The sequence below is a fragment of the Cervus elaphus genome, chromosome 10 (genome assembly GCF_910594005.1).
Source record: "Cervus elaphus chromosome 10, mCerEla1.1, whole genome shotgun sequence".
Taxonomy (NCBI): Eukaryota; Metazoa; Chordata; class Mammalia; order Artiodactyla; family Cervidae; genus Cervus; species Cervus elaphus.
In genome coordinates this window covers 52,122,226-52,405,370 of record NC_057824.1, presented here as the reverse complement: position 1 = coordinate 52,405,370, position 283,145 = coordinate 52,122,226, and the positions used below count along the sequence as shown (strand labels likewise).

The window sequence follows — 283,145 nt, the reverse complement described above, 5'->3', positions numbered from 1 at the left end:
CTGAAGGCCGAGTCCCCAGTGTTGGGGGTCTCTGTTCTCTTGCCCACCCACACCCCACACACACCAAGCGCCCGGACTAGCTGGAGACCCCACAGGAGAGACCAGAAGCTAAGGCCCAACCCCGGACGCACGGCGCCTGAAAGGACATTTGCCAAGAAAAGCATTGCAGCTCTGGTGCAGACGTCTCCAAAGGGTGTGGAGCGGGGTTTGTTCTTTTCTCGCCCAGATTTTGAAAACTCCAGTCCAGGCTCCAACTGCAGGAGCCCCGGGTTTGGAATCGCCCCTGGGGGCTCCGATTTCGGCCAATTCGACTGCCTCGGGAGAGCCGGACGCGCTGGGGAAGGCTACAGAGTCCAGCGCCCCTGTGCGTCAGGGCCTCCAGACTGACCTCTGCCCCGGGCGAAGAGACCCCCCTGGGCCTGCCCATACCCCGTGGGCAACCTGTGTACCAGTCGGGGGAGAAGGAGGGGCCGAATCCCCAGTGCGAGCGCGGGGATGGGGGAACAGACCTGGTAGCTTCCCCGGGGCCGGCCTCCCCCGCAGGATCCCGAGGGGACAAGAGGGGGCGGGCACTGCATAGGGCACTTACCCGGGTGCGGGTGCAGGTTGAGGCCGGCCATGTACTTTCCGGGCGGCAGCGGGCCGGGCAGGCCTGAAGCGGGCAGGCGTCCGGCCGTGGCCGCGCCCACGCGGTGGCTGTCCATGGCCAGGCCGGACAGCAGCGGCGGCGGGGGGCCGTGCACGGACCGCGGGGGCCCGAAGTCTCGGCCATCCATCCTCCGCGGGAGTGCCGCGGCCAGCCCCCCACCCGGCCCGCGGGCCTCGTTCAGTGGGACCTAAAAGTTCGGCGTCGGCGTAGTCCCAGAGTCCTCGGGCGGCGGGGGCTCCGCGGCGTGCATGGCGGCGGCGGCGGCCAGCGGGGCTTGCGCTCGGCTGCGGGCCGGCGGCCCGAGGCGCACGGCCGGCCGGCGATGGGGCCCCTCCGGGCGGCCAGGCGGAGCGGCGCGAGGCGGCGCACAAGGCGTCTTGGCGGGGAGAGGAGACGGGCCGCGGAAAAAACAAGAAGCGGGGGAGAAAAGAAAAAGGATGGGGGGGAAAAAAAACAAGTTCAGAAAGTCGTCTTGCCGTTCGGGACTGGGGGCTACCGAAGAGGCCAGAAATGAAACCGGGAGGAGCCCCTTTTCCATAAAAAGTTCAATTCCATGCTCCTCCCTTCCGCGGCTTCAGGCTCCTGCGCACCCGGCTCAAAAAGTGCCCAGCCCGGACTCTGCTTCGGCCGCTCACGGGTGCTCCTGAAACTGGGGAAGGCCCTTCGGCCGCGCCCGGAGCGCCTCAGTACAAACCTCCGAAGTGTGTTGGATTCCTGGGCGTCACATGCTCCAGGGTTTCACACCGTGAAACCTTCCCGTGAGCGGTGCGAAATGTCTCCCTAAACACTATGTCACTATCTGATCCGAAAAGTTTAATATTTAACCTTTGGGGACCCTTGTCTTCCTTTTCTGAGTTTGGCTTCCCTGAGCTCGCCCCAAGCCGCGGGATTAGTTTTTTTCACGACAGAGGGTACTAAGTGGGTTTCTTATTTTTAAAAGAGATTCATCGCCCCCTCTCGCCACCCCCCTCGGGCCACTGAGTCGTACAGTCTAAGTCCGAGGACCGGAGACGTGGCATTCTCGCCTGAGGACTGGAAAGAATCCTTCAAAACAAGCTTTGGTTTCATTTTCCAACGCCCTGGCCTGGGAATCTTGCGGCCGTAGGACGTGGCCTAGCGCGGGGGATTTGGGGGGCATCAGAGAGGAAGGGAGGCATTCAGGGGTCTCGCTCCTACCCTAGAGCTTGCCCCCCGACCCCAAAAATAACCTACAAAGAAAACCTTGGCGGCGCGGGCCGATGGAGGGGCGCCTCCCCCAGCGTTGGGCAAATCCCCGCGTAGTTCCAGTTTAAAGCTGTTTGTTTAAAAGATTTGCCGATTCCCGTGGGGGCGGGAGGGGGTCTAGGAGCCAACCCTACCCTCGCCCTCCGTCTGCCCGCGGCAGCTCGGATTCCTGATTCCAAGAGGCTGGGACGCTCCTAGAGCCGCCGATCTCGCCAAAGCCACCGGGCTCACGGCTGCCCGCCCTGCGCCCCACGACCGGCTGGCTCCCAGGCCCCGGACCTGCAGACCCTCTCAGACACAAACCCTCCGGGGTCCTCCAGACTCCCTCCCCAAGTTTGCTAAGGGTGCTTATTTTAACCCGGTTTTGGTTACAAACACCCGCTCCCTCCCATCAGGCTCTGGTTACCAGATCCGCGTTTACTTTGGAAAAAATCTAAGATCGCCACATCCGAAGATACATGTCTTAAGGAGGCGATGAGCTTTCCGTGATTTTTTTTTTTAATGTTCTTTGTGTACCTTTCCTTTAAAAGCCAGCGCTTCGGGGCATACCCCAGCGCCCCACTTTGGGGAAGTCGGGGTGAAGCCCCCCGCAACACCCTTGCTCTGGCAGAGAAGCTGGTTCGGCCATCTGCGGGCTCTGCTGCGTTCTCCCTACTTTTCTCCCCCTCTTAAATGCAGTTAAAATGGCTGAATTCCGGCTTTTAATTAAAAACAGCCTATAATCGAAAACGTCTAGGCGTCCCTGGCTCCCCCGCCGCCTGCCGGGAACCGAGAAGGGAACCGACGCCCCTCGGCCGGGCTGGGCGGGCTAGAGCCGGGCTGGGGGCTCAGGTGGGTGCCCGGGGTTCAGGGACTCGCCCCCACCCCTCCCGGGGCGCCCCACCATGCCGGCCCTGGTCCCCCCGATTCTGTTCTCCGGAGCTGGAGAGCTGCGGGAATCCCCGGCGCACCCCGAGGGAGAGGTGGGGTGGGGGCCATCTGGAGAAGTTTGGAGACCATCGTGCCCGGCCAGGGGCAGGCGGGCGGCCCGGCGGCGTACCTGGCGCGGCGGGGCTCCCAGATCCGGGCTCCGGCGACGCTGACTCTGGTGGCGGCCCCGGCTCCCGGCGCGGCTAGGCGCCCGTGCTGCCCGCCATCCCGCGGCCGCAGCTCCCCTTCGCCACCCGCAGCCGCCTCACACTTTTTGCCCGCCTTTCCTTTTTTTGGTAGAAAACCGCTCCCCGGGCCGAGCGCTCGGCGCGCCAACTCCTCCGCCCTCCCGCGGCCGGGCTCCCGCAGCCCCCGGAAAAGCCAGCTTTCCTCCCGCCGAGCTCCCCGCTTTTTAATAAAATCCAGGTAGCGCTGGTTTAAAGAATCCCAAATCTCCATATACAGCCCGGGATTGGAAAAGGTACATTACACAACCCCCCTTTCAAGTTCCTCTCGCTGGATCTAAAAAAAAAAAAAAAACAGCGGGGGGGGAGGGGACGACTGGGGGAGGGGAACACTCTCGGGCGAAGAAACACGCATTGTTCCCGGGTGCCCGCCTCCCCGCAGGCCGGCCCCCGACCGCCACCCATTGGCCGCGCGCGCCGCCCATCACGCGCATGTAAACACCTTGGCCCTCGGCCATTCCTATAAAACCAATTACGGACCCAGGGGCTCCAGCAGTTTCCAGGCTCCCCTCGGCGGGGCTGAATGATCAAAACTGGTGGTGAGAATTTTTCCGGGCCGTTTCTAGGCAGCCCTCCCCCTCCACCAGCTCGGACCCCCCCCCCTCCTTTCCTCCTCCTCCCTTTTCCTCCCCCCTCCCCCAGCGTCTGGGCTGAGTGATCAGAATAGAGGAAGATGGTTGTCGCAGCAATCCTGGGCTTTGCAAGGCGCAGTTTAATGGGCCGCCTGTCAGCTTCCTGCTCGCGGGAGGAGGTGACAAGCCGAGCGAGCCGGCAAGGGCCGGGGTCCGGCGGGCTGTGCCCCGCGCCCGGGGCCCCGCGACTCCCCACCTCCCCCGAGGCGCGCCTTCTAGAACGCGCGGTGGAAGACGCCAAAACGGACAAGGGCGGCTTTTTCCCGCCTCCCCCCACCTCGCTTTAAAACAAAGCAGCGATTCATTCCCTCTCCCCGAACTGCGCGGTTGGGTGGGATGGGCAGGCGAGAAGGCCGTTTTCCTAGCCCTGGTCTGCGGGTTCTTCCCTGAAACGCGGTGTCAGATGGTTACTGATTAATATTTTGGAGAGGCCGCGGCGGCGGGCAGCGGGTGAGTTTCTAATCTTCTAAAAGGGGTTCCTATAGAAACGCGGGCCAGGGCGCGCCCCCCGCTCGCCCCGGCCGGGGCTGCGGCGCTTTCCCTCGCGCCCCTCCCCAAAGAGGCTCTTTGCGTGGGCGCTCCCCTCCCTCTCTCTCTCCCCCCGACCAAAAAAAAAAACTCAGAGCAGAAAAAAGGATTAGATCGGCTGAGCGCGAACTGACTCCCTCTCGATTCTGACATTTCAGCCTATTAGCATTTCTCCACGGGGCCTTCTGAAACCTATTAAAGTGTAATATTAAAAACCTCTTGGCTGGGGGCCTCTCTCGCCTTCCATCCGCCGCGCCCCCTCCAGGGAGGGCGAGACCGGGAAAAAAAAAAAAAAAATCTGTTGAGCTCAGAGGAAGCAGCAGCCAAGCCCAAAAAGTGCTTGGCTGGCCGCAGCGGCCGGAGGGGGAGGGGAGCCCCAATCCCCCAGACTTTGTACTTTTATTTTGCGCTTTCAGCAAAATCCTTTCTGGGTTGAGTAGCCGGGAGCTGCCCGCGGCAACCTACTTGGCTGCAGGCGCGAGGAGTGCGGACGCGGTCGTAGGGGCCGTCCCGGGCGCCCGCACCCTGCGCGGCCCCGCAGGAACCCGTGCCCGGCTAGGCATTACGTACCCTCGAAAGGAAGCTTGGAGGGGCAGAAATCCTTTCCGATCCTGCCTCAGAGACCGACCGCGGTGATTAGATTTTAATTAAAACAAGAGAAGCCCGCTCTTTCGCCCCTCGCTGCGGACTCAGCGTTTTTGCATCGTTCGTTCTTTTTTTTTTTTTCCAATCCATTTTTAAGGCAACTTTTCTGGAGGAGGGGGATAATGAGCTAGTTCGCGCCCATTCGTTCTATTTTCTTTACTCCACTTTTAGAAAAAGAAGGGGGTAGGCTTGGAGAGCGAACTGGGGGTGTCTTAATTTAATTCCAGTATAAATTTTAGGAAAAAAAAGTTCAGCCTCTTGAGGGCAGTTTCAAGTTGCCCTTCCTGGAGCCTCCTGCGCTGGTTTCTAGGCTGCCCTCTTTTGGAAGCTGGCGCTCTGCTGGGGTGGGGGGGGGGGGGGAGGAGGGGAGAGAAGGAAAGAAAGCCTCGAAAATAGCCGGAGCCGAGGGGAAGGAGTGGCGGAGCAGGGCACGCAGGTCTCAGGGGCGGCCGGGGCGGCCGGAGGCTCCCGGTGCAGCCCCGGGACGGCCGGGAGCACTGGCCGAGAGGAGAGGGGGGTTAGAGAAAGGAGGTATTGTGCTGTGTGCCTTGGGGGAGGGGGGTGATGCAGAAGTAAAGTAAATGCAGCTGAACTGCGCGAGGCTGCTGGAAGCCAAAGCCGGGGAAGGGGCCCTGCGTGGGGGCGCAGCCCGGGTGGGCGCCGAGTGTCTCCAGTCTTATCCAGAGGCCTTTGTGGGTTCCTAGTAAACCCTCCCACTCCTGAAACCCCCATCGCTCAGTATTCAGACCCCAAACACTGATCCCCCATCTCAGTACCCCCGCCCGGGATCTGGAATGTTTTTCTTTGTTTTAATATAGCTCAAGGAAAAAAAAAAAAAAAAATGTCGAGAGAGTAGGGGTGGGGAATACAAAGGGCTTACGGGGGTGGAAAAAAACAAAAGCCTATTTTTATAAATGTTTAATGTTTTCACCCCTGGATGCTCCAAGACGCCGTAATTGTGCCGGCGCGGTATATGTGCCATAAATCATTTAGTTGCTAATAAAAATTGTGCATTTGCCCTGGATTTGCCAATGGCGTCTGCATTTTCCAAGTGTGCGCCTGGTCGGCGTGGCGAACCAAGCCTGCATTTCATTAGGGCCGAGGTTCGGGGGGCAAGCGTAGGCCCCCTCCCTCCCCATACCCCGGACCTTTGTGGGCTGCAGCCCCCTTGTGAGGCCGTCCCCGCGCATACCGGCAGCCCGCAGAGCCCCTGGCCAGCGCTGCCCGGGTGCAGGGCCTGGGAACCCAGAGGTGGTGGCGGCGGCGGCGGCTCCTCCTGGCTCGCCGGACAGACCGTGCCGGGCAGTGCCCGGTCTCCGAGCTACAGCGTGGTGGGGGTGCGGGCCGGCCGGGCCGACCTGCGTGCGCCCCGGTCTTTGCCCCTCTCCGCCGGCGCCCAGCCGCCCGCAGTCGCCGAGTAAACAGGCGGCCGGGAGCCATCTTAAGGGCGGGGGACGGATCCCAAATGGAGAGGTGGGCGCAGTCTAGGCTGCTTTCAAGACCCCCCACCATTCGTAGGGGGCCTCGGGGGCACCCCCGGCCGGCCCTCGCGGTCTGGGAAAATACGCTCCCCCCTCTGGTGACCACACTCAACATAAACCCGGGCCTGGGCGCTCCGCGTGGATCGGGTCGCAGCGCGCGGACTCCGCAGTGCTCCCGGGTCCAGCCGCCATCTTCCACCCCTCCCCCCGCATACTTGTGTTTATTCGGCAGGATCCGTGGCCAAAAAAAGAGTGTGTTGACGCAGTGTGTGTGTGTGTGTCTATGTGTGTTGTACTGGCTGGGCGGAAAATCGGCTGAAGCGGGGAACCTCCTCGCAAACCCAAACCTCAGTCCCCGGAGAACCCGCCCAGGCCCTGGGCGCTGTTGTCCGCGGTCATCCCCGGGGCCTCCAGAGCCGAGGCCTTTTGTACGTTCCCGGATCTCCAGTTCCGTGGACGCAGCCCGACTGACAAAATTCTTTCGCTTTGTTTTAAAAACCAAAGGACAAGCCAACCTTGGACTCAGCGCTCCCTGGCCGTGCCTTTGTCGAGGCGCGGGCTCAGCGTCCCGCGCTTTTGGGCAATCCTGCCCAGTTCAGGGTCAAACCCTGCGCTCCCCGGAATCCTCGTGTGGCTGGCCGCAGGGACGACATTCTCCCCCGACCCCTCTCCCCACCCTACCCCCGAGAAGAAACCATCGTTTCCTAGGCGAGGACACCCAAGCCACCTCCACCACTTGCCCCAAGCCGCCTTGTGCAGCGGGGACCGAAACCCCCGCGCTCCACCAGCCTCTCCGTGAAGGGGGCCCCGGGAATTCGCCGGCCTCCGCTGCCCGCTTGGGAAGCCGTGACGCGGTCTTTTAAGCGCCCGTTTTCAGGTTCCAGGTCCGACAACCAGGGAGCTCCTGGCCCGGGTGCTGCTAAAACCCGGAGAGGGCCCGCCCGGGAAAGCCAGGCTCGCCATCCCCTTGCAGGGACTGGCCCAGTCACGACTCGGCGCCGAGCCGAGGTTCGACCAGCCCCGCCGAGATCAGTCCCGACTCGCCAGGAAGCCCAAGGGCGCGACGCCGGAGTCCGGAAAGCCGCAGGAGCCGGGCCGCACCGCACACAGAGCCGGGACCCCGGAGCATCTGGCGGGCCGGGTCCGGCGGATCCCTGCGGCGCTCGGCTCCGCCTCCAGCCCTAGCCTCTTCCCCAGGCCAGGCCGGGTCGGGTCTTCCACTCGACTGTTCGACTCTAAGGGGACGGAGACAGTCTCCGGCGCTGGGGGCCGGCTGGGGCCATAAATCTGGGCGCAGGGGAGGGCCTCCTTCCTACTGCCTGGGCCGGTATTCCCGGTGGGGCCGGCATCTGGACTGCCCTGGACACCCTGTCCTCCAGGTCAGGACGCGGGGGCCCCCGAGACTAAGCAGGGAGTCAAGTCAGAAACTTCCCTGTTGGCCAGAGAGAGGGAACGAACAGCCTTGTCCACTGGGCACCACCAGCTTCCATCCCTGTGGCCGCAGGACCCTGAGGGGGCCTGGGCATCCCCTGACGGCTCCCTGGGTTGGGGCGCCCAGCCACGCGCTTACTACTCAGAAGGCGAGGTGAGGCTCTGGTGGGCACGCGCCGCCACCTGCCTGAACCCAGTTCAGGCTCTGCGCGTGCCATCCAGGGGCGACGGCTAGGTCAGAGTGACTTCTCAGAACTCAGCCTCCCAGCACGGACTCTGCGGCCATTCTGGGCCACCCTTCGGCCCTTGGAGCGCGCCGTGGGTGCACCATGTGGGGAGGGGGCCTTTTGTGTGCATCGAGGACCAAACCGGGTCTCCAGGCGCCTCGCCTGTAGGCGAGGGGCTCCTCTGGTCTCCCCTCCCCCCCCCCCCCCCCCCCCCCCCCCCCCCCCCCCCCCCCCCCCGCCAGCCCCATCTCCTCCTTGCCAGGACCTGGGCTTTTCCCCTGTCTGGACCCAGTTCGGCCCTCTCGTCGGCCACCCTCTTTGTCGCAAACAGGCGAACCAGCGGGAAAGCAGGTCCAGCACTGGAGGCAGCCTGGTAGGGGCAGCAGTCTTTCCACCCCAGGCAGGAGCGGGGTGGGTAGAGGGGGACTGATCCAGATGGGGTGGATTTGCAATAATAACGCTTAATGTCTCTTTGCCAGAGGGGCGGGGAACAGGCCTTCACTCCAATGCCCTGCATCCGCCGACAAGCAGGCAGTGCGCGCTCTTCATCAGGACAGCCACCTCCGGACAGCCTCCTGGACTTTGGTGGGGACAGCCGCCGAAGGGGGAGGCATTCACAGACACACACTCACACACACACTCATACACACACACTCACACACTCACCGTGCCTCCTGGGATCCACCCTGAGCCAGTGACACGACAGCAGACTGGCACGTGGAAGATGCCGGAGGCGGAGGGTTTGGAAACCTCGCTGCGAAATACTCACCCGGGGAGCTTCAGCTCCTTCCTAGAATTTCTAAAATCACAAGTGAAGGGACCAAGGCCTCCGGGCAGAGCCCAGAAGAATTTCAGCGCTCCCCTCGGCGGCGGGAACGCAGCCTGGGAGTGGAGAGGCAGCCGAGCTGCATTCCGGCCGCGCCTCCCCCGGCCCCAGCCCCAGCCCCGCGGCGCCCCAGGAAGCGCCTCCGAAAACAAAGCGCTGCGGTTTCAGCCCAAGGTTAAAGTCCACCGCGAGCGTGTTTTTTTTCCTTCCCCCCCCCCCCCCCCAGAATCTAAGAGCGATAGTGTTTCTCCAAATAAACCGCCAATAAATCAGCCCGGGGCCGCCTGCTAAGGAGCTCTGCTGACCTTGGGGACTGGATCTCCTGCTAGACCCGTCGGAGGACAGGCACGGGGAGGGGCCCCGCGTGCCAGCCGAGCCCCCCTCCCACTCCGCAGAGGAGCAGAAGAGGGACTGGCCAAGGGCATTCAGGGGCGCTTATTGGGGTGCTAGTGTGCCCAGGGGATGGGGCAGCTGTGGTTATTTGCGGGGGGTGGGGGGAGCTGGCAGTATTTGGAGGGTGAAGCTGACCACGTGTCCATTGAGCGCCTAGGGTCCCTGCACTGTTCTAGGCACCCAGGGAAGGGACACGGGGCACAGACAAGGCCTCTGTGGGGGCCTTCTTTGTCTGGGTGTGCCTGGGTGTGTTCCACAAGCCTGTGTGTGCGCCTATGACTAATGGGATTTATGTATGTCAGCGGCCAGGGTGACTAATGGAGGCCTTGGCAGCCTGTGTGCTTGTGGGGGGGGGGTGCCAGGGGAGGGGAGCTGCACTTCTCGGTGGGGAGTCGGTGCCCCCCGAGGGGCCGCCCTCCCGTCTCCTCCAGGTCCTCTTCTGCTGCCGGCTGGCAGCTCCATTTGGGCCTCTGAACCCCCGCCCGGCAGGCCTGTGCATGCTGAGAGCTCCGGAGTAAATTCCATGGGCAGCCTGGCCCCCCAGAGGCGTCTCCGCCCCTGCCCACCGCCCTGACCCACGTGGCCCCTGCACACCCAGCCCAGCCCACCTGCATCCACAGCAGAACGCTCGGGCTTCCTCTCTTTCCGTCTGAAAATTCCTCCTGATGCGAGCCTCTGCTCCGTGCAGGCTTGGACCGCCCTCTGACATGGGTGCTGTCGGGCCCGTATAACAGACCAGAAACCCGAGGTGCAGAAAGCAGGGCAGGCCCACAGGAGCGCGGGGCGATGCGGGAGACCGACGGGGAGTCCCAGCACCCAGGGAGCCCCCAGCCTGACCACGGCTAGCTGAGAGAAGGTGCACAGCTGACGGAGCTGACCCAGCCCGCCACCCCCCTCCTGCCTTGCCTCGTCCACCCTTTCCACCTTCTCCTGGGGCCTCTCTCCTGCCCTTGCCTGGGACGGGGAGGCAACAGGGGTCAGAGGTTAATGGGAGCCCATTTGGCCGGGCCTGGTAGGGGAGGGTAAGGTCAGGCTGGCTGAAGGAGCCTGGCCCTCATTCCCGGCTGGGAGGGCTCTGGTCAGGAGTTCAGGGGGCCTGGGGCTCCGTTTACCTGGCGGAGCTCGGGCGCAGCACGTCCTTGGAGAATCCCACCTCCCATCTCCCTTGGGGTCTCCTGGTTTCTGGCACACCACCCCCGTCTGGGTGTTCCTCCAGGTATTCGTTCTGCTCCTTAACACACACCTTCTGTTGCACACGTCTGTGCCCCTGTTAGAGACACACTCATCCAAAGGGTCCCTGGGAGCCACAGAAGTGAGACGCCTTCCTAAGGTCACCCAGTCTGAGTGACAACAAGCGAGCCAGACAGGTTTCAACCCAGCTCTGCGTCTTTGTGCTCCTCACCCGTCCTCCGCGGCCCGTGGTGGCCTCTCTAGGGAGGGGACGGCAGGACCAAACCCTGCTTCCCAGGCCTCCCAGGAGCCTCCTACCCCCACAGGCCTCCAGGATGTGTATGTGTGCGTGTGTGTGTGTGTGTGTGAGTGTGTGTATGAGTCATACACGAGCCTCTCTTACTCTCTTCACCCCCTCCCGCCTTTTTTTTTTTAATCCTTCTTTGGCATTTTTCTTTCAAGCAGAAAATAAAAACATTTCCCATGGCTACAGCTTTGAAAGCTTCCCTCGCTTTCCTGCCTCTTTCTCACCCCCACCCCTGTCAGTCCATTTCCAGAGTCAGCAGAAAGTCAAAAACAAACCCACAAAGATCAAGCCTGACAGGCCCCCCCTTCCCGCGCCCCTCCACTCTCTGCCTGTCTTGGTCTGTCTCCACCCGGAGACGAGTGCGAGGCAGCCCCACCCCCATACACATGCACGCATGCACTCACATACTTTCTGCAGCCGCAGGGAGTCTCTTAAGAACCTTCTAGAGCCACCCTGCCAGAAAGGCCTGCTTACGTGATTTCTTCTGCTGGAAATATGTGGCTGCTTCCCCAGCCTCCTCTGTCCAGCCCAGCTCACCTGGCCCAGCCCCCCTGGACCTTCCTCATGGAGCCCTTCTGCTGTGTGTTGAATACCTCCCCACCAAAATTCATGTGTTCAAGTCCTGACCCCCAATATCTCCAAGTGTAACATTACTTGGAAATAGGGCCATTGTACCTAGTGACGAGATCATACTGGAGTAGCTGCTGCTAAGTCGCTTCAGTCGTGTCCGACTCTGTGTGACCCCATAGACCGCAGCCCACCAGGCTCCCCCGTCCCTGGGATGCTCCAGGCAAGAACACGAATGGGTTGCCATTTCCTTCTCCAATGCATGACAGTGAAAAGTGAAAGTGAAGTCACTCAGTCATGTCTGACTCTTAGTGACCCCATGGACTGCAGCCTACCAGGCTCCTCCGTCCATGGGATTTTCCAGGCAAGAATACTGGAGTGGGGTGCCATTGCCTTCTCCAATACTAGAGTAGGGGGGGTCCCTGATCCAGTAGGACTGGCGTCCTCATACGAACGGGACCCAGGCAGAGGCAGAGGCCGGGAAGCCATCCTGCCCCTTAGTCCAGAAGGAACTGACACGGCCCGCACCTTGACCTTGGGCTTCCTGCCCTCAGAACTGAGACAGAATCCATTTCTGTGGCTTCAGTCAATGACCTTTTGTTATATCAGCCTTAGCAAACTAATACACCAGCCCAGTTTTCCTTTTTCTTATTTTGACCAAGCCACACAGTTTGCAGGATCTTGGTTCCCCAACCAGGGATCGAACACACAGCCTCGGCAGTGGAGGCACAGAGTCCTAACCACTGGACTTCCAGGGAATTCCCATACCATCCCAGATTTAAGGGTCCACAAGAGTCAGGCGGGAAACACAAATGAACAGAAGTGGGATGGCATCTAGAGCGGGGAGCGGGTTGCAGCCTAGCCAGTAGCCCCCAGGGGGTCAGATCGCCTGTTGTTCATGGTGCATCGTCAGAATGGGCTAGGTTATGTTGCAGTGACAAAAGTCCCCAATATCTCAGTAGTTCAGCACAGCTCATACAAATGTGTTCTCCGCAACACGTGGTCTGCTCGGAGCCTGGGCAACCCTCCAGGGCAGCTGAACTCCATGTGGTGACTCAGCATCCCAGGGCACTTAGATTTCCTGAGTTGTCCACCTCCATGTAAGGTCATCCCGGGGAAGAGAGGATCATCACAGAGGACTCTCGCTGCCAGAGCATTTATCATTCCTTGTATTTATTCCCTTGTGTTTGTTTAACAAATACGTACACGTCAGGCTCTGTGCTAGGGCCTGATGATAAAGTGGTGAGCACAATGAACCAGAATACGCCTCCCTGTGGGGCTTCCAGTCCAGAGAAGGAGACAGCTGGGTAACAGAGAACCATGAGCATGGTGAGCGCTGCCAAGGAGAAGGCCCACGAGCAGCAGGAGGAGCCACGTCACACGGGGCCTCCGCCTAAAACAAGAAAAGAGAGGTTTTAAGTGGGCCCCAGGGACTTCCCTGGTGGGTCAGCTGATAAAAAATCCGCCTGCAATGCGGGAGACCTGGGTTTGATCCCTGGGTTGGGAAGATCCCCTGGAGCAGGGAATGGAAACCCACTCCAGTATTCTAGCCTGGAAAATCCCCACGGACAGAGGAGCCTGGCGGACTACTGTCCATGGGGTCACAGACGACTGAGCGACTAAGCGCTGGGACTTCCCTGGTGACCCAGAGATGAATCCACCTTCCAATGCCCGGGATGTGGGTTCAATCCCTGGTCAGGGAACTAAGATCCCACGTGCTTCGAGGCAACTAAGGCCACACACCTTAACTACTAAGCCCACATGCTACAACGAAGATCCCTCCCGCTTTCAACTAAGAACCGACGCGGCCAAAAATAAATAAATTGGTTTTTTTTTTTTTTTTTTTTTAGTAAAAAGGGGGCTTCCCTGGTGGCTCAGTGGTAAAGAATCCATGCCAAAGCAGGAGACGCAGGTTCCCTCCCTGATCTGGGAAGATCCCACATGCCACGGAGCAACAAAGCCCGTGCAGCCCAACTATTGAGCCTGTGCTCTGGCTCTAGAAGCCTGGAAGCCGCAAGTACCGAGTCCACAGGCCTCAACTACTGAAGCCCAAATGCCCTAGGTGAATCAAGGACCCCCTCCCTCCCTCTCAATTTTTAATTATCTTTCCATTGGCCCCATCCTCTCCTATGAACCTCCGTTTTCTCTATGTGGTAGGCTATGGCCATGTGCAGCAAGAAAGAGGCAATTCCCCAGCAGCTTATCCGGAAAGATGGAAACGCTGGACAGAACACAGACCGCCAATGACCTGTCTTCCCATCACACTCTTCTCTAAGGGCAAGATCTAATCAGACCTGAGGAATGGCTGATGGATGAGATTTTTTCCACAAAGCCTTGCCCCAGAGGCAGAGCTTCACCACGGGCGGGGCTTGTACCAGCCGCAAACCTGGAGGCTTTCTCCTGTACCTCCCCGGCCGCCTTCGCCTCCCCCTCCTCCCGGTTTTCTGTCTGCCAGTCCCTCGCCACACCCCGCCCACACCAGATCACCAGGTCACAGTTCCAGCTCCAGATGATAAAATGCCAGGGCTGCAGGGGCCTGGGGCCAGGCTCCTCGAGTGGCTGTCACGACACATTGTATCCTCCGAGGATGTGTCCCCTTTCTACACTGTGACCTTGACATTTCTCCCAGTGGAGGTGGAATCTTGCGTCTCTCACCAGACACGTGAAGTGACACCTCAACTTCCAGAGCGAGGTCAGAAAGAGAAGACGCGGTGTCGCCCCTTCCGTGGTGGGGTCTGAACTCAGCGCTGCCTGTCCCTAGCCAGGCCGCCCGTGCCGGGGGGCCGCTGATGGAATGACCCCGGAGGGAAGCAGGAGAGATCTGAGGAGCCAGCCGACCTTGACCTGGGTTCAAGCCCGATTCTGCCATTCACTTGGTATGTGACGTTTACAAGCCGTTTCCCCTCTCCGAGCCTCAGTTTACCTGGCTGTAAAGTGGAGCTCCTTGCCTGAGATCAAGCAGGAGGGCTGTGCTTACAGTCACCGTGCAGATGGTCCTGAGACGCACACGGTTCTGAACGCTCGCAGGCACTCAGGTAGCCAAGGGGCCACAGAAGCCCTGTGCTCCGGGTGACCTCCGCCTCACTCCCTCTAGGAGCAGCTGGGTTCTGGGCAGGTGCCCAGGAGAGGATGGGTTCCCAGCTGGCACTGCCTGGACTGTGGTCAGCCCTGTCCCCAGGTCGCTGCCCCGGCACTTGCCCAGGACACGACTGAAGCCAACCCTGTTGCTGGCCGGGGCCACAAGCTGGGTGGCTGCTGCTGCTGTTACTCAGTCGTGTCCGACTCCTCGCGACCCCGCGGGCTGCAGCACGCCAGGCTTCCCGGTCCTACACCGTCTCCCGGAGGAGACTCACGTCCCTTGAGTCAATGATGCTGTCCAGTCGTCACCCTCTGTCACCCAGACAGCAGAAATGGACTCGCTCACGGCTCAGGCCAGAAGTTCAAAATCAAGGTGTCAGCAGAGCTGGTTCTGTCTCTGGGGCCGCGACGGAGAATCTGCTCTGGGCCTCACTTCCAGCTTCTGGTGGCGGCCGACATTCTTGGCATTTCTTGGCTTAAAGCTGCTTTACTCTGATCTCTGCCCCCGTCATCACCAGGCCGTCCACCCTCTGTCTGTGTGGCCTCCCCTGGCGTCCCCTCTCTGCGTGGTTCTGTCCCAGGCTTTCTCCTGCTTGTTTGTTTATTTTGGCCGCGCTGGGTCCTCCTTGCTGTGCACGGGCTTTCTCTAGTTGCAGCGAGTGGGGGCGCCTCTCTGGCTGCTGCTCGGACTTCTCATTGAGGAGGCTTCTCTTATTCCGGACCACAGGCTCTGGGTGCACGGGCTTCAGGAGCTGCAGCTCGTGGGGCTCTGGAGCACAGCCTCAGGAGCTGGGGCGCACGGCCTTCGTTGCCCCAAGACATGTGGAATCTTCCCGAACCAGTGATCGACCCCATGTCCCCGGCACTGACAGACGCATGCTTAACCACTGAACTGCCAGGGAATCCTTGCCTCCTCTTTTTTTTATCATTTTATTTTATTTATATATTTTTGGCTGGGTCTCTGCTGCCGCACACAGGCTTTCTCCAGCTGTGGTGGGTGGGGACCGCTCTTCGCTGCCATCACAGGCTTCTCATCACGGAGCTGGCTTCTCTCGGCTCGGCTCACAGGTGCGGTAGTTGTGGAGCACGGGCTTAGTCGCTCTGCGGCATGTGGGATCTTCCCAGAGCAGGGGTCGAAGCCGTGTCCCCTGCAGGAGGCTTCTTAATCACTGGGCCACCAGGGAAGTCCTCGTCTCCTCTTCTCACAAGGCCATCAGTCGTGCTGGATTAAAGGCCCATCCTACTCCAGTGTGACCCCCCTCTTAACTGATGACATCAGCAATGACCCTCTGTCTAAATAAGACCGCATACTGAGGTTCCAGGGCACAGGACTTGAACGCATCTTTGTGGGACACAGAATCCCACCCACAACGCCGACCTTGGGCCCTTGACCCCCGCCTTATCCCAGAGCCAGGACACAATTGGAAGTCCCTCCTGCAGAAGGACTGGGGTCCTCCAGCTGGCCACGAGGCAGGAGAGGAGACTGAGGTCTCGAAGTGTAGGGGCAGCGCACACATTCCCCTCCTAAAGGGAGGGTCTGCAATCAGAAGCTGCCGTGACTTGGGGGGCTTCCCTTGGTCAGGGCAGGCAGAAGGGACAGGAAGTTGCCCACCCAGCAACCCTCGACTAGAGGGCATCCACGCCCCCTGCTGGGTTCTACACCGTCTCCAGAGTCCCCAGCAAGCTGAGCCCGGGTGGGGGGAGGGAGAGGGAAGGACTGGGAGTTTGGGGCTGGTTGGTGGATGCAAACAGTCTCATTTAGAATGGATAAACAAGGTCCTCCTGGACAGCACAGGGAACTACATCCAATCTCCAGAGAGAAACCATAATGGAAGAGACTATTAGAAAAAAGAATGAGGACGTCCTTGGTGGTCTTGCTTCTTATGTGGCCACAGATAACAGTGGCTAAGATGCTGCCAATGCAGGGGGCCCAGGTTCGATCGATCCCTGATCAGGCAGTTGGAATCCCGCATGCTGCAACTAAGATCCGGCACCACCAAATAAGTAAAAATAAATATTAAAGACTCAAGAAATAAATTACCACTCTTGAAAAAAGAATGTATATATGTGTGTAACTGAGTCACGTAACTGTACAACAACATTGTAAATCAACTATACTCCAATTTTTTAAAAATGATAAAGGACTTCCTGGTGGTGCAGTGGTTAAAAATTCGCCTGCTGATGTGGAGGACCCGGGTTCAATCCCTGGTCCAGGAAGATTCCACGAGCCTTGGAGCAGCTAAGCCCATGTGCCACAACTACTGAGCCTGCGTTCCGCAACCGGAAACACCCCTGCAGTGAGAAGCCTTCAAGTCGCCACTAAAGACTGTGTGCGGCAGCAAAGACGCAGCGCAACCAAAAAAATAAAAATAATAAATAAGTAATTTTTAATTATTAAAAACCCAATTGCACACCTTGTTCTGGCTGTGTTTCCTTGCCTGTATCACTCCCCTATCTTTCTTGGGCAGCCCCCCAAATAAACTGCCGGCACCCACATCCTAATTGCAGGGATCCGCCTCTGGGGGCCCTTCCTATGGCCGCCTGCTGCTGACCCTGCTTCAGTCACATCGTCCCCACCTCCGAGAGGCCAACAGGGGCTCAGAAAGGGCCACCTCTGCCCGGGTCACCCAGGCCACAGCTGGCAGGCAGAGGTCCTCCTGCACGGCCTTTGCTGGTCTGCCCGGATGTGGTGTGGGCGACCACACTGCTAAGCCTTGGAATCTTGTTACGACACAGAGACGGAGGCCCAGGTTGGGGAAGGGACGCGTCCAAGGTCCCAGGGCAGAATGGTGATAGACAATGGAGGAGGGACTTGAACTCGGATCTCTCGGGAGCTCCAGTCAAGATGAGAGAGTAGGGGCTTCCCTCGTGGTCCAGTGGCTAAGACTTCACCTGCCAACACAGAGGGTGCAGGTTCGATCCCCGGTCCAGGAGCGAAGACCCCACGTGCCTTGTGACCGAAAAAACCAAAACATAAAACAGAAACAATATCAAGACTTAAAATGGTCCACATCAAAAAAAAAAAAAAATCTTAAAAAAAAGATGGTGGAGTAGGAGGAAGTGAGTTCCACATGGACTCACCTTCTCCCACAAATCCATCAAGAATACATTTATGAATGAAACAGTTCTCACAGAACACATACTGAACATGCAAAGATGACCTCAAACACCTAAAGGAATATCTCTACATAACCAGGTAGGACGAAAGGCAGGGCAGGGATAAAGAGGAAGCAGGATGCAATCCATGCCCCTGAGAGGGAGCTGAAAAACAGGTCTCTGACCAGCTTGTTCCCTCCCAATGGTCCCCATCACCCTTCCTGCAATTGTCTACAAGCCTTAGAGGCTGTTTCAGTCCCCTTGGGCCGCCACAACAAAGATATTCGTGCTAAATCGCTTCAGTTGAGTCCTACTCTTTGCGACCCTGTGGACCCTATGGAGCCCACCAGGCTCCTCTGTCCATGGGATTCTCCAGGCATGAATACTGGAGTGGGGTTGCCATACCCTCCTCCAAGGGACCTTCCCGACCCAGGGATCAAACCCGAGTCTCTTATGTCTCCTGCATTGGCAGGTGTGTTCTTTACTACCTGGGAAGCTCCACAACAAAGACAGGACAACTTAAACCACAGAAGCATATTTCTCACACTTCTGGGGACCCAACGTCCGAGGTGTCAGCAGGATTGGTTTCCTCTGCGGTCTCTCTCCTTGGTTTGCAGGCGGCCGTCTTCTCCCCGCGTCTTCACACGGTCTTTCCTCTGTGCAGGTTTGCGTCCTGATCTTTTCTCGCAATGACACCAATCCTGTTGGATTAGGGCTCACCCCGATGACCTCATTTTAATTGGCTCTTTAAAGTTCCCTTCTCTTGGGACTTCCCTGGGGGTGCAGTGATTAAGACTCTGCCCTTCCACTGTGGGGGCGAGGGACACAGGTTGAATCCCTGGTTGGGGAACTGAGATCCTACATGCTGTGTGGTGTGGCCAAGATAATAAATAAATAAAATAAAGGTCCCGTCTCCAAATACAGGGCTTCTCTGGTGGACCAGACAGTAAAGAATCTGCCTGTAATGCAGGAGATCTGGGTTCAATCCCTGGGTCAGGAAGAGCCCCTGGAGAAGGGAATGGCTACCCACTCCAGTATTCTTGCCTGAGAAATCCCAAGGACAGAGGAGCCTGGCAGACTACAGTCCATGGGGTCACAAAGAGTCAGACACAACTGAGTGACTAACACACACACACACACACACACACACACACACACATTCCAAAGACATTCTGAGGCACCAGGGCTAGAATTCCAACTTATGAATTACGTGGTGGAGGGGAGAGGAAATCAGCCTGTCTTAGTTCATTTGGGCTGCTGTAAAAAAATACCATAGATTGGGTGACTTAAACAATAGAAATTTATTTCTTCCTAGAAATAGTTCTCGGAGAAGGCAGTGGCACCCCACTCCAGTACTCTTGCCTGGAAAATCCCATGGATGGAGGAGCCTGGTGGGCTGCAGTCCATGAGGTCGTGAAGAGCCAGACATGACTGAGCGACTTCACTTTCACTTTTCACTTTTATGCATTGGAGAAGGAAATGGCAACCCACTCCAGTGTTCTTGCCTGGAGAATCCCAGGAATGGGGTTGCACAGAGTCGGACACGACTGAAGTGACTTAGCGGCAGTAGTAGAAATAGTTCTAGAGCCTAAAAGTCCGAGATCGAGGCATCAGCAGATTTGGTGTCTGGGGAGGGCCTGCATCCTGGTTCACAGATGGCTCTTTTCCTCTGTGTCTGCTTGTGGGTAAAGGGACAAGGGGGCTCTCTAGGGTCTCTCTTACAAGACCACTAACCCCATTCATTTGGGGTCTACCATCATAACGTCATCCACTCCCTAAGACCCCCACCTCCTTATCACCTTTCAAGGTTAGGAGCTCAACATATGAATTTGGGGGGGGACCACAGACATTCAATCCATAATGCAGCCCAGAGACTTCCCTGATGGTTCAGTGAGTTCAATCCCTGGTCAGGGAACTAGATCCCACGTGCCACAAGTAAAAGTTCACATGCCGCAACCGGAGACCCCATAGGCTGCAGCAAAGACTCGGCATAGGCAAACAAATACAATGCATAAAAATGATACATACAGACATACATCCTATAGCCCATCCCAGAGGCCCTATGCTTTATTATTACTCTCGCCCCCAAGCCCAGCCCAGTAGACTGCAGTGAAATATCCACTCGATGAATGAGTGGAATGACATCATTCTGGCAGGTTTTCAAGGATGAAGAGAAGTTTGCCAGGCGGAAAAAGCAGAGACAGGCATTCCAGGCTGGAAGGTCAGCCTCTGCTTAGGTCAAAAGGGTCCCAGCAGGGCCTGGGGGAAGGGAGGGAGTTGAGCAGGCCTCCTGTCCCAGGCAACTGGCTTTCCTGGGCCAGCACAGGTAATAGTGGCCCTGGCCTGCCCACCGTGGCCCTGCTGACCGCCTGCCCACGAGCCGGGTCTTGTCCCCAGGGAGCAGGACCCTACCACCTCATCCACAGGAGCCCAGCTCCGATGATTCCAGGCATCTCTCTTCCCCTTCACGCCTGGGTGGGCTGAGTGTTATTTATTCAAACGCTCCTTTTATTGGTGTTCTGTTGAAAACACAGGAATTATTCATGGTGGGTTTCGGGTCTCTCCCGGTGACAACCGCATCTTCGTAGATTCAAGGTGCAAATTACGGCGTCAGCTCAGTTCACCATCAGTCGTGGATGTCCCCCAAGCATCAGGCAACAGAGGCTCAGAATGTTCTGAAAGCCCAGTCTGGCTGGAGGCAGCAGGGGCCTAAGTGAACAGGGACGGGGCTGTGGATGGGTGCAGAGGAGGGTGATGGGGGAACAAGCCCCACCTCCATCCATTTGTCCTCTGTGAGCCTGGTCAGCCTCAGTATTCTCATCCGTCAAGTGGACACTGATGTGAGTGTTTCACACCGGGAGGCATCCACACAGCCAGCCACTGCCCGGCCGAGCCTGGCACCCGGGAGCCCTCCTTCAGGGAAGCGGGTAGGGAGCCAACTCGCTGCTCAGTCGCTAAGTCATGGTCGACCCTTGGGAGCCCATGGGCTGAGCACGCCAGGCTCCTCTGGTCGCCAGCCTTCATCCCCAGGGGTCACCATGGAGGTGGGCGCCCAGCCCCAGGACATGTCCCGGCAGACCCCACGTGGGGCAGGGGTGAGCTGACCCCGCCGAGAGCTGCCCAAGCTGCAGATTCACAAGCGAGATAAACGCCTGTCCTGGTGAGCCACTAGCATTGGGATGGCTTCTTACGCGGCAACAGGTAACTAAAATGTGGGGTTCAGCTGAAAAGGGCTTCTGAGGATATGCTTCATAGACCCCCCACCGGAGGCCTGCACCCCAGGCCACCCACCTCCCAGACTTCGTCCCGTGGGTACCACGGCAGTGGGTGCTAAGGGCTGGAGAGCCTTCAGCACAGGTTGGACTGGTTCAGAGCATCCGCTGATGTCTGTGCCTTAAACACTCCCGGCTTTGAGCTGCCACTGAACGCGGACTTGGACAAAGATGGGCAGTGACCTACCTTTATGTGGTGTATTTACAGACACAGTAAATGGAAACGGCCTCAAAAGCATAACAAAAAGGAAATGGTGGGGATTTTCCTGGTGGCCTGCCAAGGCAGGAGACACGGGTTCAATCCCTGAGCCAGGAAGATCCCACTTGCAGCTAAGCCTCTGCCCCATCGCTCTTAAGCCGGTGCTCTAGAGCCCACGGGCCGCCACAAGGGAAGCCGCTGCAATGAGAAGCCCGATCGCTGCAACTAGAGAAAGCCCACACACAGCAACAAAGACCCAGCACGGCCAAAAAAATAAACAAATAAAATTATAGAAAAAAGAAAAAGAGTAAATTGTCCTAGACATCTCTGGCGGTGAAGTGGTTAAGACTCTGTGATTCCACTGCAGGGGGCACAGGTTCGATCCTTGTCAGGGAAGTTCTGCATGTCTCACTCTGTGGCCAAAGTGGGGGAAAAAAAATGTAAACTGTGGGAAAAGAATTAGAAAGCAATGAGTTTTGAGTCCTCACCATCTTTACTTTCCATGTAATTTGTTTAATTGGAAGTTTTTATTTTCTAACTTTCTGGGGGGCATACGGGCCACGAGAGACCCTAGCTCCCCGAGCAGGGATCGCACCTTTGTCCCCTGCATTTTGAGGTAGATTCTTAACCACAGGATCGCCAGAGATGTCTCCCTAATCTCTTCTGAAAGGATACCGGTCATACTGGATTAAGGTCCACCCTAAGGACCTCCTTCCGCCTTGTGAGTAGGCTTTATCACTTAGGCGTGTCCGACTCTTTGCGACCCCGTGGACTGTAGCCCGCCAGGCTCCTCTGTCCATGGGATTCTCCAGAATAGAATACTGGAGCCGGTTGCCGTTTCCTCCCCCAGGGGATCTTCCTGACCCAGGTCTTCACCCAGGCCCTCCTCCAGCAAGCCATCCTCCTGGAGGAGCCTGGCGTGTGCCCGGGAAGGTAGGCAGGGGCCCAGCCAGCCTGAGTGGGGACCAGTGCAGACAGCTGTCCACATCTGGGGAGGTTCTTTGTGACCACTGTCAGTTTTAAAACATGCCCCCACCAAAAGGTGGAATGTGCGTCCCTGCTCTGAACCAGGGCAGGCCCGAGACTTCTTTGACCAAAAGAACAGGGTGGAAGCGTGGCCTCTGGGATCCGAGGCTGGGTTGGGAGAGACCACATGCTTCTGTGTGGCTGTCCACGCATTGGGGACAGGCAAGAGAGGGGTCCGAGGCACTTGGGGCCACCAGGTTGGTTGCAAGGAAGCCCCGGCCACATGGAGAGGCCATAAAGCGATGCCCCAGCCCAGAGCCTCTGCTGGGCCCCCACCTCCGCCAGCATCACCTGCCTGCCCCACCAGCCTTCCTGGTCCAGCCCGCCGAGCTCTTAGATGACTGCCAGGAACTGCCCAGCATCTTCCTGACTTCCTGACCCACAAAATCCTGAGCCTAGTAAAGACGGGGCTGCGTGCCACGCTTTGTACCGACTGGTGGAACAGCCATCGCAACCAGAGAGACCGCTGTGCCCAGTGTGGGATAAGGCTGGAAATGGGGTGAGGGCGGGGCTTCCCTGGTGGTCCACTGGTTGAGACCCTGTGCTTCCAATGCAGGGGGCACAAACAGGTTCAGTCCCTAGTTGGGGAACTAAGATCCCACATACCACTCAGCCAAGAAAACTGGGTGAGGGTGGCCCAGGGGCCACTAGTAGTAAAGAACCTGCCTGCCAATGCAGGAGACATAAGAGATGTGGGTTTGATCCCTGGGTCGGGAAGATCTCCTGGAGGAGGGCATGGCAACCCACTCCAGTATTCTTGTCTGGAGAATCCCTTGGACAGAGGAGCCCGGTGGGCTACAGTCCATGGGGTCTCAAAAGAGTCAGACACAACAGCATGAAGGCAGCCAGGCCAAGTCAATTGCCTTGCTGCCACTCCCTGGCTGGGTGAATCCACACCAATCTGATTTGCTAGCATCCTGGAGAGAAACCTGGCCAGAAGGCTGACACCTGCAGGGTGTGGGATCTCTCTTGGGTCTCAGCGGGTGCTGCTCCTGGGAGAACGACCCCACCCTCACCCCAGACAGGGCCTCCTGGGAGCCAAGGAGCCTGTTGGGCAAGCGACCACCCCGGGTTCTCTCCACGTCCACGCCCACCGCCGCCACACCAACACCCGCCCGGCCCACAGCGTCTCAGACGCAGGGCGGTGGGGCCAAGGCAGCCTGGCCGGGGGCCCTGGCTAAAAATAGCCGTCACCAGGCCTTTATTGTGTCTGCAGCGCGGCTCTGCCTGCCTGGCTCCTCTCGGGCTGCTTTGATGTTGGTATTTAAACATCACGCGCAGAACCTGAGCCTTCCCAGAGCACGGCTGAGACCCACATGCACACATGTGCGTGCACACACCCCCACACACACCTGCTCCTCCAAGAAGCCAGTAGGGGTCACTCCAGAGCAGCCCCCACCTCTGCCCAGCCACCCTGCACATCTGGGCGGGTGTGCGGGGACGTCGTAACTCAGCCCCACACTAGGCAGCTTCGAAGGACAGAAACAAGCTCCCTCCCAGTCTGGAGGCCAGGAGTCCACGATCAACGTGCCAGCAGGGCCTGCTCCCTCTGAAACCTGCAGGGGTCCGTCCCGGCCTCTCCCCTGGCTCCTGGGGGTGCCCGGCACCCCTTCTGTGGTGTGGTCACTCCAATCTCGGCCCCGGCCATCACACGGTCTTCCCGTGTTTCTGCCTCCTCCTCTTCATTTAAGGATACCGGTCACACTGAATTAGGGCCCACCCTAACCACCTCATCTTATCCGGATGGTCTCTTCGAAGACCTGACTCCCCAGTAAGGTCATGCTCCCCGATAATGGGCTGCAGGTGGGGCATTAGGACTTGACTAGATCTTTTCTGTGGGGACACAGTTCAACTCACAAAAGCATTCTTCAGGGACTCCCCTGGTGGTCCAGTAGTTACGACTTTGCCTTCCAATGAAGGGAATGAGGGTTCAAACCCTGGTCGGGGTGCTAAGATTTCACATGCCTCTCGGCCAAAAAAAAACAAAACATAAAACAGAAGCAATATTATAACAAATTCAAAAAAGACTTTAAAAACTGTCCGCATCAAAAAAATCATAAAATAATAAAAATAATAATAAAACAAGAGACATTCCTCGGATGGTTCTGAGTCCAGGCTCCCCCTCTTGGTGGGTGCCTCTTCCTGACTCCTAAGGCCCCTCAACGCCCAATCCCAGCCCGGACTCAGGTGTCCCCTGCCCAACTGTAGGAGTCTTGGGGCAGGAAAGGCCCTGTTCCTCTCTGCCTCCAGCTGCTACATGGTACCCAGAAGTGCTCCTGGTTGGGGAGTGGGGCTGGGGAGGCAGGTTAGCTCAGTAGCTTATTCACCTCAGACTTTAATGCTATTCTCTTCGCAACTGCCTCACAATCGCAATATGGTTGCTGATGTTCCAGACATTCTATCCCACATCCTCTTATCTTTACCATTTTGGTGTATATCGCTCCAATTGAACTTTCAACTTCCAGCATCAGTACATCTGAGGGATTTCTCAGCACCCACAGCTTGACTGGGAGAGGATTAAGACCCTGTCGGATGGGAGTTAGTGGAGATCAGTGTTTTGTTCCCTAGCCCTTAGGTGGCAGAGCTCGGAGGTACGTGACCTTTGCTGTCTCCCAGGGGGCTTGAAAGCTGGTTGCCCATGGTGGTCACCTGCTCACTTACACTCCTTCCCATTCCTATGTCACGTCCCACTTTCCCACAGGGGTTCCCTCAATCCTTGGCCACAGTCTGCATGCTGTCCCTGCAAAGGCCAGCCAGGCTGTGGAGGAAGGGATCTGGGCCTCTGTTCCCCTGGGGCCTGGTTTCCTCATCTGTAAAATGGGGCTGAAGGTACCACCTCTCGGAGGCGATGTCCAGGAACCGGCTTGCAGGAAAGGTTGCCGAGACACAGGGCTTCTGGGGAGCGGGGCATGCGGACCCTCCCTTCCCTCTCAGGCCCCTGGTCTCAGCTGAGGCTGTAGCAACGTGAACGAATGAATGAAATGCATGATTTTAACAGCGTTGCCGGTTCTGGTTCTGTCTTCCTTCCCTCCCACCTGCCCAACCTCCTGCCTGAGAGCTAACTGGAGACAGTGGGGCGGGGGGAGCAATGAGGACCTAAGAGGGTGGCAAGGGCTTCCCAGGGGGCTCAGTGGGAAAGACTCCACCTACCAACGCAGGAGACATGGGTTCAATCCCTGGTCCAGGAAGATCCCACATCCCGAGGAGCAACTAAGCCCGTACAGCTACTGAGGCAGTGCTCTAGAGCCTGGGGGCCACAACCGCTGAGCCTGCGTGCCCAGAGCCCACGCTCTGCACGAAGGGAAGCCACCGCAGTGAGAAGCCTGCACACCTCAACTAGAGAAAAGCCCCAGCAGCACTCCTCCTCCTCCCCCCTCCCCTCCCCTCCTCCCCTCCTCCCTCCTCCTCCCCCCTCCTGTCTCTCCTCCCCTCACCCCCCTCCTCCCCTTCCCATCTCTAAAAATGCCTTCCAGCTGCCTCCTCCTGCCTGAAATTCCATCTTGGCTCTACCCCAGGACCTAAAGCTCTGGCGCCAGGGCTGCAGGGCTCTGGGCTCACTGATTTGCCTGCAAGTCACCCCACATCTCTGGGCCTCAGTATCCCTGTCTATAAAGTGGGAGCACCCCGGAGTAAAGGAATTCTCGAGTCAGTCCGCCCGCAGCAAATGTGTCTCCAGCTCTGGTCCCCACGGGGAGGGGGTGTGCTGCGGTGAGCAGGACCCCACGGCTCTCGCCCAAGGGGCCGTGGTAGGCAGGGAAGAACCATGGGAAGCGAACAGTCACAGGGCAGGTGTGTTTTCAGAGGCCTGACCCCCACACCCCACCCCCAGGCCTCACGGAGGCCACTCCCTGCCCAGGAAGGGAGCAAGCCGGCTCCCTGAGAGGGAGAGGCTGGTTAAAGCCCTGAGACCTAGAATGTCCAGACCGACCGACCTTTCCCCAGATGAGGCCCGCACCAAGCCTCCCTGCTCCCTGACTTGTGTACACTCAGACGCCCTCAGCTCCCCGGCCAGCCACTGGACGAGACAGCCCAGGGTGGGGCTGCATGCCAAAGCCTGCTTTGTCTGCAACCCGGGGAGGGCAGCCCCCATACCTGGCTCAGGAGACCCCCGAGGTGGGGGCACCTTTCCAGCGGCCTGGCTCCGCCCCAGGGCCGAGCAGCTGCTGTAACCTAGGGGCAGGCCTCCGAGAAAACCGCAGGCGTCACACGGATCGCAGCTCAAACTCATGAAATGGGCTGGAGGTGACCTGGGGCTCGGGGGAGGGCGTGGGGAGCTGTGGTTCCATGGGGACAGAGCTCCACTTTGAGAAGGTGAAATTCCTGGAGATGATGGTGGTGGTGGCTGCCCCCGGACTGCACACTTGATGATGGCTCAGATGGTGAGTTTTACGTTACATATATCTTAGCACCACTTTTTAAAATGTAAAAAAGATGGCGGGATCTCAGAGAGTCTGGGTGGGCACGGACACCATCCACGACAGGGACTCTGCCTCTGTGACACCGCTCCACCCCACACCCCACCAGCATCCCTTAATACCCTACGCAAAATCTCATCGGTGCCCCCGGCCAGCGTCCTGGACACCCCCCACCCTGTCCAGGCCTGCAGCCAGCAGCCTCCAGGACCTGGAGAGGACGCTGGCTGTGCTAGTCCCACCTGTCTCTGCCCCAGGAGTCCCCGGGGCACACACTGACTGACCTCAGCCCTGGTCTGGCCCCCCACGGGGCTAACATGTGGGGGCAGGGTTAGCACCTGCAGAATCCGGCTGCCTGGAAAGGGCAGCGTGGGGACTTTAATTTGGTTCTTTTCCTCCTGGAATCAGTTGTCCCTGGATACCTAATCACCCCTGGGGCTCTAAAAGCATCCGGCTTGCCAAGGAAGAGGCCAGCTCCTGGCCCGAGGAGATGCCAGCTTCCTACTTTAATTGGGGCCGTTTTTAGCCCCGAGGGGAGGCTCCCGAAACTCCCGGGCGTCTCCCACCGTGCCCACAGGAATGATGGACGTGTGCCTGCCTAAGCCTGGGGCTCCCATTCCCCCAGCTCTGACCTCCGATGTCCCCACCGGCTGCCTGCTCTACAGGTGGGGAACCCTGGACCCCAGTGGGTAAGCATCCACAGTTCATGTCCCTCCTTGAGGGGCTGTTGGGAAGGCAGGGGGCCCCTCCTCCCACCTGGAGCCCAGCCCTTTACACTTGAAGCCCACCACTGATCAGATCGAATCTCAAACCCGGCCAACGGGATCTACCCAGCTAGTCAGCCAAGACCGTACCTCTTATCTCTGAGCATCTCACACCCAGGCCACCTCTCAACCTGGGCCAACTTGGTCCCCCTGCCACCCTCAGCCAAGCCGGCAACAAGTCAAGTGGTGTCCCCTCAAAGGACATGTCCACCTGGAACCTCAGAATGTGACTTTATTTGGAAATAAGGTCTTTGCAGATATAATTAAGATAAGGATCTCAAGATGAGATTGTCCTCGATGAGGATTGGCCTTGAATTCAATGATCGTGGGTGCGTGCTGAGTCGTGTCTAACTCTTTGTGACCCTATGGACTGCAGCCCTCCAGGTCCCTCTGTCCATGGGATTTTCCAGGCAAGAACACTGGAGTGGGTTGCCATTTCCTTGTCCAGAGGATCTTCCTAGCCCAGGGATCGAACCTCCCTCTCTTGAGTCTCCTGCTTCAGCAGGCGGATTCTTTACCACTGTGCTACCTGGGAAGCCTGAATTCAATGATGAGTGTCCTTAAAAAAGACTCAAGAGACAGAACACACACACATACATACATGGATGTGTGCAGACAGGGGCTGAGATTAGTCATACCGCCACAGGCCAAGGGTGCTGGGCATCACTGAAGCTGAGAAAAGGCCTGGACCAGATCCTTCCTAGAGCATCTAAGAGGACCCAACCCCGCTGCCACCTGGGTCTCGGACTTCGGGCCTGCACAGTGCGAGAAAACAGACGTCTGTGGTTTTAAGCCACCTGGTTTGTGGTCATGTGTTACCGCAGCCCCAGGAAACCCCAAGGGGCCCCCCCTCCGTGAACCATGCACCCAGGCTGACCCCACGGGGGCGGGGAATGGGGGACAAGGGTCCCGGCACCTCCTCCCGCCCCAGCCCCAGGGTTCCCCTGGCTGAGCTCCCCACTGCTCAGCCAGTGCTGGGCACAGAATCTGTTTTCCATAAACAGTCTTTTGAACCGAATTTCATTTTTCTCACCCAAGAAAAGAGTCTGGAAGAGAATACGCAGACGCTGGGGCTGCAGCGCGTCGGGGTGGAGGGGTGTTTTGTGGCCAGCTGAGGGTTTTTCTTACTTTTTTACTGGCATTATCTGTCCTTTCTGATTTTCCTCTAATAAATACGGGGGTGGCAGCCTCTGAAAGTGGGTTCCTGCCCCCTCAGGGGGTTCTGAGATCAGGGGGATGGGGCAGGGGGCAGAGGAGAGAGGTGGTAAGTTCCCCCAGGGCCTCCCCTTCCCGGGCCTGACTGGGAGGGGCATGCAGGGGCCGCCCCAGGAGCTGCCCTGGGCACCCCCAACTTCCTTCCCCCCGCCCCCAAAGGTGCTCTGGGAATGAGTCATGGGAGACCCGTTTCGCTGGCAGTTTCCAAAAATAAAACACCTTTCAAGAGCATGAGCCTGAGACTTCCCTGGTGGTCCAGCAGTTAAGGATCCGCCTTTCAACATAGGGGACGTGGGTTCAATCCCTGGTCAAGGAACTAGGATGCCACGTGCCACCGGGCAATTAAGCCCGTGGGCCGTGACAGAGACCCAGTGCAGCCAAAAAAAAAAAAAAAAATGAGCACCAGTCCTGTGCTGCCCTGGCCAGCAAGGAGTCTCTGTCCGTCCCTAGGTCTGTCCCTCTGGACATCCCAGAGGCTGACGGCCACGCTCTGGCCCCTCCACCAGGGAGGGAAGGACTGGGGCCTGCCTGGTGCCCACTCTGGAGAGGCGCCCCCAGACCACCCAGTCCTACCCAGGTAACCCACCCCCCAGCATCACACAGCACAGGCCCTGTCTCTTCGTCTCCTGCATCGGAAGGTGGGTTCTTTACCACTAGCGCCACCTGGAAAGCCCTTAGTTGGTAAAGAATCTGCCTGCAATGCTGAAGAACACAGGGTTTGATTCCTGCGTTGGGAAGATCCCCTGGAGAAGGGAATGGCTACCCACTCCAGTATTCTGGCCTGGAGAATCCCATGGACAGAGGAGCCTGGCGGGCTTCAGTCCATGCAGTCGCAAAAAGTCAGATATGACTGAAGTGACTAAACCACCACCGCCACCACACAGAAGCTGGGAGGGGCCGGAAGGATTCTCCCCGGAAGGCTACGAAGGGGCGCGTTCCTGCCAACACCTGGATTTCAGACTTGTAGCTCCAGAGCTGTGAGATCCATTTCTGTTGTTCCAAGTCGCCTGCTTTGTGGTCTTTTGTCATTGCGACCCCAGGAAACCCTTACAGCCAACCATGGACTAATAGGAGGTTTCAAAGGCTGCCCAGCCTCTGAGCACGAGGCCACTCACGATCCAGAGCTCCCCGGTGAAGACAGAAGTCTCCAGCCCAGGTCACACGCTTGCTGGGCATTTCCCCTGCCTGGTCCTGCCTTCCTGAGAGCCCTCCCGCACTGGAGCTCTTGCAGAAAGTTGACCTAAGGCAGTAGATGTCCGTCAGCCTTGGATGGGTGAGTGCATGGAAGCAGGGAAGGAAGGAAGGGCGATGGATGGATGGTGAATGGGTGGATGGGTGCGGGGTGTTTGGACCAGTCCTTTTTGCCCAGGACCCGCCCTGCAAGCACTACCAGGACTGGGTGGAGCTGTAGGCGACCCCCCGCCCCCAGAGCCCCCTCCCTGGCAGGAGACAGAGGAGAGCCCTCTGAGTCTTTTTCACTCCCCCGCAACCTCCCACACCCGCCATGATCTGGAGCTTCAGGGAGGGGCCTCCCTCCAAACGCTACAATGTTTCTACCCGCTGAGGTCAGGGAGAAGGGAATGCTGCTGCTCCCACCCGGTTCTGCAGGGGCTTCAGGCAGCTAAAGGGTCAGGAAAGGGGGGAGGGTTCCCTCCAGAAGCCCCTGGGCCCCCTCCCACCTCACCCAGGCACAAGCTGTACGCCGCAGGGGAGGACACAGCGGTGTCCACTTTCCTGTGCGGACGTGTCTCTGCTGGTTTAGTCGCTAAGTCATGTGTGAACTCTTGCAACCCCATGGACTCTAGCCCACCAGGCTCCTCTGTCCATGTGATTTCCCAGGCGAGGATACTGGAGCAGGTTGCCATTTGCTTCTCCAGGGGATCTTCCTGACCCAGGGATCAAACCCGGGTCTCCTGCAGGCAGTCTCTTGCATTGCAGGCAGATTCTTTACCAACTGACCTTTCTGTGTTTTCCAACATTTCTACAATGGAAGTGGTCGCCTTTATAACCAAAAAATTAGAGTCTTGGAGACAAGGTCTGTACCCCGGAGAGATTGATACTGCGCTGGGAAGGAAGCGGGACCTGGAGGGGCGTGGGGTGGGGGAGAGGGGAGGGGGCACTCCAGGCCGGTGACAGCAGGAAGCCTGAGGCCCCCAGGCACTCAGACCCCTGCCTGGCCGGGGAGGGGAGGACGTGGTCCTCTGAGCCCTGGGACTCTGGCCGGGGATCCAGAGGTTGGTCCACATGGCCAAACTGGGCCAAGCTGGGCCTCCCCACCCCAGACGGGTCCCAGGTGGGTCCCAGGGAACACAGAGGCCCTCAGGCCCGCCGTGCCACCCCCCACAGGGGCAGGGACTCGGGGGAGCCACTCCCACCCATCCACCTCCCTCCGCAGCCTCTTTGATTTGTTACTGTATAAAATCAGCGAATGGAGGCAGGCGGTGGTTTAGGGAAAAGAGCAAGAGCGGGCCTCAGCACTTCGCTGCCTTGGCAGCATTGGGGGGGGGCTGGGGGCGGGGCGAGAGGGGAGCAGAGTGGGGAGACCCCAGGATTCACCCAGTTCCAGCGGGAAGTGCGGCAGGGTGGCTCCCCCACCCCCCACCAGAGGCCCTGCCCCAGTTTCCCCATCATCGGTCACGCAGCCTTGGTCCTGTTGCCGGGCTGGCAGGAAGGGGTGGGTTTCCGGGGCCCCTCCCATGGAGCCCCTGGGCCGGAGACCCTCCTGAGGCTCAGCGAGGGCACAGCAGGGGCAGCAAAGCCAGGCGGCCCCCAGGCCTCAGTGACTGGCGCTGCTGTACAGTAGGGAGCCTTGGAAGTGAACGGCCGACCATGCCCATGTGGCCGCCCGTGGGTGTGCACAGGGCGTGTGCCCTGTGTGTGCACCCCCTGCACCTTGCTTCCTGGGGCAGAGTGGCTTCTGACCCAGAGGGACCTCCAGGCCCCTCGAGAGGCAGTGAGGGCAGACCCTTTCCAGGCCCTGCTCTGGGCAAATCCTTGACCACCCTCCTTGGCACCGCTTTCCAGGTGGGCAAACCGGAGCGGGGCGCTCTGCCCAGGAGCCCTGGTGGAGCCTGGGTTCTCACCGCCCTGCTGCAGGGAGACACTTCTCCCAGCCCCATCTCCCAGGGGTGCCGGGACCCCACCCCCAGCAGAGCACCCTCCCCACCCCACGGCGATGGCAGGACAGCTGTGCCAGGCTCCCGCAGAGGTGACTCTGAGGGCCCCCCCGGGGCCTGGCAGGGTTGAAGGGGTCCCTCCTGGCACAGTTGGAGGAGGCCCCTGGGAGAGGCCGTGGGTGCCCCCACCCAGCCACACCTGCTCCTCCCAGTTCTACAGGCTCTGCTGACCCCTGCTGGCCATTTATCCCATCACCATAGCAACCCCAACCATGCTTCCCAGGCCCCTGGCAAGGGGCCAACAGGGCAGTGTTGCCCAGGCCAGATGGGGGGGCACAGAGGCCCAAGAGGAGGGGCTACCAGCAGGACCTGCCTCTTCCAGGGAGCCCCCACTTGTCCCATTAAATGCCGGCTGCCTCCCCAACCAACCCCCATGCCCGGCTCCCCGCCCCCACCTCCCCTTCCCACAGCTCAGGGGGACTGCACCCCGACTCCTAACCGGGACCCCCAGCTGAGTCACCACCTCTCCCTGCTTCCGGGGCTGCCTCTCAGGCACAGTGACCCCTCCCACCCCGCTTGGACCCCCTCAGAAGGCGGGCTCCCCCCTCCCCGGGGTCCCATCTCCTCTCCCACACCCTCACGGGGCGGCAGTCACTGCCCGGCGCTGGCCCCCAGCTCCTCTGTGGCCCTGCAGCTACACGTGCCCCAGGCTGGGCCACGCCCGCCACACTCCAGACGGCTTTCCCAGCTCCCGCTGGCTTATCAGCTAAGCCTTCCAGAGCATCCCACCGGCTGTGACCTCCCGGGGTCGTGCACTGTCTGGGGACTGTCCCAGCGCCTGCCAGGTGCCCCCTGGCACTGTCGTGACTGTGGGGCCCCTGCCATGTCCGAGCTGCGCCCTGGATGGCACGCACCCTCTCAGCCCCTTCCTTCTCCCAGGCCTGCTCCCACCTTCCCTGGCCCCTCCCTCTGCTCCGGGGGTCTCCCTGGGCCTGCTGACCCGGCTCTGTGGGATTACAGGGAGACACAGCCCGCCCTGGCGTCAACCTGACCTTGCGCGCCCTGGACGGCCACCACATTGACCAGAGCCCGCTGTCCCCAGTCCTTGCGCTGGACCTCAATACCCAGAGAGAAGGAGCCTACGGGGCCGCTCTGGAGACCCCCGGGGGGCTGCTCAGAGAGGCAGGGTCTGCTGATGGACGGTGGGCCGCCTTCTCCCTCGAGGTGGAGCTGGGGCCAGAGGGGTAGAGAGGCAGGGGCAACGCCATGAAGCCGGAGCCCCGGTCCCACCCCAAGGCCCCCGGGGTCTCGGGCTGGTCCGCCATCTGCACTTGTCCAGTGGGGCCCATCTGCAAGTGATGAGTCAGTGATCCCTGGAGAGACCCTGGAGGTGGAGGGAGGACCACCCTTCCTCTGACGGCCAGCAAGCCCCGGGACCCCTCAGTAGTGGGGAAGCCCAGCCGTCCTGGGGGTCTGGCCTGCGCCTGACCCGGCCGCCTGGTGGTGGCCCCCGCGCCGGTGCTCAGAAAGGCCCTGGAAGCCTCCAACTTCAGTGGGCCCCAAAGAGGAGGCTGGTCCCCCGACGGAGCGGGAGCAGGGGCTGGGAACAGACCCACCCCGGTCATCGTTCAAATGGGTGTCCCTGAGCATAGCCAGGCCCCCCTCCCTGTCGTCTCCTCCCAGAGAAGTAGCCGAATGTCAGGTGAACCCAGCCAAGTCTGGCCACAGCCACGGCCATATAGACAGCGCCCACACGTCAGGCCCGGAGCCACCCCGGTTAGCAGCACAACCCGGCCGACCAGGCTCTTCTCACCTTCTGTCTCCCTGTGGGCCTCTGTCCTCCTCGCTCAGCCCCTGTCGACCTGTTAATCTGACGACCTGTTCTCTCTGCCTCCTGCTGTGTCTCTCTCTGCCTCTGGCTCTCCAGGCAGAGGGAGCAGCCTGTGCAAAGGCCCTGTGGTGGGTCAGGTATTGGAAGACCTGAAAGCAGACAGGCATGGTGGAGGGGGGCATACAGGGTGGGGTGTGCGATGAGGCGTGAGGCTCAGAGCAGGGCCCTCCCCTCTGAGAACACAGAAGACTTGCAGATTGACGGTCAGAGAGCAGCTCATATCAGCTCCACTCCAGTCAGACCCACAATCGTCATGACGCTTGTGTATCAGACAAGGATTCAGGGAACGCTGTGTGATCCAGAAATGCAACCTGTCCCACCCCCATTCTGTGGGAGCCCCATGGTTCGGGTGGGCCCTGACTGGTCCGAGCAAACCAGGGCGTTCTCATCCACCTGCCCGCAGGCTTGGTTCAGGAGTGGGAATAACTAGGGAAACCCACGGCCCCGTTTGCCAGTAGCTATCCCAAACTGGGTCCTTCAGAGATACCATCTGAGCAGCTGGATCAATCCTGACCTGAAGTCTACAATGCCATTTCTTTATTACATAAATTCCTTTTATTGTGAAGCCATCTTGAGCTCGGTTTTTCTATTGTTTGCTCTCAAATGCATCCTGACACAGAGGGTGGGAATGAGCTCCCCCAGAGACTCAGCATAGCAATGAGACCACCTCAGAAGCCAGACAGCAAAACAGTTTCCATATGGCAAGAAAGGCAATAAAAGACTTTCCAGTGTCAGGGAGGCTCAAGCTCTATTGTAAAAAGCAACATGAAGGTCTGGAAAAATTAACCCTTGGATAGCAAAGGTCTGCGATGCCCCACAAAGGCCCCAGGTGGCCCGGAGAGGGTGGAGGGGAGGAGCAGGTGGCCGGCCAGGGGAAGGGGTCCGGCCCCTTGCTCACCAGACCTCCAGGCCCCGGCCCCGTGGAATGCCACCCCGGCCACCGCGCCTGGCTGGCCCGCGCCCACCGCCCGCCGGCCAATTCGCAGCGACGGTGCCGCCAGCTTCTGCACCACCCGAGCCGCGCTGGAAACCTGCCCACGAGTTAAAAGAGATTTCTTTCCAGCAGACACCGCGCTGGCGGATCCGAGCCTTATCTTCCCCTTCCAGAACGAGTGTTGTTCATTTCACTTCCTAAAATAAAATTTAAAAAAACCCTTAACCACAAACTGAAAAACAGGTGGGACCGTTTCAGGATTTGGCTGGAGTGCGTCTGGGGGCTGATAAGGCGCAGCCACGGTTGCTGGGCGACACAGCAGCGAGCCCGAGCCGACGGGGACAAGTGCTTGGCGTTTCCGGGGTGTCTGAGTGGCCCCCCGAGAACACAGCTGGGCGTGAACAGGCCCATGGGCTCCTCCAGGCCTTTCTCATTCTAGAGAGGTTGCACCCCTAAGTAGCTGAAGCTCAAGAGGGGCAGGAAGCCAAAGAGGGGAACACACCTGCGCAAAAATAATTTCGTTGCATACTTGCTAAGCCGTGTCCAACTCTTTGCGAACCCATGGACTGTAGCCCACCAGGCTCCCGTGTCCATGGGATTTTCCAGGCCAGAACACTGGAGTAGGTTGCCATTTCCTCCTCCAGAGGATCTTTCCGACCCGGGGATTGAACCTGTGTCTCCTGCGTGGCAGGTGGATTCTCTACCACTGAGCCATCTGGGAAGATATTTAAGTCCTTTTTAAAAAAAAAACACATTTATTTCTTTATTTTTATTTATTTGGCTCTGCTGGGTCTTAGCTGTGGCATGTGGGATCTTTGGTTGCCACATGTGGGCTCTAGTTCCCTGGCCAGGGATGGAACCCAGGCCCCCTGCATTCAGCACACAGAGTCTTAGCCATCAGGCCACCAGGGAAGTGCCTGGACTCTAAACAGAGCAGAAATGCCAACACTGACTGGTCCCGGAGAGGGGGAGGGTGCTTAGAAAGAGTTCACAAGCAAATGCCTGCCTGACTTGGCATCTCAGACCGGGGGCAGGGTTCTACTAGGGGCTACTGATGAGCATTCTGGAGACAGGTCTGCAGAGATGGGCCACTGGGCTCTACCTTGGCCCAGGTCTGGTCCACTGAATAACTGGCACCAGGGCGTAGAAGTCGCCCAATCAAATGTACAGCTGATCCCAAAAGCCGGGAGACAAAATACAAAAGCCAACCTGCAGGGCACTCAGTATCACGTGGGGGCCTACAGTTGCCGCCCGCATGGACTATGTTACTGTGAAAGCTGGGTTAGCTGGTGAAATATGGGGAAGACCATGTCATCCGCTTCATAGGCTGTGAGAGCTAAATGAATGAATAGAGAAGGCCTAAAAGGACACCTGATACGTACTGAGTAACTCATAAATATAAGCTACTATTATCGTATGCATATGCTATTTAAATTTAACATATTCATAAGAACAGGGCTTCCCTGGTGCCTCAGTGGCAAAGAATTTGCCTTCCAATGCAGGAGACACAAGAGATGGAGGTTGGAGCCCTGGGTCAGGAAGATCCCTTGGAGAAGGAAATGGCAACCCACTCCAGTATTCTTGCCTGGGAAATCCCATGGACAGAGGGGCCTGGTGGGCTACAGTCCAGTGGGTTGCAAAACGTTGGACATGACTGAGCATGAACACAGAGACGCAATCGTAAGAACACTCCTAAAACAAAAGGCCAAGAGCTGAGGACACACGGGGTGACATCTGTCAGTGGGGTACCTGTCTCCTCCCTTCTCTCTCCTTTCACCCTGCCCTCTCCTCCAAGTGACGCTTCAGTTCACAGCGTTGAGTAGTAGTTGTCATTCTCACCTCCTCCATGAAGCCTCTCCTGATTCCTGCACGTGGAACATGCTTCTCCCACCACTCAAATCCTATAAGGGTTTATCTGTCCCTCCCTGGTGAACTTTATCACTCCCTACCTTGGCATAGTTATCTATATAGACATCTGCAGGCATTATGTGTTTTGTTTTTAATTTTCATTTACTTATTTTTAAAGGTTGCGCTGGGTCTTTCTTGATGCACAGGGGCTTTTCTGTAGCTGGGGCGAGCAGGGGCCGCTCTTCGTTGCGGTGTGCAGGCTCTGGGGCATGCAGGCTTCAGTGGTTGTGGTGCACAGGCTTAGCTGCTCCACGGCATGTGGCATCTTCCTGGACCAGGGATTGAACCCGTGTCCCCTGCATTGGCAGCTGGATTTCTATCCACTGTACCACCAGGGAAGACCTGCAGGCATTATTTGTAGCTGGACAATAAATTACTCCAAAACTTAACAGCTTAAAATAATTAGCAGGGACTTCCCTTATGGCTCAGTGGCTAAGACTGCTCACTCCCAATGCAGGGAACACGGGTTCAATCCCTGGTCAGGGAACTAGATCCCACTTGCTGCTACTGAAGATCCTGCATCCTGCAACTAAGACCTGGTGCAGCCAAATAAATAAGTAGATAAATATTTTTTAAAAAACAGAAACAAAGAAAAATAAACAATAAGCGTTGGTTACCTCACAGGGGTTCCGGCGCAGGAGGCATCCAGGAACATTTCAGTTGTGTGGTTCTTGACCCCGGTTCTCCCTCCAGGCTGCAGTCACGTTGCGGCTGGAACTTCAGTCATCAGAAGGCTTGACGGGGCTGGGGGCTCCTCGTCCCCGATGGGTAACTCTCGGGGCTGCAGGTGGGAGGCCTCAGTTCTTTACAGTGTGGACTGCTCTACAAGGCTACTTGAGCATCCTGCCCACAGAGCACTTGGCTTCCCCCAGGGCAAGTGCGCCAAGGGAGGGAGGTGAGCTGTAATGTCTTTTCTGACTTCAGTTTAGTTCAGTCGCTCAGTCGTCTCCGACTCTTTGCGACCCCACGAGCTGCAGCACGCCAGGCCTCCCTGTCCTTCTGACTTAGCCTCCATCATTTCTGCAATATCCTGTTACTTAGGTCAAGCCTGCCCAGTAGAGGAGAGGACCCCATGGGAGGAAATACCAGGAGGCTGGGATCATTGGGCGCCATCTTGGAGGCCAGCCAACACAGCCTCTTTTTGTTCCTTCTGGAACATAAACTCTAGTACACAACTGAAATCCCGGCTCGACATCTAACACCTGGCTGTTGTTCGGTCACTAAGTCATGTCCGACTCTGCGACCCCATGGACTGTAGCATGCCAGGCTTCCTTGTCCTTCACCATCTCCCAGAGTTTGCTCAAACTCATGTCCATTGAGTCAGTGATGCCATCCAACCATCTCATCCTCTGTCGTCCCCTTCTCCTCCTGCCTTCAATCTTTCCCAGCACCAGGGTCTTTTCCAATGAGTCAGCTCTTCGCATCAGGTGGCCAAAGTATTGGAGTTTCAGCTTCAGCACCAGTCCTTTCAATGAATATGCAGGACTGATTTTCTTTAGGATGGACTGGTTGGATCTTGCAGTCCAAGGGACTCTCAAGAGTCTTCTCCAACACCACAGTTCAAAAGCATCAATTCTTTGGTGCTCAGCTGTCTTTATAGTCCAACTCTTACATCCATACATGATTCCTGGAAAAACCATAAACTTGGCTAGACAGACCTTTGTTGGCAAAGTAAGGTCTCTGCTTTTTAATATTCTGTCTAGGTTGGTCATAACTTTCCTTCCAAGGAGTAAGTGTCTTTTATTTATTTGTTTATTTTTGAGTAAGTGTCTTTTAATTTCATGGTTGCAGTCACCATCTGTACTGATTTTCACTTAATAAATTAAAAAAAAAAAAAGACCGCAAACAGATACCACTTCACACCCACTAGGATAGCCACTAGCACAAACAAAAACAGAAAACAAGTGTTGGCAAGGACGTGGAGAAATCGGAATTCTCGTGCGCTGTTGGTGGGAACCTAAAATGGAGAGTGCAGCCACTGTGGAAAACAGTATGGAGGTTCCTCAAAAATTAAATATAGAATTACCACCACACAGTCCAGCGATTCTGCTGGAGCTCCACTCAAAAGCATTGAAAACAGGTCCCTGAAGAGATATTTGTTTATCGCAACATTATTCACAGGAGCCAAAAGGTGGAAGCAATCCAGGTGTCCATCGATGGTTTGACAAAATGTGGTCCACCCATACGATAGAATGTTTTTTTCAGCCTTTTAAAAAGGAAGGAAATTCTGAGGCCCACTACAGCATGGATGAATCTTGAGGACATTATTAGGCTGAGTGAATTAAACCCACCACAAAAGAACACTGCATGATTCTACTTAAGTCAGGCCCTTAGAGTATCACTTTCATTGAGACAGAAGGTAGAACAGTGGTTGTCAGGAGCTGGGGGAGGGAACATGGGGGAGATAGTCTTTAATGGGGACAGAGATCAGTTTGCAAGGACGAAAATGTTCTGGAGATGAGGATGGTCATGGTTGCACAACAATGTGAATGTATTTAATAAAAAGAATGGATCACAGGACTAAAAGTAAGCACTAAAGCTACACAACTTCTTGAAGAAAACATAAGAGAAAAATCTTAGCGGCCTTGGGTTTGGCAAAAAGTTCTGAAAAAACAACACAAAAAGTCGTTATAAAAGAAAGAAATCCGTACATTGGGCTTCATCAAAAGAAATTTTTAACATTTGCTCTTCGAAAACACATTATGTTAAAAAGCCAAAAAGGCAAGTTACAGCCCAGGAGAAAAGATACATCTGACAAATGATTTGTTCAGCTATTAGGAAACAACAACTTTTACACAATAGTAAGACAAATAACCCAACTGGAAAAAAACGGGCAAAATATTTGAACAGACGCTTCACCAAAGATACACTGATGTCAGATAAGCACATGAAAAGATGTTGAACATCATGAGTCACGAGGGAAATGCAGATGGAAACCACGTGGAGAGGCACACGCAGCAGGATGGCCAAAATGAAAGAGTCACGGCAGCCGGTGTTGGCAGGGCCACGAGCCCGCGGGCGTCTCACCGTCGGCTGCTGCTGTTTTTGCTCAGCCGCTCAGTCGTGTCCGACTCTTTGCGACCCCGTGGACGCCAGCACGCCGGGCTCCCCTGTCCTTCACCATCTCCCAGAGTTTGCTCCATGGAGTGGGAGATGCCAGCCGGAGGATGAGATGGTTGGATGGCATCGCAGCCAGCTGGGACGAGTGCAAATATCGCCATCCCTTTGGACAACAGTTCGCCAGTTTCCTTACGATTTAACCAGGCACCTACCACAATACAATCATTCTCCTCCAAGGAATTTATTTACCTGGAAGCACTGAGGGCTGACAGCCACGTGAGATCCTGCACGTGACTGCTCAGAGTAGCTTTATTTGTAACGACCAAATCCTGGAAGCTAGGTGGACATGCCTCAGCAGGTGAACAGAGGGTCAAATGTGGGCAGGTGACAAGGCGCCTGGCCTGGGGGCGCTCAGGGGGACACAGAGGCCGCGGCCAGAGGGACCCCAGGCTCTGCAGGTGCCTCGAGGCAGGCGGGACCTGTGTGTGAGTAGGGGGCGGGGGGCAGGGCTGCACATGGCCTTCTGTGGCTTTGGTGGGTCAGGAGAATTGGAAGCTGTGCCCCGTGGGCCAGGCAGGCCTGGGCTGGGAGCCGGGAGAGACCTGAGAGCTCTCGGGGAAGGAGGGGCAGCTGCTCCGGGGCCGGGGAGGGGCTGTGGCACCCCCGGGATCTGCCTCCAGGACACCCCAGCCTCAGCAACCCCAGAGCCCAGGCCGAGGACAGAGGCTGAGGTCCCCCTCAACCCCAAGGGCTCTGCCCTGTGGGCGGTCAGGCCTGGAGCATCTCAAATCTGTACGCAAAGCCTCTCATGGGCAGGCCTGTGGCTGGGGGGCCCCTGCCCTGGTGGGGGACCCAGCTGTGATCAGTCAGGGGGGACCCTCTAGGACCCATGACAGCCCCCCTTCAACCAGAGCATCCCCAGGCCCCTAACCCCTCTACAACGGGGTGGGGGTGAGCTTGCTCAGGACTCCACTTCCAGGAAGGAGGTCTTGAAGACCCCACCGGCCCCTGCCTGGGCCCAACTCAAGGAGGGACAGAAGCCAGAAGAAAGGGGGGGTGGGAGGACAGCGGCGGAGGAGGGCGATTTACGGCGTAAACACAGCACTTGTGTGTGGAAGAAAAATATTTTCTTTGAACAAACAAGACTCTCAGCCTCGTTTCCCAGAAGCACTATTATCTCTGCACAGTTCTGCTTCCAAAAAGAAAGAAAAAACATCACGGGCGAGGGACAGAGGGGAAAGGAAAACAGCTTTGCAACCGGAGAACAAACGCTTCAGGGCCTCAGGGGCCTTTGCAGGGGGTGGCAGGCTGGGGGCAGTGGGCAAGGCTGGGGTGCCCGGCTGCCTCCCCCCACCCTGGGCCCAGGGGTCTGGTCTGAGCCGGCTTCCCTTATCTCCAGCGGGGATGGCAGCACCTGGCTCAGTGCCATCCCAGGGCCGACAGCTCAGGCCCCCAAAGCCCACACTGGACCTACTGTGTGCTGGGTCTGGGGAGATGTGACACCCAAGAGCTCAGACTACAAGCCACACAGAGGGCCCTGTAGCAGCCTTGACCTTGCAGGGGGCGGGGGTGGAGCTTGACCTCCCGGCCCAGCACGACACACCCCTACGTAAAAGACAGGCGGATGTGCGTGAGGGTGACGGCATTGCTGTACCCAGTGGTGGGTTGGTTGGTTTTAACGTTTAGAAGTTTAAACTCATGGTAGGAACAAAGATCCCTAGCCTCAGATTTTGTTTTTACAGACACGAGGGTTCCCAGAGCCTGACTCACGGCAAACAGCCCCCGCCCCTCCCCGTGTGCCCAGCCTGAGTGCTCAGACCGGGGGGGGGGGGGGGGGCAAGCAGGGTCCTCCCGTGGCAGGGGGATGGGGTCTCACCATCCAGGGAGGGCCCAGAGGAGCCAAGGGGGCCACGTGACAGGAAGCCCTACGACCGGGGAGATGGTGTGTGTTCTTTCTGGGGATGAACAAAGCAGTGTGTGCTGACACCTCAAATTCTAAACACCCTGGGGCCCTGCAATTTCATTTCTAAGATTGCCTTCTACCCTGAAGATAAAGTTGTGCGCAATACTAAGTTTATAAGGATGCTCACTGCGGTACTGTTTACAAAAGCACGAAGCTGGAAATAACCTAGATGTCCTACCACTGGGGATTGGTCAACAGCCCGAGTCAGTCATTACAGCTGTCACAGATCACAGCGTAGAAGCTTACGTGAGGCAGAAACCTGTGCACCACATAAGCAATCAAAGAGAACGCTGGTCAGGGGCTTCCCCGGTGGCCCAGTGGTTAACACTCCACACTTCCACTGCAGGGGCCGTGGGTTCGATCCTTGGTCGAGGAACTAAGATCCTGAACACTTTCTGGCCAAAAAAAAGAACGTTGGGTAAAGTTGTTTGTAGGGTATAACCCCATCTTTATTTTCTCAGTATATACATACACCTAATACTCCAAAGTATAGACTTCCCTAGTGGCTCAGACGGTAAAGCGTCTGTCTACATGTGGGAGACCCGGGTTCAATCCCTGGGTCGGGAAGATCCCCTGGAGAAGGAAATGGCAGTCCACTCCAGTACTATCGCCTGGAAAATCCCACGGACAGAGGAGCCTGGTAGGCTACAGTCCATGGGGTCGCAAAGAGTCGGACACGACTGAGCAACTTCACTAATACGCCAAAGAGAAAGGATAGAAAGTTATACTCCAAAATATTAATATTGGGACTTGAATTATTTTTCTTTTTCTTTACCTACACTAATTAGGTTTTCCAAGGGAACATTATTTATTGTTTATTTATTTGGCCATGCTGAACAGCTTGCAGGGGCTCACTTCCCTGACCAGGGATTGAACCCGTGCCCTTGGCAGTGAAAGTGCAGTCATAACCACTGGATTGCCAGGGAATTCCCATCTTTTCAGGTATTTTAAAGGCCGCTGGGGTTTTCATTGTTCTTATTTTTTTCATGCTGATTCATAGGTGCTGTCTGTATTAGGGAAATAAGGGCTATATATATATATATATATATATATATATATATATATATTTTTTTTTTGGTCACACCATGCAGCTCGTAGAATCTTAGTTCCAGGACAAGGGATTGAACACAGGCCATGGCAGAGAAAGTGCCAAGCCCTAACCTCTGGACCATAGGCAATTCCCAAGGGCCTTAATTTTTACAGAAATAAATGTGTGCTTCCCAGCCCTTCTTACTGCTGGCACGTCTTGCTCTCAGCGGACCAGAGACAGTTCAAGCCCAGATGCTTTTAAGCTCCCACACGGGCTGCTTCTGCCCTCTGGGGGCAAGGTCAGGACCCTGAGCCCTCCTTGGGGACTCGGCTGTCTGATGAGCCAGGCTTGGGCATACACATGGGTACCAGTTGTCTCCTGTTGGTTGGTTTTGCTTTTAACTCTGCTGGGGGTTTGACTTTGGCAAACTTTGATGCGTCTCTCAAAATCCAGAGAACATTGACTTCAGTCTAGGAGAGCTTTCTCCCTGGCCCTTCCAGACAGAATGAACTCCTTCTTCTGCACTACTTCTGTACCTTGTTCAGACTTTCCCTGTTAACTGCTATTATCATTCTGAATTCAGCTTTTAAATCATTCTCTTTTTTTTCCCCCCTAATAAAATAATGTTCATTTGGGACTTCCCTGGCAGTCCACTTTTGCTGCTAAGGGCCTGGGTTCAATCCCTAGTCAAGGAACTGAGACTCCCACAGGCCACTCCGTGTGGCAAAAAAAAAGTAAATAAATAAAACCTGAAAAGATGCTCAACTTTGCTCATAAAAGAAATGCTCAGTTAAATTACACAGAGATACTATTTTTCACCCACCAAGCTTGCAAAATCTGAAAGTTAAAGAACACCCTCTACTGGCAAGACCGTGGGAAATAGACTCTTGTACATTGCTACTGGGAATGTAAACTGGTTCAACCAATCCCCATGGAAGACAATTTGGGCAGTATATCTATCAAAATGACAAATGTATATATATTTTTTGACCCAGCTATTCCCTCTTTTAGAAATGTATTTTATAGATACATGCACATGTGTAAAATGACAAATACTCAAGTGATTAATTTGTAGCATTGCAGGTAATCACAAAAGACTGAAAACCATCTGAATGTCCAACCACAGGGGATGAGTTAAATAAATGACAATCCATCCATCCAGTGGAATACCACACAGCTGTCAAAACTGAATGAGGAGGTGATAGGAGCAAAAATGACTGAGCAAGAACCTTCAAAAACTCATCCTTGATAAAATCAATGAAGAAAACTGGCAGAAAGTATCAGAATCAACTTCTTCAGAACTCTGGAAATTAACCAGAGGCTTGCAGAAACCAGGGGAGTGTTTATTCAAGAAAACCACTGATTTCCAGTAGGAATCAAGCTTTGTGGATTTGTAATTTGTCCTATCCCACCTTCCTTTGTCTAGCTCAGCAACAGCTTTGAAAACTAACAGCCCATATTCCCAGCCCCTTAAGGAGTAGAACGGAGCTGAGGCTCTTCCAAAGCTTTATTTTTAAAAACCTGGCATTTTTGGACATGTCTGGTGGTTCCATGGAAGACCTCATGGGAAAAAATTACCTTTAATTTAACCTAAGTCAGAGCTCACTCAGTGCTAAAAAGTATTTCACAGAGGGGTGTTTATCTAAAACAATTACAAGCAAGTGTTTTAACGTTGCAGCTGCCTGAGGCAATGAATAACAGTTGGAACAAGTAACAGACTAACCAGAATAAGAGGAAAATAAATAATAAATAGATAAGAGACCAACCAAATGGCTGAAAAATGCGTTATCTAGAGGGGCTTTGAAAAGCTCTGACGTATTTGGATCTTATGTCTTTGGTAGGCAAAAGATCTCTCTGAGGTCTTGCCTACAAGGCACTTATCCCATTTGTGAGGGCTCTGTCCTCATGACCTAATCACTTCCCAAATGCCCCACCTCATAATACCATCTCTGTGGGAGTTAGGATTTCAATATATAAATTTTCCTCAGTCAGGTCCAACTGTTTGCAAACCCATAGACTGTCGCCCACCAGGCTTCTCTGTCCATGGAATTCTCCAGACAAGAATACTGGAATGGGTAACTATTTCCTTCTCCAGGAATCTTTCCAACCCAGGGATCGAACCCAGGTCTCTCGGATTGCAGGCAGAATCTTTACCATCTGAGCCGCCAGGGAAGCTCATAAATTATGGGTAGGACACAAATATTTGTGTGTGTGTGAAGTCGCTCAGTCGGGTCCAACTCTTTGCGACCCCATGGACTGTCGCCCATCAGGCTCCCATGTCCATGGGATTCTCCAGGCAAGAATACTGGAGTGGGTTGCCAGACCACAGCATTATATGATTCCACTTACATGAATTACCTAGCATAGTCAAACTACAGAGAAGGAAACCAGAAGGGTGGGGGCCAGGACCGGCGGGGGAGGGATGGGGGCAGTGAGTGTTTCCTGGGGACGGAGTTTCAGTTAGGGAAGATGCAGAGCCCCGAGGATGGGTGGTGGGGATGGCTGCAACAGCGTGAGAGTCCTCAGTGCCAGGGAACTGTGCAATTAAAGATGGCCACGGTGGTTAAAAGAGGGGCAGGGATGGGGTCAATACTCACACTAGCTTTATAAAGAAACTCTTAGGCCGATATGAAAAATCACAGCAGTGGTTCCCTGGGAAGGGAGGGATGGTGGTGACCTGGGGACTGGGGGACAGCAGTAAGAAGGGGTGTCTCACCACGAGTCTTCTCATGCCTATTCACCGCTTTTGGTTTGTTTGTGTTGTGGCCTCACCGCACGGCCTGCCTGCAGGGCCCAAGTTCCCCAACCAGGGATTAAACTGGGCCCCGGCAGCCAAAGGGCCAAGTCTCAACCCCTGGACCTCAGGGGAATTTCCTGTTTGTTTGTTTGTTTGCCAGGCTGCCTGGCTCACAGAAGCTCAGATTCCTGACCAGGGATTGAACCCAGGCCCCGGCAATGAAACCTCAGGCCCCTAACCACTAGGCCATCAGGGCCACTCCTTTGGTTCATGGTTGAATCACATGAATATATCTTCCTGTTCCAAATATTACATTTAAGAAAAAATCAAAATCAGCGAAAAAAAAAAACCTGTTAAAAATGAAGAATTGAACCTAAGTCTGATCAAACCTCTGGATCCAGCTGCCCATCGGCAAGAAACACAGACGGTATAGATCGGCACCGAGGGATACAGTTGGGAAAATCCAGACGGTGGGAAATTCTCCAGGTGGGCTGGCCCGGGCTCTACAAAACATCAGTTGTTCAGGAAAGAGAGGGACGGACGGGCCCCTCTGGACAGGACTTGAAGATACAGTAACGAAAACTGCAAGGCTGAGCTGCAGCATCGTTGGGAGTGGTCAACGCAGGGCCCGCCTGGACGGGCAGGCAAGGGAGGCGGGCACGGCTGGCGCTGAAGAGCGCTGCTCCTCTGTGTGTGTGCTGAGTTGTTTCAGTCGTGTCTGAGTCTGGGCGACCCCGTCGGGTGCAGCCTGCCAGGCTCCTCTGTCCATGCGATTCTCCAGGCAAGAATACTGGAGTGGGGTTGTCATGCCCTCCTCCAGGGAATCTTCCCCACCCAGGGATCGAACCCATGTCTCCTGCATTGCAGGCAGATTCTTTACCATCTGAGCCACTGGGGAAGCCCTGCCTCTCAGTACATTACGCTAACTCATCAAGCTGTTTGTTTTCTGTGATTTTCTGTACTGATTTTTTTTAAGAAAAGTTTAAAAGAAACTCAGGCCTTCCACACCCTCCCTTCGGAACAGGGGACCACTGCTCTGTGGCTTCAAACTGCGTGTCCCAGGCATGGGGCCCAGAGCAGCTGGCCGGCGGGCGGGCCATGGCCACTGGGGAGGGAGCCGAGCCTCCTTGTTTTTTTCTGGAGGACAAGGTAACCGTACACAAAGCTCACGGCTTCTCTGCTGAAAACCCAGCTATGTCTTGGAAGAACTTTCTCAGACCACCAAGGCTTCATGAAACGGCTCACTGTCCCCACACTCAGGGAGGAGGGTCTGGACCACCCGCCCCCAAGGGCTGGCTCTGGGCTCTCCCCCATCACCTTAATTTGAAGAGGGTCCATTGCCACCCCAGCGATGGTCTGAACTGCCCAAACGTTGCTTCTCACGGAATCCAGTCTTTTTGTCTTTTTTTTCAAGAAACATGTGTGTTTTTTGTTTTTCTTTTGGCCAAGCCATACGACGTGTGGGATTTTACTTCCCTAGCATGTATTAATTGCTTAGTCGTGTCTGATTCTTTGCAGCCCCAGGGACTGGAGCCCGCCAGGCTCCTCTGTCCATGGGATTCTCCAAGCAAGAATACTGGAGTGGGCTGCCATCCCCTTCTCCAGAGGGTCTTTCTGACCCAGGTATTGAACCCAGGTCTCCCGCTTTGTAGGCAGACTCTTTACCGTCTGAGCCACCCCTTACTTCCCCAACCAGGGATCAAATCCATGCCCCCTGCAGTCGAAGCTCAGAGCCGTAACCACCGGCCCACCAGGGAAGCCCTCGGCCTCATTCTGGTAGCCCACTCCCCTAAAGACTTCTCCACCAGAGTCTGGTGTGTAGTTGTGTTGGTCCAGATCTTGCTCTGCACAAACTTACCCTCGGAAGGACTTTCTCTAACCAAAATAGGTCATCATATCCTGTATAGAATCTTGCAACTTGCCTCTGGGATTAATAGACAGTGAACAATTTTTTAATAGATCTAGAAATGATCTGTTCTCGTTGAGAGCATCATCCTAGAATATGTTTTTATTTTCTCTCTTTTCTATTTTCCAGAATATGTTTTTAATGACATTATTTTATTCACTTTCTTTTTATGTGTGTTTTTTGTTTCCATCTCAGCATTAATTTCCTCTGTGCCCATTGTAGAAAATCTGGAAAAAGAAGAGAATGAAAACGCACTCACTGAGAAGTCCTTCCTCCCACGGGGAACATGCCTGCGCTTCCCTCCAGTCACTCTTCCTCTCCCCTGTTCCCCTCCGTCGCTCCCCTGGTGGGCTCTGAGTGCAGAGAGGGAGTAGGGGATGCCCCCCCCAGGTCGTATATTCCTTTTCTGTCATCACTGATATCGTGTCAGTGACCACCGTTCGGGAAGTCAGGAGTCTGACACGGGGCTCAGTGGGATAAAAATCAAAGTGTCAAAAAAAAAAAAAAAAATCAAGGTGTCACCAGGGCTGTGTCCCCTCTGGTGGCACTAAGAGAGAATCCGCCTCCTGGCTTTTTCCAGCTTCCAAAGCCCACCTGCTTCCTCGGCTTCAGACCCCTTCCTCCGGCAGCATCAGGCCGAGGCCTCATTCAAGCCCCCCTCCTGGACTTTCAGGAACCTCTGCGATTCCACTGGGCCCATCAGAAGAACCACTCATCTCAAAGCCTCATGAGCTGCAAACGTAATTCCCCTTTGCCGGTAACCAAGCATAGTCACGGGGTCTGGGGATGAGGGTGGAGGTGACTTCGGGGGCCATATTCTGTCTCTGCAGATGGCCAGGCCTGATGCTGCCAGGACCCAGGCCCAGGGTCCGTTTAGGAGGTAAGTGGGCGGGAAGGTCTGGGGCTGTGGATGAGACCAGGAGCCTCAATCCGGGAATACGCAGCCGGAAGTCGCCACCCTCCCTGGACACAAATGCATGTGGTGGGGAATCACCGTTTAGTAGGATTTACATCATTTTAAAAAATATTTATTTTTATTTATTTGGCTTCAGTGGATCTTCATTGAGCCACACAGAATCTTAATTGCAGCATTCAAACTCTTAGTTGTGGTATGAAGGATCTAGCTCCCCAACTAGGAATCAGACCTGGGTCCCCTGCATTGGGAGTGCCGAGTCTTAGCCACAGGACCACCAGGGAAGTCCCCCTACGTCATCTGAGATCTATTACTTTTAGTTGATCTGCATTGCTCGCTTGTTCGCCCTAACAATTATTTATGTCCTGGGGACTTAGTGCATTTGAAATCAGGGAACATAGCAAATAAAAATTCCCGTGTGGGACGCAGTTGAGAGGTGACCTCCGCATCCTGAAGCCCAAGGGCTGAGATGGGGACTGTCATCCTGTGCAAAGATGCTAAACCCACCCCCCAAATACAGCTCTGCCTTTCCAGTTTCCTAGAAGATCCTCCCTGCCTCTAAAAACTCTCCCTTAGACCCAGAAATCTCACTAACAGGAGTCTCTCCTAAGGAAATGTTTCTAAATATAGAAAAACGCTCCAGCACAAGGGTATTCGGGCCGTTTTCCTTGGAAGAGTGACTAATTAGAGACAACCTAATTGTCCGACGGTGGGGGGCCAGCGGGCCGGAGGCAGCAAAGCTGCATCATTAAAATGATGAGCCCAGGAGGAAAAAAAAAAAAATGATGAGCCCAGGAGAAGAAAAAAAAAAATGATGAGCCCAGGAGAACGCAAGCAGCCGGTTTCATCGCCGTGCGCGTACACAGGACGGAGATCGGTGATCACAGCTACAGACGGTTTCTAAAAGCCCGGAACAAAGGCTTGAAGGACATTAACAAAAACAGCAGCGGAGGTTCTCTCTGGCTGGGGAGGACTGGGCTGATTTCTCTTCCCCTTTGTTCCACCTCTCGGAAATTTTCAAGTTCCCTGGGATGAGCATAATAGAAACGTCTGCCTTTCAGTGAATTGGTTGTGTTCACCGACTGATGTGTGAAATTAATGCCGTCCCTTTGTGTGGGTGAGTGAACGTGTGTGCGTGTTACATGTGAGTGTGTGTGCATGTGTGACAGTGCGTGGGATGTGGAAGCGGAGTGTCTGAACGTTGGGTGTGGGTGATCTGAGTGTGACTGGGTGTGAACGTGCATATGGGTGGATGTGAGGATGAATGCTACATACATCAGTGTGTGTGCAAATGTATGTACGTGAGTGGACACGTGTGTATGTGTGGATGTGAACGTGGGGGCGTCAGTGGGTGTGTGAGCAAGTGTGCGACCCTGTGAAAGTGTGAATCTGTGTGTTCGTGTGAATGTGTGAGAAAGGGTAGGGCTAAATGTGTGATACGGATACGAACGTGGGGGTGTTTGTGGACCTGCCTGTGAGAGTGGGGGGGTGTGAATGTCAGGTGTGTGCAAGTGTACGGACGTGAGCACGTGTGCTGGAGTGTTGGTGAATGTGTGCACGTGCAGCTGTGAGTGGATGTGGGCCCCCTCTGCCCACCCGATGGCCCCTGCCCTTGTCCCTCTGTCCTGCCCCCCTCTGGACACGGCCCAAGTCCAGGTCCCCACTTCTCCCCAGACACCTGCCCACCTGCCCTGAGCTCCTGCCTCAACAGTGCCTTTCCATCCTCCCCCTGGCTGCGGGCAGGCCCTGGAGCCCAATGTAGGCCAGGAAGTTTCCGCGTAAAACCGACGCTGCCAACACGCCAGTCCCAGCTGGACACAGACTGTGTGATTTCACCAGATGAGCTCCCCAGAGAGTCAGCTTCATGAGACAGAAGGGAGGCGGGTGGGTACCAGGGGCTGCGGGAGCGGGGTGAGGAGTTAGTTGTTAGTGGGGCAGAGTCTCAGCTTGGGAGGATGAGAGAGCTCTGGAGATGATGGGGGAGCCGGTTACACGACAACGTCAAAGTGCTTAACGCCACTGGACTGTCCAGATAAAAATGGTTTAGACAGTAAGTTTTTTTTTTTTTTAAATAAAAAGTTTTATTGGAGAAAAATAGAACCACCACGTGCACAGGGAAAAGAGCACAAAAATTCAACTGACACAGAACTGAAAGTCACAACTACCCAACATTGTTTGCGATTACTTTTCAATTTCTTAAATGGTTTCCCTCAATTTTTTAAATAGCCTTGCCAATTTTTTTCAGCTGAAATAACATGAAGTTTTCAAAAAAATTAAGAGCCTCAGCGAAGGGACCAGCTTTTAAGTTAACAAAGGTGACACCAAGAGTCTCCTAATAGGACCAATTCTACCGAAAAATTCCTGAAGCACCTAACTACTGAGCTCAGAGACCATCAGGGATTAGTTAGAACGCTGACTCAGACGGTCCAGTTGCAGAGAGGGCAAACAAAAAGGCTGCATTTCCCTGTCAGATGAGTTCACGTAAGAAAACCAAGGAGATGCTAAGAAAATACAGGCAATGGCTGCTCAAAATAATTAAGAAGGCATTCTAAATACCACATGTTATTAGACAACAGTGTGTAAAGTGATGCAATTAGAAAACAGGCAACTTAAAAAAAATATGGTCACAGGTCTTTGAGAACTCAAGAAAACAATCAATAGCAAACACAAGAGCTGAAAGTCTTCGCAGCTGAGGGTTGAAACTGAAAGTGAAAGTGAAGTCGCTCAGTCGTATCTGACTCTTTGCGACCCCGTGAACCATAAGCCCACCAGGCTCCTCTGTCCATGGGATTCTCCAGGCAAGAATACTGGAGTGGATTGCCATTTCCTTCTCCATAGACAGTAAGTTTTATGTTATATACATTTTACACCTGGAAAACACAAATATGTGTATTAAATGAAAATGAAACTGACTCGGTTTCATCACTGCCCACAGCCTCCATATAACACCTGGGCCGGCCCAGCCTCTGCCAGCCACACAGAGCCTCCATGCGGAGGGCCTCTCAGGTCCCACCGGTGTCCTGCACCCCTGCCGGCCAGCCCCGCCCTGGCTGTGCCCCTCCTCGTGGCCTCTGCCCACCCCCACCCTTCAGCCTGCAAAGGCTGAGTCAGCGGCTGCCCCCTGATAGCCCCAGGCAGCGACTGGGCCCCGTGTGGGGTCTCATGTCTCCCTCCAGGGACCCCCAAGCAACCTGGCAGAGATTCTGTCCTCAACACCCGAACAGCAGCGGGTGACTGGAGCGCCCCCACCTCGGCCCACCCTCCGGGGTCGCAGGGAAAAGGTCAGGGGGCGTCCCAGCTGGAAGGACCACACAGCTGCCCGGTTTTGCTAAATCAAGTAAGTCCACTTTATTTGAAACTTCTGACATGCCACAAATTTACATGAAAATACCCATTTGAAATGTAAGTTGGAACACAAAATTCAGGAGCAGCTTCGCCAAAGGACAAGGAGGTCTGTCATCGAAAGGCAGGTGACGCGAATTCGGTCACTTAGCACCTGGTCACACACACACACGGTCGAGAGACAGCCTGGCACCCCCCGCCCCACCCCTCACGACTGAGCCCGTGCTGAGCGGGACTCTCTGGTCGGAGGGGCAGGGGCAGGTGGGCGGGCGGGCAGTAGTCAGAGTGGCTGGAGGCAACCGGCGGCCGTGGGGTGTCACGTGCCACGGCACACGGGCAAAAGCACACGCCGGCACACACCCCTCTGCCCACCCCCGCCGCCCACCCCCTCGCTCAGCCAGTGGACACCGCGGGGCAGCCTCTGGGTGCCGCTGGCCTGGATTGCTACTGCCAGTGTCCCAACCCTGTGCTATCAATGCAAGACCTCATACTTAAGGGTTTTTTGAAAAAAACTTCAGAAAGTAATTCAGATGATGCTGGTCAGCCTGTGTGGGACCTGGGGTTTGTGCGAGTTTCTGTGGGTGTTTGCTCATCACACCCCGCGGACCAGAGACACTGGTCGTCAGAATCCTGTGCCCTGAGCCCCTCCGCACGGGGAGGGGCTTCCCCGTCCCTCTCCTGTCAGCGGGGAGGGGGCCCAAGGCCAAGGCCACGAGGACCACAGGAGTCTGTGTCCACGTCTCCCTCAGCAGGGGCCACACTCTGGTATCCTCACCCGCCCATCTCCCTTTTTCCAAGGTCTCAGGGCTTTTCAGATCTTAACGCGACAGGGAGGCCCAGAGGAAGCAGACGGTTGAGTGGTGCTGCTCAGAGGAGGGCGGGAGGGAGGACCCATCCCGGCAGGTCCCCCGCTGCCAGGCTGGGCGGGTTGGAGGGGTACGCGCTGCGACCCGCCACCATCCTGGCCGTGCACCGGGAGACCACCGGGGCAATGAAGTTGTGACCGCTGGGTGGCCCTCCGGGCAGCAGAGACCCGGGCACCCTGGCCCCTCCTCCCCAGGCCAGGTCTCTGCCAAGCTTCCGCCCCTGGGTCTCCGGACCCCGCCTCAGGGTGGGGCGCGGCGGGGGTCAAAGGAGCATCACCTCGAGCGCCCAGCCTTGCAGAGCCGCCAGAGGAGGGCGCCTCGGCCCCAGACTCGAGCGGACACGCCCTTGGAGACCTGGAGAAGGGACCCTCGGACCTGTCTTCCCGGGTCCTCGAAAGGCAGCCAACAAGCCTCCGGGATCGCAAGCACCTTCGGCCCGTGGCCGTGCTGCCTGGGGGAACGAACTTAGCAGAGCCCAGTCCCAGGAGCAGGCGGGGCCTCGGGGCTGAGGGCGGGGCCTCGGGCCCCGGGGCTGAGGGCGGGGCACCGGCGGAGGGGCGGCTCTGGGAGGCCAGTTGGGGTCTCTCGTTAACAATGGGAGAAACGTCAGGGTCTCCTCCTCCCTCATTCCCAGCTCCCCGGTGTCTGTCTCACGCACACACCATGCAGACGTGTGTACCCACACTCGTGTGCACACCACGAACAGAACCCTTACACGGCAGATTACACTCACACATGCAGGCACACAGATGGACACACACACTCCATGCACACGCACTCACGCGTACATACACACACACACGCATGCACGCGCAGGCCCCAGTGCTGACCAGGCCCCTCTCCGCAGGCAGCATATGGTCCACCTCTTAACAGCCCAGATCCGCCAATTGGGGACCATCAGGGTGGGTTCTTTTCCCAGCATAAAAATGCTGCAGAATATAAATTGCAATTAACAACGGTGCCAAAATAGCACTTAGTGAGAATAAGCACATTATTGACATCTGGCAAGTCCTGTCTCGGTTGCAGGAGTAGGGGAAATTCTTGCTCTAAGTAAAGGGTGGTCAGGGGGACAGTAAAAACACAAGCCCCCTCTTAGGGGGCTGCTTTCCAAGGCAGCTCACGCCCCAGCCTCCCGTGAACAGCCCCACCCAGCCCTGTTGGCTGACATAGACAAGGCGGCTGGTTGAAAGCGCTTGCTCGTGAGAACCACGGCCACCTGCGGGGAAGGTCCCAGTGGGAAGGTCACTCTCTGGCCTGAGCCCAGCTGCTCTGTATGAAAAGACACGTGTACCAGGGCCCCGGGGCCTCCTGCCCCCATCCTGGGTTGAGTTCCCCGGCTGGTCAGGCCGAAACTGGCCACAGCCCTGCCGTGAGGGAAGCGGTCAGTCCCCACACCACCTTCCTGATGGCCCTCCGGGTGGTCTCTAGGTGCATCCGACAGAAATGCCCAGAAACACATGGGGGGAGGATCCCACCGCCTCTCAGACCCTTGTCCACAGTGTGTGGCCCTGTCTCTCTGGGGCCCAGGGCAGCCTGGCTGGCAGCCTGCGGGGAACCAGAGGAGCCGGCCAGGCCCGTGGGGTGAGGGCCCCACCACAGGGCATTCCCCTGGAGCAGCTGGCACGCCGGTCCCTCCCGGCAGCTGGGGAGGGAGGGGGGCACCGCACGCTCCAGAGGAGACAATGGCACCCACGGCAGGAAAGCCACGGGGTGGGGGAGGAGCCCAGCTCCACGTGCAAACACACCGTCCGCCCGATGCAGTAAGGCGAGAGCAGGGCCAGGGCTGCGGGGGGGGAGGAGGCCGCCAGACAGATGGCGCTTAGGAAGCACTGACTGGAGGGCTGGGGGCCTGGGTGCGCCCGGGACCCTGACCCTAGGCACGCTCCTGCCATCCGAAGGCCTCCTGACCCCCTGGGCCTGGCGGGGGGAGGGCTGCTGAACTGTCTGCCCCCGGGAGGACCCCAGGAGGGCAGGCGAATGTGGGCTCAGGGTCCAGGTTCCTTCAACAGGCAAACGACAGGACAGGCAACACGCAACGGGGTGGCAACCAGCATGTGCAACAGAGCAGGAAGCCAGCGAGGCTGGGGGCCACGGAGCAGACAGCAGGCACGGGGGGCAGCAGCGGTGAGGCGGGCCTGGCAGCCTGCACGCCCAGCCCGGAGGGGCAGAGGCCAGCCCTGGGCCCTGGGGAGGCAGCCTCTCGGAGACCCAGGGGCCCCCGGCTGGAAGGCCCCCTGACGCCGCCCAGCCTTCCCGGGACATCTCCAGGAACGTCACCAGGGGTGTCGGGGCCAGACTCTGGGTGCAGGGACCCAACCGGCGCCCCCGGAAGCCCACCAGCCGTGGGGGTGATGGCTCTGGGGAGAGTCTCGCAGTGACAAGGCAGAGGCACCCGGTGACCCCAGGGTGTGAGGCTGGGACTCGGGGAGGCTGCCCCTCGTTTTGGGAATAGCTGCGGTGCCATTTTTTAAAGTGCTAAATACAGCTCTCTGAAACGGGGTAATGGGATCGCTCCTCTGGCCTCACACATCCTTTCTGGGTTTTAATCTTTCAAGTTTTTCTAACGAAGCAGGTCTGCCTACATTTCCCCAGAAACAGGGACCTGCAGCTTCCAGAGCCGGCGGCTATGACCGCGTGCAGCGAGGGACACCTGGCCACCTGCCGCTGGCCTGAACCTGCCTGATGCCGTCTGGCTGGAAAGGAAGCGGATTCTGGGTTAAGAGGAAGAAGGGAGGCCCAAACTGCAGTCTCCCACCCCCCGAGCTCCCCTCGCCCCTCCCCAGAGCCTGGAGGCCACCGACCAGCAGCGCAGAGTCAAGGACACTCCCGGGCGGGGGCACTGGGGCCATGTGGGGCTCTGGGGACCTGGCTCCCAGCGGGTCCGCAGCCGGGAGGCACCCCAGCCGGGTCCCCAGGTCACCGGCCAGCCGCCCTCGCCTCCCTCCTCCCCATCTCAGCCGAGGGGCGCTGAACCCAGAGTCCTCACGAGAGGAAACGCCCAGGGGCCGGGTGGGTGCACGAGACAGCCCCGGAGGTGGCTTCCTTCCCCCGGGACCCCTGGGGATGCGGGCCTGGGCAGGCGGGCAGGGGCAGCAGCCGTGGCTGAGGGGGAGGCCACGCGCCCGTCCAGGTTGTGTGTCCGTGGCGGCAGGCGGCGGCAGGCGGGCGGGCGCCCACCCCATCACCACCACAGGTTGGGGGGCTCCTCGGCCACTCTGCTTTTAAATAAAGTGACCTCGTCCAGGTGCACCATGGGCACGTCCCGGATCACGTCGGTCAGGCCCTCGTGGAGCAGGGGGAAGATGACGACGTTCAGCGCGGGCCGCTCCGCCTGGAAACTGAAGCAGAGGCAAGCCGTTAGCGGGCGGCGCAGGCTGTGTCCCCACGGGACGGCTGACGCGGGAGTATGCGCGGGGACCTTCCCATCATCCGGGCAGGCCGTCTCCCCGGGGCAGCAGGGGGGGTCCCCGAAGGTGACACCAGGGAGCCGCAGCACCGAGGTCCCACAGCCAGGACTCGGCGGGGGCGGGGATGGGGGACAGGCGGCCAACCCCGCACGCACGCAGACCACCCAGAGGCACACCGACTCCCAAGTCAGGCGATGCTGTCACTGCTGGGAGGACACGCCATGGCGCCTGCCACCGGCCCCGAACCTGTGTGTGCAGGGGTCAGACCAGCCTTCTACCTCACGCAGCCTCGGGCGCCAGGCTCCACCCGGTGAGGCGGGGGACAGTTTACACGGAGCCTCTGCCGGGCCGAGCACCACGCTGCAGCCGACAAGACGTCACCTCAGGTCACCTCCCCGCAGCCCCTGGCCAGCGGGGTGAGCACCCCCTTCCCACCCGCAAGCCAAGGTGAGTCGCATCACGGGAGGAACTTCCATCCCATATGATCACGAAGGGAGAGAGGCAAGAAGGTGGCCACATGATTTGCCAAAACTAAAGCCAGGCCGCCCCCCAGCCCACGCCTGCTGCAAGGAACAAGGAAACCGCGGTCCCAGCCTCCCTCAATCCCCCAGCCACCCCACCCCCAGCAGCACTGCACTGGATTTACGACATGTACAAACTGAACACCAGAAAGGCATTCATAAAACGTGATGTTGTGGCAATAAAGACGCTGAGGAAATGCCTCCTGGTTCTGTGCACCGCGTTCTGCTCCCGGCAGGAGCGTCTGTGACCATGAACCTCGTGGGCAAGTCCTCACCTGCAAGCCTGCTGTGCGATTAACTTGACTTGAAACAAAATAGTCTCGGGTGTGGGACGTGCGAGCAAGATGCCCGCCAGCCTGCCCACCTGCCTCCCTGAGGCTCTTATGGATGCCGAAGGGGATTAACTTCTCACCAAAGCCCGGAGTGCAGCTGCCTCTTCCGAGCAGCCCTGACCTGCGACTCGTGCCCCAGGTAAACCGACATCCTTCCCAAGGCCTTCTCTGGGGTCAGCACCCAGGTCAGCCCCCACCTTGACACAGCGGGAGCTGGGGGGGGCGGTGCTCAGTCGCCCTCATGCCTCTGAAAGGCGCCTCCCAGGCCAAGGAGCCCACGTGCCCTCCCGGCTGGAGTCTCACCGTCCCCAGGCAGAGTGAAGCCTGGACGAAAAGTGGACAAGGGGCAACGGCAGGCAGAGCAATTGCTCCTTCTGAGGGTGGGGCTGAGGTTCCCTCTCCCTTCCCATGGCAGGGAGACAGGCTCTTGGTGGGGTTCGTGTGGGGGGCCATCCATCCACGGGTTTTGTGGGGTCACCTGCACATGGGTTGTAATGTTCCTGTGTACAATTCAAGTGTGGTTTGAGATTGAAGTAAATCGATGCAGAAAACAAATAAAACTCCTTGCTGTCCCCCATGTTCAGAACTAGACGGATGAGCCACAGCAGGGGAGGCCGCCTCTGAGGGCCACTCCCCTGACCAGGGCCCATTGCATCAAGAGGAAAGACCCAAAGCTGCAGCCTAGAGTTGCAAGGACAAAAGCCAAGCCTGCCCGGTTGACGGGTTCACCTCCAGGCACGGGGTGCACGTCCTCCCACGCCCGGCTCCACCCTCAGCAATCCCCACACCATCCTGGGCAGCAGAGACGGGGAAGCCCCCGCCTCCCCTCACCCCGCTAGCCCAGATCCCGTCTGGGGTAGAAAGAAGCAGGATGTCTGGAGCCCACACTCAGGCCACACTCACTCTGAACCTGGCCCCCACGAGGGGCAACAAAAGCTCTAGATGGCGAGAGGAGACGCTGCCCTGGATGCCGCCCCTCCTGGGGGGTCCGAGGGCACCAACAAGATACAGAGCTTCAGAAAGTTCAACCAGACTGACTCTCTGCCACTCGCAAAGGCTGGAAGGGAGGAGACACACTGAAGAAAACTTTCTACCTGCGGCTGTTACACACACACCAGGGGATTTCCAAGGGGCCTCTGGGTACTTGAGAATCTCAGCTGCCCCAAATGCTTTCTCTGAGCCTCCAGGAAGCAGACAAGATTTTGCTTGTCTTAAAACCATTGTTGTGTTCAGAGAGAAAACACGACAGAGAAAGTGTAAGGTGAGCGCGGGGCCCCCAGCCCCCGGCAGCTCTGCCAGCCCCTCCCACGGCGCCAACGCACCCTCTCCTGCTGTGCTGAACGTGTTCCTCCTAGATGTGGCCTGGGTGACGTCTCAGGACGCAGACAACGTGAGTTGGGTTTGGTGAATTTCCTGCAGTCCTCGGGGCTGTGTCCAACCTGCGCCCAAAGCAATAAAGCACCCGGGCCAGGGACCACCTCCTCCGTGGTCCCACCCCGGCCAGCAGGCCACTTCCCCAGGGGACACAGTTTAGGGACCCCTTCCACGCTCGTATTGGTAAGCCTCATTTCACACAGTATAATCATACATGCGCTTGAGTTGTTTCCTCAGGATAAACTTCCGAAACAGGGCCATTGGGTCAGAGGGCATGAACATGTCTACACGGCAAAAGACGGGCCCACGGAGGACTTGGACCCCACAGCCCGGAGCCGAGGGGACGCGGCTGCAGAGCGGCGGGGGTGGGGGGACGGAGGGGGCGGCCCGCGGCGCGTCTGCCTGTGGCTGACACGGTGGGGGCAGTGTGGGGGCAGCCGGCCGGGAGGCTGAGCCCCACGCTCGCCGCCGACACAGGACTCGACGGGGCGGCCACAGCCCCGGGACCTCAGGCCCGGCCGCAGCCCGGAGGACACGGAGGGGGCGTCCCGCGCAGGCGGCTCTGCGCCCGAGGCCCGCAAGCGCATGAGGGGGCCCCAGGGACCTCAGTCTCCGTGCTTGGCCCCGTGGGTGCCTCGGAGCTGGAAGGGCTCCGGGAGGGGCCGGCTGGGGCCCGGCCTGGCAGCAGCGCTGGGTCACTCGTCTCAGTAATACCTGCTGGCTTGCTTCTTGGCCTGAGAAACTAGAAAAAAAATGAAAGTTGACAACCTCAGTCCCCAGTCCCCCAGGTGAAGGTCTTACAGAAAAGCCAGTCGTAAGACCTTTGTAAAAGCCACTCCTGCTGTAACAGGGATTTTCAAGAAGCAGGGAGGTGGGCGGTGGCCAAGAATAAAAGTTACTAAAGATTCTCAGAACTCAAGACGCACTCGGGGCAGATGTGTGGGGTGTGCCCTCCGAGCTCCCTGCCAAACCTGTGAGGACCCCCAGGGCCCCTTGGGGCAGCCTGGATCCACCCTCGTGCAGAGGAGCGGGGAGGGACAGACCCTCCGTGTCGGGGCTCACATGCCCCCCTCCCACGCGGAGGGACAGGATTGTAAACCCGCGGGCTTGGGCCCCTGGAGCCAGTAACTTGGCATGAGGCTCTGTCACCAGAACGGCCTGAAGGGGGCAGGCCAGGGTGATGCAGAACACAGCAGCTAGTTTGGGGCGCCCCTGGGGCGCCTCCCCTTCCCCCCAACAAAGACGCCTCCAGGACCAACACCGCAGACTTCTCACAGCCTTCAAGTAGCACCTCAGAGAGGCACCAGAGGGAAACACAGAACGGCCCTGCCTTTGTTTGACACACACCTTGAAAGACTCCCTGGGGTGACCCCAAGTCTCTTATAGGCTGTATTTCATTATATTGGCTGGACGCATCATGATTTACTTCCCAGCCTCCTACAGATGGGGGGCTTCCCACGTGGCTCAGGGGAAAAGGATCCACCTGCAATGCAGGAGATGTGTGTTCAATCCCTGGGCCAGAAAGATCCCCTGGAGCAGGAAACGGCAACTCACTCCAGTACTCTTGCCTGGAGAATCCCATGGACGGAGGAGCCTGGAGGGCTACAGTCCACGGGGTCGCAAACGAGTCAAGCACGACTGACAGACTAAACAACTCCTACTGATTTGCTCTTGGGTTGTGTTCCATCTTCTGCTGAAACAAACAGCGCCGCCGCCACCAGGGAGAGCTTGGTGTAAACCCTGCCTCAAGCCCATCTGCAGGACGGAGCCTGCAGCTTGGCGGGGTCAAAGGTGTGAGTTCAGCCTCCACAGAGCTGGCCTACCCGCCTCCGGCAACAGGTGGTCCCCTCCCTCCACTAACACGAGTGGGCTTTGCCTGAAGGGGTGGAAAGGGCTACACCAACGTGCCGCAGGCGCCCACATGAGACTCTGCAGCCAGCCCCCTCCAGGAAGTCACCACCACCCTTACCAGAGCGGACCACGGCCTGCCCCTGCACTTTCCAGAAGCAGAGCTCTTCCTGCCTTTCTCACGGGGGGAGCTGGGTCCTCTCTTTGTCCTGCGCCCTCGGACGCCTGCTGGGTGTGAAGGTTGTGTCTGGGCCTGTCCCCTCTGCTGTGCAGGCAGGCGGCCAGGACACTCAGATCTCTGCCTGTAACAGGGCTGGCAGGTCATTTTCTCTACATGATTTTTCATTTTGTTTTGCCTTACTTTGTTGTTTTGGCTGCACTAGGTGGTTTGTGGGATCTTGGTTCCCCGATAAGGTATGGAACCCCAGCCGTGGCAGTGAAGGTCTGGAATTGTAACTGCTGGACCTCAGAGGCACACAGGTGAGCGGGCAGGTGCTTCAGTAACTCTCTGAGCTTGAAGCAGGGAACCGCGTGAGAAAAGGTGATGACAACACCAGCCCCTCCTGGTCGGGATCCCGGCAGAAGGTGTCCTGCCGTGATGCCTGAAGCCGGCGTCATCCCCCTGAGCCACGGCACCACCTGCTGGGCGCCTCGCAGAAGCACAGCCGGGACCCCGGGCCCCGCAGCAGAGGCCTTGTGGGAACACAGACGCGTCCTTCCAGCGCGGGTCCCGCTACACCTCCACCGCCTCTTGGAGCCTTGGTCTCCCCACCTGTCCTGGGGCTCTGGGGCGGCGGGAACCACAGAGGCGGGACCCGGCAGGAGGAGCCCACGGGGGGCCATGCTCCGGCACGCACGGGGCTCCGGGCACCAGGCGCTCGGCGGGTCCCCACCACGGCCCCAGCCTGCGCCCGGGAAGTCCACCCAGCCAACGTTGGCCTCAGGCCTGGTCTCAAATACCGTGCCCCCAGGGCCCTAAACGAGGGTGGAGACACAATGGTGAGTGGGGAGTGTCCCCTCCACAACACCCGGCCTTTCTCCAGGCTCCCAGGGGCAGGAAAAGCCCAGGCCCGAGAGAAGCGGGCGTCACAAGCGCAGAGTCAGCTGTGAAGGCCAGGCCGAGGCACCACAACGTCCTGTGACGGATGCCAAACGGCATTAAAAGGGACCGTGTGCAGCTTTAACGACACAGAAAGGCACCCCTGATGCAGCGGTAACTCAACAAGATCAGCACAAAACAGCATGACAACTCCGTCCTAGAACCGCAGGCCACTCTGGTGGGGGAGCCAAGGGGAGCGTCCACCTGAAAACAGCTTGATCCACAGTCTCAGTTTTTAGAAAGACCCTGAACAGCAGGGAGGAGAGAACCTCTGCTAGGATTTCTCCTGAGAGAGGCGACAGCAAACTGCAAGGGCTGGCGGCCCCACGAGGACCGTGTGGTGGGGCGGCCTGAGCCCTGTGACTCCGGAGATCCCCTGGCCGATGGCACGTCTGTTATTCTGTGACCAGCCTGGCCTCCTCCCTGTCATGTTCCCCCATCCGCGGGACATGGAGATCTGGGAGAGGGTGGCTGGGACCCCCGGGGCCACACTCGATGGCCGCCAGGGGCACGGCTGCAACACCACATTTCCTCCCCAGGGGGTCTAAGCGCTTGACACCCCTGGGGACCCGCTCAGGGCAGACCCCCCCTCCCCAGGAAGGGCTGCTCCAGGCCCACACTCCAGTCCTCAGTGCCGATCTACGTTCCTGCTGGACCAGTTGTCAAACTCTAGGACCCACTGGGGAAGGACATGGCCTGGTGTGTACACCCTGCACACGTTCTGCAAAGGCCCGGATGGGCAAGGAGGACACACAGACCCACAAGGAGGCAGAATCTTGTGAGCTCTCCGCCCTTACCTACAGCCCCCCAAACACCTGCTGCTCCTAGATCTGAACAAAGTGCAGAGACACGGAAAACGGAAGAGTGAAAAGACGTCTGTAACAGCTCACAGAAACAAAAGTAGAACGAGGTCCCTTTGTGAACGTGCTCAGTGCCAGTAACTGCACACCGTGAAACAATTAAAATCATAAACTTTAGTTCAGGTGTATTTAAAGATCTTTTAAAAATACCATTTTCTCTGGGTCGGAAAGATCCCCTCGAGGAGAGCATGAAACCCACTTCAGTATTCTTGCCTGGAGAACCCCATGAACAGAAGAGCCTGGCAGGCTACGGTCCATAGGGTCACATGCAGTCGGACACAACTGAAGAGACTTAGCACACTTATTAAAAAAAACCTAGCATCTGGAAGGGCTTCACCAGGCCTGGCGGGCAGGCGCACAGCCATCAGAAGGAACAGCGATCAACCTCTCTGAGACTTAGGTTCCACCCCCAGCCCTGACTTCTTCAGTGTGCGCTGGAAGGCTTAGAAGCCCCAGAGGGATCTCTGCACTTGACATAATTGGCCTTCAGAGAGGACCCCGGAGACCAGGAGAACTTCCGGAGCGCTAGAGAACTTCCAGAGCACTACAGAGAACTTCCGGAGTGCCACAAAGAGCTTCCGGAGGGCATAGGTGGCAGGTCACAGGATCTGGAGTGTCCTGCCAGACTGGACCCTGCAGACATCTCTTCACTTAACTGCTTCCCTACAAATCGCAGGCGAAGCCAAGTTCACCATCTCCTGCTAGACCGACCACATGCTCACTTGGCCAAAGGTATCTGCCATGTGCTCAGGTAACACCCAGGGGAGCAGCGTTTACAGCAGTCTCGGAACTTTCTGGGCACGCAGGGGTCAGGTTCACGTCTGGCAGTTGCCCCGGAGATTCCCTGCAGCTATCATTCAAAGCCCATGGAGCTGCGTTTTATACACCAACCAAGAGGCTTTGCTGCCTGGGTTCTTGGACCAGGGGCCAGGACAAGTGGCAGATTTAAGAGGACGCTTAGGGCGTAGGAGGGTCAGTAGGGGAGGTTGTTGGACCCACAGCCGTAACCTGAATCCACAGTGAACACAGATGGCAGGGAAAGCCAGCAGCGGAGAGGTGGGCCCACGACAGGTGCTGGCACGGCGACTGCAGTGTGGGCTCACTGGTCCCAAGCACCCGCCACTCCTTGAAGGAACCCCACAGTAGGGTCCCCCAGGAATGAGGCGAATTGAGCTCAGACAAGAAGACGTGACCGGGCAACGGACAAACGAAATGATGCTTCCTGGAAACACGCCACATGGACTCACACGGTGGGAGGACAGGCTCACCCAGGAGCCCCGGGAGAGTCTGGCGGCATCTCGCATGGGCAAGGCTGTGGGCCAAGGGCTCTCCTACCCACAGGGAAGCTTAGGCTTGGGATGGCCATGCGGGAGAGCAAGCAACCAGGCCACTTCCTGGACACGGCCTGACTGTCGCTTCTAGGAACCTGCACACTGGGGGGTGGGGGTGGGAATGAGGACAAGTGAGCGAACAGCACGGGGACAAGAGCCAGGCTTCTGCTGCTCGAGGTGGAGGCTCCCAGGAAAGAAGGGGGCAGAGGTCCTCGTGAGGCAGGGCTGGAAGCAGCCTCCCCCGGGTCCCCCAGGCACTTGGCCGGCCCAGCGCTCTCCAGAAGATGGCCCACCAGGCGTGACAGGGGCTCTGAAGCGAACCCGTGCAGAAGAAGGACGTGCCGGGAGACGGGGAGGAGGGTCCTGCGGCCGCGAGGGGCCGCCCACTCACCTGCGGAGGAGGGCCTGCTGCAGGCTGCGGCAGGTGCCCAGGGACTCGCCGGTGAACAGGTGGCACACCACCACACGCAGGCAGCGCGCCATGAAGGCCAGCACGGCCTCGGGCTGCAGGGTCCCGCTGCGCGACACCAGGCAGAGGCGCTGCAGCGTGGAGCACTGGCTCAGCGCCTGGAAGAACTGGGCGTTGGCGCTGAAGTAGGGCTGCTCCAGCCTGCGGGGAGAGGACACGGTGTGAGACGGTGGGCGATGGGTGTGCGTGGAGCGGGGCTCCTGTCCACACCACAGCCCCCCGGGGGCGCCACGGGAGGACTCAGACCCCCAGGGTCTTCCTCGGTGATCCTGATCTGGGGGAGAGCCCGCAGGCTGGACACAACCAGCTGTCCACAGACCCAGCAGGCTCGCTCTGCTGGCTACACCGCCTTCTCAGAGCCCCTGAGAGCCGGGAGGATGAGGGGAGCAGGAGCCAGCTGAACTAAGCCCCCAGAAGACGTCTGCAGCCCCACCCCTCGGGACCTGCACAGGGCGGTGGTGGGGAGGGCCCTTGTTTGGAAGCAGGGTCTTTCTTTGCAGACACAAAGGACTTAAGATGAGGGCACGCAGGACTGGGGCAGGAGCTGGTCCAATGACCGGTTCCTCAGAAGCCACGTGACAGCACAGGGAGCTGGCCCTGTGCCAGGATGCACTGCAGGGACACATCCACGACCCTAAATGCTCACACTGCCCACAGCCACCAGAGGCCGGACAGGCCTGGCACAGGCTCCCACCCACCTTGACCTGGGACTCCCGGCCTCCTGACCGCGAGAGGACGACCCTGTTGTCCTGGGCCACCCAGCTGGTGGTCGTTTGTCAGGGCAGCCTCAGGATACTGGCACAGAAGCCCGGGGCAGGGAGCTGGGGCACAAGCAGAGCTTGAGATTGTTTCCTGGTAAATCACACAGGAAGACCGAGACAGCCTCATGGACAGAGGTCGGTGTGGATCCAGTCCACCCGAAACCTTCCCACAAGGAAACCTGTTAATAAGGGTTATTGTTGGAGATCAGCACCAGGCCCCAGCGGTACTTCTCAGACATGCTTGGCTGTCATCTGAGCTTTGACAGCTTGCTCTGACTGCTGGGGGAGTCCCCGGTCACCTGGCCCAAGCCACTTCAAAGCTGGCGACACAAGAGGGAGAGGGGGGCCAGAGACATCCGCCCAGAGCGGGCAGAGGGCGCACAGGCGCTGCAGCGGGCGAGAGAGGCTTCACAGAGTAATGGAGATTTGGGCACATCTGGAGGAAGCTACAGTTCAGGGAGCTGCGTCTGACCCCGATGACTGACCAAGAGGGCGGCGAGTGGGCACCAGGCAAGGCTCCCTCTCAACCAGCCACCCAGGCCTCTGATGGCCATCGTGCGGGGCGCCGTGGGCCCTCACGCTCCCTGTGAACACGACAGTCGGGAGGAAGGCACAGGACAGCCCCCCACCAAGCCACACCCACACTGTGGGGACACCGCCACACCTGGGGTGACACAGTCCTGAGCCCCCTGGGTCCAGCCGCCCCCACCTCCAAGGCCCAGACGCTGCACAGACCACCCCCAGCACAACTCCAGTAACAACTCCAGTGTAACTCCTGGACAGACACTGACGCTCTCGGTGGGCCTGGGAGGCCAGCAAGACCTCCATCAACATGTGAGACCCACAGGGAACCCCGAAAGGCCCGTCTCTCCAGAACCCCGAAAGGTAAACTGAGGAGGCTGAGTGAGAGCCTTCCTAGGCCACCCCCAAGAAGCTGGTCTGCAGCTGTGGGCTCTTGTCATCGAAGGAGAAGCTTCCAGGACAAGCAGCAAGAACCCTGAGCCCACTCCCTGCAGAGGCGGTGGGCCTGTGCTGGGGGCAGAAAGCCTCCAGGCGTCAGGAGAGCCTGAGCACTCTGAATGCAGTGACGCCCTGGGTGAGGCAGGCATGGGGAAGGGGCTGTCTTCCCCTTCCCCAGACAAGAGCCTGAGGGCCCACACTCAGCCTCCTGATGCCCAGGGACACGGGCAAGGCACAGCAGGGGAAGGGATTTTAAAATCAGGTCTGAGGTGATGGGATGTCTGTTCAGAGCCGTGGAGAGCCACCAGGCCCTGAAACGAAATGCAGCAGGGATCTGGGGGCTTTAATCACATGTAAGCAGGTCTCCTGGGCTCCTAAAACCGTGGGGAACGGGGGGTCCCTCTGGGCATGATTCTGACAGGCCTCACGTTCCCTCTGGGTCCAGTAGGAAGGAAGCCCCCCCGGGGCAGGGCTGCTGAAAGTGGGAACACTCGAGCTGGGAGACAAGCCCTGACCCAGGACTGCTGGGCTACATTCACCCCCCGCCCCAGCCCCAGCCGCCTGTGGGATGGCCATGCCCGGGGAAGGACATGCTGCAGCGCCTCAGTCACTAGGTGGCGATGCGGGGCCTCGCTTCCCACTGGGGATCTCGCTGCTCAAGCATTAGAGGGGAGAGCACGCGGTACACACAGACTTCTCAACGCTTTTCTCTTTTCCTAACATGCCCACCACCTCCAGGTCCGTCCCCACAGACTCCCATTACAGGTGTTCATGGCAGGCTTGGGGGGCGTGGGGGGGCCCATGCACTCCACCTGCGGGCGGCCAGCACCAGAGCTGAGCTCACCTGGTGCGAGTGACCAGTGTCTGCGGCCAGGGCCCCAGGGCAGAGGAGAAAGAGGCACTTGCCATGACTGGCTGTGTCCTGGGGCGGTGTGTTTGCGTGTGTTCCCCCGTGGTCCCTCGCCCTTCCGCCCTCCACAGCTCGCTCCGTGAGGCTCTGTGGGCACAGACAGGGGCTCAGGCCCCCCCCCCCAGTGCCTGCCCACCTCTCGGGCCCCCCTCTGACCGGCGCCCAAGCCTCTGGAACGCAGGCACTCAAACAGCCAGCGACGAGGGCAATGTCCCAGACTGGGCTCAGGAGCACGGCCCCTGTGCGCTCTGCCGGGATGCCAGCAACCGCTGTCGCTCCAGCCCCCCACCCCCACGCTCCCCACTACACACCGTCAGTCCCTGGTCAAGCCCCCTGCCCTCGAGACTCCAGGCCTGCACCCTCCGTCTTGGCAGGCACACGGCAGGAATGTAAAGGCTTGCCGAACTCAAGGCTGCACTCTGCACTTTGCTCTGTGCCCTGGAGACTGCGGAAGGACCCAAAGGGGCCGTGGAGGGGCGGCCGGGCCCCCTCACCTGAGGTCCTTCAGCCGCTTGCAGTGCTTCAGCATGTCTGAGAGGCCAGACATGTAGACCACGTTGCCCATCAGGCCCAGGTGGGCAAGCGAGAGCGACTGCAGCTGCTGGCACTGCAGGCCGATGCTCACCAGCCCCGAGCCCGTCAGGATGCTGGGCAGCTGGGCCAGCGTCAGGTGCCTCAGGAAGGCCAGCTGGCTGATGGCGGCCACCTCCGCGTCCCCAACGCTCTGCGCCCGGCTGCAGGGCGGCAGGGAGTTGCGGATGGCGGGCTCATTGCGCGGCATGGCAGATGAGAAGTTGGAGCCGATCAGCTCGAGGCGGTCCAGGAAGGGCACGTTCTTCAGCAGCGACCAGAATACCGAGGACGGCTCGGGGCCTGCCGGCCCGGGGAAGGAGACAGACGGCACGCCGATGCGGACCTTCTTGCCGAAGCCCCGGGGCACCGCACGCATGGCGGGCGGGACGGGCGCGCGGTCGGCCCGCGGCGGGGAGTCGGCCACGGCGCAGACGGGCAGCGACAGGGAGCGCAGGCGGGGCAGCCGGGCCAGCAGCTGGCACAGGTGCTGGCCCGGGCCCTCGGGGCTGTGGTGGTGGGCGGCCGACAGGTTGAGGTGCCGCAGGTTGGGGCAGGCCGCCACCAGCGCCTCCAGGATGGCGGGGTCGATGTCGTCCTCCGCCTTGCGGAGCAGGCAGTCAGGTGCCAGGCAGTGCGCGCAGCCGCTGAGGTTCAGGCCGGCCAGGCTCCGGAGGTCCCTGCCGCCGTCGATGACGCGCTGCAGGAGATGCCCGCCGGACAGGGCGCAGCGGCTGAAGCTGAAGTAGAAGGGGCTGCTGAATTTCATGTGCTGCAGCAGGGCCGAGCCGTTAAGCCAGGACTTGGGCAGCTGCAGGGCGTCCAGCGCCACGTTGCGGGCCATGGACTCCAGCAGGTTCCGGGTGGCCCCGCTCTCGGCGAAGCTGCCGGGCACGGAGATGAGGAAGGCGTGCAGGTTCTCGGGAGTGCGGTCGCTGAGCACGGCCAGGTAGAGGCGCACCACCTCCTGGTTGATGTAGCCGGGGGCCAGGCGGGCGTAGAAGACGCGCAGGTGCTGGTAGTGCGGCACGTTGCTCTGGCCCACCATGAGCTGGCCCGAGAGCACGGCGCCCTCCCGCGTGCGGTCCAGGATCTCGAAGTAGAGCAGCAGCTTCTCGAGGCTGGTGCAGCAGGGCACCACGCCGTACGAGGGCGTGTACAGCGTCTGCTTGAGCTCCCGCACGCGGCTCAGCGTGGCCTTGCACTCGCTGCTCAGCTGGCTGGCGTCGAAGCCGGGGCTCACGTCGATGGCCAGGGAGCGCAGGTGCGGCAGGGCCGACAGCACCTTGGAGAGGCGCAGGGAGGTCAGCGGGCAGCCCGACAGGTTGACGCGCACCAGCCCGCGGCAGCGGGCCACGTGCTCCACCGTGGCGCCCGACAGCCAATAGCAGCCGGCCATGCTGAGCTGCTGCATGTCCCGGCCGATCTCCTTCACCAGCTGCTTCACCTTGTCCTCGCTGGCCTGCGGATGGCGGGGAGAGGGGACAGAGAGGGGCTGAAGCCACTAGCGTCGCCTCCGTCCTCACCCCCCCAGACTGCACCCTCCCCCATGACGGTCAGGGAGCCGCCTCATCCCTCCCCACACACTCACCTCCCCCTGGCAGCCAGAGCCCCAGCCAGTGGGAGGGGAAAGTGGGGCAGCCCCTGGGGAAAAGTCTGGTGGATCCCCCAAAAAGCCAGAGTCACCCTGTGACCCACAAGTCCACGGTCAGGTGTGCACAGGAGGACTGAAAGCAGGGGCTTGGACCAACAGCAGACCCTGGCTCACGGCAGCACCATCCACAACAATCGGAAAAATGGCAGCAACCCAGGATCGGGATGGGGAACACATGTAAATCCATGGCTGATTCATGTCAATGTATGGCAAAAACCACTACAATATTGTAAAGTAATTAGCCTCCAACTAATAAAAATAAATGGAAAATAAATACATAAAAAAATCAAGAACAAAATGGCAGCAACCCAAGCTGTCCATTGACCGCTGAACAGATACGGCAGCGGGGCCTGTCCACGCAGCGCGATTCTGCTCAGCATGGGGAGGGATGGTGAAGCTCGGATGCTGCAACACCACGGGCCGAGCCCTGAGGACACAATGCTCCAAGAAGCCCGTCATAAAGATCACATGCTGTCTGGTCCCACTGATGTGAGAGATCCAGAAAAGGCAAGATCAGAAAGAGAAAGTTGAACAGAGGTTACCAGAGGCCTGGGGAAAGGGGAATGGGAGTTATTGCCTAATAGTTCCAATACTTCTGCTTAAGACGATTAAAAAGACTTTCAGGAAGAGTGAAGACGGTTGTGTAATCCTGTGAATGTACTTAGGGCCAACGGAATGGTATGCTTAAAATAGTTAGGAAGGGAAGTTTCATGTTATGTGGGTTTTTTCAAATCACACAGTGGAATCGTGTCCGGAAAGCAGGCTTTGGCTCTTGCTTTCTTTTACATCACGTGTATGTTCACATGGTTACATGCTCCTCAAAATCCTGTACGGTCAGGGAGCCATAGTATATCCAGTTGTGGGCCCAGCGGCCACCAAGGCCTTCCGACAACACAGCATCGAGCGTCTATGTGTGTAAGGCTCGTGCACGTGATCACTTCTCTAGAGCGATGTCCGCACCCAGAACCGCACAGGTGAAGGACACATTCTAAACGCTCCAGACAAGGCCTTCCCTGGTGGTCCAGTAGCTAAGACCCCAGTGCAGGGAGCGATTGCTGGTCAGGGAACTAAGACCCTGCATGCTGCATTGCACAGCCAAAAAATAAATTAAAAAAAATTAAATTTAAAAAACCTCCTCACACCTGTCAGAATGGCCATCATCAAGAAGACCAAAATAACAAGCGTTGACCAGGATGTGGTAAAAAGGGAGCCCTTGGACACTGTTGGTGGGAATGTAAATTGATGCAACCACCATGGAAAACAGCATGGAGGCTTCTCAAAATATTAAAAACAGAACTACCAAATGATTTAGCAATTCCATTTCTGGGTATTTACCCAAAAAAAGCAAGAACACTAACTCAAAAAGATTATCTGCACCCCCATGTTCACAACAGTGTTATTTACAACAGCCAAGGCATGGAAACAAGTTAAGCGTCCATCAGTAGATGAATGGAAAGAGAAGATGTGATTGAAATACATACACACCATGTGGTATTTCTCAGTCATAAAAAAATAAAAGAAGAAAGTCTTGCCATTTGCAACAACATGGATGGACCTTAAGGGCGTTACACTAAGTGAATTAAGTAAGAGAAAGACAAACAGTGTAAGATCTCACATGTGGAACTAAAAGAAAAAACCTCTTACAGTACAGGAATATAGTCAATACTATTATAATAACTTTCTATGGTGTGTAATCTATAAAAATATCAAATCATTATGTTGTACACCTGAAACTGATATAATAGCGTAAGTCAACTAGACTGCCATAAGAAAGAGGAAATTTTAAAACCAAGCTCATAGATACAGGGAACAGACTGGTGATTTGGAGGGAGAGGATAATCAAAAGGCACAAACTTCCAGTTATAAAATAAGTCCTGGGGGTGTGAAGTAGAGCACAGGGACTGTAGTTAATAACCCCACATTATTATCACAGAGATGCAAACACGCTGCCTCTTTGAAAGTTGCAAGAGAAGATCTTAAAAGTTCTCGTCACAAGAAAAAAAATTATACCTCCGTAAGGTGACAACTGTTCAACATGATCATTCCCCACTGCATACAAATAGCAAACCATGGCAGTGTATACCTGAAAGTAATATAACGTTAGATGAAAAGAAGAAAGAAGACAGCAGCAGGAAATCTTCATGACCTCAGCTTTCACAAAGATTTTTTCAACAGAATACAAAAAGCAGGAACTCAAAAATTCAACTGGACATCAGCAAAATGAAAACCTTATACTCTTCAAAAGACTGGCCTCACCGACTCAATGGACATGCATTTAAGCAAACTCCAGGAGATAGTGAAGGACAGGGAAGCCTGGTGTGCTGCAGTCCATGGGACTGCAAAGAGGTGGGACACAACTTACCGACTGAATTAACAACAAAAATGAAAAATTTACACTCCTCAAAAGACACTGCTAATAAAATGAAACGGCAAGCCATAGACTATGAAAAAACATTCACAATATGTCTGACCAAGGACTTGTACCAGAACATACACAGAACTCCCAAAACTCACTAAAAAAAAGACAATAATGAGTGGGCAAGAGCCTTGCACAGACACTTCTGATACACAAATCGCCCTTGCACCTGATGAAAGTATGTGACAGCGTCCTTCACCAGGAAACCAAGCTAAACCCACAATGAGATACCAGCTCCCGTGCATCAGAATGGCTGCCACCAGGAAGACTAACAGCATCAAGCGCTGGCGAGGATGCAGGCAACCTGGACTCGCAGCTGCGGCTGGCGGGCCGAGGTGGTGTCTCTGACTGTGCTCAACTTCACAGGAGAGCCCAGGACCTCTCCTGGATCTGCAGGTCTGCTCCTGGGTACCTCTCGACCTGGAAATTGGTTTCCCCCCTGGCCTGGTGCCAGGACCTAAGACCCTCCCAGAACGACACCCACCTCGCCTACACCCTGGCCCAGGTGGCTAATACTCCAGGCCCGGGGCCTAGAAGTCTTGGAAAAGTCTTTATTGCAGTGTTACAATATTGCCCCGGGGTGTTTATGTTCTGGTTCTTTCACTGTGAGGCAGGTGGGCTCTCAGCTCCCCCACCAGGGACTGAACCCACATCCCCTGCACTGGAAGGCGGGGTCCCAACCACTGGTCCCTGGGCCCCCAGCTTTCGTCATCCCTGCAGGCACCCCAGGCCTCAGCGGGGCACCTCGGCTGTTCCCCAGCTGCCCCCGGGCCCCTCACCTCATAGTCCTTCTGCAGCAGCACCGTGTGGGTGAGGCTCTTGTCCAGGCACAGCGCCGCGAGCTTCCGGCAGGTGCGCCGGACATTCAGCACCAGGTCCGTGCTGGGTACGTGACTCAGGATGTGCAGGAGGATCTCGTCGGAGAAGCCCAGCAGGTGGGCGCTGGCTGCCACCGGGGCCGCCGCGGGGGGCGCGTCGCTGTCATCGCACGTGTCCTGAAAATAAGGGGCACCAAATTTCCACGGGATCCCCAAGGGCGGCCCTCAGCCAAGGGAAGTCCTCACCGTGGTCCGTGGGGAACAGGCGCTGTTACCAAAACTCTTAACAACAGAGCAAGAGCCCCTGACATTCTCCAAAAGCGCCCTTGCCAATCCACACACCAGGATCTCATCTCTCTTGAGACGTAACAGAGTCAAAGTGAAATTTCGAATTTTTTTTTTTTTTTTAATTTAAGAGAGATTTTTCTTCTACCGAAGTTCCTCAGCCAAGTCTGGCAGGTTTCCGACTCAACTCACGACCATCAGTCGAGGCTGTCTTTTGTGAAAGCTGCCGTTTCCCCTCCTTAGCCCCGAATGTCAGTGTTAAAACCCTTGGGCAGGTGAATTCCATCCAGAAACAATGATACCTGGTTTTCACCTCCCAGGATCACTGTGATGGGTTAAGTAGTTACTGTGTATCAGCTCCTCAGAACAGCGCCAGATGGGCACCTCTCAGCACTGTTGTTAAGGACCAGTAAAATGAGAGAAGGAAATGATGAAGCCCTCATAATTAAGAAGCAGCACCGACCAGACCAATGCCATTCTAAAATCTTAAAAGATTCATAAAAAGCAATGGAGGCAACGCAGCTTCTCTCCACTTCTGCTAGAAACCCGTGTTGGAATTTCCAGTAAGATGTCCACACGTCTTACTGTTTCATTTTCTTTTTGCAAACATCAACAGAAGATTTTCTGCCCAAATGTGGGCTTCCCATCTTACTGATCAGTGCCTTGTACAACCAAGAGGGAGAGGGACTAGGCCTCTGTTAGTGTGACAGGAAATCCCTGAAATCAAGGCCACTGAAATCAAGGAACTGGGATTCTCTAGGAAGAGCCCATTGAGGGGCGTGCCGAGGGGTGTGTGGGGGGGTGGTGGGAGGGAGGCGTCCCTGTATCTTTCCAACACTTCCGGAAGGGACCCTCTTGCCTCTTGCCGACCTGAGGGGGGCGCCTCTGACATTCGCAGTAGAGTACCCAGAACTATTTCTACCGGCTTGTCCAGTGATTCTGTCTACCAGCCCCACCTTCTCCAGCCTGCTTCTTCGCTGATAATACTTGCCAAGGATGGAAGCGTCAAGGCTTGGAAAGCCGTGCTGCTGCCATGGCAACCGTTAAGTCCGGGAGGAAGGGCCCCTCTGCGCACCCCACGCAGGCACCAAGGGATTCCTCGGAGCTCTTACTGCGACGCCCCTCTGGCCTCTGCATCAAGTCAAGCCCTCGCCAGGGCTGGAAAGGTTTGAACGTACCCTGCCTACCTACCAGCACCGGCCCCTCCCACTTTCCCGTCCCCCTGAGAGGCGGCAGCCAGGTTTGCCTTCTCTTCCCTCTTTCCTTACTCCCACCTTTACCAGGGCAGCAGGCGGCCATCAGGCCCGAGTCCACAAGCTGCCCTGGGTCGCTATATCCTGGGTCCAGCCTTTCGACCCATACATTACTTTCCTGAGAAATTTCCCAGGTCCAGTTATCTGGGATCGCCCAGGCACATCTGTTAAAAATCAGATTCCCAGACCCCACCCTACATACAGATACAGATACTCGCTCAGTCGTGTCCGACTCTTTGCGACCCCATGGACTGTAGCCTACCAGGTTCCTTCGTCCATGGGATTTTCCCTAGACCGAGGGATTCCATCTCCCGAGAGCGGGTGGAACCAGCGGCGATCATTATCAGGCGAGCTCGGTGTGCCGGGCTCCTGGGGACAAAATGGAAGGGCTGGGCCTTGATTCCCCCGAGCAACCCGAAGCTAACCCCTTCTGACCTCCCCCCGCAATTCGCAGATTTATCAAAGTAAAAATGCCGCTGCAGAGCAAAGAGAACACGGGGGGAAACACTCTCAGGAACACCAGCATCATATAATTTCCGCAGTTAGGCTACCACCCAGAAATTACAATAATTTTTAAAAAAAGAAAACAAAAACACACAACAAAGCAGGACTTGAGCTGCGTCTTCCTCCGCCCAGTCCCAGCACATGCTGCGAGATCGTGTTCTCCACGTGCTGCGCCCCCCAGGGCTGTCCCGAGGCCAGCGTCCCACGCTCCACCCCAGGCAGGCACGGGCTTTCGGGGCGGCGGGCCTGTGTGAGGAGCAGCTGCGCAGGAAGCAGGGCAGATCGGCTCCCCCTGGTCTCCCGAAGGCCCGTGCTGGTAGGAGGCCCAGTCCTGCAGGGTTTGAACCAGTAGTCTACTCCTTGGAACCTAGGCACCCCCCAGCCCCCCAGAAAAGGCTCTGCGGAGGCTCACAGGCGGCCCCCACCAGGAGGAAGACAGGAGGCCTCTCGCCTCTTCATTCGCCAAATAAAAACGTGGGCCGCACAAGGCCCACGTCCACGCACACCCAAATACACCAGTCCGCGCTTCCCTCTCTCTCTCCGGAGAATGTGTTCTCAGCACGGGAAACGGAGGCAGCCCCATCCTCCATCTTTAAAAAAAAAGTCAGAGTAAGTAACCCGAGGTCAGAGGGCAAGGATACGCAAGACAGGGCCTGATTGGCTGAACCCCGACCGCCCCGCCCTCCGCCACCGGAAAAGGGCTGCAGGGGCTTCTGGCAGGGTCCAGCCAGCGGCTTCCTGGGGTGTCCGGAAATCCCTGCTCAGGGCCAGGTGATCCTTATCAGGAACACTTAGGAATCAGCTAGCACCAGACGACACGCAGAAAACAATTTCAAGAGTGGGGGGTTCAAAGAGTTTATTCGATAAACTGTGTTACGTTCTTTTTCAGAATGTGTAATATTAAACAATTTTTTTTTTAAAGTTAAGCCAAATTAAGCTGAAACCTAGGTACTGGCCCCATAAAAAAAATCCCCTTCTAGGATGTTCACTGTCTGACTGTTTATAGTCAGGCACCCAAAGAAATCGCAGGATTCAGAGATCAACTAAGGAGATGTCTGTGATGTGCTCTAAATAACCCAAGGGGCAACGAAGGGGTGGGAGGGTCAGAGACGAACCAAGACCAGTCCTGTGTTAACTATTAAAACTGGGCGATGAAGCACAGGGAACTCTACTCAACACTCTGTAATCACCTATATGGGAAAAGAACCTGAAAAAGAGTGGTATGTGTATACATATAACTGATTCACCTTGCTCTACACTTGAAACTAACACAACAGTTTAAACCAACTACACTCCAATAAGAATTTTTTAAAAACTGGGCGATGAGTACATAGAGGGAAGTTCACCACAACATTCTTCTGCAAGTATGTGGAACTCTATAATTCTGTTTAATAATCAAAGTAGCGACCTGAAGGGATGATTCTCACATCGCCTTTTTTTTCTTAGTTTATTTATTTATTTAGTATTAAATTCTTAGCATGTGGGGGTCTTAGTTCCCTGACCCAGGCCTGAACCTGGGCCCCCTGCCTTGGGAGTGCAGGGTCAGCCACTGGACCACCAGGCAAGCCCCACTGCCCCTCTTTGTAAGTCTTTGCTTCTCTAGTTGGCAATTTCCAGAATGTCCCCCGATACCCAGCAGTCAGACCTCCAAGCCTTGGCACAGCTGCTCCCTCCCCTCGACGATGTCCCCAACACAGAAGGGAAACTGCTACTCTGGAAACCTCAGCTCAAAGGCTCCCTCCCCAGGAAGCCCTTCCAGCACCCCAGACACACTTAACTCACCCCCTCCTGCCCCAGCCACCCTCCTCCCCTCCGGCCTCATCAGGTGGTTGTACTGCTGTTACCTGCCTGTCTCACTTGGCCAGGAACAGCTCATGAACAGGGATCACCTTTTAATGCCCAATGGAAAGAGGCACTGAACTGGGCGTCAGTGAACCACTGCTTCAGAATCTTTCGAAGAGCTATTCAAAGTACAGAGCCCAGCTCCTCAGAAGCACAGGAGGACATCTGCATTTCAAACCCAGCAAGGACTCTCAAAATCAGACCGCCCCATTCTGGAATCAGATAGTGGGGATGGTGGCACAACCTTCTGAGTACATTTTTTTTTTTTAAATCACTGCAATATACACTGGAAAAGTGTATGTTTTAAGGACTTTCCTGGCAGTCCGGTGGTTAGGACTCCGTGTTTGCACTGAGGGGTATGTAGGTTCAAACCCTGGTCGGGGCACTAAGATTTCACATGCTGTACAGAGCAGCCAAAAAATAAAAATAAAGACATATTTTAAAAGTTTATAAATTTTATGGTATGCAAACTATATCTCAACCAATCAATCAATCATTAGATCCACCCAGAGAAAGGGGCCTCCCTGGTAGCTCAGATGGTAAAGAACCCACCTGCAATGTGGGAGACCTGAGTTCAATCCCTGGGTCAGGAAGATCCCCTGGAGGATGGCATGGCAACCCACTCTGCTATTGTTGCCTGGAGAAGGAGCCAGGTGGGCCACAGTCCATGGGGTCACAAAGAGTTGGACATGACTGAGCGACTAAGCACAGCACAGAGAAAGGGACCTTATCTCCACATCCAGGACAGAACAAGACTCCCCTCTCTCTTCTCAAGTCAAGAGATGTTCATGATGTGACAAGAGGCTTCACTGGGCAGCTCCCCAACATGTACTTCAAGGAACAGAGGGGTCTTTGCACCAGGACCACAAAAGACCACAGTAGCAGACACCCTCCACCCCCCACACACACACATTAAGGACATGCAACTAACCAGACTCTGCTAACACAGCCAGTCTACCCCCATGAGCTTCCTCGGGGAGCTAGTACTCTCTGGCCCTTCAATGCTACCACCAGTGTGTGTTTGTGTGTGTGTGTGTGTGTTGGGGGGGTGTGTGGCACACAGCCTCCCTCTCAATCCAGGGGCCACTTCTGACCCAAATTCACTCGAAGAGCTATCAGTAACCCTAGCCACCTTCCACGTACCCATGCCCCATCCACTCCAGTTCCCCAGAGCACAAACAAGCCCATAAGACTCAGGAAGTTCACTCAGTGGTTGCAGGTGCCAGACGAAAGCCATAAATACAGATGCACACAAAGTATACATAAAAGTAGGGAGGAAGCAACGAATGGGAAAGCCCTAGTAAGAGTCCAGATCCCCTATTCCCTGGTCTACAGAGAAAATACCTTCCGCCACATTACAGGAACTCGGCGGGATTCTCTGTCGGACCCAGATTTGTGGAACATTCAGAGTTAAGTCATAAGGCCCCCAGGTGAAATGGCTTTTCCTCCACTACCCCCCGCCCCCCACAAGTCACACAACAAGCAGGCACAGAGAAAAGTGGGCTGGGCTGAAACTGAACATTCAGGGACAGAGAATGGGATGGGAAGCGGGCAGGGAGGAGGAACGTCTCAGAGCTCCAAGGGCTGAGCCAAGGCCCGGGGCAGGGGGGAAAGGCCGGGGAGGCGCAGAGGAGCTGGAAACTCTGGGAAAGCAGGGAGCGGGGAGAGGTCTGCCCATCAGGATGAGGGACTGGGAAAGGGACGTAAAACCGAAGGTTGAGAGAGCTTACACCTTCAGATACAGTGTGAGGTCCTAGGAGGCGGGACGGGTCACGGATGAGGCAACGGGTAAGGCCAGGGACCGGATGGGACGGACCGGCGAGGCCAAGGCCAGGGTCGGGGCAGGAAGGACCAAGCCAGGCCGACGTCAGGGTCGGAGTGTGAAGGACCGCCCGGGGCCGCGGTTGGGGGCCCGGCTGGGAAGCACAGAGCCAACCGAGGTCAGGACGGGCAGGATGGAGCGGGACAGGGAACGAAACGGAAAGGACGCAGGGGAACCGAAGTCGGGGTGGGGAGGACCGAGCGGGGGCCAAAGCCGCCGGACAGGGAGGAGAGCGGAGAGAGGCGCCGGCCGTACCTCTCCAGAGCTGGCCATGTCGAGGGCGGGCCGAGCCGCTGCCTCCGGAGCCAGAGCTCCAGGGCCTCCCGCCTGGCTGGCCAGGGATGCTCAAAGCCGGCGCGTCCGCGGCTCCACAGAGACCCGAGCAGGGGGCGGGTCCATCTGCCACTTCCGGCGCCCGCCGATACGCACTTCCGCTCGCCCACGGGCGGGTTCCATGTGGCCGCCATGTTGGGTGCGGCACGCAGGTAAGGCCCCGCTAGGGCGCGGGTTCAGCCCGCGAGGCCAAGCCGACCCGCGCCTGCTCTCCGGCCTCATCTCCAGCTCTTCTGCGCACTGCACGCCCCTTTGCAGCCGTGCGGGCCCCTCTTGCCGGTCGAGCACTCTCTTGTCTCTAGGCCTTTGCATTCGCTGTTCTTGGTGTCTGTAGTGTTAAGAAACCACCTGTCAGAGAGCCGGTTAACACGCACAGGCGCGCACACACACACACTCTCCCCAGAGAATAGAATTACCTCCTCCCCATCCTCCCGAACACACACGTAAACTTGTCCTTATCCTGCGCAATTTTTCTCCATAACTCTTCTCACCATCTGATCTACTGTATCTTTTTTTTTTCTCCTGTCCTACCCCAGTAAACTAGACGCACTCCCTGACATAAGCACTGAATAAATATTTTCTGGGTAAGTTAATGTATAGATGATATGCTCTCACTCGTAACGTTTTGCATTTAAAAATAATTTGTTGGACTCCCACAGTGGTACAAGTGGGTAAGAATCCGCCTGCAAATGAAGGGGACACAGTTGAAACCTGGCACCTGGCTTGGGAAGATCCCACGTGTCGTGGAGCAGAGCAGCAACGCCTGTGTCCCACAATTAGTGATACTGCTGCGGAGCCCGGGAGCTGAAGCTGCTGAGCTGGCGTGCTGCAGCTCCTGAAGCCCTGTGTCTAGAGCCTGTGCTAAAAATCCTCTGGACAGAAAGAACTGGATTTGAGCGCTCGTTCCGACTTCCTCCTGGGTGACTCTAAGCAAGTGTGTTTCTTGGGAGGAGGATGTCAGACTACAGCCAGCTGAGTGGCTTAAACAACAGAAATTCATCTTCTCACACTTCTAGGGGCTAGACGTCAGAAATGCAAATGTTGACTGGACCATACTCCTTCCAAAGGCCCAAGGGAAGAATCCTTCCTTGATCCTTTTATGTTGTGGGGAGTTGCCAGCAATCCTTGGGCTTCCTGGATGGCTCAGCAGTAAAGAATCTGCCTGTAATTCAGAACCTGCAGAAGATGCAGGTTCAATCCCTGGGTACGGAAGATCCCCCCGGAGGAGGGCAAGGCAACCACTCCAGTATTCTTTTTTTTTTTTTTTTCACTCCAGTATTCTTACCTGGAGAATTCCATGGACTGGAAAGCCTGGTGAGCTAGAGTCCATAAGGTCACAAAGAGTCGGACACGACTGAAGCAGCGTAGCACTCACATACCAGCAATTCTTGGAGTTCCTTGGCCTGTAGCCACATATACCAAGTGCTGCCTCTGGGGCCATCTTCCCTGTTTGCCTCTGTGTATGTGAGTGTGTGTATGTATCTGCTTTTATTTATTTATTATTTATTTTTGGCAGGGGCGTGGGGGCTCGAGGGCCTCACTGAACAGCTTGTGGGATCCTATTTCCCTCATCAGGGATGGAACCTGCATCCTCAGCAGTGAAAGTGTGGAGTCCTAAGCACCCGGACTGGCAGGGAATTCAGGGAATTCCCTCTCCTTTTCTTATAAAGACACCAGTCATGCTGGAGTTAAGATCCACCTTAGGCCAGCATGACTTCATCTTAACTAATGACATCTGCTGAGACCTTGTTTCCAAATAAGGTCACATTCTGCGATTCCAGGTGAACCTGAACCTTCGGGATACACTATTCAACCCAGTACATCAAGTTTCATATCAAGCCCTCTCTGGGCGTCATTTCCCTCCCACCTCACCAGGTTGAGCCAGTTAGTATCCAGTTAGGACGGAGAGCGCTCTGAGGGCAGACCTCCGTGGGGACAGGCACAGTCGGTGCCTCAAAGAGCTCATGGTTTGGTCAGCCTTTAGGTACCACTCCAGACACACATGTTAATGGAGTCCTCATTGTTTAACTATGCAAGCCTCCATAGTGGAGCTCAACTCTGATTCAGGCAGGCATGTGGGGGAGTTTCACAGAGGCCCAGACCCTCCTGACTGCCATGCCCCTTCCTTTTCTTCCCTTAGGAGCAGAATCAGGTTTGTTTCTCGCTGTGTGGTGTGCTTACTGCTTTGCACCCCTGGACAGGGCAGGGCAGCAGCAGGCCCTCCATCAGCATTGTCAAATCAATGATGAATCAAATGCGATTGTACGTGTCCAGCAGAGAGGAGCCATTCAGTACTTATAAGCTGGAACCATCGTAGTTCTTACACAGCCTAGTGAGGAAGGCACTCCATGTGTCCTGGGATCCCCAATTCCAAGGAACACTTGAGCTGGAAATCACTGAGTGTGGGGCTTAAGGAGACGGGAATACGGGCCAGCTCCAACGCCTCACCGCTTCTGCGCTGTCACAGGCCTTTCTGGGTTTGGGTGACACTTCCCTCAATAGCATCTGCCGAGAAGTGTAGGTGAACAGATAAATGAGCACAGTCCATCGAAACCATGGGATATTATTCAACACTAAAAAGAAATGAGCTATTGGGATTTCCCTTGTGGCCCAATGGATAAGAATCTGCCTGCCAACGCAGGGAACATGGATTTGATCCCTGATCCAGGAAGATCGCACGTGCAGCAGAGCAACTCAGCCCAAGCTCCACAGCTACTCGGCCTGTGCTCTAGATCCCTTGAGCCGCAACTACTGAAGCCCATGAGCCTAGAGCTCAGCCACAGGGGAGTCCCCACCGTGAGACGCCTGTGCAACTAGAGAGGAGCCCCCGCTGTCTGTAACCAGAGAAAGCCCCGATGCTGCAATGCAGACCCAGTGCAGCCAAAACTAAACAAAGCAGTGTATACACATCAAAAAAAAATCTGAAAAAAAAAAAAGAACAAAATGAGCTATTAAGCTGTGAAAAGACGTGGAAGAAATTTAAAAGCATATTACTGAGTGAAAGAAGTCAATCTGAAAAGGCTACATACTGTATGATTCCCATGACATGACATTCTGGAAAAGGCAGAAGTTATGGAGACAATGAAAAGATCAAGAATTGCCAGGAGTTAGGGGGACCAGAAGAGGGAGGAATAGGCAGAGCACAGAGGATTTTTAGGGCAGGAAACTACTCTGTATGATACTGTAATGGTGGACGTCTGTCCAAACCCATACCAGGTAAACTGAGAGTGAACCCAAATGTAAAGTATGGGTGATATGATGAATCAGTGTAGGCTCATCAGTGGTAACAAAGGCACAGTCCTGCTGGGGATGTTGATGGTGGAGGCTATGCAAGCAGCGGGTATATGGGGAATGGCTTCCGCTCAGTTTTCCTGCGAACCTAAAACTGCTCTACAAATTAAAGTCTCTTATTTTTGAAATATGTGTATCTGACCTTCTCACTCCTGAAGACCCTCTCTCTGTCTCTGCCCGTGCTACCCCCTCTGTTGGGCAGCTTTCACTCCAGCTCTGGCTCTCTTTCATTATCCTCCCAAAATCCTTTCCGCAGAAAGCAGTCCTGTTCTCCTCCGTCAGTATCCTTCCAAGCATTCCTTGAAGGCATTTATCCCAGTGGATAATTAAAGAGCCATCAGTGTGAGTTTTTGGTCCACATCTCTCCTCCCACCAGGCCAGTGCCATCCACTAGAACTTTCTGTAAGGAGGAGAATGTTCCATACCTGTGCCGTCCAGAGGACACTTGAACTGTCACTTGTGCAACTGATAAACTAAATTCTTGATTGTAATTTTGTTGTTCAGTCGCTAAGTCACGTCCAACTCTTTGCCACCCCATGGACTGTAGCACGCCGGGCTTCCCTGTCCGTGGGATTCTCCAGGTAACAATACTGCAGTGGATTGCCATTTCCTTCTCCAGGGGATCTTCCTGGAGCAGGGATCGAACCCACATCTCCTGCATCGGGCAGGCAGATTCTTTACCACTGAGCCACCAGGAAAGCCCACAATTGTAATTTGTTTAAATGTAAATAGCCACCTGTGGCTCAAGGCCCCCTCGGGGACAGTGGGGCAAGACTGGAAGCCCTCTGAGGGCAGGGACAATGTCAGGGTATCACTGCTGAACACCCCTTCCTCCGGAACTGTGTCAGTGCTCGAAATACAAGTTGAATGATGAATAAGGCGAAGGAGTGAATGAAGGCGTCAACCACTGGCAGGGGCTCTGAATGATCCCAGTCCCTGGGTCCCTTGGGTGACTCGAACTACCTGCCACTGGCCCCGTAGAGCTGCCCACAGCCTCAGTTCCCCCCAAAGAAGATGACTGGTCTCCAACAATGTCACCAGGGGTATGTGAACCTCCCTCACCGCTGGGCTCCAGGAAGGCACATTGGGATGAAGGCAGTGACCTGAGGCTCTGAGCCTCTGCACTTGCCGAGACTCCCCTCCCCTTAGGACACCTGCTGGGGTGCAGTTCCCTCCTGGCAGAGGGTGCTTCTGAGAGGAGGGACGTTCTGGGCAGCGAGAGATGGTTTCGGTTTCTTAAGAAGGTGAAGCTCCGGTGTTCAGAGCGGCCTCACGGGGGAGCCAACCCCCTGGGAAAGCAGGGCGGAGACTCCGGGGTCAGAGAAGAGAAGCCCAAGGTCTGTACAAGAAGACAGCCGTGTGGGGGCTGAACCTTGCCTTGTCCGGCCTGTTGATCTCTCAGGCTTCCCAGATGTCAGGGTCAAGTTCCAGCGTCCTTACTCATAAGGTGGGTGACCTGGAGCCAGTGTACCTGGCCTCGCTGAGACTGTTTTCTAATCTGTAGAATGGGTATAGGAGGAAGGTGGGAGGCAATCAGCACCCTCCGGCTTAACCCGGATGATCAGCACAGCAGTGGGCCCTGGAGGGAAGGGGCAGCCCCTGCAGGGTCAAACGTGTGTCTCCTTTCAAAGGGGAAGACTGAGGGGGCACCTGCTCACAAGCACCCTTCCTGCTGTTACTGACATTCACATTTCTCAGATGGGCATGTAGACAGTAACACAATTCTCCAGGGCCACATAGAAAAGACACATGGCCCCAACCACCCTCCCATTCATCCACGGGCGTCTGGCCTCACTCGATCAGGGCCACTGCCGGAGACGTGCACACCCACACTCCACCTCCCCAGGTGACTCCTGGCCAGCTCACACACCCCTCCCACAAGAAGCCGTCTGAAGAAACCTCCTATTCAAGAGCCATGGCTACTCCCACCCCACCATCAACCAGGTTTATAGTCCTTTATTATTTATTTGTTGTTGGGAAAAGGCAAAATGATGACTGCTGCTTTTGTTACCTGTATTTTTTTTTTAGCTTTGATGAGCTTGGATATATGGACGTGATGAATGGCCCCCATCTTCCCTGACCGACCCTGTGGTCTTCATCACTCTCAACCTCTGCACTTTTTTCTTCTTATTGCCACTGGGCATGATACATTCTTATTTATTCTGTCTTCCCCAGTGAACAGGGCGCCTCATGAGGGTAGGAAACCCAGCTGGTTTCTTCTCCACTGCAGCCCATTCCGGTGCAGATAGTGCTTGGAAGGAGGAAGGAAGGGAGGAAGGAAGACAAGGAGGGAGGGAGGGGAAGAGAGGAATTTCCGGACTGACAGCTCCTCCAGGGCTGGGTCTGTGTCCAAGGCATCAGCATACAGTAGGCGCCCAACTCTTACCTGAGGAATGAATAAGCAGTCCAAGGTGGAAACTTAACTTGTAGCTCCGAGTCCAGGACTCACCACCACCCCAGAATTAGACCAGAACTAACTAGAACTGACCCGACCCGGCAGGGACTTCCCTTCTCAGCCCCTGCTTTCTGAGCCTCTGTCCTTGGCGCCCTGCTCTTCCTCTGGGCCAGGTGAAAGAGGCGGTCTGGGACGCCCTGAACAGGACCCCTTCCGGATGGCACGCTCTGCACCCACCTGCTGTTTCATGTGCTGACCCAGGAAAACCTGCCCGGCGAGCCCAGGACTGTGGGCTCCTGTTTGGTTTTGGAAGCCATCAAGAGGTCAATCAGTCCCCCTCCCAGCGCAAAGATAACCGCCTTGCACTCACATTTCTCCTCTTCCTCCAGACCTGGAGTTGACCACACCCCCTCAAGATGCTGGGCAAAAGGACATTCCTGAGGGTTTGCAGTTTCTCCCCAAGATGGGAGGAGTGGGTCATTCTGCCCCCAGGGGCCACAACTCCTAGTGGAGTGCTGGAGGGACCCCCAGGTTCACGGAGGGAGCCCCCCCCCCAAAGGCCACCTATCTGGACTGACTTGGGGGTCAATCTCCGGTCTCTCTGCCTCTCACTCCCTCTAGAGAGGGGGGGCATCCATCATAGGGGAACCTTACCCCTTTTCCTCCAAAGAGCCCCAGACTGACCTGAGGGACCAGGCAGACCCCGCCCCTCCAGGAGTGGGGAATCAGGAGCTGGGAGGCGGGCTGTGGCCCCCCCCCCACAGGGTCTTGGGAGAACTGGGGCAACCTGCACTTCCAATTGGGAACCCGCCAGTCCCAAGGACTGGATCCAGACCTTGGCCAAGTCCCCCCAGAGCCATCTCTGCCAGCCCCCACAGCCCCTCACCCACCGGTTGGGGCAGGTGCCCTGAAGACCCATAGGAAGAGCCCCTCCTCTGGGGGTCACTCCAGGTGAATGGGCAGGTGTTACTCTGGAGCTCAGCCTCAGAGCCCCTGGCCCGCTGCAGGTTCTGAAGTCTGACTTAGGAGGCCCCGCCCCCATTCCAAGAAGATAGAAAGTCACAAAGGCCCCCACCCAATCGCAGGAGGTAGGTATAAAGAACCCGAACTCCCTGGCTCAAAGAATCTCAATATCAGAACCAGTGAGAAATGGGGATACCAGGGCCAGGCCAGGCAATTTATCTCAAATAAACATGAGAGGCTAGAATTCTTAACTCCTCCTGCGTGACCCTCCAAGAACCCCCAGGGGCAAAGAGGTGTCTCAGAGAGGCCCCAACGCCCCACCCTTGTCCCCAACGCCCAGCAACAACCAAGCATGAGTGTGTTTAAGGTGTGCACTTTATTGAACTGGTCTCAAGTCAGTGTACAGGAGAGCCCTGGCTGCCTCCGCACCTCAACCCGCTCCCAGGGGGACCAAAAGCCTTCATACATCTCAAGTTGGGGGACAAAAAAAGGGGGCCACGATGGCTGACCATTCAAAATAAAACAAACAAAAAGAACAAGTATTAAGGCGAAGATTAAAAACAAAATTTTTTTTGGAGTACATAATTTACACAAAAGCGATGCTATTACCTCCCCTGTGTGGACTGGGTGAGGACTGGCCCCCTCTCCTTAGGGAGAAGTGGGGTGGCTTTTGGGAAGGCAAAGGACTTCCTGTAACAATGCATCTCACGATATTTGGAATGACTATTTAAAAAAAAAAAAAAAAGAAAAACAATGTACAATCAAAGTCCTCGGCCACATTGTAGAACTTTGGGGATGCTCGATCCAACCGACTGCTGTCACCTTCACCGTTCCAGTTTTTAAATCCTGAGTCAAGCGCCAAAAAAAAAAAGAAAAAAAAAATCAAAAAAGACAAAAAAAAAAAAACCAAATAAAGCCATGCCAATCTCATCTCGTTTTCTGCGCAAGTTAGGTTTTGTCAAGAGAAAGGGTGTGACGCAGCCAACAGTCCGCCTAGAAGCACTTGCGGTGGACGATGGAGGGGCCGGACTCATCGTACTCCTGCTTGCTGATCCACATCTGCTGGAAGGTGGACAGCGAGGCCAGGATGGAGCCGCCAATCCACACGGAGTACTTGCGCTCAGGGGGCGCGATGATCTGGGGAGAGAGAAAACGGCAGTGAGGGCCCTGGCATCATCTCCCCGTGCACGAGGAACCCCGGCAGGGCGGCTGCCTTGACAACCACCACGCCCATCTGCACCCCATCCAGTTCTGGCTGGGCGCTCACCTTGATCTTCATCGTGCTGGGTGCCAGGGCAGTGATCTCTTTCTGCATCCTGTCCGCGATGCCAGGGTACATGGTGGTCCCGCCAGACAGCACCGTGTTGGCGTAGAGGTCCTTGCGGATGTCGACATCACACTTCATGATGGAATTGAAGGTAGTTTCGTGAATGCCGCAGGATTCCATGCCTGGGGAAGACAGAGAAGGCAGACTTAGCCTCCAGTGTGGCCACAGGGTGACCTTTGTGTGGGGCGGGCAGGGCGGGCCTTCTCACTCACCCAGGAAGGAAGGCTGGAAGAGAGCCTCGGGGCAGCGGAACCGCTCATTGCCGATGGTGATGACCTGCCCGTCCGGCAGCTCGTAGCTCTTCTCCAGGGAGGAACTGGAGGCCGCAGTGGCCATCTCCTGCTCGAAGTCCAGGGCAACGTAGCACAGCTTCTCCTTGATGTCTCGGACGATCTCCCGCTCGGCCGTGGTGGTGAAGCTGTAGCCACGCTCCGTGAGGATCTTCATGAGGTAGTCCGTCAGGTCCCGGCCAGCCAGGTCCAGACGCAGGATGGCGTGGGGGAGGGCGTACCCCTCGTAGATGGGCACCGTGTGGGTGACCCCGTCACCGGAGTCCATCACGATGCCGGTGGTGCGGCCAGAGGCATACAGGGACAGCACAGCCTGGATGGCCACGTACATGGCGGGGGTGTTGAAGGTCTCGAACATGATCTGTAGGGAGAGACGGGCCACGTCATACTTGGGACGCCACAGCGGGCAGTCAGGCCAGACTGGGGACATGCAGAAGAGTGCAAGGAACACGGCTAAGTGTGCTGGGGATCCCAGGATGGGGATTCACTTCAGAACGTATTGTGCACCTACTGAATACACACTCCAAGGCCGCTTGGCAGCAGCCTCGGTTGGCTTTTGTCACACGAGCCAGGGTTAGTACCTACACCCACAGCATTTTATGCTTTCAACACCTAGTCAGAAAGGCAAACACCAGAAAAAGATCCCATCTGGGGAAAAGCAAATAGAACCTGCAGAGTTCCAAAGGAGACTCAGCTCAGAGAAGAAAGTCCTAGGAAAATGGCAGAAGAGAGAATAAGTGAGAAAAGGCGTGGCAAAGAAGGGCAAGAAAGGAGGGGCGCTGAGGTGAGGCCGGGCGGCCCACTGACCTGGGTCATCTTCTCACGGTTGGCCTTGGGGTTCAGGGGGGCCTCGGTCAGCAGCACGGGGTGCTCCTCGGGGGCCACACGCAGCTCGTTATAGAAGGTGTGGTGCCAGATCTTCTCCATGTCGTCCCAGTTGGTGACGATGCCATGCTCGATAGGGTACTTGAGGGTCAGGATGCCTCTCTTGCTCTGAGCCTCATCACCCACGTAGGAGTCCTTCTGGCCCATGCCCACCATCACGCCCTGCGGAGAGAGGAGCGAGGAGGTGCCTTCAGCTCCGACCAAATCTCACCGACACCCCCCCCCACTCAAAAAGGCCTCCCCCCACCCTCCTCCCTGCCAGCTCCTTAGAGCGCAGGACCGACCCACCAAGCCAGACCCCCAGGCTGGCGCCATACCTGGTGCCGGGGACGCCCCACGATGGAGGGGAAGACGGCCCGGGGAGCATCGTCGCCCGCGAAGCCGGCCTTGCACATGCCGGAGCCGTTGTCGACCACGAGCGCAGCAATATCATCATCCATGGTGAACTGCAGGGGACAACCGGGCGGTGAGCCGGAATGTGAGGTGGGTGTCGGGCGCGGCCGCCCCCGCCCTACCCACTTCCGGCGCAGCGCGCCTTCGAGCCGCTAGAGGGCGCCGGCGCGCGCGCGCCCAGATTAGGGACAAAGGAAGCCGGCCGGCCGCGTTATTACCATAAAAGGCAAACGCGGGTTGGAGGCGGCCCCCGCGGCGCGCGGCAGGAAGCCAGGCCTCCGCCCCCTCCCCACCGGGCGCCAGCCCCGCCCCGCCCCGCCAGCGCTAGCGCCACCCGGCCGGCGCGCGGCGGCGGCGGCCACGCCCGCCAGGCGGCCGGCAGCGCAGGGAGGAAGTGCGCGCAGGCGCTCTCGCGCCACGGCAGCCCCACCCCTTCCGGCCTGCTGCCCCGCCCTCGCTTCCCGAGCCTAGCGCGCACGCGCACGCGCAGAAGCGACCCCAGCCCCCACTCCGCCGGGCCGCGCCGCCGCGCCCACCCTCCCTTCCCCGCCGCCGCCCCGGGATCGCCCTGGAGGAGCAAAGCCGCCCGCTAGCGGACAGAGATCCAGGGCGTCCCCAGCCGCGATGGAGCGCACCCCGAGCGCAGCTCCGGCCCCGAGCGAGAGGAGCGCAGGAGCCCGCTCTCTGCAGCCCGGCGGTCGTCCACGGGGGTCGGGGGGCCCTCCTGCCCGGAGGAGGCGTCGGCCCCCCGGCGCAGCAGTGGCCCGACCGGCGCGGGGGGCCCCTTACCTGGTTGCGGTGTCGGCTGGCGGCGAAGGCGGAGCGGCGAAGGCGAGAGGCCTGAGCTGGCGGAGCGGACGCGGTCTCGGCGGTGGCTGCGCCTCGCGCCGCCGGGTTATATAGGGCGCCGCTGCGGCCGCTCGAGCCATAAAAGGCAACTTTCGAAACGGCGGGCGCTGATTGGCCCCGCGCCGCTCACTCACCGGCCTCGCCGCACAGTGCAGCATTTTTTTTTTTTTTTTTTACCCCCCTCTCCCCTCCTTTTGCAAAAAAAAAGAGAAAGAGATGGACTGGGAGAGAGCGAGAGCGAGATTGAGGAAGACGAGGGAGAGAGTTTTGGCGTTGGCCTCCCTGGGGTGCTGGGCGGCCCACGGGCAAGGGGTGCGAGCCCCGGGCAGCCGCCCCTCCGAGCAGTTGCCCCAGGTCCGGCCCCGTGCGGCCAGGCCCGCACCCAGCCTGCCTCTGTCGCTACGGGACCCCCGCCACCTCAGGCCCCTCCGGGTGTGGATGCCCCAGGGCAGCGAGCGCCCCGGTGGGCAAGGGTCAGCACGGATGCCAGGGTTCCTGGTCGCTGTGGGTGCATGCTTAGGGAACAGATGTGGGGGGAAGGGGTGGGCAGAGAGCCCCCCACCCTTTCCAACGTTAGCTCAACTGTCCAGAAAGCCTGGGTTACAGGAGGGCCTCTGACTGGGGGTGCCCTGCTTGCTAAGTGGGTGTTGTCAGTGTGCTAAGGGGGCCATTATTACTCAGACCTGGGGCTCAGAGCTGTGTTGACACCGGGGACTCAGGGGGCTTGTGGCCATTTAACAGGGACTTCAGGACCACGGTCCCCAGGGACAGGGCAGGCCTCCCCCCACCCCCAACCCACCCAGGGGCCAACGGCTGGCCGAGCCTCCCTTGCTGCAGGACTGGACAGAGGTGGGATCTGTAGAACGGAGGAACCGTTTCCATGGAGCTGGGCTGCCTCTGAGAACTGCCTGGTCACACCCAGCCAAGGCCAAGCCTGGGCCGTTAACCCGGGCAGCTGCCAAGCTCTACTGGGTGCAGGCAGGCCGGGCCATTCAGCGCAGCCCTGGGGCCCGGGCCCCACTGTCCATCGTCTGCCTGTCACGTGCAGCTGAATTGCCCTGGACCATCTGGAGGCCACCAAGCAGAGGGGAAGGACACTCAGCGTGCCAGCGAGGAGTGAGGGTGGGGGGCTGCGGTGACAGTCCCTGAAGACCAGCTGCCCTCAGCCGAGACCCAGCACACCTGCGCCTGCCCTGGGCCTCCCCCCAAACACTGGGCCAGACCTGGGTGCCGCACAGTGTTCTGGCTGCTTCCCTGATCTGAGCCATGCCAGATAGCAGGGAGAGCTTGCCCCCCTCCCCCCAGAGGGTGGGCAGCAGTGGTCAGTGTTTGGCAGAGAGACACCCAAGAGGCCGTGGAATCCCAGCACGGCACCCAGCCCAGCCTGGGGGAACACGCAGCTTCTCAGAGGTGGCCACACGCTGAATTCTCACACAGAGCCAAGGGTGGGCCGCGTGGGGACCCTGCCGGCCCCCAGGGGTCTGTCTGCAGGCACCCCAGGCCTGCCTAGGGCTTTGCTACACATAGTAGGTGCTCACTGAGTGTGTGTTGAAAACAGCGAAAGATTAGTCCATATATGGATGTGGAATCTGGCCAGGGAAGAGGCAGCTTGGTCCAGCCCACTGCAGGAGGCCGGTGGCAGGGCCTTTGAAGGTTGCCGAGGCCACAAACAGGTAGGAAGAGTGACCGGCTCTCAGCACGCAGCAGAGCCCTGAGGCTCAGAGCCGCAGGCTGGCATTCTCAGGGAACCACTCTCAACAGCTCCCCCAGCACCAGCCCGGGGCATGGGTGAATGTTTCCAATCCATCCACTCCCTGCCTCCCAGGGACCAGATTGCCCTGTCCCTGGCCTTGTGTCTCAGTCACGGGCATCTGGCCAGCCACCCTGGGTCCTGCCAGCTCTGTGATTCAGGAGCTGTGGTGGGGATGGGGTGGCGGGGGGGGGGGGGGGGGGGGCGGTGAGAAGCCTCTTTGCTGCCAGTTGATGAGGGCTGTTCACTGAGCCTGGTGGGGTGCCGGACAGACTGGAATCGGGGCCGTGGGGCAATACGTGAGAGACTTGGGTGGCCCCTGGCAGCTCTGTGGGCTGGAGATGGAGGCCGCTCCCTGGGATGCAGGGTCTGGGCCACCATTGCGCCTCTTCTCGAGCGAGGGGCCCCACCCACCCACCGCAGGCTGGAGGACTCCTGGCCGCCTCTGTCTGCAGCAGCCTGGTGGTCTCCTATGCATCCTTCAAGACCCATCCCAGAAGGCCCCTCCCTTGAAGGGAGTCCTTTGGGATCTGCAGCATACACCTCCCTCCCACCAAAGACCACTGCACAGGGCCGGCCTCGCTGACCAGAGGCGAGTCCTTCCAGGTCTCTGTCCGGCGTCCACCTCCTCCCACCGAACCACCCCCCCACCCCAGGGCTCTGGTCTCAGTGCATTAGTGACCCTGCTGGGTGTCCTCGGCCTTGAGAAAGGACCCTGGGAGGATGGAGGGTTGAAGGGGTGGCTGGGTCGCCAGCCTGGGGGGCGGGGAGGAGCTGAAGAGAGAAAGGCAGCAGGAGGGAAAGAGGAAGTGGAGCGGCCGGAGGAAGAGGGAGGAGGCCTGCAGGAGAGGAAGTGAGCAGGTTCTTCGCTCGCTCGCGGGAACTTTGCCCTTGCAGGGAGTTTTCCGAGCTGTCGCTGGGGCAGGCCGGCACCCAGCCCCCGGGGCCCTTAGGCGGCTCAGCCAATGGGGACGGCACTTGTGTTTCTGGTGCTATTTTTTTTTTTTCTTCTTTCCTTCTTGCGGTTCCCCTCCCTGAGAGGCCTCCAGGCCAGCGGACCTTTACAGCCCATACCAGAGGACCACTCCCCGCCTCCCCCCAGAGCCCGCCCCGACACTGCCGCCCTGCCCTAGGGGACCCCAGGCTCCATTTTTCAGAGGAAGAGATGGGGGAGGAGATCTCTCTCAGACTGTTGGCTCCAGGAGGGCAGTGACCCTGTGCACCATGGTTCCCCGCAAGGGGCAACTGGTGAACCAGGGGCGACATTCCGGCAAACACAGCCCTTGTTGCGGATGAGGCGACTGAGGCCCGGAGTCTGGAGTGAAGGGTTCTAGGTGTAGGGCCTGGAGGCTCCTCACTGCCCCTCCCTGGGTAAAAATGTCCCCAGGGATGGGGATCAAAGGCTGCTCCACAGTGTACATTCCTAGGTCCCAACCCCCTTCTCAGCGCTTATCTCCCAAGGCCTGGAGAAAGCAGCCGGAGCCCCTGGTCACGGGACAGTGGGTCCTGGCCCCCAGGCCTGCTCTTCCCCTGCCCCGTCCCCTTTTCCCGGGATGGTCTCGAGAGGCAATTCTGGACCTTGGATTTCTGAGGTCCTGGGAGGGACTGGGCTTGAGGTGCCTCTTGTCTCCTGCCCAGCTTTCCCCCTCTGCCTTCAGGGCCAGCTCTTGGGCTGCCTGCCCCCTCCAGGAAGCCTCCCGTGACTCCCTCCCTCCTCTGCCGTAAGAGCAGCAGCTCTCCTGCTCAAGAGAGGGGAAGCGACCCAGTCAGGATTCCCAGCCTCCTGGATCACACCACTCCTGAATCCCGCACACCAGCACCAACCAGCCAGGCGTGTTTCCAGGGAGGAACAGCCCAGATAACACCCCAAATAAAGCAGGTGTGATCCCTGAGGCAGGTCTCACAAGACAGCAGTGCTGGTGCCCCAGACGGAAGGAGAGAGGCAAGGCCCTATGAGGAGGTGCCCAGCCGGCCGAAGGGGAGCCTGGAGGCGGGAGGGCTGGGCCAGGCCCTGTGCTCTTGGGCCTCAGCCAGGCCTCGGTCCCCACCCTGGCCAGGCCTCTAGCCAGAGTCTCTCCCGGGGCCGGCACCGGGCGGCCTCCAGCGCCTCAGCCCGCCCTGGGCCTCCCCAACTCCCTGACGCTCATCTATTCAAGGGGGATCCCTGCCCCGGAGAAACCGGGAACTTCTGACCCTCCTCGGGAGTGTTTTAAAAAATCCTGCAAAACTACCCTTTCTCTTCCTGTCCCCCAGGGCACCCAGAGAAAAGCCTCCTCCTGGGAAGTTCCCAGCCTGGCTTACTTGGTTGAATTTTTTCAGAAACAGACATGAGGTTCCGTGGACTTCCCCCCTCTACACACACGCAGCTGAGCCCCTGCTGATCCCTCGGCCCTTCTGCTGGGAGGGCTAGTTGCTAGCGTCCTCCAGAAGAGAAGCAGTGACGCAGCGCTGAGACGGGGCGCCCCCGAGAGGGTCTAACGGCTGTCCCAGGCGGACCGGGGGGCATCCCGGTCTCAGGCGCCTGCCCCGGCGGGGGGCAGGGGGGTGTGTGTGTGGAAGCTTTTGAGGGCCTGGGTCCACGTCCACCCACCGGGAGTAGCTGGTGACCTGCCGCGGGTCACCCGAGTCAGTGCTCCGCGGCCAGGCGCCCCTGGTTCTCCAGCCAGCGGCCTGAGACACTGGGCGACCAGGTTGAACCAAGTGGGGTGGAGTCAGCAGCAACTTCAAGTTCAGGGCCAAGCGGGGTCCTTGGGCCTCAGGACCCAAAGTGTGGGCAGACTTGCCCAGGGGAACGGCGCAGACAGGAGGCCACGGGGGCCCCCTGCTCCTGGACACCCGGCCCTGGGCTGCGGAAAGAAACTGGGGGGCGGGGGGCTTCTGGACCCAGGGGACCAGGGACAGTCAGTGACATGACGTGGGGGCTCATGTCCCGGGCACCCAGCGACATGGTCAGCGTTGGGGGCTCAGCCCCTCCCTGGCTGGGTGGCCTGCTCTCCGCTGGGGCAGCGGAGGTAGGAGGGGATGCCCCCCCAGGCTGGAGGGGCCCGAGGAAGTGAAAGGGGAACGGGAAGGGGGACAGGAGCCGTTGGGAAAGTGCAGGCGGGCGGGGCGGGGGTGACTCACGAGCCACAGGCTCACCCACCTCAGGGTGCAGGCTGGCCCCGGCATCCACAGGGGGACAGGGCCGGTCGGCAGGGTCCCCAAGGGCCCGCGGCCAGCAGAGGAGAGCCCCACCTGGATGCACACAGAAAGCTCACCACACCCCTGCCGGCCAAACTGGAATCTCTCCATTTCTCAGAGGAACAAATTGAGGCCAGTGAGAGTGGGGAGTGCATCACTGGGAGGGCCTGGCACCCGGGACTCCGGGGCCCGTCTTGAAGGCGCCCCGTTCACCCGGGAGCCTCTGGACAGTTCTGTTCCCTGTGTTCCAGGCGGGCAAACCGAGGCCCAGGGTGACCAGTGGGCAGCACAGCTCACCGCTGAGGCGTGGGGCACCCTCCTCTGCTGGCATCGGCTCCTCCGGGCTTGGGGCCCATCCAGGTGGAAACCTGATCGGCTGGGCATCGCCACTGGGTAACCGGGCCCTCCTCAGCCAGAAATCTCAGCCGCCGGCTGGGCTGGTCAGGAACCCGAGCTTCCTGTGATACGAGGGGACCACCCCCTCCCTGGCCTGCACTGTCCACCGAGGGGGGACACGGTCAGTCCGGATCCGATGAGACCGATTCTGTGTGAGCCTGCAATGGGCCCGCATCTCAGACCTGGGTTTGATGGGCCAGGCGGGGAAGGGGCTTCCCCTGGCACAGCAGCCTCTGTTGGCCTCTGGGGCGGCAAGCAGGGCTCCCCCACCCGCCGACCCAGAGGCCCTGCTCCCTCCACATCCCAGGCCCCCAGGGAGTAATCTGGGCTGAGTCACCTGAGCTGTGGAGACCCATAGCACTGGGGGCACACAGGTGTGACCAGAACAGGTAGTGGCCAGGCCGGGAGGTCCGTCCAGACCCAGGTAGGACTCAGCAGTAACCCCTCTGTGCCCAGGGCCAGGAGGCTACGCGCCGTGCCCTCTTAGTCAAGCAGAGTGAAGGAGCCCCAGAGCAGGTGGGGTAGCCCAGGAAGGAGTGGGCATCTCCCCCCCCCCGCCCCCACTGTGAGGTCCCAAGAAGCAGACCATGTCTTTTGGAGACCCTGGTCTTTCCTCTTCTGATTCACTTTCAGGCGCTCTGTTGAGTAGGTCTCGGTTCTGTCACTCACCCCAGATGTCCTTGGAAAGGGACTCAGCATCTCTGAGCCCAGCAGGGTCAGCAAGACCCAGTGCGGACAGTGCCATCCGGGTGGGCTTTCTGGACCTTTCAGGGGCTTGTCACAGACAGTCTGGGAGCCAGCTGTCACCTGCCTACTTACCAAAGGGGAAACCAAGGCCCAGAGATGGGCAGAGGCTCACCCAGTGTCACACAGCGCTTGGTGCAAGCCGGAGGAGCCCAGGTCTGGAGGGCTGGGGCTTTGCATTCTATGTGCCTGCAGGATGGCAAGGAGGATGCTCAGCTTTCTGCTGGGAGAGCTGGGCTGGTCAGTCCAGGACAGGTGCAGGGCCCGGCACCCCTCGGCCAAGATGGCTTTGAACAGCCTGAGCAGGCCGACCTGCTGGGACAACCCTGGGCCACGCGGCGCAGGCCTCTTCGGGTGGATGTACCCAGCCCTGCGGGACTGACGGCCTTGTCCCTCATCCGTCCTCGGTCAGCTGCCTCCGGGGCCCTCGTGGGGCCTGGCTCAGGGGCCTCCTGTCGCCCCGCATTGCTCCGTCTCTGCAGGGTCCGGGACCCTGGAGGGCAGGCCCAGGCCGGGCCATCCTGGCTCTTGCACACACAGGCCGGGGGACGGCGGGAGCGGATGGTAAGCTGTGTGTCCAGCCCTGCGACCTCCCGCCCCCGGGACACAGCTGAGCGGCCTGTGCCTTGGTGGCCTTGACCTTGGCCACCTCGCTTCGCTACATCGCGGAGCTGCAGGAGGGGACAGGCGCACGACAGACAGGCCAGAGCTGGGCCTTGCCCAGAGTGGGTACAGGGTGGCCGTGGCTGGCCGCTTGGGCCGGGCACGCTGCGTGACAGGCCACGTACCGCACCGCGTCCCACGCCTGCCGGGGGGCTGCAGGTATGGCGGGCGCTCCAACCGGGGCCTCGTCCGCGCGTGCGCAGTGGCGGGCCTCTCCCTGGTCTGCGGGCCTGTTACGCACGTCGTCGGGTCCGGCCGGGGTGGGAGGTGGAGACCGCCCCGTTCTTCTTCACGTGCCGCTGATTGTTCTTCCACCGGAGAATACTGGCTAGCCTTTGGGCGAGAAAGAGAGGGGAAAGGCAGGGAGGGGAATGAGAAACAGACCTGAAGGGGCATTTTATTTATTTATTTATCATTATTATTATTTTTGGCTGCACCGCACAACTTGCTGGATCCTAAGTTCCCCAACCAGGGATCAAGCCCGTGCGCCCTTTAGCGGAAGCGAGAGTCTTTGTCACTGGATTGCCGAGGAAGGCCCTGAAGGGACTTATTATTATTATTTATTTTTTTGGCTGTACTGGGTCTTCCTACTGTAAACACGTTTTTCTCTAGTTGTGGCGAGCGGGGGCTACTCTGGTCGTGGACTGCGGGCTTCTCCTTGTGGCTTCTCCTGTTGTGGAGCTCGGGCTCCAGGGCACACGGGCTTCAGTAGTTGCGGCTCGAGGGCTCAGTCGTTGCGGCTCCCGGGCCCTAGAGCACAGGCTCAGTAGTTGTGGTTTATGGGCTTAGTTGCTGCAAAGCATGTGGGATCTTCCTGGATCGGGGATCGAACCCACGTGTCCTGCCTTGGCAAGCGGTTTCGTTACCACTCAGCCACCAGGGAAGCCCCTGAAGGGGCATTTTAAACAAAAGTCCACCCAAAACTCCACGTCGCCAGGAAAGATAAGAAAAGACTTGACATCACGGGTCATCCGGGAAATGCTAATGCAAACCACAGTGAACTCCCACTTCACACACAAGAAGGGATTCTCCCTGATCCTGTCTTTGCAGAGTTTAAAGATGGGGAGCCAATCTATGTGCAGAAGACAGGACAACGGTGCCCTATGTGGAGGACCACTAGAAAGGTCATGATGGAAGCTTCTGGAACCTAGGCCTCTCTGTCAATCTGGGTGCTGGGTACCTGTGAGTGTTCAGTTTGTGGCAATTCAAGGAGCTGCACATTGACACTGCACATGGTTGCGGAGACAGTGGCTATTTTGGGAGTGTGGTTAACCCCACCCTCATGGCCCTCCAGCCTGACTGGTTGTTCCTAGAACAATCCTTCTAATCCTTAGAACACCAAACTCCTATCTGCCTCAGGGCCTTTGCACTTGCTGTTCTCTCTGTAATGGACCCTGCTCCCCACACGCATCCTTTCTGCTTCTTTAATTTCTGCTTCTCCTTTAGGGTTTGGTGTAAACATCACCTCTTCCAGGAAGCCCCCCTGGATTCCTAGACAAGGGCAAGGTTCTTGTGGCTCCTGCACATCTTCCTCATGCTCATCATAGCCAATTATTGGATGTAACTGTGTGATCATACTCTCTTCCTCCATGCTCCACTGGCAGGGACCATGAATGTTTTGATCACTGTGGGGTCCCAGGGTGTGAGTTAGTGCGGTTTTGAGCTTCTGTCTTCAGATAGAAGGAAGGAAGGAGGAGAGGAAGGGAGGGGAAGATGAATGGATCCAGTTCTCTACAGCAGGGACAGAGGTTACAGGAGTCAATGTGCTGTCTCTCCAAGGTGTGAGCACCCTGTCCCAGGAGGGTGTGGGCACAGCCCTGGCAGGGATAATGTCCTAAGACTGCCAAAGCTGATGAGGAATAGGCCTGGGGAGGAAAGGGTTGGGCCAGCTCAGGGCTCACACCTTCCAGCGGATGTTGACAGGGAGTATAGGAGGGTAGGTGTCACAGGAAGTCCTCGAGTCCCTGGGCTGCAGCTGACTCACCTGGTGTTTGATAACACTCACGGGTCAGACTTGAACCTTTTTCTCCAGGGGTCCCTGGGGAAAACAACTGTCTGATATCCTGAACACAGGAGGTGCTGAACTGGAGGAGGAGCAACCCAGCCCTAGGATCAAACAAGGCTTTCTATAGGATGGGGCTTTGGGGGCTGAGCTTTGACATGTGAATGGAGTTCACAAAGGAGCCAATTTAGAGAGGGCTTGACAGAAGAGTACGTTGGGAGAACTGCAAACATTTGATGTGGCTGGGCCCTTTGGAGTCCATAGAAACCTCAGCGTGGAGGTCTGGGCTCAACAGCATTTCTGCTCTGGTCAGCTCTCAGCAGAGTACACGGAGGGCCCAACTGGGGAAGACCCCAACTGGGCAAGCAGGGTTGGGGTGGGCGTGGGCTCGGGGGAGCCCTCTTAGCACAGCTCAGAGGGGGCTGTGTGTCCTTACCCCTTAGAAGGAATATGCTGGGCCTTGAATTCAGGTCCATCTGTGCAGGTGGGGAGACTGAGGTGGGCAGGATCTGAGCGAGGCTCGCAGAGCTGAAGCTGGGTTCTAGAGCCCACAAGGGCAAGAGACAGGCCCTCTTGGGAGTCGGACACAAGCTTACCAGGCAGCCTCTGGTGCTCAGCGCTGGGGGTTCCGTGACACCCATCAAAGAACCGGTTGGAGACTAGGAGCAAGAACTCTGCAGCAGGCAGCAGCTGCAGGGCCTCTGGGCTTCCCTCCCCCAACGTGGCCAGGAGCCCCTTCCTCTCCTCCCCAGCCTCCACCTTGGCCCAGAGAAGGAAAGCAAGCTGCAGGGTCACAGAGCAAGAATGTCTCCTTGGAATTCAGCCAGGAGGTGGAAAATGCTTCCTAGGCCTGGAGATTAGCTGGCGCCCAGGATGCCTGGGGCGGGTGTGTTCTCAGAGGACTGGGGCATAAACTCAGGAGCTGGGACTTCGTCAGCAACGGTAATGTGGTAATGCGGAGCCATAGAGGGTGTGGGAGCAGGAGAGGGGCAGGGCCACATCCGATGTTCCAGCAGCTGGCTCTACATTGTGAAAGGGCCCAGGAGGCGCCAAAGCAAACGTCGCCTCACATGTCAGATTTCTCTCTGCTTCTAGCCAAATAGAAGTTCATATTAGAGATAGTTTTGGTTTAGTCACTAAGTCGTGTGTGACTCTTGCGACCCCATGGACTCGTAGCCTGCCAGGCTCCTCTGTCCATGGGATTTTCCAGGCGAGAATACTGGAGTGGGTTGTCATTTCCTTCTCCAGAGGATCTTCCTGACCCAGGGATCGAACCTGGATCTCCTGCATTGCAAGCAGAATCTTTACCTACTGAGCTACGAGGGAAGCTACACAGTCATGAGGATGATAATAACAGTCATGAGGATGATAACTTGTTTTTCTGTGATACGCTCACTTTTCTGATGTTCTCTAATTTGACTCTGTCCCCATGGCAACCCCAAGAGGCAGGAAGGGGCATACCTGTCATCTCTGTGATTCTGCGCAAGTCCCTTTCCCTGGAAAGGGCCTCAGTTTTCTCACCTGTGAAATGGGGGTGAAAACTATGTGGGGCTGCTGGAAGGATGGAAATCAGAGTGTGATTCTGATTTCTGAATCAAGGGGTCGAAAAGCACAGAGTGGTTGGGCCGTGGTCACTACTGCTCTTTTTCCCGGGAAAGAACCGGGGACTAGGGGCCCCTCTGTGGTACCTGCTCACAGTTGGTTTTAGAGTAAGGGGTGGGGGGTGTAAGGAGGAGGAGAAAGGCAGTCATGGATCAACTGATAAGCTTCCTGGCTCTGCCCTAGCCCATTCCCAAGGTCCATGTGAACAGAGGGCAAAGGGCCAAGGGCAGGGGCTGGAATCCGGCCTCCCCTGTCATCAGGGGCACTTTCTAGACTTAATCATGACGGTGACCTTTCCCCAGGGTGGACTGGGTGTGGTGCCAGCCTTCCAGCTCAGGAATCTGCAAGTCTACATGTATTGCCCCCACCTGTCTCCACCCTCCACTGAACTGTCACCTCAGGCCTGGGGGTGGGAGCAGATATCCGTTACGGGCCTAGCGACCTTAGCAGCCCCCACACCTAGGAAGGACGGCCCGGTCTTGCTGACCCAGGAGGAGGGAGGGGGATGTGTGAGCATCATAGGGTGTTTGCAGGCGGACTGGACCAGAGTCCCCGGGCCTTGCCACAGCCCCCGCTTCCGTCGCTCAGCTCCTTAGGCCTGCGAAGTCCCTTCAAGGCCGGGGGATCTCAGAGCAGGGCTCAGGAGAAGGACACGCACTCGTGAGGGCTCTCTTTGGGCATACCCAGGCCAGCACTCCGTGTGCAGACCCTGCGGTCCGGGTTCCGGTGGCCACACAGCACAGGAGCAGAGCCTCGGAACCACCCTGAGCTACGCCCTGCTCTGTCTGGGCCTGTGTGTGCATCTGCAAAATGGAGCCCAATGGCCTGGGACCAGCCTCACAGGGTCCCAGCTGGACCCTGGACCACCGGATCGGGTGGAATACTGGGTTCTCAGAACTCCATAGCCCATCCTGGCCTTCCTCCCGCGAAGCAGCCCAGGCTCGGGGTGGAGGCCGTTGAAGGTGGAGAACTTTCTCTGGTGGGAGTCTGGGTGGGGACACTGCACCGCGGGACAGAGGCCCTGACTCTCCCAAGTCAGGGGGAGGGAGGGTGTCTAAGTCATATCAGAGGGTGGAGGGTCCACCCGGACACCCCAGGTAAGCCTGGGGCCCCAAGGTGAGAGTTCTCAAGCCCATCCCCTGGGAGGCTGGAGCCCGGGGCGGGCCGGCTACCCAGCCGGGGCGCAGGCCCCGCCTCCCCGGGCTCTGCGCTCGCGGCCCGGGTGGGGAGGTCATTATCTGGCGCTCCCAGGCCCGCGCGGCTCACGTGGCCGCGGCTCAGAGCCTCCCGGGTCCCAGGGCCGCTCAGCTCACGAGGAGATAAGCCCTGGCGCCCCCAGTGCGTGTCCGGCGCGGGCCGGCCGGGGCTGCAGGCCCCCACCCCGCCCCTCGGGCGGGCCCGGCCCACTTGGCCCAGCTTCCTCTCCATAAAAGGCGAGGTTTGGGAGCGCCCGGGGAGGGGGTGCTGGCCCCACAGGCCTGGCCGGAGAGGGTGGCCGGAGCTGCCCACCCCCTGGCCCCTCCCCCGCAGGGAGCCGCTGCGGGCCTGGCGGACTCAGGGTGGGGAGGGGGGCGCAGCCCAGCGCCCGAATTTTCTAAATCGCTGCCTCTCTCTTCCCAGACCGCCACCCCGAGCGGGCTCCCCGCTCCAAATCGGACCCCCTGGAGTCCCCCCGCTGTGCATGTGAACACAGTGAGGCCCGCAGCGTGGCAGGGCCGGGGGCGGGGGCGGAAGAACAGCTGGAAACGCCAGCGTGCCCCAGGGTCACGCTGCGACGCAGGTGCCAACAGAGATCTATTCCGTGCCGGCCCTCTGCGTTCCGATACCCCTAGGATTGGGGTACCCGCTCCCAGACGTCCTTCGGTGCCTTGCCACTTAGCTCCCCGGACCCTCAGTTTCCCATCTGTTAAATAGGGAGATGGTTTTCATCTCCTGAGTGTGTGCAGATGTAAAGTACAACAGCCAGCCGGCGCAGGTGAGGGGGGAGGGTGAGGAGAGCTGCTTCGGCCACCTCTTTCCCACCCCCACCCCGCCCCCGAGAGAGCCCTGGGGTTCGCGGACCCAAACCCGCACTCAAAGGACTGGGAGGCCGAGAAATCTGGAGGCCAGGAGACAAACAGTGAGTGCTCAATAAATGCAGATCCGCGCCCTTGGAGGTGTGAGTCATGCTGTCCTGGCCCTGGGCTGGGAAGCGGGGCCTTTGGGTGTCATCGGGCGCCACCCCGCCGCGGTGCGAGGTGACCCCGGCAGGACGCCACGCCTCCCCGGCCTCAGTTTCCCTCTGGGTGAATGGGGAGGCCGGGTCTGGCCAGCTGGGGGTGGGGAGGGGGAAGCGGGCCAGAGGATGGGCGGCCCTCCGGGGAAGTTCCCGAAGCTGAACCCCCACCTCCGCCATCTGCCGCCCCCTCCCAGCCGTGCCCGCAGCCCCCTCGGCCGGGGGGCCCGGGCAGCCACGTCCGCCGCCGGCGAGTCAGCCATAAAAGGCAACCGGCGGCGAGGCGCGCGGCCAAACTTAGTCATCCGGCCCGCGGGCCGCCGGGCGCGCGCCGCGCTGCTTCCTCCCCGAACTTCCCGTGTTCCGCCGGGCCCCGGAGGGGTCCGAGGTGGGGCTGCGCCTTTCGACACGTTCCCGCTTCTCCGAAGGGCCGGCCGCGGCTGGGCCCTGGCGGGGGACACCCTCGGGGAGGCTGCGGGGAGGGGGCTTGGCCTGGGGGGGGCTCCCGCCGCTGACACCCGTGGCCCATACCCCGGCCCCCCAGGCCGGCGTGCGGGCGCTTTAACCCCAGAGCTGCCTGACAGCCTGGCGCCAGGGCGCCCTCCAGAAGACGCCTGCGAGGGAGGCCGAGGTCTGCACCTAGATCAACCCCATCAAGCCCCGGGGAGAAAAGTACAAGGCGGTCAGGTCCAGTTTGCAAAATGTAAAAAATACTTTGTGAAACCACCGAATACCGGCCTGCAGGAGCGGCGGTAGATAAGAAGGGTATGAGATGCGACCTACATGCAGGGTCAGGAACACCCAGACGAGCAGCCTCAGGCAGCAGGGCTCAGGGCCCCCTTACAGCCAAAGCCAGCCAAGGGTGACAGCAGTCAGGATGGTGGTGGTCGTTCAGGGTCAGGGGGTGGGGAGCCTGCCTGGAACCGAAAAGGCCTGTGTGCTAATTAGAGTGGCGGTCCCAGGGCCTTCCAGTCAGGATCCAGCTGTAGAGTCAGGGCTGGGACCTCTACTGTAGATTAAATTGCACCGAAACTGAACTGTAAAAAGGGCACTCCTATTTATTTCTTCGAGAAAACAGAGCTGAATACGGTGAAATAATGAGCAGAGCTCGGGGTGAACTACATTCCTCTCTAGACTTCTCGGTATACTCAGAATATTTCACAGTTTTCAAAAAGGGACAAGTGAGGCACCGAGCCGGGAGTTGGGCGCCGTGGTCAACCTCTCTGACCTGTTTCCAGTTCTGTATGATGGGCCAGCATCATCCCTCTGGGGCAGGTGTGTTAGGACCATACGGAGGGGTGCACGTCAAGTGCCGAGCCTGAGCCCGAGGCAGCCAGTAGGTGCTCCACAAAGAGAGAGGGTGTCAGGCCCCCTTTTTCCTCAGCGCTCCTGGGAGAGAGGAGGACTTGCCGGGGTGGGGAAGGCCTTTAGGCCGTAGGCTAAACGGCCTATGATGGTGGGCCCTGCGGCAGCTAAGGACAGTCCTCCTGCCGGATGCTTTCCCATGGCCACTGCTTGTCCAGCAAGGCCTGGGGGAGGCCAGGCAAAGGGGTGCCATGAACGGGGGGTGCCTATGAAGGTGTCTGAGCTGTACCGGAGTGGCTAATGGCCTGGCCTGGCTTGGCCTGGAAAGGCTTGTGTTTCTGACAAATGGGGCCAGCCAAGCCGGGCCCTGCTGTCTGGTCCTGGCTGCCCTGTCCCTGGGGCGAGGGTCACTCCAGGTGAGTCTCGGGGCTGGCACGTTCAACAGGACACGGGCCTGCAGGTCGCCTGGACTCAGACTCCAGGTGGCCAGGTCCACGGGCAGCTCCCATGGGCAGCGAGGGCACACCAGATGGTGCGTGCCACCCGGCCAGTCCTGGAGCCCGGCCCGGGGAGGTCGGCGCAGGGGGCTCGGAGGGCCGAGGGCCAAGCCAGCAGGGAGGGAACGGGGGAGGGTGTGGGGTCAAGAAAGGGCCTTCAGGAAGGGAGAGGAAGAGAAAGTGAAACGAGAGTCTGCTTTTCCTCCTGAGACTTAGGGGCCCCCACAGGTGGGCGCCGCACCCGGGCCCGCCAATGAAAGCCACCAGGACCCTGATGGGGAAGGAAGACCCCCAGAGGCAGCGAGGTTAAGGGACTAGGTCCAGGCTGACCCAGCTAATGACAAGCATGAGCAAGAGAGAATTGTCAGAAGCGTGGCCAGGGGACTCCCGAGTAGGAAGGGGCCAGGAAGCAGCCCAAGTGAAGGGGAGGCCCTCAGAGTAGGAAGGAGGGGCAGGGGGTCCCGGGCAGAGAGAGGTACATGCCAGCCAGGTGGGGCCAGCCTGGAGGCAGGACCAGTGGAAAGACACTGCTCCTGGGTGCCCTCTAGTGGGGACAGTCTTCCCGGGCGAGGTGACGTCCCCACAGGATGCATTGGAGACCAGCTCTATTCCCCCTGTACCAAGCCCAGAGTTTCATAGGCACCCCCCCCCCCGTTCATGGCACCCCTTTCTCAACCCACCCTCACCCCCACAGGCCCTGCCTCCCCCAGGCCTTGCTGGGTAAGAAGTGGCCGTGGGAAAGTATCCAGCAAGAGGCACGTCCTTAGCTGCCCAGGGGCCCAGGTCATCCACCCACTGAACTCTCCAGCCGGAGCCTCCCAGCCATCCTATGGGGGCGGGATTTCTCCGCCCCTTTTCCGGATGAGGAAACTGAGGTCTAGAGTGCTGGGAACGCCCATCTCTCATGCCCACGAATGCACCATGGAACTGGGCGCCCTGAGTCTGGACACTGGGGTAGATGCAGATGAAGCTGAGAATCTGGGTTTATTAGTCTGCTCGCTGGTGAAAGCAGCCCTTCCTCCAGCATCTGATGAATCCTGCCTTCTCTGGCTGGAAGGTGCTCCAACGCCCTCACCTGAAGGGACCCCTCTTACAGGCTTTTGCTCCATCATCCCTGTGGCCTTCAGCCCCAGAACTAGGGTCTGATTTCAGCATGCCCCAAGGGCTCAGTGGTCAAAGTTGACCCCAGAGGAAACAGCTCATACTCCAAGAGAAAGACAAATGTTGCTAATTTCCATCAACAGGAACGCTGGGCTCCGTGGAGATGGCCTTTACCAGGGTCAGGTCCCTGGGGGCGACACAGGGGCACTGGGCCACTGGACTGGGCTGGATCTACGGATCCAGTGTGCATCCCAGAGTCAGAATGTAATGTGTCAGCTGGTGCAGCTGAAAGGGCCTCCACCAATTTGCTTGGTCTGTTGTCTGAAGTTACATTCCATCCCATCAGTGGTCTACGTTCACTGAGGCAGGCAGGAGAGGACTTCCCAGGCATGGTTGGAGGAAGAATCTGAATGATTTAGCACGTGTGACCTGCATGCCTCTGAGAAATATATCAGCAAGGCAATGCCAGCGTCCTTGGGCACCAGCAACCATCCCCTCTGGGCTGGTGTGAGGGGGCAGTACTCCCCTGCCATGGGCTCCTGATCCCAGGGGGCTGATACCATCCTGAAGGGCAGAAGCCAAGCACCGACCCTTCAGTGCTAGAGACAAGGTGGGCAAATGGCACAGAGATGGGGCTATTTCCAGAAAGTTCTGGCCTGCAGGAATTTTGGATGGCAGCTAATGGATCATGGTGTTCTTAGGAATGAAGTAGATTTGCCACACACTAACTGATCGCTTGAGCTATAAAATCAGAAAACTGGAGATCTGTTGGGAGGAAATCCCACTGGAGTCCACACACCCTTGAGTTTCTAGGGTTGAGGTATGTTATTCAGTGTATAATAAACACTTTTATTGGTCACTGTATCACACATTTGCACTTTCAACTTGTGCTTGCCAATGCTAAGACATTCAGTTGTGTCTGACTCTGTGCGACCCTATGGACCGTAGCCCGCCAGGCTGCTCTGTCCATGGGATTCTCCAAAGAATACTGGAGTGCGTTGCCATGCCCTCCTCAGAGGATCTTCCCAACCTAGGGATCGAACCTGTGTCTCTTACATCTCCTGCGTTGTCAGGGAGGTTCTTTACCACCAGCGCCACCTGGGAAGCCCCTTAACTTGCTGACAACTGCTATTGCTACAGTATCCTTTTGTAATTTCTTTGTAATTCTATGCATTTTATTTTATGCATTGAAAGGCATGATTCTTATTGTCTGTGAATGGATGAATGGATCAACAAAATGGGTGTGTGTGTGTATATTTATATATATATAAAATAGAATATGATTCTGCTTTTTATTTTTTTTAATTTTTAAAAATTTTTTTAATTTTTTTTTATTCTGCTTTTTAAAGGGAAGGAAGTTCTGACAATGCTACAAGGCGGATGAACCTTGAGGACATTATGCCAAGTGATTAAAACAGTCACAAAAAGACAAATACGGTACGATTCCACTGACCTGAAACAGCTTACCATAGTCAAACAGAAACAGAAAGTAGAAGCGTGGTTACCAGGGTCTGGGGCTCTGGGGCCAGGGTGAAAAGGGGAATTTACTGGGTATAGAGTTTCAGGTTTGCAAAACGAAAAACTTCTGGAAAGTTGTTTCGCAAGGGTGAATGTCTTACTGCTAGGAAGCTGCAATTAAAATGGGCTTGGTCAGTTCAGTCACTCAGTCGTGTCCGACTCTTTGCGAGCCCACGGACTGCAGCACGCCAGGTCTCCCTGTCCATCACCAACTCCCGGAGTCTACTCAAACTCATGTTCATTGAGTTGGTGATGCCATCCAACCATCTCATCCTCTGTCGTCCCCTTCTCCTCCTGCTTTCAATCTTTCCCAGCATCAGGGTCTTTTCCAATGAGTCAGCTCTTCACATCAGGTGGCCAAAGTACTGAAGTTTCAACTTCAACATCAGTCTTTCCAATGAATATTCAGGACTGATTTCCTTTAGCATGGACTGGTTAGATCTCCTTGCAGTCCAAGGGAGTCTCAAGAGTCTTCCCCAACACCACAGTTCAAAAGCATCAATTCTTTGGCGCTCAGCTGTCTTTATAGTCCAACTCTCACATCCGTACATGACCACTGGAAAAACCATGGCTTTGACTAGACGGATCTTTGTTGGCAAAGTAATGTCTCTGCTTTTTAATATGCTGCCTAGGTTGGTCGTAACTTTCCTTACAAGGAATAAGCGTCTTTTAGTTTCATGGCTGCAGTCACCATCTGCAGTGATTTTGGAGCCCCCAAAAATAAAGCCTGCCACTGTTTCCACTGTTGGAAATGGGCTAGGAAAAGGCACGTGTTATGTGTATATTACCACAATTTTAAAAACACAGGATGCAAAAAACACAACAGGAACTCTTCAAAAAAAAATTTTTTTTTTTTTAAAGCATGATTCTGAGAAGGGTCGCCTCAGTATCCTCAGATGTTAACGGCATCCGCGTGGGTGAAAGGTTAAGAGCCCTCGCACCTCCAATTGGAGGATCCCGACAGGAATTCCGGAGCAACCAGGGATTCTGGGAATGGTAGTTCACAGCCCCCAGCTGGAGCCTCGCGGAGAAGGGTGGGCTTGGAGCTGGGAGACAAAAGCTCCGAGACCGACATCGGGTGGGCGAGGGGTTCGAAGGATGCACGCTCGGCACGCCCGGCCCCCACGCTGCCCGCCGGTCTCACACGCGCACACACACCTGTCCACTTGTGCCGTGCGGCACGTGGCGCTCCGGGTTGCATTCGCACACGTTTTCCAATACAGGTGTCCATTCGAACGTGTGCGGGTCAAGCTCGCAGACGCTTCCTCGCTCTTTCCGGAGACATCCCCGCTGGAGCAGGGGCCTCGGCAGTGACCGCGAAGGGCCTGGGCGAGGGGGTGATGCGCAGCAAGTGTGCCAGGCAGAGGGCACAGAGTGCAAAGGCCCCGAGGCAGGAGGTTGCGTGGCCAGCGGGATGGCTGGGGGAGAACAGCAGGAGACGAGGGAGGCTCGGCTTCGTTGGCCAAGGAGGGGCGTTAGGACAGGCCAGAGGCCGGGTCTCGCAGGTGAGCGCCGGGCCGCTTGCCTAGTGAATTGAATGACACTTATTGTTCTCCGCGTGGGTGCAGCGGCGGCTTCGGAAGTGACTCAGCGGAATTCCTGGGCGCTGGGGGTGGGCTGGAGGGATGCTCCGAATAGGCTGGGGAGGGGGCGTAGCCCGCACAGAGGCCCCACCTCCGAGTTCTGGCCGCACCCACCCCGGAGTTCTCCACCCGCCCCCCACCTACACCCCAGCTTAGGGCTTCTGGAGGGACCCGCGGGAGCCGAGGAAAGGAGGGTATTGGTGGGCGTAGAGCCCGAGGGTTCAGGGAGAGAGGGAGGGAGCGGGGTGGGCGGGGCCTTCTCCGCATCCTCGGGACCCCCCCATCCTTGAGCCTAGACTTGGGTGGACGTGGGGCGCCCTGGAAGGAACTGGGGTGCGGAGGGGAGACGGCTGTCTTCAGTTCCAGAGGCCCAGGCCTTTGGCGGGAGCTGAGCTGGCCCAGTCCGGACTCCCTGAGTGACTCAGCCGGATCAGGACCTCTCTAGGACTAACTTCTTCCCCTAAATAAAGGGAACTATTCAGTAAGCACGCTCAAGCTGGTTCTCGGTCGCTAAGTCGCATTCAATCATAAAATCGCTCCTGGCCGACTTGGCATTTGGGTGGGTGGGGGGAGGGTGCCAGGGCAGGCTGAGGTAAGACGATCTGAGCACTGAACTGGGGGCCCTGGTGAAAATATTCTAAGAACTGAGCCTCAGTTTTCCAAAGCATAAAACGGGTATATATAAAACCCCCAAGAAAGAGACTTGCTGGAGGAAGCTGCACGCGATCCACCACCCGGGGTGGCCGGACTGAGAAGGTGAATTAGTGTACTTCATGGCCCAGCTCCAGCTTGCCCTCCTTGGAGACAGCTGCCGCCACCACCAAGACAAAATGTCCGGCCTGTTCCCTCCTACGGTCCGCCCCACCCCCAGCCCCCAAGGACCCCACTGCCCTCTCCACCGCCGACCGGGCTGCGGGCCGCCTGGCGGCCCCCAGGTGGCGCTGGAGACGCGCCTGCCATGCCAAGCTGGGAGGGACTGGACGCGTCCTTGGCAAGAGGGGCGCTCGGGAGGCCACCCCAGGCCCACGGAGAAGCCCTTTGGATACCCGCCTCTGCCCCCGCCACCAGAAGTACTGCGTTCAAAAAATGCAAGATAAGAGTAAGTACACATACGTATTTATGTGGTCAAGTTACAACGGAACGGGCCTTATCCCGAATTGGGGTCTGGAGCCAGTGACAGATAACTGATTAGGATGTTTATCGGAGCAGGACGGTTTAAACAGGGCCTGGAAAGGTGAGTAGGATGTGGAGCAGAGGGGAGGGGGGATTCTAGGCTGGAAGGTGGGACTGGTTCCAACAAGTATAGACTTTTTACAGGAGTTCATTTCCCAGCTAAGAGGGTGGAATTTCGCAAGTGGAGTCTGATGGAGGTGGGTGATGGCCTAGCCTCACCCAGCTTAGGACTGGCCACGGTTTGTCTCAGAGTGGCCTCGGGGACATGGCAGGCGGTGATCCATCAGCGTGGTATCCTGGCGCCACTGGCATTGCACTCTGATGAACAGACAGTGAGAAGTCACCCTGGGGACACAGCTGGCCGGCCTGCCTTCTCCCAACCCAACATCATCCGTAGCTCTCCAGGGCCCTTGAGACAAAATCTGGGGCCTCAGCTTGAACCTGCCTGCCAACAGCCACTGGACATTTCCTGGCAGATGGAGACTAGGAACTTTGTCTGTGGGGCGCTGAATAGGGGCAACCTCCCAGCCTCTTGGGTCAGAAAGGCATAGAAAGGGACTTCCCTGGTGGTCCGATGGCTAAGACTCCATGCCCTCTCAATGCAGAGGCCCGAGCTTCGATCCCTGTTGGGGAACTGGATCCCACATGCTGCAACTAAGAGTTCACATGCAAACTAAAATGTCCTGCGTGCTGAAACTAAGAACTAGCGCAGCCAAGAAAGAAAGAAAGGCATAGATGAGAAGGTCTTAGCGCAGGTGCTAGGGTGGGCCGGCAGTGACTCTGGCCTCGGAGTGTGTGTAGGGGGGTGGTGAGCACTGAGGAAGAACCAGGCCGTGACCCCCTACCCTGCACAGACTTGATCAAGGTCGGGCGGCAGAAAGGCCCTGTGCTGGGAGGCAGGTGTCAAAGTATGATTTTCAAAAAGCTAAGGTCATGACTCTCATACACTTAGAAAATGAACATTTGTGAAAGATTTCGTTAACTCAGTAATTAATGAGGGAACAGTAAAATGGTAACATTGACGCAAAGAGCATTTGTGGACCTGGGGTTTATATAGTCACTTAAAAAATACTAGGAGGAGATTCCTAAATTCCAGCTCCCCTAGTGGCTCAGTGGTAAAGAATCGGCCTGCCAGAATTGGCAGGAGACATGGGTTCGGGTTCGATCCCTGGTCTGGGAGGATTCCACATGCCCGGGAGCAACTAACCTCGTAGTTACCACTATTAAGCCTGGGTTGTAGAGCCCTGGAGGGGCAACTCCTGATGGCTGTACACTGCAGAAAGAGACGCCACTCTAATGAGAAGGTCAGGCCCCGCAACTAGAGAGTCGCCCCCACTCTCTGCAACTAGGGGAAAGCCTGTGTAAAAATAAGCAAATAACTTAAATTTTTAAAAACGATTCCTAAATTTGATTTCACAAACCATCAAAACTTGACCAGTGTCCTAGGAGTAACCTTTGGTGTTATCTTTTGTCTCAGACACAAATCTACAAGTTAACCTGTAACTCCACCAAGTTTGGGCCCTTAATTAAAAGTAAATAGCAAGGCAAACAGAAGTTTGCTAGAAAGTTAGTTAACCCTTAGGTGGGCTCCTTAAACACAATGCGGTCCTGCTCTGGGCCTCATTTCTAGGTCTCAGATAATCTTTCTGACACAGGAGATATGGGTACTCAGCTGGGCCCCGGCATATACCAAGATTGGGAACAGTTTTCACTCTTTCTTGCCTCAGTTTCCTTAACCAAAGGGTTGGACCACATCTTCTTGCTCTGACAATCTCCTCCATCCTCCAAGATTGATTTTACCTTCCAAATAGATACACAAGACCCCCACTCCAGTCCACTTCCACCCGTACAACAGCCCCAGTTCAGTTCAGTTCCGTCGCTCAGTCGTGTCCAACTCTTTGCGACCCCATGGACTGCAGGACTTCCCTGTCCATCACCAACTCTCAGAGCTTGCTCAAGCTCATGTCCATCGAGTCAGTGATGCCATCCAACCCTCTCATCCTCTGTCGTCCCCTTCTCCTCCTGCCTTCAATCTTTTCCAGCATCAGGGTCTTTTCAGTCAGATGTTCACATCAGGTGGCCAAAATATTGGAGTTTCAGCTTCAGCATCAGTCCTTCCAATGAATATTCAGTACTGATTTCCTTTAGGATGGACTGGTTGGATCTCCCTGCAGTCCAAGGGACTCTCAAGAGCTAAATAACCCCACTCTGGTCCAAATGTCTTAGGGACCCCAGGAAGCTAGTGACTATTGGGTTCAGAAGGACTCGAAGTAGCCACAGTCTCCAGCTCCTCCAAAGTGCTGTGTGATTTCAGAGAAATTTGGCCCCTCTCTGGGCTACAAGTTTCCAGTGGGGCAGAGGGCAGGGTGGAGGGGGACCTGTGGTTGCCTCCGCCTGCTGTTGGGAATTTGGGAATCCCCCTCCCCAACCCACCTCCCCGTTTCAACTGGATTCCATTCAACTGAAATGGATTCAGCCCCTGGGGAAGAAAGAACTGATAAACAACTAGTGGTCAAGAGCTTGGAAAGGACTTGTGATCTCCTAAGAGAATGAGATTCCCAGGTGGCTCACTGGGAAAGAATCTGCCTTCCAGTGAAGGAAATATGGGTTCATTGGTTTCAGTCCTTGGATAGGAAAGATCCCCTGGAGGAGGAAACGGTAACCCACTCCAGTATCACACACATCTAGCACAAACAGCACTCTAAAAGGATTCAGGAAAGCCCCGATTCTGGTCCCAGTTTTGCCACTGCTCTCCGGAGTGAACTGAGGACATTGCCCACTGTGCCCCTGTCTCCCTACCTGTAAAATGAGAATTAATTATCTCCCCAGGGTTGATGGGCTAACATGTCAGTGAACATCTTCACATTGCAAGAAATGGAAAATCCCAATGCATCTTTTCTAGAACAGCAAATACGGGATGTCAGGGATGGTATGATTGGGACTCTGGCTTAACTTCTGACTCTCTAAGCACTGTCTTCTCCCCCATGGGTCAGCTCTGCCTACAGGATGGCCAAATGCTTGCTGCAGGTCCAAGTGGCACATCCGTAGGGCACGGTGACTTGGGGCAGATGGCAGTGCTCTGGGCCAGGGTGCCAAGCATGCCCTGGGGTCACTCCACATTGGGCAACCGAGGTCAGGCCTATCCCTGAAGCCATGACTGAGGATGGGGAGGTCAGGGGTGGCCCCAGCCTCAGGAGTTGAGAGGAAGAGCACAGAGTGGAAAGAAAACCTGTGTGCGGCGCCTGCATGCTTAGTCCTGTCACGGACTGTAGCCCGCCAGGCTTCACTTTCCATGGGATGTTCCCAGCAAGAATCCTGGAGTGGGTTGCCATTTTCTTTTCTGGGAGATCTTCCTGACTTAGGAATCTAACCGGGTCTCCTGCATTGCAGGCAGATTCTTTACCATCTGAGCCACCAAGATAAACCTCAGCTGTCCTTAAAAAGAAGGGGAGGGTTGGATGTGGGGTAGGAGCCCTGGGAAGCATAGTGGAGGCGGAAAGGAGAGACTGACAAGGAAATTCAGGCGGGTTCAGGATGCGGCCATCACTCAGCCTTGGGGTATGTCTGGCTGGGAGGGGGCTGCAGTAGCTGAGGTGTGGAGGGTGGAGGACGGAAGGGGCTCTGGAAGAGCTGCTGGGGGGGGCACTCCGGAAACCACACCCAGAAGGAAGGCAGTCAGGCCCTGCCAGGTGCCTCCAAGCTCCCCGCACCTCCAGCTGCGCGAACTGCCGCCTCCGCCAGCAGGAAACGAGCGGGGGAGGGGAGGCTGAGCGCGGAAGGGGCCGGGAAGGGCCGTCCCGGGCCGCAGCGGGAAGCGATCTGGAAGCGGGAGTTGCCAAGGGAGGAAGGACCCGGGTGGGGGGTCCCCTGGGGCGGGCAGGGCGTGTCCCCGCAGTGCGTCGCGGACCCGGGGGCGCCCCCTTCCTAGCCGCGCCCAGAGTCGGGGGCTTCCCCCATCGCCGGCGGCGGCGCCTCTGCTCGCCCAGATCCCACCGCTGGATCCCAAGCCCCCTTCTCCCCGGCACTGCCCCCTCCCCAGACCCTCCTTTTCCCCGGGGGCGCCCCGCGGACTCATCAGAACCCCCCAAAGAACCCTCAACTGCGGCCAGAAGCAGGAGCCCCGCCCCGTCTCCCTCTTGGTCACGCCCACGCCCGGCCCCGGCCTCGCCATTGGCTCCGCAGAGCTGTGGCCTCCCTGGATTGGTCCGTCTTCGCTAGGCCACGCCCTCCGCCCCGCACAAAGACGGGGGCCGGCTCAGCCCATCCCCACCGCAAGACCCCAAGGAATTTGAGGGGATGGGTCCTCAGGCTGCGAGCCCAGCCTCACCCTGATCTCGGCGGCCTGCATGAGTCACAACCTGGGGGTTGTAATAATAACTGCGGTCGAGGTTGTTGTGAACCTCAGATGTGCAGACTTGGGGGTTCCGCCTTGGGGAAAACCTGGGGTCTCCTTACCCAGACCTCGCACCCCCTTACCCCCCAAGCCTGGCTCCGTTCCCGCCTAGGAGCTTACCTTCTAGGCCCCGTCCTTCTGCTGTTTCGCCTCCCTGCCCTGTTGTGCTGCGGTGGGAATGGGTGGACTCAGTGATTACGGGTTACTTGATTATGAAGCTGATACTATTGAGGAAACTGAAGTTCAGAGAGGGTAGGTAACCTGCCTCAAGTCACACAGCAGTCAAGAGTAGCCAGGAAATAATAATGAGGTGTGGGAAGAGAGGGAGAAGCCTGTGGATGGTGTGATCATCTGTGCCTCCTCCCCACACACCTAAGACTCAGCAGTTAAGTCACCAGAGGGATCTTCAGGATGAGACAAGGATGACCCCAGTCAGGCAGTCAGCCTGCAGGCTGGAGGAGGCAGTTATATTTTATTTGCTTTTTAGGGTCAGAACACAAGCCATTTTAATGCAGCTCTGAAGAACTCAAGGTTCTTTGTACACAACTTTCTTTTCTTTTTGTTGGCTGAGCCAACGCAGCCTATGGGGTCTTAGTTCCCCTCCCCCCGTGTGTCAAATCTGCCGCTTTCTGCAGTGGAAGCACGGAGTCTGAACCACTGGACTGCCAGGGAAGTCCTAAAATTTTATTTTTTTATCAGTGATTCACTTGCTCCCAAGGAATAGCACCATCCAACTGATACATAATGCAAGCCATAAATACAAATCACATATGTAATTTTAGATTTTCTTGTCTGGAGGAGGGGATTTTAATAAGGAAACTTGGCAGTGGTGTCTAGAGAGCCTGTACAGGCTTTGTTCCCACCTCCACCTCCAAGGCAAGTTTAATCTCCTTGAAACTTGCCTTATCTGTAAAGTGGGATGATAAGCCGTGAGGATGAGGAGACCCTGCCTGGTGCCAGGCACACTCTCGGGGTTGGATGTGCAGTACCCATGTGACTGTGAAGAGTGAGGGGCCGAAGTCCACAGAACGTCAGTGGGAATCCTGGAGGAACAGCTGCCTCGGGCTCCAGGGTTCCAAGGGAGCAGCTGATGGGGCCTGTGGGCCTTGGGTTATGGGACCGCCGGAGCCAGGAGGGCAGGGCGGGGTGAGTGTCCAGGCTGCCCCAGGAAGGATGGGTGTGGGGGGACATTCAGGGCATGCCAGGCAGGGGCAGACGCTGTTGGAGCCTCCCTGGGCCCTGCAGGGCCCAGCAGAGGGTGTGGGTGGGCGTGAGGACCTCAGACTTCCTGAAAGCACCTTAAACTCTCAGAGTGGTTGGTGCTTCTAGTTCTGGGCGAGGGTGGGCGGGTGGTGGGAACACTGGCCAGGACCCCTGGGTTCAGGCTGGAGGCATGTGGCATATCTCCAGGGGAGGGGTCAGGGCTGCCGGTGGGTGGCCTTGTCCTCCTGGAGGGACCCTCCTCCTGTTTTCTCTGCTTCCCTGGCTTGTCTCCGGGGCCCTTCCGTGCTCTCTCCTGAACATGAAAATCCACCCCCCCGGCACCTCCACGGTCAGCGCAGGGCACAGCCACCACCCCTGCCGCCGGCTTCAGGCCCCCACTCCTGGGCACCCAGCGTGGGAGCCGTGGCAGCCCATCGTGCTCCGCCACAGCCAGTGGCTTTAGGACTCACGTGCTCCAGAAGGAAAATGAAAGAAGGGCCAAAGGGGAGAGGAAGGAAGATATCTTCTCTGTTTCTCGCTGTATCTGGAAAACTCCTAAGTGTGCACTTTTTAAAATTTATTATTTATTTATTATTGGCTGCTCTGGGTCTTCATTTCTGCCCAGGCTTTTCTCTAGTTGCGGCGGGCGAGGGCTACTCTCTAGCTGTGGTGTGTGGGCTGCTCCTTGCGGGGGCTTCTCTTGTTGCCGAGCACAGGCCCTAGGGCGCACAGGCTTCAGTAATTGCGGCCCCTGGGCTCAGTAGTTGTGGTTCCCAGGCTCTAGAGCACCGTCTCAGTAGTTGGGGCCCACGGGCTTAGCTGCTCTGTGGCAGGTGGGATCCTTCTGGACCAGGGATTGAACCTGTCTCTCCTGCGTTGGCAGGTGGATTCTTTAGCAGCATGCCATCAGGGAAGCCCCAAGTGTGCGCTTTTTAAGGGACACAATTCCTTTCTGTTTAACGTGAGTCAGAGCCCTCCCCGCTCATCGTCAGCTGGACCCGCTGCCCAGGGAGGGGGTCTGGGGCTTCCAGGAGCAGGTTTGGATCGGAGACTGGTGGGGAAGCTGGACAGGGCGCTGCGGGAGGGCGGTGGGAGGGGGTGGCAGGGGCCTCTGGGCATCTCCTCTCCCTTTTCTTCCAGGACAGTGGCTGCCAGCAGAGGGAGATAAGGGGTTCGATTGGGTCCTGGTAGAATCACAGCCTCCTGCTGCTGCCTGGAGGAGGCGAGCTGCCGAGGATGCCCCGCCCCCAGCCTCCAGGGCCTCTGATCCCCTTCACTCTGTACATTCAGGGAAGGGCCCTGTCCTGACTCCAGGACTCAGTCACTCAAGGACGATGTCTTTCTGTCTTTCCTTCCATCTTCCCCCACCCTCTTTCTCTGTCTTTCTTCAAATGCAGAGTGCACCTACCTTGAGTCCGCATCTGTGGAGAAGTTTGTCTGACCAGGACGGGTGGGGGTTGTCTAGGTGCGGCTCAGCTGAACGGAGGTGGGTCAGATGGCTTAGTCTGGAGGGGACAGAGAACCTAAACTTTCTCAGTAACTCTTACATTGATTGTATATTGAAATGGTCATATTTGGGGCATACTCAGATAGCATATTAAAAAGCAGAGAAATTACTTTGCCAACAAAGGTCTGTCTAGTCAAGGCTATGGTTTTCCCAGTGGCCATGAATGGATGTGAGAGTTGGACTGTGAAGAAGGCTGAGCACCGAAGAGTTGATGCTTTTGAACTGTGGTGTTGGAGAAGACTCTTGAGAGTCCCTTGGACTGCAAGGAGATCCAACCAGTCCATCCTAAAGGAGATCAGTCCGGGGTGTTCATTGGAAGGACTAATGCTGAAGCTGAAATGCCAATACTTTGGCCGCCTCATGTGAAGAGTCGACTCATTGGAAAAGACCCTGATGCTGGGAGGGATTGGGGGCAGGAGGAGAAGGGGATGACAGAGGATGAGATGGTTGGATGGCATCACCGACTCCATGGACATGAGGTTGAGTAAACTCCGGGAGTTGGTGATGGACAGGGAGGCCTGAAGTGCTGCGATTCATGGGGTCGCAAAGAGTCAGACACGACTGAGTGACTGAACTCAATTGAACATGGGTTAAATGGGGCTTCCCTGGTGGCTCAGTTGGTAAAGAATCTGCCTGCAATGCGGGAGACCAGGGTTCAATCCCTGGGTTGGGATGATACCCTGGAAAAGGGAAAGGCTACCCACTCCAGTATTCTGGCTGGGAGAATTTTAAGGAGGCTGATGGAACATTTAAACTTACATCTGCGGCTGATACAGAATATTTCCAGCTCTCAGAAGCCTCCTGGAGCCCCCCCTGGCCAGCACCTCCCCAACTACTTTGACTGTTCTTGAACTTCATAAAAGAGGTCACTCCTTCCTATCTGTGGGGTCCTCTGTAGGCTACCCAGATGGTGCTAGTGGTGAAGAACCTGCCTGCCAATGCAGGAGACATTAAGATGCAGGTTTGCTCCCTGGGTTGGGAAGATCCCCTGGAGGAGGCATCCCACTCCAGTATTCTTGCCTGGAGAATCCCATGGACAGAGGAGCCTGTCGGGCTACAGTCCATGGGGTCGCAGAGAGGCAAAGAGTTGGACACGACTGAAGTGACTAAACACATGCACGCACGGGGAATTTAACAAACCAGACTCTGGGCAGGGCCGCTACAACAGCCGGGTCCTTGCCTTGGGCAGCTCACAAATAGTGGGAATGACGCCAGGGAGTCCGAGGGGCTGAGCGAGGCCCACATCTGGACTGGGCTGAGTCAAACTGTGACCCTCGCCTGCAAATTCATGTCCACCTGGAACCGCAGAATGTGACCTTGTGTGCAAGTAGGGTCTTTGCAGGAGTCATTAGTTAAGGATCTCGGATGAGACGATCCTGGGATGTGGGTGTTTTCATAGGAGAAAGGAAAGGGAGGGGACTTCCCTGGTGGTCCAGTGGCTAAGACTGCATGAACCCAGTGCAGGGGGCCTGGGTTCAGTCCCTGGTTGGGGAGCTGGATCCCACAGGCCGCAACTAAGAGTTCACCGCAACTAAAGATCCTGCCTGCCTCGACTAAGACCCAGTACAGCCAAATAAATACGTATAAAAATAGATATTAAGAGAGAGAAGGGAGAGGGAGATGAGATTGGGGGACCCAGAGAGACACCAGGAAGGAGGTCCTGTGAAGACGGAGGCCAAGGACGCCTGGGGCCACCAGGGGCCGGAGAAAGCAGGGAGGAGGCTCCAGGGGAGGCAGGCACCTCGGTTTCTGCTGTCTGGCCTCCAGAACTGTGAGGGAATAAACTCTGCTGTTTGAAGCCAGCTGCAGCCCCAGGATATCCTGCGCGGAGCCTGCGGGAGCCCTTGCAGCGGCTCTCGGGAAGGGAGGGGAAGCTGAGGCTCGGGGAGGGCAAGCGAGTGAGGCCTCCTCACAGGGCACAGGTTTGGGACCCACCCCGACCAGCTGGGCAGGAAGTCTCTGCCCGTCTCTGAGCCCCAGCATCTTTCTCCTTGAAGGGCACTGCTGAAGGTGGACAGACACCCTCCTGCACAGGGCTGGGGGGCGCCGGGGATGGCAGGGAGGGGTCCCCTGTGAGGTTGACTCCCCAGCGACACGGATGCTGCAAGAATCCACCGTCAGCAGCACCCCGGGGGCCCGGAGGCAGCGGTTTCTAAGATATTCCTTGGTCAGGATTTTTGCCTTGCACAAGTTTTATCAGAAAATCCGTAACGAGGCCAGAGATCAGGCTGGGGACACTGCAGTCCTCCAGCCACTGCAGGGTGCGACCAGAGCTGCCGGAAGGGAAGTGGACCCTGCGGGCATTTCCCCTGCCTCTGCACCCCGCACCCCCCTTCCCCTCGGCTGCCTTCCGGCCTCACGGGGTGGGGGCGGCAGGGGTGGGAGTCCAGGACAGGGGAGGGGGCGGTGGGAGGGACTGTGGGGTCCCTTCCAGTGTGGAGAGGCTGGGGCTGGGGGAGCCTGGGTCTGGGGGGCTCATGACCCGCTCCCAGGGGCCTGTCTGGGCCTGCTGGTACTGTACCCTCCCAGCCCCTCAGATGGTGGCAAAGTTCTTCCCTCCAAAACACAAACTGCTTTCTGAGTGCATCTGCTTGGTCCTCGTGATCCTCGGGATGTGGGGCTCCTAGGCCCCCACCCCCATCATGCTGACTCACCCTCCTGCACGCGGTACCTCCTCCTCCATCTCAGCACCCCCCATTGCTCCTTCCCTCCATCTTCCCCCAGGCGTCAACAGAAGCACCCCCACTCGAACCTCCCATGGCTCCCCAGTGCCCTCAGGATTAGCCCTGAGCACCGACCTGCAGGGGCCAGCCTGTCCCACACCCTATCCCCTCCCCTGCACCCCAGACTGAGCCCCAGCTGGACCCTGAATTCCTCTATCCCTGCTGCCTCCTGTGGACATATATCTTTTTCAGAACATTCCCTGATAACCCTGTGAGGTGGGTGGTATTGTACCCATTTCACAGAGGACAATGCTGAGGCTCCAGCGAGAAAGGAAGTTAGTGGATGAGTGAGGACCTGCACCCCAGTGGCCACAGCTGCGCATGGCGCCACTTGGATGCTGTTGCCCCACCTGTGTGCCGACCTCTAGTTCTTTTTTTTGGCCGTGCTGCATGTGGAATATCAGTTCCCCTCGTTCAGTCGCTAAGTCGTGTCTGACTCTCTGACCCCATGGACTGCAGCATGCCAGGCTTCCCTATCCTTCACTGTCTCCCAGAGTTTGCTCAAACTCATGTGCATTGAGTTGGTGATGCTATCTAACCATCTCAACCTCTGCCGCCTCCTTCTCCTCCTGCCCTCAATCTTTCCCTACCTGAACCCACACTCCCTGCAGTAGAAGCATGGAGTCTTAACCACTGGACTGCCAGGAAAGTCCCAAGTATCCGAATTTCATTCTTTTTTAAGGATGAATCATATTTCATTGTAAGGATGAGCCACACTGCTGTGTTTATCTACTCACCTGTCAGTGAACACTTGGATTCCTTCCACTTTTTGGCTACTGTGAATAAATGCTGCTGTCAACACAGGTGTGCAAATGTCTGTTCAGGGCCCTGCCTTCAGTTCTTCTGGGCTTTTACCCAGAAGTTGAATTGCTGGACTGAGTGGTCTTTCTCTTCCAATGGGCGTGGATTTGGAGAGAAATGCATTGTCAGCTTGGCTAAGAGAGATGAACGAGGGTCTGCGGGAGGGCTTGGGGAAAGGTTTCTTCCGTTTACAAAAGCTCCACCTAGAGCTTCTGGAGTCAGGAAGTCTGGAGTCTGTGAACGTGGATGAGAACAATCACGTCCTGATGGTCAGCGACTGAATTCAGCAATTCCCTCCGTTATGGGTGTGAGCAGCAAACCCTAGGAGGCCCTGTGGGTTTGCCACCTCGGATTTCGGTACATACTGCATCTATTGCAGAAATTCCAGAATGTCATTTGGACTCAGACAATGGTATTCTAAAGTCTACCACTGGTTATTATTTAACGTATTAAAAGGAAGCACATATTAGCACTTCACCATTAAACAACAGGGTTGACAATATAATGTAATTGGTTTCCTTTGTAATCCCATGTATTTTGTCTCTTGCTTAAAAACATGACACTGAAAAGGGGTTTGTCGAAAACCTGCCTTAGATAATGCTGGGGAAATGTGATGTCCGGAGCCCTGGTAGCCATTCTGTGACTCTGAGGGGCTCAACCTCAGGGTAAAGCTGACTCAGTTAGGATGGCAGTGTGAGGACTAGGGGAAGTTCCAGGGTCCTTTCCCAGCTATTATCAGAATTAAGCAACCCAGGAAACTCCCCTCTTCAGGGCTTCTTATTTCTTGCCATAACTACTGGCCTTGTTATTTAGCCAGTTGAGTCCTTTTTTTTTCTTTTTCTTTTTTGACTGGACCATGGTGGCTTGTGGGAGCTAAGTTCCCCAACCAGCAATTCAACCCGGGCCACAGCAGTGAAAGCCCGGAATCCTAACCACTAGACCACTGGGAAATTCCCAGTTTTCATTTCTTCTTCTTTTTTTTTTTTGCCTTGACGATTTCATGACTGAAGAGGGGTGTGTCCTAAACGGTCCTGGAAAGGCCTAGGGAAAACGGGGCCTAAATAGAGCCTTGTGTGAATTAGAAGGAGGTGCTCCTCTAGGGGCATAAAACGTACCCTGACCAGGGACTATGAGCGTTGGCAAGGAGAAAGACCTCTTTTCCTTTTTTCCTGCAGCCTGGATGCAGGGCTTGTCTCGGGGGCTTGAGCTAGCTTTCCCAGCACCTCAGCCTCTGTGCAGCTGTACACGGAGGCCCTGGGAGAAGACCCCAGTTGTGGAGAACTGGTGGGCTTCGTGGGGGGCAGCACATGCAGAAGTCAGACAGCCAGGCACACCCTCAGGCCGCATCCCTGCTGGCATCTCCCCGCCCCTGCCCTGCAGGTGTGCTCCTCGCTCAGGCCCCGAGACTGCCCTTGTCCCCATCCGAGGACCCCCACCAATGCCCTGGACCCTTGTAAAGTGTCCTGAATAGGCACTGGGTTGGGCAGAGAGGGGCTGTTAGGACCCCTGAGCCGGGCAGGTAGTGGAAGATTCCCCCCTGCTCATAGAAGGGTTCAGAATTCCCCAGGCATCCTGAAAGGCCATGTAGACCCCACTCGGGCTCTTTCTGGGAAGCAGTGGGAGGGCCAGGGGCCGGGTGCCCACTTGTGGAACCGTCAGGGTCTGGAGTCTGGGCGGGTCCGCGGGCCAGGGGTCACTGGGCCGAGAAAGGCCCGGGCTGCAGCGGGAGTGAGCGAGGGTGCAGTCTGAGGTCTAGGCCTCCAGCCCCCTGCCTCTGTGTCCCTCTGTGTTGCCTGGGGCTGCCTGGCAGCTGGGCGGGCCTCAGGGGTGCGTTTGTCAGGGGTGTGGGGAGGGCGCGGGGGGCAGATACGGCCCTGCCCGCCGACGGGGGATGAGGGCGGAAGAGCCAAGGCACCCCGACAGCTGGCCGAGGCGCTGGACGCCGCTGCCTCGTCTGCTGACCCCCAGGACATCACTCCAAGCCCCAGACTCTGTTCTGGCCTCCCAGGAGGGCTGCCCCGGAAGTGCCGACCTGCCTTTTTGACATGTAGCCGAACGAAGCACAGTGAAGCAACATGCAAGGTTCCTCGGTGACCGCAGCCTCAGGCTCCCTTATCAGACAAGAGCAGATTCCAGAACACTTCCCTTGCTGCCAAAGATGCCTGCCCTGACCCCTGGGATGCCTGGACCTGTGTGAACAGTGTCAGAGTTCCTCTCCACCCCTGGGCGCTCAGGGAAGGAGCCAGGAGCCTCCCCAGAGGAGGTGGGGGACGTTTGAGGTGGGTCTTCCGCATAAGCAGGGGGCTTGGCAGGGAAGCGGCCCTGCTCCTGGCAAGGATGTCTTGGCAGGAGACAGCTTCTGCCCAGGATGCTAATGTCCTCTTAATTAGCCGGGCCCTTGCCAAGCGCACTCCGCCGCAGCTTCAGTTTGCAAAGCACACTCGGGCCTCAGAGCCAGTCCAGCACCTGCCGTACCGCCGGACGGATGGGCCAGGTGCGGCCCCTGAGCCGCCCGCTGAGGCCAGTCCAGCCCTTCCCCTCGGGGCGTCATCGTCCAGAAACAGAAATGCTTTGCAGGGACACGTGTTCAGAAAGACACGGGGAGGTCAGCCTGTGTACCTTTGCTCCAGCTGACCTGGCTCCACTCTGCTGAATTCCTATTCACCCAGCCTGGCCACTGCTTCCTCCTGGGGCCTCCTGGATTTCACGGTGAACTCTGAGATTCCCCTCTGCCCAGGACAATGCACCGCCTGGGTCAGGCCCTGGGCACCCCACCCCGGGTATGGTTCCTGACTTACACGGGTTACAGTTTAGGACCAGGAAGCGGGTATTACAAACCTCTTGTCACATCCGACAAGATTATGATGTAGGGCAGAAACCAACACTGTATTGTAAAGCAAGTATCCTTCATTTAATAATAAATTTTAAAAAAAATCTGACAAGAGCCATAGCCTGGGCCCCTGAGAACTGCATGTTCCTCCTAAAAGCTGACACTGAGCCTCTCTGTCCTTCCCAGGCCAGGCCTCTGTTTGCCGACTGGTAACGTGAGGGCCCTGAGCCCAGATCGGCAGAGTCTTTCCTGCAGACAGGGTGATGGGGGGACACTCGGTCCTGCCCTCCTTGGCTCTGACCCGGCGGTGCTGGGGGTGTGGCCCGTGGCCCTGGAAGGCACAGCTGTCCAAGTCCTGCCCTGGAATTGCTTCCTCCCACTGAGGGCGCCCAAGAGGGAGGCAGGCCGTACCAGGCTGCCTCGAGGGGCCACAGGGACGGAACAACAAAGACGCCATTCACGGGCTTGGGTCCCGAGGCCGGGTGTCCACGCAGGCTGGGCGGTGGACATCTGTGCATCTGCAACGCGGACAGCACTGCTGGGCCCTGCACATTCCCGGGGCCTGCACACTCACCTTGTTCAGAGAGAAGGGAGGGTGAGGCTTGGAGAGGATGGGGACCCCCCTCCAATGATGCTGGCAGGAAACTCCCAGGACGTCACACCCTGGGCTTTTGCTGACACGGAACTGAAGCTTCAGGGGGCTGGGATCTGCCCAGTGCCGCCCCCAAGACCTCCATCCCTGGTCCTTGGACCACAGTCAGGACCTCGGGTATGGTCCAGGCCTCGAAAGCCAGCAACACCCTGGAGAGGTGTGACGGGAGGTTTCTAGCATTTCGTGGGGATCCCGGGGTGGGGGTGGGCAAAGAGAGGGTGTGAGACTGCAGAGCTGGTGCGAAAGGGGGAGACTCGGGAAGGAAGGAGGGGCAGGGCGGGAGACAGCCTGAGGCCTGATTTGACCCCTCCGAGCTTCACGATGCGCTTGTGTTCTTTCTTCTCCGGTAAGACCGACTGGTTTTTTAAAATGGAGGTAAAGACCACATAACATAAAATTAACTGTTCTAAAGCACGTGATTCTGGGACTTCCCTGGTGCTCCAACGGCTAAGACTCAGTGCTTCTACTCCAGGGGCCGTGGATTTGATCCCTGGTCAGGGAACTAAGATCCCACATGCTGTGAGGCGCAGCCAATAAATAAGTAAAAACTCAAAAATTATAATTAAAAAAAGCATACAGTCTCTGTGGCCTTTTGTTGTTGTTGTTGTTGAGCCGTGTCCGACTCTTTCGCAAACCCTGTGGACTGTAGCCCGCCAGGTTCCTCTGTCCATGGGATTCTCCAGGCAAGAATACTGGAGTGGGTTGCTCACCACTCAGGGATCTTCACCACTCAGGGATCAAACCCACGTCTCCTGCATTGGCGGGTGGATTCTTTACCACTGAGCCATCAGGAAATCCCCTCTGTGGCCTTTGGCGCAAAATCAAAATCTCATCCACCCGCCACCTAGACTTAGTTCCAGAACATGTGGTCCCCCTGAAAGGAACCCCATCCCCATGAAGCAGTCACTCCCCCTCCTACACTGGCAGAGGTGTAGTGCCCGCCCCCTCACCAGATATCACACCTGATCTTAGCCAAAAGGCCAAGAAGCCAGTCAGTCTTAAAGGAAATTAGTCCTGAATATTCATCGGAAGGACTGATGCTGAAGCTGAAGCTCCAATACTTTGGCCACCTGATGCGAAGAGCCTACTCACTGAAAAGACCCTGATGCTGGGAAAGATTGAGGGCAGGAGAAGAAGAGGGCGACAGAGGATGAGACGGTTGGATGGCATCACCGACTCGATGGACATGAGTTTGAGCAAGCTCTGGGAGATAGTGATGGACAGGGGGCCTGGAGTGCTGCAGTCCATGGGGTCACACAGCGCCAGGGCCTGGGTCTCCGGCCGGGTCTCAGGAGAAGTGGGGCTTGGCAAGATTTCCTGGAGAGAAGCCATGGGGAGCCCAAGGTGCTGCAGGCCCCAGGCAGCATGGCGCAACCTGGGCCCAGGGGAGAGGGCCCAGCCGGTCCAGGGAGGCATTCGCCCCGGGCATCAAGCCTGAAGCCTCAGGCCTACACAACAACCTGGTAGGAATCTGAGGCCCTTCCACACGCCAGAGAGGACGGGTGGGAAAGGCCCTGAGGGTGGCGGGGGTGGTGCGCAGACAGAAGAGACGCCTCCTACCTAAGCATCTACCTGCCGGCTCTCCATCGCTCCTACAGAGCACGTTTCTGAACAAACGTAGAGAGAGGGCCGGCAGCGTGAGTTTCAAACACGATGGAACAGCACACGCAGGACAAGGACTAAGGCAGAGGCGAAGATCCAGGATCAGAATGTCCGGGTCCAGCATTGCTGCGGAAACGGTCAGGTGGACGTAAGATTCGTAGTGTGGCATCCCTTCTGCTGCCTCCCTGCCGGCACAATCAATGTATCCTCTCTGTCTCCTGCCCCACCACCACGATTTTTTGGGAGAGAGGGGACTGAGAGATGGGTATTTTATTTTTATTCTTAGTGTGCCTGTCTAAAACTTTAACTTTTCAGTTTCTTTGGCTGCGTGGGGTTTTCATGGCCCTACGTGGGCTTTCTCTAGCTGGCGGCGAGAGGGGCCCACTGCTCGTTGTGGTGTGCGGGCTTCTCCTGGCAGTGGTTTCTCTTGCTGCAGAGCACGGCCTGCAGACACGAGGACTTCAGTAGCTGCGGTTCCCGGGCTCTAGAGCACAGGCTCAGTAGCAGTGGGGCACGGGCTCAGCTGCTTCACGGCATCCGGGATCCTCCCAGACCAGGGATTGAACCCACGGTGCCTACATCAGCAGGCGGATTCTTATCCACTGCACCACCAGGGAAGCCCTGTCTAAAACTTTTTATTATGGGTCCAAACATTTATTCAAGCAGAGACTCGGGAATTCCCTGAAAGTCCAAAGTTTGGAACTCTCCACTTGCCCTGCCGAGGACCTGGGTTTGATCCCTGGTCAGAGTCAGGCTGAGTGGGCCAAAAATAAAAAAAGAGAGACTCACATAGGTCATCCCCACGTACCCACCACCCTGTCTGGAAGAGTTTAAGGCAAAACCCAGGCAGCGTGTCATTTCATAGGGAATGTTTTGTCGCGGATTGTGGGATCTTACTTCCCTGACCAGGGATCGAACCCGGGCCCTCGGCAGTGAAATCACCGAGTCCTGACCACTGGACCACCAGGGAAGTCCCTCCTCCTGTGACTTCTGTGGGGGCATGCACCGGGGATGGGACGCCCCCGCCCGTCTGTGGTGGGTAGGACCAGAAATTCTCCGAGGCTGTCGGGTGGGGAGGAGTCTGAGTCTCTGTGACTCGGGGACCTGGGCTCAGGCCGGGCCGAGCAGGCCCTCCCGGTGGCTTGGTTTCCCTCCCCAGACCAGGCAGCAGGGTGCCCGGTGGCCAGCCTGGGAGTGGCTCAGGCCCAGGCCCAGCCCCAGCCAAGCACGTCCGTTCTCCCCAGGCCATGCCCTGGTTCTGGGCAGCTCAGGTGGCACCTGGGTTCCCGGGGGGCCCAGGGACACAGCGTCCGTGTTCCTGTCCTTCCCCAGAGGGACCTGAGGTGGAGCCTGCGGACAGGACCGTGTGGCCGCGCTGGACACAGAGGTTCCCATTGTAACCGACATGTGGGGAAGGCGAGAGGCGGGGACGTGGGTGCAGAGCAGACGGGCAGTTTTGAAAATGCTCTTCGGCTCAACTGACTCGATGGAGGTTTTGCTGCTACATTGACATTTCAGTAATAACTAATGAGAATAATTTTTTAAAAACCTGACTAATTCATGTTCTTGTACAGCAGAAAGTAACACCACATTGTAAGCAATTATCCTTTGATTAAAAAAAACCCTGTGATAAACCATAATGGAAAAGAATATTTGAAAAAAAGAATGTATATATACGTATGGCCGAATCACTTTGCTGTACAATAGGAACTAACAACGTTGTAAATCAACTATACTTCAATTAAAAAAACAAAAACCCTGAGATGCTTTCCTTTCTCCTCATCTAAGGGGCTTCCCTGGTGGCTCAGTGGTAAAGAATCTGCCTGCAATGTAGGAGACACAGGTTTGATCCCTAGGTCAGGAAGATCCCCTGGAGGAGGCAGTGGCAACCGGCTCCAGTATTCTTTTCTGGAGAATCCCATGGACAGAGAAGCCTGGTGGGCTACAGTCCGTGGGGTCTCAAAGAGTCGGACACGACTTAGTGACTAAACAACAACAAATAGGCTTGAAACCCACTGGAGGGTGGGTTTACACAATTTTGTAAAGCTATTATCCTCCAATTAAAAAAAATTCTGTGTTTGCTTGTCTTTGAAGTTCAAGGAGAGGAAAACAGTCTAATAGCAGTTATGCAGGTAGTGGGGTGGAGTGGAGGGAGGTGGAGGACAAAGGCCTTTTTAGGTTTTGGGATATTTGAACTATGTGAATGTCTTGTCTATTCAGAAGAAATTAAATAATAATCACTTAGCTCCACACCTGTTGAAGTTAACCTCAATTCTTCATATATTGACTCCTCCCTGGCCCTCCCACCCCCAGTCTCAGGACTAACCTGATTCCCCAATGCCTCAGTCTCTATTCTGTTCACTTGACCTGCCTGCCCTTGTCCATGGGGAAATCCAAGGTCCCCTTTCTATGTCCCATCCTCCACATTGCTCTATCTGATGTTAATTTATTCAGCAAATTGGCACAAGGCTTACGCTCCTGGCCAAATGATCCTAAAGCTGTGCTCCACCATTGCTCTGACTATATGACTAGGGTCCTGGGAATTCCTGGGGACCTTAGGGGGCTGGAGGGAGTCTGGCCCATCTGCGTCCCCAAGACCAGCTGGCGTTTATGAGCACTGACCACGTGCCAGGCTCTGTCATCTAGGTGCCTGGTGTGTGGAGTCACCAACCTGTCCCCATCTGCCCAAGACCTTCCTGGTTCGAAAACCGAGTGCCACGTCCCAGGAACCCCTTGGTCCCATTCATGTGTGTGGGCTCCTGTCCTCTCGGCTTCTCTCCCGGGACAGATGCTATCATGATGCCCGTCTTAGAGATGGAAAAACTGAGGACCAGGGTGTACATTTGACCGCAGGAAGCCCAGTGCAAGAAGCCAGGGCTACCACCCAGCCAGGCTCTCCAATCTTTGCACCCATCAAAAGCATAACCTGGGAAAGCCTGGACCTGCTCCCACCGCTGGCCTGACTGAGAGGCAGGAGCCCCCAACTCCAGCTCCACAGCAGGCGTGTCTCAGCAGATCCCAGTCCTCGCTGTCAGCACAGGACTGCTGCCCCCAGCCTTCAGTTATTCAGCATCCTCTCTTAAGAGCCGTGGTAGCTGACCAGAGAGTTGGCCCTAACCAGAGATTCTTAGGGATAGCAATGGGTTCTGAGGGTGGCCAGGGACAGGGTCTGAGCTCGAAGTCCTCAGGGACCTTCAGACCACCCTGAGATGAGGGATTTGCATCTCTTTTACAAAAGGTGAAACAGGCTCAGAGAGGTTAAGTAACTTGCCTACAGTCACACAGCCAGGGAGACCCTGGGTTTCAAGCCTGTTTGTCGGTGTTTAGTCACTAAAAGTCATGTCCAACTCTTGCGACCTCATGGACTGTAACCTGCCAGGCTCCCCTGTCCATGGGATTTTCCAGGCAAGAATACTGGAGTGGGTCGCCATTTCCTCCTCCAGGGGATCTTCCCGACCCAGGGATTGAACCCACAGACTCGGGTTCGCCTGCATTGGCAGGTGGATCCTTTATCACGGAACCACCAGGGAAACACCTATCAGATGACCTCAAAATGAGAAACTTGGTTTCTCAGCTCTCCAGAGCTTTGTGGGAGGGTGTGCTATGGGCAGTGGCTGTCTGGGGCTCAAGGCCCTGCCAGTTAACCTACCTGACCTACAATAACGGGAAGGTAACACAGAATTACCCTGGAAGATAAAAGCCCCTGGAGGAGGCTGCCTGGGGGGGGGGGGGCAGAGGCGCAGACCAACCAGCCCGGGAGCTAGTTCAGTGCCCTCTGCCTTCAGCCTCAAGACCTTGTGGGCAGCCTGTGGTCACGCTGGCATTCCAGGGGCTTGCCTGGCATGTGGGGAATGTCCCAGCAAAAGTCTTGGCCTTTGGAGATGCTCAGAAAAGGGAAGTGCTCCTCTCCAGGGTGGTGGTGGGGATGGGCATCTGTAGAAAATATCCCCTCCTGGGTACCAGGCTCAGAGTCCAGTGCAGTGGGACCTGGGGGGAGGTACAGAGTGGGAGGTGTGCTGGCCCCTGGGGCTGGAGACCCGGGTTGTCCCCCCTTAGGGCTGTGCTTCCTGAGTCCTAGCACATCTCTTACCTGCTTCATACAAGGGCTCACTACTCACTCTATAGCAAAGAACAGGGATGTCTGGCATGCTGCAGCCTATGGGGTCGCAAAGAGTTGGACACGACCCAGTGATGGAACAGCAACTCGCTCTATGCCTGTGAACCTCACCAGAACCCTGTGACCTCTGCAGCCTCGGGATGGGAACGCCGTCACTACCCCGGAGACCGATTTGGGCCAGGGGGGCTGGGTGCCTGGATCCCCGGGAGGGAGGGTGCGTTTCCGAGCAGCGTTCTGGAAGGGACACTTCGGGGAACCACAGACCCCGCTTTGGAGGCTGCAGAGCCTGGGTTGGGTGAGTTGGGGCCGGCAGACCCCTTCCCAGCTTCTGACCTGCGCCCACCCTTCCGCCCACAGGCACTTGGAGGGTCCCCTCTCTGCTCCTTCAAGGCTCTGAGCTAAGTCCGCCTCCTCCAGGAGCCTCCGGAGCGCTCCGCTAGCACTGATGAGCTCCGTGGTTTCCGAGGTCTCTAATCCACAACCTCTAATCTGACTCGGGCCTTCCTCCCGACTGGGCTTGGGGTTGGGGGGGCCTCTGAGGGGTCCCCTGCTCTGGGCGAGCCTTCAGGCTGCGGCGCCGCGAGGGTGGGGCTTTGGTCTTGGGGGGAAGGGAGCGGTGGCCCCAAGTCGGGGGGACTGCAGAGGCCGGCAGTGCAGAAGGAGGGGCGGCTGAGAGCGCAGCTGCCGCCCGCGCCCCTCCGGGCCCCCAGCGCCACTCGGCTCGCTGGCTCAGCCCGCGCGCCCCCCGCTCGGCGAGCCCCGGGGCGGGGCGGGGCGGGGGCGGGGCCTGGCGGCGCTGACGTCACCCCGCCTATAAAGGGGCGCGGGCGCCGCGAGCCGGCTTTGTAAAGCCGCTGCTGAGGGTGCGCGCACTGCCGCGGCAGCCGCCGAACAAAGGAGCAGGGCACCGCCGCCGGGACCCGCCACCGACCGCCCGGGCCGCGCCGGCCCGCCGCCAGCCGCCACCATGACCGCCAACGGCACGGCCGAGGCCCTGCAGATCCAGTTCGGGCTCATCAACTGCAACAACAAGTACCTGACGGCCGAGACGTTCGGGTTCAAGGTGAACGCCTCGGCCAGCAGCCTGAAGAAGAAGCAGATCTGGACGCTGGAGCAGCCGCCCGATGAGGCGGGCAGCGCCGCCGTGTGCCTCCGCAGCCACCTGGGTCGCTACCTGGCGGCCGACAAGGACGGCAACGTGACCTGCGAGCACGAGGCGCCCGGCGCCGACTGTCGCTTTCTCATCGTGGCGCACGACGACGGCCGCTGGTCGCTGCAGTCCGAGGCGCACCGGCGCTACTTCGGCGGCACCGAGGACCGCCTGTCGTGCTTCGCTCAGACCGTGTCGCCGGCCGAGAAGTGGAGCGTGCACATCGCTATGCACCCGCAGGTCAACATCTACAGCCTGGCCCGCAAGCGCTACGCACACCTGGGCGCGCGGCCGGCCGACGAGATCTCGGTGGACCGCGACGTGCCCTGGGGCGTCGACTCCCTCATCACGCTGGCCTTCCAAGACCAGCGCTACAGCTTGCAGACGGCCGACCACCGCTTCCTGCGCCACGACGGGCGCCTAGTGGCGCACCCCGAGCCCGCTACCGGCTACACGCTGGAGTTCCGCTCCGGCAAGGTGGCCTTCCGCGACTGCGAGGGCCGCTACCTGGCGCCGTCGGGGCCCAGCGGCACCCTCAAGGCGGGCAAGGCCACCAAGGTGGGCAAGGACGAGCTCTTCGCCCTGGAGCAGAGCTGCGCCCAGGTCGTGCTGCAGGCGGCCAACGAGAGGAACGTGTCCACGCGCCAGGGTGAGTGGGGACGCCGTCCCTCGCCTCTTCACGGCCTTGCACAAAGCGCACCCCACCCCACCCCCGTCCCCACGCCTCCCGCCTTTCCTCGCCCGCGGCAATCCCGAGTGACGCCGGGTGCGCCCCCGCTGGGCGCTCAGACCACCCCACCCGGCCGCGGAGCGTGCGCTCCGACCTCGAGGAAGGGGCGAGGGGTGGGGCTTTGCCCATCCTTGGGGGCCGTGGCGCGGCCCCCACTCCGCCTTGGGCTTGGGGCTCCCTAGGCCGCGCTCAGGCCCCGCCCCGGGTGCCACCCTCGCACCCCCTGCCCAATCTGGGTCTTCCTGACTCGTGCGGATCCCTGGGCTCCGTGGGCCCAGCCCTGGGGGAGGGGACGCCCCTCGCCCGGTGCCTCGTGCGCTTCCCCCCGTTAGTGGGTCTTCAGTTCCAGGGCGGAGCGAGGGGTCGCCCTCGGCGCTGGGCGCGTTCGCGCTCCCTAAGGGCCGCCTTTCGCGGGCGGAATGGGGAGTCCTTTGGTCTCCGCGGGGTGCGCGTCCACCTCCCCTGGGTCTGGGCTTCTCTGCACCCTCTCTGGCTGCTGGGAGGGGTTGGCCTCTGCTGGAGGGGGGCGCCCGGAGTGTCTGCCCTTCCCCCCAGCCCCTCCTCCCGCGTCCGCCCCGCGCTCGAGGCCGCGGCCTTTGTGAGCAGGGGGCGGGCTCCTCGACAGGGCCCTCCCTCGCCCCCTTTGTCCTGCTCGGTCTCTGCGGATGGGAAAACCAGATGAGGCTGGGCGGGGAGGGAGTCGGCTTTCTGCGGTACCCCCTGCTGGGAACCCCCCCGCGCCGCCCCCCAACCCCGGGCCGGGTGTTCCATCCGAAGCCGCCCCACGGCCTCCCTGCTCGCGCCCAGGTCCAGGGCGGCGTGGCGGGGATGGCGGCCCGCCAGGCACCCCGCCCTGCGGCTCGCGGCCGTGCGCTCTGCTCCGTGGGTGCCCGAGAGCGGTCCCAGCGTGAGCCGGGAGACTCGAGCCCGGCACCCTCGGAAAGTGCCTGCCCCCTTCCCGCCTCGAGTAAACCCACCCCCTAAGACTCCCGCCTGGAACAGCTGGCTGCAACTCGACGCATCCTTTCCTGGGGCCTCCCGCTGGCCTGGCCATTTCCTACCGGCCTGCCCGCCAGAATGAGCCCCCGCTTTCCGGGCTCAGATTCCCTCCTAGGCGGCTTCTCTTCCTTCTGGCGCCCTGGCCCCTCCTTTGACCCAGAAGGCAGTCTGTTCCTTCTGCCCCCCGGGGAACCTCTGGATGTCTTGCTCCCCCCAGACAGGAAGGTGGACCCCGGCCTCTGGAGATAGATAGCTGGGTGGGAACCCCAGGCAATGGCCCGCCTTCCTCCTGATGACCACCCTCCAGACTGTACTCTGCCCAGAAGGTTGCAGCCCGGTGGCAGCTCCCGCCCGAGGTTGCAGGCTGAGGACTGAAGTGGGCCAAGCTTCTTCCATCCTGCAGATGAGCGGGTTTGGGCCCAGAGAGAAGCCCTGTTCCCAAGGTCACACAGCAAGCATGCAGCAGGCAGAACTGGGTTTGAGTCCAGAAAGGGTCCTCATCTGGACCCCTGACGCCTCCCAGCCTCTGGGGACCACAGGACCTCCCCTCTCCAGTCTCACACAGCACTAGGTGGGGCAGGACTCCTCACCTACTCCGCAAACACTGAACCCCTAGCGAGTGAGGCATGCTGAGGCCTGAGTGGTGAGCAAATAGGCACGTCCCGGAGCCTTCCCTGCTGGGCGCTGTGTCCTCACTGGGACGTGAGCCACATCTTGGGCAACAGAGGTGTCTGGGACTCCAGGACCATGAGGGCCCCAGGTTAGATGGGAGAGGTCCCTTTCCAGGGAGGACATTTGACCTGACCTGAGGATGAACAGAAGGTGGGGTGTATCAGGTGTGTGGGACAGTGTTGCGGACACAGAGCGCAGCTTGTGCAAAGGCCCTGAGGCAGAGAGGAGCAGAAAGCCCAATGCTGGCGGAGAAGCAGCTTGTGAGGTTGGTCCACGGGACTGGATCAGCCAGCAGGGCTGCAGGACCCGGAGTGGGTGCTTATCAATGAAGGATGCTCGGTGCTTGCCGGCTGTGTCCCACCCCTTCCCTGGGAAAGACATGGCAGGAGCCCCCTGGGGCCAGGAAGGGGCAGAGAGAGCCTGGGGTATTTTCAGCAGGTTCCAGGCGGCGAGCCTGGGCAGACACCCTGTCCTTTGAGTAAGGCTCGCTGGGGGTGTCATGGTGTGTGATTCAGGCTGATGGGGCAGGAGGAGCCTCCGGAAATTGCAGCAGGAGAGCTGCAGGCTCATCTGTGTGTTTAAAGGGGAGGGAGCTTTGGGGGCCAAGATTGGGGCTCCCTTGGCCTCAGGTTTTGGGGTCCACTCTGACGTCTGGTCTCCCTGGCGGGATGGAGGGTGATGGGGGCCGGGCTGTGTGGGGTTGGGGGGCGTGCCTGCAGAGGCCATTTTGGACAGGCCTGCGTGGCAGGGAGGCGGGGGCGGCTCCTCCAGACACACGTTGGGAAACGCAGGCCAGGAAGGAGGAGCCTCCTAGGTTTTGCCGGCGGGGGATATGAGTCATCCCAGCAGCCAGGGCCTGTGCGGGTGGGGTGCTTCCTGCTGAAGCTGCAAGCTGCTCTCTGGCCTCAGTATCCCCATCTGTAAAGGGCTCCACCAGGGCACGTTCTTTGTGGCCGGACCGTATTTTTGGGAGGACGTCATCGCAGCCACCGTTAGGGGCAGTGTTGGCCACCAGGCCGTAGGGTCCCGAGAGCTGCTGTGACAAGGCAGATGGCCCTCGTCCACCCGAGGTCCTGGGAAGTGGGGTCACCATGACCACACAGGCGGGGCTGCCGAGTGAGCCGTATTCAAGCTCCTTTGGCCCCTGACTGTCCTGGGCTCCACTGCCCTGGTGGCTCAGATGGTAAGATATCTGCCTGCAGTGTGGGAGACCCGGGTTTGATCCCCGGGTCAGGACGATCCCCTGGAGGAGGGCATGGCAACCCACTCCAGTATTCTTGCCTGGAGAATCCCATGGACAGAGGAGCCTGGCGGGCTTCAGTCCATGGGGGGTTGCAGAGTTGGACATGACTGAGCGACTCACACCTACACACACTGCCCTGGGCTCCAGCCGGACCCTGGGCGGAGCGTCAGCACAGTTCCCCCTGACCTCACAGCCCCTTTGCCTCGGGCCAGCCGCAGCCCGGGGTCTCTGTGCTCAGGAAGTGCCCAGCCCCAGCGGCTGGAAGGCGAGGCTGGCTGAGGAAGGGCTGGACAGGCCGGGCTTTGTAGGATGTGTAAGAGTTCTCTTGATGAGGCAGGTCATGTTGGCCTCAGGGAAGGATGAGGCCACTCCTCAAGAATGAGGAAGCTCGTGTGAAGATGGAGTAGGAATTTAAGGGGGTCAGGTAGTGGCAAGAGTTGACAGCAAGGAGAAGTGAGGTGAGGCCACAGAAGTTTCTGGGCTCCCTCCCTTAAACTGAATGGGGGTGGTGGAGAGCGCCCGATTTTTGACCAGCCAGGGGATTTGGGGACTAAGGCTGGGGGGGATGAGACCATGGGTGTGCTGCAGGCAGGGCTGTGCTGGACGGCCCTGGGGCTGGAGACAGGGAAAGCCGTGATGGATGGGGGCAGGGCCCGGCATCTCGGGGGCCCAGGGGGCGTGCCCGTGGGCTCTGCTGAGCCCCCGCACCTCTCTCCTTACTTCCCGGGGCTCCAGTGGGCCTGTGACTCACGCTTTCTGTGCTGCTGTTGATGAAAAGAAAAATCCCAAAGAAAACCCTGTTCCCATAGTAACCCAGCTCTAATTAGAGACTCCCAAGGCCGAGTGGGGCCTTTCCCATTGGGGCAGGGCCTTGGAGCCAGGAGGGGCCCCCCTGGATGGAGTGGACACTCCCCCCAGCCCCTCCTGTGGGGGACAGAAGACCCGGTGTCTACTTGGCGTTGGGCTCCTCCATGCTTTTGATCTCCTGGCAGAATCGAGAGACACCGAGCCCGGTTGACAGGGAAACTGAGGCTGGGGGTGTGGTGCTCACACAAGGTGCCTGGCCCCCAGTTTGAGTACCTTGCTCGCCGGCCTAGGCCTGTTGATCACACCAGTTCCAGGACTGGACGCAGCCAGGCTGGGTGGGGTCTGAGTGAGCAGAGGGCGGTGGTCATCGTGTGGCCCCGGGAAGAGCCTGGTGTGCGCCTTGTGAACCTGCAGGGCCGTGTACTAGCGGGCAGGCTGGCAAGCGCAGGCTGCTGACTGCCATTCACAGCCCTCCCCTGCCCTCCTGTCCTTCCCTTGCCATCAGCCGGCCTCCCATGCATGGGGCACGTGGTGCCCCGTGGCCCGGCGGGTGGGGTGGGGCAGGCTGGCTGGACGGGTCTGAGCCAGGAGGGACCCCCGCCCCGCATGCTCGGCGTGGCCCCAGGACGACCCGGCTCTTGCGGACTGGGCGCCCCAGCAGGCCCAGCCCTTGCTGCTCCTCACCTGGTGCTCTGCGGAGGGTGTCGTGGTGGATGGCACTCACCCCCACCCCGGGGCCTGAGTAGACAGCTGATCCCTGGCACTGGGGCTCAGGGGACCCTGGGGGGCTGGGGGTCGAGCCCAGCGGTAGTGAGGGTCTGCTCAGGGTGACCTGAGGAGGCCGCGGCCACCAGTCCAGAGAGGGGAGGGAGGGTTCGAGGACAGGGCTTGGCACGAGGCCTGCGTTTGTCCCCTTCTCCTCCCAAGAGCCCGGGGACCCCTAGCTTTCTCCCTGGATGACCTTGGGCACGGGCACTATTTTTCTATCTCCCTCTCTCTTGTGAGGCAGGGTGCCGCTGACGTGGGACACAAGACCTGGTGGCGTGGGGCTGACACCTGTCAGGCCCTCTGGGTGGTGCCTAGAGAGCCAAGAAGGGGTCCTGGGCAGGGGGCGGGGCACTCAGCCCCCAGGCCTTGCCACCCGCCAGCCTCATCTCATCTGAAGGGGCGCCTGCCACTGGCCCAGCTTCTTAAAGGCCTGGAGGCCCACCTCACCCGACACTTAGGCTCTTAGACCCATGGTGCTTGGGGGCGCGAACTTGTGGTTGTGACCAAAGGTTGCATTTCAGGTTTTAGCTGGAGTCCACACGGGTGTGCAAAAGCGATGGGGCTGCAGCTTGTGGGAACAAAACCCCTGAAGCCACCCCTTTTGCAGACGATTTCAGGATGTGGACACATGTGAAGGTGTTAGGCAGGTGGTGTGCAAATCGCAATCTGCCGCCCGCATGCACTTTAAGGTCAAGAAAACATGTGTGTGAATGCAGGGGAAACGGTTAGGAGGCTGTGGTCGCCCAGCGTTCACAGAGGCTCTCCGGGGGTGCGGTGGGCATGGGGGTGGTGTGTGACTTCGCTTTTAGGAGTTTTCTAGATTTCCTGAGAGGAACGTGTGCAGTTGCTCTTTGAACTTTTACACATCACAGACGCAGGAGGGAACAATGAACCACCACATAGCAATCCCGCGGCTGCCACACCAGCTCCCTGGGCCTCCATTCATTGTTTCTGGTTGTACTTCCTGCAGAACCCAGACATCCGGGCGTTTCATCTCGAAATCTTTGCCTGTGTCTCTGTAAACAGCAAGGCGTCCTCTTACGCACTGACAGCATGATTAGCAGTGATTAACCCTTCCCCTCTAACCCCGGGCCACATTCAGATTCTCCCTGTTGGTTCTACAGTATCTTCTTGCATCTGTTTTTTTTTTTTTTTTGCATCTGGTTTGTTGCAGAGTCTGACGTCTGTAAAATCAGAGAGAGTGATGTGTAAGTGGACCTGGCAGGCTTTGGTCCTTGACTGGTCCTGCCCGGGGTCCTGGGTTCTCCCTCTGATGCGGAGGCCGAGGGGTCTGAGCCGTGCGGTGGGTTCTCAGTAGCCCCCCACCCCCCCCGCCCCCGCTGTACTCGTGTGAGGGCAGGGCTGAGGGTCAGCCAGAACTGGGGGTTGCGGGGGTCCCTGGTCCTAGCTGGAGGCTCTCCCCGCAGGTATGGACCTGTCGGCCAATCAGGACGAAGAGACCGACCAAGAGACCTTCCAACTGGAGATCGACCGCGACACCAAAAAATGTGCTTTCCGCACCCACTCGGGCAAGTACTGGACGCTGACGACCACCGGGGGTGTGCAGTCCACCGCCTCCACCAAGTGAGTGCCTGCTGCCCGCACTCGCCCAGGCCGGCCCTTCCTGGGGGGACGACCTCTCCTGACCCTGTCCCCCCACCCCTTGCCCCAGGGATGCCAGATGCTACTTTGACATTGAGTGGCGTGATCGGAGGATTATTCTGCGTGCGTCCAATGGCAAGTTCGTGACAGCCAAGAAGAATGGCCAGCTGGCGGCCTCCGTGGAGACGGCAGGTAGCCGCCTCGGGCACACCTCAAGCCCCAGTTCCCTGCGGGGGGGGTCCTCACTATGCCATGGTCACTTACGAAGCCCGCCCTGTACCGGGCATCCTCCCAGACCGCCCCCACCTCGCCTCCCCCAGGGCTGGCGTGCTGTGACCCCAGGCTCCTGCTGTCCCTCTCTGAGCCACACCCTGGGCATTGCACCCCCCACCCTCGCCCCAGTCCCCCTGAGGCTCACTGCTTTTCCCACTTCCTGGGACAGGGGACTCGGAGCTCTTCCTCATGAAGCTGATCAACCGGCCCATCATTGTGTTCCGCGGGGAGCACGGCTTCATCGGCTGCCGCAAGGTCACGGGCACCCTGGACGCCAACCGCTCCAACTATGACGTCTTCCAGCTGGAGTTCCGAGACGGCGCCTACAACATCAAAGGCAGGTTGCCCTGTGGGCAGGGCTGAGCGGGGCCCCCGGGGGCAGGGAGGGCCAGTGTTGGGCACAGAGGGTACCCTCCTCCCCTCTGTGCCCTACTTGGCGCTCCAACATGGCTTGGGCCATTCCAGGCCCCACGTGGCCGCCAGGGGCTCAAGCTGGGGGAGCCCCTTCTGCTCTAGTGGGTACAGGAGGGAGACTGCGGCAGACAGAGCTAGGGAGGAAGACGGGGTCCTCGGAAGGGTCGGCAGGGGCACCGGCACACACGAGCTGTGGGTGGCAGGCGGCCAGGAGGGGCTCCATCCATCCACTTGGGTGGACAGCAGACCCCAGCTCCGCTCTGGGAGCCGTGATTGCAGGGTGGAGGGCAGAGCCCGAGGCAGGCCCTGACGGGGTCCCCCCTGCGCCCCTGCAGACTCCACGGGCAAGTACTGGACGGTGGGCAATGACGCGTCCGTGACCAGCAGCAGCGACACCCCGGTGGACTTCTTCCTGGAGTTCTGTGACTACAACAAGGTGGCCATCAAGGTGGGCGGGCACTACCTGAAGGGGGACCACGCGGGGGTCCTGAAGGCCTGCGCCGACACCATCGACCCCACCACGCTGTGGGAGTACTAGACCCCCGCCCCCGCGGCCCCTCCCTGCCCTGCCCCCGCCCCCGGCTAACTCTCTTCTCCTGGGGGGCTCCGCTGCGGGTGGCGAGCCCCTAGCCTTTCAAACTGGAAACCCAGAGCAAGCGGTGCCCTCACCGGTCGTCCTCCGGGGCAGGCCGGCGCTCTGACCTGGCCCTCGGTGGGCTGTCCCGGCCCTCTGCCCTCTCTTCTGCACCCTGGGCGAGGCTGGAACTTCTCTCTCCTGACCTCAGACGACTCTGAGCCTTATTTCCCCCAAAGAGGCCGAGGAGGAGTGGGGGAGCTGGGAGGCCTTCCCGAGCCCCCGCCCCCCCCCCCCGGAATGGCGGGGTGCGTAACTGGAATCTCCTGTCCCTCCTGAGCCTCCCCCCACCCCCGCCCCCAGGAGCCACGCTCCCGCCCCAGGCCTGTCGGTGGCCCCCCTTTTGTCTGGACAGGTCGGGGCTGGCTCCTGCCCCTGCACACCCTGCTGGGATCTGGGGACCCTGCCCCTGTCTCTCTTGGCTTTCCCTCTGGCCTGACTGGAAGCAGAAGATGACCAAATCAGTATTTTTTTTTTTTTAATGAAATGTTATTGCTAGAGGAGCCCCAGGCAAGCCTGGTTGTAGGCATGAGTGGGCTTGAGGGGATCTTGAGACAGAGGCCTCTCCTGGCCTCTGCGCCCTCTCCTCCCACTAGTGGTGGGGCAGGCGGGGCGCCTCTCCGAATCCAAACTCCCCCACCTCCCCAGGGGCTTCCTCTGCCCCGCCCTCCCGAGTGCCCACCCCAGGCCTGGGTCTCACCTGGTGGTGCTGGGCCCCTCACCGCCTCAGCCAGGGCCCCGTGTGGTCGGTGCTCCTCGTCTGACCAGACTCCCGGTCGCAGCGCGGGATGAAGCTGGGCGTGGCCCTCAACCCCTCAGCCGGGAGCACCCTGGAAGCCCTGCCCCTGCCGGCTCCCCTCCCATCCGGTTAGTGTCCACCATGCATCTCACTCTGGGTGTCTTGGTCTTTTATTTTTTGTAAGTGTCATTTGTATAACTCTAAACGCCCATGATAGTAGCTTCAGACTGGAAAGAGCAAAATAAAATAATGCAAGTCTGCAGCCTTGAGACTGTGTGTGTGTGTGTGTGCCCCGCGCTGGGATGAAGGCAGACGGGAGTGGTGGGCCTGGGAACCGACTCCTGCACTTTAGAGGTTAGAGGTCAGGCGCACACAAACCAGCACACCTGGGCAGGTGTGCCTTGATTAGAGTGTGGAGGCCTGGGCTGCCCCCTTTCCATCCTGAAGAGGCCTCCTGTGCATCCATCCACACCCCCAGACCGCAGGCTCCCACCGAGGTGGGGACCGGCCCTGAGAGGAGTCCGCCGGGTGGACTAGGCTTGCGGTCCAGGGTGGGTGCCTGGATCAGAAAACGCCGGCGCCCAGCTTGAAGAGGGACAGAGCCACTTCTCTTGTCTGGCAGATAAGGCCAGGAAGTTTTCGGCCTTGAGGGGTCACCTGGGTCCCAAGTCCACCCTGCCCTTCTTGGTCCCTGGCAGGCCTCCACGTGGCCAGCTCTGCAGGGACCTCCAGAGAGACAGGCGCTGGGCGAGCCCTCTTGTGCAGTCCCTCATGTTACCCAGAGCCTGCCTGTCCCCATCTTACGGAGGGGCAGACAGGCTGAGAGCAGCAAGGCGCAGCCTTGGGGGTGGAATGGGGTTGCCCCACGGGTGTCCAACAGGCAGGCGGCAACTGAAGACGGACTTGGGCCTACCAAGGCCTACGGCCGTCTCTCAGGGGCAGAGGGGGCCTGAGCGGTCAGCGGAAGCGCTGATTGGCTGTCGATGACGAAACTGGGATGCCTGCGCTGTGATTGGTGGTCCCTGGGGGCGGGAGTCTCGAGATTGACAAGGACAGATGGCCACAAAGGGATGGTGAGCTCCCAGCGGGGTCCTGGCGACCAACCCCCACCACTGTTCAAGCCAGGCTGGAAGCCAGAGTAGTCTCAGTGACGAGGAAGGAGCAGATGAGGATTCCAGAGCCAAGCTCTTACAGACCGTTGGGGGCGGGGGTCCCCAGTTGGGCAGTGGAGCGAGGCGGAGGTGTTCCCCGAGGTGCCCGGGGAGGGGGCTGCCCAGGAGCGGAATGACCTGTCCTGGAGAGATTCCAGGGACCTCTGCCCGCATCCTCTGAGCCAGGCCTAGGGGCTGATTCTAAATTCCACGCGTTCTGCAGAAATGAGCACTGGCTGTGCGCGTTCCAGGGCCTGTTCCCCTTCCCCTCATCTCTGCAAACGAGGTGCAAAGTCTGGTGGCGGAGGCGATCACACCTAGGGAGGAGGGGGACCTAACCCAGTACCTGGGATGGGAAGAGCGGCCAGGCCAGGGAACCACCGCGCATGCAAAGGTCAGGAGTTGTGGCTGGGCCCTGGCTGGGTTCCGAGGAGGAGTGGATCTGCCCGAGTGAGGCCGTTGTCTCCAGGTCCCGTGGAGGCAACAGGATGCTGTGGGAAGGAGGCGGACACTAGGGTGGTGCGCAGGAGCACCGTGGGGACCTCCAGATTCACTCCTGCGCGCCGGGGCTCCCCAAGTGCTGACAGCAAAGTGCACCCACCCCCCCCACCCCCCTGCCCCGCCTCCGCACCCCCGTCAGAACTGGTTCTGGGGCCCCACATCAGATTCCTGGGCAAAGCATGCAGTTCTTCCTCCAACCGTAAGCGTGTTTGCCTCCTCAGCGATTTCCAGTTCACAGGCCCGCGACCCCAGGACCCTGCACACACAGGCACACGAGTGGGTGTGTGCACACAGGAACACGTGAAGGCACGCACAAGAGCCCAGTGCACACTACTCAGGTGCACATGGACATGACATGCACACACGGGCACACAGGCCAGCCCGCCAGGACAAGGAGCCGGCGGGTTGCTCACCAGCCTGCCCTGACTCACAGGCTGCCGCCCTCTGTCCTTGGGGACTCCTTGCCCCAGCGTTCTCCTAGACCCTGACTGGCGGCTCCTCGCACCTCCAGCTGGGTCCGGGGCCTGCAGGGCCCCACAGTTCTGAGGGGGGGTTCCCCCCAAGCCTGCCATGGAGGACGAGCAGGAGTCCAGCCTCCCATTGCTCAGATGGGAAAACGGGGGCCTAGAGGTGCCCAGCGAGTCTGGGCAGGTGCAGCCCAGGCTCCCAGCTACTCCACTGGGGTTGGTTGTGAGCCCAAACGAAGAACATGCAGTTGAACTTGTAAGGAAGGAAGAAGCAAGGACAGGCAAGCTTTCTTCCCTTCCGTGAGTCCACCCCCGGCAGGGGCAGGACTGCCTGAGGCCGGGTGGGGCAGCTGCGGGCAGCTGTGGTTCCCAAGATGCAGCCCGGCTAGGAAAAAACAGGACTTTTTTTCACAGACAGCCATTCACATCCTTTTGGGGTGGGACTTCCAGCCCTGCTGGGGGCTCCAGCCCCGGGAGGACCCAGGTGGGTCCCTCAGAGCTTCCCAGGGGCATCTCCACAGGACACTTCAAACACAGCCCCCTCCTGCACTCCAAAGCTCAGGCTCTTCCCCTGTTCATCTCCGGGGAGACCTCGTTGGAGGACACCCCAGACCTAACTGGGCCCCTCTTCCTCCAGGGACACAGCGGCTTCTGCCAGAATTGGGGAGGGGGCCAAAACACACTGAAGTGTAAGGTGGGTGATGCTACAAAGAGACCCCCACCCCTCTGGACTCCCTGGGGACCCTCTGGCCTCAGTTTCCCTCCTTCAAGGGACAGCAAGACTGATGGGGGAGGGGCTCTGAGACCCCTGGGGCAGCAAGAGGAGAAGGGGACAGATGGGGGCTCCTGGCAGGAGGCCCGGAGAAGGGGCCCCAAGCCGCCCAGCAGGGGTGGGGCGGGGCTGAGCAATTGGCCTGAAGCCCCAGCCGGTTAGTGTGGGCCCTTGAGCTTAGCCAAGAGGAGGCCCATCCTCCCCGAGGTGTGAATAATTAAGACCAAAGCTGCAGGAGATGGGGGAGGGGACCCTGCACTCCTCTCCCTGCCCCCACCCCCACCAAACAGGGACAACCCCCAGAAGGGGTGGGAGACACACCTCCAGGAACCTGGGACTGGGCAGGCTCCTCTGAAAGAGCTATGATCCCCATCACAATTGTTGCTTTAAGAAATAAGAGGAGCGAGCAAGCAAGGGAAATCTGGTTTGTTGTTCTCACTTCCCCTCGCCGCAGCAGCGGCCCCAGTCAAGAAAGTCTCGCCTGAAAAAAAAGAAATAAGAGAATAGGGGGCTTCCCTGGTGGTCCAGTGGCCAAGAGTCTGCGCTCCCAATACAGGGGGCCGGGTTTCAATCCTTGGTCAGAGAACTAGATTCCGCATGCCTCGAGTTAAGAGTTTTCGTGCTGCGCTAATAGATCCTGAAGGCCGAAATGAAGATTGAAGTTCCCACAAGCTGAACTAAGACCCTGTGCAGCCAAAAAAAATAAATACTAAAAAAAAAAAAAAAACCTTTAAAAAGGTGTGGTATCTATGTATATATACACACATACATGCAATGGAGTACTGCTCAGTCGTAACAAGGAACAAAATCTTGCTTTTTGTACAACATGCCTGGATCTGGAGGGTATGTTGCGAAGTGAAATAAGTCAAACAAAGACAGATATTGTTGTAACAAGACAAAAACAGGCTCACAGACACAGGAACAAAGAGGGGGTTACCAGAATGGAGGACTTGGGGGTGGGGGACGAGTGAGTGCAATCGGTGAAGGGGCTTAGAGGTGCAGACATTCAGTTACAAAATGAACAGTTCCCCAGGATGCAATGCAGACACAGGGGAACTAGTTAATACTGTAACCGCTCTGTGTGGTGGGTGACAGCCGTAACCAGACTTATCCTGGTAGTAACTGTAACATATAGGACATCTCTGTGTAACACACACTATGTGCGTCTGTAGCTTACACTGTCGTGCACCTGAAACCAACACAACAGTGTAAGGCAGTGATGCTTCAGTAAAGAACCAACAAACCGAACAGGTATGTCCAGGTACTGACCGTCATGTGATCGGGTCCCCCAGAAACAAATGGATACGAGCATCCAGGCCAAAGCGGCTTCTCTGGGAGGTGACCCCAGGACGGCGAGAGGAGGGGACGGGAAGGAAGGCAATGCAGCGCCGTGGGCGCCGGGCTCCGAGCCCCACTGGGCGGTTCAGGAGACCAGGGCAGCGCACTGCAGACAGAGCCAGCCCTGACGAGCAGGGGCGCCGGCCTGTCACCCCCGCTCCTCCCCATCATGGTGGGCTGCTTTCCCGAGCTGAGGTTCACCGTGTGATGGGGGAGCCGGGGGGATATGTTATGCCCTGATTATCATGACCCCCACTGTATTTATTTTATTACAATTAATTAAATAACTTTTAATTGTGGTAGAATACAGTAGCATAAAGCGGGCTTCGCTGGTGGCTCAGAGGTAAAGAATCTGCCTGCCAGTGCAGGAGATGCAGGTTTCATCCCTGGGTTGGGAAGATCCCCTGGAGGAGGAAACGGCAACTCACTCCAGTATCCTTGCCTGGAGAATCCCATGGACAGAGGAGCCCGGCAGGCTACAGTCCATGGGGCCGCCAAAGAGTCAGACACGAGTTAGCAACTAAACAACACCAGCATAAAGTATCTTAACTGTTCGTGATGGTTCAGTAGTGCTCTTTACCCACATTGCTGGACCATCATCAAATCACCACCATCATCTCCAGAACTCTCTCCACCTTGTAAAACGGACGCTCTGTCCACATTGAACACTGACTCCGGGCCTCCCAGTCCCTGGCACCCACCCTTATACAGTCTGTCTCCATGAACGTGATACTCAGGACCTCATCCGAGTGGAGTCCTACAGTGCTTGTTCTTTTCTGGTGAGCCTATTTCACTTAGCATGATGGTCCCAAGGTTCGCCCGTGCGGAAGCAAGTGCTAGAATTTCTTTTTAAGGCTGAATACTGGGGCTTCCCTGCTGGCCCAGTGGTTAAGAATTTGCCTTGCAAAAAAAAAAAAAAAGAATTTGCCTTGCAATGCAAGGGACACGGGTTCAATCCCTGCTCCAGGAAGATCCCACCTGCTGCGGGGCAACTAAGCCCGCGTACCTTAACTAAAGAGCAGCCCCTGCTTGCTGCGACGAGAGAAAAGCCCAGCCTGAGCAGCAGTGAAGGCAGCACAGCCAAAAAAAAAAAAGACTGAATCCTGTTCGGTTGTATTGATATGCCACATCTGTCCATGGGCGTTTTGGTGGCTTCCGTTTATTAGCTATTGTGAATGATTTTGCTGTGACACGTAAGCGTACAAGACCCTGCTTTCCATTCTTCTGGGTACAGACCCAGAAGCGGGCCTGCTGGTCATGTGGCCATTCCAATTTTAAGGTTTTGAGAAACAGCCATAATGTCTCCCACAGCAGCTGCACCGCTTTCATCCCCAGTAAGGGTGTACGAGGGTTGTGTTTTATTTTCCGACACAAAGAGCATGGGACGTGTCCACCGCGCCCTCCCCTCACTGTCCCTTCACAGATGCCGTTTCCCTTATCTGCACAGACAGACCTCCCTCCGTCCTGTCGCGTAGCCTCGCCACATCCCGTCTTATCTACCTTGGCCTGTGCTCGCGGACCTTCACATCCTATCTTGTGTGTCATGACTGGCACAGACACCGCTGAATGGAACAACGGTGGCAGGAACCTGTTTACAAGTCCCTGGGCTAGATTCCTGGAAGGATAATTCCTGGGTCACTTGACATTCTGATCGATGCGGTCTGATGGCCTCCCCCTAAGACCCTTCCCCCAGCCCCTGCCCAGCAGAGGGTGAGTGTTTCTTTACACCCTCCCCAACCTGGATGGAATCGCTCTGGAAGCTCCTGGCCAAGCCGAGAGGTGGGGAGCAGGGTGCAGTGTGCCTGGAGAGCCTGCCTGTGCTCACCAGGAGTGCAGGGGTCTGTTCTGGGGGCTCCTGCCTGCTGGGTTTCCTTCTTCCCCAAAGCGCCCCTGGCCGATTTGAGGGGTGTAAATAAAAGCCTCCCACACCTCCCAGGGCTCCAGACGACGTCTCATCAAAGCGCTGGTAGCCAGGGAGGCCCTGGGTCCCTGCGGCTCCCGAGGTGCCCGTGGGGGCTCAGAAGCAGCTGGGGCGCGGGCAGTCCCCCTGACTCATCGGGCCCAAGGCCCTCCTCACAGAGGCCGTCGTCCCTGAGAGTGTAGCGTGGGCCCTGGCTGGGCCTCTTCCTCTTTTCTCTTGGGTTTCTCTGTTCGGGATAGTTTCTATTGCTGTCTTCAAGTTCAGTAACATTTTTTTTTTGACCCCCCCGCAGCATCTGTTATGAATTTCACCGGAGGTATTTTTAAAAAGATAAAACATTGCATAGTTTCATCTTTACTAATTTTTAAAATTAATCCATTTGGGGGGCCTGTGCTGGGTTTTCGTTGCTGTCCGGGCTTTCCTCTAGTTGCGGTGAGAGGGGGCCATTCTTTGCCATGGTGCCCAGGCTCCAGGGCGCGGGCTCAGCAGCTGCGGTTCACGGGCTTAACTGCCCCACAGCCTGTGGGACCTTCCCTGGCCAGGGATCAAACCCGTGTCTCTTGGATCTCCTGCACTGGCGGGCAGGTCTGCCACTTTCTTTACAAGCGCCACCTGGGAAGCCCTTCTTTCCTTTATGACCAAACACGATCCTGTCTGGATAGACCCCATTCTGTTTGTCCCTTCCTCAGACGGTGGACATTTGATTTGGATGGTTTCTACTTTTTGGCTATTTATGAATAATGCTAAATTACTGTTGTATGAAACACATTCTAGGAAAACATCTCCGTAGACTTAAAACTCCAGCTCTTGATACCTGGGCCATTAGGACACCTGTAAAACCCCAGCCCATTAGAGCGGGGAGGGCTTTTCAGGCTACCAGCCAACCTCCCACCCCACCGCCCCCCCCCAGAGTTTACAGATGGGGAAACTGACACTCCGGATGGCAGGTGATTTGCCCACCGTTTGGTTCAAAGAACACTCACTCACAAACCAGTCCGTCCTAAAGGAAATCAGCCCTGAATATGCATTGGAGGGACTGACGCTGAAGCTGAAGCTCCAATACTTTCACCATCTGATGTGAAGAACTGATTCATTGGAAAAGATCCTGATGCTGGGAAAGATTGAGGGCAGCAGAAGGGAGTGACAGAGGATGAGACGGATGGATGGCATCACCGATTCAACAGACACGAGTCTGAGCGAACTCTGGGACATGGTGAAGGACCAGGAAGCCTGGCATGCTGCAGTCCATGGGGTCACAGAGTCTTGGCATGACTTGGCAACTGAACAACAGCCACAAAGAACAATGAAGGTAAGCTTTGTGTGGCTCCTGTGGGCCAGAGTGCGTCTTCACACGCAGTCTCACTGGATGCCCCACCTCCTCCTTCTGAGGTGGGTCTCTTTATCCTCATTTCACAGATTTCTCCTTCCAGCAGTTATTTCCTGAACACTCCAGGCTGTGAACCGGTGCTGGAGATGGTGAGCTGGGCAGAACGGTGCTCCTAGGATCTCAGGGAGGCAGGCGCGATGGACAATCTTCCGAAGGTAGGGAATGAATCCAAGACGGCCAGAGTCTCAGGAGAAGAGAGGTTTATGTCCCAGAGGCAGGTAACAGCGGAGCTGGGTAGGAACACCCAGCTTCGAGGTCGCCCTGGGCTTCCTTTCTGGCGTTCCTCCCCATTAGGAGGGAGAGAAAGGAGATGTCTCTGGGGGCGGTGTGGGCGCCCCCGAGGGCTAAGGCTGGGAGCGGGCTGGGCCCCCAGGGTGCCTGGGACAGGGCAGCCGGGCCTCCAGCAGGTCGCAGAGAAGTGCCTCTGCCCGCAGAGCGTCCTTCCCTTGCGCTGTGGGCACGCGCTGACCCTCCTAACTCTTGTGTGTCCACCCGTGAGGTCAAGCTGCCTTTGAAGATAAGGGCAGGGACACCTGCTGGAGGTGCGTTTCAGAGCCCTAACTCTGGGCTGTGCTTGTGGTCACTTCGCTTGCGTTCCAATTTGTATTTTCTATTTGTTTTTATATCATGTGTATTTTGGGTAATTTGAGATCACTCAGTTGTGTCTGACTCTCTGCAACCCTATGGACTGTCCATGGAATTCTCCAGGCCAGAATACTGGATTGGGTTTGCCATTCTCTTCTCCAGGGGATCTTCCCAACCCAGGGATGGAACCCAGATCTCCCGCATTGCAGGCGGATTCTTTACCAACTGAGCCAGAAGGAAGCCTGAATTTTGGGTAAGTGGCCTTAAACTTGGTAGGAAGGAGACAGAGAGAGACAGAGAGTAACAGAGGGGAACAGACTTGGGGCCGACACAGGGAGGAGAAAGCTGCAGCCACTGTACCCCGGGAGCCGCCTCTTCCAGCTGAGGGGGGGGCGGGGGGACAAGGCTTGTTTTGGGGTGCCTGGGGTGAGGTGGTTGATGAGCACCGGGCCCTGCAGAGCCCTTGGCAGCCCCCGCCCGCCGTGCTGGGGGGAGCGGGGGCCGCGGGGCCCTGGGGGCCACCTCAGGGCTGCCGGCTCAGCCAAACCGCAGGCGGGCTCGGAGCTCTCCCTGGGCCGGCAGCGCGGACGCGGTGAGGAGCCCTGGGCGGTTTCCAGCTGTGGTGCTCGTTGCTTCCTTCGCTGCTCTCGCTGCTCCGGGTGGTTTCCTGTGGCTGCCGCGGCGGGGGCAGCTGGTCCTGGGGTGGGAGGAGCTCGGCCGGCCCCGCTGGGGGGGCTTGGAGGGAAGGGGGAGGGGCAGCCCCCAGGAACCAGGGGCCAGAGAGGGGGCTCGGCCCGGAGTTTCTCCCCTGCCCCGCTCCGCTGGCTGCTCCCCCTGATTTCCTCCGGCTTCCAGGCTGCCCTCCGCTGCCTTGTGAGCGAGCCCTCCTGGTCCCCAGCCTCAGGCCTCATGGGCGCGTCCTCAGGAGAACCTCCTGGACAACGCTGAGTGCTGGGCGGCACACCTCCCCCAGGCCTTCACTTGCCTTGGACACCGCCAGTTACCCCCCACCCTGCACGCCCAACCCCCGCCGTGCGCCAGGTCCCTTAGGACCCTTTCCCCACACGTGCTACCGCCTCCACTAGTCCCCACACTCTGTAGGCCCCACACTGATGAGCCCCTCTGGACCGCCCCCGGCCGGTGATGCGGGGGAGGGGCCAGCCGGGGGCCCCTTGCCTCTTGGCCTCTTGCCTGGAGCCTCCTCCCCATCACCTCCCCAGCCCCTGGCGGCCCCTGCTGTGCCCCTGGTTCCGAGTCTGGCTCCCCTATGCTGGGGAGCCTGAGAGCCCAAGACCACCCAGTTTGGTGGCAGCTTCTTGAAGCCCGGCCCAGGCCTGTCCTGCTTTAGTGCTGGGCACGCAGGTGCCTGCTGGGTGCAGGGCTCAGGGCATGGTCTTCATACCATGACGGTTTTAACTGGCACCTTCTGAGGCCAAGCCCAGCCCAGCCCAGCCAGGGATCAGTCTTTGCCAAAAATGTGCTGATCCTGACCAACAGGGATGACACAGATGGGGGTTAGACATGACCACTTCCCACCAGAGGTCATGGGAACAGAGGGCCGGCCAGCTGGGCATGACCAGCCTCTGGGAGAGAGACTTCAGTAAGTCCAAAGAAAACGCGAACAGAGCCTGCGGCAGGAAGTTATAAAAGAGGAAGCTAATTAAAAGCCACCTTCAGGAAGTCTTTGCTCATACCTGTTCCTGCTCCTGGTAGATGGAAAATCCACACATCTGGTTTACTAGTTTTGTGAAATACACCACGTATATCGTAGGAAAAAACACACTGGGAGGAAACGCATCAAAACCAACACAATACTCAAGTCAACTAGACTTCAATACCTAACCCACTGCCCACCCTCTGCCCCAGCCCAACTAGAAATGCATCTACTGTGACATCAAAGGGAGTGTCCACTGGGCTGGTGTGTGTGGTGCAGGACTTGGGAAGCACCCAGATTTTCCTTAATGGGGGAATGGCTGGATCATTTGTGGCAAATCCATACACAGAAATACCAAGGAAGGCATAAAAGGCACAGGTTAGAGCTATTTGGATCCAAGACCTGGAGGTCACGCCATGATGGTGAAGAAAGTGAATTGCAGCCAAAGGTATGAAACCACTTTTGTGAAGACAAAGGCCCGGGGCGCTGAGAAGCAGGTGCCCGCGGAGACGTGCTGGAGGGTGAGAGGGGTGAAGAGGGAGAAATGTGACTCTGGTTACCTGAAGGGAGGATGGAAAAGAGATAACTGTGGACTGGGAGAGAAAACGTGATGTATCTACCCATGGGAACTGTGGAACAGTCTAGGACACGGAACGTGTACAGAAACGAGAACTAGATGGCATAAGCAAACTTAAAAAATACACCAATTTAAAAGCTGGGAATGCAGATTAAGTTTTGTCTAGGATTTACTTCAGTACGCCTTTTTCAGACGTGCAAAAGAAAAAAAGATAAGTTCACTCAGTAAAAAGTTGTGAATGGAGACGAGACAGCATGGTCTATCAACGTTCTGAACCGGATTTGCACCCGAGCTTGCGGTGTCTGCCCGTGACTCAGTGGCCTCCAGGCCTGGCGGGCGTGGCAAGCGTACCCATGGCCCCTGTCTTCTCAAGCCTGGCCGCCTGAGTGAGGTTTCTCCTCCTCCTCCACCTCCCAGTCAGTGGCCTGCTTGCAGAGACCTGGCAGAGGGACTGACCAGGCTTTGTCAAAGGCGATCCTGTGCTGAAAAACACACAGCGACTCCCCTCGTGGTCCAGTGGCTAAGGCTCCTCGCTCGCTGCCAACGCGGGGGGCCTGGGTCCGATCCCTGGTCAGGGAACGAGATCCCACATGCCGCAACCAAGAGTTTGTATGCCACAACCGAGCCCCGGGGCAGCCAAACAGTAAAACTGGACAAAAGTAGCCCCTGTGCCCCACCTGACCTGGGCAGCCACCCAGGCAGGGCGAGTGTGATGGATCGCCCGACCTCCCTCCTGGGCAGGCCTGGCCCCTCGGGGCAGCTCTGGAATCAGATCCTGCAGCTCTTGGGCGGCCCCCTGACCTCTGCTGTGGGAGAACAGTTAGGTGAGGCATTGAGGCATTATCTGTCCTGGGATCGGGCTCTCTGTCCAAGCAGCCCTGGTAACTTCGCGGTGGGGTTGGGGGGTGGGAGGCGTGGGGCCTGCCTGATCGTTCTGTGCGCAGAGAAAAGAAACCAGAGAGCAGTCTGCACAAACGTCTATTTACAAAAAAACCAAGTTACATATGATACAGGCTTTTTACACACAGTAGTTTAAACAATTATGTATTTTTACTACCAGAAAGAAAAAAAAAAGTAATAAACTAATCATTTTTGCTGTTTTTATACAATGTGACTGGTCATGCACGCTTGTTTTAAAACCTTTCGCTAAGTGCAAATACTAGATTCCTCTCTCCAGTTTTAAGGCAAGAACAGGACTGCCGCTGGGCAGTCCTTCGCTCCGGGGAGCAAGCCCAGCGGCCCGGAGGGGAAGGTGCTGGCTGCCTCCAGGGCTGCTGTCCCCAGATGGGCTCATCTCCGCGGGTGTCCTGGCGTTAGTGTCTTGAGGCCACTGTCTGTCTCGTCAGATGAGGATGCCCCGTTTCTCCCCCTATCCCATCACCGGGACAGACCGCTTCTCCAGGAGACCGAGACCCAGGTGCTGCCTCCGGGACACGGGGACACCCACAAGCTCATTTTGCAGACACGTGGGGACTTACGTTTGGTGATGGCGCTATGTCCACTGATCTGCCAGCCACTCCACACCCTGGCTGGAGGAGAACACTGGAAATTGGGTGCCCTTGGCTCAGAGAGGAAGGAGTGGTTCCCTAGCTGTCCTGTGCAGCTAAGAACTGCCAGAACTCTTCTCAAAAGATGAGCCTTGGAATTGGCTCCGAGGGAACCATCATTCTGGTCTCACTGTGCCAGGTGACCTCTACACGCCAGGTCCTAGGGCAGTCGCCAGACCAGTGTCGGGCACACACCTGCCGAGGTCTGTCCTGGGGCTGAGAGCCCCAGGCCCTCTGTGGAGCCACATACCCTGGGTCGCAGAGCTGAGGTGGAACCTGGCTCCCTCGTTGGATGATGAATTGCGTCAGAAACCTAGAAGGTTCTGGTGGGCTGGGGTGAGACTGTCAGCAGTTGGGCAGGGAGACAGCACCTGGGGTCACCCTCCCCACCTGGTAGGACACCTGTGGGCAGTTCATGGCTCTCAGAGACTCTCCCATGGGGAAGCAGGGGGAACATGCCTTCCAGGTATGGGAAGAAACCCTGCGGCTGCACCCCAAGGGGCAGGGGCAGGGGGTCGGGCAGGGAGGGCCTCCTGGCAGCAGAGGGTTGGTGTGGCCTCTCCTCAGGCACCTGCCCCCCTCAAGCCCAGGGGATTCCCTATCTGCAAAGCCCAAACCCGGACAAAGAGCAAGGATGAGCAACTCAGCCTCATCTCCTCTCCAGTTTAATCTCTGAAAAACAGCTGAGGCTGGTGGCAGAGGGCGCCCAGGCGTGGAGCGTGTCCCCTGCACTGAGGTCTGTGTGTGAGCTGCGGGAGCCCACAGCCATCCGGGTGTCACCCAGAGAACGGAGGCCAACACCGGGGCCAGGCAGGTTCACCCCACGGGGGCCGCGGCTCTGCACGTGGGCTGGAGTGTGGTGACATGCCGCCAAGCATGTGCCCGCTGGGGCTGGACAGCAAAAGGCCACGGGTGCGTGGCGGGGGCCGCCCCTGGGCACAGCCAGTGCCCCCGCCACACCTTCGGGGAGAACTGGGGGTGGCAAATGCGGCTCCTAGGAGAGCCACCAGGCTGTCACAGCTACCTCAGAGAGGCCTTGTGTTTGGTGAAGATTTTGGGACCCCCCCCACCCCTGGTCAGCTGCCAGCCATGGGGTAGGTAATGGGGATTGAGGGAAACTCTAGTAGGCCACGGAAAACTGAAAACTGAGTGAACAGCAAACGTTTCTTCGGATAAACCACAAATATCCCATTGCATGAAGTGGCTCCCTGTGGTCTCATCTGCGAGGGCCAAGAGGGGAGACCCTGGAACCCCCATGGCAGTGGGGGCCTGGGGGACACAGTCCACAGCCTCCCCCTCACTGGGAGCGACTGGTCAGGGCGGCGGGGCGCATCCCACGCTGGGCAGGCCTCGGAGCAGGGGATGGGAGAACCAGGCCCGCCGGACCTGGGTCCAGTCTCAAGGCTCCAAACTGCGCTGTTACTTCACTTTATTACCGGTCACACTGCTGCGGTGAGGAAGGCTTACATGGTTTTTAACTGAGACTTTCGTTGTCTGCCAGGGGCTGGGGCTGGAGGCAAACATTTCCCTGCATCTACTCCTGCAGGGATATGAGTGACAGATGGGTGCCCTGTGGCCAGGGCCCCCACCTGGCAGCTAGAATGGCAGACTCTTCAGGAAGAGGGCTTCGCTGCCCCTGATCTCTGCCCAGCGAATGCCAGACCAATCCTCATGGGCACCCACAGGGTACCACCACCTGCTGGTCACTCTTGAAGGAGCGCTGGCCCTTCCCAGGAAGAAACTCTGCCCACCCTCCCGAGAGCCAAGTCCACCACCCCTACTTGGCAGGCCCGGCACAGCCATCGGCTTGGGCAGGGGTGGGAGGGAGCATCTGCATCGAGCCTCCGCTGCCAGGCGCTTGGCGGGGCTCCCTGGAGGGGCGGGGCCCAGGCGTCAGAAGCGATGCCGAGGCTGGGGGCCAAAGTGCATGGGCAGGTTGTGCTCCAGGGGCACGTGGACGGGGGCAAATTCGTAGTTGACACGCATGTTGGGCAGGGGCGGCACGTAGGGCGCCGGGATAGGGCCCATGTTGAGGGGGAAGTTGTTGAACACGGGCCGGACGGGCGGTAAGGGGAAGGGCGGATGCACGAAGGCGTAGTGGGGTATCTGCTGCTGGTGCAGGTTCTGGGGCACTGGCCTCGGCAGGGCCTCGGTCCTCTGCACTTTCTCAGGGGGCTTCTCCAAGGGGGGCCCGATGCGTTTGAAGGTGTTCTCTGAAAAGGAGGCAGGATTTAGTCAAGAGAAGGGTTAACCCCACTGTGTGCCGACCTGCTGGGGACCCAGCAGAACTGCTGGAGGTCAGGCCAGCCACCACCGACCTGCCTTCTTCCCGGTGGACACAGGAGGGGTGGCCAGGCCAGAACAAGGCCGACTGAAGTCCCCAAGGCAGCAAGCATGCACGGGTGCAGCCCCCCGCCCAGCAGTCACCAAGGACAAAAGCACACGTTCCCGCGAGCATCACAGCCCACAGGGGTCCCCTTAGCGGAAGGCGGCTCACATCAGCTCAGAACGGCTGGAGCTGCTGTGGGCATCTCTTAAGAGCCAGGGCCTGGGGGCCGCTGACAGGCGCTCCATCGCGTCCCTCCAGCCTCAGAGGGGCCTCCTGTCTTCTTCAGTTGGCTGTGGCTCCTGTTTGCTTCCCAAGTTCAATCTCACCAGCTGTGACCTACCTCCCTGCCCTCACGGAGCTGATAACACTGCCTCCAAACTCTCGGGACCTTTCCCAGAGGGAGCTGGACCTGTGGGTGGGGTAGACTGGGGCCTGCCTGAGGGACGGCCCTCCCTGGGGGTCCCTGGCGGGCAGGGGGCCAGGATTCCCACAGAGGCAAGCAGTGGGCATCCTTTCCTCCCCGTGTTTACGGACTGCCTGGGCGAAGGGCCTGTCCTGGGGAGAACTTGCCTCCATTCTTTCTTTTCTGTTCCTCTTCAGCCTCCTTCTGGATTTCCTCAATTAGCTTCTCATCATCTTCCTAGAAGAAAAGCAAATGATGACAAGTTTGCTTTCAGCCAGCTCCATGCAGGGCTCAGGCCCTGCTGGGACACGCAGGAGGCCATGGGTCTGCACACCCCTCATTCCCAGGTCTCCAACAACCTTCTTCCTTCAGCACCAGATGGTGTTCCTGTGAGGAAATCCATCTGAAAGGCTGGGACCAGGGAGCGGGCCTGTGCAGGGCAGGTGGCCGTCTAGGGGCTGGGTTGAGAGGCTGCTCTGTTCACTCAGCTCAGCCTTAAGAACTTCCTGGCAGAGGGCTACCCAAGGGCTTGGGATGGGCTGAGTCTGGAGTGGGCAGGGCCCGAGGCGCTTTAGATCTTGAGTCTAAGCACAGGAACCTTTCTGCGTAGAGCCTGCAAGTCTTGCTGCCTCCCTGAACTGGGCCGGACAAATGACCGTGCTGGCCTGCTGACCCTGAAGCTGGCTCTCAGCTCCCAGTCAGCAGCGGGGGATAGACGGAGCAACATCCTGCCCGCAGAGCACTGGCTGGCCCCTGAGAAAGGCACAGCAGTTTAGGAACAACTCCCTGACAAACACCAGCTTGGGAGGCCTGCTTCGCTAAGGGGCGACTCAGCTGTGGATGGTCCCAGCCTGGGGACAGGAGCTGAAGAGGGCTCTGGGCACAGGCAGACATGCGGGCTTCACCACGGGCGCGCCGGGGTCCCTGCCATGTGCGTCCCCCCACCTCCGCCTGGCCCAGGCCTGGCCTGTACAGCGTGCTGGGCTTTGACCCGCACCTCAGCGGCCCTGCAGAAAGGCTGGGGGCTGAGAGGACACTCACTGGGCTGAAGACGCACCCACATGGTGCGCGTCTGCTGCCAGCCACAGGGCGGCTGCTGCACTGGCACGGCCACGGGACTCGGGCCCACCCTGGGAACTGGGGGGACGAGGAGCAGAGTGGGCGCTCCAGTCACAGCCTGACCAACCCGAGCGACAGGCAGGCGCGCGCTGTCTCCCGGGGTCCAGCAGCGGCCTCTCCAGGAGTCCAGGGCAGTCAGGCTGGGCAGCAGTGAGGAGAAAGGGCAGGGGCACCCGATGTGGGGGCGGGGAAGGGCGCTGGATCCAGTGCTGCCCCAGACGAGGCACAGGGCAAGGCCTGGTGTGGTCTCGGCTGGAAAACTGTCAGTGATAACTGGATTTTTCATGCCGACTGGATGCTGCCTGGCTGACATCATCCATGGAACTTCGGGGAACTGAGTGGAGAGGATGTGAAGAACACCTGGAACCCTTGGACCAGAGGAAAGCTTGGCAGTCTCAGCGTGGAGCCGGGCCGTGGGAAGTTACTAAGGTCACAGCCAAGATGGTCACCTGTGACTTCAGACACTGACGGCCCTGCCATGATCCTGGAGTCACGAGGGTCACTCCTTCGGCGTGCATCGGACGCCTTCTCTACAAAAATCCTAAGACGTGGTCACCCAGCCTCTCTGCGAACACCCCAGGTGAGGAAACTTACTGCCCTGGAGTAATCGCTCAGCCAATCAACACAAAGAGCACAGGTAACACAGCAGGTGTTGGCGGAGGCAGACCGAAGGTCTTCACATGAAGGTAAACTCTACTTATCTAGGCTAGGAGCTGGCCAGCACCTGCATTTGGTTGCCAGTGGCCAGCCTAGGAAGAAAGGTTAAGAAAAGAGTGATCTAGAAGAATGGAAGGTGGGAGAGCTGTTGCCCTGCCCCGAGAGACCTGGTCCCGCACACTCCTGAACACCCGAGTCTCTTCTGTGACATCGGGTGCTGTAAGGACTGCACGGGCTCGCGTGTGAAAGACCCAGCACAGAGCAAGCGCTCCTCACTGACGGGAGGAAAGCTGGCCAAAACGCCAGGGATGAAGATTTCAGAAAGATGGAAAGTTTCAGAAAACCCCCAGAGAGCTACTTTGATGGTTCCCTGTCCCTGTTGTCTGACTTGAGAACGTGGCGGGTGTAGGAATTCTTTCCGTCAGGAATGTGTACTGAGCGTGCTGGATGCACGGCTCAGAATCGGGGAGCCCTGGCCCCTTCCCCAGGGAGCTTATATGGTTGTGCTGCGAACAGTTCCAGCTGGCTTTCCACTGTGGTATTCTCCGTGGGCTTAAAGAGGACTTTCACAGCACTGAGGACCCACCCCTGCCTCCTGTCCCTCTTCCTCCTCCGACTCTCATTTGTCAGGATGAAGAGTGAGGGGTGCTTTGTGAGTGGAGACTCCAGGTCTCTTACGGCACTGCAAATGGAATGGACGAGCAGGGCACCTGCCACATCTGTATCAACACCAAGTGTCCTGTGATAAATCCGAATGCTCCCGGTAAAAGTTCGCCTCTGAATAAATAAAGGTGGGCGGGAGGCACTTGCACAGCAAGTGTGAGCAGAGCTTCCCGAGTCAGGCCTGCTGGGCCAGCACTGAGCTCCTGGGGGGGCGGGGCCAGGAGGAGCGCGCGCGGCCTCGGCGGGCGCTGTCTGGGAGCACCTGGGCCTCCTCCCTTCCTACCTCTGCTCCGGTCACTCTCCTGATTGCTCAGTGGACTCAGGCCTGTCTGTCCTCAAGTTCTGGAATTCCCTGGTTAGGCAGTGCTCTCAGAGTCTAGATACAGTCTGTATTTCACCAGAAAATGTCAGCACTCAACTATTTTGAGCAGTGATTGTTACCATAAATAATGAGTAAATAGTCAGTTATACCTAGAATATGGGTTAGGCGTTTCAGATTTCAACTTTCTCCAACTGGTCGGAGTCAAAGGGCACTAAGTTTAGAAACTAAGAACTAAAACACTTTTCAGTATTTTTTTTAAAGAAAAAATTATGTTTTCAGCCAAATATGTTAGACTCTAAGGGGGGAAGATTTTTTACTTCATCTGGGGTGGAATTCCCTTCCACAAGCAGTTTCCCTTGAGCCCTTAAAATTCCTCAAGAGTGAAGGCAGGCTGAATCGTACACTTTAAGAACATACTTTAAAAAAAAAAAAAAAAGAACATACTTTATACATATTTTACCACAACTTAAAAAATTAATAATGTTAAAGAAGAGAAAAGGTTTGGGGAGGTTTGCAGGTTTGGGGTTGATCGAGAGATAACATGTGAAGACCGGCCCTCATCAGAACACTCCTGGGTTTGGGTAAGCGGCATGTGGGGCTACTGAGGCTTTTCTAGAGGTGAGCTCCCTTGGGAAACACTCAAGGCACCCCAAGTGTCATCACTCACGGTGATCAAGGACATTGGTGAAGAAGACTTGACATTCTGCAAAGCTAGGACACACCCAGGCTGCTGGAAACTGGGAACAATGGGAGGAAAAAAGAAGCTGAGAGGGCCGAGGGGTGCGTGAACTGGATCAGAGAAGGAACTGCCCTCCAGCCCCCAGCAGGGGCTGAGTCACTTACAGGAAATCCAGGTGGGATGGAGGGCTTGCTCACTCCCCCTCCCCTCAACTAGGGAATTTTATCTTACAACAGCATTGTCTTCCTAACAGAAAAGCAGCTGGCACGATGGAAGAACTCCAGCTTCGAAGTTCCACACACCTTGGCCTGGGGACCCCTCTGGTAGGCCCAGAACGACCCTAATAATTTCCATAGCAGGTTTACTGTGAGAAGTAAATTACCTCACCTTTATAAAGTGCCAAGCACAGTGCTATAAGGGCATTAATACTTACTGAACGCTTACTATGTGTCAGCTCCTATTCTAAGCACTTCATGAAGATTTCTTAACAACTCCGGAAGTTTGGTACTACTGAGTAATCCCCATACTACAAATAAGGAAACTGAGGCACAGAGTGAGTTTTGAATCCAGGTCTTGCAATCTCAAAGCCTGAGCTCTCAAGCACTTAAACCACCTGTGTTTGAACAGAAGTTTCTGGAACACTGGGACTGGAGGCAGTGTGACTGCTTGCCCTAAGAACTCTCAGGGGTGACTATTTTTAGGCCCCGCTTTGTTCTACAAACAGTGTGTCTTGCCCTCTTTGAAGTATAAGAGAGTTCCTTCTCTTTGGGATGGACATAACTCTGAAATCTTTTTTCTCTACTAAATAAAAGAAGGGAACAGGGCAAAATAAAATACCTCTATTCAAGGAGGTGAACAGCCAATACAGCAGAGACGGATTCCCCTCCCTGAAAATTCTGATTTTTCTTGAGGTCCGCTCACCCAGGAGTGCATGTGACACCTCTTGAAAGATCAGGTCTCTGACTGGCCTCTGAGACCCTCTCCCCACAGCAGGAGGCGAACGCGCAGGCCAGGCTCCATGCCCAAGGCCACAGGACTCACTGCTCCTGACCGGGTACTGTTCAGGCCGTCTCCGCGTGTCCGTGCCTTGTGGACATGGCTCCTCATGAGGCTGCCAAGTTACTTGTATACCTTGGGGTCCCATGGGACTTTCTCCTTATGCCACAGAAGGCCAGGGTTTTGATTCTTACACACATTAAAGCAATCTTGGGAAAAAGAGTTTAGAAAAACACAAGTAAACCTCACCATGTTACCTCAGCAGACAGAACTCCTAGATTTTGGCCTGACCCCTGCTGGCCGCTTCTGTGCCCACATCTCACCTGCAAACCCGAGGCCCCTTCTGGAAGGCCTCATGCTGCACGCCTGGTCCCATGTGCCTGTGTGTGCTGCTCCCGCTCACACACGCCTGCACGCCATGTGTCTCTCCCGGCCGCGAGGAAACAGGCTCTGCAATGCAGTCACAGGCTGAGGGTCACTGCCTAAGTGGTGAGGAGTGAGACTGGGACCAGGGCAGGGCCCGGCTGCTCCTCCTGGGCTCCCCGTCCCCAGGGGGCCTGGGCAGATCTGGACTCTGCAGGCAGGCGGGGGCTGAAGCCTTGTGAGTGAGCGGTCAGCGCTGCTCTGACTGCTCTGCCCCCAGTGGGGGTGGAGGCTGTACCGTGCCCCCTTGAGACCTGAGTGCCGCTCTGCACCCTGACTGCCTTGGTCACTGGGGAACTGCGGGAGGAACAGACCGCTCTGCCCACATCGCCACACTGGACACCTCGACAGGCCTTGGAGAGTGGCTACCCAGGGCAACATGCCCACCCCAGCACTCCTCTCCGTGGCCTTTGGCTCACGGCTTAAGATGGACCTTGAAGGCCTTCTCTGCCTTCTTTCTACCCCCTCCTAACCTTGGTGAAACCTTGCAAACAGATCCACAGAATGGGCACATAAGTGGATCAAGATCCACAGAATGGGCAAGTCTCAGACTGAGTGTAACAAAACAGCAGGCCTGAGTAGAAGCGACTCTATAGCACTTCCACCACTACTCGTGGCCACACTGGGAGGGGAACCCAGACGCCCCCTACCCCCTGGCCCACGTGCAATGAGAACAGGGAGAACAGGTCTGGTGCTCGCAGTGGGCCGCGCACCCCAAACACAGTGCCAAGGACAAAGGATCAAAGCAGAGAGGGACATGGCGTCTCACCGCCCAGCAGATCTGGAAGAACACTTTATATAAAGAAACGAGTGGCTGCATCTTAACAGGGGGAGGGTTTTGTTTCCTTCCGCTGAATTCCTCTGAGCTCAGCAAGATACAGAAACGCTGGCCTAACCCGGAAGACTCTGACACGCCTGCCTCACATGGTGGGTGGGGAGTGAGGCGAGCCAGAGCAGCTGGGGGCTGGCAGCGGGCGGCCTCTCCCAGGACCAACTCGGCATGCTGGCAGCTCGCAGAAGTGAGGGAGAAAACCAGAGAGGCTTTCATGAAGAAAAACCACCCCAAACCCCAACTCCTTAAAACGTGTCCCCCAACAATGAAGCCCCACAGCTCTGCCCATGGAGCAGGGTCTGGATGGGAGAAAATGAAGAGAAATTGCAACCGGTTAAAAGGAAGAAGAGAAGGCTTCCACCCATCAGATATTGACAACAAGCGCCACCACGGGCTGAAGGTTCGTAAAACAGATGTCTGAGCACTCAGTGCGTAGCTGTGCTTGTGACGCTTCTGAACATCCTTTTGAGCCTGTTTCCTTCAACACGTCTGGGCACCAGGGATGGCCACCCACTTGCCTGCTGCCAGCCTCCTGTGACCACGAAGGGAGGGTGGTAACGTTTCTTCTTAACTTTTTTTCCCCTTAAAAGGGGACTGAGAATCGCAAGTCAACCGCTGCTCCCCTCCTGCCATTTTGGGAGTGGGGTTGGGGCTGGGATCCAGGTCATGTGTGGCCACAGCTGTTGTTAATAAACTTGCAATGATTTCATAAAAGGCTTCCAAAGAGCTGAGGATTTAGTTTCAAATTATTCCCAGATCGGCTGCAGATCACCAAGCAACACCAGACCCTAACCCCCCAGCGCCAGCTGTCCCCCTGCAACAGGAAATTGGGGGGAGGAGGGTGCACTGCAGCCGGGGTGCGTGTGCTGTGCATCTGGGGTCTGGAAGGCGGGGAGGGGGCGTGGAGGAGATCCGGACAGCGCGCTGGGGAGGAGCGCAGGCTGGACGGCGCTCGGCTGGTTCTGTGAAGACCTCCTTGGGTCATAGAGGCCTGGAACCCAAACCTTTCTGTCGAGTGCTCCCTGGCTGGAACCTGGAGGCGCAGGGAAGGTGGCCACGCTGTGACTCCCGTCAGGCTCAAGGACGCAGCCTGGGCTGGGGTGCGTGCTGAACGCGGCCCAGGCCGACAGGCCGTGTCGAGTGGACTGAGCCACGCTGCCTGCCTCCTTGGTGCCGTGCTCGAGTCACACCTGGACTGACTGGGGACACTGTCGAGGCCCCTTCCTACATCTGCAACTTGCTTGGTGAGGGCCCAGCCCTCCGTGGAGGCCTTTCCCTTCACAGGGCTCAGGGAGTGGTGGGCAGCTCCTGTCCTTGTGACCTCGCTCGCTCCAGAGGGCGGAGGCTTTGGGATGAGGGAGCTAACATCTGCCTGAAGACCTGGGCCTGCATCCTGGTTTTACCACGTGACCCGAACCCTGGTCCTCACCTGTAGGATAAGAAGGTGGCCCCGCCCCCACGCTCTAACAGCAACAATAGCATTTAGACATGAGGTTCACCTTAGCATCTTGTTTCTTCTACAGAAGGTACATTTTAAAAGTTAAGGGGAAAAACCACTGAAACTAACAATTAGTTACCAACCTAAAGTCTGGAGTATCTTTCTGAAGCTCTTCCCTAGAAGGGTCTCCACCTTTCACTCCCCAGTCCTCTCTGAAACACTTTTACTTCCTCTTCTTTTCCCAGGCCACTCAAACAAGAGTCTCAAAGAAGCCCCGTGTCCCCAGTGCCCGACCCGTCAGGAAGACAGATGCTGGTCCAGGCTGGGTGGTGCTGCAGCCAACTGAGGGCAGAGGGCCGGTGGGCAGCTTTGTTTAAGATGTGGAGAGAACAGAAGACCTGAGATCAACACAGGCCACTTTTTTTTTTTTTTAAATCTGGCTGCACCACGCAGCTCACAAGATCTTTGTTCCCCAACCAGGGCATGAAGCCGGGCCCTTGGCAGTGGGAGTATGGAGCGCTAACCACCAGGGGTGCCCCATGTCACATTTTACTGACTATAATCTTCTGCAAGTTTCTACATTTATACAACTGGGATGATACAGCTGCCTTAGAGCATAGTCACAAATAAAATATATTAACACATACTAATGTCAGGTTCAATCCACTGTAGGTTTAGGAAAAATAAATAAGTCTCCTGACCAAATGGCTAGGCGATAATGGTGCCAAATTGTAAACTGGTTGTAAAAGCCCTAGGGTTTTATTTGAACTAAACATGCCTCAAATTCTTATATTTAAAAAACAAAGAAGTTGTAGAGAACAATTCTGTGCAGTTTCTGGTAGCCAAAACCCAAGATAAAACCAACTTTGTTTTGTATTTAAAGAGAAAATGCTCTTATGAATTTTGTCCCACTTCTAGAATCCAGCCTGCCAGGCGACTGCTCTGAACATGGCTGCTAACAGTAAGGTGTAACTCGTTAACCCCATTAGGTTACCACTTTTTTGGACAAGAAAAAAGCACATTCAGGTCCAGTAAAGTCCCAGGGCAACCCATCCCCCACTGCAAAATAATGTCTGTTCATTTACAGGTTGTGATTTGGCTGTGCATTCTGACCCCTAAACTAGAAAACTGTGGTTTGTTGTGACTGGCTTGCTTCTGTTACTTTTTTCCTTCCTAAAAAGACACCTTGTTTTACAAGACTCTTGGTTGAATGTTTTGAGCTTATTTTCAACAACTAACAGATAACTGACAGCTCTCTAATATGGAGTTAGTTCAGTTCCCAAGCAATCCGCAGTCATTAAGGACAGAAACTCAACTTCCCTCCAAACCACGAAGGGATAACTCCCTCACGGACAAATGAGAGATTCTTCCTGGCCTTGCTGGTTAATTAAGCCAGAGAGAAGGGTGGATGACAGGGCATGCTTTGTTTCCCTGGACTTCTGAATGGCTTTGTGTTCCCAGAAGCCCCAACAGATGCTGGGTTGGAATTCAATCGGTCTCCTGGTGAGAATCAAGGAGACGGGGCTGATCCCAGTTTTGATGGGAACAGGACAAGTGGAACAGAATCTCTGGCTGTGGCTGCCCGAGGAAATCACAGGGATTTGTGCTGGCCTGACCTTTCTTTCGAACTTTATTTTGAGCAAATACAGAACCTTTCTCAGGGTAGAAGAGGACAGTTCAACAAGAAAACACAGGGCAGTTGCATGCTGTGGCGCCCAAACAAGGTAACAGAAGGAAACTTTATAATCAATTCCACATGTGGGAAGAAAAGAGGTGGCGGGAGAAGGAAGAACGAGAAGTAGCAGAAAGGAAAGCGGGGCTGAGAGGAGGCCCGACCGCCTGCAGCTCACCCTCCTGCACACGGCCACTCCCACACTGCTCTTTGTTTCTGGAGAGGAGAGCAGCCTAGGAAATGCTTCCTAGGAGCTCCAGCTGAAGAAAAAGACCCCATTTCTTCACCAAGTCCCTAAAGATGCGCAGGCGCCCAGCTGCTGGCTGGCTGGGACCCAGGAAGCGAGAGTCAGCGAACGGCCAGGTCCAGGGCGGGGAGTGTGGCTACAAGGCAGTGTCGGGCACCCGGGAGAGCACATCCCACTGTGCCTGCACCTCCCCCCGGCTCAACCAGCAACAGGAGGGGACTGTCTAGCTCCAAAGTCACCCCTTAAGTCGATTACTTCCTCAGCAACGGGAGGGTAGGCTTGCTAAGGGTCTTGCTGGGTCACGGGGCTGTGGAGTAAGAGTGGTTCCTGGGTTCCTCAGCCTGGTTTTCCACCCAGGAAGGAGACTATTCCTGGCGTGGAGATACAGGATTTTCAAGAGTACTCAGCGCTTTTCTGAACCTGTGGGGAGCTCTGAGGATGAGGCCGCCTGCCTGGTCTGCTGTAGCTTTCAACAGGGGCTGGCCCAGCACCCCAGCACCTTTTCTTACTAGGGATGCTGGAGATGTTCTACACCAGGGTAAAGACTGATGGCTAACAAGTCTTTTATCTTTGACTTATAAAATCCTAGCCTGAACTAGGACTCAGTGTTTTAGATTTGGATTAATGGTCAATCTTTAAAAACTGGAAGATTTCACACTAAAATACAGATCTCTAACCTCTCTGGGGAAACGGAAGCCATAGTAACACTGAGCACAGTCTCATCTGGCAACGAACTACGGGGGCCAAGCAGCAGTCCCGAAGATGGTGTCCACCTCTCCGTGTGCCCCAGTCCCCACATCCTACCGTCCCACAGTCCTGGCCTACTCAACACTCACCATCGTTTATGTACTTGCCCCTGGGCTAACTTGGGTCTGTGACCCCATCTACGTGCTATTTGTGTTCATGTAAATCTTTCCACGTTTTTCTTTTTTCCTCTCTTCATGTTGTTATATATAGATACACGGCATCACTTTTTACAGCTATATGCCGTCTTGGGCTATCCACCACTCTGTACTTAAGACAGGAGGGAGAGAGAAATGTCTGTCATATCTAAGCCACTGTTATTTCTGGGCTTTCTCTTACCCACATCCAAATTGATCCTTATTACTATACGGATATTTACAGATTTCTAACTCAGTCACATTACTCTTTACATATTAACAATATATGTATCTACATAATTTATGTGTGACAACTATTTCCTCCAGTTTTTCATTTATCTTTACCTTTGTTTATGGTGTCTTTTGCCAAAGAGGATTTATGTTTCTCAGCCTGGCCTTGAGGCAGTGCTAAGAAGGACCTTGCCTTCTCCAAGACTATAAAAGTCATCTCTCCTTTGTTTTCTTGAAGCATTTTCAGATGGCTTGTCCAGTGCCCTCCAAACAGCTACTGAATGTTTCCCTCTCCACACAGTAGTCAGCATGACCTCTAAAACTTAAACTAGGCCGAGTCACTTGTGTCCTTCCGGCTTGCGACAGCTCCCCCCAGCCACTCGGTGAGACCCGCCGGCTGCTTCAGCGCCCACCTCCCTCACCTCCCTCCCCTCGTTCACCACCTGCAAGCCACACCACCCTTTTCTGTTCCACAAACAGGCTGAATTTGTTTGACTTCTTTGGCCTGCCTGCAGGCCTCACTGCAAACGACGCCTCCCAGAGAGGTCTGCTGAGATGACTTCCCGCTCCGGCTCCTGTCCCTCTCCACCACATCACTCTATTCTTCCTGCACTGCACCAACCACAGAAAGGGCTTTTGTCTTAAACTTAGTAAGACTGTAAACTCCATGAAGACTAGTCCTAGAACACCGAGGAGTTACAAATGAAAGAACGGATGAATCTATCATTTCTCTAGGGATCTGAATGAAAATTTTATCACTTCAAATTCTTAAGGGGCTGTTCCTGTCTCTGCTGTCTCCCTTTGCTCTATCTGCCTATTCCTGCATTAGTCTACATGACTTTGACTGGTGCAGCTTCATAGTAAAAATTAAGTCTCATTTTCAAAATTATAGGTAATTTTTTGATAAAAAAAAATCCTACTGAATTTACATAAGAATTGCAGTAAACTTCTAGGTGACTCTGGACACAAGTGTGAAGTGAAAGTTGCTCAGTTGTGTCCGACTCTTCGAGACCCCATGGACTATACAGTCCATGGAATTCTCCAGGTCAGAATACCGGAGTGAGTAGCCTTTCCCTTCTCCAGGGGACCTTCTCAACCCAGGGACTGAACCCAGGTCTCCCGCATTGCAGGCAGATTCTTGACCCAGCTGAGCCACAAGGGAAGCCCAAGTATACTGGAGTGGGTATCCTATCCCTTCTCCAGCAGATCTTTCCAACCCAGGAATCGAACCAGGGTCTCCTGCATTGCAGGTGGATTCTTTACCAACTGAGCTATCAGGGAAGCACTTTATACAAGGTAAATACTATATAAATAGTTGCTGGCATGTGGCAAATACAAATTTTGCTTTTTAGAACTTTCTGGAAATTTTTTTCCCTTGAATATTTTCGATACATGGTTGGTTGAATCCATAGATGCAGAACCTGTAGATATGAAGGGCTGACTGCATTTGTCTTTTTATCATCCAAAGGTATCATATAGTAAACTATTATGAATAGCTATTAATACTGAACCATTTCTGAACATCTGGAACATGGTCATGGTTTCTATTTGGTGATGTTTTATTTATATTCAAGTGAGATAAACCTGTTGCTTTCTTTTTCAGGGTTACCTCTGAGAGGTTTGGGTATCAGCATTTGGCTGGCTTTACACAGATACATGTAAGACATGCCTTACTTTTCTATGCTCAAAAATATTTTGAATGGCATACACAATTTCATACCCTAAAGGATTAAAAGACTTCTCTTATAAACCACAGGGCGACGCTGCTCTCCGCAGAGTGGCTTTAGCTACTTTCTCAGCTTTCGTGTGTTGCCATCAGTGTGCAGTGCCCTCTCTCTCATGGGTCACAATGTACCAGGCATGTTGATACTTGCCCCCTACAAAGTGAAAGGAAGCCATGCGTTCACTTACAGTGGGGTCGGTCCAGAGAGAGCATCGGGAACACTCCTGGCAGGGGGCTCCTGGGGAGCGAGGGTGCTGGCAGAAGTGGTCGTAGCCACTGATGGACACGCGACAGAGGTAGCACATCTGGGCCCCGCAGCGGCAGGACATGCGGTTGCAGCCTTCGGACTTGATGAGGCCGGTCCCACACTTGTGGCATTTCCTAATGCGGGCGGCAGTCATTTTTTCTTCACTTAAAGAAATAAAGAAAACATGACTGGAGATAGCAACGAAGATGAAAGAAAAATATTATGGCTGTTCAAGTGTTTCTTTTCACAGATAATGACTGCTTGGTTCTTCTAGTGACATTCAAAGGGTGAAAAGAATCTATGTTTTGGAGTCTCAAAACTGGCTTCGCTTTTTCAGTTCGATGACCCTGAGTAAATCATTTAACTGCCTGGAGACTCAGTTTCCTCGTTTTCATAGTGCTTTGAAAGAGGATTACAGATAAGATACAAGGCACCCTGGGTCACAGTGCCTGGCACCAGGGGTTTAGAAAATGATTACTCTGTTTGTTATAGGAGTCCCTAACAGGCCTAAAATAGGAAAAAAAACTCAGGGTCTTCCTAAAGAATGTTTTTTATATACACAAAGCTGGATAATGGAGAGCCAGTAAACCTTAGTTATACACACCTTATATTTTTAAATACCTGACATAGGGCCAGGGCAGACACACCTGGGGGCCAGCGGATAGCCACTTTAGGACTTCTTCCTGTTGGCAGAGCCTGCCTCCTCTGACAAACTGGCCTGTTGGAATCCTACATTCCCAGGTCCCTTGCAGCTAGGCGATGGGCATGCATATGACTCAATCCTGGCCAATGGGAAGCTTGCGGGGAGGCTACTTGCTTCCAGAGGCACTTTAATTGATACCTACAGTCAAAATGGCAGGTCTCGGCTCTTTTTCAATAGCGGCAATGCTGAATCAGTTACTTTTAACGGCGCTGTTCCTAACTCTGAAATAACATGTGCCAACTCTGCCTGTAACGCTCATGTGTCTGTCTTCCTCTGCTGCGCTCAATTCCTGAAGGTAGAGGGCTGAGGTTGTGCTGCCTCTACCCAGCCGGCATGAGATCTGTCCCAGCTGGACCCAGCTGTCCCTGCTGAGATCAAGACGAGCACGAAGGAGCCCAAGGGTGCACAGCCCTGAAGGACTCATCCTGCTGCTCGAGCACATCTCTCCTCTCCAACCAGGGAACGGCCTCAGTGCAAGGACTATAACTGTCTGGGGATGAGCTCTGATCCACACTCTCCCTCCTAGAGCTGAGACGATGCAGCCTTGTTCCTTCCACTACTCCCCGTTTTTCTGCTAATAAGGAGGAGTAGCCAGGTGAGTGTGGGGCAGGCAAGTGTGTGTTTGTTTTTTTTTTCAGGCAAGTGTTTTTAAACACTGATGTTCAGAAGACTATTGTGATATGCTCCTCAAAAGCCAGATCATGTGTTTAAAAGATAGAAAAATGCATTAGGAAACTGGCTGCTATTCACTGAGGTCTAATTTCTGAATGGTCCAAAATGAAGGCAGAACTCTGGCTTGAAAAGAATTTAAATCCAGTTCAAGTTACGGAAGAACAAATGAGTTCTCAGTTTTGCTGAACAGGAAACAAGGTCAAGGGGACAAGGTTTTAAAAAAATAAGTTTATTACTGTCAACACTGTATACATGTTCACGATTTCAGTGAGCTCAGCAACTGTGAACACATTTCTCAATCCTCCACAGTAAGACTCACAAGGTTCTGATGAAAGGGTCTGCCGTCTGAAAAGCTGTGGCCACAACACAACTGTGACTCTCCCCACAGCAGGAGCCTGCTGTAAGCACACCCTGGAGACCGAGGGCTGGCCGGGGGCTGCGGCACTCTGGGGGCCGGGGCCGGGGGCTGGAGGTTGCGGCACTCTGGGGCCGGGGCCGGGGCCGGGGGCCAGCTCACTTCCTACCTGGGCAGCCCCTCAGCTGCAGGGTGGGGAGCAGGGGCTCCCGAGAACACTGTCCTTTCCAGGAAGAAAGCACAGGCCTGCTTGTTCACCACGCTGTGAGTCGCCAGTGTGAGGTAACACTGGGTGTGGTGGGGGCAGTCATGGCAGTTCCAAATGGATGGAGGAATATAAAGAACACATACAACTCAACACTGCTGTAATGTTCAAACAGCTGTTCACACTGCAGGAATATCTATTCAAGTCCGTTTCTGCAAAACAACAGTGCTGGATGCAGCCAGAATGACCCTGTCCCAAGAAAGGACTGCCCTTAAGGGGTGTGGTGACCACCTATCCAGTGATGTGAAAGTGCAAAATGGCACTGGGGAGAAATCACAGTTGGCTTTTTCGGGAGGAGGGCGATTTGGCGAGTCAATTCTAAACGAGGCAGGAAGCAAACAGGCCCACAGGATGTGATCGTTTGCAGGAAAGGAAGTGAGGCTTGAGCTGCAGCTGTGTGTGCTGACCTTGTGTCCAAACAGGAAGGCCCACTGCCCCCGCTTGGCACAACCAATCCAGAGTCCGTGATCCCTTGCTTATCTGTTCTCACCACTACTGAAGTACACTGGGAGCACCTTCTGGGCACTGTCTATTTCTTGTGGCACATGCTATTTGAAATCTTAAATGGCTTTCCTTCATGAGCATGTGTATATATTTTTTTGGTGAAGACATGACACAAAAAATTAACCATTTTATCCAGTTTAAGGTATACAATTCAGGGATATCCAGTGTATTCCCAGTGTTGTACACCCATCACCCTTATCTGGTTCTAGAACACTTTCATCATCCCCCAAGCAAGCTCGGGACCTATGGAGCAGTCACTCTCCCCAACCCCCTTTCCATTGCAACCGTTAATGTGCTTTCTGTCTCTAGTGGGTTGGCCAATTTTGCACAGAGGCAAATATTCATGTTCCTATGAGTATTTTATATACATGGAATCACGTAAGATGCGGCCTTCTGAGACTGGCTTCTTCCACTTAGCCTGTTTCGAAAGCTCATCCATGGTGCAGCCAAGTATCTTCACTCCCTTTCTATGGCTGAATAATACTCTATGACTACAATACACTTGGTTGACTGTTCATCAGCTGGTGGACACTGGGGCTGTTTCCTTCTTCTGGCTAACACCAACAGTGCTGCTACCAACACTTTTGTACAAGTTTTGCTGGGACACCTGCCTCATCTCCCACCACTTATTATGCTGTATCTTATGATTCAGCAACAACCTGCTCGTTACGCCCTGCGTGTACCCTGCTGTTTCTTACTTCTGACAGTAGGCTACTGGGGGTTCCTTGGCTCTCTGGTCCATGGCGTAACAGCTATGTGGGGCAGGCAGCAGAGAAGCAGAAGCCCCTGGAGCCCCCTCTCCCCACCAACAGTGACACCAGGTTCCTGTGAGCATCTCTGAGACTGGCGCCACCATCAAAAGCTTCAAAGACGCAGGGCTGCTGATTCCCAACATATCTCCTTTACTCCTCTGACTGGTCTGTACTGAGGAATGGGTCCTGGAGAATGCACCCCCACAGGCCTGATCAGATGCTAGCTCTCACCGCAGCTGCTGTTCCAGATGTCACCAGAACAAACAAACAGAACCTCTGGCAACTGGGTATACAGCTATTGATCTGGAAAAGCCTTTTACTTTCTGTCCAATAAGCCGAGAACATAGAAGCAGTTGGCAAGGACCTTGATCATCTGTCACCCAACAGATAACACACTGGACCACCATTCTAATGACATGCAACTAGAACCCAGGGAACAGGAAGCAGCAGGCACTCTAGTATACATTAATATGGTGTATGCGTGCCATAATATGGGAGATAAATCCCTTAAAAATACAGATATCTCTAATTTCTATGAATCTCTGGTAGTTTGGAGGTCAGGTGTGTATATATCAAACTATTATTCCCCCCAAAGCTAACTACACACTGCTGTATTTTGTATTCCCACCATGAAGAAAGAAGTCAGACATTTGGGAGACCTTTCTGCATTTTGGAATTAACATGTATCACATCTGGATTTGTGATTCTGATCCATTTACTGCTGAGACAAAAGGCCAGGTTTAAGCAGGAACTAAACCAAGAGAAGCCTTCCAAGCTATGTTCCAAGTGTCTACCGCAGACTAACAGGCTGAATGGAGCTGGTCGCAGGAATTGACAGGAGAGTCAGAATGGGGGCTGTGCTTTCAAAAAGTAACCAACTCTGGGAATTCTCTGGTGGTCCAGCGGTTAGGACTTGGTACTTTTACTGCAGAAGCCAGGGTGATCACTGGTTGGGGAACTAAGATCCTGAAAGCCACATAGTGGGACCAAAAAAAAAAAAAAGTAACCAACTCTTTTAAGAAACATCTCTGGGTCTGTGACTGAGTCTTGGAGTAGTTCAAATGCCCGATCAGGGGGCCATCAAGAATCAGTTTATTGAGCTGGGCAAAACTCTATCACCAAGTGCAAGCAGAATACATACAACCAGGTGTGAGCAGGCCTTGAATGCATGAAGTTGTCTGTTTATGTACTTTGTCACATTTATAAATCAGGGCCTTCTAGTTAAAATACAACAACAAAGAGCTAATAGTTATAGAAAACATCATGTGGCAAGAACCATCATGGATGCTTTAATCTGCACAACTCTACAAGTAGATATGATTATGCTCTATACCCTACAGATAAGAAAATTTTTAAAATTAATTTAATTGGAGGATAATTACTTTATAATACTGTAGTGGTTTTATCCACACATCAACATGAATCGGGCACAGGTATACATGTGTTCCCCCATCCTGAACCCCCTCCCACCTTCGTCCCCACCCCGTCCTATCCCTCTGGGTTGTCCCAGAGCACTGGCTTTGGGTGTTTGCTTCATGCATCGAACTTGCACTGGTCAAGAGATAAGGAAATTTCTAGGCACAGAAAGATTAAAAAATTTGCTCCAGGCTCTTGACTACAGGTAACCCCAATCTGATCATATGACTCCTTAAGAGCAGAGTAAGCTTATCTCTGGTCAGACAAAGATGGAAAGATGGACAAAGGAATCAGAGAGACATGAGAAGAATTCCACCACCCTTGGCTGGCTTCAAAGACAGAGGAAGAAGGCCATGAGGCAAGGAGTGTGAGAGCTTCCAGAAGCAGAGAATAACCTTCGGTTCACTGCTGCTGAGAAAATGGGAACCTCAGTCCTATAACCTCAAAGAACTGTATCCAGTCCCCTGGATAATTCAGGATATTCTTCTCAATTTCAAGTTCAATAACCTTACATTTGGAAAGTCTCTTTTGCCATGTAAGGTAACATATCCACAGGTTTACAGATTCCACAAATTAGGGAGACATGGGACACTTCTGAGAAACATTATTCTACCTACTAACCTTGTGGCAGACAGCAAAGCCGGGGAGCTCCTTGCCCAGATTCCAGTTCCTGCTCTGCCAGTAACCGCTGTATAAGCACGTTTACTGGGGCTCTCTGTGCTTCAGGTGTTGTCATTCGTGAAATAAGGATAACAGTACCCATCTCTGGTGGAGACTTGGAGACTGTTAACCACCCTAGATGGCCATTTCCCACTCCATTTTCTTGGTTACAAAACCCACTCCTTACCCTTCAAATTTAAGTTGGACCAAAAAATCAGCCAGCTAGAGACTACAGATGGAGACTGCCTTGGGCCGCTCTGACCACGTGGCTCAGTCTAGACCAGTAGGGTGTGAGCAGAAATAATGTCTCTGGTCTCTCTCCTTTCCTACAGGCTGGAGCGCAAATATGGTTGCGCTTAGTCACAACCACAGAGGTGAGAACACTCCTCTAGGGAGCTACGAAGTGATGAGATAAAGAGAGTGAGGTTTTCGAATGACCTCACAGGACAGATGTGCCCTATCTGCCTGGCAGGGCTGGACTATTATGAGAGAGAAATAGACGTCTGTATTATGTAAGCCAAGGCACTTGAAGAGTCAGTGTCTGTAAAGGCCCAGACACATAAGGAGCGCTACACAGTAATGGTTCTCACTGACGGCAGTATGTTGCATCCCAGAGGTCGTAATGGGGTTAGGTTGTTTCCTTGACCTTATTCTAGACTGAAGGAGCTCGAGAGCTTGTTTTTTCACACAGCATTTACTGCCCGCCATGCCCCGCCCAAAAGACAGGTTACTGGGGGAGTTGAAAATCAGTCAGTAGGCTCCCCAATTCATGTTACTCACATAGACGTTCGGTACTTGATGTCATCTTTTTCAGCCAGCTCCTCACAAGTGAGGCCATTGTGCTCTTTCCAGAGTCCTTGACACTTCCTACAGGTTTCCTGGGGATAAAGGAGAGACACAAAGACAGCTCTTGGTGAAGAGACACTATATAAGTTTCCGTTCAACAACAGGGAATGTGAAATAAGCTTTACTTGGCTTGAATTCTTTTGGAGGATCGCTCTCTCTTTCAGCAGGGATATTTCTTAAGACATCTCAACAGAAGAAGTAAGAATCGTTAGAAGGAACCATGGGGAAATTTTCTGCTCTTTAGATCAAAATAAAGCACTGTTCCCATCACCCAATTTGTATAAGGCTTTCTAAAAATTCCAAGAGTCACCTGAAAAAACCACAGAGGATAGATTCATGTGGTCTTGGGCTTTTAAAATTAAAATGCTATGAGCTGTTTGAGGGCTGGTTCCACCCACTATTCCAGCACTGGTCTGGCAGAGACCACTTGTGTTAAACTGAACCGAAGGACACTCTAGATTAGGATCACTAGGGGTCGTTAAATTAACGTCCCCTCAGCCACCCCTCACTCAAAAAACATGGCTATCATCCTCCACAGCTTAACTTCATTTATAAATATAAATTTTAAAAAGTGTTACTTTTTATTCCAGGACCCTTCACAGTTTACAAAATATTCTCATATATGCTGGAAACCATCTCACATCAACAACAAGAATTTAAAGAAACTTGAATCCGATGTAATTTCCATAAATGGAAATCACCACCCTAATAAGTACAATGAAGGAAAAGATTGTGTTATCAGCTTTGTTTGGCCTGGGGGCCAGTGAAGGCTTGAGGAAGTAGAGTCTGAGATTAGGAAGATGAGTCAAAGAAAGCAAAAGGAGAATAGCATTCCAGACAGAGGAACAGTAAGAAAAAGACGGTGGCAGAGGAAGTTGGGTAAGTTTGGTCCCTGTAGCTGGACTGCAGATACTGAAAATAGGCTTGGCGAGGCCCACTGAAGCCTGTCCGTGTGAGGCTTTGTAGGACATGATTATTGGTCTGACTTTTATCCTAAGAGTGCTAGGAGGCATCAAAAGGTGTCAAGCACGGAAGTAAGACAAGCAGGTTGCTGATTTTAAAAGATGATTCTGTGTAGTAGCATTTCTACATCAAAAAAGGTGGTGGTGGGAGAATACAGTGATATACAAAAATCAACCTGAAAGGATACCCAAGAATTGGTAGTACTGATTATCCGGAGTGGCTGGAAAGCGGGCTGTAGGCTCCTTGTATCATATATTACATAAATGCACTACCTAATTAAAATATAAAATTTTAAAAGATAAACAGAATGACTGCATGAGGAACCGCGAACCTGAATAAGTCTTGTTCATAAAAGGCTTCAATCAATGGGATGGGGTGGGGATAGGGTTGAGAGGAGCTGGTCAGAGATTGTCTGTTAAATGCCGTTGCTTCCAAAAGGTCCTGATGCTGTCTGGTCTACTGCCTACATCTGTCAGCAAACAGAAGCTAAGTCAGCAGTGACTTCACTATTATACACCCAAACATAAAGCAGCACAAAACTCATTTTTAAAAGACCTTGTGCCTGACTATTCTAGGAAACTGGAGGATAGACAACAGCTGGAGAACAGATGAGCTGGTATCTGGCCCTAACCTTCAAAACAATACCAACCTAGCCATCCACCAGGCGTAACAGCTCGAAAATAATACAGAGCATCGAGAGAGTGCTTTCCAGCACTCCTGGTGACCCAGTTATTAATCATGGGACCTTCTGCATAGGGAAGAACCCGTCTTCTAGGTGAGGCACAGGCCCACAACAGTAAGCTGAGCCGGTCAAGCCGAGTCAGCTGTGAGTGAGGGGTCACCGTGAAGCCACTGCTCACTTCCAACGTCACAGTGGCTCTCCCGTGGGTCCACGTGTGGATTTTCAGGCATGTACTTCTCGCTGAAGGGATCAGCGGTCCCAACGAATAAAATGAAATGTCTTTTGAAGAGACTAGAAACCCACAATTAAAACAGACAAGCAAAGAGCAGGCTGGGTGGATTTCACGTTTGGAGCTTTCTCTGTTGTTTCTTCACAACATACCCTCTCTTCTAAGCACAGTGGGCATTTTACTAAGAGGGAATCCTCTCCTCTCAAGTACAGCTAGGCTTTGTTCCTAAATGCAAGAGTGCTTAAACAGTATTAGAAGGAATGTTCTGGAACACTTCTAACATGAAGACAGTCAATTCTTCAAAGTAAGGTTAATGAAAGTCCCAAGGACCATTTGAAAGGCAGAGTACACAGCTGACAAGGAACTTCAAAACACATGGGACGTGCACATCCTGGCTCTCAAGTTTAATCAGGAGGCTCTCCATCACCCTTGTGCATTTTCAGAGCAGGAGGAAGCAGCTAAATTCATCACCATCCCAAATACACACAGAAGTCAGCTCCTTCCTTTTTGATGAGGAAGGCATGCACATACTGGTTACCTCATTAAGGAGCAGCAACCAGTCTGTATTCCTCATGGTATCAGAGAGATTTCTGGTTAAGTTTTTATGCTGCCCTTTAGCGCTCAAGATGCCTCAAGGTGGTCTGCCTATTCATTAAGGTCTTAACTTTGCACTATAAAGAAAGCACTTGATGGCTTCTCTTCATCCATTTTCTGCTGCTTAAATGTTTAATGGATAAGGCAGAAGATCACGTTTAGTTTCAGATGACCCTGTCAGGGAGCTGACATTTCTTCACAGGAACAGCTTCCTCAAAGGCTAGCGGATGATGTCCCAGGTCATCATCTACACGAAGCAGGGCCTCCTGCTGCTGGCAGAGAACCTGAGAGGAGACCAAGGGTGACAAGGGTCCAAGTCACCAGACTCAGCGCTCTGCTCGCCATGCCCCCAGGTCTGCTCTGAAGTCGCTGGGCTCCTTGTCACTCTGCATCTTACCTGCCTGACTCCAGCTTTGTCTCAGAAGCGGAACAGAGTATAAGCTGCTCCCTTACTTCTGAATCATTCCTCCAGGGAAGCTTCCAGACTTACTCTCCTGGGGAGAGACATCGCAGGCCTAAGATATGGGGCATGGGGCTGTGGCCAATTCAAATAGAATCTCTGAATTCCAGGTCTCTGCTCTGCCATCTCAGGTACTCAAAAAATGACGGGGCTGTAAATCCTCAGAACTCTTAAATAAAAGATGAGGCCCAGGCATGTGACCATTCACAAATGCTTAGCATACTCTAGAAGCCACAGGGCTGTGGGCATTCAGGCCACATGTGTCTTCCAGTTGTCAGAGTCACTGGTTCTTTCCACCTCAAGACCCAAATGACTCATGGATACTAGCCGAATCACTAAGAGTTTCACAGTAAGACAGAAAAACCGACAATGAGATGGATGCTAGAACCCCTGGGAATCAATAAAGCTTGGCCAAGTCAAAGCTCAGGCACAATCAGTGGGCTTTCCTTCCTGTCACTAAGGGAATGTGAGAAGTTCTACTTTCTCTATGGTAAGGGTGCTGAGGAGGTTAGATACATGAGCAAACCAAGCACAGTGCAGTGGAGGGAAGTGTAACAGTGTACACGTGTGTGCGTGTGCACACACACAGGCACACGAGAGGCAGCAGAGTAGGGGCTAAGTCAGACAGGGATTCTCTGAGGAGCTGGCACCTTCATGGGACTGAATAAAACCAGTGTCATGAGTGATGAGAACACACAGGCAGCCAGCATCCTGTCTGGATTCACATCTTTTAGTGAAGCGCCTCTCCCAGCTACAACAGCCATTGAAGTATGTAGAATGTACAACCAGGGACTTCCCTGGTGGTCCAGTGGTTAGGACCCCAGGCTTTCACTTCTGAGGCCATGGGTTCAATCTCTGGTCAGGGAACTAAGATCCCCAGAAGCTGCACGGCACGGCCAAAAAAAAAAAAAAGAGCAGAATCAGACTCTCAAACATTTCAACTATCAAACATACTCAATGTGCTAACATTTTAATGAGCACAAAAGGTTTTAATATCATTAAATAAAAAATTTTTTAAACTAAAATTATTTAAAAGTATTTATTTCATCCTACTCTTTAAAACTTTCTGTATTTGTGTATATTTTGCAATGTACGTTACAACAGTAGTACAAACACATAACTTATAAGTAAATAAACACACACTCCGGGGGGAATTCTGCTGGATACATTTTTTTTTTTCCCCAATAGAGACAGCAATCACAAAGTCATACATCTACTGCTCTAGAGATCGGACAGTCATGGAAGAAGGGAACTCGACAGGGCGGCAATCTGACTGGGCTTGCGTTTCCAGAAGCTCTGACAGACTGAAGAGGTTGAGACAAGAAGCAGGAAGACAGTTAAGCAGGACCGGAAGAGTCTGCGGGACTGGGTGCTGGAAACATGGACTTGGATCAAGTGTTACCGAAGGAGAAGCAGATCTGAGCGAGGGTGGGAGGCAGAGGCGAGAACACAAGTTCAATTTTAGACTAGGTTATTTATTCACTCTCAACATTTGCTGAATTTTTATATTTGTCAAGGGCTCTATCAGATGCTGGGGATATAGCAATAAGCGAGTCAAGACTTCTTGGGGTTTATGTTCTGGTGAAGAAAACATTAAACGAACAGGATATATAGCTACAGCTGTGGTAGGAATATTTCAGAGGAAAAGCACTGGGTGCTGTAAAGCAGGAGACTTAAGAATCAGCCCAGGGACCAGGAAAGCCTCTGAGGATGCGGTGTTGAAGCTGAGCCCTCAGGGATGAGCAGAGTGAGCTGGATTTGGGGGAAGGGTGCTCTAGGCAGAGGGAGGAGGAGGGGTGAGGCCTCTGGCATGGGGGCGGGGGATGGCCTGTCTCATCTGCAGGGCAGAGGGAGCTGGTATTGGCTGGAGCCCAAGGGGGAGAGCTGAGAGCGGACAGTGCTCAATCCTGGTGCAGCCGCTCAAGCAGGAGGGAGGCATTTGGAAAGCCAGGCCGATGGGTGGGAAGTGCAATGATCTAATTTACGTTTTTAAAAGACCATTCTGGCTGCTCATGGCGGAGGGAGGGATGCCTTGCTAGGTGGCAGTACCTTGCAGGGACCACCCCCCCCCCCCCCCCAACACACACACAGAACAAGGGCCCTATAAACAACTTGGAGAACAAGCCTAGAGTCTGGATTCAGTTCTGGGCCTAACTTCTTCCACAGCCCTCCACAACTTTGTTCCTGAACCCAGCGGGGCCAGCAATGAGCCGGCAGCAGTGAGGCTGACCTGCGACTGGCAAATGGCTACATGCCTATCACTTTTGGTCAGGAATAAGAGGGCCAGTTTCCCTACATGATTTCAGAAAGGGACTTGACTTTAAAAGGAGATTTTTTTTTTCAGCTTTGGCTCTTTAGATGCGTTTCTCATTGAAATGTCATCTATATGGTAGGGAGCATCTTTAAAAAGCGTCTCGTACTCATATCCCACTCAAGGTTTCAGACTTATACATCTTCTGGTACAGGCTGTTCACATACACATTTTATTCAGTCTTCATAGCCATACCACTTGGCCAATATCTGGTTTTTTTTTTGTTGTTGTTGTTGTTAAGTAAATGAGAAAAGGAAGGCTCCGAGAGGCAAATCACCTTGTTTATAGGGTTGTAAAGCTGTGGATTCAAGTCTGCTCAAATCCACTTATACTTCCCACTCTACTCACCGCTTCCTGGCATGGCGCTGCAAGCAAGAGCAGGTCATTGTTCACTGGAAACCCAAGGGCACGAGGGTATGAGACAAGCCCTGAGGTTACAATGGATGTCTTATGTGGGGAAACCACAGAGGAAGGGCCAGCGAGGCCACGTAGGACCCTGGGCATCAGGGCACTGAGCTGTGGACACCCAGCTGCAGCTGCACAGGATGCCTGCTGCCCCCGTTTCTGGGAGAGCTGGGAAGGACCCATGAAGGGGTAGGACAGACTAGGAGTAAACCTGAGGACGGTTTCTTAATAATAATGATAGGAATCCGTGAACCACAGAGCAATCCCGGACTAGACACATGTGAGGAAGTAGCTGCTCCTGCCACTTTCCTCCAGTTGCATGTCTGAAAGTGTGTCTTTAGATTCCTATTAGATGTACACACATGAGCCTTCCACACCAGAACCAACTACCAATGACCTGGTCCTTCCCTCAACTAGCCCCAGGGCCTTTCCTTGCAAATACCTGCCGCTCACTTTCCCAAAGGTGGCCAGGACCAGGATACACAAAGACCTGCTGGTGACATGGCTGAGATCACGACCATCACCAACACTGCTCTGGAGCAATCTGCACCGAGAGGGGTGAGGACACCTCCCTCTCCCCTCCTTCGCCTGAGATCTGCCACGTGGACCAGGAACTGTTCTCAGCAATCCACTGGTGAACAAATGAAGTCCCTGCCCTCCTAGAGTCTACATTCTGGGCGGTGGGGGGTAGACCACCAAACAGACAAAATGTCCACTCTGTCAGAAGACAAGGAACATCCAGGGGAACTAAAGCCAGGTGAGGGGCAGGAGTGCGGGGATGTGTGCAGAGGCAGCGCTGCAGCTCACAGCCAAGGGGCATCTGCAGGAGGAGGGGGGCAGGCCGGTGCACGAGAGATGCTTGGACAAGCAGCTGTCCAGGGCGCACCTGTTCCGAGCCAGCGCTCAGGCTAGCACGCTGGCCTCCTGCCAGGGCTCCACGCCCGACACTTCAGCCTTGCAAAGCTCTGCCGAGGTATCCTTTCTCTGCTGGCAACACCTACTCATCAGCTCTCATTTCAAATACTAGGGGTTCTGGGAAACCCAACTGACTCGGTCAGAAGCTGGTACTTTTTCTCTGCACTCCCAGAGCCCTTGGCTCCAACGCTATTACAGCACCTTCAATAGTTCCTCGTGATTATCTGATTACATCACATCTCCAAGGGGCCAGGCACTCCTCGAAGGCATAGTCTATGCCCTGCTAATCGCTACAGACAGGCTTGGAGTGGAGGGTTCATCTATTCAAAAAATGTTATCCCCTGAGTGCCTGCTATGTGCCACATGGGGATACACTGGTGACTAAACCAGCAAAAATTCCTGACTGAAAGGAGCCTATAATCTTCCATACTATGTCTCAATTATCTTCGGATTTCTAGGGCCTTGCACTAGGTCTGACACACACAAGGGGCTGAATGGATGAAAAATTACAGAGATGATGGCGGGCAAGACAAAGCACATTCCTCTCCATAAAGAGTTACAAACGTAGCTTAGCCCTACCCTGTTCTAGGGGCTTCTGCATTTTATCTGGGAAAAGGCACAAGAAACCTCCAAGTAAACTGATCCCTTCCCAAAAGAACCCTATCACACCTTTTTCTTTAAAATTACACAAAATATCGCAATGGTTTTATGACAAAGTCAAGTTACATGTGGGACAACTTCAAGTTAGTCCATTAAAGTTTATGCCTTAAGGATATGAGTTATGCCTTTTCCACTGCATTCCTTTCTTTGCTCCTTAAAACCCTTCCCCAACCTAATGCACAAAATTTACAGACAGGTTATCACCAAGAATATAGGTTATTACCAAGAAGTTAATGGCCAAATGCCTGCAGAAGGTGCTTGAGAAAAGTACTGCATGTATTTAAAATAAGATATTCTTGGTGAATTTTCTCCTGTAGCTTCAATATCTGGAAATGGATCTCTCTTCATTCCCAATGAAAGGAGCTTCACCAAGTACACTGCCTGTGAGAGACTCTAGTTTAGAGGGGTTAGGACTCAAAATCACAGTCAGTCAGGCTCTTCCCAGGGAGTCTGGAAGGTCAGATCACAGGTTCCTCCTGCCCACCCCTCACCCCAACGAGACAAATCCAGCCTGCCTGGGCCTACTTTTCTTAAGGCTGAACAAAATTCAAACATTAATTCTTTTGGTTATGTCTTGTAATTATTGGATTACATCATGCCTCTACAAGAAGCCAAGCTCTTCTAGGAGATATCTCTCTATCCTTCAAATTAAATAATCTGAGACAGAAGAACCTTTCGATTTTTGAATGTAGAAATTAAAATTTGGGAGTGGCCAGGCAACAGCTCTGGGCAACATTACTGCAGAATGGGCCTCTCTGGGGAAGATTCCACAGTGTTCTTGTTTTTTGATGGACACACACACAAAACTATGGGAATTTAAAAAAATGTGTGCACTGGATGCACACCCTACCACTTCTATGCACAGGAGGAGATTCTAAAAAAAGAAATCTCCAAATCTCATTCCTGCAGCTTAGAAGGAAGCCAAACACCCCTCTTCTTCGGATTCACCAAGATCAGGTGACAAATCAGAACATGCCGGTTCATATCTGGCTTCTGGGCTGCTGCCGCCCCCTAGGGGCAGGAGGCAGTAAAGGCACGGAGACTTACAGAGCGCTGGGCTGCCTGGGCTCGGAGCGCTGGGGGGTGCTCCGTTTGGTCCCACTCTGCAACCCCGTGGATGGTAATCCACCAAGCTCCTCTGTTCGTGGAATTTTCCAGACAAGAATACTGAAGTGGGGTTGCCAATTTCTTCTCCAGGGGATCTTCCCTAGGAGAGGGTGACATGGAAACACTGACTGGGAAAGGCCATGGCTGCCTGCTTTTTACCACATTAGGCAGCCAGGACTTCTAAGAACAGTGGGATGTAATGTAAATGTAAATTATTCCCAGGGGTCCAGGAATAATAGAAGTCTAATTTTACCTTTATTGAAATAGCCACAAAAATACCAATTTCCTCATAGTATTAATAGTTATTCAAATGACTTTCTCTAGAATGTCCACTTAACAGAACCATGGGGACAATATAAGCAACACCCATGGCAATGCCAGCAGGTGTGTGCTAATATACTCTGATGACTGCTCTCGGTAATGGAGAATAAAATGGACAAATGCCAAGTCGCCCATCTTTCCAGAAGTTACTGAGGGAAAGGTCACCATATGTCATATAAGTAAAACATACAGTGAGACAAGACTATAGATAAATACATATATTATATAGGAGGAAAACATACATATATATGTATATATATATATACACACATATATATAGGAGGAAAATACAGTGCTGGGTTGCAGAGAGGGATACTGTTCATAATTTGGAAGTGGGTGGTGGGGGAAGGCTTCTCTGAGAAGGTGTATTTAAGCAAAGACCTAAGAGAGAAGAGAAAGTAGGCTTTGTGATGTCTGGGGGAAGGAATTCCAGGCCATGGGAACAGCAAGGAGGGAGCTGGAAAGGCCAGTGAGCTGAAAGAAGGGCAGGGTGTCTGGGGCCTGTGAGATAGTGATAAGGACTCTGGCGCGCACCCAGAGTAAACAGGTTAAAGAGGGTTCTCTGAAGGACTTATGTGAGTGAAGTCCTCAAACCCCCTCCACTGTCCCCCTCCCCTGGCAAGCTCACAGGTCTTGGAGCCGCACCTCCGCCTGGGCCCCAGGCCTCTCGGGCCTCATCACAGCTTTTCGAGGGGCGAGAGGGCAGAGGCTGTGCCTGGGCCCTGCGCGAGGGCTGTGCTCACAGCAGATGTGAGACACACGGCCAGTCTGGGGACCGGCTCCTCACGGCCATGAGGCATACAGCCACGGGCTAGAATCCACTGGTGGGTCCCGAAATTATTTTAGTAAAACACAGTAAGTGGATTAAAAAAAAACAAAAAAAAACTAGAACAGAAAAGATATGAGAGTGCACTCCGTATGCCAGGTATTTATTTCGTAAAACTACTGCTTAGGTTTTACATATACGTATTTATGTATGCATCGATTTTATGGTAAAATATAATCCTACTGTAAGTCACAGTCAAAAGAATCTGAAAGCCATCAACTTAGGATTCAGTCAGTCATTCATCCACTCAAACACCAAGAAGTTTCTTCGGAGAATGACTTACAGACGCACTGTAAGCCAGAAAAGCAGAGGAACCAGGCCCCACCACACAGGCCTGAGCAGGAATGAAGGCCACCTGGGCACCTCTCCCCCGTGTCTGGTCCAGCTAGCAGGCAGGGAGGTGTATGCAGCTGGGGTTCAAGACCAGGCAGAGGCGCCGCCGGAAGGTCTGAGCACAAGAGGAAGCAGGGGCCTCAGGAGCAGGCCGCCCAGTGGAAGGGCTGAGTCTAAGGTGGGTGCGGTTCCAGGGGGTACTCTGTACAGCCGGCAGTGGTCCCAGACCAGGGGCAGGACTCAGGGCTCACAACACCCTTGGTGGATACTGGACAGGAAGGCTTACAAAGGTCTCTGACCCCGGCCTTCCACCCGAGGAGCAAAAGCTTCCAAAGAGGGAGGCCCTGCAGGCCCCTGGCAGTGGCCCGTGTCTTCTGAAGGCGGCTTGGCTGCTCCCTGAGCCTGTCCCGCCCCCTCCTTCCCACCCCACAGAGGTTCACACCCTAGCAGAGGAGCCCATGAGCTGAATACAATTAGAATAAAACGAACAGTCACCCCCAAAGAGGCCTGGACTGACGGCTGTGCTGGACAGGTCAGTCAGGCTCTCTAAGACAGGGAAGACTGACTAGAAACCACACCTTCTCAGATGTTAAACCTAACAGAAGAGAATGCAGACAAATGCATGCTCTTTCGTGAGGAGAGGGTTTCTTAAACACATCCCCCGAAGTGCACACTACAAAGGCAAACCGAGTGAACTGAGCAGTTTTATCCTAAGGAAGACACGCAGACAGGGTAACAGATGCGTGACTGACTAGGAGAAGATATCTGGAACACTTAAAACTGAAAGCAGATGAATATCTAGAATGTACAGAGAACTGGCAAAAATTGGGAAGTAAAAAAAATAAGAAATCTGATATAAAAATGGGTTAAAGATATGTGAAGGGAGAAGTGCAACTCTAAAAGTTACCAAAGACAGATGACCAACAGGCACATGAAAAGATGCTCAACATCACCAACTATTAGAGAAATGCAGATCAAAATTACAATGAGGTATCACCTCACACTGGTCAGAATGAGCATCATCAAAAAGTCTACAAATAAATGGTGGAGAGGGTGTGGACAAAAGGGAACCTTCCTACACTGTTGGAGGGAAGGTAAATTGATACAGTCTCTATGGAGAACAGGATGGGGGTTTCTCAAAAAACTTAAAAAAAAAAAAAGTTATAGTATGATCCAGAAATCTCACTCTTGGGCATATATCCAGAAAAGACAAAAACTTTTAATTTGAAAAGATACACACACCCCCGAGGTTCATAGCAGCATTATTCACAAAAGCCAAGACACGGAAGCAACCTAAATGTCCGCTGATAGATGGGCGGATAAAGAAGAAGTGCTACACACACATATATATACAATGGACTACTACTCAGCCATAGAAAGAATGAAATAATGCTATTTGCAGCAACATGAATGAAAAGTGCCATTTTCACTTTTTAACCATTTGGGATGAACTTCTTAAGAGTGAAGAGGACACAATTCACCCTTTTGTCGGTAACTCACATTATGGTCTCAGTGTATGCCAGTCGCTTTGAGCTGCTACCAGCAAAGCCACAGGCGTCTACCACAGCCGTCCCTACCCTACCCAAGCGGTGCTGGGCCCTTCGAGTCCTCACGTTTGTTTTGGCCAGGTGGTTTTTTCCCCTTACTGCTGTTTCTATGACTGCCCCCACATACTCCTCCTTTCTCCCCTTCTATGGTTAAGGAGTTGAAGACTAGATAACGAAGAATTTTAGAACTGGGTCTCACATAAAAATAGACTCATCTGAAGGTCAATCTCCAGGGTGAGCCCTGGAGGACAGAGCACCGCAGGCTGGGATGTTAACTATCTTGGAGGCTTTAAAGGTATTCTGATTAGCTCCTGCCACTATTTCAGTATGGAAGATAAAAAGAGGCAGCTGGGGGAAATTCTTCTCAAAAGTGGTCATGATTATGAAATCTGCCCTGGCATGACCTTACGGCCCTTTACCAGCCAGATAATCCTTGCCTACTGGGCCAACACTGTATGGCCAGTGTTACCCTCTGTCCCCAGAGACAGGTGCGAGGGGCTGCGGGGATACCAGGCCAACCCCCCGACTTTGTGTTCAGTCTCCCTGGGGGTGGAGCTTCCAGCCTACACAGACCAACACTGGTCTTTAGATACCAGAGGGAAGGAGAAAAGTTCACATGTCTTCTAGTTTTACCAGACGACAAGCTTCTCTGACCAGGACATCTTTAGTCAGTTCTCATTAACAGGGTTTCTCACAAAACTCAAAACCCATGAGATTAGTGCAGTCGGAGAACAGGTAGGTTATAATCTTTTTAGATCTGGTGAGCAGATCTCATCATACTCGTCTTAATATCTTAGGATCCATGGCTTATGAGAGGTAGTCAGTGTGCGCTTATGAAACCCTTGTCAAGAAAACAAGACCTAAAAAGGAAGACATTACAGAGACGTAGTATTTGCAACTGTAATAGCAAATGATGTTTCCTGATGGGATTAATCAAGTGGAGTCTGTCCCATATTTGATGAACTGGAAAATAGGGACATTATTGTAATCATGCTGTTTTTCCCCCAGGACTCAAGAAGAATGGAGTTATTCCTGAAGAAAACAGAACAGATTTAGATTTTATGTGGTGGATTGGGGAGTTTTTGGTAGTGTGGTTTGAACTCGTTAGGCTAGGAGCTTGGGGAGAGTTGGGGCTGGAGTCCAGATGTGGAAGGCTCTGGCATGCAGAAGGAATTTAAGACAGCCTGGATGAGGTCACCCCAGGCAAGTGGGGACAAACACGAAGGGGCACAGGTCAGAGTCCTGGGGTGCTCCCGGGGTGGTGGACAGGGCAGAAAGGGGGGAAATAGGAAGCTTCGGAGTGGTGGGGCCTTTCATGTAACTAGACTGGGTTTCTTAAATGGAAGGATGACGGATGAAGGAGAGTGGGTAAGACTGCTGTGCCTGAGGGGCTGGCAATCGCTCTTTTGGGCTAGTTGACAACATCACAGCCAGCTCTCTCTGCCGGAGTATCGACACACATCCTACTTGCATTTCTCTCTGGTGAAGTCTTGCACAATTCACGACAAAATTTCTGGCATCTGTAGTCCTACAGGGATAGGAATCCAAAGCGCTGCTAGTGTCAGGCTTCCTGGAACCAAGAACTGGCTCAACTCTGAGCCCCATTCACCACTAGATAACACTCAGATAATTCCTGGCTCACATTTTGTTCATTACTGATGGCTTAGCACTGCATCATTCACATAACCTAAGACCCCACGTTGGTAGCAGCCTCCTGGAACTACAAACTTTAGCTCCAATTTACAGCAAAGGAACTCCTCGTGGATACCCACTGTGGTGTACCAGCACTACCTCCCAGCACAGCGGGGCTGAAGGCCGGCAGTCAGGCCTCAGAGCGTATGAGGCAGGAGGCACAGCCTCCACACAGCTGTTACAACTGGCAGTCACAGCTCCTATGACCATTTCTGATAACGAGGCTGGTAACGATTTCTGGAAAACCTGGGAGGAGAACAGGTTCCTGGAGAGGTGGCAGGGGTTGGGGTGGGAACGGCCTGAGCGCATCTGAGCAGGACAGGGAGCGACAACTCCCGTGCCCTCTCCTTCCGGGGGCTGCCGCCTCCCCGCACGCCTGCACGGGCTCTGCATGTCGGCGTTGTTCCATTTTCTTGTTCACCTCTCTGCTGACCCGTAATCCCACTCTTTCTCCAGTGACGCTCACTTCCCCTTGCAGAAGTGGACTTTTATAAGGAAGCAGAGGTCCCGTGTGAGCCTTCCCCTGTGGAGGCTGCTGTCCTGTCCCCTTGAACGTGGCCCCCACTCACTCGTTTTTGGACCTCTCAGGACAATGAAATCTCTCTAGTTTCCTTTTTCTTCCTTTTCCCTGAGACAGACACAGACTTGCTCTACTGGAGAGATTTTATGGCTTACCATGCTGGGTGGACAGACTGGAGAAAAAAATGACATACAGGAAGTTATTTCAAAAACTCCAGTAAAAAAGAAAATGATGTGGTTTCAGGTACACTTCCAGGCTGTAACTGGAGAGTCCCACTGGATTTTCTTTCACTTTTAAAGCTCAAGGCCCGCCCCACCTGTTGCCCCAGGTGAAAGGAATAAAGACAACAGTGTAGCAAAGGTCTGGAGAATAAAAGGAAGCATTTGTTGCTATTTACTGCTATGGGCAGTCTCTACTCAAAGATGACCCTCAGATCTCCCTGGAGCAGCACAAGGATTCACAAGCAAATGCAGTACCTCCGGGGGTGCCTGGCCGGCTGAGGCTCTCCCGAGTGCTGACCCCAGTGGGGCTCCACTCCTCCCTCCCCTCTCCCCTCTGCCGTGTGCGTTTCTAGGTCCCTGGTGATTGGAGAGCACCAGCACAGCCTGATGGTCCCCGGGGCTTGGTTTCTACATCGGCACAGTCAGTTCAGTTCAGTCGCTCAGTTGTGTCTGGACCTTTGCGACCCCATTGACTGCAGCATGCCAGGCCCCCCTGTCCATCACCAACTCCCGGAGCTTATTCAAACTCACGTCCATTGAGTCGGTGATGCCATCCAACCATCTCATCCTCTGTCGTCCCCTTCTCCTCCTGCCCTCAATCTTTCCCAGCATCATGGTCTTTTCCAGTGAGTCAGCTCTTCGCATCAGGTGGCCAGAGTACTGGAGCTTCAGCTTCCGCCTCAGTCCTTCCAATGAACACCCAGGACTGATCTCCTTTAGGATGGACCGTTGATCTCCTTGCAGTCCAAGGGACTCTCAAGAGTCTTCTCCAACACCACAGTTCAAAAGCATCAATTCTTCGGTGCTCAGCTTTCTTTATAGTCCAACTCTCACATCCATACATGACTACTGGAAAAACCATAGCTTTGACTAGATGGACCTTTGTTGGCAAAGTATTGTCTCTGTTTTTTAAAATGCTGTCTAGGTTGGCCATAGCTTTTCTTCCAAGGAGCAAGCATCTTTTAATTTCATGGCTGCAGTCACCACCTACAGTGATTGTGGAGCCCAAAGTCACAGCACATAGTGCCCTGTGGGTATGTCTTTCTCTTTTTTCGCACCTAAGGTTTGCAGGGCAGATTTTATGCTGACATCATCCACTTAAAAAATTTACTAAGTACCCACTGGGGGCCAAGCAGAGGACCAAGTAACATGAACAGTGCTTGAAGTTATCAAACTGTGTGTCCTCTTCAGGCATCACACACTGGGCCTAAACCCTCCTCTGTGGACCCTACAGTCCTCCGCCTGCGCTACACCTGACCACAAAGTTCTTTTCTTTAGAGCTCGAGGCCTTCCTTCTTCACTGCCCAGGGAGAGGATGGCCATTTATAAACATCTCGTGTGCCCACAGCCATACGGTCAGCTCGTGGAGAAGGGCTGGGAATCAACGGCACCACATACTTGCAAAGGTTTTTGGAATGATTTTCCTCCAAAGAACCCAGAGTTTTCCCAAATTCTGTACATCCTAAAGAGACAGAAGGCTCACTGTTTTCCTGAAAAGGAAGGAGGAAACAGTGGTAAGCAAATGAAAGGGCGCCGTCACCTCTGTACTTCACGGGCACGTTCACATTCCTTCTTCCTGTTCTGCTATCAACCAGGAGGTGTGATCAGGGCTGCTTAATTGGGACGAAGCAGGTTAAGAAAACCAAGAGGGACGTTCCCTGCTGACGTGCTGCTGGTGCTGGAGGCAGTTACCCCGCTTTCCGCAACTGGTTCACACTGCAGGCTTGCACGGAGGGTCTGCTGCCAAGTGAGGCGTTTCTCACACTCACTGAAAACAACCAACCAAACTCCTCCTCAGGGTAAACAGCTCGGGTGGGCTTTCAACCTTTCCCTCCTTGCTCCTAAGTGTGACAGAAAGGAAGGCCTCTCTTGAGCTCAAGCAACATGACTGAACACAAGCGTCAGAAAAAGGAGGAAGAAACGTCACTCAACACAGGCGCATGATGACAAACGCCAGCAGACGAGCGCCAGCTCTCCAGGCACAGGCCAGGAAGGCGACACCTGTCCCCACGCTGGGGACAGCTGGCGCTGCCTCCCTCCGCACGCCCACCTCACAGGCTCTGGCCACTCCAGCTGCGGTGTGAGTGCTTCCAAATGTCATTGTTACAGCAAACAGTAAAGCACGCTAACCATCGAATGTCTCCAAGCACTGTTATCCTTAGACCACCACTGACACGCCCTCATGGCTCTTTATCCAACTGAAAACTCGTCCTCTCCCTCAGGAACAAGAGCAGTTTAATCAATGATTTTTAGTTCTGTGGGACAGAATACTATAAAGGACATCAGAGAACACTTCAGTGCGGATGAGTGGCTACGGATGGCTTCCTCAGGGGATGGTTACCTCAGAGGAGGAGCAGCACTGTCTTTCCCAGGAGCGTGTAGAAAGGCAGAACGCCAGGCTCCACTCCAGACTTACTAAGCAGACCAGCGTTTTGACAGGATTACTAAGTGGTGCGAACACACAGCAAAGTTTGAGAAGGCCGAGCCTCTCCTTACACAGGTCTTGTTTTGCTGGTTCTTTTGATACTTCTGCTCAGACAAGAAAGTATCAGGTAATCCGAGTTCTTTAGATCAGTTTTTAGCACTGGCAATTTTTAGGGACGCTGACTATATACATTATCCATTCTTTTCAATGTAGCTATGGAGAGTAGCAGAGTATACTCAATGTTCATGAAATGATCACTTCGCCTTGCTTCAAGTGAAAGGCCATCAAAATACTTAACAGCAGGGGACAAAGAAGCATGAGAGAGAGAGGTGACAGAAGGCGCCAATAGTGAAATCTACAATTCTTTATGTCTGTAAATCAAGGTCTAAAATTATCAGACTTGCTAAATATTCTGTTGAAAACGAGGTGGTGAGCAACGCATTTTGGGAAGCACCGTGGAAACGCTCAATGCTGGTGCAGGGTTCCGGGGCTGCATATAAACCATCCGCGCTGAGCACACACTCGCCTGACCACAGAGGCTGCCTGCCAGCACAGAGAAGGACCCAGCCAGCCGGCAGGCAGGGCTCACCTGCCGCCATGTCGAGGAAGCCGCCCAGAAGAGACATTCAGAACCCAGGGAGAGCACTGAGCTGACCACTGACAAAGACAAACGGCCTTTTCTTTTCTTGCTTACTTACTCTTGGACCAAAATGTTCAGCGCAGTTCGTCACTCAAGTATAAAACAAACCTTAGGATACCACTATCTGAAGCACTATGATCAGGGAGAAGTCAATCAAAGGCGTGTCCTCACCATTTGCTCCCAAAGCATGCTTAACCACCACCCCCACTTTTTCATTCATTTCCTTCGTGTTCAAAAACCCAAAGGTGACCTCTGCAAGCAAGAGTGCAACTAAGGTGTTGAAATGGGTCTCGTAACAAAGTATGTTGCAAATGTGACTTCCCTCTCAACTTTTTCAAGCTGTCTTTAGATTTTATCCATGGCCCCAACTCTCAGTTCCAGGCACGTGGCATACGGAAGGGGGACCTGTGCTGCTGACCACATGAGGAGCCTGCCCACAGCCTTCCCTGAAGGCAAGAAGAGCCCAGCCCAGGAAGGGAGAGCGGGGGGTCACCCAGTAGGAACCATGTCCCTCAGCCCCTTTATGCCCCTTCCCTAGAAAGGCTACAGCAGCTGTGTGGACACCTGGCCCTGCAGAGAGCTGCCAGAGTGGCAGCCTGCACTGGGGTTGCCAGCATCTTTGTTTTTCATTCTTAATTCTTCTGTACAGCAACGCCTCACAACAGCAGCAGATGGACCACAGGATGAAACTTCACCAGAAGCCATGTGCCTTTTGTCAGGCTTCCCAAGCTCTGCTCTGCATCAGCAGTAACTGCCCTGTGAGCCTGGGTAAAGGCTGGACAGCCTGGAAACACCGGGGGCGCGCCTGCTGAAGCTCTGACAGACCTGTCTGTGACTTACTGGGAGCCCAGTTATATATAGCTCGCTCAACTCAATCACACAGGCTAAAAAAGACACATTTTGGGGGGCAGCTATTATGGACTGAATTCTGTTTCCCCTACATTCAGGTTGAAGTCCTGACTCCCAGTAGTTCAGAATCTATCTAGAGAAGGCCTTCAGAGTCAGGATCGGGCTGAAACGAGGCCCTCAGGGCAGACCCTAAGCCAGCCTGATTGGAGTGCTCACAGGAGAAGGGTGTGTGGACACGGGGACACCAGCGATGTGTCCACAGTGGAAAGGCCCTGTGAGGACACAGGGAGGAGGCAGCATCCGCAAGCCAAGGAGAGAGGCCGAGAAGAAACCAAACGTGCCAACACCTCGATCTTGATCTTTTTGTTACGGCAACCCTTGCAAATTAACAGACTGGCTTTCAACGGTGATCAAACATCAGACTGGTGGATCCAGAGAGGTTCTGACCTTTGTGCACAAACTGTTGCCCTCCGACCTTCTTCATACATGCTGAGACTCTGAGTCATGCTTTTGGGGGGACAGAAGGGAACAGGCTGTGGGGACTGTCACTAAGTCCCAGAAAACTGAGAGTGCCACCAATTTATTTTCCATTTGGATGAACACGTGGCTTCCTAGAAGTGGGCCCTCTAAGTACATGTTGGCTTTGGGGGAGGAACAATCCTTTTTTTTTTTGGCCATGCTGCGTGGCTTGAATGACCTCAGTTCCCCAACGAGGGACTGAACCTGAGTGGTAGCCTGCTCCAGTGCAGTGCTCAGTATCTTTGTTTTTTATCCTTAATTCCTTCCTTATAGTAACCACTCAAAACAGTAAAGGGCCCCCTCAGTGGAAGCCCCGAGTCCCAACCATGGCACCACCAGGGAAGCCCCAACAATCTTGTAGCTGTATCAGTTACTTCTGTTTTTACTAATGATCTCACTTCGCAAAATGGTCAAGTTAAAAGAGTTATGTTCGCTACACTTAGTAAGAAGGAGCAAAGCAACCAGCCTCAGAATACACTACCTCCCAAGGCAACGTATGAGGCGAGAGCTTGTGCTACTGACCAATTTCAACAGAAAAAAGACGTGCAGGAAAGGAGCCGGGTGAGGCCACCCTGAGCCAGGGCCATTCACGGAAGGCCTCCTGAGGTGCATCCAAAGAGCCACGGGGAATGTGGAGGTTTTAAACAGGGAGACAACACGGCCAAGTTCGTCCTGCACGACAAGCACTCCAGCGCAGGGCGGGGGAGAGCAGTGCAGAGGACCTGGGGACAGGCTGCAAGGAGAGCTGGGAAGGTGGTACAGACGGGAGGCAGAGGGCCTTCGTGCGTCAGGTTCCCTCTCTGGATTCTATCTGACTTCTGGGGATCTCATGGTCAGAAAATCTACAGGACAGCTGAGACTTCCTGGGACTCAGCCCAAGAAGCTGCATTTATAGGTCTGTTCTGTCTTAAGAGAGACACGGTGTGTGGGGGTACCTATCAGCCTCTACCCACTTGCAGTGGGACGGGGACATGCACGTACAGTGTGGGTGTCCACTCTGCTCTGCATGGGCTCCCCAAGACCAGTCTCCTAAATAGTCTGCGCTGAGAGAGAGGCCGTCTCGCCAACACCAAACTCCACCTGTGGGCAGCACTGCATTTGGGGCCAGCTTTACCTGAGTGGGGGAAGCAGGCTGAAGTCAGAGAGATTACTGAGGTTCTCCGGTGGAGCCCCAGAGTACACAAGGGCCTCTGTCTGCCTACCTGCCTGACTGTATATGGTAATTCACGTGGAAAGGATCCACAGAGCAGGGTGGACTGGAGAGGGCTTAGTGGAGACGGCGGGACAAGAAGGGAAGAGAATGGTCCAGAGGGAGGTTCAGGTAAAGGCATGTGTGTGAACAGAGGCAGGGAGGTGGGGGACCTGGTCTGGCTTGTGAGAAATCAGGAGGAAGAGGCAGGACTTCTATCTTCTGAAAGAGCGTCAAAAGCCCAGGCTCTTGAAGTGCTGCATGTTCTAACTGGGTGACCCGAGGAGCAGCAAGGCTGACAACATTATAAGGCAGACTGGGAGAAGGAAGAGAGTCAGGGGCTGAGTGCAGGAGGCCAAGGCTACAGACCAGACACACAGTCCGGACCAAGTGAAATGGGGTGGGAAAGATTCTGAAGAAATTCTTCCATATGGCTAGGTTTAGAGGGGGGAAAAAGAAAAAAAAAAAAAAACCAAATAACCCTAAGTCATCACAGGCTACGAGAAAAATCTCCCAGACAAGGAATCCTTGGGAAGACTGTTCAAAGAAAGGCTGACAACCCACTTGCAGGAGCGCAAAAAAGGATGCAATGTGGATGTAAGACAGCTCATGTCTGAACATGGTAGCTTCATATGTAACAGCAGAACTCCTGCAATTTAACTGAAAGGTGAGAATTTGAAAATAATAGCGCCTCTCGAACACTTGGCCACAGCACTGCTTATGAAGCAGCTGCTACGGGCTAGTCACTGCACTGGGTGCTTCCCGCCCATCAGCTGGTCAATCCCGGGCCCCTGCACAGACGTGGGGGAGTCAGAGACGAGAAGCTGAGGCTCCTGCAAGGGGAGTGGCTTTTCTGGGCTCTACCTCCATGGATGGAGAAGAGAAGCAGGCCCGCACGGATCATAAAGTGCACAGCACCACCTCTCTCTCAAAGAAATTCCTTTTCCCCCGGTTTCACACCTTAGGAATTTATGCAAACTTAAACACAAAACAAAGCTGACAGGAAAAGTGTTGACAGCAGGTGCAAAACAGCAGTACGACTCGGAGACAAGACGAGCCCTGTCGGACTCTCCCAGCAGCACCTGCAGCAGAGCCAGCGAGCCACTTCCCAGCAGCCTTCATCTGCGTGGGACAAAACTTGGTCTGCTCCAGGCCTTCTGCCTCAGTCCTGTCTGCCTGTCTGCACGACCACCACGGTGTCAACCGTGCTCTGGGAACCCAAAGAGCACCCCGGACACCCCGAGGGCACAGAAGGGGAACAGGTGCACAGTCGGCATGAACAGGCTTGTGCTGGAAAACGCTGGTCTAATCTAAGTCCTTATTCTTAAAATGGAAGAAGGGCACTTCAAGCCTAACAACTAGGGAAGAAATAAAAGACGCACAAGAGTGTACTGTGAGAGCCAGGCTGTGCAGAAAAGCCTCTAACCTTCCTTGTATTCTGCTTCAAAGTCCTTCCCCTCCCGCTATCATCCTGCCCTATTATTCCAAGGCTGACCTTGGGTCTACAGCAGGTGTGCACCCAGCTGGGACGCTCCAAAGTGGACCAGTGAATGCTGGATAGATTCTCATTTGAGGCCCATGTTTCCAGGGGGTAGGGGGTTATTGTTTCTTAAAGACAAAGCCAGACAAAAGCAAGCCAAAACAAACCAGATCCTGTGCAAAGATCTTCCTAAGAAAACCTAACTAGAAGCCTAGTCTAAATAAAGCTCTGACACCTCTCTCTCCATACACACACATGTGTGGAGCCCGCCTGCCCAAGTTTCAGGGCACTCTGATGTTACCCAGATGGTGTAAGAAGCTAAAAAAGATCTTATGTTGTATTGGTTATTATTTCCTAACTGTCAAGGTGTTCATTTCAGGGCAAACATACATTATTTAGAGACATACTATTAATCTGGCTCGGGGGTGAGGCAAGGAATGAAATATAAGATCCATGCCACACGATTCAAAGGTCCACATACAGGGAATTCCCTGGCGGTCCAGTGAACACCCAGCTCTCACTGCCAAGGGCTCAGGTTCGACCCCCAGTCAGGGAACTAAGATCCCTGCATGGCATGTCCGGAAAAAAAAAAAAGGTCCATATACAATTTTTGATAGATTATAACCACAACAAGCACTTATAAAGACACTGCTCTAAGCGCTTTTCACTACACCTACAATCAGGATCCAATAACTAGTCTGGAATCTGGCCACTCAATCGCTAACACTGAGGGTTAAGAGCCAAATAGCTTCCTCCTCCTCTGGGTGCGTCTGGTCACTTCACTGCACTCACTGTCCTGGAGAGCTGTTCAGGATTTCCCAGGAAAGGGCCAGCCCAGAGGGAGGGCCACATGTGCAGAGGCCATTCAGGTTACTGAAGCATAAACCAATACAAATCAGAGCAGGGGGAAGCCGTGCTGGGAAGGGGTTAGATAAACCGCTTCCCGTTCCCTTCCCGGTTCCTGCAGGAGCCAGTGGGTTCCTCTTTTGCAAATAATGGCACACCACACAATCCTCTGCCCCACCCTCAGAGCAAGACTGCACGTGTTCCCGACTATCAGGTCACCGGATTCTGCACCGGTCCTTCTGAAATTACTGGCTCTACTGTGATACCAAAGCTGCTGGAGTTTCCTCCCAAGTTCAGAGATGGGCCCGCCAGTCTGGGCTGGCCTCTGGGAGGCCCGAATCTAGGCTTTATCTGTGAGGCTCGGCGGCCCTCTGCTGGCTGCCTGCTGTAATTGTTAGTTCCTCACCAGACCAGTGAGAAAATGGCCCTCAAAAACCTTCTCATTTCACTGCCATCTACAAGGCTTTAGATTTACTGAGAACATCCATATGCACACAGAATGTGCAATACAACTTTCTGTCATCTGAGCTTGTGCGGCGTAAATACTGTTACCCACATTTCACAAGCAGGAGCTACAGAACAGTCAGGCCTGAGCTCAGGACGCGAACGCAGACGTGGCCGAGCACCTGCCCGAGAGGCCCCGTGAGCAGCACTGCAGTCCTCACCGCAGCGTACGGTCCATCGCCTTCTGCAGCGGAGCGACGGGAGCAGCACACAGGCTCCCCGCACAGCCTGCTGGTCAAGAGGCTGGCTCTGGGCAGACCTGGGTGGTCTGCCCAGGCCATTCACTCTGCGCTGACGGCAGGCTAGCGGCTCACCTCCCAGCCTTAGTCTCATCTATGAAGGGGCCAGAACAGAGTTACACGCCTGAATGAGATGCTGCCCTTGCAGTACCCCACAGTTGACTAATCGATGTTTCAGCTGCCACCTGGCCATCACTAATGTCACACTGTCACAGCCTGGCCTCCAGGCTTCCTGCCCTCCCAGCACAGCTTCAGGAAAACCCTGGCTCCTAACAGGAGCTGGAGAGGCCCCTAATAGAGAAGGTGCAGAGCCTACTGCTGGTCACCAGGTTACAGGTGAGAGCTGGCTTCTCTCACTTGAAAGGTAAAGGGACACTGGGACGACAGAGTAACAAGTCCGTGAAAGAACTGAAACCGAGGTGCACCCTCTGCTGAGGAGACCGACGATGACGCAGGGGAGCAGAGGATGAGCCCCCGGAAGTGACAGGGGTGGTGTGGCTGGTTTCCAGTCACTTTCCAGTAACCGTGACCAGAACTGGAATGGCCCTTGGAAAAGCAACAGGGCAATTTACGGGAGCCACAAGTATAGCATATTAAAAAGATTAGGGAGCAACGTTGCCAAATCTAAGAGCAGGAGAAGTGAGAACCAGTGCGATAAATAAGAGTAACAGCTGACATTCATCGAGAGCCTATGGACTAAGTAAACACCTTACTCATATCAAGTCATTCAGTCCTGAGAGCCAATCTCCTAGGAGGGGGCTATTCTCCTCCCTAGTCTTCACAGTAGGGGAAACTGAGGCCAAGGGTGAGGTGGGCTGTGTAAGGCCAAAGACTAGTCAGTGGAGGGGCTGGGATGTGAACAGAGACACTGCTGTTCCAGTTGCCCCGATGAACAGCGCTAAACCAACAGCCTGGTTTGCCACTCTCTAGTGGCTGTGGGCAAATTCTTTAGGCCCAGAATGGGGCGGCACAGAGAATATACTACATAAACAGATGGTATGTTTATCAATACACTGAAGAGAGGTATTTGCTGGAACAGACTGTGGGGCAGCCAGAACCTGGGTGGGGCCTCCCAGTACCGGAGAGCCGACCTGAGAGCCCCTGGACAGACCAAAGTGCCTCCTGTTCCCAGGAGCCAATGTCTTCACCAGACGCACAGTTATCTGAAAAGGTTGAGCTCCAGGCGCTGGGGCAACAGACCACAGAATCAAACCACTGAAGTCAAGCAAGTGAAAGAACATTCCTGTCCTGGAATCTGCAGTGGAATGTGCTGTTGCAGGATACAATTTAAAAAAAAAGAAAGGAGAAAACCCACTGAGAGAATCAGAGTATTTGTGTGAGTGAGTGCATTTTAAACAACCCGTCTCATGGGACTAGGAATAGGCCTGTGGTAAGACAAAATCTGAGCAGCTAGACCACCTCATGAAGAGCCAGCCCTCCCATGACACTAGGGTTCGTAAAGCCAGAACCCCCAATGCCCACACGGCGGGCCAGCCCACTCACAGCCCGCGCCTGGGGCAGGCAGCACGGCGGCTCCACCGTTACCCGAGGACGACAGCAGCTACTCGGACTGAACCGCACCGTCTGTGGCCGAGCTGCCTCCCCACGCTGTTCAAACTGCTGCCGGAATAATCTTCTGAAAAACATGATTTGATCACATCAGCCCCATTCCCACCCGATGGACCTGCTACTGTCACCAGGAAGAGGCCCACGTTCTTCACAGGGACTGCCCCCTCCCCGGCTGGCTCCCCACCTGCCACCGCCCACCCCTCCCTCAGAAACACACCTCAAACACACCGCGTCCTCTGCTGTGAGGCCTCTGCCCAGCCCTCTGCCCTTGCTCCCCAGCAGCCTTCCAGGTGCAACCCTCAAGTCCCTTCTAGAACGTTTGTTCCACTCCCCCTGCAGCCCACAGGCTCCCCTGTGGCAGAGCTGAGCAGGACCCACAGGCAGGCTCCGCGGGGCCTAGCTCCACTGGGGCTCTGATGGATTCTCTAGGCAACAGGCCCACGTATTCACCATCTCCACCAGGAGGTCTAAAAGGCATTTGAGACATGCCTGAAACACGACTTTTGATCCCCTCGCCTCCACAGACCCATGCTCAGTCCCTTCTGTATCGTGAGGGACACCACTACCCGTGACCTGCTCAAGGGAAAACCCTGGGTCCTTTTCCTTCAGCCCCACACTCACGCCACCAGCCAGGCCTCTCTCTCGTGTCCAGAGACACTGCCGGCCTGGCCCACGGAAGGAGCTTGGATTCTGGTTCTTCTCACCCCCACGAGCCCTGAGGGCCCCAGCCTGGCTTCTGCACACAGCCTGCCTGCCCACCACACACACAGGCCTCACTGCTCTGCCTCTCCCTTGGACGGTCCTCCCCGACTCCTCTAACCTCTCCCCGCTCCTCAGTTTGGCCGGTTCTCCCTAGCCCTCTGCTCCCCAGGTTGGGCACTCTCCTGCTCGAACACGTGGACTGTGACCAAAGTGTGTGCAGCCACTCTGGGGCACGAAGAGCAAGCTCAGCCATGACCAGTGCTCTAGGTCGTTCCATTACCACGCCTAAAGCAGACCACATCTTTGCTGTTTAGGAGATCTACTATTATCTGAATTCTAATCCTGTTTTATCTCCCACTGTTTATCTAGAGTATTTTAGGGAAAAACAGAAACTATTGTTAGTTTAATTCTGAAACAGAAAGGCTTCAAACAAGCGTCACATTTCACAGCTGGATTACCATGTCCAATGGCTTCCCTGGTGGCTCAGACAGTGAAGAATCTGCCTGAAAGCGGGAGACCTGGGTTCAATCCCTGGGTCAGGGAGATCGTCCGGAGAAGGAAATGGTTACCCACTCCGGTATCCTTGACTGGAGAATCCCATGGACAGAGGCGCCTGGCGGGTTACAGTCATGGGGTTGCGAAGAGTGGGACACGACTGAACGACTAACACTTTCAATTTCACCATGGTTTTGGGCTTCTGACAGGAAAACTGCCAGCCCTGCTCCAGTCCATGTATCTCCTAACGGCCAGGAAGCAGCCTGAGCACCAAGGGCGGGTGTCCCCTTCCCTCCTCAAGCCCCCCAGCTGACCACGTCCAGGGCCCTTCTGTCCTTTCACTCAGAACTGTCAGGAACAAACCCTGCGTGCCGACCTGGGGCAGACCTCTGTCTGGTGCACGGGTTCAGGCCTCACAGTCACTCATCTGCCATGGACAGCACTGCCCAGCTCTGGCCCTCATTCCCCGGCCCTGGCACCCAACCTGATGCCACCACCTCATCCTGATTTTACAAACGGGCAACAGACCTAGGACAGGAAGGGAAAACACCAACCTCAAAAGCGAGCTCAGAGCTGAGACAGCATATGTGTGGCCTCGAAGGGTGGTGTCCCAGGATTCTTCTGAAGGATGCTACTGAGGAGACCAAGGGAGACAAACTGCCTGAGGCAACAGCACCACGAGGGAATGTGTTCGCCCACTCTCACGAGGATAGCTTCAGAGGCACACCCCTTTGCAGTGGCTCCTCTCCCGCTGCTTCCTTACCCCAGCAGCTGCTCTCCTCATGGCAGGACCATCAAGAACTGCCTGGACTAAAACGCTGGCACAACGGTCCACTCAGAGAAAGACCAGAGCGGGCGCCAGGCTGCCAGGAGTGTGCGTGCGTGTGGGCACCCCCTGCTTTCCCAGACTGTGAAGTGGGCAGATTCTGTACCTATGTGCTGGCCCACACTTGCTTCTGCTCAAATCTGGACTCCCAAAATTCCTGTTCTGTCTCAAAATCCTCTGGATTTCCAGTGAAACCCCCCACTCAAACCCAGGGCCTGTGCTCTGGCTGCAGAGCAAATGGGAGGGAGGGAGGGGCACGAGTGATGACTTAACAGCTATTCCAATGGGCTCCCAGCAGCCTGTGTGCCAAAGGTACCTCACAAACAGGAAGGAAAAACAGAGCTTTTACTTCTGTAGCGTCCCTTCTTTATCAAATCGAATGATGTGCCTCATTACTATTACTTTTTGAGGTGGCTAAAGAAGGAAAAGTGGGCGCTGCTTTACACAGACTCCGGCTGCCTGGGGCGGGCCCTCACCCCACAGCCTGCGCACCAGGCAGCCGGACTGCCGAGGTGAGCCCGCCCCGTGTGAAGCCAGCCTCTGCCGGCCAGGCCTCTGCCAGCCCTCCACCAGGCCACCAGTTGCTCACGCCACACTCTGCTGCTTCCAGGAGGAGCCAGGCAGGGCAGAAAGAGAGGCGTGGCTCTGGGGGCTGGGCTCCGGGTTTAGGCACCAGGGACGCTGCCCCACTGTCCCCCAGTGCAGATGGGCAGACCGGGGTGGGGTGGGGCGGGAAGGGGGCCCACTGGCAGAGGGGGCCCTCGGGCCACTTGAGCAGCTGCTCCCTCTCTCTGCTCCGCTGTGTCCCGCACCGCCTCCGCCTCCAGAACTAGATGGATAAACGCGACTGAAGTCAGGAGAGGGTGACTCCCTCCCACTGATCCCTGTCTCTTCTGTGGGCCTGGGCCTACTCTTCTCCTTCAGGCAGGCCACCAAGGTTGAAGGAGCCAGGCTGCAAGAGAGGATTTTTAAGTCTGGGAGAGCAGGGCTGCAGAAACTCTTCTGTTACTGCATTTTCCTGGACACAAGGGAGGCACATTAAACATTATTACTTTGAAAATGCAGCCAGATACAAGATGGATCTCATACAGGCAAATTCTATCACTTATCCTCTTTCCACCCAAAATGAAAAGGACAAAAGCGATGAGCTGAAAATTAGAGGGGAGGGTGTATAGTGGGAGGGAAATAAAAAGCCAAATGCTGAATCTGACAGAAATCATGGTTGAGAAATCTCCCCTCACAGTCATATCCAAATGGCAAGTCACCAAGGCTGCAAACATCTATCTCAGGAGTAATTAAATCAAATTAATCTTAGGAAAAGAGCTTTAAATGTTCAAAGCCCCATTAATTCTCATGCCTTGTAATTAAATATGTACGTTAAGAAGGCTTGGACAAAAGCAAAACATTTTCGAATGTGAATTCTTTATGTTCACAGACAGCATTATAACGCATTCTCATTACTGATCTTGCAGAAAACCATGTGAAAATGTAGCGAGGCAGACACCGTGAAGCCACGGCACAGAGAACGCAGATGTGACCTCAGTCCACACCGCGCTGCAGGAAGATGTCTTGATAAACATCTTCACTTTTAAGGCTCCACACAAGTTATTCAACGATAATCTCCACTTGGCTTTTTAACTCTCCCTGATCCCTGCCCCCTCTGCTCCTGAGGCACGGCCCTCAAATGCATCTTGGAAAAGCCCTTGGCTTCTGCCTCACTGGGATCTACTTTATTTCCGTGTTCATGTCAATCTCTCAGGGTTAACCTTCTCTCAGATCATCAACCATGAAAGAGCCGGGTGACCCCGACATGCTGCGTGTCTTGAAGGGGAGGTGTCAAGTCCCGCACTCCCCAGACAGGGTGCACTCGTCCAGAATCTCAAGGACACTGCCGCCGCCACGTGATCTCAACAGGTCCCGACACACCTCTGTCAGAGAGCTCTTGCCTCACGGAACTTCGCTTGCTTCTCACAACCTCCGTACTTCAGAGGAGGTGGAAAAGGAATTACTCGTCCATTTTTCTGATGAGAAGAGTCAGAGTAAATGATCTGCTGACAGACAGTAAGCACTTTAGAGTCTGAATGTTATCAGTTTTCTGATTATGTGCTACTGGTCAGGATCGCCAGTGCCTCCAGTTAAGGCTGTCACATAACTCTGTTATGGCAGACCATAACATCCACAAAAAACTCTGCTCCCACGATTTGTCTACACTGCTTGGTTCTGTTAGTACTGGAGTTATCAATTATTTTTCTTAAAGCAATGTGAGTTGGTGCTATGGACTGAACGTTTGTGTGTCCCCATATAATTCACACACTGCAATCCTAATTCCAATGTGATGGCATTAGGAGGCAGGGCCTTCGAAGGCCTTGAGGGTAGAGCGCTCATGGATGGGATTCATTAAAAGGAGAGGCAGAACTTGCCCCTTCTGCTCTTCCTCATGTCACGATATTTAAAGAGGGCCCTCATTTGAACTGAATCTGCCATGGCCTTGGTCTTAAGACTTCCCAGCCTCCAGGACTACGTGAAGTAAACGTCTATTGTTTAAGCCACCAGTCTGTGCTAATGTGTCAGAGCAGCCTGAGCCAAGACGGCTGAGTTTGGAAAATTTATCGACCAAGTTTTCAAAGACAGGGATGTTTGTGCTAAAGGAGTTTTACCTACAGAAGATTTTAAAAGACAAAAGCAGAAGCCCTGATTATTCCAACTGGATCCATGACCATAGTCAACTGAATGTATTTGTCAGGACTATCAGGTTCCAAATCAACACCTAGAAATTAAAGGAAAAGGCAGAGCTTTCAGACACGAAAGAAGGGTATACGCGTATCTAACTTCTGGACAACGATGACGTGGAGACGACTGTCACGCTGACACCAGCGGATCTAATCGACATTTTAAAGCTGCTTCTCGGTCCAAACGTCTGTGTGAAGCTCCTCTGTTGTTCGAAAGATTCTGTGGTAAGTAGATCTCTTTCCAGGAGAAATCCAAGTGATTCAGCAATATCATTTCAGAGAAAAATGAAGTAAATAAATCAAATGCCCCAACGAGGAAGAATTCGTAACAGTAAAAACCTCGTCTTTGGTTTATTTCCTAAGTCTGAGGGGAGGCAGAAGATAAATGAACCTACCTACATTGTCAAGATTAAGTGTTCTGTCTCAGAATTTTACTAACATCCCTTCGTTTGATCCTCAGATAGACCAGAGTGTCATCATATCCACTCACATGTGAGGAAATCAAGTCACTATGAAGGACCTGTCTTGATCACATAGGTTATGCCCAGGACTCGCACTATATTTAGTATTACATTTAACTTATCATACTCTTTCCCCTGTTTTCTAGCAAGAAAAAAAAAACAAAACAGCTGTTCTGACCATTTTATTTATGTCTGATGAAAGGTACTGGCTTTTGGAAATGAAACTAGAGAGATGACTGGAGCAGTAAATAAACATCAGAAGAACAGGTCTGTTCAATAACAAAGTCTTTGTATTCTGTGTATTGATTCTGTTCCATAAGAAAACTTAAAACATTTAATGTCAGAAGTTTTTGCCTAATGATTTTCACTTACTTCTACCAGCGAAGACCAGATACAACTCTAGGTCTAGCAGATGGAGGGAGCACTTCAGTTCAGATGAAGAAGATGGCATTTTACTATCTAGAGGGCACAAAGCCCCGCCAGGTTTTCCTGGAAGAGCCACGAGAGTAAACAGAAGACACTCCCGCTCTGAGCCCTGGGTTCCTCCCGCTGACCTGCGAGGACGTCAGGCTTTCTATTCTGCTGTTGAAGCACAGAGCTGTGTAAAACTGAAATAGTTCAACAAAGATTGTCTTCTTTCAATTATTTTTATCCTCTATTCCGGGAACAGGTAGAATAAGAAGGGATGAAAAGTCTAAGTAGACAGTAAACAAAGTAGGGTAAAAACTTCATGTAATACGACACATTCATATATTCAGAAACGATGAAGAAAGAGAAGCAGGAGCTAGCGGATTGGCTCATTCCAGACAGACTAAAAGTGAAAGTGAAGTCGTTCAGTCGTGTCCGACTCTTTGCAACCCCATCCGCAGACTGTAGCCCACCAGGCTCCTCCGTCCATGGGATTCTCCAGGCAAGAATACTGGAGTGGGTTGCCACTCCCTTCTCCATGGGATCTTCCCCACCCAGGGATCGAACCAAGGTCTCCTGCATTGCAGGCAGACACTTTAACCACTGAGCCACCAGGGAGACAGACTGACGATCAGGGGGAAAAGTGTTCAGCTAAGACTCAGAATTCCATCCTGGAGTAGTCTTTGTTTTTTAAATCTCTGTGGACAATGGTTAAAGAAAAAAAAAAATACACGTACATGTTGAGAAACACAAAAAGGCAAAATAAGTGAAAGCCTGAGTTTTAGCCCAGAAAAAAAAGCTTAAACTGCATCCGTTTACCTTGCTTTTTGTACTCAACACTGTACTTCTTGGAAAGATTTCCTGATCCGTACTAATAGGTCTTTCCTTACTTAATTTTTTGGAATGGGTTGCAAAATTTTGTTGCTCTTTCTAGAGGTGGGCCAATTCTCAATTTATCTATCTTACTTTATCATCAACAAGGGTTGCTTTTGATAAAGTATGACTCAGGCTCCTAAATGAAGATAATAGTCAACATTACTATGCAGATCACTGCCTTTTAATCTCCCTGCCCCCCCCTGCTCTGCAAGGCTGGCAGGATCTTAGTTCCCTGACCAGGGATTGAACTCAGGCCCTGGCAGTAGCTGAGTCCTAATTACTGGACGGCCAAGGGATCTCCCAGATCACTGCTAAAGTAAAAATTGAAGAAACTCCAAAATCAAGAGCTGACTGAGAGAAGAGAAAAACAAGTGAAAACATCTTAAGAACTGGATTAAAGAAACAACCCTTCTTCCTCAAGTGGGTCTGCCATGGCTCCATCCCTCATGAAAGAACAAAAGTCAAGACCTTAAAACAAAACGAGCTCCTAGGAGGCAGCACCACCATCAGGAGCCCAAGGGCCCACCGGGGAAGCCAGGGCCGGGGAGGGGAAGGCATGCCCGCCCTCCCATTAGGCCTGCTTCAGCATCTTGCTGCTGAGTGAGCCACGGGACTCACTTTCAGTTTTGAGAATCATGACTCACTCTCCCTACATCCTCTCAATTCTGACCATATTTATAGTAATATGAAAGAAAAGAGAGGCGGCCCATGAGGCAGGGAACATAGAAGCTCACATCCTTTCAGTTCTACAGTCAAATGATTAACAATTCCTCCCCTTCATGAAGCAGTTTTCTTTTCAGGAAAAGTATAAGCTTTGTGCCCTCTCAAAATGGTTTTTCCTGCTTTTCAACAATTAAAAAATATTATTTCAAAGCAGTTTTTTTTCCCCTGGACTCAACTCAGGGCTGTAATTCCGTGATAGCACTCTTCAGTAAAGTAATTTAGATGTAAAGAGTTCAAGAAAATGAGGGGGCAGGTAACCCATGCTTGCAGAGTTCAACCGTATCACAGTTTACTCGTATCTTTAAAGTCCCTTTCTACTTCCTGTTCTGAGAGGACATGGTCAGTGTTCTTCAGAAGATGGACAGGCTTTTGATTACAGATCAGTTTGCTAAGGTTCCCAGGTAACATTAAAGGCGGCTCCAGCAGCATGAAGTTCTCTCCGTGAAGCAACCACGGGAGGACGTGCTGCCCTTGCCTCTCAGAAGCCACTACACCAGCTCACGTGGGCCCGGCCACCCAAGAGGTCCTCCACGTGGGCAGGGCCGCTGTCACTGTCCCCTGCTCCACGGGGAGGAAGGGCGTGCACTCCAACAGGGTGGGGTGTGTTGGGAGTGGGGAGAAGCGCCCTGCCGCCCCCTTCTCTGGCTGGTGATGCTCTGTTGCCAACAGTTTGTACGTTAGGTAGGGGCATATGCTCACTACCAAGCTCATGTCTTCCAACAACACAGATGTGTCTCACTTGCCGCGGAGTGCGGATCTGGGGGCTGGTGGAGACTTGACTCAGGTAAGCAAACTCGGGCCCGGAGGGGAAGGGCTGATACCAGCACATGTCTGGGCACCCCCTGCAATGCCTCTTCTGCCACCTGAATGCAGTCCCATCTGGCTCACACCACAGCGCGCAAAGAACCTGCCTTCAAAGGGGTTGTTCTGCCATAATGAGTTCTGGATGTTCCTAAGTTCTGAGAGAAATGAAGCCTGTTCTCCAACCCTGTGCACAGACAATGAGTGGGGTGACCCATCGATGAGATGTGAAGAGCACCTCCCCACCCACCGACAGGGTCTCTGCTGGGTCGGCTTCTGGTGAAGACCCATCTCCACCCTGAACAAACAAGCACAGACAACAAGCATTTCTGCCTGACAGCAGTATTTTATTGTTACGACACCGTCTTGTGACCCACTTTACTCCCTGCTCCTTACTTCTCGGTTATAGGCAGTAATTAGTAATGTCAGCGCTCTGGCTGGATTGCTCCAGGCCCATTAATAATGCATGAGCAGGAACAGGATGAATGCTAAGTGTACAACAGAGGTTTCAAGGTTAAAAGCAGTAATGGAGAGAGCTGGTGGGAGGCAGGTGGTGTTGGTAGAAGAGGAAGAGGAAGGCGCGCACGTGTGTGTGTGTGTGTGTGTGTGTGTGTGAGAGAGAGAGAGAGAGAGAGAGAGAGAGGGAAGGGGAGAGGGAGGGAGGAAGAGAAAGGAAGAGGGAGGAGAGAGGTGATGGGGAGTCAGTTTTCAATCTGCTTTTTAAAGCGCCCATCGTCCCTCTAGGGGCAGTGTGTATGGTGAAGCATAACTTCCCAGGGCCCTTCATCAAGCCGAGCACCGCCTCGCCTCTCCTCGAGTGGACACAGGCCTCTGACCGCCTGGTGGGGAGGGTGTCAGCGTTCGGTCTCAGGCACTGAAGAGCTACTAGTGTGGGAAACTGAGGTCAGAGGAAACTGACCAGCATCTTTCAAATATATTTCTGGCGTTTTAAACGACTTCTCTTACAAGAGGCAGTGCTTGCTGGTTCAGCCGAACTAGCACCTTCCCACTGAAGCCTATACAGGAAAGTCAAGACCAGGGATGCTGGGCCCTCCTTCGGTGCACAAGACAGGTGATGGTGTTAGAGCTGCTTCCCCATCTCTTACTACAACATCCAGCATTCCTACACGGAGCTTTGTATCAGAACTGAATGACAGCAAATAAGCCTGCAAAACAGGCCTGGGCAAGGATGAGTCTGGCTATTTGAAAAATATCTGCCTGGGAGATGGGGGCAGGGCCCTGAAGCCAGGTAGACAGTCATCTCTGACTCCAGCGCTGTTCTTATCTGCTTGACCTTCTAAGTAGAGACAGCCCTTCACCTGTCCCTCACCAACCAAAACTGAACTGTTTCACTTACTAGGAAAGTAACAACTTTATCTGCTGGTTTCACAACCAAAACCAGACATTTTAAAAGCTGGCCACAGTGATGCTTGGGTGAATCAGATCCCATCCTTACTTGTTAGTCAGAAACAGTCTCTGTGGGAAAAGGAAGCAGTTGGAAGCAGTCTTGAATCATAATTACTGAAAGTTGTATTTATACCCATGGGGCTCTGACTTCTGAGCCAAGGTTTTCTCACTGTGCTGGAGATGGGGCTCCTGCAGAAAGGCCAGTGAGAAGAAAGGCAGAGCTGTCAGAGTTCTAGCTCTTTCCACTGGCTACAACATTGCATCACGTCACCTACAACCTGAGGCAAAAAGCTCTCTGCTCTCCTTCTGAGGGTGGGGAAGTCAGCCCTCCCAGGGATCCAGGAGGAAGGTCGACAGGTTTGAAAGTGGGTAAGCATATATTCAAAATCATGTTTATCATTTTTTTCCCTCAAGTTCCCTAAAAGCAAAGAAAAAAAAAATCCTTTTGTTTTAGAAGTTCAGAGATGACTAGGCTGATGAAAACAAGTGCAGTTATTTTTTAATCGGAAAAGTAACACACGCACAGTACTCCCCCTCTTCCCTTCAGAGAAACCCTTTCCCAAAGCAATTCCCTGCAACCAATTTCTTATCTATCCTTCCACAGAGCTTCTGCACATGACCACATACAACTCCTCCTCCTCCTCCCATTTGAGATCCAAATATAAGCATATAATATCCACTGTTCTACACTTTGCTTTTTCTTTTTAAACTTAATACATCTTGGTGATAGCTTCAGACTGGCATGACTAGACCCATGTCCTTCTCCTTAGTGCTGTGGCGTCCTGGCTCACAAGTCAGATCTGGCCTGTTGACTCTAGCTGTAAATATGATTTTAACTGTACCACAGTCCTGTTCATTTGTTCATGTACACATGGCTATGTGCAAGCTACAAAGGCAAAGCTGAGCATCTGTGACTGGTCCAAAATTCCTAAAATATTTAATATTTACTATCTTGCTATTTAAAAAAAAAAAGCCTGCCCACCTCTGGTGTATGTCCTTGTATGAATATCTACATGTGGTCTGTTCTGTTTCCTGTTGATGAACACGCAAGTGGAAGATGGGTGTCCTTAGGAATAAAACTGAACTGTAAGTGTTGGGAGGCACTGAGGAGGAGGAGGAGGAAAGAGCAGGAACTAGTTGGAAGAAACTGGCATGAAGAAGCAGGCTTAAAGAGGGAACTTCAGGGTAAGCCATAACCTCCCAAAGTGTTACTTCTTCTTTTTAGAGGAAGTAAGAGGCAAACTGCAGGTCTCTTGATGAAAGGAAATTCCCCTTTGCTGTATCAAAGCTACTCCCCGTGTTTGTGTTTTTCTTAGTTAGGCAAGGCTGCCTGAAGCATACTCTGACCAAATTAGGAAGCAAGCAGGCTGATGTCTCTAAGCCGGTCACCACACGGCCAGGACGCCCAGGCATGCGTAGACAGTGATGGATGGGGAAGGGGAGACTCAGTCCAAGAGAGAAGTGCTACTTGCTTGAGAAATCAGCCTTATCAAAATTACACTAAATAAGAATTAGTAACTGTTCTTGAAGATGAAATCCACTTCCTGCTTCTTACAAAAAAACAAGGGCTTCCAAGGTTTCTACGAGGAAGGACAGGGTAGATGCACAGTGGAGAGGAATTCTGTGTGGAATTGTTCTGTTTACTCCAAGGGCAGTGAAGGTTTTGAGAGGCATCAAGGAAAAACACACCAATTAGCTCTCTGATAGATTACTAGGATATTCAATTTTACACTGTTGAGAAAAAAAGAACTTAGGAAGGTCATACTAAGAAAGAATTGTGTATATTTCCACTTGAAGACCTGACTACTCCGCTGTGTTACCTTCTGGAAGGACAAGGTTTTAAACTAGTCCGACGCTTCCCAACGAGGTCGAAGGATGAGATACTGAATCGTTCACACTGAGCTTGTTTCTGCCACCTCCACTCAGTGATATTCTCCTTCAGGAATGACTTCTGAGTTAACCTCTGGTTCTGAGCCAATGAGCTCAGAATCTACTCTGACCACCAGCACTATCTGGGCAATAAAATTTAACCTTGAAAATCCTCGCTTTCCTCCCAAATTTTCAGATCAGCAAGATTTTTGGACACGATTTTTATTCCCTTAGGAATGTGCTCAGCTCAGTTCCAGCATTCGCTATGAAATCAGATGTGCAGTTAGAGTTAAGGTAAGTTTAAATGATAAAACAAACCTCAGTTCTCCTTTATAGGAAAATGTTTAAAGGAGCCAGGGTGAAAGGTGCGGGCACCGCTCCTGGCTCAGCCTGAGCATGCTCTCTCCAGGGCGGCAGCCGCCCCCTTGGGGGGCAGAGGCCCAGAGGAGCCTGTGCGCGGGGGTCCGTGCACCGGCGCAGGGCTCCTGTTGAAACACTGCTTTCTGTGCGGCCGCTCAGCCTGTGCTGAGCTGGCCTCCGGCTTCCTCCGCCAGGCTGTACGGGGCAGGGAACTCACAGCCGCTGTCTCTGCAGCGCTCCGTCCACTGTCAACACTGCTAAGCGTCTGTGTCCTATCTACCCTTGACCAGCTCCGCACATTTAATTACAATCACCTAGAGGACCCATGCATTTTACTGATGAATTTAAAGGGTACATGAGTTAACACTATACAGAACAGGCATTTTTCTGAAACCCTGGCTGACTGACATACAAACCCATCAATCAGGAGCTGTGTTTTTGTTAGTCAAGATTTCTGTGACTCACCTGAGTCACACTGTGCGCTAGTGGACCGCTGAGGACACAGAGATTAGAGTGGTCCCTGACAGGGAGCTCACATGTCACTCAAAGACGACAGTCTGACCGCTCCCTCAGGCTGTGTGAACCCCCTGCTTCATCTGCAGTGAGGATGCCTGGGCTGTATGACTCGCCTATACCCCGTCACAAGTCCAGCGTCTGCAGTTACAGATGGAGAGAAGCAAATGCCAGTAAGAGAACCGCCTGGGCAGGCTCAGTGCTGTTCCCCTCGTCAGGGCTGCAACTACACCCTTGTTCCCCACCAGACGAGTGTGAGTGTGATGGCACCCAGGTGGCTGGCCGGCCCTCCACGCCCTGCTCCCTGCGACGGAAGCTGCTGCTCGGCAGCCTGGCCTATGCAGGGACGTGGGCTGGGCCACAGGGCCACCGCGCCTCCCGCGGCGTGGTCCTCTCCCAGCGCGTCTTCTGCTTTCTCACTGCAGTGCAGAAGGCACACGGCTCTATGCGAGCTTCATTGCCCTTTTATGGTAGAAAAATGAATTGCCTGCCCAGCAGTGGAGCTGAGAGATGACAGAACGGAAAGTTGTCATTTGTTGTGGTTTTGGCAGCAAGCAAGTGTTCTCCTCTCAGCCACCCTTGGATGGACAGTGCATGCCCGGCATTCGGCGAGGGAAAAGTAAAGCCCCAGCCACACGGCTCTTCGATGAGGGCCTAGCCTGCACAGCGGCAGATTGACTGAGGAATGGCATCAAGCCTCATTTTCATGAAAACGCACCTTTTACAAAACAAGGCATCAAAAGGTTTGTGTTTGTAAGTGGAGGAGTCCCAGAAAACACGGTTCCAATCAGATCATATCTGAGGAACAGACCTCACTTCCCTGTACAACGAGGATGTGGGCCTGGAGCTGGGCAGCGAGGTGACCTCACCCTGGAGGAGGGGCTGTGGCGCTCCCTGCAGCCCAGCCCAGCCTGGTCCCTGTCTCCGGATGGCTCGGGGGACAGGGGAGGCACCGCCAGCCCCAGATAAAGGCAGCTCCTGGGAAAATACACCGAGGGCCAAGGCCCGTGGAAATAAACAGCAGCTGGCACCACGGGCCGTAAATAGTGTGCATTTCTGTCAGGAGGCCCACAGGAGAAAAGCAGGCCTCCCAGCAGCTGGGAAAACATGCTGTAAGAGGAAAATCTGGCAAATCTCTGTATGCACATCAGAGTTAGGGAAATTAGGCCCATCTGAGTGAGAAATTAAGCGTAATCCAACATGCTTTCGGCTGAAAAACAAGTCTTTTTAAATGTGTGGGGAAAAAACTCTGATGGTTACGTGGTTTCTTCCATGTTTAAAAAGCACCCAGGACTAAAAAAAGCAAACACGCTGGTGTGGAGCCACCGCAGAGCCGCAGCAGCTGCTGAAGGATGCGCCTGGCCTCTCGTCAGGCCCCCTCCCTAACACTCCTTTGACCCACAGGGGGCTGCGCGCCAGGGAAGCCCCACCACAGGGAGGCGCCTCCGGGACAAGCAGGCTGATCCCGGCCACTGCTGGCCCGGGCAGGCACCGCCACCGTCCCTCCTGACCGCTGCTGCCCCTCCCGGCAGCCCCCAGCAGCCCTCAGAAGACCAACCCAACCCCACGGAGACCTTCTGGAGAAGGAAGTCACACAAGTGCTCGAGGCACGGCGTAAACAAACCGGCCTCAGGACCGAAGGGCTTGCTGACTGAGGGCCATGGGAGCGCGGTGTGACCCGGGTCTGGGTCAGCAGGTCACCAGAAACGCCCCTTTCCGATAACACCAGTGACAAGGCTGCCCAGCTCCCCTGACACTCTGTACCTCAGACACTCTGTACCTCAGCCCGCCCCACCTCCCTCTCCCTCCTTCACGGCGCTCAAGGCCCACCCTTCTGGCATTGTGATCGCTGTCCTAACATCCAGGCTGTCAACAGCTCCCTGGAGTGCCCAGAATCAGACCCACTGTCCTCACTCTGCTCTGCGAAGCCCTCGCCATCTGGGGTCTGCCTCCCTTCCTAGTCCACGTCCTCCTGCTCCGTCACACTGCCTGCTGGCTGACCACTCACGCCGCTTCGCTCACGTCAGAGGCCCGGTCCCCTGCTCCTGCACAAGTGTTTCCTGATGATGTGCTCTCCCGACTCTGAGAGCAGCCACCATCACAGCTCCCGTCCTCGCGGGGCTGGCTGCCCCTGCTCAGAGCTCAGGAGGGCTGTGGCTGCCCCCAGTGTGTTTCTTCAGCCCCGGCAGCACTCAATCAGTATCTGAATGACCAGATCTGACCAGAGCCCCACAGGGCAGAGTCCCACCCACCCTGCCACAAGTCTAGGCTGAGGGGGTGGCTAATGAACGTGTTCAGAGAAGAGGGAAAAAATGTCAGGGATGATAAGGGGCAAGACCCTGTGGGGGGCTTCTGCATGGTGACCAGACAAAAGTTTTTAGGAAGGACTGAGTCCAGAGAAAGAGAGGGAAGGACCCACATGCAGGCAGGGCCCTGGAATGAAGGCTTTAGGGGCAAGGGTGCCACCTGGAAAAAAAAAGACCCAAGTCGGCAAAGATAAGGTCAGGTCAGAGCGGGTGCTGGCCTCGGAGAGAATAGGAATAGGGGGCCAGAGGGCTGTGGTAACAAGACAGGGAGCAACAGATGTTTTTAGCAGCAAAATGTGACAGAAGAGGGGAGAGGAAGGCAAAAGGACAAGCTGTTGTCAAAGACAAGAGAAAAAAACTGTGATCTGTTTCACTCTCTTTGGGCTAAAATGTGGATCAGCTTATCAGACGTAGGGAGCTTTTGAAACTTAAAATGCTTTTCATATTCGTGCTTCTGATGGGAAATAAAACTGAAAAGTGCTTTTATGGGGCTATAGGGATCTGATCTAAGAAATTCTCTTAGCCTACTTCTCTTTGAAAACCAAATGTCAATGCCAGTTTCAAAGTCCTCAGTATTCTAGAAATCAGAGCCTCTGGCCTGGAAGGACACTCAAAAGGTCATCTGGTCTGCCTCCTGGCCTCAAGGCTGGACTGCAGGCTGCACGGCGCCGCGGAGGAAGAGAACCTGGTGAGGGCTGTGCTGGAGCCTCTGGCACGGCTTTGCGCCAGGCCCAGGCCCTGGAGCCCATTTCACCGGTTACGGGATGGTCCAGCAATCCATTCTGGATTTCTGATGGGCAGCTCAAGTCTCTTTTCCCAGGGAGGCTGGAAAACATCAGGTCTCCATCACGTGTACAGAAGAATCTCATACCCACAGAGAAACCCCACACACAGCCCTCACTCCATGAGCCCGTTAATCGTCCCACAAGTAGCTGCTGACATTGTCCTGTTACGTCACAAATTTTCCTCATCTCTTAAGGCAGTGACTACGCCATGAAATAGAACACTTCAGTGAAGGGTCTCACCCGTTTTCAAGAGTGAGGTGCCCTCAAAGCAGCAAAGCAAAGTAGGTCAGAGCACAGACAGAATTCAAACCCATCTAGATTTCTATTTGTTTTTCAAATTACCTTGTTATGAAAAAACGGAAATACACACAAACATAAATAATATAATGAATCCCCTGTATCCATCACTCGTGTTTATAACTACTAGCTCATGGCCAACCTTGGCTTCCCTAAACTCTGTCTGCTCTGCCATTCTCCCTCTTCCAGTACATTTTCAAAGCAAATCGGAGACTACACATCACTTCATTTGTAAATATTTCAGTTTGTATCTCTAAAAGACAAGGACTCTTAAAAAACCAACCTATCATACCAAAACCACACCTAAAAACACACAAATAATGCTAAGAAAACCCCGGATTTGATTCCTGATGTCGACACCTGCTGGCTACATGACTTTGAGGGGACAAGGGGCAGAAGGCCCCTCAAACCCAGCAGGAGCTCTACTGGTAGGTACCAGGACTTCTACGGTCTCAATTCTGATGCTTCTGGGGCTTCCCTGCGGGCTCAGGTGGTAAAGAATTCGCCTGCAATTGGGAGACTTGGGTTCGATACCTGGGTTGGGAAGATCCCCTAGAGAAGGGAAAGGCTACCCACTCCAGTATCCTGGCCTGGAGAAGTCCATGGACGTACAGTCCACTTTCGCCTCAAGAAGCCCTGACAGGACGGGCTCTGACTCTGCAGGGCGGCGCACCAGCTTTTCCCTGGGCTCCTCCCACTGACCTCGGCGGCCTGCCCTTGGTTTCTCAGCACCGCTCTGAGTTACCAAGGTGATTCCCAGTCCATCTTCTGAAGGGACATTAGCATGTAATACAGACGCAGAGCACAGCTTCCATGAGGCTTCCAAAGAGACGGCAGAGCTGGCTCCTTAGCCTGTTACACTGGAGACGAAGGGCAGTGGGTGACGTGGGTCTGGGTGGTCGATCCCGCCTGGCCTCTGGGGACGGGAGAGGCACTTCTCATTCTGGGTATGTTTGTCTCAAAGTCAGGGAGGACACTGAGGAGTAAAAGACCATTTACATTCTCAGCGACCACATAGCAATCAGAAAATGACCTTGAATTCAACAGTAAACATGAAATTCCACCCAGAGGCAGCTTCAGCCCAAGCTCCATTCCGACTCTGCCTGAACGTTGCTCTCTGCTGCCTCTCCCCTCGCCCACATTCCTTCTCCCTGGCACAGGCACCCAGGAGGATACAGCGTGTTTTCGTGCTTGTGTTATTACTATAGCAACAATTTTTCTTCTACCTGGAAGGCTGGAAGCCCTGCAGTGCTCTGTGCTGAGAATGCAAAGAGGGGACACTATCGCTTTGCACTCCAACACACATGCAACCCTCCTCCCTCCTCAAGGACATCACGATGAGGATCACTAAAATTAAGATCCTAACAGCTAGTGACACACAATTAGTGTAAAGACAAAAAGGAGGCAAATGACTCTATAAAAAGATATTTTGTAGATTATCAATTCTTGGAAGGATTTTTAACAGGAGGCCTTTTTTTTTTTTAAACATGAGATTTCTAAAGACTCTGACTCGAAAAGCATCTTTCCTTTGATGAGGGCACAGGCATAGAAAAATGCATTAAATGATATTAGCAAAATGTCTGAAAGCACTAAACAACTAATGTGGTTTCCAGCTAAAGAGGCACTTGAGAGCTTCTGATGCCTGGACGGTGTGTGAACAGTGGTAGGCTGTTAGGAGTCTGATAAGCAATGGCCAATGGTGGCCAGAAAACTCTTGACGAAAAAGGGTCAGAGTTTCTATTTAATGAAGAGCGCAAACAGACCTGTCAATCCACAGAATCTTTTTAAATACCACAGTGTATTTTAGTAGAGACCAAAACAACACTAGACAGACAAGGAGCTGTGTCCTCCTGCTAAAGGACAGTAAAAGGCAAGGCGAGCAGCGCCCACCTCCAGGCCTGCCCGCTGAACTGCACATTGGGGTGACGGCCGAGACACAAAGGGCAGTGCCCTCCTGCGAGGACAATGGCCAACGAACGGGTCATGGAGACGAGCCACAGATTGTTAAACATTTTCCCTTTATGACCGACTCTGAGTTCTCCAGCAAAACGTATTATCTATTTTGTCTCCAGGCCTTTCCCACACTCATCTCTTTGAATAGCGTTCCCTGGGATGCCAATCCTTCTGAACAGGGATAAACAAAAAATCAACAAGAAACCCGAAGGGAGGGGACCTGGCAGTGGAGTGGCTGAGACACGGAGGGTGAACCCACGAGCAGCCTGCTTTAAGGCACAGCTCTCCCCAGGGCAGAACGGGGCTCTCCTCTCAACCTGAACGCTGGGGGCTCAAGTGACAGCAGTCATTTCTGACAGAGCAGACTGGTCAGCAAAAAATCTAGCTTCAAAAACCTATCTCCTCTCCTCTGTGGCATGCTAGTAAGAAAAGAATTTTTCTTTTTAAGAAATGAAATTTTTTGACTACATGATTTGAAAAATTAAGTGGTGGTGTTCAGTTGCTATGTTGTGTCTGACTCTTCACGACCCCATGGCCTGCAGCCCACCAGGCTTCTCCGTCCTGCACTATCTCCCGGAGTTTGCTCAAATTCATGTTCATGGAGTCAGCGATGCTATCGGAGATAAGTGCGGAGTCCTCTTTTGGCCCTCTGACAGGACTTTACAACTGTCCCCATTAGGGGAACCCTGTGATTCTGTGGTAGCAAATTCTACAAAACTCAGGGAGGAGGCGCCTCCTTCCTGTCTGGGAGGTCCTCTGCTCACCCGGGCCTGCAGAGCACCTGCACACACTTGGCGTCAGCCTCCGCCGTCCCTGAAGGGCAGCGGCTGCTTTACTGACTGAGACAAGTGACCGCCAGTGCCATCACTTTATCCCGTTTAAGGCAACTCCCCACCCCAGCCCCCGGCATAGATTTATATAGAGATATAACTGACAAGCCACTCACAAAAGCTCCATCAAACAGGTGCAACTGTCCTCATTTGACAGATAAAGGAAATGTGGCTCAGGAGATGACGTATCTACCCAGGTCATGATGCCGAAAAGAGGAACAGCTCGGATTAAGCAAGAGAGGTTTAAGAGCAGAAGCCTCGTGTTGACCACTCCTCCAGACTGTCTGCTCAGCTGCCTCGGGACCAAAAGCTAGGGCACCCGGCAAAGGGCTGGCCCTGGGCCGGGGGCGTTGAAGAACACTTCTCATGCGACTGTGTTCAAAAAGAACTCTCAAAACAGATAAGTTACCAATACAGCCCAGCAAAAAAAGTACTTGCCCCATGCAATGCTGACCCAGGAGAGAGTAAAGGCTCTTCATCCTGAACTGAACAGGAAGTTCTGTGATCTGCCCCTAGAAGGTGGCAACATCTTAACCATTTAAAGCTGCTTCATTAAGAAGCGCTTCACTTCTCTGAGGGCATGACAGAGGGATGCCCATTTCCTGGGGGCGAGGAAAGTCCGCAAAAACCCAAGGCCCAGGCTGCTGCTCTGCCCTCAGGCCCCGAAGTCTACCATGACAGCTCATGTCTGGCCCACCGTGGCTCTGAAATGCACTTCACCACCTGCTGGAAAGGTAGCAGCTGACTTCTGAGTGTCGAGGGGAGAGATCTGAGGGGCTGCGCTAGCCCCCGCTCACCAGTCCCCTAACTTTGGATACCTCGCAGGTGCTGTCCCAGACGCCCACAAAAGCAGATACGCAGCAGAGTGAGTCATTTGACTGCTTTGATTGCTCAGTGAATGTAAAAGTTATGCTGACACTATACAATGTACTATGTATACAACGGCATTGTATCTAACGGTTATATACAGACTTAATTAAAAAATACTTTATTGCCAACGAATGTAACCATCACCTGAGCCTTCAGCGAGTCCATAATCCTTGTGTGAGAGCAATATCAAAGATCACTGATTACAGATCACCATAACAAATATAATAAAGTCTGAAATAAGGCAAGAATTACCAAGATATGCCAGAGACACAAAGTGAGCAAATGCTGTTGGAAAAATAGCAACAGACTTGCTCAATGCAGGGCTGACAGAAGACTTCCATTTGTAAAAAAAATAAAAAACTGCAGTATCTGTGAAGTGTAATAAAATGAGGTATGACTATATAAGAATAAAAACTATTTCTGTACAGTTGAGGGGAAGCAAAAATAAATGTTTTATTCATATTGGCATTTCAGTTTAATGCAAGCATATTTTTACCTTTCCCTATTTTGGGTACATATCTGTCTCCTTTTAAAATAACTATTGCAAACAACAGCAGAGATGGTATTTATTTAAGTTTTATTAGGGAAGGCAGAGAAGGAAGAGGAAAGCAATATTTGCTTTTCGTTGTCTTTATTCTTCCTGGAAACACACAAATACACATCCCTAACTGGAAGATCTAGCTTCTCAAACACAGTGCTTAATGTGCTAAGATGTCAAGGAAAGAAGTGTGTGGATTTGAGATGCCTATGATGAACAGACTCACTATGCTATTCACTGTGCGTAATTTTAAAAACTGGAAGCTGACAAAAATATTAAGACAAAGAGAGTTAAATCCTGAAACCTCGCTGCTGTAACGCCAGCCCCGCTTAGCGCTCAGCAGGGGATGGCTCACAGGGATGGCCTTTGGGATCCACTCTGGGCTGTGTGTGGTGGCAGGGTGGCCCCACTTTGGGTTCTCAGCACCACCACTTTCCCTCGATGGACACTTCCTTGGATGACTCTGGGACCCATGGGAGCCTAGGGCCTCGCAAAGCCTTCCCGTCACACCTGCACACCGCTGCAGCCTGAGCTCTTAAGTGGTTCAGCCAGAGCCCCCGGGGCTCTGAAGGAAGTGATGCCTCGGGAGAAGCAGGGGCAGCTGAAGGCTGAGGAGGAGTTCCCACCCCACCTCACTCCTGTGGACTTGCATCATGCAGCGTGGACTTCCACACCAGTAGATGAGCCCTCATCTGGTGATTTAAAAATCCTTTTGTTATCCAGACATTTGGTTCTTCTCAACATTACTCCCTGAATAAAGGTCCTCCCTCAGAGTGGGAACAAGAGGATCAGGCTTCATTCACGTCTAGACAAATGTAAAGGCCTGTGCTCAGCACAGGAGTCAGCTGACTGGCTGGGCCCCAAATGACAGTGTGGCTGATGAGTGCCAGCGGCCCACTGCCGCAGCGGACTGCCCCGGCACCGCCAGCTGGCCCAGGCTCTTAATGAGTGCCAGCGGCCCACTGCCGCAGCGGACCGCCCCGGCACCGCCAGCTGGCCCAGCTCGTTTACACCCCCCCCCGCAGCCCCTGAGCTCCTGCCGGCAACTGCAGATGCCCGTTTTTCAGCAGCACACTGGTCACCGCAGACGTGAGCTTTGGTGACATTTTACTGCTGTCGAGTCAGTTAACACTGAAAGCTACCAAGGACAGGACGGGGCCTGGAAAGCATGAAAAAAGATGAGCAGAGAAGAAGCTGGCAGGTGAGAAAGATACATAAAAACAAGGGGAAGTGATCCTGGGAAAAGATGAGAGGTTACACAACCCCGTTCACATTCTCGGGTTCCACTAAAAGACATCAAGCAAAGGGGTCTTCACAGTTATTCTGATTAAAGTTTCACCACCCAGCCATCTCCCTAACAGCACCAGCTTCATGAGTGCTCCTAAACCTCTACCTGTGGCCCCGGCTACCTTTCTGCAAAGCTCTTCTTACACCTCTGAGCTTATGGAGCAAAGTCACAATTCTAGACAGGTAGAAAGAGGCCCAACAGGGAAATTTCTGACCCTAAAAAACATTCCAGAAGCACCACATTCAAATCTCTTCTTAATTTAATACCCTGCAGTCCCAGCTCAAACACATCCAATCCACTCCTAAAAGCGGCATGTTAAAAACAAACTGATGAATTCTTTATCTGAGAATATACAGGATGCTGAGGGCCTTGACAAAAGCATTCCACCACATCAATGAAACAAAGACTCTCCACATTTCATCAAAGACACACTGTCTTACTCTTCCGGGATCTCATGGGAGTAATTCCAGGCATTCACGCCCTCCTCCAGATAATGCATTCATATAAATGCCTCATCTCGGAGTGACAAGCTACTGGAAATTTAACTGGAGTTCAGGTTGCTGACAGTGACACTGCAATAGGGGAGCAGATGCCCTTAGTCTCAAAAGGGCCAAACTAGCCTGTGGCTTATTTCTTGAAGAGGAGGAATCCTGAAGGATGAATGGCTGGTTCAGCCATCTAGCTGAAGAGAAAGTACATCATCAGGAGAACAGGTACAACTGAAAAAGGTAACAGCATCTGCCCTAACAGCAATGACACCTCTGATGTTAAATTCTGAATGAGCAGAGTGGTCTGCTTTGGTACTAAACCTGAAAGAATTCTGTCAGTTCTCCTGACTAGACTGTTTCGCTGACACACACACTTTTGAAATGCCCAAGAGAAAACCTTTCCTCATGGAGTGTTAGTGCCACCTTGTGGCGAATCTCTCCATGGCTCCTAGAGGAGGAAATGACAACCCATTCCAGTACTCTTGCCTGGGAAATCCCATGGAGAGAGGAGCCTGGCGGGCTACACTCCATGGGGTCACAAAGAGTTGGACACAACTGAGCATGCACACATACACAGCAACATTTTACTTTTAAGTTCTCCCTTCTTTTCAAAGGATAGGTGGCAAGTTCTTGGTAAGCATTAACTGTTAACCGGCTGTCGCTGCCTCAGGTCCCTCGAGAGAGCTTTCCCTTCATTTCTCACACTGGGCCAAACACAAGTCTAGACCGCGAACGCTCCTGTGCGCAAGTGAGGATCAAGTCCTGCAGCACACTGCAATGGACAGACTGTGCGATGCAGTCTCTTCACTGCAAAGCACTACTGAGGGATATCAAAAGTTGTGAACCACTGGAAAGGTTATTTTCAACTTAGACAGTAAGACTCCTAAGGTCATACTTTCCCTAAACTCACCCATAAATTGCCTCCGGTGACCTCACTCCTACAGGGCCTCACTCCAGCCCCCTTGAGTTCCCACATTCCATCCTGTTTTCCCCCAGGACTCCCTCCTTTCAATGTTTCTTACTCCTAACTCCAAAACCTTCCTACAGCCTAGATCTCCCCTGTGCTCCTGACCACAGTCACATTCCAAATAAATACTGAGCACCTGATGTGTGCCAGGCCCTGGGAAAAGGACACTTACTGAATACTTCCAGTCTCAAAACTCAACATGTCCAAAACAGAGCTGATCGCCTCTCCTGGAACCTTTTTCTAATCTACTTCCAATTCTGTGTGAACAGTATCATCATCCACTCAGAGGTTCAAACCAGAAAAATGAGTCATCCAGGTTTCTGCCCACCCCCATTATCAAACTACCTCTTTCTAATCCTCTCTCTCTACTGTCTGTCCTTTTCTCCACTCCCACTGTTAGTTCTGGTTCTCATGATCTGTACCAGTCAGAATGTGCTAGGTTTGCTGCTGGAACAAACTCAAAATTCAATAGCTCAAAACAAACTTATTTGTACACGTCTATCTTGGCAGAAGGAAAAGACAGTGAAAGATATGCTCTCTCTCCTTTTGAAATTGGGGTAAAAACAACAAACGTGGATTCTACCTTATTCAAGGTAGACTGAAAGACTGAAGGCAAGTGGAGGGGACGACAGAGGATGAGATGGTTGGATGGTATCACCAACTCAATGGACATGAGTTTGAGCAAACTCCAGGAGACCGTGAAGGACAAGGAAGCCTGGCGTGCTGCAGTCCCTGGGGTTGCAAAGAGTCAGCCACAACTTAGTGACTGGACAACTACCTTATTAACACATTTTAAGTGTACAGTTCAGTACATTAACTACATGGGCACTGCTGTGTGGCATATCTCTAGAACTTCTTCTCCATTTTGTGTGACTGAAATTCAGGGAACCCGTGTCCCCTGCACTGGCAAGCAGATTCCGAATCACTGGACTGCCAGGGTTGTTCTAGACTGGCCTTTTACAGGGAAAAGCCTTCACCAATCAATCAGGCAATAGGTTATGGAGGACTCTCAAACTTCTCTGGATGCACCTTCTCTAGACTTATGCCTCTAAATTTCCAATTTAGAGAGGTTTTCTTTTTCGGGAGTTTGCAGTCTCTTGCTCCCTCTGGTGTCTGTCTGCAGTACTGCAGGTTCTCGGGAGCCGCTGTAAGACGCCCGGCTCTTTCTTGTTCTCAGTAACCTTTAAGTGACCTTCCCAGGTGGCGTGGTGGGTAAACGACCTGCATGCGATGCAGGAGATGCAGGTTCCATCCCTGGGTCGGGAACATCACCTGGAAGAGGGCATGGCAACCCTCCCCAGTATTCTTGCCTGGAGAGTCCCATGGACAGAGGAGACTGGTGGGCTTGCGGTCCATGGGGTCACAAAGACTCAGACATGACTGAAGTGACTGAGCAAGCAACCCTTGGGCATCGAGAGTACGGTGGGTCTCATCAGTGCTCAGAGTTGGGCAAGAGAGAAACCAGCCCCTTAAAGAGCACTCCACTCCCCAAAAGCTGGAACACTGGGTATGTGTGTCCCACTTTTCGTTTCCCCTCAAGGCAAAAGCTCAGAGATGTAACGGCCTCTCTCTGCTACACTACGAGTCCTTGGGAACAGCAGCAAGCCTCTCAGCTCTTTGTTCCCAGAGGCCTCCAGGCATCTGGAGTATGCAGGGCCCTGTCAGGGCTGAATCAAGTGAGACAGAAACCAGTCCCCTGGGCAGTAACCCAAAAAACAAACACTGGATGCACGTTCCAACTCTTCCCTTTTCCAAGCAGAAGCTGGGAATTGGGGTTTTCTCCTGCTCTCTCTACACTAAGCCAAGGAAAGTGGCAAAGGTGAGTGAACGTTTGCTAGTCCAAACCACTGCCTTTGTCCTCGGTGATCTGAAAACTGGTGCTCCCTCCTGGCCGTCCTTAGACTCAGGAAAGATACAAGCCAGCCCCTTGGGGAAGTTCTCTGAGAAGTCTGAGTGTCAGATGTGTGTCCCAAGTCTGCTCGTCACCTCTCCAAGGGGATGTGAGGAGTTGGGCGTTTCCTCCATGTGTGCCCCATGTGCTGGGGAAGGACTCTGGGGTGAGTTCCACTAATATCCTACCAGCTGACTGCGCTGTCTGGAGTACAGGAGCCGTGTAACTGGTTTTCAGATTTCTCACAAGGGTCCGGTCCATGTATTGTTAAATCAGTGTTTCTGGGGGTAGGGGGAGGAGAGTTTAGGGCTACCTATTCCATCACCTTGCTGACATCACTTCTAAGCATACGTTTTACCACGCTTCCTGCAAGTGACCTCTCATCCACACTCACACTGCATTGGCCCACAGAAGCTACACGGCCCTCTCCAAGTTCGGCAGGGGGTGTATGTTCCTCCCACAGAGAGGAAGCAGAATACTCCGTTTTTCTGCCTAGGGTCTTAACAGCCTGAAGGAAGCTTCTGCTGACATCCAGGCTGGATATCTCAGATACTCACGGGGCACTGTTTCAGACTCCCACATACCTTGACACCTTCCTGTAACTGTCTTTGGCCTTCCAAATCATACACAAGCACTTTAACTGGCAGAGTCTAATTTGGCATCATATCAGGAAATATAATTTCTAGCTCAAGCTTAGCAATTCATGGAGACTCCCGAGGAGGGCAGGTGACAATGATGTGCAGCTTTCACCTAGATCACTCAACAGCCAGACCAACCTCTGCTGTTTCAGCCCCAGCCCCCGCCTCAGGATGGTGCTGAAGGCCTGCATGCACGGCCCCGGCCCCTCCCAGCTCGTGGGCCTGAGCCTTTCTCGTCACACTCCCCGTACCAGTCGCGTCCAGGAGGGGACTGCTCTCTGGACCCTGAACATTCCACATCTTCACTTTCACGTCACTCCCACCCTTTCCTTCCTGTGGCTGCTGCCTCCTTGCTCTCTGTGTCCTAGTTCAGGCCCCACCTTCCCAGGCATTCTAGTGGTGGACACACTGGAGCCACACAGGACAGTCAGCTACTCTGCTTTCTTAGTTTCAAGATGCCAGAGACTACAGCCTGGGATGGGGACAAATTACTCAATGGATACATCAACTGTAAGAAAATACCCAGATTTCACCCAGAAATACTAATGTTGAAAACAAAATGAGTAAGGTTTTAGTCTGTCAGTCTAGCTTCTCCTTCCTTTTCCAATATCCACTTTCATTTCTTCACTTTCCAAAAGGGCAGGGGGTGGGGGAGATTTTAACATTCAACTCTGCTCATTCTATTTTAGGAAAATGGCTGAAAATATACTTGTCTAGCTAGATGCCAATACTATATTCCTTAAAAACTTTAAAATGGCTTATATAAACGGTTGACAAATTTCAAGACACTCTCAGCTCACGAAGTAGGAGTCAAAGAAGAAAGACTTTCAGCAGCAAGGTGTTTGGACAGCTTTGGTCTCACCCTACACGAGCAGTCCATATGAGAACAGCTGAGGAAGTTGTCTACCAGATGTGACAGAGATGCCACCATGGTGCCCAGTTCTGTTAATCAAAGAAGTACCATGTGGACTTTGAAGGTGGCAAGATGTGTGTGAACGCACATGTGAAAAGAAGTATTTAAGCACAACAGGATGGGGAGAGAGCAAGCAAGAAAAATACTGGCACAGTGGAAAAACACAAAAGCCTTCACATTCTACACTACAGTATCTGCCCTTGAGGAAGACGGTATAAACCAGGCATCCAGAGCTTTGTGATTAAATTCTGTAGGTGGCCCCCATCTCTGAAACAAAGTCAACCACCTCACAAGGGAGCAAATTCATCTGCTTTCATGCAAAGGAGAGCACTCCAATCCTTCTCAGGGGTCAGCATGCAGATGACCAGCAGGGACTGTGCCACTAAGGCAGCCCATAATACCAAATTCAAATGTGAGTCTAGAAAAGGCATTTGCCTCCCTACCTTTCGACAGCGAGGATTGGGACAACTGAACCTCTTCACGTCGCTGTCCAACAGAGCAGGAAAGCTGCAGGAGGGGCACCTACAATCAGAACAGCAGAAGGAAGGAGACTCAGAACACTGAAGTCTGACTGCTCATTCTAAGACGGAGTTTTCAGCTGGACAGCCACACCTCTCTTTTACTCCTCACTTTTCTTTAAAACACAGACTCAGGCTCTCTCTGCTGGCTCTCACCAGGAAATGCAGGTGCCATTCTGAGTCCTGCCTCAGTGCAAACCACTCAGTAAACATACCTTTCTGGGAACCCTACACACGTCACCTCTCTTCTAACTCAATGCACAAGGACTACACCTAGAAGCCAGATGATTAAGAGGTGCCATGGAATGGAAGTAAAAATCTGAACTGCAGATCTTTCCATTAATAAAATTATTATTTCAAAGCAAGAAATGCCAGAAAATTTGCAGCTAGGGCTCTGCCATAGAACTTCACTGTCAAAATGAAAGGGCCCAGGCAGTCTCAGTCTTCCTAACGAGGAACGAGCTGACTCTGAGAACTCACCTGACAAGCTCATCAGCGTAGGCTGCTGCAACTTCCTCCTCTGCTTTTCGCTCATAGTATTTACACAGGATGGTCTGGGGAAGCACCTTCTCCAGTTCACTGGCTGGGAATGAGCATGTGCAGCTGCCCTCCATGCAGCTGAGCTCTGACTAGAATGACACCGCCAGGAGAAAAAGGGGGAAAAATTTAACCCAACTTTTCAGAAGCACACACAAAAAAATTTCAGTGGTTAAATGCATCTTTCAACGCAAAGAAAATAAACAGTGGTTCAGAACACAGACTCTGAGACGGTGAAGGTCCCCTCTTCTGTCCCTTCTTCTCTGAGAAAGCACTCTCAAAATAAGGAAACCAAGAAATAAAAACACGAAGTCCATCTCTGATTCCACCTGAGGACCTCTACCAGTCTAAACCAGAATATATGAAGATGGGAAGTAGATAAGGACAGGTAAATGGCTTAGCAGATTAGAGGAGGAACATTCTAGCTCAGGTCTGAAAAGAAGGTACTCAAGATAAGCAAGCTGACTCTCCCTCTAGTTCCTGGAAAAGCTGGAGGTCCGAACCTCTCGCTCGGCAGAGGTGAGTGGGAGGAGGGGCGGGGACTGATACAAAGCTAGTGCACACTCCAGAGAGGACAGTACAGTGTAAACAAGACTCTTCTGTGCACTGGGAAATTAAAAAATCACGTGGCTCGTTTTATTGTGATACATATTTTACTGCAGTGGCCTGGAACTGAACTTGCAGTATCTTTAAGTATGCCTATATCCTGCTAATCATTTACAACCACTCTCTCAGCCCTTGACTAAACTACAACTGATTTCAGAATAACTGATATCAAGTAGTTTGACTACTGGTGGAGCACTTATGAAAAGCAATTGTGGTTTTCGAGTGTTCGTTAAGACAGAACAAACTCTGAATTCTATATTGTGTTATGCTGGTGTAAAGAGAAACTGACTTTGCACAGAGAAATATAATCTTGCATAAAATATTATTCATTTTAATACAACTGTATAAAATCTTTTAAAATTTTTGTTAAAAAAAATACTACTTTGCAGCCTCATATATTTAATACAGGCTGCAGGATTCTCTCTTGGTGTTTATCCTTCATTTTATTTGTGAACAGGAAGAAGAGTGAAGAAGTTGGTGCTCCTATGAGCCAGGCATGAGAGCATCAAGAATTAAACCGTTCCCTGAAAAGAAATCTACTGTGCTTAGGACCAACATAATCACACAAATCAGAGGCTGTAGAGGAATCACACGTATCAGCATGTCTTAGCAGGGTTCCACCTCATCCCAGAAAAGGCACTTCCATGAGGCATTTACACTTGTCTATAAATGCGGTCTCCACAGACGCCGTGTGGACACACTGCATCAGTCTTACCTTCCCAGATCCAAAGACAGCCTCTTGGGCGTATCTGATGAGACACTCCTTGCAGAATAAGTGAGCGTCAGCACACTGCGTCAGCTCCTCGAAGGGAAACTCCCCGTAGCAGCAGCGGCACTCAATCAGCTGGCCATCCTGGAGCGGGCAGAGACACGTGAGAGCCCCACACGGAGGTGGGGGAGGCAGCCATGTTTCACACTCCCCACCCAAACACTCGGAGTGAAAAGCAATCCCGAGAAGCCACAGGACAATGATGAGCTGTTTCCTGCTGTAGAAATCTAGCTTAAGATGCCAGTACAAATATGAATACATATTAACAGCTAAAGACAGTGTGATTTTCACGTTTTTTGGGGGGTATTCTTTGGCACCGTCCTTTGTATAAAGTTACCATATTCATGAATTTCACTGTACTGGCAGGATTATAACATCTGTAATCAGATGCTAACAGTCAGGAACAAGGGGCATGTGGGATATTATCTTAAAACGTTTCAAAAGTTGCATTTTGCATCTTGTTATAAGACAAGAGTGGACGGGGTTGTGTCTCAGTCCGAGCTTTATCTTAAGGGACTACTGAAGTCATATAAAGCAGCATTTGAAGTTCTGTGAATACCAGGAAACTTACCCTTTTTAAGGGCAGTGATTGATCCAGTCATTAGTTCACTTCTACCACATCAGAAACAGCCACTATGTGAGGATGGCCGATGTCACACAAAATCCATCTGGTCCTGAGTTAAACGTATCTCTCCTTTCTAACTCTCAAGTGACATGTGAGTTCTAAATTTTGCTCTAAGAATCTAACGGATTCCAGGCAATGTTTAAGAGGAACAACTCTAACAATATTATCTTCCCTCCAAATCTAACCCAATTTGGAAGCAATGGTTTAATGCTTGATTTTAACTTAGTTGAACCACAAACTCGTCAACAGCAAAGGATAAAGGAACCAATTTGTCATCAAAATGTGTAGAAAATGTGAGATGAGAAAAACAGCTAATGGAAATACCCAGAAGAAGTTAATTAGATGAAATTTCAATTACCTTTTGATACTGTTCTTCATTCATCTGCAGGGCAAGCAAAAAGTCTTCATGCTGAGGAACAAAAAACCAGACACACAGATGCAAATTTACTCAAGATGCCATAAACCATTTAGCATTTACTTTCATAAACGTAAAATAATTATTAATAGTCATCTCTTCAGTTACGTAGTTTACTAGTTTAAAAAGTTAACTGATAATAAATTTAAAATGCATCAGAGTGCTGTATGTAAAAAAGGAAACCTTACAAGTACTAGACTCTATGGAGAAAACATTCTTAAATTTCACTCAAAATATAGAAGGAATAAAAGACTGACATAAAACACTTATGAAGAGTGCAGAATAGCATGTAAGTAAACAAACAAAAAAAACGAATGGGTAAAAACCAAGTTTGACAACATACTTTGCTGGTAAGGCTAGCGAGAAACAGGCGCTCTTCAACATTACTGGTGAGAATGCAAAAGAGTACAACCACCATGCAGGGGAGTTTGGCATGATGTTAACAGTGATGTAAGTATTTATACTCTAATTCATCAATTGCACTTATAGGAAATCTATTCCAAAGTTACCCTGGGGCAGAAATATGAAATGATATATGCATACAGTTATCTATCATGGCACTATCTGTAACAGCAGAAATCTGGAAAGAAGCTTGAATGTCCAGCACAAAAGGGCAACAACTGAGTCAACTCTGACACTGCAGACAACGGCACACCAGCCGGTTTTTAAAGGAAGGAGAAAAGTCCCCATGGACGGCTGTGGGGTCACCATCAGGGTGCACTGTTAGGTGAGAAGGGTAAGGGCAGAACAGTGTGTATCTTTTAGGTAAGAAAGAAATGCCCCCCCCCAAAATATATATATATACACACACGCTTTTACATAAAAGAAGGAAAGATAAACAAAAAACTATAAAATGGTTATGATAAGAGATCTGACCTCACAGATATCCTAAAGAGTCTTGGGGAACTCAGGGGTCCATGGGCCAAATTTGAGATTCTGGTCTAGAAAATACACACAGGCACACTTCATTTTACTGCACTTCGCAGACAGTGCTCTTCAAAAAAAAGAAAAAGAAAAAACAAAAAAAAAACCACCCAAAAAACTGGTTCTGTGACTTGCATCAAAGCAAGTCCACTGATGCTGCTTCTCCAACAGCCATTTGTTTACTTTATGTGTCAGTGTCACTCTTTAGCAATTCTCACAATATTTTAGGCTTTTTCATTATTATTACTGTATTTGTTATGGTGATCAGTGACCTTTGATGCTACCACTACAATTGTTTTGGGGTGCCACGAACTGCGCCATAAAAGACAGCGAACTTAATCGAGAAATGTTATGTGTGTTCTGACTGCTCCACTGATGGGCCATTCCCCATACCTCTCCCTAGTACCCGAGACACAACAATACTGAAAACAGGCTAATTAACAACCCTACAAGGTCTCTAAGCATTCAAATGAAGAGTAGTCCATCTCTTACTTTAAATCAAAACCTAGAGACAATTTAAGCTCAGTGAGGAAGGCATGTTGAAAGCCGAGACAGCCCAGAAGCTAAGCCTCTTGCACTGAACAGTTGCCAAGTTGTAAATACAAAGGAAAACTTCTTGAAAGAAATGTCAAGTGCGGTGGCAGCAGCATGAATGGCAAGAAGGTGAAACAGCGACTGCTGACATGAAGATGCACTGGTCTGGCCGGAAGAGTGAACGAGCCACAGCATTCTCTTAAACCAAAGTCCAATCCAGAGCAAGGCCCAAACTCCATTCCAAGCTCTGAAGGATGAAAGATATGAGGAAGCTGTAGAAGAAAAGTCTGATGTCAGCAGAGGTTGGTCCATGAAGTTTAAGGAAAGACGCCATTTCCCTAACATGAAAGTGCAAGATGAAGCAGTGGGTGCTGATGCTGTAGAAGTTGCAACAAGTTATCCAGAAGATGTAGCTGAGATTATGAATGAAGGTGGCCACACTAAACAACAGATTTCCAAATGTAGATAAAACAGCCTTCTATTGGAAGAAGATGCCATTGAGGACCTTCACGGAGAGAGAGAAGCCGATGCCTGGCTTCAAAGGACAGGCTGGCTCTCCTGTTAGGGGTTAAGGCACCTGGTAACCTGAAGCTGAAGCCAGCACTCCTTTCACCGCTCCAAAAATCCTAGGGCCCTTAAGAATCAGGCTATCTCTATTCTGCTTGTGTTCTATAAATGGAACAACAAAGCTTGGATGACAGAACATCTGTTCACAAGATGGTTTACTGAATAATTTAAGTTCGCTGAGAACTACTGCTGAGAGAAAGATTCCTTTCAAAATATTACTGCTCACTGAAATGCTCCCAGTCACCTAAGAGATCTAATGGAGAGGAACAAGATTCATGTTTTCATGCCTGCTAACACAACATCCATTCTGCATCTCATGGATCAAGGAGTAGTTTTTAACTTTCGAGACTTGTTAAGAAATGCATTTTGTAAGATTTGTAAGCCATAGTGATTCCTATGTTGAATCTGGGGCAAAGTCAACTGAGAACTTCTGGAAGGGGTTCACTATTCCACACGCAACAAAAAACACTTGTAATTTATGGGGAGACATGAAAACACCAACATTAACAGGAGTGTGGAAGAAGTGGATCCCAACACTCATGGCTGACTTTAAAGAAGGAATTAATCGCAGATGTTGTATAAACAGCAAGAGATCTAGAATTAGAATCAAACAGCTGCAATCTCATTAATAAAACCTTAAAATGTAAGGAGCTGCTTTTTACAGATGAGCCAAAAAAAAAAAAGCAGTTTCTTGAGATGGAAATTACTGGTGAAGATACTATGAAGATTGCTGAAATAACAACAAAGGATTTAAAAAATCTCATAAACTTAGTTGGTAAGGCAGCAGCAGGATTTGAGTGGACTGACTCCAATTTTGAAAGAAGTTTTACTGTGGGTAAAATGTGGTCAAACAGCATAGCATGTTACAGAGAAATCATTCATGAAACGAAGAATATCGATCAGTTTGGCAAACTTCATTTGCCACATCTTAAGAAATTTGGACAGCTACCTCAACCTTCAGCAAGCACCACTCTTATCAGTGAGAAGCCCACCAAAATTGAGGCAAGACCACCCCCTCCCCACCAGCGAAAAGATTACGACTTGCTGAAAACACAGATGATGGTTAGCATTTTTTAGCAACAAAGTATTTCTTAATTAAGGCTTGGACGTTGTTTTTTTAGACATAACACTATTACACACTTACTAGACTAGACTGTAGTGTAAACATAACTTTTCTATGCAATGGGAAGCCAAAAAATTTTTATGATGAGCTTTACTACAATATTCACTTTATTGTACTGGTCTGCAACTGAACCCACAATATCTCTGAGGTCTGCCTGTATTAAATAACCAAATTTGTATCTTCCAGCTGACTTGCACATTTGATAGTACATTTCTGGCCTGGAGAATTCAATGGACTATATGGTCCATGGGGTGGCAGAGTCAGACATGACTGACTGACTTTGACTTTTACTTTTGGAAGAATTAAAGAGCTAAATGGAATCTGTTTTTTCCTCTCCCAGTAGAAGGCAAAGAAGGTGAAACAGATGTGTTTACTAAGTGCCAATTAAAATAACGTAAATCTGACTTGTGAAACTGTGAATTTTAGTCAGTATTACTACAAAACTTAGCTTGTTTTCCTTTTAAAAACTTTATGGCTTATTCAAATTAATCACTTAAAAGGCAAATCTTCAAAGACGGCTTCACACTAAGCCCTACCAGCAAATCAGAATCCTAGAAACATATTCCAAACACATCTTCCTACCTCTGCCATCTCTTTGATTTTCTGCTCATAGAACTCCTGCTCCTGCTGCACGGCTGGAAGGAGGGCACGCCGGTCATAGGACCTACAATGTCGCCGCTTATTTTCCAGAAAGAACATCCTCTTCTCTATTTTCTTGTCACCTAGAAGATAGGTTGCAATGCAGAATCATGCGGACAACTGTTCTGCCAGGAATTCAGGCAGCCACCCCAGTCTTCTGTGGCCTGGCCCCCCGTCTATTCCAACCAGGATGTTAAGTTACGTGACTTTCCCGTAACGTTCTTTCTGGGAAAACTGGGCTCCTAACCATCCCCCACGTTCCATGCACTTTTTGACACCCTTCCTCTCCACACCCATCCCTCCTTGTGATCCAACTGGAAGAGCTCCCCATCCTGTCTGTACAGCACTGTGTGCACCGCAACCCATCACGTGTTCACTGCTGAGGACGGGGGTTCACGGCTTGGGGTTATCGCCCAAAGCTGCTATACGTGTGTCTGCAACTCAGCAGAGCACGCAAGGAGCAGGGCTGCTGGGTCAGCTCTGGAAAACAGCGCGAGCGCCTGCAGTGCTTGCTCCGACGTACACTCTCCCTCTGCCAGCAGTGTCGCCAGTTTTTAATCTAAGCCATCCTGGTAGGTGCACATGTGTTTTATGTATCTTTTAAAATATTTTTATTTTGAAAATGCAGTACCCAGATTTACAATAAATAATACTTAGAACACAAGCTAAGAAAATGACAAAAGTCAGATTTTGCAACTGGTCTTATTTAGGTTTTGTATTTCTTTGATTTAGTAATGTACGTTTTTCTAGAAAACTATCCATTCCATCTAGATTTTCTATTTACTCATAAAAGCCTGTTTTTTGGTAATCTCTATACCCTGATACATTTTTTTATTTTTTTGCTTTTCTCTTGTTCACTCTTTTAAAAAACTAAAGCATTTTTTCATTGACTATTTAGAAAACCAGTTTTTGGTTCTCTAGTCTGTTCCATCTATCTGACATATTTCTGCCAAGACCACCTGGTCTTAATCACTGTAGTTATGGAGCAAGTCTTGAAATCCAGGAGTCTGATTTCTCCCACTTTACTCTTCTTTTAAAAGATTATTTTAGCTATTCTAGTACCCTGCCTCTCCATATAAACTTCAGGATAATTTAAAGATACCTTGCATGTATCTGCAAAAAAAATCTTGCTGGGATTTTGACAGAAATCACACTAGGCATGGGTTATCAATTTGGAGAGGATTTACATCTTCATTGAGTCTTCCAACCCATGAACATAGTACATGTCTTCATTTATTTATATCTTTTTTGATATTTTTTCTTCAGTGTTTTGTAGTTCTCATCGCAAGTCCCATACATGCTTTGTTAGATTAACACCTAAGTATTAAGTTTTTTCAAAATGACTTTAAATGGTATTGCACTTAAAACCCTGATGTCCATGTGCTCACTGCTAGCATACAGACACGTGAGTACACTGGTTTTTGTAGGCTGACCTTTCACCCTGCAACCTTACTAAACTTCCTTGGAGCTGTATATATCTACAATCATGTCATCTGCTTAGGAGCAGTTTTGGAAGAATTTTCCAGTGAAACCAAGTGGAGCTGGAGATCTTTTTGAAGATTTAAAATTATGAATTCAATTTCCTTAACAGCTATAGGGTTATCCAAATTATCTATTTTACATAGGTAAGTTCACTGGCAGTTTGTTTTTTGAGGAAATGGTCCATTTCATCTAGGCTGTCAAAATTACGTACATGAAGATGTCCACAGTATTCCTCCTTGGATGTCTGTGGGGTCTACAGTGAAAGCCCCTAAGAAGAGTAACTCCAATTTGCATCTTTTTTCTGTCAGCCTTGCTAGAGGGGACATGCTGTATTTTTACTGATGTTCGTTTACATCCAAGTTCTACCCGCACTCCTCGTGAGAGGCTATGTGGTGGTCGGCCCATAAAGCAGTGAAAAAGGGCCCCGGAGGGAGAATCTGGCCTCTCTCTGCCAGCTCATGTACAGCTCCAACAGTGCTGCTTGGATGGAAAACAGTTGAAAAGATAAAGAATGGGATTCTTGGAACAAATGAAGGAGTCTAAGCTTACATACCTATAAATCCCTTTCAAAAGAAGACTATCTGTAAGTCATAGATATAAATGTAAATCAAGTGTATTTTCTATTTCTAAACTTTCAGTGTCCTTAAAGATAATCTTGGTAAGACCAAGTTAAGAATCAGAATCTTGGGACTTCCTTGGTGGTCCAGTGCTTAAGACTCTGCACCTCCACTGCCAGAGGCACAGGTCTGATTCCTGCTCCAGGAACTAGGATCTCACATAATGTGTGGTGCAATCAAAAAAAAAAAAAAATATTTCAGAGGTATACCTGAAAGAATGCACTGAAACTAATGAGGTGATGTTCACAGTGAAAAATATCAGATGCATCAAAACTGACAGGTCTGTGACTTAAAAAGCAAGGTGGGTAAGAAGATGAAGGTTTAATGTGAGTCAAAGGCGGGACATAGTTTGATTTTAAGAAGTTAAGGTGTTCTCAGGCTGTATGGTTGAAATTATAGACCCTAACTCCAGCTGTTGCCTCCAAAGAGCGGACCTCATTTGGAGTACTCTGTCCAGCCTCGTACACCCAACCTCTCAGAGAGATCAAGACAAGTTAGAGAAAGACAGAAAGGGCAACTGGGAAGGTGAAGAGGCAACAGAGTTTAAATCCTTTCAGAGGCAAGAACTACAACCATGGCAGGAAACCTCAGGAGGGACATTCCTGGCTTGATACAAAGAAAGAAATTTCTACAAGACACAGCTGAACAAGAAGGGAGTAGACCACCTGTGACGTGATGCTTCCTTTTCTCTATCACTGAATGTCAGAAACAAATACTGAACGACTACGTGTTAGGATGCCTAGTTAGGCATGCCTAGTCTAAACGTGGATAAACTCAGCAGAATCAAAAGCTGCCTACACACTGTCCTCACGTTCACTCTGCCACAGATCTGTGAGAACATCGTGTGGGGAGAGCACTGTTTCACGGAGCAGCGTGGTGACCTCAGAGTCAGAACTTAGGACATTTTCTTTCAGATCCTAAAGATCTAAAAAGAAATTCAAATACTTTCCAACTCTATAGCTATCTCATGGACTTTCCATTTAGGCACACTTGAAGTTATGAAATTAATTACATGTGTAACAGAAAGACAAACAGGAGGAAAGGGCAACATTTATGAAATAATCCACAGGAAAAGTTGAAGTGGACTCTTTTCTTGGATACAAGCAACTAAGATCAAGTCTGTTGCAAAATTCAGCAAGTTTACCTTTGGGAGGGTGGCAGTGAGGAGGGGAATTAGACCGGAAGTAACCTCTTCGAAAGTGCTTTCAGCAGTTATTTCATCAACATGAATAAGAGAACTTCAAACAGTTATGTGGCAACTTAAGAGCTGCGTGGCTTTTGCTGCACGGAACCCGCCCTCTCAGGTGCGCACATGGCTCCTCTGCAGGAAGCCGTCAAGCACCGGTCCACTTTCTACCAAGGAGTCATACGGTTAATTCCTGTCAAACCTTCAAGACCCATCTTCCCCTCAAGCTTAAAAATGTCCCTACACACAAATCTCTAACATTACACACAATTTTCCTTTCGTGGTGTATCCTAAGCAGAAAGAAGATGACAAATGCAGCCACTTTCTAAAAACACTGCCGTGCCATCAAAGCAGCCGCATCAGTGACAGTCCTCAGACTGCTGTGACAGGGCGCTTGAGGCAGCCGCACCACGAGGCCCCTTTGGGTTGTGCAGGACGGGACTGCTCGGGAAACCCCATCAGCAACAGTCACATTTGGCCATTACCTTGTTCAAATTTGAAATCTATGTAAGAATACTGATTCATTTCTTTTCTCTTTTTTCTTTTTCCACTGGTTTCTGGCGATAGCTCCTGCCATTTTTTAATGGCGTCAGAAAAGGCCTAAAAATTGAGAAAGGGAAAGGTTACTGCTGTAAATGGGACACAAGAATACGTGAAACACAGGCAACCCCAAATCTCGTTGTGACTCACTGTTTCAGCTACCTTCCCTATACGGCTTACCAGAAAAGGTAGTGGCAAAATAAGCAGGCAGCATTTCTTTACTTCGTTCTCTCTTTCAACTGCTGCTGTAATGGCAGAACCAAGATGCTGACTGATAAAGAGGTGCATGAGGAGGCAAACCATCGGAGGTGTCCATGAATAAGCACAGGTTAGACCATGAAACAAATGGCTACAAGTCACGCTTCACAGGCACCACATTACATGGTGTTTCTCTGGTCAACAATCCCGCCTCCATTTCCCCCATGTTCTCGCTGCTTTCACTCACTTCCCCACTTTGTACTGAACACTGGAGTGCAAAATGCTTATGCCAGAGATACTCCCTTCTCTTCCACAGCTTTTGCTTCTCCTTTTTTATATCTTTCCAATAGGCATTTAAAGGTGATCAAGTCTCTGCTATCCTAAAAGAAAACCTTTCCTCCCAGACCTCCTTCCTCTTCCAACTACCAGCTCTGCTTTATTCCCTGTTGTTTGTAGCCAAGCTTATCAAAAGAGCCATCTGCACATACCATCACCTCGCCTCCCAGGAGCAGCAGCCCCCTCTACCCTGGTCTCTACCCCACCTTTCCCCTTGCTCACCTCCCTAACACGGGGCCAAGGCCAGTGCCTCCGCTTCGGCCCTCGCCTCCTGGGATCTCAGCGGTGATGCCAGCGCGGCCTGCCCCGCTCTCCGCCCCTCCTGCCTCGTCTCCACGCTGCGGGTCCTCCAGGCAGCCCTGGCTCTCCTCTCACCTGACAGTCTCTTCAGGCGCACCTCATCCACGTGGGTGAGGTCACCTTCCACATGCTGACCAATCTCAAATAACCCCTTCTCCAGTCCGTTACTATCCCCAGTTTTGGTCCATTCAGCCACTCAATGAATTGTTTTTACTCAGGAATCTGAGGCCCACCCAGCATGCTGGCAGTTCAGCATTTCCCGGACAGAATTCACTATCTTTTCCTCCAAATTAGCTCTTCTATGGGAATCCTCATCCCAGGAAATGACACCCTGTCTTCCACGCCCTCCCTACTGACCTCCTGCTTATGTAGCAGCACTGAGGGGGTATGATTAAATGTCACTTGCTCAGAGAGGCCCTCCTGGAGCCTCTCAGACCACCCCCCAGTTATGTACTCTTTCAGAATAGTTATCACAGTTGTAATTACATACTTATTTGTGATCTGTTTCATGTTATTTCCTCCCCTAGACTCTGAGCCTCTATGACAGGGACTGTTACAATAGCTCACAGTGTACCTTCAGCAACATGCAGTCTGGATCTAACACTCATTTGGTAAGTAAAAGGTTACAGGGATGTGCATGTGTTATAGGAATGTTGCTAATAAATCACCTTCTGAAGCTGTTTATCTTAAACAGCTGTGCATCCCTGTGGTAAAATGGTAACAAAACAAGTATTTTAAGACAGGGGATCAGCCCTGCATCTTAACCTATCTCCTATCTCCCTTCCTTTTCAAAGCTCCTCAGTGTGGAAATCAGAAGGGAATTGACATTTGCTGTACGCACCTCCTATAAGCTAAGCACTGCATGCAGCCCTTTCAAGTCCTTAATTATCCCATTTAATTCTCACCGCAATCCTCTAAAGGAGGTTATTATTTATACATAGTAGAGGGAAGCAAGGCTACAGAGAAGGGCAAATCTTAATTAACGTGAGGACAGGACTCAGGCCAGTCTTGGAACTATAGCTCCTCTCTTTGGCGTCACTGTGTCCTCAGTTAGATTCAGTGAGACTCCACCAAGTTTCATCTTGCTGCCTCTCTATATCTCTGATCAGCGTCCTCCACAGCTACAGTGCCTCTTCCCTTGCTTTCTTTCTTTCTGGAATTCCCACTATACAAGGTATTCCCCACAAATTCTTAGGCACCAATGTTTGTACTCAGTTGCAAGACTACTAATTTATACCAAATTTTATCTACAGGTAAATACCCCACCCTTGAATCAGGGCTGTTCTCTAAAACCCAAGAAAGGGAGCAAGACAAATTATTATGACTTGCATTTTATAAATGAGGTAATTCACAAATCAAATACCCAAAGTATTAGTTTTGACAATAAAGGATTCAGACTGGTTCCAATTTTCAGGGCATCTGTGACAGCAGCCAAACTTCCTTTAAGGGATAACCTAAAAACATGACAACTGGCATCTGATGATGTAAAAGCTGAGAAGTAGACAGAGACTCCTCTGTGGAGCCTGGTGGAAAGGTCAAGTCCAGAGACAGCGATATGGAGATAAAGGTGACCATTCAAGTACACGGAGGGAGAAATCTAGAAGCCTGGGTAAGACCCTGAGAATGACCACCTCAGACAACAGAAGCTAAAGGATGGGTTAAAAAAGATGGCCCTGACCACCAGCATTAAGTTTCATGAGGGAAGAAACCTGTATGTCCACTGTGACATTCCCAATGTGTGACCTACGGCAGGCACTCAGCCACCTGCCTGAAAGAAAGAGGAAGTCACATCTGTGGCAGAACTACTGAGAAAAATTAGGAGGGGAAATTATCAATCTACTCGAACCATCAGTCAAGTCTGAGTGTGTAAAGCAAGACACAGAAAGTTGTCAGGATCTCCAGGCTGGCCAAAGAGTTGGTTCATGTTTTTCTGTAAGATGGTACACAAATACCTGAACGAACTTTTTGGTGAACTCAACAAAATAAAGAAAATTTATCTTTGTCAAAAGGCAAGGTGAAGGAAAATCCCAAGATGACAGTCACAAGGCAGGCATGGAGAAAGCAGCAGGCATGAAGTTCTGCAAGTTAAAGACCAACAAGTGGCATAACTAGAATTAAAATACAAGCGACAAATCAAATCTAACTTTGATCAAGATTCTGGATGTAACCAATTTATAGGAAACAGACGAACTGTTTAATTACAATGCAGGGGTGCAGTCAGAAAAACTCAGACTGTGGAAGCCTATAAGATAAAACAACCCAGTTTTTTTTCCAACAAATAAGCAGTAAGGAAAAACAAAGGAGAAAGAGAGCTTGCAGATTAAGAGATTCAAGAACTCACCAGCCACATGCAATAAACATATTTTACTTGGAATTCTGTGACCAAACAAGCTGTTTAAAGATTTATGACATATTCAGAAAAATCTGAATACTGACTGGATATCTGATGATGTTAATCTTTAAGGTGTGATAATGGTATTTTGATTAGATTTTAAACTATTTCATCTTTGCCTTTATCTTTTAAAAATTAATACTGAAATGCTTATGGAATTTACTTCAGGTAGGGGTAGGCGGGTAAGGGTGGAAATACAAGACTGGGCAGGAGCTGGCAACTGCTGAAGGGGAGGGACAGTATGCAGGGGCTTGTTACAATACCATCTCTACTTCTGTATGTGTCTGATGTTTACAGTAAACAGGGTAAAAAACAGCAATCCACGGAGCACTGACTCTGCCTCGGTCAGCATGCTTTCCCTAAGCTGTCACCATGTTTGGGGAGTGGTGCAGAGAAGACATGCCACTGCTGTAACGAGGAAGCCCCTGCGGGTGTGTCTTCTACCTCCCTGCCCATGTGAGTATGACTTCCTACAAGGCAGAAGTCTTGTGCACCATGTGTGTACAACAGGGAGACGTTCTAAAAGGGAACATCAGATTTTAGCTTTTGTCAAACATTACTTCCCTTAAATACCCGATGTTCACTCAGGTAGCCCAACCCATCTCTTTTCAAAATCCTGTAAAATCTTAGATTAACCACCCAAACAAATAGACACCACAAAAAATATAAAGGGCCAGACAAATGAGGAAAAGGATATGGAAGCTATGAACAAGAACTGAGCCATAAAACTCTACAACTTCCACCCAAATAACGACAAGCTGGGGGATGATCATACCTTCAATGTAGAGAAGCATCTGCTAGAGAAATCACTTTTACTGACCTCAGGATGTAGGCAGGGACATTTCCAATGAGGACCAACCCACCTCCAGACCACAGGAGCTGTCTCCTGCTGCTACCCTTTTACTTTTCCTCTGGGCTTCCTGGGAGCTCAGAAAATGTGTAAGGCACCACAGGATCAATAAAGATGCCACACAGGGCCCTAAAGATGAAAAAGCCCCTTCTTTCTCAAGGTCATTAATTTGGAGAGGGGAAGCTCATTCATTTTTGAATGACAGTGCAGATATTCCCTCTTTAGCAGGGGGAACAAGAAGGCAATATCTATCAGAAATAGAAGGCATTATCTCTGTGATCCCTTCAGAGTATTTTTAACTAAAATGAACCTGTAATTAGGAGTCTGCCAACAGATGCCTGGATCTTATCAAGGTAAAGGTGGAAGGGGCCTAGACTCAACACATTCACCAGTGTTCACCTTCTTTCAGGTTAAGACCCAGTGGGTGTTTTAACAAGTAAAGTAACTCCACATTTGCTTGTCTTCTGGAAAGAAAAGCACACTGTTTGCTAAGAGTCACCAGAACTTCAGCAAGAGAAACCAATTTAAAGGCAGGAGAGAAGAGGAACAGGTCAAGGGCCTGCTGGTGCTTGCTCTTCTGTCCTGGCTTCCATCGAAGGGCCACTGTATGGTGGGCTGCATTAAATGGAGCACATCTGCTGCTCACTAGTGACCAGCACCCTTCTCAGATCTGGCCCTTGAGTGGAATCTTATTTAGAGGCCAGAAAGAAAGAAAGAAAGAAAGAAAACCTTGAGAGCTTTCAGGAGTCGCCCACTCTCTTCTGAAGCAAACCACCACTCCCTGGGCAGTGCTGGGCTCCTGGCCCTTTGGAATCTACCTCATGTTAACTGGTAACTGAGCCATCTCGGGGAGGATCGCGGGACCAGCCCCAAGACAGAAAGCACAGCAGGGAGGAACAGCACTGGAACACACCCTTCCACTCCACATTCCATAGGGAAATGCATGTCCTTACTGTCACACCAAAACTTTCCTGCTTCTAACCTGTGTTTCTTTTCATTCAGTTCTTTCTGATCAGCAAATATCTTTGTCTACATATCTTCACCCTGACAAACTCCTTAGCTCTTTGCCATCATAAACCATCCCAACTTCTGCAAGCTGAACTCTTCATCCTGTTATCACGGGAAGAAGGAGTCAAGAGGTGTGACCCCCCCCCAGAAGACCAAGTAGAGCACCTTTCGGGTGATTGCATAGTGTCCTTTGAGCTCGTGCAGGGCCCACTTGATGTCCTGACTGCTAAGCATTTTGAAGTCGGCCATCAGGAGGTCGGCAGCTTGGATGAAGCAGCGCTGGTCAAGAGGAGCCAACTTAGAATAGTCAAAAAAGTCTATCGTAGGCAACTGAAACAAGAGAGAAGCACAACATTAGAGGCCAGACAGTGCATTTCCAGGGGGAAATCATTTGAAGAATTACTGACTAAAGAAAAGAATAATCTGACTTGTACTAATTACTCAAAAGGAGGATACCAGCCCTGAACAAAGATGAAGAAATGATGTTCAGAGCGGTTAAACAAGCTGTCTGGAGTCTGGAGACTAGTTTTGCTAGTTGGAACTATGAAAAAATATAGTTGGGGGTTTGAACACAACTTTTTAGCCATTTTCTTTTCACAAAATGTTTAGAAAAAACTGAGTTTTTTTTCCCCCAGCTACAAAATACAGGCATACTTCAGGAATACTGTAGGTTTGGTTTCAGACCACTGCAATGAAGTTAATATCACAATAAAGTGAGTCACACAAATTGTTTGGTTTCCCAACTTTTAGAAAAGTTAAAATTACACCATACTGTAGTCTAGTAAATGTGCAACAGTGTATGTCTAAAAAAAAATGCACATACCTCAATTAATTCTATAATTTACTGCTAAAAAATGCTAACCATTATCAGAGCTTTCAGCAAATCAATCTTTTCGCAATAGTAACATCAAAGGTCACTGATCACAGATCATAACAAATATAATAATAATAAAAAAGTCAGAAATATCATAAGAATTACCAAAATGTATCAGAGACACGAAGCGAACAAAAGTTGTTGGAAAAATGGCACTGACAGATTTGCTCAAGGCAGGGTTGCCACAAACCTTCAATTTGTAAAATCAGAAACTGTAAAATCTATAAAGTGCAATAAAATGAAGAGCAATAAAATGAGTAATAACCATACATGAAAGAAACAGTCAAAAAGAATTTGTGAGAAGTGGGAGGATGGTGCAACAGAGACCAGCGAAGCAGTTCTGCAAACACTGAACATACTAAATGCTAGTCTGGACCACACATGAAGACAATGATTAAGATTTTTAAAAACCAAACTGTTTATATCTTAACACAGGATTTGGTTACACAGGTGTATGCACTGTATATAAATCTTACTCAAAAAGAAAAACAGATATTAAACTCTAGGCAACAATATGCATGCTAAAGTATTTATGTGGCAGAGTACTGATATTTTAGCAATTCGCTCTGAAGTGGGTTATAATATAAGAGGGATGTGCTGATGGACAGAGGGATGGATATGGGACAAACTGGACACAGTAAAATGTTAACTTTTAATAGTACTGGCTGGTGTGTATATAGGAAATCAACAGAAAGTTCTTTTGGCTTTACTGCGTGTTTGAAAATTTCTTAATAAAATGTTAAACCCTAAGATGATACAAAGAGTTCTGGCCAATTCTTGATTCATCTTAGGAACTTGCTTTGTAGGATTAAAGATATGGAGGATTTGTTTAATTCTTTGTGGGAAGGGAAGATGGAATTACAACGAAAGAAGTCAAATACGGAACTCAAGGTGACTCAGAGGGGGAAGTCCCACTAAAATATGTATTCTGAAAAACCTATTTTCCTGGATAGTCTTTAAAAAATCTATCTTGACAAAGGACTTTATTCCCTTAAAAATGATGCAAAGAGGAGAGAATTTCCAGGTAGACACTGCAAACCCAGAGTACCACTTGCCTTCATCTCATCTTGGCTGGCAAGCAGGCTGCTATTGGGATTCATAAGGACTCTGTCTTCTCTCTTTGGATAATCTGGATTTTCCAGAAGAAAATTACAAAGTCTGTAAAAATAAATGACGTTACTGTCACACTGCTTCCAAATGCCACACTTGCTCACTGATTCAAACATAATGTATGAAAATAAAATCTCTAGTCACATTGTAACTGACCTATCAGGAAATGACAATGTCTGCAGATCAGAAAAACAAATGAACAAATAAGACGTTACCCTGAATTTCTATTTTTACTTGCTAATGTGAAAAGCAATACACATACTAATAAAGGTAAACTCCTCTGAAATTTCTCTATTAGTTCTTACTGGTTGAACTGTATGGAACTGGAGAATTTAGATGAAAGTATCTATCATTTGTCAGGAAGACTATTAACAAGGGATGGGGAAAAAGTCTGTATTCACATTCACAATTAAAAATAGTTTTCTAAGAGTTAATAAACAGAACATAAAAGACCTGTGATAATTCATTAGTACTTTTTTTAACCCTATGGTAAATCAATCCCCATGACGATGTGAGGGATGCTCAGTTTACTGGAAGGCTGAAGGAACAGACCATGTTTGCTTAAGAAAAATCTCTCTCCATTCCAAAATCACAGCCTTGTCTTTTTTTTTTTTTTTTTTTTTTACAGCCTTGTCTTTTTAATCACTACCATGAAATCTTTCAAAAGTAAGGATGAGGAGAATAAAATAACCCATAAGATGTTAACACTGCCCAGATTTACAAATTTAACTAGCAAGGCCCTTCAGCCTATAAAAACCAAAGGTGGCAACACTCTGCTCTTGGGATATTCCACAGTGACAAGGACAGCTGGGGGTGTGGAGCATGAGCCACTTCAGCAGCAAGAAAGCTGCCCAGTCACAGGGCAAGCGGGGCTTCCCCTCTACTCCAGCCTTCTTCCTTTCTCCTGCAGACTGCCTCGAAGGTGCCCCACCATGACCCTCCCCAGGTCTTCTCCTGTCCAGTGTCAGGAATACAGCCTCTAACTAATACAGGTCTAGCAGAAAGAAGTCAGAGAAAAAGTGCTCACTTCCTGTTCCTCTTCTCACCAGGTGCCAGTGTTCAGGGAGGGACTGAAAACTGGGGAGGCATGCCTCTTGTGCAAACCCCCTCAGGACCCTCAGCACTGGCCCAACTGCAACGCGCCCTCCTTCTCCTGCTCCAGGACCGGTCAAGCACCCCTCAACACCCTTCTCTTCATCATCACTTGCAGGAATCCCACGTGCACTTTCTCGTTAAGCTCTCTTCCTGTCACCACGCCTAGTTCTCTGGAACACATGCCAGAAGGCATGAGAGGGAAAACCCCTTTCTCATATTACAGCAGTAGCAAGGGGAGACATCCTCCTCAAGAATTCTGAGCACATTTCCCTTTAAAACCATGGTCACTGGTGGTGACTCTTTGTTCCAGTACAAACTGATGAGCACCACAGGTTACACAATCTTTGAAGGGTACCTGAGAATCAGTCACCATGAAGAACAGTATTTGTAGAGAAAGGCACGGAGTTCCAAACAACCCCTTTCTCATGCACACCTGGACATACTATAAAACAGGTGTGGAACAGCTCCTCCATTTCAAACTTATTTGTTTGTAATGTTCAGATAAGTGTGGCTATCACAGGCCAACAAAGGGGCAAAAACTAGGAATTTGGGTAAGGATAAAAAGGTCAAATAAACAAGAATTTTCTTAGAATAGAACAGCCATGCATGAATGAAGCCAGGTGGCTCAAATGGGGTGTAGGCAAGATGATCTTGGAAGAAAGCATTAAAACTCCTGTTTTGAGTTTTTTAAATCTCATCTTTTAAAAATTTCTATTTTTATACATTTTCTAAATCTATTTTCTAAACCCATTTTAAAAGTTCTTTTCTTATTCTTAGCAACTCATTTTGTATTTTCAACACTATGAAAAACTTCTCGTATCAACATGATGCAAGATGTGGAATTCCACCTGTCAGGTATCAGAGGCTCTCACTTTGAACTGTCAAAATTCATTTCCATTTTAAAATCTCCTCTACCCTCACCAACACAACTTTCCTGGAGTTAAATGACATTCAGTGCACAGATAATTAAGAACAGAGTTTCCTTTCTACAGATATATGCTACAACCAAATACATTAATATTTACAGCCTGGGGCAAAGGCAGTGGGAGGCTTGTCAGAACTCAGATCTGCCCACCTATTGATATTATTTCATGTCTGATCTGACCTGACAAGCTAAAGGGTTTCGAGAAAGCACTCCCACTAAGTAAGCCAGGCTAATATTTCTAGCTTTTGTTCTTTAATAGTTGTTGCTGTCTCGATCCAATTTAAGTTGCATCATATGTGGGTAAACTCTTAAGGAGAGCAGGTTACCATCACAGGAGGTTCTCTGGGTAACAGGCTTCTCCGACTAAAATGACCAGCTGGTTACAATTAAAGGTGACAAAGACTGTACACAAAATGTTGGAGAGTCAGCCCCACAAAGTATCAGCCTGCTCAACTCTGCTCTGGGCCTCCTTTCAGCCCTACATTAACAACATTTAAGTTTTTTTTCATTTATTTTTATTAGTTGGAGGCTAATTACTTTACAGTATTGTAGTGGTTCTTGCCATACATTGACATGAATCAGTCATGGATTTACATGTGCTCCCCATCCCGATCCCCCCTCCCGCCTCCCTCCCCATCCCATCCCTCTGGGTCTTCCCAGTGCACCAGCCCTGAGCACTTGTCTCATGCATCCAACCTGGACTGGTGATCAACATTTAAGTTAGTTGTGAGAATTAACAATTCAGTCTCAAAAGTCCAGGGACAAAAGGAAAACAGTGTCAGGAAAATCAAACAGTAGGACTTCCCGGGCAGTACGGTGGATAAGAATCTGCCTGCCAATGCAGGGTATACGGGTTTGATCCCTGGTCCGGGAAGACTGAATGTGCCATAGGGCAGCTAAGTCCATGCGCCGCAACTACTGAAGCCTGAGCACCAGAGAGCCTCTGCTCCGCAAGGAGAAGTAACTGCAATGAGAAGCCCAAGCATTGCAACAAAGGGTAGCCTCCGGAGGCTTGTCACAACTATAGGAAGTCCCTATGCAGCAACAAAGACCCAGTACAATAAAAAATAAACTAATAAATAAATTATATATACATAAAAACAATCAGACTGTAGGTTTGAAAGTATTCAATACAATTAGTGAACACTCCCTTTCCTCTGTAATTCATAAGACTTTAAGGATGAATATCTGCTTCTCAGTGATGCATAAGGGACGAAGTCATTAAGCCTCAAGAGAACAGGATGTGTGCGCGACTCAGGAGGAAGGACAGAATTGTCACAGGATCTGTCAATCTGATCACGTTTTAATGATACCGCAGACAACTAACCTTGTAGGTATTTAGAAAACAACATATCCATCTATAGAATGAGAGGGAAATTAAAGTATACTAAATTTCTAAAGGATTACTTTAAAATTTACTAAAAGAGTCAGACACAACTGAGCAAGTGAGCACAGACCACTGGAAAGCTATCTGGAAATATGTTTCAAGCATCATGAATCTATTTATGATCCCTGATTCTAAACTTTAACTTTAGGGTTTCAGGATCTAGAATGTAATTTTAAAAAAGGAAATTACAATATGGAATAATGTAGAATAACGTTTATCAGAACATTAGTGAAACTATGAACAAGGAGAATAACGAGGAGAAAAGTTAACAAAAAGGAAAATTCAATAGAATAATTTTTAATTAAAGGTGATCATTAACACCATGAAGAAAACAATGAAAAGTATTTTTCACTTAACATTACTTCATTAAAAATCCAAATTCATATTTGCTCTGAAAAAAAGTTTTCATTCCAAGAACTAAGGTGGTACATTAAAAAAAATTAGTTATTTTTTAGTTTAGTGGAAGTCTAGGAGATATTTTTCACTGTAAAACTGTACTGATTTCTGTTCAATTTTGCCATGACTTTAAAACTGCTCTAAAAATAAAGTTTATTAATTTAAGAGCTCCTACTGGTCAAATTTAGGATAATCCACTATCAAAATGAAAAATAATTATAAATTATTTAATGTATATAATTATAAAAGACTAATTATAAAAACACCACTTATACAAAACACCTTTATGTCTACACTAATTTAAAAAACAAGCAAGAAGGGGGAAAACAGCAAAATCCTCCGTATAGCAGACTATCAGATAATAATCTAGATGGTGGATATGGGTATTCATCTTATAGTTTTTCAACTTTTTATGTTCAAAGATTATAGGGGGGAAAATCTGTTAAAAAAAAAAAAAGGGGGGGGGGAACTATACTAGATTAAGAAGCTAAAAAGGTCAACAAACACATTATGAAACCGTGATTCCAACCTGGTTTAAAAAACTGAAAGCAGTGGCTGCCCCTCAATGGAGGGGAGAGACAGGGCTACCAATGGCACCAACAGTGCCTTGGTATGAATCAGAAAAAAGCATCTCCTCTGGGCTGCTAATCTCAGAAAGAGGGCCCTTCACTCTTAGTCATGGCAGCCAGCTCCCACTCACACCCCTGCTGAATTCTACGGTACATAATACAATCTTTGAATACTCTTTTAATTAAAATAATCTGTATTAAACAGTTGAAAATATAATTAAATTCAATATCTATTGTTCTTTATAAATTTACAACTGTTCCACGTTTGCAGACTAGAAGGAGGTGAAAGAGTATAAGCAGAAAGAGACTTGCCCGGCTCTTTGCGACCCCACAGACTGTAGCCCACCACGCTCCTCTGTCCATAGGATTTCCCAGGCAGGGATACTGGAGTGGGTTGCCATTTCCTCCTCCAGGGGATGGAGTGCAGGTGGATTCTTTACCCACTGAGCCACTGCGGAAGCCCCGAGCAAGACAGATGTAGTATCAATGCTCAGAATTAACTAAACATCTTAATTCTGTAACCATACATGATTGTAAGACCCAGAAAACAGCCTGCATACAATTAAAATTAGAACTCTAACAGGATGATTAAAAAAGACATAATGCTAACTGAAATATGCCAGCCATAAAAGGATAAATATTGTGTGATTCCACCTACATGAGGTCTCTAGAGAAGCCAAATTCACAGAGACAGAAAGCAAAACAGTGGTTGCCAGGGGCTCAGGAGAGGGACTGGGGACAGAGCTCCAGTGTGAGAAGAGGAAAACACTCTGGAGACGGAGCGCGGTGGCAGCTGTGCGAGCTGCAGACACACTCAGCGCCCCTCACGCGCGCCTAAAGACAGCCCTGCGTGCGCACGCCAAGTCGCTTCCGTCGTGTCCAACTCTTTGGGGCTTCGTGGATTGCAGCCGACCAGGCCCTCTGTCCATGGGACTCTCCAGGCAAGAATACTGGAGTGGGTTGCCATTTCCTCCTCCAGGGGATCTTCCCAATCAAGGGATCAAATCTGAGTTTCTTGAGTCTCCTGCATTGGCAGGCAGATTCCTTACCACTGAGCCATCTAGAAAACCCTAAAAATGATTAAAATGGTAAATTTTTATGTTAAGTACATTTTACGACAATAAAAACAAAAGGCACAGTAGCATACTTACACATTCAAATCATAGTAATTCTTCAAATGAATTATTTCCTCAACATACCCATTTGCTACATCAGGAAATCTTACTTCCTAGGAAGGAATAAATACATTATTTATATGTCATCCCCTAGAAAGATTTCAAATTGTGATAAAAATCAGATAGCAAAAAGTATACGAAATGACTAAATGTTAGAAAAGGACTATAAAGCAGGTTTGTGTCTGGCTTAAAATTCCACACTAGGTGCCCAGATTTATCTGTCTACACAGAATATGGAAAAAGGTCCCTAGAGACCGCCTGGTCCTCTGCTTCCATTCTATGTATTCATTTTTCTCTCTCTCAGTAAATACTGAGCATCTCAGCCCAAGCAAAGGGCACCTAAATATGAATATGGCACTTTCTAGTGTATATATACCCTTAAGAAGCACACGATTCAGCAGTCCAGGTGAGAAAACCCCAGGGAAGAATGGTTAAAAGGCTGTTCAAAGGCAAACGGCCGCCTGCAGAGCCCTGCATTCACGTTCTTGGTCAGCGCTACCTAACACAACTTGGTGTAAAGACAGAAATGCTCTATCCTGTGCTTTCCAGGATGGTAGCCGTTCAGACTCATGTGGCTACTGAGTCACAGAAAGTCTGACTGGTGCCACTGGAAATGAAATTTTAAGTTTCATTTAAGACATTTAAATTTAAATAGCCAAATGAGGCTACCATATTGGACAGTGCAGCTCTAGGTCATCTCACAAACTGCTTGAAGGGTTTGAATGTGGAGTTAACTCAATTCCTTTTTAAAAACTGTGGGGACCACTCATATGACAGCACCAGGGCACCCACAACCTGCAGCTAGAATCCCAGGGGGCATTCTGAGAGGGTTAAGGCTAGATTAAGGAATCCTGATTCAATTTTTGGACCTTCAGTTTTTCTTCTTCTAGTCTATAAATCTAGGAAATTAGGAAAATGATTCCACACACACAAATAACGCTTTAGTAATAAAAGGAAACAATATATTTAGTGTGTATAATTACTTACTTATCAAAATAAAACTTACTGTCTCTTTTACCAACAGTGCAATGAGTTCCTGGTCTACGTCAGAAGCTTCTTGCCTCCAAAGGTTTTCCAAATTGGGCTCCTGAGTTTCTTGTAGTGGAAATGCTGGGCCTGGCTCTTCATCATCTATTGCTAGTTGTTGGTCTTCAAGCTCTCCCAAAGGATGGGCAGGCTGAGGAGAACCAGGGTCTGGAATCCAATCCTGCTGGGGCTCTGGTCTTGCAAACGCCGGTCTTGGGAAAGCTGTCCCCCGGGGCTCATGCTGATACAGCAGTGGGCCCAGTTCTGCTTCAGGACGCCGCTCCTGAGGTACAACCTGGCTTGGTACCTCACGGGGCTGCTGGTTCAGAGACTGGAAGTAAGGGTGGTCTAACCAGCATTCTTCTTCGATGGCCTGGTCATCGAGGATATCAGTTGCTTCTCCGAGGTTTGATAAAATCTCTGTCTCTGACTCTTCAGATGACTGGTTCTGAATGTCCAAAGGATCAGCTTCTGAAAAAAGATTACCTTCTTTTAAGATAATGACTTTCTGCTCTGATCTGGGGTTGATGAGGTCATTGGTTGCTTGGTTGTGACTTGGTCCAGGCTTAGGTTCTCTTTCTGTTTGGCCACTTGGCTTCATGAATCCAGAAACTCCAGGAGGCCCAAGATCTAGAAATTCACCGTAGTCATCCTCAGAATCATCCTGCGTCCCAGAACCAAACAATGAGCTGTTATACACAGGAAAATAGCCATTCGTATCTGATTCAAAGGCTGCTCTAGATTTTTTAGGCCTTTCTTCTCCCAATCTTTTGAGATCTTGCCATTGGGCAGCTGGTTTGATGAGATTGGGTCGTGATGTCTGAGGTTTGTATGTCTAAGAAAAAATGAAATTTTAATAATAACAATTCAATTTTTTTCCTGTGTCTATACCTCCTTATGTATTATATTGAGATTCTGAGGTAGGACAGGTAAGAAACAAAAACACCCTCCCCCATAGACCTATTCTTCAAATTTATCTTCATATTCAAATCTGATCACACTATAGTAACTATAAGAATCAAAGCAGCCATTCAGAGATTGAAGATTGACTTATAGTTTGAATTATAATTTCACTTGCGACCAGTAAAACAAAAATAACTGCATAGTAGAGAAAATAATGAAAGAATGACAACACAGCAGAGGAGTGAGAAATGGTCAATAAGCACATGAAGAGAATCTAAATCTCATTAGTAATTCAGCAAAATGCAAATTAAAACAAGATTCTACCCCCTCGCTAAGACTGGCAAACAACTTTTTAGTCAGACAACATTAAACACAGATGTGGGACAGATGTGGGAAAACTTACTATCACTCATTCCTGGTGAATTTAGGAGAGGAATCTGGTATTGCTTATTTTTTAAAAAAAAAACGTATATCCTTATAATCTATCAATATCACTTTTCAAATCAATCCTATACACCCTTATGTATCCAAAGGGGGCATATACAAGGGTATTCACTGCCACACTGATTGCATCATAAAAAGAGAACACTAGAGACATTCTTAAGTTTGTCCCTAAGCATACAGTTAAGTAAACTATTTATCTGCTTTACAAAATACTCTCCAACTCTCCCCCACCCCAAGAGATAGCTCTATATGTAATGAAATGGAAACTTCACCAAGAAATGTTAAGTGAAGAAAAGTTACAAAACAACACACACAGACTGATTTTTATTCTTTGAAAAAAAAAAAAATGGAACACAGACATAAACATACCATTTCTAAAAGCATATATGTGTATATATACATTGAATATATACATACATGCATGAACCCACACACGTGTTAATTCAAAGAAAAAGATTTGGAAGGGTACGTGCCAAACTTGTGACAACAGTCCCTCTGGGAAATCTCTGGGGCAGAAGGGGCTGGTGAAGAGAGAATAGTTTTCTCTGTATTGTATCAATTTCTATAGAGAACACAACCATGTGTTACTTGTAAATTTAAAAAGCAAAATGCCAATTTTAAGATAGCAGAATAAAGATGTCTCTGATCCTGATCTTCTCTGAAGTCACCCCAATCCAGAGAGGAGAATGAGACAAAGAACTGAAAATCTCTGAATAAACCAGCACAGATTTGTGATCCTGAATCACAATATACGTGAGGAGGAGCTGATAAATGCAGTGGGAGAAGTACATCCAGATTTCAGGCAGGCAGAGAAAGCTTCAGAAAGGCAGAGTTTGCCAAAGCAGGTGGTATGGCCTGCAGAGGGAAAACCAATAGTCCCTTGTTTGAAACACTGGGAATCTGCACTTTGTTGGCAGCAAGGATTTTCTGAGAAGGTTAGACTGAATGAAGACAGACGTCCCTGCTGAAGGTAGGCTGTCAGTGAGGCAGGACAGAGAGAACTTTGATCTGGGCTGCTCTGGAGGTGGCAATCACGGCTAGGCAGTAAGAAAGAAATAAGCATACGTGCATATAAGCACACTTCCCCGCCCCGTGCAGCCCCAACATCCTCTGTCATAGGAAGAATTCCTGCTAGCCATGAACAGTGCCTGAGTCCTTCCCCAACATAAATACCTACAAAGAGCCAGTCCAGGAAAATCTCGAATGCATTCAAAGTTGAGTAGTAATAAAAAACAACCAGCACAGAAACTACATGAAGATATCTAACTACTGAAAAGAGATGTGGTAGAGGAGTGACACATATGATGAAATCGGTACCACACAGTGAATGAAATAAGAAAAGAGAAATGCAAGAATACAATGGAGTGATGAAATAGTTAGCTACTTAATATACATGTTTTAAATCATGGTTTTGTAGAAATACAGTAACTATCAAAAGTTGGGAGGGGAAATAAGAGGTGAGGATCAAAAGATACACTTAAAGCTGATAAATCAACATGTAAAGACATATGTAAGAATAGCATCTGAAAGTATAAAAGTATGTACTAGAATAACTGAAAAAAAAAAAAAAAAAACAACAACAAAACCCAAAGACTAAGGATAAAAATCTTCCAAATCACCAGCAAGAACAGATGACCCCAATATAAATAAAACAAAACCTCAAAGATGCAGGGAACATAGTGAAAGATCATTTTTAAAAGCAATAAAAATGTAAAGCATATTAAACACTATGAGAGAACTAAAAACTAAGTATAATAGTCATGTTAATAAACAAAAATTAGATGAATTCACTCACTAAATTTAAGTAGAACCTTTTGCACTAGGCAAAACCCAATTATATAATCAACTACAGGCATATGTTACAGGAAAACTTTCACATGAATTTGCACAGCAGCATCATTCATAATAGTGAAAAAGGAGAAGTAACTCAAATGTCCATCAATGAAACATGTGATATAGTCCCACAACAGAATAGTATCAAGCAATAAAAAAGGAACTGAAAGTACCGATTCATGCTACATCATAGATGACCTTGAAAACTTATGCTAAATGAAGGAAGGACCAAACAGTATATGATTCCATTCATATAAAATGTCTAGAATAGGCAAATATATAGAGACAGTCCATGGAATTCTTTAGGCAAGAATACTGGAGTGGGTAGCCATTTCCTTTTCCAGGGGATCTTCCCGACCCAGGGATCAAACCCGTGTCTCTTGCATTGCAGGCAGATTCTTTATCATCTGAGTCACCAGGGAAGCCCTATACAGACAGAAGTGGTTAGTTGTTCTTAGGACTGGGTCAAAGAGAAGAGAGCAGGGAAAATAATGGTTAACTCATCAAATCAAGAAAAAAGGCAAAAAATCCCACAAATACACTAAAACAGAAAAGGAAAATTGGAGGAGCCACAGATTCAAAGTAGAGTAAATACAAAGAACAGGCTATTTTGTTTAGTTCTATTAAATACATTTAAAAAAACACTGAAAAGTATCAGTGAACAAAACCAATAAAAAGCAACAGAAAATCTAGACGTGTCAGTCACCACAGAGGAAGCTGAAACAGTTTCCAAGAACTGTCCTTCATGAAAAGCAACAGCCCAAATGCCTTTAGGGCAAATCCTACCAAATCTTCAAAGAATAGGTAAACTCCAACATTATTTAAATACTGCTGTAAGAGCACTCTCAGCTATTCTATTAATACTGAGTGTCCGAAGAATCAGATTCTTAACTTGAAATATATTTCATCATGGTAAATTTCAGAAAACTCACTTCCGCCAGGATGACATCATCATCCAGGTCCTCTTCGTCATGTTGCTGAGGAGCTGGGGTGACCAGCATTGGAACCCCTTCCTCATCAGAGGAGTCAGATATGGTGATGGGTCCATCTCTGAGATTGATCCAGTCTAAAAGTGGGCGGAGATCATTGTTATCAGGAGGTGCATATAATCACATTCAGTCCTTTAATTCAACTTTGGCATGAAAAGGGTCAAACCTAAAGCCAAGTTCATGGCTACTGGAGTGTTAATTTACCTCCTCAGGCAGCACATGCACCTAAGCATTAAAATGAGCTATTTTTCTGTGCTGATCTTTGCCAATAGTTCATTTTGGGAATCATCAGAGAAAATCTTACAATTACTATGCTCAAGATTATCAACTTTTTCTTATACGAGACTGGAAGAATCTGTTGATAAAATCTTCTTGACTGGCAACTAAACAGTGAAATCATGGCCTCCCATCTCACCTCTACCCCTCCAAGGGAATATAAAACAGTTTTATTCAAACTGATAGGTCTGAAAAAACTCACTCAGAAACAGTAAGATTTTCACTTAATATATGATATTAAAGTTTGCTCATCTTAGATATAAATCTTAAGTATTATTTATGCAAATATATTTCAGTGGTGTAGTCAAGTACCTATTTAGCATCTACGACACTAAGCAATTTAAGCTTTCTAGTTTCCTTTTTAAATACAGCCAGAGTTCAACTAGCCATCTAGATGTAATAATTCTGTTCAAGGTCTCTAACTCCTTTTATTCGTTTGAAGATAGATCACATCTGATATGAATTACTGGATAACACAAACTGATAATTCCTTCATAAAGCGCTATTATTTTTCTCAAGGTTAATGCTTCATGTACTTTTATGGTATCCAATAATTTGAAAAGCAATATAAAACCAATTATCTCATTTCATCCCTGTAACAGGGCTGTGGTGATGCCAAAAACGGCAGTTTAAAACAGGTAAGTCTGTGGGATCTAAGGTCAGACTGCCTGGATTCCAACCTCAACTCTACCATATACTAGCTACATGATGCCATTATTTACTTCTTTAGGCATCCATTTCCTCATCATTGAAGAAACGTTAACAATAGTGCCTACTGTAAACAGCTGTATTAGCTTAGAAAAACCACAAAAAATGCCTATTTGTTATAGTACTTGACACACAGTAAAGTTGTCTGATTTTAAGTCCAATGCTACCTACACAGCAGACTGATACATCCGACAACTGACTGAACTGAGGGCCTGCAGAGGCGCACTGCAGAGGACTGGCAGAGTGAATCCAAGTGACCCGCACCATTGCTGTTTGAAACCCCACTTAAATGACAGTAAAGGAACTCGTAAAAAGTAAAAAAGTGTAAAAAGTGAAAAAGTAAAAAGTGTCCTTCTTTTTAGGACACAAAGAAGAAAAAAGGAAATGACAGCAAGAGATTTAAACAAAATTCTGGAAACAGCAGATTTTCAGAAGCAAGAAATCTAGAGGTGTGGAGAAGGCTCAAACCCACAGCCTGCAGAGGGGGCAGCTGACCAGAGGTGGCTTAATCCATGTTGCAGAATCATAGATTTCCTTGAAAAATATTCTCAATTATTGTATGCCTTTGTTCATTTCCAGTCTTTAAATGGTTATTTTAGACAATTCTAATTTTACTGTTAATTCTGGGGAGAGGACTTGACAAGTTTCTCCTTCAGCCATTCCAGAGGACCCACCCTGTGGAGGACCATTCTGAAGAGTCACCAGCACAGAGTCACTAGACACCAGGCCAAGAGAGAAAAGGCGTGTCCCTGAAACAGTCATAATGATAAGACTCTGGCTGCCTTCTGTTAACTGGCCCCTTGAACGCTGGCAGCCAGCCTTCGATTCTATATGCAGGAAACTGTAGGTTCCTCTGAGGAAGAACTGGCCCAGGAAAAAAAGACAAACAACAAGCCTGGAGCACCCAGCAAAAAAGTTGGTTTTAAACCTATCACCTCACAGTGAATCCCAATGGTTGACAAGATACTCCCCAAAACACCACATATAAACATACTAGCTTTACAATACATACTTTAAAAACCTAAAGTATAACAGAACAAAGTTTATGATTCGTACAAAAGGCTCCTTACCTGTGTGACCATCACCAACACTGGTAAATACATTTCTAGCACATTACGAGCCTAACTCCACAGATCAGTTTCTGAGTACATATACTTTCGTTTCTGGCTTCCATGCAAATAACATGTCTGAGATATATCCATGATGTTGATGTTGCATTCTGTAATTTCCTCTGTATGTAATCTACTACATGACTATGTATGAATAAGTTACTTATTTTTCTGTTGACATTCGACATTTGGGCTGGTTCCAGTCTTGGCTATTTTGGATAATACTGTTATGAATATTCTTGTATATCTATCTTGGTATATTCATTTCAGCTTGGTACATTCTAGAAGTGCTGAGGCACAGGGAAAGCATATGTTCAGTTTCAGTGGACAACGTCAAACAGCTTCCTAAATTGTTTGTGCCAGCTTATACTACCACCAGTAGTGTAGGAACTTGAAACTGGTTTTGTACCTCAAAATATGGTCAATTTTGGCAAACATATTAGGTGCGACATTCCTATGTCTATTATATCAAATTTGTTGATCATGTTCTTCCAATGTTCTATATTCATACAAATGTTTGTGTGTTTGCTCTCAGTTATTGAAAGAAACATGCTAAAATCTCCCAATTGGATTGTGGATTTGTCCAGTAATCCTTTCAGTTCTGTCAACTTTCTCTTTGTATATTTTGATATCATATTACTACACATACAGAGATTAGAATTGTTTTATCTTCCCAGACGCTTTTAACTTTTTTTTTTTTTCGCTTTTAACTTTTTAAAAACTTATCTTTATTGACACTTCTGGCTGAATTGTGTATGTTATCTGATAATTTATAGACTTACTTAAAGGCTCGGTTTTGAGGGTTACTATTTGCATAATATATCTTCTATTCACTCTTGTACCTTTAATCTTTATTTCACCTTCATTTTTAAGCCTACCTTCACTAGGTATAGAATTTCCAGGTGAGTAATATTCAGCAATTAAAAAGAATTGAATTACTGATACATGCAATAATGTGAATGAATCAAAAAACTGCTGTGCTGAAGAATTCAGGTATGAAGAGTACATACTGTATGGTTCCGTTTATATGAAATTGTATAGTGACAGAAAGCAGGTCAGGAGTTGGGCGAGAACTGCCTGCAAAGGGGCATAAAGGAATCCTTCTGGATATGCTCTACATCATGACTGAGGTGGTGGTTATATGGGTATATTCATTTTTCAAAAGTTACTGAATTATATGTACAGTTAAAATGTGTGCACTTATTATATGTAAATTATGCCTCAATAAAGATGATTTAAAAACTTAAAAAACACTTCAATAGAAATTATTAATACAGCTAATAAAAACAACTCTATGTCTACACAAATCCTCACTATGTGTGCAAAATAAAGTTTGTTGAACAGAAAAATGTATCTCCGAAGTTAGTAGTTTTCCAGAATTAGTTTTTCTTAAAGAAACTTTGTTCAAGTATATTTACGATCCAATTTAGAAAAAAAACACACCCCACAACATTAATTTGATATGCATGTTTGGAAAATATGGAAATGATCATATATACAAACATAGCTAGGATTTAAAACTTCCTAAATAACAAATTATGGCTATAATCACTACCAACTTAGAATACACTATTAAAAATAGCTTTAAAAAATTGGTATTTCTTCTGTTTTTATAATTTGCATAGCTTAAGCAAATTTATTTTTTTCTATTTATCTGCTTAATAGAATCTGCTAAATTTTATTTATTTATTCTTTGGCCATGTCTCGTGACATATGGGGCCTTGGTTCCCCAAACCTGCCCCCTCTGCAGCAGAAACACGAGTCCTAGACCACTAGACCACTGGGGAGCTCCCTGCGCATGTTTAAGTGCTCTGAAGGCCATATATATATAAAATTTATTTTTTGCTGGGAAAAACATCTTCATAAATACAAAGTACTATCAATAGCAAAACATAAAAAAGGTACAACCTCTTCTAAGGACTTCATACTTAAAATCTTCTCCTACTCATCAGCGTAACTTTTTTCCTTTTAGCCTAGGTGCAACTGTGAATTAGGATCTGATAGGAAATTTCACATGCATTTAGAAATCTTGAAGAAATGCAGGGTCCCTTCCCTTTATGACTCAATGAATTTCCCCATATTTTAAACACTGTAAAGTAAAGGAATACATGTCCAAAAATTCCCTGTAAGGCTAAACCAGAGTCTTCTAGCAAAAAAGAAGCTAGGCCTTGTATGAGGGGCCACAGAAACGCATTAGCAGCACCTTAAGTACGTTCAGAACATACAGGCCTAGAGGAACTGCACTCCTCTGCGATCACCATTCCTTCAAAAACTGAGAACTACCACTGTTCCCACCCTCCTATCTCTCTTTTTTTTTCCTCCTATCTCTTAAGATTCAATCTTCTTGTAATGGAAGACTCTTAAACTTCACTCATGCCAGCAGGTATCACCATTTAACACAAAATTCTAGTCTGATGAGTCCATTTACATCTGATGTTCTGAGGTTTGAAAATGAAACATTTCTGGATTCTACATGGTGCAAAACAGATTAATTTAAAATATGATATAACAAGACTAAGACAAAAGCAATGAGAGAAAACAGGCACCCTCACCTTGTCCCCGGTGGCAGTGGAAATTGTTCAAGTGAATCACCTCTTCATTGCTGTTTCCCTCTGCCATTTTCCAACGCAGACATACACCTATGTGCTTGCTAATATCTAAACATGGTGACCACCTATTCCAAAGGGTGTGAAAAAGAAAAAGAAAATTTTTAAGAATGAAGGAGTATCAAAACTCTTCCCACATATCTAGTCAAGGTAGTATTCTCAGCTTATAAAATGAAAACACCACTAAAAAGAAAAATTTTTTCAGTCTTTTGAATGAATAACTAAAGTTAACAAGAGGAAAAACTAAACTTTTAAAAAAATACCTGCAAAAGAACACACAAAAGATGAACAAAGGATCAAAGAATAGATGGGATATACATTTTTAAAAAGTGAAATTAAACCAAAAAAAATAAAAGGAAATAAAAGATTTTCTAAAAAGTAAAATTAAAAACTCAATTACTACAAGCTATTGAATGGGAGAAAAATATTTGCAAGTCATAACCCCTAATAAGATGCTAAAATCCAGAATAAATAAAGAACTCGTACATCTCAATGGCAAAAATCACAAATAATCCAATATCCCAAATTGAGATACTCAAACAGCTAACAGGTATATTAAAAAGTGCTCAACATTACTATATACCAGTGAAAGGTAAATCAAAAACACCTCTACCTGTTAGCATGATTATCATTCATTCAAAAAGACGAGAGGTAACAATGCTAGCAGGATATGGAAAAAAGGAAAACTCTGTACACTGTTGGTGGGATTATAATTGGAATAGACACTATGGAAAATAGTATGGAAGTTCCTCAAAATTTTAAAAATAGAACTACCACATGATCCAGCAATTCCATTTCTGGGTATATAACTGAAGGAAATGAAATCACTGTTTTGAAGATATCTGCACTTCCATGATCACTGCAGCACTATTTACAATAGTTAAGACATGAAAACGACCTAAGTGTCCAACGACAGATGAACGGGTAAAGAAAATGGAATAATACTCAGCTACAAAAAAGAAGGAAATCCTGCTATCTGTGACATGGATGAACTATTCTGTCTCTCCACAGAGACTGTAAAACATCACTGAGAAAACTTGAAGAGTAAATAAAGGAAGAGACATACCATATTCATGGGTTGGAAAGCTTGATTATGTAAAGATGTCAGTTCTCCCCAAATTGGTGTACAAGTTTAGTACAGCCTTACTTAGATTTTTTAAATGGATATACACTAGATGATTATAACATTTACAAGAAAAAGCAAAGATCCCAGAATAAGCAAAGCATTCATAAACAAAAAGACGGAGAATTTATACTATCAGATATTAAGTCTTGTTATATTAAGTCTTGTTACAGTAATTAAGACAATGTGGTATTGGCAAAAGAAGACCAATGGAACAGAGTCCAGAAACAGATTTGTTCACATGTGGACATTTATGACAAAAGTAGCCCTGCAGAGCAATGTAAAAATATGATATTTAAACTGTATGACACTGTACTGGAAAGCTATATTTTGAGAGGATAGGGAAAATCAAAGAACTAGACCTCATCTTTATGCCTTAGACAAAATAATTTTTATGTGAACTGTTGATTTAAATGGTAAGGTAAAATAACAAACTTTCTGGAAGATAACATAAAATACCTTCAAAAATCAGAGCTGGGAAAGATATCTTTTTTAAATAATAATTTATTTATTTTAACTGGAGGCTAATCACTTTACAATACTGTGGCAGTTTTCGCCATACGTTGACATGAACCAGCCATGGGTGTACATGTGGCCCCCCTCCTGAACCCCCCTCTTGCCTCCCTCCCCACGGAAAGACATCTTAAACAGGACAGAAAAGGTGCTGTCCACAAAAGCAAAGACTGAAATACTGTACATTAAAATTTTAAAAAAATTCTATTCACCAAAAAATAATTAAGAGTGGGGGTCCAGCGGCTAAGACTTTGAGATCCTTACGCAGGGGGTCCAGATTCAATCCTGCTCAGGGAACTCCAGCTTACATGCCACAACTAAAAGAGCCCACACACCACAGACCTGGTGCAGCCAAACAGATAAGCTCTTTTTCTTTTTTTTAAATGGCAAGGTTAGAGAGGGAAAAAGTCACTATCAGGGGAAAAAAAGAGTGTTCGCCTCTATGAAACAGTATTTGGGGGTCAAGAGGAGAGGATTATTTAAGTCTTTCTGTAGTTTGATTTCTGAACCATTTTCTTGCTTTACTCTGATGGACATCAGAAGAATGAAAATCAGATAAGAACCAAAGGGGGACAATTTTAACTGCTAAGGCACCTTTTTAGTTCCAAGATTCTATCTGTAACCTACCGACTCAAGGTTTTTCTTCCTAAGAAAATCTGTTTTGTCCTGCTGACAGAAACCACATGCTTCAAAAGAGGTAGGCCCTAGACCAGGTCTTCTCATTATATGATGTCTACAAAGAGACAATCAAATAATGTCAGCATTTTTCAACTTAAGATACTACTGTTTTATAGCAAGACTGTGTTTAAGTATTACAACAGAACTTCATGGTATCTATAACTGGACAAAGGTACCTCAATGTTTAAAAATTATAAATCCAAGCGTAAGCTTTGGTATCTCATCTGAAATAATAATGATGTTATTTCCAAATGGCACACTATAAAGGAAAGAGCTCTAGTGTCCACTTTCAACTGCTTCTATTCAAGTGCTTTTCTTTCCAATACAACTTTCAAAAAGTACTTTGAACACTTAACTCCAATAGCCAGATTTCCTATTTCTTCTTTTACCACAACTAGATTCCTTCAATTTTACACTGGAAATCAAAGGAAAACGTGATTTATATCTAATTTAGTTAGACTGTCAAGTTTGTAGTTAAGCAGATTACCAGTGCTGCTTTAAAAGCAAGATTCCTCATGAATGGCATGTACAGTGGCCCCAAGCAGCAGCAAGAAAAGAAGTCTGATAATGAAATTTCTACTCCTGAGTAGCTTCTCTGTAAAGGTCATTTAACTCCCTGACATTCAGTCCTCTCATCTGGGCTCAGATCAGATTGTCTAAGTATGAACCCAGGTTTCACCAACTAGTCAATCAGTGACTATGCATAAACTGCTTAATCTTTCAGGCCTAATATTTCTTTCTTCATGAAATGAGAATACAGCTGTTCTGAAATTGAGTTAAATATATATAAAGTGTTTAGTAGAGCACCTGGCACACAGTAAGGGCCACATTATGACTATTATTATTACTTGTGCAATGGAAACAGCAGATGTACAGCTTTTGTTAATAATAAGGGCTGATAATATAGCCCAACCAGGGTGGGGTTTGGAGGGGGTTATTCTCCTCTTCCAAGCTACTTTTCACTAGTACTATTAACTATTCACATAAAACTTTGACTTCCAAAAAAAAAAAAAAAAACTTTTACTTCCTTCTTAAGGAAATTTCATTTTCCCTCTGCAAGTAACAAGAACCTATATATGTCTTTTCACTTATTGATCAGACAACAAAGTGGAGTTCAGAAATAGGAAATGCCTTCCAAGAAAGACCAGTTCAATTATTTCTTGCCTTTAATTATAAAAATCATCATATACATTTATGATTATACTTTATAGTCAAATATACCAGTTAAAGCTTCCAAATTAGAACCAAAAATTAGCATGGATTCATCAGTTCATTACTTAGTGGAGAATTCTTTTTTTTTTTTTTAAGAATCTTATGTGGTAATATTGAAAGAGTTTTAGAAAATTGGATGGTACTTCTATGTTCTCTTCCACCTCCCACAACTGTCCTAATGGATCTTTTTTTAAACCCTTCTCTTCCTTGTATGAATGAATCAACACATGATGAGAAAGAGTTCACATTTTGTTTTCTCCATATGCCCTTGACTCTGTCTTATTCATAAGTGTACTTTCAGTGTCTCACAGTTGTTGAATGAACGAGTAACTCTGAAAATATCTTCCTCTGCCAGAGACTGGAGCTGTTCATCACAGCCATATTTAAATAGTCAAGTAACGTGGCTTACGTGACAACAACCAGTTTCTCATTCTCTTCTTCAGTTATAAAATATTACACAATGCAGTGTAATAAAAAATTACATTATTAGAGAAAATCTGGAAAACAAAGCAAGTCAGGAAAAGATGGGATCATCCATGGTTCTCTCATACAATTTTATTATTGTCAAAACTGCATCTTTGCTTCCTTGTGACCAGAGTCCTTAGGTCTGTCTTAAACAAACTATTTCCTTCTTATTCCTCTGTTGACATCACTTCTCCACTTTTCCTTTCATATGCTCCTAATATAACACTGCATGGTCCTGGGGTTTTGTGGTGCTGCTGCTTTCCAGAATAATCTCCAAAATTATGCCCATCACTTTTGCAACATTGATTTTGGAATAATAAAGGAAAGGAGGGCAAAGGAGAGCCAGGCCAGGCTAGGAGAAGCTGACATGCCCAGGTTATACCAGCCCCCACAAAACCGCTTCCAAGCATATTTTTTAAAAATGTCTATCAATGATTACTGCTCTTCATTCAAATACTGGTTTCCCATCTTAATATTTAGATAGCCATTCTTTGTGATCCTGTACTAATATGTAATCAATATCAAATTAACACAAAAAAGTTGATAATGGTTATTTCTAAGCAGTAGGTTTATATTTTTGCTTCCTTAAATTTTGATTTTTCTACACTAAACTGGTATTATTTCCTTAACACTTAAAGAATCTGTGTTATGCATCATGGGGAATAACAAGGAAAATCCAACATGGATCTTGCCTCACAGAACTTCCACCAGTGAGAGAAAATATGCACACAATTGAGTATACTACAAAGTACAGTCTTTACTGCAACACATAGCCTATCACAGTTAAGAGAGGGTAAGCAGGCAGGGAAGGCTTGGGGAGAAGCAGTATTCAAACTAAACTCCATGCTCTGCCAGTTCCACGCTTAGTTTTAAGACAGCACTTCCATCAAGGGCTCTGGAAGCCCAGAGTGACCATGTAAGAAGTCTGACTACCTGGTTGGAGAGACCACATGGAAAGCTCTGACACTGCCAGGAGAGGGAAAGGCAGCGGGGCCATCTCCCAGCAGTCTCAGACAAGGCATCTGAATAAAGAAGTCATTCTGGAAGAATATCCTCCAGTCCCAGCCACTGTGGTTGACAGCATGTGAATAAAAAAAAAAAAAAAAAAAGTCCCAGGTGAAATCTTCCCAACTTCCTGACCCACAAAACCGCCAACAAATAAAACTGTTGTATTAGGTCACTAAGCTCAGAAGTGGTTTGCTAACAGAAAAGTGAAGCAGAGCTCTAATTTTTATTTTCTAACCCAATGGGAAGCAGTGCGGAGAGTTGTGCTTTAGGAACAACGACTAAGCTGCAATGCGTAAGACAGACTGCAGAAGATACTTAGAGGTAGGAAAACCCAGTAAACAAGAGCCAGTGAAGTCGGAACTAAAGGTAAAAGGTAACAGTAAATAGAGGAAGGAAAAGATGTAAGATACTAGTTATAAAGGTTAGATCCAATGGGATTTTTTTTTTTTTTAAGGACACAGCACATGGCATGTGGGATTTTAGCTCCCCAACCAGGGACTGAACCTGCACCCCGTGCAATGGAAACTCAGAGTCTTAACCAGCAGACCACCAGCGGAGTGCAAGGATGGGACTTCCTATGTAACTGGTCATCAAGGCAAGAGGAAGCAAGGAGTCTAAGATGACCTCGATGTTGAGATCAGATGACTGAACTGGATGATGGTGATACTATAAACAAAGAACAATGAAGTTGATGAATTCAGAATAAGAAAATGCATGTTAATTTCAACATACATACAAAATGAAAGAACTAAGGTAAAATAGCATCCATAATTAGAGATGATATGCAAACAATTAGTCTGGAGTTCAAGTGGTTTCAAAGAGCTCTAAAAATTCTGTTATCAGTATCTTTTTACCACACGAAAGGTTTTAAACCAGAAATTATTCAAAATTTTCAGTGGGTAGGCTAACGAGCTTAACATACAACATTAAGATTTTTTTCTCCAATTGTCAACTGAAAATTGGCTGGGAAACTGGGATGGATAAGCAAGCATATCCTCAATCCACAAGTAAGAAGTCAATGTTTTCAATGATACCAGCTGAATCCTCTGTGAACTCATGACATCCTGCCCCTTCTATCCCAATACTGTCTACAAGTGATACCCTCCAATGAATTTTCATATAGGACAGAGTTTTGTTTTTGTAACCACAAATCTCTTCATGGCAGAACCAAAATCCTTACCATGGCCTATGAAACCCTGCCTCACATGACCTTGCTGACACAGCCAGCCCCACCTCATATTTCTTCCCCTATTCACCATTCTGCAGAAACCAGGCTCAGGTCCTAGAAAGTGCCATGAAACTTCAGGCTCTTCTCTCTGCCTCTCTTTGACCAAATTAACTCTATTTATTCTTCAGTTCCTCATCTTAAAATTTCACTTTTCAGAGAAAAGCCTTTCCAGACTATCCCCAGTGTTTGTTGATATGTCTCTCACTCCTTCCAAGTACTACCACAATAAAATATTTAGTAAGCTACGCTTAACGTCTACCTCCTTTGCTAAAAAGAGTTCCAAGAAGGTAGGAAACTGAAATTTAAAGTGTCAGTTGCTCAGTCATATCTGACTCTTTGCGAACCCATGGACGGTAGCCCACCAGGCTCCTCTGTTAATGGGATTCTCCAGGCAAGAACGCTTGAGTGGGTTGCCCTTTTCTTCTCTGGGGGAAATCTTCCCGACCCAGGGATCGAAACCCAGTCTCTTGCATCGCAGGCAAATTGTTTACTGTCTGAGCCATCAGGGAAGCCCCAAGAAGGTAGGACTCTTGTGCAATTCATTTCCAAAGCCTCAGGACACAGCACACAGCCTGGCAAAAGTAAATACACCAGAACTTTTTGCATATTCACAGGTATAGCAGGATAATTAGGAGTATGAGCTGGGTTCGAATCCCAGCTTAGACCCTTACAAGCTAAGTTATTTTTTCAGCACCTCATTTTCTCCCTCTTGAAAGTAAGGGACGACAAAAGCCATGTTATCAGGATTCAGAGTTAATATATGGAAAATCCTTAAAACAGTATCTAGCTAAAAAAACCATGACGTCTCTAAAGCTCTTACCACAGCCTAGAACACTGTAAATACTCATTAACATGAGCACAGGCTCTCTCATCCACCCTATTTCATAAACTTTCAGTCTTCCAGACTCATAGCTCAACTTCCTTTATTACACTTCTCCAAAGGGGCTGCAAGGCTTCTCTTTCTGTAGTTGCTGCCTGCCTTCAGGAGGAAACTATAAAGCCTCCATTTACGTTTACAGGGAGCGCCGAAAGTCTGGCCCCAGGCTCTCGAGCTATTTCCTTAAATCCAAACACTTCCTACTCCCAGCTACGATAAATGACTTTTACAAAAAAAAAAAAAAAAACCTAACGGAGCAAGGCCGTTTCTCCGCGGTCTTCCTGTAGGCCAGCGTTCTGAACGCGGCCGTGCCCTCTGCCAGCAGCGCCAAGTCATCTCGTGGTATCAAAAACCCTAGGACAAGCCCCCTCCAGGCGCTCCTCACGACGCACCCCGACTAACCACAGCGCCCCACTCGCTGAGGTCGGCAACCTGCCCTGCGGACGTCGCGGAGACCCCGCAAGGCTCTCAGCGAGCTGGGTCACGAGACCGGAGTGGCCCAAAGTTTTCGACAATCGTCCCACGCGGCATTCGAGCCACAACCCACGCGGGAACAGCGGCTTCGTTCGCCGCCCAGCACTCCGGGCACATTTTGCGGGGGGGGGGGGGGGAGGGGGGCGGTGTGGAGGTTCGCGTTCCCTGCGCTGCCCGGGGTTCGGGAAGTCCTCACGAGGGTGGGCAGCAGCGAGCGGCCGCCTTCTCTAAGTAGCCCCTCCAGAGTTGAGCCGCGAGGGTCTGGGACCGCGGCCCGCAGCTCCACCGCCACCCCCACCTCGGGGCGTCGGAGTTCAGTCACAGCGCTGCGCCCCCCGCGCGCTCCGGGCCGCGCTCGGCTTCACCGCCACCGCTTCCCAGGAGGTGCTGCCGAGGAAACTCGAGTCTTTCGGCGCTTTCGAGTCCTCGCGCGGCGTACCCACCGACCGGCCCGCGAAACTTCCCGAAGTAACGGGACCCGCGGCGGGTCCGCCGGCCGCCCGTGCCTTCGTCGCTCTTTCCTGGCCGCCGGCCCCGCCGCTCCGGCCGCTCGGCGCTGCCCGGAGCCGGCCCTGGGCTCGCTCGCGTCGGGGTAGCCGCCCGGCCCGGCCCGCGCCCCCCCGGGGCCCTTCACGGTCGAGCCCCCGCCCCCACCCCCGGCTTAATGGAGGCGCCCGGAGAAGACGCCACTAGCCCCACAGAGCCGGCCGAGGAGCCGCGGCCGATACTTACTCGCCACTCGACTCGCCGGCTCGCGAGGCAAGCTCGGGGGCTTCTGTCGCCGCGATTTCCAGTCAGCAGGAGCGGCCGCGACAACCTGGTCGCCGCCGCCGCCGAGGCCGCCGCTGCGCTCCTTCCGGCCTTGCCGAGGCGTCACCGCGCGCCTGCGCACAGCGCCCCCTCCCGACTAATGACAGGAAGAACCATAGAGGCACGCAGGGGGCTAGGGAGGAGGGGTCTGGGGAGTAAGACCATAGAGAGGGACTCCTGTCCTCCGTCCCGGCTTGCCATGGGCCGAGTCTTGACTTCGCCACTAGGCGGGAGGACGGAAGGAGCCCCGCGAGGTGTCACTGTCACTCTGGGGTTTTCAGTTCCAGGGCGTGAAGCGGGTAACCGTGGAAATCTCCTGGATCTGCATTTATTTGCACCCATTGCCTTTGGCAAATCATTCACGGAACGTATTTTCAGAGGGCTTCCTGTGTGCCAGGCACTGTTCTAGGAATTGGAGCAAAAGCAGTACAGAAGGTCCTTGTTCTCATGAAACGTGTATTTTAGTGGGCAAGTCAATAACTGGTGAACTAATGAACCAATTAAACTACTGGCTCAGTCAGGAAGTGTTCGGAAACACGCACACACACACCGATGAAAAATAAAGCAGAGAAAAGAATAGGGTAATGGGATAATTGTTGTTTAGTCACTAAGCTGTATCCGACTCTTGTGACCTCAAGGCCTGTAGCCCACCAGGCTCCTCTGTCTATGGGATTTCCCAGGCAAGCATAGTGGAGTGGGTTGCCATTTCCTTCTCCAGGGGATCTTCTCCACCCAGGGATCGAACCCACGCTTTCTGCATTGGCAGGCGGATTCTTTCCAGCTGAGCCACCAGGGAAGCCGCGGTGGAGATAATGTTGTGGTCTAAATAAAGTGAGGGAGTGAGCCATGGCGACCACCTGCAGGAAGAGCTCCAAGCAGAGAGTATAGAAAGAGCAAAGCCCTAAGATTGTGAACACGCCTGGTGTGTTAGAAAAACAGGGTGATGCCACGTGTCTGCAAGGCAGTGAGTTGGCGTGGTAGGGAATGGGCTAGGCAAGCGGGTTAGGAGCCAAATAGTAGACGGTCTTAAAATGAATTTGGATTTTATTCTCAGTGTGATGGAAAGCTGCTGGGGAATTGGGGACAGGTGTGAGTTGATTTGCTTGTTTTCCGAGAGCACTCTGGTGGCTATTTGGACATAGATTATAGAAAGATAAGAGCAGAATCAGGAAAACCAGTTAGGAAGCTATTGCAGGATTCTAAATGACAAGAGATGGTGACTTGGATCAGCACAGTCAAGGAGGAGGTGATGAAAATGGTCAGATTAGGGATTTTTTTTTTAATGTAAAAAAGATTTGTTGATGGATTGGATGTAGAGTGAGAGAGAATGAAAGGAATTGAGGATAACTACAGGCTTTTGACTTGTGCAGCTGGGTGAATGGTGATGCCATTCACAAATATGAGGAAAATCAGGAGGAATAGATTTTGGTTGGAGAAAGGAGAATTGAATGTTTTTTTGCGTGTTACATTGCAAACTAGACCTTCACACAGGTATGTCAATAGGCAATTAGATCTATGAGTCTGTAGCTTCAGAAAGATAAGAACTCAGAGGCTGAGGTCTTAAATTGGTATTTACTAAGATATAGATAATATATAAAGCCTCAGGACTGGCTATACTTATACCTGGGGAATGAGTACAGATAGAGGAGAGAGGACAGCTGAAGGAGGCCAGGGTCACCTAACATTTAGGATCTGGAGGAGGATGTCAAGAAGGAAAGGGCAGTAAAGGAGGAGGAAACACAGAAGAGAGTGGTACCCCAAGGCTAGAAAAAGAAAATGTCCCGAGGAGAAGGGAGTTATCAACAGTGCCAAACGCTGCTTGGAGATTCAACACAATACAACTGAATTTCAGCAAAACCAGAAGGAGAGCCGTTAGCTGAGAGTGAGGTCAGGGAGAGGGTCTTAAAGGTTTGTGAAAGAAAACAATGAGAGAGTGAAATGATTAGCAACTGCAAAAGGTTGCTGGTCTGGAGTTATGGGATTATAAACTTAAAGTGAGGCCAGGTAGCAAGGAGGTGGATCTCTCTCCAGCCACTTGCTTAGATGCAGTGGGAAGAAAGAAGCTAGAGAGACAGAAGGGTGTCAAAGAGAGGGATTCTTGAAGCTGAGGTCTTAGAAACTGGTGCAGTTTTGGTAATGATGAAGCCTAGGGTGTAACTATATTCTTTCCAGCCAAAGTTGGAGAAGCTCTATACCATCAGCAAAAAACAAGACCGGGAGCTGACTGTGGCTCAGATCATGAACTCCTTATTGCCAAATTCAGACTAAAATTGAAGAAAGTAAGGAAAACCACTAGACCATTCAGGTATGACCTACACCAAATCCCTTATGATTATACAGTGAAAGTGAGAAATAGATTCAAGGGATTAGATCTGATAGACAGAGTGCCTGAAGAACTATGGATGGAGGTTCGTGACATTGTACAGGAGGCAGGGATCAAGACCATCCTCAGGAAAAAAAAATGCAAAAAGGAATAACGGTTGTTTGAGGAGGCCTTAGACAAACCGTTGTGAAAAGAACAGATACCAGAGGCAAAGGAGAAAAGGAAAGATATACCCATTTGAATGCAGAGTTCCAAAGAACAGCAAGGAGAGATAAGAAAGCTTTCTTCAGTGATCAATGCAAAGAAATAGAGGAAAACAATAGAATGGGAAAGACTAGAGATCTCCTTAAGAAAATTAGAGATACCAAGCAACCATTTCATGCAAAGATGGGCACAATAAAGGACAGAAATGGTATGGACCTAACAGAAGCAGAAGATATAAGAAGAGGTGGCAAGAATACACAGAAGAACTATACAAAAAAGATCTTCATGACCCAGATAATCACAATGGTAAGATCACTCACCTAGAGCCAGACATCCTGGAATGAGAAGTCAAGTGGGTCTTAGGAAGCATCACTACAAACAAAGCTAGTGGACATGATAAAATTCCAGCTGAGCTATTTCAAATCCTGAAAGATGATGCTGTGAAAGTGCTGCACTCAATATGTCAGCAAATTTGAAAAACAGCAGTGGCCACAGGACTGGAAAAAGTCAGTTTTCATTCCAATCCCAAAGAAAGGCAATGGCAAAGAATGCTCAAACTACTGTACAATTGCACTCATCTCACACACTAGCAAAGTAATGCTCAAAATTCTCCAAGCCAGGCTTCAACAGTACGTGAACCGTGAACTTCGAGATGTTCAAGCTGGTTTAAAAAAGGCAGAGGAACCAGAGATCAAATTGCCAACATCCACTGGATCATCGAAAAAGCAAGAGAGTTCCACAAAAACATCTACTTCTGTTTTATTGACTATGCAAAAGTCTTTGGCTGTGTGGATCACAACAAACTATAGAAAATTCTTACAGAGATGGGAATACCAGATCACCTGACCTGCCTCTTGAGAAATCTGTATGCAGGTCAGAAAGCAACAGTTAGAACTGGACATGGAAAAACAGACTGGTTCCAAATAGGAAAAGGAGTACATCAAGGCTGTATATTGTCACTCTGCTTATTTAGCTTATATGCAGAGTACATCATGAGAAACGCTGGGCTGGATGAAGCACAAGCTGGAATCAAGATTGCCGGGAGAAATACCAATAACCTCAGGTATGCAAATAACACCACCCTTATGGCAGAAAGCGCAGAAATAAAGAGCCTGTTCATGAAAGTGAAAGAGGAGAGTGAAAAAGTTGGCTTAAAGCTCAACATTCAGAAAACTAAGATCATGGCATCCGGTCTCATCACTTCATGGCAAATACATGGGGAAACTGCGGAAACAGTGACTTTATTTTTTGGAGCTCCAAAATCACTGCAGATGGTGACTGCAGCCATGAAATTAAAAGATGCTTGCTCCTTGGAGGAAAGTTATGACCAACCTAGACAGCATATTAAAAAGCAGAGATATTACTTTGCCAACAAAGGTCTGTCTAGTCAAAGCTATGGTTTTTCCAGTAGTCATGTATGGATGTGAGAGTTGGACTATAAAGAAAGCTGAGCAAAAAAATAAAAAAGAAAGCTGAGCGCCAAAGAATTGATGCTTTTGAACTGTGGTGTGTGGAGAAGACTCTTGAGAAACCCTTGGACTGCAAGGAGATCCAACCAGTCCATCCTAAAGGAAATCAGTCCTGAATATTCATTGGAAGGACTGATGCTGAAGCTGAAGCTCCAATACTTTGGCCACCTGATGCGAAGAACTGACTCTTTGGAAAAGACCCTGATGCTGGGAAAGATTGAAGGCAGGAGGAGAAGGGGACAACAGAGGATGAGATGGTTGGATGGCATCACCGACTCGATGGACATGAGTTTGAGTAAGCTTCAGGAACTGGTGTGGACAGGGAGGCCTGGCGTGCTGCGGTTCATGGGGTTGCAAAGAGTCGGAGACGACTGAACGACTGAACTGAACTGAGAGTGTACCTATGAGTGTGGATTAACAGGTGAAGTCTTGATCATTGAAGAGGAGGGATCAGAAAGCTAAGAGCCTGGGAGTGGAGAGATAACTTAAAAGGATTTTAAATCATCAAGAAAGATGTCAGAATGGCAGGTGGAAGGCATGGAATAAGACAGGTCCTAAAATCATCAATGAATGAGAAGGAATGACCTGCTGGCCAGCAGACAGCAGGAAAGAGAATGACCCGTGCTTCCAAAGATTCAGTCAGTTGTCATATTTGTTGTTTCTGTTTTTGGCCACTCCACCTGGCTCGTGGGATCTTAGTTCCCTGACTAGGATCGAACCTGTGCCCCCTGCATTGGAAGTGCAGAATCTTAACCACTGGACTGTCAGGGAAGTCCCACTGTTACTATTTATTTGATGCTGCTGCCCCATCTGACTGAGAAGACACAGGTGAGCCCCCACCAGCCCTCTCATCGACCCACAGAGCAGCAGAGCTGAGAAGAGAGCACATTCCCGAATCTCAGACATTTGAGCAGTACCGCCACAAACAGTATTTGCCCAATCTACTTGTTGCCCATTAATAATGTTTTTCTTTAGACTGATTCATTTTTGTTAAAATATATTTATTTAAGATCAGTTGGGAGTTTGGGATCAGAAGATGCAAACTATTACATATAGAGTGGATAAACATCAGGGCCAACTGCAGAGCACAAGGAACTCTTTTCAGTATCCTGTGATAAACCACAATGGAAAAGAATATAAAATCTATATATACACATATGACTGAATCACTTTGCTGTACAGTAAAAATTAATACAACATTGTAAATCAACTATCTAATATATTTTTAAAACATATTCATGTAAAAAAGAAACAGTCTCACCTCACAGACACAGAAAACAAATTTATGGTTATTAAAGTTTAGGATTAGCAGATACAAACTATTATATGTAAAACAGATAAACAACAAGGTCTTACTGTATAGCACAGGGGCCTATATTCAATATGTTATAGTCAACTATATTGGAAAAGAACCTGAAAAAGAATATATTTGTATATATATATAACTGAATCACTTTGCTATACACCAGAAACTAACATAATGTTGTAAATCAAGCAAAATTCAATGAAAAATGAAAAGAAACTTTATTTCACTACTATAAGTAAAAATATCTCACTTTCTGTTAGCAGAAGGTAATCAGAAAAATAGATTCCATATTATTCAGTTCAGTTCAGTCACTCAGTCGCGTCCGACACTTTGCGACCCCGTGAACTGCAGCACGCCAGGCCTCCCTGTCCATCACCAACTCCCGGAGTCCACCCAAACTCATGTCCATTGAGTCGGTGATGCCATCCAACCATCTCATCCTCTGTTGTCCCCTTCTCCTCCTGTCCTCAATCTTTCCCAGCATCAGGGTCTTTTCCAAAGAGTCAGCTCTTCGCATCAGGTGGCCAAAGTATTGGAGCTTCAACTTCAGCATCAGTCCTTCCAATGAACACCCAGGACTGATTTACTTTAGGATGGACTGGTTGGATCTCCTTGCAGTCCAAGGGACTGTCAAGAGTCTTCTCCAACACCGCAGTTCAAAAGCATCAATTCTTTGGTGCTCAGCTTTCTTTATAGTCCAACTCTCACATCCATACATGACTACTGGAAAAACCATAGCCTTGACTAGACGGACCTTTGTTGACAAAGTAATATCTCTGCTTTTTAATATGCTGTCTAGGTTGGTCATAACTTTCCTCCAAGGAGCAAGCATCTTTTAATTTCATGGCTGCAGCCACCATCTGTAGTGATTTTGAAGCCCCCAAAAATAAAGTCAGCCACTGTTTCCACTGTTTCCCCATCTATTTCCCATGAAGTGATGGGACCGTATACCATAATCTTAGTTTTCTGAATGTTGAGCTTTAAGCCAACTTTTTCACTTTTCTCTTTCACTTTCATCAAGAGGCTCTTTAGTTCTTCTTCACTTTCTGCCATAAGGGTGGTGTCATCTGCATATCTGATATCCCGACAATCCATGTTATTACATTTTTTAAATTCAGAATTAAACAAAGCAATGACCTACAAGCAAAAGTTAAATCAAGGTGCAAAACATGAAACTTAAAACATGCTTCATTAAGAGAAGTATGAAGTGGCCATGGTCCGAGCTCCAGGAGGCTTGGCAGGCCCTATGGGTGTGCTCATTGCGTCACGGTGAAAGTAGTGGAATTCCCTTATTGAGACTGAGGTGATGTAAAAACCGGCGGCTCCAGTTGTGTTACATACAACACGATGTTCATTTCTGCTGTACAGTAAAGTGATTCAGATATACATATATAAATACATATGTATGCTTTTTCATATTTGTTTCCATTATGGTTTATCATGGGATATTGAATACAGTTCCTTGTGCTATACAGTAGAACCTTGTTGTTTATCCATTCTATAAATAACAGTTTGCATCTGGGAATCCCAAACTCCCCATTCTTCCCTTCCCTGCCCTGCCCCTGCTTGGCGACCATAAGTCTGTTATCTGTATGAGTCTGTTTCTGTTTCAAAGATGTGTTCATTTGTGTCATATTTTATTTTATTTCTTTTCACTGAGGATGATTTATTATAATTTGCTGGGAGCACACAGATACTAGTTAAACCAGAACTATGTCTACACAGAAGTGGGCAATAACAGGTAGCCATTCCATGGAGAACTGTGTGTACTTGATCACCGTCATCACGATGTTTTAGTTTCCTGATGGGCCGCTTGTGCCGCTCAGTTTCTCTCTGCAGACACTCAATCTCCTTTGTGTGACGAGAGATCGCATTTTCATGGTGTTTCTCCAGGGCTGCGAGCTGTAATTCTTGAGCACGAGCTTGGAAGGAACGCTTCTCTTCTGCCCGCTCTCTTTTTCCGAAGGCCCCACCTGCATCCCAGACCCAGCCGGCACTGATTATCTGCCAGTTCCAAGCTGAAACCTGGGGCCTTGCAGGGCCTAAAGTCTCCGCACCTGGGGCTGTGTTCACGCCTCCAGCCCCATGTCTGCCGTAACTGTCAGGGAAGCCCCGCTCCTGTGACCAAGTGTCATGTTTTAGATTGTACATATGTGCTAGCATATGGTATTTGTCATTTTCTTCCTGACTTACTTCACTTAGTAAAGTGATATTCACATGATAATCCCTAGGTCCATCCATGTTGCTTCAAATGGCATTATTTCATTCATTTTTATGAATGAGTAATATTCCATTGTATATATACATCACATCTTCTTTATCCATGTATCTGTCAATAGACATTTAGGTTGTTTCCGTGTCTTGGCTATTATAAATAGTGCTGTTATGAACATAGGGGTGCATGTATCTTTTTGAATTAAAGTTTTGTCTGGATGTGCACCCAGGAATGGGATTGTTGGATCATAGGGCAACTCTATTTTTCATTTTTTTGAGGAGCCTCCATACTGTTTTCTATAATGGCTGCACCAATTTACATTCCCACCAACAGTGTAGGAGGGTTCCTTTCCTCCACACCTTCTCCAGCATTTGTTTTTCTTAGACTTTCAATGCTAGCCATTCTGACCAGTGTGAGGTCGTACCTCAGTGTAGTTTTGATTTGCTTTTTTCTAATGATTAGCTATGATGAGCATCTTTTCACGTGTCTATGGGTCATCTGTACGAATCGTGTTTCTATAAGTTACTGACAGTGTCCTTAGCTTGGTTGCAATGTCATAAAGGTTCACATGGTTGCTATTTTTACTTACTTTGCATTATTTGGCTTAACACTCTGAGTGGAGAGTCAAACATTCCCTCTTCACTGACCAGAATCGGGTCTTTAACTACAGTGGTAAAAATAAAAATACGAAACAAAAACATTTTGTGTGAAACTTGGTGATAACTGGCACTAAAGTTCAAAAATATAGTTCTTTCTACTTGCTGCCTTAAAATACTATCTGCCCAAAGCTCTGAAAGATTTAAAGGCAGTAATACTATAAGACTACTGAGCTTTTGTAGAATGGTTACATTTGATAATAAAACTTGCCTATTAAAAAAGGAGAGAGAGAGAAAAGAATGGAATAGTCAGTGATCAGTCAGCAATCAAGAAATATTTGCTCCACGTTTATAGTTTAAGGGAAAAATGAAGTTCTATATTAACAAGAGGAATTGGGGACTTCCCTGGTGGTCCAGTGGTCAAGAATCTGCCTTGCAAGGCAGGGGACAGGGGTTTGATCCTCGGTCAGGGAACTAAGATCCCACAAGCCTCAGAGAAACAAAGCCCAAGTGCTGCAGCTACTGAGCCCATGGACCACAACTGCTAAGTCCACGAGCAGTGATGAAGGAGCCCGCACGATGCGAGGGGGATCCTGCATGCTGCAACCAAGACCTGATGCAATCAACTGCAAAAAGAAAGAAAGAAATAAGAGGAGTCCCTGGTGTTTGTGTGTGTGTGTGTTAACCAGCGCCACAAATCAGAAGGGGAAAAAGATACCTATCCACGGACAAAACTATTGACAACAAATGATGTTTTGTTATTTTCCTGCAAAGAAGCATGGAAATTCCTATCAACCATACTGGCTATACGTCCATGCAATAGGGCAGATGGTGTGACACACACACCAACCCTCCGAGCCTTCCAGAGAGCTGTGGTACAATTTGTACATCCCCGTGAGTCATCACAGCAGTGTTCCCTTGATTTCATTTACTGGTTATAAGTAGTTAATGTGGTAGCGACCTATAAAACAATTTGTAACAGCAGAGGACTGTGTTTTCATAATTTGTGCGTCATCACTTTGTTCCCAAGGGCTGGAAGTATCAACATCAGCTTTGTCTAGATGTGGCTGTGCTCATCTGGCCATGAAGGAAATTATTCCTGAACTCTGTCTGCATTCAGAAGTAGTCATCTCCTGCCATTCAGGCCCAATGCAGTAACAGTCTAATTTATATTCAGCACAGTGCACCCGGTGTGAGTGTACATTCCTGAGTTTTGACAGATTTATATGCCCATGTAACCCTCACCATAATCAAGGCAGAGACCATCTCCATCACCCCAAAACATTCTCTGTGCTCCTTCCTTGCCAGTCCACCACCCCCATCCCTGGCGCTAGGCAACCGCTTATCTGCTTTCTATCACTTTAGATTAGAATTGCTTTTCCTATAGCTTCAGATAAATGAGCTCATAAAGCAGGTACTCTTGTGTCTGGTTCCTTTTGTTCAACATATGTTCATTTGTTGGTAATTTTGTTATAGTAAAATACATATAAAATAGAATTTACCATTTCACCATTTTTAAGCACAGATTGCAGTGGTATTAAATACATTTATAATGTTGTGCAATCACTGTAACTACCTGTCTCCCTCACTTTTTTGAAAAACCAGAATTCTATACCCAGTCAACAATCACTCCCCATTCCCCCCAGCCCCTGTCAGCCACCACTCTACTTTCTGTCTCTAGGATTTTGACTACACTAAGGACCTCATTTAAATGTGCTCCTGGTATTTGTCTTTTTGTGACTGATTTATTTCACTTAGAATGGGGTCCTCAAGTTTTATCCATGTTGTATTATGTGTCAGAATCTTCTTCCGTTTTAAGGCTGAATAATATCCCATTGTGTATGTTACCCTGTTTTGCTTATCCAGTCATCTGTCAGTGGACACGTGGGTTACTTCCACGTTTTAACTATTGTGAACAATGCAGTTGTGAACATGGGTATACAAATATCTCTTCGAGACCCTGCTTTCAACTCTTTTGGGCGTATGTTTACTATTCAGAAGTGGAATTGCTGGGTCATACGGTAATTCTGGTTTTCATTTTTGAGAAACATACTGTTTTCCACCGTTTTGACATTCCCATTAACTGTGCTCAAGAGTTTCAACTTTTCCACATCTTTGCCAATATTGTTATTTACTGTTTTTTAAAAAAATATTTCCCATTCTAAGGGAATGAGGCGGTGTCTCACTGTAGCTTTGATTTACGTTTCCCTAATGACTGTGATCTTCCGCATCTTTTCATGTGCATGTTTGCTCTTTGTGTATTTTCTTTGCAGAAATACCTGTTCAGTCTTTTGGCCATTTGTGAATGAATTTGTTCCTTCATTATTGAGCTTTAGGTGGTTTCTATATATTCTGGATCCTAATTCCTCATCAGATATACGATCTCTATATATTTTCTCCCATTCTGTGGATTGCCTTTTTACTCCATTGATATTGTCTTTTAAAATTTTTTAAATTTATTTTTATTATATTTTATTGTTTTATTTATGTAATAATAATACATTGGGTCTTAGTTGTGGCAGGATCTTCACAGTAGCACGCAGGCTTCTCTTCAGTTGTGGCACCTGGACTCTGCTGCCCCAAGCCATGTGGAATCTTAGTTCCCTGATCAGGGGTTGAACTTGCATTGGAAGGCAGATTCTTAACCACTGGACTGCCAGGAAAGTCCCTACATTAATGTGGTTTAATTTTTGTTTCCCTAATGGTGAATTATGTTCAGCATCTTCTCTTGTACTTATTGGCCTTTTTATTTCTTCTTTTGTGAAATTTTTGTTCAATTTTTTGGCCCACTATTTAAATTGAGTGCTTCATCTTACAATTGAGTTATGAGTTTTTTTTTTAAATTTTCAATAAAAGTCCTTAGTATTGTGCATATTTTCTCTCAAATCTCTTGCCTTTTTGTTTTCTTGATAGTGTCTTTTGAAGAATAAAAGTTTTTAGTTTTCATGTATTTCTTAAAATTTCCATTCAATTCAAACATTTTGTTATTTCCTTTGTGATTTTTTAGTTGACTTGCAAATGATTTAGGATTGTGTTTTAAATTTATTTATTATTTGGAATTAAATTTCTTTATTATTATTAGGTATCTTTTTCTAATTGACTTCTAATTTAATTTTTTTTGTGACCAGAGAACATATTCTACATGCTATCAACTCGAAAAAATTTTTCAAGAATTGGTCAATGATGTTACATGGCCAATGATGTGGTTGGTCTCTTTTAGTGAATCCATGTACATTTGGAAAGAAAGTGTATTCTTTTGTTCTTCAGTAGAATGTTCTGGATAAGTCAGCGAGGTCAGTGTTACAATATCCATCCTGATTTTCTGTCTCTTTGTTCTTCCAGTGAAAGAGAGGGGAAGTTTTGAAATTCCAAGTAAAACCTTAGGTTTGTTGACAGCATATAGCTGGATCTTGCATTTTGATCTAACCTGACAACCTTTGTCTTTTAATTCAAGTGGTTAAGCCATTTTGATTTAATATAATTATTTATACGACTGGGTCTAAATCTCCTGTCTCGTATTTGTTTTCTATTTGGCCCTCTTATTCTTTGTTCTCTTTTTCTCCCTTCTTCTGGATTTAACTGAGTGATTTTGAGATTTCCATTTTATCTCTACTGTTGGCTAATCAACTGTTCCTCTATGTATTAATCTTTTAATGATCTCATTAAGGTTTATAACATGAATACTTAGCTTATCATAACCCATCTTCTTATAATGTATACCCTCATGAAAAATATACTTTCATTTCCCCCTCTTCCATCTTTTATGCTTTTTTTTGTATATGTGCTGCCGAAGCGAGCATCTTTTATGCTTTTTTAAAGTCTTTATTGAATTTGTTACAATATTGCTTCTGTTTATGTTTTGACTTTTTGGCCACAAGGCATGTGGGATCTTAGGTCCCCAGTGAGAGATCGAACTCTCACCCCCTGCCATTGGAAGGCGAAGTCTTAACAACTGGACCGCCAAAGAAGTCCCCACTTTTACGCTTTTACTTCCACATATAATTTGAACCACAGTTCTACTGTTTCCAGAATCATGTCCTACAATTTCTGGCTGCCTGAGTTTCCCTGAGTTCTGATTTCTATCTCTCCCACTCAGTAAGGCTCCTGAGTTCTGATTAGGTCTCCCCTCCTCACTCACGCCCCTGGTCCAGAAATTGCTTCTGGGCAGAAGTTGGGGTGGTTATAGGCCTCATTTCCTTTGTCATCTGTTTCTTGGGCATCAAGTCCTGTGGTTTGTGCTGTCCAACGTCCACAAACTGCTATTTCATATATATGTGTGTGTGTGTGTATTATGTATAATATGCATATATATGTTATGAACCATAAGAGGTTCTTGCCATTCAAGGGATGCCATCCAAGCTCTTATAGTACCATAAGAGGTGGAAGGCTCAGCACTATTTACTTGAATCTTCTCCTGAGTAGTAATGTTTTTGAAATCATGGGGGTTTTTATTATTTGTATTCATTTTAAAATAAATGAATACAAACTTCTGTATAGTCAAAGCTATGGTTTTTGTCCAGTAGTCATGTATGGGTGTGAGAGTCTGGACCATAAAGAAGGCTGAGTGCTTAAAAGTTGATGCTTTTGAACTGTGGTATTGGAGAAGACTCTTGAGAGTCCCTTGGATGGCAAAGAAATCCAACCAGTTAATCCTAAAGGAAATCAGTCCTGAATATTCATTGGAAGGACTGATGCTAAAGCTGAAGCCACCTGATGTGAAAAGCTGACTTATTGGAAAAGACCCTGTGATGCTGGGAAAGATTGAGGACAGGAGGAGAAGTGGACGACAGAGGATGAGGTGGTTGGATGGCATCACTGGCTAAATGGACTTGAGTCTGAGCAAACTCCAGGAGACAGTGAAGTGCAGGGAAGCTGGCGTGCTGTGGGCCACAGGGTTGCAGTCAGACAAGACTTGGCGACTGAACAACAGCAGCATGCAAATATTTATCAGTTAAAATGGTTTTGTTATTACAACTAGAGAAAACCTGCATGCAGCAATCAAGAGCCAGTGTGCCGTGAGGAAGATGCAGTGCAGCCAAACATTTTTTTAAAGGTTTTTGCTTAGCACAGTGATACATGTACCTGCTTTGGAAAACCCTGAGCCAGTCTAATCTCAAATTGTTATAATAGGTGGAAAACAGAGGGTGAGTGACATGCCCAACATCACACAGGTTGTTAATTTCAGATTCTGATCTAAAACTCTGGAGATTTTTTGGGAATTCCCTGGAGGTCTAGTGGCTAGAACTTGGCACTTTCACTGCCATGACCCGTGTTCAGTCCTTGGTTGCGGAAAAAAGATCCTGCAAGCCACAGGGCGCAGCCAACACACACACACACACACACACACACACACACACACACAATTTAGGAAGTTTTTCAACTTCTAGATGATATTTACTGTACACTTTGCCTCCATTGCTTTTTCTTCTGCTTCCTCTATCTCCTCCCACATTCAAATTTGAAAAGGAAGCATCTAGGGAAAGAATCAGATTCCACAAATACATACTGAGTGCCTACCATTTACTTAGTCACAATGCAGTTATCACATCAAACGCTATTTTTTGGACAATTTTCTTTGACAATTAGGGTTAAATCAACCTCCTCTTTGAAATATTCCTTTATAGCCCATTTACAACTTGCAGTTACGTGTGTGTACAACCAACTGTGCTCCCCTGGTGGCTCAGTTTGGTAGAGAATCTGCCTGCCAATGCAGGAGACTTGGATTTGATCCCTGGTGGGGAAGATCCCTGGAGGAGGAAATGGCAACCCACTCCAGTATTCTTGCCTGGGATATCCCATGGACAGAAGAGCCGGGCGGGCTACAGTCCATGGGGTCGCAAAAGAGTTGGACATGACTTACTGATTAAACAAAACATTTGTATCAACACTCCATTATAAACGGTAGAAACAATGGATATGCACAAGGATGTGAAGGCTGAGTAGTAAATGATATATTTTTTAAAGGTTTTGTTTTGTTTTCATTTCTGTTTTAATCTAAGGGGTTAGATCAGTGAGCTCTTTTGCCACTGGGCTTCAAAGGATCAAGATTCTGTGATTCTGTGTTGCTATGGGGATGAGAGTACATGACTCAAACGCACAGCATGTTCCGTTGCTAAGGTAATTATGAGCATCTTCACCCTCTCAATCAGGCCTGCTTTGTCACAGATATTAGCCATGGGATAAAATGAGCCTAGGGCCTCAAGTGTCATGAGACAGAAGTAAGAAATCAAAGTGGAAAATTCCACTTGCTGGTAGACTTGGCTGGCTTCATGGTGACAGCCGGCAACATGGATGGCGTGGTTACTGCTGTCTTCAGAAAGCTAGCTCCTGGGTAGAAGGGCGATTGCCATTTCACAGGTGCCTGGTGGTGTGAGGGTTAGATGGCTTGTTCAGAGACCCACCAGCAAGTAGAGAGACCCAGAAAACTTGAGTGCTTCAGAAAATGTCAGACTTGTGATGCAAAGAGGGGTAGAGATCGAGTCAAAGGGATCTGAGGGAAACCTCTGTACTGACTGTTGTTCAGTTGCTAAGTCATGTCTGATTCTTTGCGACCCCATGGACTGTAGCACACCAGGCTTCCCTGTCGTTCACCATGTCCTGGAGTTTGCTCAAACTCATCTGCATTGAGTCAGTGATGCCATCCAACCATCTCATCCTCTGTCGTCCCTTTCTCCTCCTGCCTTCAATCTTTCCCAGCATCACAGGGTTTTTTCCAATGAGTCAGCTTTTCGCATCAGGTGGCCAAAGGACTGGAGTTTCAGCTTCAGCATCAGTCCTTCCAATGAATATTCAGGACTGATTTCCTTTAGGATTGACTGGTGGCAGTCCAAGGGACTCTCAAGAGCCTTCCTCAGCACCACAGTCTGAAAGCATCAATTCTTTGGCACTCAGCCTTCTTTATGGTCCAACTCTTATGTCTGTATGTGACTACTGGAAAAATTATAGCTTTGGCTATATGAACATGATATAATGGCTTAAAAAAAACCTGCTGTAAGAAATTCCCTGGTTGTCCAGTGGTTAGGACTTTGCGCTTTCAGTGCCTAGGGCATGAGTTCGATTCCTGGCAGGGGAACTAAGATCTCACAAGCCCTGAAGCACGGAAAAACAAAGCCCAGAAAACCCTACTATAAATTGGCATTTAGTAATATCATCATTTGTTGTTCAGTCACTAAGTTGTGTCCGACTCTTTGCAACCCCATGGATTGTAGCACACCAGGCTCCTCTGTCCATGGGACTTCCCAGGCAAAATTACTGGAGTGGGTTGCCATTTCCTACTCCAGGGGATCTTCCTGACCCAGGGAAACCTGGTGGCTCAGATGATAAGGAATCTGAGTTAACTAGTTTCTCTGGTTAACTAGTTTCTCCTGAGGGCAGACCTTGTTAAGAAAACCAGAATGCTCTGGTGTATTTAAAATGGCCACATCTCCCCTTCCCCCGCAGGAGGTATGAGACGATTTTTCTCTTATCTTCACTTTGAGAAACTGGTCAAGCTCTGGAGGTAAAACTCACAGAAGTGTGGGGACCTCCCTGGAGATTCTGAGTCTCACGCTTGTCTACATTAAGCCTCCAGCAATTTATCAATTACGGCTTAGGTTTTCTTACCCTGGATTGGTCCACAGGGAGATTTCTGCTCTGGTAAGTTGTGATTCTAGATATTCACCTGTCTTTCCAATTTGGGGGGCAGGTGTTTGCCCTCTGACCTCATTTTTCTGATGACTCTAAGACTGTTGATTTATCAGTTTATTTTGCTTTTTACTTGTGTGGATAGAGTGGTGACTTCTAAGCTCCTTACAGCCACCATGTGTTTTTAAGATAAACAGTTGACTTGTTCGGAACACAAGTGGGAACACAATAGGCTTGGGGGAGAATTAATCCACCTCTGGAGATGTTGAAGAAAACATTAATTTTAATGGAAGACAGTGCAGGTTTTAATAGAAGGAATACAAATTTTATCTAGGCACCTGAGACCCACATGAACGGGATTTTGCAGAGTTTTCTTTGAAATTAAGAATAAGAAATTTAGTTATTTCAGTTTTTCTAAGAGGAGATTTTATTATGGGACATTGATTTCTCTGTTGAAACTTAATGATAACAAGGGTTCATATTACTGAAGTCTGGGACTTTTTTTTTATAGTGTTGGCACTATATTATTTTAACTGTGCTGTCATTGGTTAATCGTTAAATAATGTCTCAAGACCAAAAAATCAGAACATAAACAACAGAAGCAATATTGTAACAAATTCAATAAATTATTTATTTTAAAAAAGATTTACTTATTTTATTTTTTGGTCCCTTCCCCATCTATTTTAAACTACTTTCCATGGAATCTTGATGTAAGAAGGTGATAGCTTTAACAGTTTTATTCTCAAAAGGAAAAAATAATAAATCTAATCTTATCTCTTTGGAGAAAAAAAAAGTGATAAATCTCTGGTTGTGTTGATCAATACAAAAGAGATACTAATTCTTGGAAAACTCTCTAGAAATACATCTGGAAATTTTAAATAATTCAAAGTAATAGATACGGTAAATAACACAGTAAAAAACTTGAATGTACTCAATTAAAAGAAGTTTAGAAGGAAAAATATATTACTGAAGTCAATTAAACAAGAAGAGAAAAACAAAAGACATAAAACCCTCAAACAATTATCCTGTAAAAGCTTCTATACTCAGAAGGTTTGCAAATGAGTCTTTTCAAACTTTTTTTTCATTTATTTTTTCAAACTTTTTTAAGGAGATGATTTCTATTGTTTATAATTCTCTCTAGAACAAATCAAAAGCTATTAATAGAAAGCTATGTAGCGAATCTGAAAAGGACTCAAATCCCTGATGTCCAAATCTAATACAAGAATTAGAAACAAAAGGAAAAGCAATTCCATGATACAAAAGAATAAGATTACTTTTCTCTTTTTTTTTTCAAAAAGAGCGTGAACTGAATCTAATGATATATTTTAAAAGTTCTTATGCATTTTATTCAATAATGAAAATAGGCTGATATGAAACTTACTATTTGAACATATTAGTAAGTAGCTTAAATGATAATTAATAGGTTTTTCATAATCACATCATGACATTCCCTACCCCTAACATCCTGCTCCAATACACACATACTTACAAACAGACACACACACAGAGTATATGTGTCATAGAGAATATCTGTTTTAGACCAATATCATATTTGGTTTTTCAAACTCTACAGGCAATTCTAGCAACACTGTAAAATAAGTCAAGTTTATTAACACGATTATGTAATACAGGATACCCTAAAGTTTTAAGATTTAGTAACTTCAGCAGTATAAATATTAGATGCATATGAAAAGCATCATTGTATTTTTATTTTTCATTTTAGTGCTGTTTTATTTAACTCAGTATGTCCAAAACATTGTTCCTTCAGCATATAATCATTATAAATATGCTAATGAGATATTTTCTATTCATTTTTTTCATGCCAAGTCTTCAAAATTCATGGTATTTTACAATTAAAGCACATTTTAATTTAGACTTGGGCTTCCCACATGGCACTAGTGGTAAAGAATCTCCTGCCAATGCAGGAGATGCAAGAGATGTGGGTTCAATCCCTAGAGGAAGATCCCCTGGAGGACGAAATGGCAACCCACTCCAGTATTCTGGACTAGCCACCTTTCAAATACTCAGTAGTCAAAGGTAGTTAGTGGCTACTAGTGCTGACCAGCACATAACTACACAATCACAAAGGAAAATTTTCTTCCAAAATGACCCTCCACCTAAAACGTATTACACTTTTCAACTGCTCTAGGAATCAGAAAGTTCTTCTTTCTGAAAAGCATCATTTTAAGTTTAAATTCTTACTTTCACTTAGTGAATTCTGAATAATACATTTTAATGGCAAATAATGAGGGAAGCTACACAATACAGTAGCTAGTCAAAATATGCAGAATGTACAGAAAAGTATTTACCATTGACTGCATCTTTGAAAATAAATGAAGACCAACCAAATAAGAACAGGCCAGGCTGTTTATTCAGAGTTTATTAGAGGAAAGGAGTATAGACTTAGATTACCGTGATGTTGAATGGTTTGCCTTGGAAACAAACTGAGATATTCTGTTGTTTTTGAGATTTCTGGGAGCACAGGACTGGAAAAGGTCAGTTTTCACTCCAATCCCAGAGAATGGTAATGCCCAAGAATTTCAAACTACCATACAATTCCGCTCATTTCACATGCTAGCAAGGTAACGCTCAAAATCTTTCAAGCTGGGCTTCAGCAGTATGTGAACCGAGAACTTCCAGATGTACAATCTGGGTTTAGAAAAAGCAGAGGAACCAAAGATTGAATTGCCAACAATTGTTGGATCAAACAGAAAGCAAAGGAATTCCAGGAAAACATCTACTTCTGCTTCATTGACTACACTAAAGCCTTTGACTGTATGAATCACAACAAGCTGGAAAATTCTTAAAGAGATAAGAATACCAGACCACCTTACCTATCTCCTGAGAAACTCATATGCAAGTCAAGAAGTAACAGAACCAGACATGGAACAATGGACTGGCTCAAAATTGGGAAAGAAGTACAACAGGCTGTATACTGTCACCCTGTGTAGTATTTAACTTATATGCTGAGCACATCATGGGAAATTCTGGATTTGATGAATCATAGCTGGAATCAAGGTTGCCAGCAGAAATATCAACGACCTCAGATATGCAGATGATACCACTCTGATGGCAGAAAATGAAGTGGAACTAAAGAGCCTCTTGATGAGGGTTAGAGAGGGAAAAAGCTGGCTTGAAACTCAACATTCAAAAAACGAAGATCATGGCATCTAGTCCCATCACTTCATGGCAAATAGGGAAACAATGGAAACAGTGACAGACTTTATTTTCTTGGGCTCCAAAATCACTGCAGATGGTAACTGCAGCCATGAAATTAAAAGACACTTGCTCCTTGGAAGAAAAGCTATGACAAACCAGGACAGCATATTAAAAGGCAAAGACATCACTATGCTGACAAAGGTCTGTGTAATCAAAGCTATGGTTTTTCTAGTAGTCATGTATGGATATGAGAGCTGCACCATAAGGAAAGCTGAGTGCAGAACTGATGCTTTTGAACTGTGGTGATGGAGAAGACTCTTGAGAGTCCCTTGGACTGGAAAAAGATCAAACCAGTCAACCCTAAAGGAAATCAACTCTGAACATTCATTAGAAGGACAGATGCTGAAGGTGAAACTCCAACACTTTGGATCCCTGATGCGAAGAGCCAACTCATTGGAAAAGGCCCTGATCTGGGAAAGATTTAAGGCAAAAGGATAAAGGGGCAGCAGAGGATAACATGGTTAGATAGCAACATCAACTCAATGGACATGAATCTGAGCAAACTCCAGGGGATAATGGAGGCCAGAGGAGCCTGGCATGCTACAGTCTGTGAAGTCAGAAAGAGTCAGACACGGCTTAGGGACTGAATACCATCACCAGCAACAACAAAAGCTAAAGAAACTCAGTAATTGACGAAGTCCTGGTCATTTGGAGCTGACTTCTATAAAAGTTACTGCTTAGCTTCCTGGAGGTTGGCTAGAGGTAGTGGCCTGGCTTCCTAGGCTTTTTATTGTAGTTTTAGGAGTTGATTTCTTGGGTAGATCATGGGGGTGGTAGGTGAGTGTTCCATAGTTTTTTTCTGGCCCGCCATGGGACATGTGTGGTCTTACTTCCTCCACCACGGATAGAACCTGCGCCCCCTGCATTGGCAGCAAGGAGTCCTAACCACTGGACCTGCCACGCGATACGCCGCCTCTTGCCACGCGTGGCTGCCCACGCCAGCCACCCCGGTGCGCGAAGCCCCTCACTCAGGCTGACCGGAAGGGCCTTGCCGCGGAGCCTGCCGGGAGTTGTAGTTCCATCCCGGTCCAGGGTTGCCTACGCAGTGGGAGGGGCGGGGGGTCGACTCAGATCTGCGCATTTTCGGACACCGGTGGTCTTGTGGTCTTAAGACTTGAGAGCACCTCGGACCTGGCCGGTTTTGAGGTCTCCGTGGCACCGCGGCACCTCGGCTCCTGGCTGTAGAAGGGACTCACGTGACGGAATCCACGGTTGCAAAGCCAGGCGGGCACTGGGAGGGGGTGCTCCGTGCGGGGGTCGCTCCATTCAATGTCTTCTTAGGAGGGTCAGGGTTTCTGTCTGGTCCGAGGTAGGGACCGCAGGCTGGCTGGGTTTCACTGCTTCTCTGATCTCCAGCGGCTCAGCCTTGTCTGAGCCCACGATCCGCAGGGAGCTACTTTAGGACACAGTAGTGACAGCATTGGCCCCGAAGAGCTGGGGACTAGCTCTCCCTCGCAGGGTCGCCCCTTTTCGCTGACAGTGGATTTGTTTCTGTTGTTTAACTCGGAGTTTCTCTGCCTACCCAGAGCCCTGAACTCCACTTGGGTGCCCAGACCTCCTGTGGGTGAGGAAAGTCTCTTCTGACACCGCCCCCACCCCAACTCCTGCGGACCCTACATCCAGCCGAGGGTAGGCGCCGAGCTATGAGGGCAGTTAAGGCAGGCTATGGAATGACTGTTATTTCAGAAGTCTACAGTGTCCGTCTTTACAGTGGCCCTGGGGGAATACCGGGTCCCATCCGCGGCCAGAGACTTCTGGACATGTCAGTCAGGTAAACAGATAAGGGCCCCTCTGGGTGTGAGTGTCCGATATCTCTACTGGATGAATGGGCCCACCCCCACACCCCACCGGAGGGAGGGAGGTTCCTACTGGGGGAGGCGGGACTAAAGATCAGACTTCAATAGGGTCTGCTAGGTGGAAAGATGCAAAAGGGTATTCCCAGATGAGGGAACAGCCTACCAAAGGTAAGAGGCTTAAACTGAGG

The 283,145-nt window shown here is 52.0% G+C and overlaps 6 protein-coding genes, 2 long non-coding RNA genes and 2 other non-coding genes across 16 annotated transcripts in view; 4 read left to right on the top strand and 6 right to left on the bottom strand.

Annotated features, from left to right (window-relative positions):
• TNRC18 (trinucleotide repeat containing 18) overlaps positions 1–925 on the bottom strand; it is an 80,980-nt gene extending 80,055 nt beyond the window's left edge. For 3 of the 4 annotated variants that reach the window (XM_043915370.1, XM_043915371.1, XM_043915374.1), the window contains exon 1: positions 590–925. In XM_043915370.1, coding sequence (XP_043771305.1) covers positions 590–776 — 187 coding nt within the window. In that variant the 5' untranslated portion in view covers positions 777–925. The remainder of the gene's footprint in view (positions 1–589) is intronic. The other variant, XM_043915372.1, reaches the window with a different exon arrangement.
• Positions 926–3,700: 2,775 nt separating this feature from the next.
• LOC122702044 lies at positions 3,701–11,292 on the top strand. Its single transcript, XM_043915555.1, has 5 exons — positions 3,701–3,886; positions 4,025–4,109; positions 8,234–8,344; positions 8,451–10,046; positions 10,465–11,292. Exons 1-4 carry the CDS (start codon positions 3,701–3,703, stop codon positions 9,086–9,088), a joined length of 1,020 nt encoding a protein of 339 aa, XP_043771490.1. The 3' UTR covers positions 9,089–10,046; positions 10,465–11,292.
• Positions 11,293–12,860: 1,568 nt separating this feature from the next.
• On the top strand, positions 12,861–16,728 carry LOC122701927. The gene is made up of 2 exons (XR_006343149.1): positions 12,861–13,296; positions 13,392–16,728. It is a non-coding gene; the product is annotated as an uncharacterized LOC122701927 (long non-coding RNA).
• Positions 16,729–51,077: 34,349 nt separating this feature from the next.
• FBXL18 (F-box and leucine rich repeat protein 18) lies at positions 51,078–77,408 on the bottom strand. Of its 2 annotated transcripts, XR_006343148.1 has the most exons (6): positions 77,254–77,408; positions 71,254–71,469; positions 66,329–67,866; positions 63,126–63,344; positions 57,545–58,338; positions 55,174–55,300 (listed from the first exon to the last, which is right to left on the bottom strand). XR_006343148.1 is itself a non-coding variant. In XM_043915369.1 (5 exons), the coding sequence occupies exons 1-5, from the start codon at positions 77,269–77,271 to the stop codon at positions 55,144–55,146; spliced, it is 2,148 nt and encodes a 715-aa protein (XP_043771304.1). In that variant the 5' UTR covers positions 77,272–77,398; the 3' UTR covers positions 51,078–55,143. The 2 variants fall into 2 exon arrangements, 1 of the variants encoding a protein (XP_043771304.1); XM_043915369.1 differs by lacking the exon at positions 57,545–58,338 and having other exon boundaries at positions 51,078–55,300; positions 77,254–77,398.
• A 6,929-nt stretch (positions 77,409–84,337) lies between these two features.
• Positions 84,338–87,803, bottom strand: ACTB (actin beta). Its single transcript, XM_043915368.1, has 6 exons — positions 87,665–87,803; positions 86,800–86,928; positions 86,405–86,644; positions 85,520–85,958; positions 85,248–85,429; positions 84,338–85,117 (listed from the first exon to the last, which is right to left on the bottom strand). Exons 2-6 carry the CDS (start codon positions 86,920–86,922, stop codon positions 84,974–84,976), a joined length of 1,128 nt encoding a protein of 375 aa, XP_043771303.1. The 5' UTR covers positions 86,923–86,928; positions 87,665–87,803; the 3' UTR covers positions 84,338–84,973.
• Positions 87,804–99,511: 11,708 nt separating this feature from the next.
• Positions 99,512–106,775, top strand: LOC122701923. Its single transcript, XR_006343147.1, has 3 exons — positions 99,512–100,180; positions 104,529–104,616; positions 105,559–106,775. It is a non-coding gene; the product is annotated as an uncharacterized LOC122701923 (long non-coding RNA).
• Positions 106,776–124,061: 17,286 nt separating this feature from the next.
• TRNAE-UUC lies at positions 124,062–124,134 on the bottom strand. Its single transcript has one exon. It is a non-coding gene; the product is annotated as a tRNA-Glu (tRNA).
• Positions 124,135–128,122: 3,988 nt separating this feature from the next.
• On the top strand, positions 128,123–137,581 carry FSCN1 (fascin actin-bundling protein 1). The gene is made up of 5 exons (XM_043915366.1): positions 128,123–129,080; positions 135,078–135,234; positions 135,323–135,444; positions 135,695–135,862; positions 136,275–137,581. Exons 1-5 carry the CDS (start codon positions 128,249–128,251, stop codon positions 136,475–136,477), a joined length of 1,482 nt encoding a protein of 493 aa, XP_043771301.1. The 5' UTR covers positions 128,123–128,248; the 3' UTR covers positions 136,478–137,581.
• Positions 137,582–148,627: 11,046 nt separating this feature from the next.
• Positions 148,628–262,293, bottom strand: RNF216 (ring finger protein 216). 3 transcript variants are annotated; one of them, XM_043915363.1, is made up of 17 exons: positions 262,129–262,293; positions 253,765–253,886; positions 249,063–249,196; positions 244,931–245,785; positions 243,901–243,977; positions 238,323–238,425; positions 236,559–236,723; positions 231,255–231,369; positions 227,428–227,567; positions 223,641–223,691; positions 222,604–222,741; positions 221,226–221,374; positions 220,671–220,749; positions 170,182–170,279; positions 164,016–164,238; positions 152,112–152,181; positions 148,628–151,425 (listed from the first exon to the last, which is right to left on the bottom strand). In XM_043915363.1, the coding sequence occupies exons 2-17, from the start codon at positions 253,829–253,831 to the stop codon at positions 151,106–151,108; spliced, it is 2,784 nt and encodes a 927-aa protein (XP_043771298.1). In that variant the 5' UTR covers positions 253,832–253,886; positions 262,129–262,293; the 3' UTR covers positions 148,628–151,105. The 3 variants fall into 3 exon arrangements, with proteins under 3 accessions (XP_043771298.1, XP_043771299.1, XP_043771300.1); XM_043915364.1 differs by having other exon boundaries at positions 244,931–245,614; positions 262,129–262,292; XM_043915365.1 differs by lacking the exons at positions 243,901–243,977; positions 244,931–245,785; positions 253,765–253,886; positions 262,129–262,293 and having other exon boundaries at positions 249,063–249,191.
• Positions 200,461–200,532, bottom strand: TRNAC-GCA. The gene has a single exon. It is a non-coding gene; the product is annotated as a tRNA-Cys (tRNA).
• Positions 262,294–283,145: the final 20,852 nt, after the last annotated feature.

Bases quoted from the DNA above. Each gene is read 5' to 3' on its own strand.
- LOC122702044 (XM_043915555.1), top strand. From the start codon at position 3,701: ATGGTTGTCGCAGCAATCCTGGGCTTTGCAAGGCGCAGTTTAATGGGC. The intron at 4,110-8,233 runs GTGAGTTTCTAA...CCTCCTTGCCAG, and splicing joins GCCGCGGCGGCGGGCAGCGG to GACCTGGGCTTTTCCCCTGT. The intron at 8,345-8,450 runs GTAGGGGCAGCA...TCTCTTTGCCAG, and splicing joins CCAGCACTGGAGGCAGCCTG to AGGGGCGGGGAACAGGCCTT.
- ACTB (XM_043915368.1), bottom strand. From the start codon at position 86,922: ATGGATGATGATATTGCTGCGCTCGTGGTCGACAACGGCTCCGGCATG. The intron at 85,959-86,404 runs GTCAGTGGGCCG...CTCTCCCTACAG, and splicing joins ACCGTGAGAAGATGACCCAG to ATCATGTTCGAGACCTTCAA. The intron at 85,430-85,519 runs GTGAGTGAGAAG...TGTCTTCCCCAG, and splicing joins CTTCCAGCCTTCCTTCCTGG to GCATGGAATCCTGCGGCATT.
- RNF216 (XM_043915363.1), bottom strand. From the start codon at position 253,831: ATGGCAGAGGGAAACAGCAATGAAGAGGTGATTCACTTGAACAATTTC. The intron at 249,197-253,764 runs GTGAGGGTGCCT...GCCCACTTTTAG, and splicing joins CCACTGCCACCGGGGACAAG to ACTGGATCAATCTCAGAGAT. The intron at 164,239-170,181 runs GTGAGTAACATG...TATTTCTTTAAG, and splicing joins ATCAAGTACCGAACGTCTAT to TGAAGAAAAAATGACTGCCG.
- FSCN1 (XM_043915366.1), top strand. From the start codon at position 128,249: ATGACCGCCAACGGCACGGCCGAGGCCCTGCAGATCCAGTTCGGGCTC. The intron at 129,081-135,077 runs GTGAGTGGGGAC...CTCTCCCCGCAG, and splicing joins GAACGTGTCCACGCGCCAGG to GTATGGACCTGTCGGCCAAT. The intron at 135,863-136,274 runs GCAGGTTGCCCT...GCGCCCCTGCAG, and splicing joins CGGCGCCTACAACATCAAAG to ACTCCACGGGCAAGTACTGG.
- FBXL18 (XM_043915369.1), bottom strand. The intron at 63,345-66,328 runs GTGAGGGGGCCC...CTCTCCCCGCAG, and splicing joins AAGCGGCTGAAGGACCTCAG to GCTGGAGCAGCCCTACTTCA. The intron at 55,301-63,125 runs GTGAGTGGGCGG...CCTCTGCTTCAG, and splicing joins CAGCAGGCCCTCCTCCGCAG to TTTCCAGGCGGAGCGGCCCG.